The sequence below is a fragment of the Nesoenas mayeri genome (genome assembly GCF_963082525.1).
Source record: "Nesoenas mayeri genome assembly, chromosome: 5".
NCBI lineage: Eukaryota > Metazoa > Chordata > Aves > Columbiformes > Columbidae > Nesoenas > Nesoenas mayeri.
In genome coordinates, this window is record NC_137548.1 from 41,840,443 (window position 1) to 42,109,206 (window position 268,764).

Sequence of the window (268,764 nt, forward strand, 5' to 3'; positions counted from 1 at the left end):
CTCCAAAAGCAGCTCAGAAACTCAGCAGAATGTTAAGCAGCCCAAAATTTAATAAAGCTTTAGGAATGTAAGGTACAATTTATGCTGGAATAAAAGTCTATCTTAGTTCAGTGCCACTAACACTCTTTCTGGACCAGAGATTCTGAGATTGGAGGCTGCTAGTTGACATCTCATCCCTGTTGTTATTGATGTTGAGAAGAAACTGTAAGGCAGGGAGGTCAAAAAATGGGTGATATATTCATTAGAGGATTTTGGCCAGAAACACAATAACTTTGCAAGTATTATCATTTCAAAGCCTCCTTCCTGTAAAAGAATTTACTGCCTGTGTAGGTGGAAAAAAAAAACCCAACTTAAATCTAAAAGGTCAGAAATACCCTGAAAAGAGAGACACCCCCATATTAATTCTGTTGTTCATGAAAAGGATGAAATATCATCTAAAGGCTTGTTCTGGTACCCTGAGAACAAATCACTGGTGATTCCAAATGTCAGCAAAACCTACGAGCAGAGCTTTGCTGTCTGTACAGTTCACAGTGTTTGGCACGAGTTCAAAGTAAAAATGAATCTCAAGATTTCTGAAGTCTGGGAAGCCCATATGTGAAGCCAGTTATGCATCCTGGTATTTTGGCAGAGATAGTTTCCTATTGCAAGACTTTGAAGCCTACATGAAAAAAATAAATTGCCTTCATGCTCTATAACTAAAGGCATATGAAACAGAGCAGCTTTGTTTAAGTGAACCCAAAAGTTCAAACCCACTTATTTTCACTCTTTTTCCTCATTAAAATTATCAAAACCTGCTTTCATTGCCAAATACATGACTTTTTATGAAACGCAGCTTCCAGTTGCTTTTAAGGCTGGTGAATCTCTATAGATTTTTCAATTAATCTCATCTGAGTTTTAATTTTGGAACCATAGAAGCATAGATGCTTTCACACTTTCTTTGGTATAAAGTGCTTTCAGGTCTTGTCAGTTTATTTTTCTCAGTGATGTAAAGCTAACCTTTTATTATGTGAACAAACTGACTACTTTTATTAAATTTTATAATTAAACTAAAATAGTATCTTATTCATTCTCAAAGAAGGCAAAATATAATAAAAAAGAGCAAAAATATGAATTTCAGACAAAATACAAATCTTGACCAGTTTGAGAATTAAACACATGGGGTATCTAATAGATTGCTATCAAACTGAAGCAAAATACTAGCCCTACGGAAATCAGTAGGAATTTTGTGTGACTTCAGTGGCTCCCTATAACTATTATCTAATGAGCAGGTGGTGCAACTATTATAGTTATGCTTCTATAATGGTTATTCTAACTTTAAAATTTACACCATCCTTCCAGGTGGTAGCACTTTCTACCAAGCATGTACTGTGTTTGCAGGGATGTGCATGACATAAGATGCATGGCAGGTGAAAAATCAGGTTCTAAGCATCCTTGGTTGCCAACAATATGCTTTTTCTTATGCAACCCATTTTGTAAAAATCTCTCTAGAAGATGCCATCGTCTGTTGGTGGAAGTGCCTTGGCCATGTAATCTAGGCATCATGAAATACTGCCTGCCACAGTGTAACAGAAAATCATTCTTTCTTGGGTGTTCTGAGAATAAGCAGACCATGGTCATAGTTCAGTGTCTCCTCATATCATCTTTGACATATTTATTTTCTTGCCAAGGAACAGTTTGTGAAGGCTCTGTCACAGTCATTAAACAGCTAGCCTCATTTGACAACAGTCTTTCAAAGAACTGTAAAGAAACACAACAAAGAAGCAAAAATAGTGACACAATAAACAAAGCTGATACTTGGAGTTTGGGATTTTACACAACTGAGCAAAAAAACATTTGCATTCAGAGGAGTGGGCAGACTTATTACAGTACAGCTCTAGAAGGTAATGGTTAAGTGTGGTATCCCTGTGCAGAAGGATCTTTACTAAAGACATTTGAAATGGATTTTATATAAGAACTTTCCCAGTAAGAGGAGAAAAAACACCAGATTAAAGCCAAAGTACCACTTTTAATCCAAAGCAGCAATATGTACCAAGTTCTTTTCATATATCTACTTTATTGCTAGATGATTTCAGCTTAGTAAAAGGGCTAATATATTTTTCTTTCTATTACTGCCTATTGCATGTCAGCTTTTGGCATCCCAAATTCTTCAGCTTGAGTGCCACAGGCTCCTCTCAGGAGAGGGCAGGTAAACACCTGTAGACCTCTGGATGATCCTTTCCACAGCTGTGAATCATGGCCTCCAATGACATGGCCAAATACCAAGATTGTCTATGGTTTCCTTGTTATACCATTAGGATTTATTGATGTTTTAAAATGAATAGGGACAAATATTTAAAAGGTGTCAGTTCCCGAATTAGGCTGTTACCAGTCTGGGATGTAGGAGACCAAGTGATGCTACTTGCTCTGCCACAAATGTTATCTGTGGCATCCAGTATCTCATTCAGATTCCAATGTATGGTGGTGTTTAGGCAACTGATTGCTGTAGGTATGTAACTTCCCTCGGTTTAGTCACCTTTATACCTTCAGAAATCTGAACATTATTCTCAGAGAGAGTTTTATGAGTTCTCTTTTGAAGCTTTTAGCCTTTTCCAATAATCAGGTACCCAATGCAGCAAGTACCTCCGCACCTTCAAGGGGTGTTGTAAGGGTGGATTTGGGAAACAGAGAATCAAATGGTGCCGTACTGATAGCTATATAAGCCTACAAAATATACAGATTCAGGGTAATTATCTCAATTCACAAGTCTTTCACCAAGACAATGCACGAGGAAAGGCTACTGCTTACATTTTTTCAAAAAGGGGCTAATTTTTTGCTGTGTTTTCTTGGGATGCTTGTTAGAGCCAATGGCAAATTTATTTTCTCAAGGTAAGGGAGAATTTTTTGATCCAGAACAGAGAGGTCTGGAGGAGTTGTAAATGCTACAGTCATTACTAGTCAGCAGCTTCATTGTCTGGAAATAATTTCCTTTCTACCAGGACTCTAGCACATGAGCCAACTACTGCCCCCATATTGTGACTACATATTACAATGAATTATTACTGCTTATTGTTTCCTTGTCTTATATCACGTGGTATTTGCATTTCCTTTATGCTGCATTATCCTTTTTAATAGCAGGTAATGTGAAGGTTACTCAAATGTCACACAGGGCAAATACATGACATAGGAAATAAGGCTGAAAAGAGCATGGAGCTAAACAGGGGTAAGAAGCCAGAGAAATTAAGCTTTATGTTGTCAGTCACCTGGACTCAAGTGTCTGGTATGGAAAGATGAAATAGAACCTTGCCGCAGTCTAATCTAGTATCAATTATCCCTATTTTAATGCTTCAGTCCTCCTGAATGCTTTACAATGATCATTAATTATTTCACTATATAAGGGAAAGATCTATCATTGTAGGGGTGAGATTTGGAATCTCATTTGTCGATCAGATTCTTATCTCTGAGCCAGTGTCTGGTCATCAGCATAGGCAAAAACTGTTGACATCTCATGTGCAGAGGTTAGCATACATGACAGGGAGATGCCATTCTGTTATGCTGTATCTGAGGAGTGTGCTTTCCAGTCTACACAGCAAAAACTACACACACACACACACACTCCTGCACAGAGAATGATAACATTTATTAAACTATATTTCTTTTTCTTGTAAAAAATTATTTAGGAATGTACTGTGACAAAATCTGAAGATCAAAATAGTTTCTCACTGCTTTCAGCACCTTGCAGGAAATTATAAGTGAACCATGCTTTAGTCACTTACGATGTTTGAGATCCTCAGCCTTCACTGAAAATTCTGGGTAGGTAAATCTCCTAGAGTGGTCTGTGCTTTAGGAAGGCGGGGAAGGGAATTTCTGCTTTATAAAGACATCACTTTAAATTTATAAACAGTACAGATTAACAATGGGAACATCTACACTAGCCCTTCTGCTTTGATAAAGACACACTTTTGAGGTGAATCTTACCAGCGGAGCCTCGGAGTGCATTAACTGGAATGAATCCTTTTGGATGAAATTAAACTGGAAAACTTATTCCAGGTGCACAGTTGTTACAGTCATTAATGGGCATTCAGTCTAAAGTATTAGAGCTTGTTCAAGCAATCACCTCCTGAAATAAGTCTAATAAGGACCTTGCATCCTCAGCACCAACTGTTTCACTGAACAAAGCCATACCCTGTGAGCTGCACTATCTGCTACTGTGCATGTAGCCTGTGTTGTTTAATTTTTTGTTAGCAAATATTTTTGGTAGCTGCTGAAATAGTCTCAGGAATAAAAGACTTTCTGTGCCTAGTATAAACAACTTTTTATTTCCCATTATTTTTTAAATTTTCCCCTAGATTTGTCTATTATCCAGAATATTCTCAGTCATCAGCTGGAACATTCTTTGAATGTTCTACAGACATCACAAACATGACAAGCTGATGTTAACTTGTTTGAAAGATTGTACATATTTTATTTTAGGGGCTTAGGAACTTTCTGACAAATCATGTTATGTTCATCTGAAATTTTGAATTTTAAATGTAGAAAGCTGCATTATTTTGAACTTCACTAGAATGACTCATCTTACCTTGATAAGGGAAAAGATAGTTTACTCTTTAAACCATTATAATTTCTTTTATTGGGAGTCGGACTATAATTTACGTGTTAAACTCAACACAAACATGATACAAATTTCTTTCTACACACCATCTGACTAGAGCATAAATATGGATTTATATTATGCAATTAAAAATCAAATACAATCTAATTCTACTTATAAAATTGACAATATTATTTGATGTAAGTTTTGTTATACAGTATGCAGAGGAGAGGATTTATTTTGGTTATGTTATTACAGTTAGTATTATGTATATAATACATACGGTAATATCTCACACACATATAGCAGGTCAGCTTATATATGCACATATACATATATGTACATGTCTGTAGAAATCGGTGTGGTCTGTGAAACCACCCCTGAATTCACTGACTTCCACTACTGGTCTTCTGAGAAGATTCACGTTTGAAGTATGTGTACATGTGCAGAAGATATTGTAAATTCTGCTATGAAACTCTGTGCCGGGAAATGGCTGCAGGATACTTCCTCTGAGAATCGATCCAGAAAATTATTTAAGACACGGCTGTGTTGTGACAACCAAAGGAAAGTGGTCTCTGTGGTTTTCTGTCCACATGGGGCAAGGGAATTACTATGTTTGGTGTCTTTCAAGAGTTCCCTACTTAACTGAAAAATGAATACTAGTCTTAGGGTACCATTCCAGATCTACTCTCCAAGGAGGTTCTGTAGATTAGAAAAGACAGTATGAAACAAAAAAAAATTAACTGCTTTTCCTCCACCATGCTCTGAGAGAAGGCATTTATAGCCTTTAAGCTAGCACATTTTGCCTTTTGTCACTTCTGACTAAACAGGGTCCACTGTGCCGAAGAATGATTTAGCAGACAGACATGGCTACCAAGGGCATATTATTTTGTGAACAAATTGGTAAGATTCTCAGTCAAGGGGTGAAAAAAGGGAACAAAAGCAATCTTTCCTCTTTTGAATTGAACTGCTTGTCAAGTTGTAGTTATGTTCTCTACATAACATATTAACTCAATATTCACCCGTGGAATACTACTACATAAGAGAAAACTGAATTCTCATCAACATCACTTGCTTAATGTTGTTTTATCTCCCAACTCCAGGAACCACTACTTCCAACCACCTTTTTTTTTTTTTTGCTTTGTCTGGCTTTCCTCATTGCATTAAACCATTTGCCAGCTCTCTTCTGTATCCATGTCCTTCCTGCTATTCCCTCAGCTCCTATCACTGGTTGCCAGAGAGATCAGCACCTGCCCCTTCTCTTCCCCTTGTGAGGAAGCTGTGGACCATGCTGAGGTCTCCTCTCAGTCTCCTCCAGGCTGAACAAACCAGGTGACTTCAGCCGCTCCTCATATGGCTTCCTCTCCAAACCCTCAACTTGCACCAGGGGAGGTTTAGACTAGATATTAGGAAACATTTTTTCACAGAAAGGGCTGTCAGGCACTGGAACAGGCTGCTGAGGGAAGTGGTGGAGTCACCATCCCTGGAGGTGTTTAAAAGACACGTAGATGAAGTTCTTAGGGACATGGTTTAGTGGTAGACTTGGCAGTGTGAGGCTAACAGTTGGATTCGGTCATCTTAAAGGTCTTTTCTAATCAAAATGATTCAATGATTCTGTGTGTGTGATTATATCTCATGATAATTTTAAAGCAACGCGTAAGAAGAGTTTTCGTGCCAAGGGCAATTTGCAGACTCTCTCGCCTTCCCCATCGAACAGCACGCCCTGGTGTGAAGCAGCAGCAGCCAGCTAAGCCGCGGACACGCCACGTTGGCCCAGGGTGATGTGACCCCGCACGGGACTGGGGCGGCCGGAGGGCAGCAGGCACGGAGCAGAGCCGGGGCCTGGAGAACACGCTCCTCGTCTTGGCCAAACGACACCTCATCGTGACTATGGCCAGGTCCATTCCTTCCACTTCGCTGCATTCGCATCGAGCATACAATGAAAACTGGAGGTGGTGAATACATTATAATTTCAAAGCACTTCACATCAAATGTCAGGGAGTGTTTGTTACTGCAGTGTGGCTGGCAGGGTTTCCCAGCGAAGGCTGCCTGCAGGCCTGGCTGCACTGGCGCTTCTGGGCTCTGAGTGTCTCAGCCCATCTCTGGAGGCCCCAGGCGAGCTCCCCGGGCCACCCCTCCCGGCAGGACGAGGCCTTGGCGCCGCGACCAACCGCGCACAGACCCACCGCGGCTGCCCCCCGCCAAGATGGCGGCCCTGACCCCCGCGCTTCCTCTTCCGGCCGGGGTTGCCATGGCGCTGCCCCCCCTCGGCCCACCCTCCGCCTCCCGCCGGTGTGTGTTTACATCGGGCAGGAGCAGTCGGAGCCCCAGCGCCGGGGGAGACGGGGACGCAGCCGACGGCCGCCCGCCCTCCCTCCCTCCATCCCCGCCGGGCGGAGCTCCGGGAGACGCGGCATGAAGGTGATGCTGGCGGCCGTCAGCAGGGGGTTCCCGTCGGGGGTCGGCTATGGGCGGCGGGGCGAGGGGCAGGGCCCGGGCCCTAGGCGGTAACCAGCGGCGGGAGGTGGTGGCCGCTCGCTCTTTTGACGAAGTGCAACTTCCAGAAGCTTCCAACTTCGCGGGGGATGTGATGCCGCTTCTTGGAAACGTCTCCCGAGAAAGATTCCCGCCGAACGCGGGTCGTGTCCTGCAGCGGGGGCCGCCCGCCCGCTCCGGGCTGGGATCTGTGCGGAGGAGCCGCCCCGCTCCCCGGGGCACCTTCGGCAGGCTCCACATCCCGTGGGCGGTTTTCCTCCTCCGGGGTCGTGCCGCCGGGAGCAGCCCCCCCGCCGCGGGAGAGGGGACCTGGGGCTGGGCGGTGGAAGTAGCGATAGGGCGGCTCAGGTGAGGGGCTGGCTCTTAGTTCTGTTGTCAGCAGTGCTATGGGATTGGGTGTTTCCCTTGATGGTCTGCGGTACCTGCTTAATTTGCAGGATATGACTTTTTAAAAGATTCCCTCCCGTTAATCAGTCTGAAGCATGAGGCACACCAGGTGTTCCCTGTCCCCTCAATTTGTCTAGCAGTCAGAAGGACTATTGGTCGGATAGACTGTAAGCTCTTTGAGGCAGAGACTGTATGTAGCGATGGTCTGTACCTATCCTGATGGAGAAATTTGGCTCAGGCCTTCCTCCAAGCCTCTGATTGGGTAAGTATGTGCTACAAGTTCCCCAGGTTGTGCAGGTGCTGGGTTCTGGGCACTGAGCCTGTGTCAGTGCCTCAGGTTGCCCATCATCTCTGGGCACAAGGGGCTCTCTCACCGCTAACAGAGGAAAGAAAAGGGATGGTTTCCAAGTACACGAAATAAGTACATACAAAAAGAAAGTTTCCTTCCGTGCAGTGATATTTATTTGTTTTACCTTTGTTCAAAACCTGATAATAAAGAGTATTTTTTTTCTTTCTCTCTGAATGTTTGTTAATTCAAATAGTGTGGGATAACAACAACAACAAAAATACATGCAAGGTAGTTATTGGTAATCAGTGCTATGGCCCTGGGTGAGTTGTTGACATACTGCAAAACAAAAGCCTCAGCGTGCTGCCTGAACAGTACATCCAGCTTGCGGCCAGAAATGAAAATGTTTCTTTCAGCTTCTGTTTTATTGCATGCAGAATAAACTGCTGATTATTCTTGCTAAGCCAATTACTTCTGCTGAATTCCTCTTTTGCCCCACTGGAGTGGGGAAAGCTTGTGGCTATTTTAAGTGGTCTCTCTTAAAATACAGCAAGATGTGAGTGGAGTTATGTTCTGACTGTAAGGATAATGTGTTTGAGGAAAGAGTATTTTTGGTTTTTTTAACCAGTTATCAGGTATAAGCACTGTATAGAGTTTTTCAGTATAAAGGGCTTCACAGTTTTTTCTCTGACTGGGTAATTTCTTTCGGTGTGTGTTTCTTTCCATATGTACTACCTTTTGCTGTAGCAGTTGCCTCAGTTTCCCCTATGTAAGATCATTGGAGATGCATGATTTAAACTCTTAAGCTAGGGGCAGGATAATTACATTTTTAATTAACAAATGGAATGCATCAAATGTTTGTGCACAGCTTTTTACCTCTTAAAAGGGGGAGGAAAAGAGAAGTGGGATGAGGGGTGTCTGTGTGGTGTGGGAATTGGTTATGAATCCCATTTATGGACCTGCTCACAAATAGCTCAGTGTGACTTTAAAACAAATCAAAGCTTAAGTTATTGATCTTTGCAGGGAATACATCAGAACCAAGCTTTTTGAAAAAGTCACCTTGACTATATCTCCCCTAATTGTTGTTTTATCTTGGGAAATACATTTGAGTTTGTGTATTTTTAGTAGTGTTGGTTTTGAGCCTTTCTCGTTGATGCTGGTTAGCAGGTTGCTGAGAAGGCAGGGCTGTCCAAGTAAAACAAGTTAACGCGAGTATGTATGAAGATGTTCATCCTGCTTACAGGAGGGAAGAGGCAGGTGGAGAGAACTGGTAACATCAGGGGAGTTCCGCTATGGGAGTGATTATTTCAGGATCCATCACTAATGTTGGTTACTGAGGAAACTGAAGCTTGATGTATTTTATTTTTAAGTAATCAAATAACACAAGTATCCTATTTTAAAATAAAGTAGAGTGAAATAAAATAGCGTGGCAAAGTCATACTTTAAAGCTTGAGCTGTTGAAGCTTGTTTGGATTCAGGGTAGTCTCTATTTGTTGTTTGCTTCTGTTCCAATCTCTTTCAAGCAACAGCAGTATTTGAAGATGGTCTCTCTTGGCCTTTTCAGGCTATACAAAATATAAAACTGGTTGAAAGCCTGTTTCCTGCACTACAGGACAGGAATGAGAGGCAATCAGCTTGAAAGTGGACTGTTCCTATATGTAGGAATATTTAAGTGCTAAGTCATGAATACACCAAGAGTGTTTGCTTTCCTTCAATGACAGATCTTCTTGATGGCAGGAAATACCCTTTTTCAGGTGGGGTGAGAAAGGCAGTTCCATTCATTAGGGAAATGGAGAATTGTGGGGAGATGACCCAACCCCACGTGTCCCTCACACTGTCAGACACCAGTTACTGTCCCACAGTACAGTATGTTTCCAGTGTTCTTCTGTTGTGGCCAAGTGCTGGATTTCTCTGGTCTTACGGCAGCACTGGAGAATGTACTGTGTCCTTGCTAACAGAACCTCTTCATGCTGTCTCTTCAACCAGTGAATGAATTGGGGCATTAGGACGGTCCCTGATGGCTGCCTGGTAAAACTGCTGTTGCAGAGGCTGTCTCTAATGCTGCTCCTGTTGCTGCTGTAACTTAAATCCAAGTTCAGAGGAATGAGAGGCATTGAGAGTGTCACGTCGTATTGAAGTTCTTGTTTGGGAAAGCAAGCTCAAGATATGATTTCAGTTAAGTAGCTGCACCCCTTTTTATTGAATTGAAGTGATTCTCCAAAGTAGAATGAGAGCTCCTGGTACTTTGACATGTGCTCACATCTCAGTTGTGTGTTTTGGGATAAGACAGGTGTCACAAATGTGACATTTTGCTTTGAGAAACTTATAGCTATATTTAAGAGAATGAATGTGAACTGACTGCATATAGTTGTGTTGTATTTCTGACTGCCTGTGATGCTTGATGTTGGCAATTGAATCCTAGAGATCAGATAAAGGTGAAGTCTTTGCAAGATGAAGCATCAAAAGTTATGGAGAGCCTGAGTAAATATTTCTTTTGCTTGTATTACAGACAGCTCTGTTCCTGAAGGATGTAATGGATTGTCCTGTCAAAACTTGATGTATATGTAACTTTTTTTGTTAACATGTCTCTGATCCTGTTTAGCAGGACTTTTGGCAGTTGGAATGGAAAGTATTTGGGAAGGGAGCAGCTTATAAAAAGGAGAAGAGGCAAAAAGTATTCCTTTCTATGGAGTATATAGTTATATTTTTTTTTCCTGGCATGTAGTCCTAAATTTGTTATAGGAAGCAGGAAGAGAGTGAGTGTAAGTGATAGAATAAAAGAAAACATGAACTATATATATTCTGTAGATAATTCTGACTTAATTATTTGCCTACAATTGGTCACACCCATTTTTCTTTATTGGTGAACAACCTTACAAACTTTCTAGTGTTTTTCCTTTCTCAGTGTTTCAGGTGAATTTCAGAGAGATGGGAAGAGGTTACATGTGGTCAGAGTTCTGGGCAGAGTCCATGCTGACATTGGTGAGGGCAGTAGTAGAGCTCTCAAGCAGTTCCTTCAAAAGAACTGTCGTTGGTGTTGAACTTACTGGAAGTCACAGAAGTGACTTGTGCTTGAGTTGGTCAGTCTTAGAATCTTAATGCTTCTGCAGAGCTGCCTAAGGTCTAGCACAATTCTTGGGCTTCCTTTCAATCTGAAAAATCATTTTGGAGAAGAGAGTCTGTGCACCTTGGAGATCCTCGAAAGTAAAAGGCAGCCATTCCCAAAAGCTATTGTTGCTAGAATGAATATTTACTTTTTAAGTTGCATTGCTTGCTTTTATAACAAGTGTTATATCTGTCAGATGGCTGTTTAGTTGCTGAGTGAAGTGGCGCTGGTTGGAAACTTGTATGCAGCAAGTGGTGATCTTTACACTTCTTGAAGTTAGTTTGGAAGAGAATGAGATCTCTGTGAAGCCTGAAATAAAAGGGGCATTGTTGCTGGCAGCGCTTCTGGCTGTCAAGTTTAAGGCATGCAGGCTAGCTGTGAAATTATAGAGCTTGATAATACCAGAAGATGTAGTGTCGGCTCTGTAGAGTAAGCAAATAGTTTATCTGAAATGTTATGCCTTTAAAACACTACAACAATAAATGTATAGAGCAACAAGCGACACTAAGTTAAAAGAGCTCTGATCTGATTTCAAAACTCATTTGTAAGGAAGGAAATAGACTTAACTACCTAGCCATCAACAAAATCAATTTAAAATTTGTGTGATAAATACACCATATTACAATCTCCCAGCTAGTTCAGAAATGTTTGATGTTTTCCAGAAAATGCGTTTGGAAATTCCTAATGAAATAAAGAGACATAAGTTCTGGCTTGAAGAAAATATTTTTAACCTCTATTTCTAACATTGAAAATTACTGTTATTTTTTTCCTTATCTAATTAAAAAAAAAACGAAATTAAGATTTTGGCAAGATGACTTGTGTTTCAAACTGTCTCAGTGATGTCTCTTGTGACTCTTTTGGGGTGGGTGCTCATAGTTTTCAAGGTGGGTACATGCTTATATACTTTGAATTCAGATTTTATTGAAGAAATTACTATGTCCTAGCTGCAAGAGCCCTTGAAAAAATTAGTTAAATTTCAACTCATTAAAGCTAAAACAGCCGTTGTGCACTTTTAAGGAAATAAATGCATGGAAGCCAGGTAATTCAAGTTGGCCATATGAAACCACTGTTATAGAATACTGCTCTAATGCATCCTTCCATGAGTGTTGCTTTGATTTTTATTTTTATTATTTTTTTTTAATTGTAGCCCTACTGAGGAGAATGGCAAGGGTACTGTTTTATTCAGTCTCTAGCATGGGCATGGTAAAGAAAATCTTAATGATCCTTGTCATATAGACCTATATTATTAGGCAAAGGAGTTATCATTTTTATTTCTGACAAATTTCTCATACTGTCTGTAGCTTTCTGGAGCGGTGTTTTCACATCTTGCTAGGAAAACAGAAAATATTCTTTCTGCAGTGTGCATTATCTCATTGCTTTAGTCTGAGTAAATGGCATTAACCATTAAATCTACCTGTCAAGGACCAGGCTAGAGAAAATACATTTATGCTACTTTTGCTAATTGTAGTTACGTAAACAGTGCAATAAAACCGCAGGTCATTAGGTCTTGTTATTGCTTATATTTGGTTCACCAGCTCAACTGATTGAATTTTTTTTCCCCCAAAGTCTTTGTTGACAGCCAGTGGATGACTGACAGGCTGTAGGAAGGCTACTTCCCACTGAAATTACTTAAATCAGTGCATGGTCAGTTACCAATATGAGTTAATTGATATTTTTGATATATCGTTACTGGCAATTATGAAGTTGCTTTCTGGTTGGTTTGCTCTGATGCAGGGTCATGCTTTGCTCCTGCATCGTTCTGTGTTGTCCTCCCCTCTGTCCCAGTGTCTGTTGGGTGTTCCTGCAGTGGCTGAATGGAGTATAGGTTGTGGTGTCTTTAGGCCTATTGAAAAGTTATTTACGCCAAGTATGCCAAGTAAACCCTAATTAGGATTACTCAAAGTAGAAAGTTGTTTTATTGCTGTAGAAATAGGATTTGACTCTTCTGCTGAGAACAATAGAACTCACTCTTGATTTGGAATTTACACCATTAAAACTTGCTCTCATTGCCTCTCTCCTCCAGTCCTGTTGTCAAGACAAAATTAAATGTTGTTAAAGTCATAGCCTCATGGTTTTGTCTAAATGCAGATAAAAGCAAGTAATCTAAGCAACTTTTCTATTTTTTCTTAGACTGTATTGAACAAAGTGCTATAATTTTATATTACTGTCATCCTCAGCGTTTCTATTTCTGTACTTTCCTTTAGTGTTCTAAGGGATTTGTAACTGCAACTCAAATTCCCCTTGGGCTGAATCCTGGCACAGAAGCTCTCATTATAAGTGAACCTTGTTTTGCAAAATTAAAAGCAAAGCATCCATCAAGAGGCTTTCTTAAACCTAGAGGAAAGCAAAAAAAAAAAATTATGGTTGCAGATCAATTTTTTTCCCTTTGCGGGAAAATCTAGCTGACTTTGGAAACCCCAGAGGTGTGGGTGTGCTATCAATAGTGATGACAGATTCCATGGAACATTCCTGTTACATTTAGAAAATTTTAAATGAAAGTCTTAATTCCTCAATATGCTGAAAGTTCATTGCTGAAGTGGAAGCTGCAGCTGCAACAGATACCTGCCTAACAATGGTACAGTGGTAGTTTTAAACTTGTTTCCCCTGAGGGTGGTTACCTGAGCAGCAGTGTATTATACACTGAGATGGTTGGGTAGTTATGTGCTTCAGCTGAAGTTAAGTACCCGTATGCGCTCAGGTCATGTTGACCTACCTACCCAGTATCTGCTTGTTTACTATTTATTTATTTAAAACAATCCAACCCTTTATTTTCTGTAGGAATTGAAGGTATAGGTAGTTGTGTAAAGCAGAAAGGACGTTGTGAGCCACGAGCCATTTTCAAATATGGAAGATGGAATAAGTGAGTTTGATTGAACAGGAAATATCAAAGATGAGTTCTGAGGAACTTCATAACAGTGACTAGATAGAGGAGAGATCCCAAATTAACAGTGTCATGGGTGATATTGTTGTGGGAAACCCTGATGAAGGTCAACTTCTTTAACACTGGATCTGACAAGCCCTTTGGCATCTGCACGCATTCAGCCCAGTTGTAATATGTATAATTTCTTACTCATTTGGAGGAAGTGAAACTAGGATAAGAAAAGCTGAGAATTTTGTGAATTTAGGAAAGGGCAAAGTATGCAAATGTGCAGGAAACCATGTGGTTTTTAGTCTTGTGGGCATGCAATAAAGTTCTTTAAACATAATGCAAAACTAGTCAATGCTTTCATTAAGGTACTTTAAAGTATCATTGTACTTTCCCAAAGCACTTACCAAACTGTCCTGTGCTTGGGTATTACTTCATTTGTTTCTTTCTGCAGACCCGCTCAGTCTTGGAATTCTTTAGGGCTGCATCTGTCCTTTGTAGTTATCAGTTGAGATGCATTTGGCGATGTATAAAAAAACGTGTTGGGCCTGTGCTGGGAAAGCTTACGAGAGAAGTCACAGACTTGGAGGGGTGAAGCCTGTGCTGCCACTAATTTTCCTCTGCTAAATTGCTTTATTGGAATTGTGCCTATATAGAAATGCCAGGTCTGAAAGTCAGTGTTAGGCAGGACAGAGGACATGTGGTTTAGCCTGGCAGTTGAAGATTTGCATAGAATGAAGTAGGTCTGAACCTGTGGGCTCTTCAGGAGGGGCTTTACAAGGAATGAGGTGGTTTTCAATGGGGAAGGAAGTGAGATTCTAGGCTCAAGTCCAGAACGCAAATAAATGTGAAGATGAATATCAGAACAGAAAAACTGGAGTAAAATGTTCAGGAGCAAGAATGGAAATATGAAGATCTAGGTTAGGAAATAAGTACCATTTTCAGTTGAAAATGCACAGGGAAAGTAGCAGGCAAAGCTGCAGATTTTAGAATAGTTTTCAGAGCTTAGTCTCAGAACTAGGACAGTAAACTGCTTCTGAAGTCATGACTGTGGACGTTACATTCATTCCTCCAGCTTCTGTCCTGCCAGGGGAAATGAGTGCTAATAAAGTTCAATATAATCGAGAAGAGTATTCATGTTGTGAATTTTCTTTTGGTTTTGCTTATGTGTTGGTGGGTTTTGTTGGGTTTTTTTTTGGCTTCTCCCTCCCCCTTGTGCCCCCGAATACTGTGTTTCTAGGGCTTGAGTAGGCATGGCACGAAGGTTGAGAACAGCAGTAAAGTGTCTCTCTATTAGTAGTCATAAACTGAAGGAAATTTGATGTTAGTTGCCCCAAACTAATTTAATTTTGGTAATAATTTTTCACAGGATTTTTTATATATATATCTATATGTGTGTGTGTATATATTATATTTGCTTCCCACCCCACTTCCCACAATTGGGCCTTATTTTGGAGTTTTATTTTTTGCTACTCATTAGCCTGATCCTGGCTCAGCGGGCAGTCAATTGACAGGCTCTAATTTGGTTTAAGATTATATAGCGTAGTTAATGTAACGCAAAATACAAAAGTAGAGTCTAAAGGCCTAAAAGCACCGGTGGAGTGTAGGGGTTTTTTGTTGTTTCAAGATACTCTGTAGGGACTTTTCAGGAAGCTTAGCCATTTCCAGTGGTGACTTACCTGCCTGGCCATTTGCAGTGACAGTCTCCTGTTGCTGTTGATTTACTTGCGAGATGGGCCTATAATGGTTGCTGGCTGTTGGGATTGCTCCTGATCTATGTGGGTTTTCTGAGTACTTAATATTCCATTGAGGCTGAGGTAGTATTAGGCTGCTTGTATGACTGACCATGATGAAATTCTTTGTTAATACACATGTGGTTATAACTGCAGCTCTTGGTTTCAGTGTCAGACATGACACAGTACCTTGTGGAAAATACTGACCCTCAAAGGAGAGGAACCTTCTTCCTTTCTGTCATGCACGGATTTACCGCAGCACTTGTAAAATATACAGTCTTTAAATGTACTGAAAAAATAACAAGCTTGTCACTGGAGTTCTGGTCAGAATTATTCTGAAAAGTGTTGTATCCCATGGAAAAGCATGAGATGTAGTTTGAAATGCTAGCGGGTGGCTTGTCACGCTTGTTTAGTTCAGTACTGGCAATCCTCTCCCTCCATAAATACAGAGCCTTATATGAAACATAGTATAAGACAGCAAATGTACACTAATTTACCAGGTCACAGCAGCCCATAATATTTGAGTTAAACGTCACTGTAAGATCAGCAGTCATACAGTGTGATCGAACACAGGATAATATGTTCCCCGGGCAGTTTCTGTGAGAATCCCTGTAGGTTTTTTTCTCTTGATCTTTATAGATAATTTGCCGTGTTTAGACAAAGGTTTTCAGCTTCCTTGCAGTTCATTGAAACTGTTGGGAGGGACAGAGTGAGATATGTTGGAATTGGCACACCTGCAGCTTCAGTTTGGAAGGGTGGATATTGCTTCTGCTTGAGTTGACTTGTTTCTGGTCAGGTTAGATTTTGTTTTAAAATATGACATATAAAAATTACCACTAAATCTTAATAGTGCTCGTGGTCAGAAACTGTCAGTTGCTGAAAGGAATTGTACTATGTGCTGCTTGTGAGAGCAGGCACCCTCTCTGGAGAGACAAGAGAGGGTTTTTTTGGCTATATGTTCCTAGGCTCTATGGTATAACCTAGTGCTGTAATAACACCTGTTTCAATCTGTGTTTCTCCAATGGCTCTAGTGAGGAGGAATGGAAACACATTCTCAATTAAAAAGGTTATACAAACCCTAAATAATTGAAAGAATATGTACAGGTAATAATATTTCTGAACTGTTGATGCATCTTCCTGCATCCCAGATGCTCCTAGAGGGAACATCAGAGCAAAAGCAACATATGTGTGCATTACTTCTACCGTGGCTGCAGCTCAAGAGGATTATTATAGAATTGCTGGACACTGTATGGCCACTTATCTACAAGCCATTAACTTTGTACAGTTGTGTGTGTCTCATACCCTTGTTTGTCAAGGATCCTTAAGGAACGAAAAAACAAATGTAACTGATGCTTCATTCTTGAAATAATAATGTAAGAAGTTGAGACAAACAGCTTTAACTACAACTTAGTTGTAAATCTTCTTAGAAGACAATTTCCTGGAATTTTTGATTGCTGTAGAATACCATTCTGCCAGAAGTGCAGATACATTACATATTGATTACCAAGCTTGGAGCAGACCTGGTGAATAGAACTCAGCAGATATAACTAAAAAAGCAATGGACATGCTAATCTAAGATACAAAGCCATTGTAAAGCGATTTTGTAGTCTTGTTAATAACATCTGTCAGTGTTTGTGCCTTAAGTATTGCTTCTAGATATGGATATGAGAACTGAGGATCTCGTCTGCTGTTAACTGTTTTACATTTTAATTACTTGGTGAAATTCAGCACCAACACTGTGCACACTTACTCACTGGTCTTGATGATTAAACTGATATGCTGAAGTCTGATAAACACAGTTGTTTACAAGACTACTTCTAGAGGCTCTCTATATTATAAGTGATTATATATATATAGTGATAAGATATCAACAAGATAAGAATTTCGGTTATTCTATGGAAAACATTTCTAACTTCGTTTTAGGAACTAGGAAGTCTCAAGATTTCAAGGTTTCTTGCAAAGCAGTTCTTGGAAAAGTTAAGTTTGTGTTTACTTGACAGGCCACTTTTCAGTCTAGACTGTGTTTTTGATTTTTAACATATTTGGAAATAATAAAAATTTGTAAAGACTTTTTTCAGGTTGTTGGGTTTTTTTTGTTTTTGTTTTTTTTTTTTAATGTGGTTTTCTTTTTGAAGATTTAAAAAGAAATACAGGAAAGGCATACCAGATACTGTTCAAAATACACTGTGCAGTGATTTTTTTTTTTTTTTTAGTAGTAGTGAAAAAAAAACACCATAAAAAATCCTGTCTGTTTCTGTTAGATACTAAGAATGTTCTATAAAAGTAGTAGTCTTGGATTGTGTATTTTTCTTCTGTGGGATTCCTATAGCAAGGGTTAAAGTTTTGAAGTAGAGGGAAGCAGGTGATGGCAAAGAGCATCTCAGCCATGGATTTCATAGTGGTCTGTAGCTTGGTTTGTTAATACTAGTCCAGGGCTAAGGTTGACCTTCAGCTAGGGTAAACTGTTATTTCAGGGTAAGTATTGTCAATCATAACCACCATTCTTCAGAGTTGTATTGCTGGTGAACAGTGAGTAGTAATGCCACTGCTCACTTTTGATAGCATTTTGCATCCTCTTTCTATTTATGTAGGTGACAACAACTGTAACCCAAAGGAGCATCACTGTCATGGATTGTTGTTGGGAGAAGCCACTGAGCAGGTTTGTCTCGTGGTAGTGAAGTGAGACTACTCTGAAGAAGGAAAGATAATGTTTTTATTACTGGCTTTTCCTTAGTCCTTGGAATTTGGATTGTCTCACTGGGCTGCATAGAGTCAGGAAGGACTTAAGCTTTGCCTGGCGCAGATGGTTCTGTTACCTGTTATTTTTCTTTTTTCTTTTTTTTTTTTTTCAGTTAAAATGATTTTGGTGTTGAGACTGGAAAGTACAAGCAAAGAATTTGAGACCACTTCTAGTTTAGGGCTTCTTATAGTTGTGGTTCAGAATATTTGCAAGGCAAACATTGGTCATGTCCTACATGTCTGCGTCTTTTGTATGAAAATAAATGTTCTAATTTGGTATACTAATGTAGCCTCCACTTCTTTATCTCTCTAATATTAATGGGTGGGAAAGAAATGTGTGTAAATACATTGCCTCTGGTTGATGTACGAACTTATTCAAATACATACTCTATATTCAATTTGATGCTTCTATGCAGAATTGTTTACAGATTCTTAAAATCTAGATCACATTATTTAGGTGAATGGAGGAGACAGACCTCAGTGTTGATCACTGACTCCTGAGCTTGATTTTTAATTGGACTAAGTCAGGAAACTTCCTACTTTCTCATCTGTACCCTGTGGTAAAAGTATTTTTTTTAATGAAGAGAAATAGGTGAATAGCTTAGGTAAAGCTTGTGTAGTCATGGATTCCAGAAATCAAGGTTGTAACAGCAGAACGAACACAGAAGACTTTTACACTTCACCTGGGTGTCTTGTTTTAGCCTGTGGTCAGGCTCTTGACAATGTGGTGGTACTACTCGTTTTCATGTCCATTTTGTTGAAAAATGGGGAATGATGAAAACGTAAGCTACTTGTGCAAAGGAAGAAATTTTACACGTGTGCTAGTCTTTATAACGTGCAAAATGAGGAAACAGATGAAGTGTGCAAGTGGGCAACTTTGCAGTCACAGGGTTTGGAAAATATGAAAATAAATACTGCAGCTTTAATGCTATGAGCCCTTTGCAAGCTGTTGCTGTGCCAGTGTTTAGGCTGGCCTCTGTAACCTTCCAGATGCATATGTTAATAAATGTTTTCAGATAGTTCAGACTACAAACCCATTCATGTTTTCAAAGTGTGCAAAAGCCTTGTTTCCTAATGACTGCTAACTTGCTGATTTCACTCTTGACTGTACTAGTATTGTAAAATAAGAAAATTGGTTAGGTTTTTTGTTGTTGTTGTTGTTTTGTGGGTTTTAAAATTTTTTATTTTTTTTTTTTTAGAGGGACGAGGAACAGACAGTGTCTTTTTCTTTTTTTTTTCCTTTGATAGTTTGAAACTGAAAAAGCAACTACACTTTTATAGCTCCAAAAGTCATGAAAATAGTGTGTGCAAAGTGAGTTCAGTGGCCTTAAATACACGTAAATGCTCTCTAAGTCTCTAATTCTGATAACTCTGCTCACATCCTTTAGCAGTAACATTGCAGGCTATTTCCAAGGTCTTGAAGGCTGGAAAGTGGAAACATAAAACTTTGGAGGGCAATCTGGTAGTTTTTCAGGAGTGTTTAATTAAGCATGTTACATGTGCAGGCACAGATGCAAGTACAGGGGTGCCAGGGGCAAGCTACATGGTCAGTGGACCTGGATGGGTTACAATATTGTCAACAAGTTTGCTTGGTCTTCCTGTGAAAAATGAGGTGTGGGACCATTAGTATAACCCATACTGATCTTCTTCTGTATTGAACAGGCCACAGACATTTCAGAAGCTAGTCTTGGTAAGACAAATCAAAGATTGGAATTTTTCCTGAAAATTCCAAGTGATGGTGAATCTGCTGCCACCCTTGGTAAATAAGGATTTGAATTTATTATTTCATTCTGTGTTTTAGAAATAGTAATTTAGAAATTGTGCTGCACTGTTTAGTTTCTGGTTTCTAGTGTACTCAGACCCTTGTAACTTTTCTTGCTAGCTTGAAGAATCTTTTTTATTTTTTTCCTTCTCCCTTCCTTTAAGTAATTCTACTGCAAACAAATCTCCCAGCAGCTTTCTTTTACATCAACTGAAGTGAACTAGCTCTTTGTGTCCTTACTGTCTGGCATATTGTCTAATCCTGTAATTATTTCTGTGGTTCATTTCTGAACTTTCTCCAATTTACCTTATCTTGCTGTTCTGTTCTGCAGGGACCCAGTTTAGAAACACAGATGGTGGAAGATGAAATTGAGACAACAAGCGAAGAACTGCCGCCTCATCTGCGGGAAGAGCCTCCCGAAGGTACAATACTAGCAGTCAATATAAACTCTTTGCATTAAATCGGGGAAAGTGTTCTGGCCAAAGACGACTTATTTGTTTATCCTTCTGACTTGAGAGCCTATGTCTGTCTGTTTTCTGAGAAGTATAAAGCCTTGTTAGTGCTGACAGCTGAGCCGGCCTCCCAGCCAGAGGTCTAGCCAGCCCCTAAGCCTACTTTTGCATTCAAAGAAAGCTGCACCCACTGAGGTGTGGACATTGTTCTGCATTCTCTTTGACAATATGGTTTCTGATTAAAATTGTCCTGCTTGATCATCCTGTCTGTAGGCTTAGGAACAAAATTACTTTTCTGCTGTCTTGTTTGTGATGTTTTGAGCCTTCATTAGGGAAGACTTCTAAGTAGTCATCTATTCTTTCCATACCTCTCACTGCAGCATCCTGCTATTGAAATTGTCCCCAGCAGAGACTTGCCAAAGTCAGGTATTCTAGTGATTTTGTTTCTTTCTGCCATCTCTTTTGGAAGCCAGTTTAGCCATCTGAGGAGGAGGCAGTGGGACACTGTCAGGCAGCAGGAGGCTCAAAAATGTCAATTTTAATTAAATCCTTGTTTTCAATGACATGCCCTGGATTTATACAGGGAACGGATTTTTCCCACTGTGTAAATGTTGCAGACATTGTATATATGCCACAAAATTAAGTATTGCTTTCTTTTGAATAGAAGCTGCTAACATTGCTGCAAGTGATAATATATTTTGAGCTTTGTCTGCAGTTCAGTGACTTTTAAAACACAATCACTCATAATCATTGTGGATGGCTTAAAGAACGCAGAGAGTGCTGAGATTCTTATTAGCAACTTACTGTTAAAATACCGTGTCATGTCTCTGGGAAACAGGAATGTGTTTTATATTTTTCCTTTAAGAGAATAAGATGCTGATACAGCATCTATATTGACAGCCATACTTAAAGGGAATATGAACAAAGTAGATGGTTTTAGGAATTTGCTGCTCTATATCCTCTTGTTGAGCATCTTGTTACCGTTTTCCCATTAACTTGTGATCTCCTGTTCTACCATTTCATATACTCCATGTTGGCAATTACAGTATATAGAGGTAAGTGAAAGGCAGGTTTCTTTTTTGTAGCTCCTGTAAAGCTAGAAGGAAATAAATGTGGAAGATGTTGTGAGATATATATATATATATATATATATGTGGTAATCTTGATTTTTTTTTTTATTTTTTTTTCCTAAGCCTTTTCCTTTGTAAGTAATGCCAAGTCAGCATGTAATGACAATGCGTTGTTGAAGTAAGGATTCTGGTTACTAGCTTGAGCTGATGATTACATGAGCCTGGAGACCGTATCCTGGAATGTAAAACACGGGAGATCATCTTGTCTCATCAGTTTACCAGGAATAGTCCTAGATTCTGGACAATGGCTTTGAATTGTGTAATCAGAAAGGTTTTTTTAAAATGTGGCTGAGTATTTTTGCAAGCCAAATTTTTGTAATTGAAAGTATTTGCTTCTGCTTGCAACCCTGCTGGTTTGAACGAGGATGAAAAATGTCAGTATTAATATTCCACTTCTGTGTCTTGTTGTGAGGTCTAGGAGTAGTATGTGCTCTGGAGATGGTGATTTTGCTGATGTGAGGAAAAAGAACTTGTAACGGTTGAGCTGATGTGGTTAAGCAATGCTACAGTAGATACTGTGAGTTCTTTTAAAGTCTGAGCTCAGTATGTACTTTTTAAATTTACAGTGACATTAACAAAATAGGAGGGATATTGAGAGCACAGCTGAACCTAGAGATTGCTTGGGAGAAGAGATGGAAAAATTGCTGCTGAAAAAGGGCTGTCAGGATGATGCTGAACTTACAGCTCAGTTTATTAGTGGAGCTCAGTAACAAGAGTCTTCAATCATGTAGATGCAGGAGTGATTACAAATACCCCATGAAAGAAACAGATCTCTGAAGTTCTTTTACTATTAAATGTCATTAAGTACTGTCGTCTTATTGTTGCTCTACTACTGATTTCTGTTTTTTTCTGATAGCACTTTCCTAGTTATATCAAATGCTTTTCAATAAGTAAATAAACCATGTTGTCATGACTGCTGCATTTTTGTTTCCTGGGATCTATGAATTGCAGACTGTGTCTGCTCGCCTTCTGGTAATGAGTGCGTAAGGGATGGGAAGCTCTCCAGAGTGTGTCTCTTTCTAACACAGTCCATTATTTCACCAGATTGCATCACAGTGACTTTGTTTTCTAGCTTGCCCTGCATATTTACTCCCCTCCTCAAAGGAGGGGAATTGGAAGCACTGTGCTCTATAAATATTGCAGTAAAAAAAAAAAAAAAGGTTGCCCTTCAGGGATTGTCATCTTTCTGAACAGTGTTGCATATGGACTTCTGCAAATAAAGGGGCAATTTTACATAACTAAATTAAAGAAATAACTGTGTGGGTAACAAGTAGTATAGAATAGTGAGCATTGGTTTGGGATGTGGTGTGGCAGCCTACCAATATTTGAAACAAGAGAAAGTTTTGTGGTTTAAAAAGGAGGTTAGCCAGGAAATACCTGAAAGGTAACCAAGGCAGAGGCTAGTATCTGTGTGTGATGTGAATCCATTTATTTTATCTACTGTCAAAGTTAAGTTTTTTTTATATTTAAGTAAGCCAAAAGAGTAAATAAGTAGAGCTGATGTAAGATCCTCTAAGTGATACTGGATGTCAAAAAAGGCTTTTTATTTTGTAATGGAGACGCGTTGTTATCAGTGTCATTGGTGCACTGTGTCCCGTCCTGAAGCGGGGAAGCCAAACCCAGCGGGTGAGCCCCGGGCCGCCCCGAGCGGTGTCTGTGCCCGTGGAGCGCGGGCGGGCGGCGGGAGGTGCCGCGCTGCGGCCGCGGGGGGGCGCTGCAGGCCCGGCAATGCCCCTCGCGGCGCGGCGTCCCCGCTCCGGCGCTGCCCGCGCTCCGGCGACAGGAGCCGGGTTCGAACGCCGCCTGCGCACATCCCGGGCAGCCGGAGAAAGTATTTAAACCTATTAACTCCTTGCCCGTAAGCTACTTTGTGACATTACCAGGGAAGCTTTCCACACTTCCTGCCGCAGGAAGGCTGTTTATCCCCTAATGATATTTTATCTCTTAGCTCCATGATTCATCTGCTCAAGCCACACTTTTATATTTTACTCTCCCTTCATCTTTCCTTTCTTTTTGATCTTGTTAACATACTTTTTTTTTTCTTCCCCTCCCTCCCCGCCACTTACGTAAAAGGCAAGCATGCGGGAGCAGTATTAATTAGCATTTGGAGTGCTGCTGAGGCTAGTGTGCTCGACACTTCCCAGGGAAGGCTGTGTGTGCAGAATTACCACCACCAGTGAAGGACAGCGATCTCTGGAGAGGAACAAATCTGTTTTAAATGGTTTGAAATGCTTTCCTCTTTGCAAGGATTCAGCATGGCTGCTCTGTGTTGCCATGTGTTTGAGCACTGAGCTACTTGCAGGTAGATTCTTGGTGATCTTGAACGATTGCTGTTAAATCACACTCTGATCATAGTGAGAGAACCAGATTCAGTTACCCAAGTACACCAACACCTTGCTATAGCTTTTGCTGCTTCTTTATTCACCATTTCAGAGTTCTGTTGGTGATCACTTAATACAGTGCACTGTTAATTGTTATAATTGCATTGCTTTTCTGTTATTTTCCATTAAATTACCCAGGGAAGGTGATGGCAATGAAATCTGATGGTGATTAAATCTTCTGTAGCGTGATAAGTTATGAAACAGCAGCATCTGCTTTGCTGGACAACTCAGATCTTGATCTCTTGTATTTGATGAATCGCTGACCCTGACCTTATTCCTGCTTCTTCATCCTACTTCCAGTGCATTGAGGGGAGTGATCTGTCCGCTATATTCAGCACTGGTGAGGCCACACCTGGAGTTCTGTGTCCAGTTCTGGATTCCCCAGTATCAGACAGACATGAACATACTGGAAAGAGCCAAGCAAAGGGCCACAAAGACAATTAAGAGACTGGAGCATCTCTCCTATGAGGAAAGGCTGAGAGAACTGGGACTGTTCAGTCTAGAGGAGGACCAGGTGGGAACTTATCAGTGTATACCTGAACTGAAACACAGCTGAAGCTAAGGAAACACTTATTCACGGTGGGAGTGACCAAGCACTGGAATGGGTTGCCCAGAGAGGTTGTTTAGTCTCCTACCTTGGAAATACTAAAAAGCTGTCTGGACATGGTCTTGTGTAGCCTGATTAAAGCGACCATGTTTGAGCACGGAAGTTGGACCAGATGATTGATCTCTAGAGGTCCTTCCCAACCTAAACCATTCTGTGATGCTCTACCTCATCTCTGTGTGTTTAAAGTATCTTTCTGAAGGTCCTGCATATAGTCCCCACCTTTTATACTAATTCTTATGGGAAAAGTAGCTTTACTCCATCAAACTGCTAAATGTTACATGTTTTGGGAATGCATGTTTGGTAGAAACTGGGGTATGGCTGCAGTTTCTTTTGGCCCTATGTTGCTAACTGGTGCTGAGTATACTAAAGCTTAGAGCAAGTTGGTATGGTCTGATTGAAAAGCTCTGTCACTAGCTAATGGCAGTAGCCACTCTTGGGAGTTTACAAACCAGTTCTTTCTTCCATGATCTTTAAATATTAAGCATTAAAATTTTATCAGGCAACCTACCATGACCAATTTGGCGATGAGTGTGAGCCTTGTGTCTGAACCGTCTGCTCTCTCTTCTGCAATTTTCAGACCTAGCAGAGATGTTTCTTCTTTGTTGCAGACAGATTGGGCCTTGTGGAGTAACGCTTTATTAAAAGCAATGGGTCTTAGCAGCTCTGCAGTATATAACAAATCTTGGGAAATTTACTTTCCAAATAACTCTGATGGTCCTAATTCAAATTGTTTTACACTTGCTGTGGGTAAAGAGCGCACACAGATAGTTACTGTAAATCAGATGATTTGCACCAATTTAGAACATAGTATCTTGTGTGAGACTTATAATCTGTCTCTATGGAGGCATATAGCCTTTGCTGTTTTATGTCTTCTGCAAGATAAAAGTATATTGCATACTTTTGTGGGAAGCTTTAGGACTCCTTATCCACAGTCTGGGAATCTCTAATCCGAAGTTTGTGGGAGTTTGTGGATCTCTCATTTAGGGTTGTCTTTGGATACAAGTATTTTACCTGGATGTTTTATCTGTACAACTCTTGACTCAAAAAGAAGTATGGTTGCATTTCAGTGGAGGTACTACCATTCATTTGAAATTTCTGAAATTAATTAGACTTCTAACTTTATACCATCATAATGTTGGGGTATTTTCCTACAAGAACATGAAAATTTCTTCAAGCCAGCAGATGCCAGAAGAACATGACTGTTGTAGGCATTTCATCTGAGTGGCAAGACCTTGAGTTCAAGTCCGTGATATAGGTGTCTAACTTTGAAGAGGTACATTAATAGAAACAGATCCATTTTTGATGAATGTGTGGCACTTTTCCAGTTAGTTTGCTTGAAGTATTCTTTACAGAGAATATTCTCCATCAGAGACAGAGTTTTATTGTTGGGTTAAACGTTTGCTGCAGTAAGTGCCATACCAGGATTTAAATGCTGCAAACCCAAGCTGCACTGTGTTTTGCATCGTCTTGGTGCAAGTGACTTTTAGTATGTTTGCCTCCAGACTGCTTATATCCAAATAACCACAAAGAAATTACCTTGGAAAATGATGCAGTTAGTAGGAACTCTGTTTCCTTTCAGTGTTCTGTAATTAAAACTGTTGCTCTTTCTTGTATAAAGTAATTTTCTTAAAGGTCGCTGGTAGCACTTAGGGTCATGCTATATACATGGTTATGTAGTATACAAGACTAATATCTTCAATAAGTTCTGGGTTGACAGCGCAAAACTCTGCTGTCTGCTAAGCCCTGTTCTGCTTTCACAAGTCAAATTGCTCTTCAGCGTGCTACCTCCTGAGGGCCAACAGTCTAATCTTTCTGCAGAGGAGCTCTTTAAATGATCTGCTTTTTTTTGTCTAATGGCCAATTGGCAATGTTCTCCGCCTGGATTCACGTCTGCATTTCTGTGGTCTTATAACTAAAGCAAAAGACTGGGAACTGGGACAGCTATAACCCATTCCTAGCTCTACTGTTGACTTATACTGTGGTGCTAGTTGAGTAGTTTGGCCTTCCTTGAGCCATAGTGTTCTTTGTGTATGAAACAGAAAAGATTGTTCTTATTTATAAATGAGAATGGTGAAAAAGCAAATTGTAACTTTTTAAGCTTTTAGAGGTAGAAGATACTTGAAAATGGAAACAGAAAATATGATCGTAATGTATAAATAATACAAAACTTTGCCTGGTATATAACTTGTCAGGCTTTTTTTTTTTTTTTCCTCTTTTGAGTCCTCAAAGAGGTGATTGGACTTGTCAGATAACTTGAAATAGAAAGGCAGGCTTCTTAAAAAGCGGAGAAAGAAATTAGCAGTGAGGCTGTCTGTTCTTTGGACCTAGGACTTTATGTACCTGGCGTGTCCTCTCATCTGTAAAAACATTTCCTGAGCTGCTTCTGTAAATGGCCTGAGGCTGAAAAGCAACATTTCAGTATCATCTGTCTCTTTTTAAGGCACAGATTCTGTGCAGCTGTACTCTTATGTTGGCCAAAACAGTTCTTGTTCCTGTAAAAAGAAATGACCTGGAGTGTCAGCTCAGTCTTCCGCACAAATTCTACCTTAATATTTTTAGTAGAGCTGTAAAACTCTTTTGCATCTATTCAAGTTCTAATACTGTGTTTCTGTTTATTATCGTCATTGTTTTAGTAAAACCTCAGATTCTTCTTTGTTTAAATTCTCCAGTATCTATATTGGCTTCTTCGTCCTTTCTTTAATTTTGTTCTCTGGGGGAAATCAGCGATCTGAAATGAGAATGATACCCAACCAGTGTCTGTGTGTACCCCTTTTGTCCTCTTTCACTCCCCCCAGCTCGTCTGTATTACTGCTGCCATATGCCCTCTACTGACAATGAGCATCTCCCATTCAGCAGCTATGTTATGTGGTCTCCTAGAAACAGCATGGAAGTTATTTAAATTGTTTTTATTCCACTTCTCCCTCTGCCCTGTTCTTTCCTCTTCACTATTTTCATATGATATAATGAGATGTTACTGTGACAGCTCAGCGTCCCTTTTCTCTAGCCTGCTCCACACCCTGCAAATCATTCTGTCACTAAGTGTTGTGTGTGTTCGCAGCATATGCTGTTAATGGCAGCATAAATAGCCTCCAAGTGCCTGGCGGATTCCAGAAGAAACGTTCTCGTAACTTAAGTGTGGGAACGCTCTTATCGGTGGATCTTGTTAATACAGTAACGTTGTGCAGTGAGTCGATAACCATCTGGTTTTCCCTGAGGGTGTTTGCACGCAGAATGGGGCAACAATAGTTTTGCCATTTGCCTTGGCACAGTAACTGTAAGTAATGTGCATTGTCCAAATGTAAAGACATTTCAGGGTGAAGGGCCAGTGGGAAGCCTCTGTCAGAAGATACATCTTTACCAATTACTAGTGAGTGTGTTTTATTCTAGCAATAGGTTTTCAAACTGCAGGAGTGACAGGAATCTGTCTCATGAATGAAAGCAATGTATCTTATTACCTGGCTGAAATGGCATACATTTGTCACTGTTTGTGTGCTGATTAGAGACACGTGTAATTAAGAATGCAGGAGTATATTCTTTTACAATGTATTTTTCATTTTGAGGAGCAAAGATATTAACACAGAGATGCAGGCAATTGTTTTTCAATAAAACATTTGGACTGGTAGTTATCAGTCCCTGTACTAAAGGTGAAAAAGAAAGCGGTTCTTACTTATTCCTAATGGACTAAAAAAAGAGGCAAGCAAATCTCACTTATAGCTCCAGTCTGAAGTACTAAATAAGAATGAGCAATGCAGTAAATCCAGGTCAGGAGTGAAATTGAATCGGTAAATCAGTATGTTAACAATGATGATGTCTTGAACTGCTAAACTATCAGAGTATTATAGCAGGCAATTAAATCATAAGGTTGGTACATGAGGCTGTTAATTCTGCCTCAGAACTGAGAGAAATGCCCAGTTAACATTTCATAAACATCTGTAGTCTCGCCCTGGCTGCCTGTTTTGATTTCAGCTGTTTGTGAAGAATCTGAGCCACAATGCTGATTATCAGTGTCACTGCGCCAGCCTGGCCTCTCCTGTACTGATCACTTTGGATCACAAAACCAATCTTATTCTGAAGAACAGGTTTCTTTTCAAAGCTCTGTATGAACTTCGGGATAAACTGTAAAAGTGAGGGTTCTTGTGCCAATTTTCTTGCCCTTTGGGTATTAATAGTATTCTAGAAAAAGAAAATTTTCACATACTTTGAAATTGAGTAGGACTCTAGTATAGGTTTTTATAGAGAACAGCCTTGCACTAGTATGTGTATGTGGAGTTTTCTGTCTCATTTTATTTTCTGATCACAGTTAAGACCAATGCATGTTCCTTATTAATGTGGAGGATTCTCAAGCCATTGTAATATACTTCTTTGGCATATTATGGGGGATCTCTCCTTTTTCTGTCTGGCTGACACTTGCCTGGTCACAAAGAGTTCAGCGAAGGCTAAACTTTGTGTTTACTCCTGTCTTCTTTGTTATGCCCTCTCTGTACCATTAACATGCTGCTTTTTTTAGTTTTTGCCAAAAGTATGTATTATAATAATCAGTAGGATATACCTGCTGAAAAAAATCCAGATGGCTTTATATTTTTGAGTCTTGTGTTATGAAAAATCAGTGTCTTTTTCAGATCATATCGAAAAGAAAATAACATAAATATTCCTCATATAAAATATTATATCCAGTTTGCAAGTAGTGCTAAAAATTTGACCATGGTATTTCTGTGAATTTTGAGAGGATCTTAGGATCTGGGATTGTTAAAAGAATGTATTGGAATCTTCTTACAGTAGGAAGAACAGATTTATAGTCTTGAGTTATAAAAAACTTTATTTTCTATCACCTGGGACGTGATCTTTGGAAGAAGTGAGAGGTGTTGAAGAGGTTGGCAGGAGATGAAAAGTTTACAGTGTAGCTATGTGAGCCATTCACTGAAACACCTGCTTATATTTTAAGACTCTAAGAAATAAACTAGTGATTGATTTCTACTGTTTTTACCTTTCTGGAACTTAAATTTTGTTGTAAAGATGTAGCAAAAATAATCATAAAGGTTCTGCTCTATGCAGAAGTTCGAAGTCCAAGATTGTTGTTTGTTTCCTTCACCCCCTCCTCTGCAGACTTCTCCAGAGATTTGTGGGTAGTGGAGTGTTCTGGATTTTATTTTTTATTTGTTTATTTTCTCCTAGCAAATTACAATATCTATTGAATACAAAATTGGAATAATTCTAGCTAATTGTGTGAAGTCATGCTCTTTGGTCAACCCAGCCATTTGTGTATATTCAGTACTGGAAAGCGTGATTGTATAAAGTGCCCAAAACCTCTCACTCATCCCTCCAAAAGCCAAAGAACAAAACCGGCAAGATTTAATACAATGTTATTACAATATGTTAAAGTTAGGGCTCGCTTTGGGAAATGCAAATTGAAGCTGCTAGTTTCGTTTAGTGTTTTTACAGCTTGAGAATGTTATTGTTGCCATTATTGCAGTGTTTTGTTCCTAGCATCTTGAGGGCTGTTGTTTTTGCTCTAAATATTTGACTTGTTTAGTCAGGGAACTGGGTAAGTGCTTCCAGTCTATGGATCTTGTATCTTTATGTTGAAAAAGGAAAAAAACCCCACACTTGCCAAGTCTGAATATTGCCTAAAAATCTCCTTTACACTATGTAAAGAAATCTGTTTCCTGTGGAATCTGCAGACACTTAAGATTGTGATCAGCTGAACCCAGCTGTAATTACAATATGGTTTGGTCATTGGTTTAAGCTTAACATGTGTCCATGCAGCTACTGAAAGTGACGTTCCCACACGCAGTGCTGGCTCCACATTGCCGGTTTTGCTTGGCTGTGTGTGGTTCCTCACACAAAAGCAGCAGAGCACCCAAAGTGAGAGCACCTCTTTCTGGAGAAAGCCAGGGCTATCACCATGGTGAGTAACATTCACATCATTCCCGTGGAGCTCAGACTGAGGATGGGTCCTGCAGCTGAATAGGGTCTGTAGCACATGAGCTTGTGTGGAACCAGAGGGGCAGGTTTCGGGTCCGGTATGTGCTGTGGGGCTCTCCTGGCTTCCTTGTGATTGCAGTGAGGAAGAGAGGTGTATCATTAAAAACCTCTTTAGTGATAGCATATAGGAGGTCCATATTTCTAGCAACTTCAGTGTAGCACAGTAATTAAGATAGTGAGGAAAGCAGAGGGATCTTGGCTTTCAAACTTGCTCCTCCTGGCTCCGATCCAAGTATCATTAATATGACATGAGACGTTTTGTTGGTATTTGATTAACTGGGAGGCTTGTTCTTGTTTTGTGTGACACATTGTAAGTTAACCACCCGGCATGCTGACATGTGCGATTAAAAACAAACACTTAAAACTAAATTGAGAAGCTGACTGCCAAGTGCAGCGCAGGGAGGAGCCAGAGGAGCCTCCCTGGCGAGACTCAGACGGATAGGTCTTACCAGCTTCAGTGCAGGTCTGGCATTGCCAACTTTTGACTTTAGTACTGTATTCATGACTGTTTATTTTTAAACATGTTCTTCAGCTGTCTTGTGCAGTTAAAATGCTCCTGACAAAATATGGGAGTGGCAAATGGCAAATTAGGGTTGCACTGTTTGAGCGGACTGCTGTGCGGTGATTGCTGCTGCTCTTCAGCGGTTATCGGCACCTCTCAGCAGCACCGTGTTCCCACCACCTGGAATGCAGACGCTCCCCAGCCATGGGGATTTTCCGTTCTCCGGCTTCCCAAGAGCAGAGAAGGTGCAGAGAGCCGAGCAGAGGCTGCTCAGGGCTGGCCAAGGCCTCCATCAGCGGGCCCAGCTCTGGCCTCAGCCTCTGATGACAGATATGATGAAAGTAATAGAGTGGTGTTTTTTAATATTGCTACCTTACATTTGCTGTTTCCATGAGTTTAAATTCCAGGACAAAAGAGTGTATCTGGACTTCCTTGTTTTGTAATTAATGAATTTGAAAAAAGCAGAACCAAACCACAACCCTGAGGAGTTAGCAAAGCTTCCCTATAGTCCCCTCTTCATTCTCCTCTTTATTGTAAGGTTTTCAACCTTCCCTTTCTTGTTGGGGACCTTGATGTGCAAACCATTCCATGTTTCCTGGTCAGTAGCAGGATGTGTTTCAAAGAAGTAATAGCCAGGTGTGAAACTAGGGTCACAGGTACTAAATATTCAAAGAATTGAATACTGTAGCATGCACAATAGCTGTTGTTGAAGTCTTGGTAACGTTTGCTTTATTTTCAGACCCAAAGTGTGCCTCACAGGGTAACAAGAAACCTTCTGCTGATTCTGTGGGCACTTTCAATTCCACTTAAAAGCAAATGTACCCTCTGACCTGTTTCCAGACAGATGGGCAGTGCTTGTAAAAACACAGAAATCCTCTTGTCTGGAACATCTAATATGCATCATGTGGCATAGCCTGGGGTTGGGTGGCCTTGGAGGATCCAGTCAGCTCCCCCTGGAAGGGAGGACCATGGGGAGAGGTGCAGGAAGGTGGGCACCCCCGGTCCCTGATGGGGGTGACTGGGGGTTGCTCCCGTGGCTATGGTGGGGCCATTCTCATTTTTGTGAGCCCTGCAGCTGAAAGTTTTTATTCCTGTTTGCCTGCTGATTTATTCCTAAAGCAGAGTAGCTCCTTGATTGATTATTGACTTTGTGAGAATCTGTTAGAATGTGTTTTGGGAAAGGGGTAAGCTGTCCTTTGTATAAAGCTATCTTGTTATTCTTGAACAACAGTATCTGCTTTTTTTTTTCCTTTGAGGCAGGTGCAAGGGAAAAAAAAATCTTTAAATGTACCTGCTAATTCCCAAGTTGACATTTTAGTCCTTTTGTTTGGAATGATCCTTTTTTTTTTTTTTTTTTTTTTTTTTTATCCAGAGGAGCAAATTTTATGCTTGCAGATCATGGACTGTGACTGGAGTAGAGGGAAAACAGCAGCAGCACATGAACTGCTGGGAGGAGACACACATACATGTTTTCCTGCTTCTGTCACGAATTACAGTCGGAAGTCTGTAAAGATGCTTAAAGTACAGAACAAATAAGTGTGTTTTCAAGTAGTTGGAGTCTCCATGACATATCAGCACTTCTTGTAAATGATCTATGAATTTATAGGAGCTTCTGGCTAAAAGTGTTTTTGAAGTAAAAGAGTGGAGTGGTTTTTCACCTGAGTTCTTTTTACTGTAGCACAAAAAAATTCAGGACTTCAGATGGAGATAAGGAGGGTCCTGCGAGGACAGCTTGGAAAAAAATGTTTTGACAGCCTCTCAGAAGGACCTGGTTGGAGTCCATTAGCAGTTATAGGTTTGATTGGAGATCATGAGAAAGCTTTTAGTTCACAGAAGCTAACCATCCTCTGCCCTCAGGTTGTCCTGAACAAGCTCTTGTTCTCAGATGGTCACTTGAGCTAAATTACATCTCTCTGCTACACTGGAAAAGAGATCTGAGAGTGAAGAGTTGACAGGAAAACAACCATCAACTCTACTTGGAGTACCTGGGATATATGTGGTACATTACAACTGATAAATAGGGAAAGGATAGTCTTTGAATTGTGCAACAACTTTAAACTGCAGATCTAGCTCGTGTTGCTAAAAACTGTGGTCAGATTTTTCCTTTCAGACATCCAGCCCTTCAGATGTAGGAATCAATATCTTGTTGGACAACTGGGAGTTTCACAATCTCTAAATTGTGGTTTTGAGGGGTGAGCCTCACCCCATGTATTTTTCCATTTCTAGTGCTAAGTTTAGAATAGACACTCTTTGAGCTTAAAGCTATCTTCATTGTAACAAGGGAAGATACCCCACTTTGACAGAGAAAACAAAATGATGCTAAAAAGTAAAGCAGTAAATACGTGCAAATCTGAGTGACTTCAGGAAAAGAAGGGAGGAAATATGGAAAAGGAAGAAATAGGTAGGTAAACTGACTCTAGTCAAGATTTTGACAAGAATGTAATAACCTTAAATGAGGTTTGTCCCCAGCAGACACTGAAGACATTCTGACCTTTTTTAACTCTGATTTATTCATCATGGGAATGGATTCTGTACCTCATCCATTCTGTGACTGATGGGCAGGAATAATTTCTCTCTCAATACAGATGAGGATGCTGTGGTAGACTCCATTTGCCACAGTGACAGGAGCAGAGTGCCATCAGCCACAAAGTTAGCTGAAGAAATATTTTCCTTTTCAGTCTTGCACTCTAACATGTGCATGATGTATGTGTAACAGTAGGATGGGGGGAAGGTTACTCATTGTATGAAACTTGAGTCATGAGTTTCCTCTGCTGTCTGAAATCTTCTCAAGTCACATTGCAAAGGAGTAACTGTGGCTTTACTTAAAATAAGTCAAAGATGGTAAAAAAAAAAAAAAAAAAAGGTAGTGAGGACCATTTTTCCCTTTGCCCCCAATGCCACTCTTGTCCTTTTTGACATAACACAATTTTATGGATTTTTGCTTGCAAATACATTCCTTCTACCTGTAGCTTCTTCAGCTGTCATCATCCTTGTATGCTGAAGCTGTTTTGTATGAGTGTTCTGTCACATGCATGTCCTTGAAAGTAGTGATGTCTAGTCCTTTAGAAGAGGCAGTTACATTCTGCTTTTGTTTCAAAAGATTGCAGACAGATCAGTTTTCACAACTACTTTTTCCTCACAGATGGCTTTGGGGTGAGAGTGGGAAATACAGGAAGGGAAGAATGAGTTGAACTGATGCTAAAGAATATCACATTACCAGCTTATGGTATTTCAAAATATGCAAACACAATGAAATTTTGTATCATTGAACATCAGAGATTTAAAAACAAACAAAACATTCACAGAAGCCTAGAATTCTGATGGTGGGGTAAGAGTAGGATAGTATCTGTGGTAGAAAATTGTAATGAGAAGTTTTATAAACCCTGGGGTTTTTCAAGCACAAATGATTTACTCTCTGGTTCTGGTCACTAAACAGTCACCATATTAACAGACTATTTCAGAGTCACCCATTGTGACTTGTGTTGTCTGTTGGAGCATGTATGCAGGTTTCATGTCAGGACAGATGGTGATAGTGCTTCTATTCTACATTTTTTTTTTTTTGCTGCTGACCAAAAATGTATTCAGGAAATAACCAAATTATCTGTCAGTTATCATAGTGATGGCAGAGCATCTGTAAATAAAGGAGGAGAGAGGGGTGAGAAAGACAAGTGTCTTGCCTCAGTTGAGCACCATAATTTTCCATTCTAACCATATAAGCTTACATGCTGAACTGCAGTTCTAGCACACGAATGCCATGAAGACTGCCACAGACCCTTTCTGCCAGTGCAGTCTTGCTGTTCAAGCATTTCTTTCCGCTAGTAGGTGAAGCCTGTGTAAAGGTGGGTAGCCACCATTAGATGCCGTAGGGTTCTTTAGAGGATCCTTCTGAAATTCAATATGATCAGTTCCCAGTGAGCTGAAAGAACCTCTAAAACATGGTTTCTTCTGCTGGATTAACAAACTTCTGGGCTTTTCAGAAAACCAATAGCTCAGCTGAAGCAGACTCTGCATCTTGGTGTTGTTTTCCCCGTCTTTAGTCGGTAAAAGCTTGAAGCCCGCTACTACTGATGTCTCTTTCTAGTTCTTGGTCTACTGGAGATGTTAGTTGATATTAAATACTGATGCACTGCAGACCAAAGCAGGCATGAAATGCTATAGTCTGTGATGCCTATTTGCTGTATGAGATTCAGGACGTCAGCCGGGATGTCACTCCAACAGATACCTTGGGGCAAAAAGCTTCAGGAGTTGAGAGGTTTTATGAGCCCTGTGTAGATGGGCAGAGAGACATCACTTCAGTGATGCATTTGGAGTTCTGTTGCTGGCTCATCTGGGATTTGCTTGATATCTCAGCTTCATTTGAGAGTCTAAAACAGGCAGGTGTAAACCTGTTACACAAAGCCTGTGGTGTCTGCCAAAGCTTGCCTGCTTTTTCTGGAAGGTTGTCAAAGTACAAGCATGTTGATGGTGCTTTAAGAAGCTGAAATTGAGAAATAATATGTTATGTTCTTTTTTTTTTTTTGGGGGTCTCCTTTCCTCTTTTCCAAGGTGACAAATGGTGACTTCACAGGACTCCAGGACTCTGGCCTGGTTGGTTGCAGAGAAGACCTCCTTGATCATAACTTAATATAAGTCAGTGTGGGCAAACTGAGCAAGTCCTCAGCTTGAAACAAAATCTGTATGTTGCCTTTCTCATGTCTAGGGATTTTTTTCTAACGACACATACTTTAAATGTAACTATATTAGTAATGTCTTTGAAAAAGACCCATCTCATTGCTGTATTTCTCTCACTAATTAAAAACTGGTTTTATGTTAATTTTGTAGGACCTCCTAGTTCTCAAACACATCTTCTGAGACTATCTGCTTCCTATCAATGCTATCTGTGCTGTTATTAAAAATAGAAAACTTTGAAATACTAGGAAATGAATGTAGGAATGACATCAAATATACTGGACTTTGTATCAGAAGTAATGGAGGTCTTATGTGATTTAAAAAAAAAAAAATTAAGAATGAGAGCTTCCCTCTATTTGTATAAATATACCATTACAGAATATGGAAATTCTGTCACTGAATTTTGCACTTACCTATTCCATGATAAACAATGTTTTGGTATTTGACAGCTGCATGATAAAAGCTTTGGTATTTGCAGGAGGAGAATGAGGATGGTTGGCAGGCTATGATGGTTTAATTTCTTCATACCACTTGCTGCTACTGGAATTCTGACATTTTTTTCCCCCTTTAGTGATTCTTTCCTTCTCTCACTTTCAAAAGGTAGTGTATCACTGCATCTTAGCTTTCATGACTGTTTGCTGCTGACCTTTAACAAGCCCTGTAAATGTTACACTAGGTTGTAGGGTTTGTACACTTTTTAACAAATAAGCTATAGAGCTGGTAAATGTTCAGTATCAGTGAAGCTTTTTTTAATTGTGCAAAACCCGAAAAGAATGGCTCTAAAGGGACAAAAGGGACAGCCATTACAGAAGTGCCCTTTCCTGAAGGGTTGTTGCTTTAATTATAGAGTTTCTGTATAATACCAGTTCTACTTCACATTTCCCTTTTTCCCCATAAAGTCATGGCTGATATGCCTCATGCACACAGAACAATACCCGTGGCACTCTGAACCGTTTCCACCAGCTTTAGTCTCCAGACAAGAACTGGTGATCCAGTTTGCATTGATTGCCCTCCCCCATCCCTTTGCCTTCTCCTTACTTCTGCCTATACGGAACTTGTGATAAAGCTGAAATGTACTGTGAGATACTAAAGTAGCTTGCTCTCTCTCTTTTTTCCTTTTTTTTTTAATGTTTAATACATTTGGGTATTTAATTCCAAATCTGACATTAAATTTAATAAGCTCAATAATTCTTTAAAAAAATGTCCTTAATTAAACAGTGTCATGCTGCTATTCAAACACAGCTTTCCAGTCTCTCTGAAATGCAACAATTTAGCTTGTGCACTAAAACTGTAATGACCTGTATGACAGTGTCCAACATGCTGTGATGTTCCCAAAGCTTAAAATTAACTTCAGTTTGGAGGGTGAAAATCTATTTGTAATCAAATGAGTGATTCTGTTATTAACAAGATGCCAAGTGTTGTAGTATTTCCAACTGATGGTGGATAATAAGTGCTTTGTTAATGGAATGCTGTCACCTCTTCCATGCTTTCCTTCTCAGAGGGCTTAAACAAGCTTTTGATATCGCCTTGGGAATTTCAATCCTTACTAACCACAGCATTTTTTCTTTGGTTTGCCTCTTTCTGCTAACCCTACAGTATTTGGCATGGCTACATCAGAGGTCATGGCATCTAGATGCCTGGAAGTAATAACCCGGTGTTGTTTCTCATTGAAGGAGAAAAGGAAATCCTGTTTGTGGGGTTTCTACCGAAGGAAACCCTAAGCGCTGTCGTGACACTGCCGAAGTCATCATGAGGGATCCAGCTCCCAAAAACAACTAAAAAGATTTTTTTTTTTCTTCTCTTAAAGTAAATATGCTTAATCTGCTGTCTTCTGTAGTCTAAATATTTTGTGGGTCACTTCTGTCGCATTGGCTAAAAAATTAGCCTTGTAAGAACTGCTTGTCCACATCGTATTAGATTGCAGCCTACCTACCACATTTAAGGAAATGCAAAATATATTTTATTGTGTCATGCCCATATGTTTTATAGGACTGCTCAACAGCAACCTCAGTGAAATTAAGGCTTCTTTCTTGCAGCTGATCAGTCAGAATTTTGAACTGGGCTATATATAGTGGGCTGGGTTATAGCTGCAGTTTTTGGGGTATGTGTGTTTGCGTCACTGGGCAGACAGCTTAATTTCCAGTTCTGCTGCTCATTCTTCCAGTACCAAGCTACCTCTCCGTGTCTGAATGAACACCTCCTTAGGGTGCTGGGCTTGACATTCTCAAACTGGCATATGTTAAAAAAGTCATCTAGCCTAATTTTTAACTTGTCAAAGAAATAATGTGGGTTTTTTGTTCTTTTAAATGTCTCATTGGTTCCCATCAAACTGTCAGGATTAAAAGAGGAGCATGTTTGGGTAGATTATGATCTAAAAGATCATATTTCTAACATGGGCAGCCTGCTAAGTCTTAGAGATAGCAATGTCACAGTTTATAATTTAAAAACCAACCAAACCCCCTATAATTTACTTTATTATTTAGTAGCCCCCATAGAGTGCAAACATGTCAAATTTTGTATCTTACCTTGTATTATAAAAATTTATAGTAGGCAAAGTAGTCTAGGAATGCATTAATCAGTAATGAACTCAAAAGGGTAGATCTAGGTAAGGAAATATGGACCTTTCTTCTAATACATCTGGGCATGCTGTCTGCAGCAGGTCTTACTATTCATGAACTTCTGTTGCACTTATAACCTAATGGGACCATTTTCATACAATCCTTTTATTTTACCATAAATTGTGAGGTAGGGAAAGTGGCTGGAAAAGTTTTCCTGGGCATATGCTCTCTAGTGCTGTGCCCATCCAGCCTTTCTGATCCTCTTAACAACTCTTGGTATTTGCTCTTGGTTTTGGAAGTTGATGTGGATTCTTATTTTTTGGTGGCAATAAGAAGGTTTCATCTCAAACTGGTCTCATTTCTCCTATGGAAGATGTGAAAATGTCCTGAGTGGATTTTACAACTGATATTGGAAAGAGGAATTTCTGCTTGAGCAATGTTGTTTGATTTTTTTCTGATGGATCCTGAGGGACATAAATCCTATGGTCAAGCTTGTACATATAACTAGAAAGGTAGTGAATTGGAAGTGAGATGCAGGACTGTGGTATCTGACCTGAATTTGATCCCTTGGATTTGATCCATGTTTTACTGTTCTGTGCATGCTCTTTCAGTGTCTGCAACTTTTCATTTAGCAAATGTAACCGTGTGCATATTAAAAAACAAACAAACAAAAACCTACCAAAAAAACCCATAAATCAAACAATTGTGTTGCCACTGACATTGTATTTTAATTGGACTATTGTATAGCTTAGAGGGTGGGCCGCAAGGGAACAGCCAGCTACTCTGTGTATCTGTCTAAAAGCCTTTTCATTATAGAATACTGATTAAGATTGTATAGCTTCATATTGTTTCATATTATTGATTTCCACCAACCCCAAGTCGATGGTTTCATTAATCGACAATTACCTTTTTTCCTCATGTTTCAGAAAATTGACATAAGCAACCCGAGGTGTTAAGTTCAATTTGAACTAGGTATCAACGTGCCTGTTTAATCTTTAACAAGACCCATTAGGGTTCCCTGTTTTAATTTTACACAGGTCGTAAAGGCTTCTCTACAGGGAGGCTATGACCCTCTGAGTGTAAGGAGAGCAAAGATAGTCTTGACAGAAATAACAGGGAATATTTGTGGATAGGGCTTTTATGCCCGTCTGTGCTGATAGGAGGATATCGATATTTTACCTGTCGCAGGTGCTCTAGTAAAGTTTGGGGCCATTGACATAAACCAGCTTGAGTTGTACCTTTAATTTGCTTCACTGTATGTGTCTTGCTGGAGACTTTGGATATAAGAAGTGAATTTTTTGTGAGAATGTTTGAAACTTAAAGCACAGACCTCATTCTTCTGGAGGGAGAAACCTCACGTATCAAATGTGAAGCTGGGGTTTTTGTTTTGTTAGATATAGATTGCTTTTGTTCAGGACTCTTAACTTCCCAAAAAAGCTTGCTCATGTATCTTATGTAAAACACTCAGCCTTTGATCAATGGTGTGTAACATCTGCCCTTCTAGCAGCATTCTCTAGCTCTGCTCGTTGCCATTAGCTGGTCTTCCATGTTCCATGTCCCACTAGACATGACAACACTGTTTCTTCAGTCACTGTGGAAGTGACAATACAGAGCTGGGGGACATCAGCACACTGATAGTGCCACAGCCCTATCTCTTCATGAACTTTCCCAACAGTCCTCAAGCACAATGAGCGATTAGGTCCTTTTATATCTTCAGAAGAGATGCTTCAGGGTGAAGAAGCAATTGAAACAACAACCCTTTGTGTTTAATCAGAGAAGCAAAAATGGAGCTACTTGAGAGCAGCTCTACCTAGGCCAGCTCAGCTGTGTCAGTGGAACTTTGTTATAATCTGTGGCATCAGAGTTTTTCTCATTGTACATACAAAGAGCAAAAATTAACAATGTTACAGTGCTCGATTTTAGTTGGTGTTTCTTGGTCTCATGCAGTGGCTTAATGCTATGAAGTTAATCATGTGCAAGGGTTATGGATTTGCAGATCCTCAAAATAATTATTTTCCACAGTCTGCATCCTCTCATGCACTTCTGTGTCCCCCTGTACTCCACCTGCATGCTCTTGAGAAAAGCATAATGAATTGCATTTGTCTTGGAAAGGTTTGTCCTCTGGCTGGTGTCTGACACGGCTGCTCCCCTGACTGACACACGCTGGGAAGAGTGAGTGAGTCCCACAACTGCTCATCGGTGGGAGGTGGAAGGACACTTGCATGTCAATAGAAATGAATCCTTGTTTGGAGTGGGCAGTGCCATGTGCCTGACATTGCTTTGAAACCTCCTGCTTGTTACTGGACAAATTCAGAAGGCAAAGAGTAACCTATGCGTACATTTGCAAGGCCAAAGGTCAGGTCGCTGTTTCTGAGTGTAGAAAGAGATGAAAAATTTCCTGTTATTATTTTCAAAGAATTAAGAGGAAGTTCACTCAGTTTCTCGAAAATGATCAGCTAGAGGCAGTCTCCCAGGGTCTACCCCAACCATTACTACTGTGTATTGTTTCACAGAACTTATCGTTCTGTCTTCTCGTCATAGTTCTGTTCCACTGGGTAACCTCAGGGACTCAGAAGATGATCTTGAGAGAGTTTCTTAGGAAGTTTGTGTTAATTTAGATGAGTCTTCAGACTGTCTTGAGTACTTTACAAGTATAGACTGTAATCCCTCTTTCCCAAAGGTTATTAATTCATTGATTATTAATTGTATCAATGTTATCCTTAAGAACTTGTGACTAGAACACAAGGACTCCAAGTTTTAGAGCTGTTCTTTGTGTTCTTCGTACTTTCTTTCTATTTTTTTCCTCGTTTGGATTTTAATGAAAAATCAGTATAATTTTACTTTGAAATAATATTTTGTTTTGCTACTTCTAAGTATATCACTGTAAATATCTACTGTTTTAATTTATTCAGTCAATCTCTCCAAGAACAAAGCAGATCTATTGTTCAATTACACACACTTCGACTTTAATGGGTTGTGATAGGGGAGATGGTAGCAATCTTCAGTAAGCCAGAATTTGTTACAGCAGTTTTCCAAAGAAACAGTTACAATGTCTATTATGCTGATGAGTTTAAATATTAGATTCTCTTCAGGTTAAATAGTTGATCCATTTGAAGCTGATTTCAAAACTTCTGCTGGCTAGAAAAGCGTATGAATTTCCCATGTTTCCTCTTTCCTGTCTTACATACTTTCCCTTAAGCTATTGCATCAGACAAAAGTGTGTTTTTGAAAGGGATTGTTGAACATGCATTACATACATGCAGCAATGTACCCCTGTTGGTTTCCCACTTCTATTTCTTGTCTTGACCTGCTTTAGATTTAAATCTCTCTTATGTTTTATTTTGGAATGCAATAATATTGAGGAAAAGGTGGTTGTTTTTTTTGTTTGTTTGGTTGGTTGGTTGTTTTTTTTTTTTGTTTGGGAGTTTTAGTGATTTTTCTCTTCAGAAGAGATGGATCTGTTTTTAACACCGCCCTCCCTTTGCTTTATTTGATTCTACTTTCATAGTTGGTTTGGAAGGGCAAAAGGTACAATAAACTTCAAGCTTTTTGAGGTTCTCACTAAAAGGATTTGAAGCTGGATAGGTTTGCTTTTTTTTTTTTTCTTTAAGCCATTGACACAGGCTGAATTGATGTGAAGCCTCAGGCCTTCCACTGCTGAATTTGTCTAGAGCATGAAGAATCTCGTTATTAGAGAGTGCACTTGAAGCTTGAAGTATTGAGAGCGTGATGACTACATTGATGGTTAACTTCTGCACCCTATGAGTCAGTGTCATCCGTGCATTTAACGTGGAGGTTTGTGCCCACGTTCGCATTCCTGTTCTTGAGTGATGGCAGATGATAATGACTCATGCTTCATTTACTGGTGTCCTATCACTTTTTCTCTGGCTTCATGGACTGTTCCTTGAATCTCAAAGAGCAATTACTGGGAAAGAATGAATTCTGCATGTGTGAATAAGGGTCAGAGAATTCAGAAGGATTCTGAATGTTGTTTTACGAAAGAAGACAGTATGTTTTTCTTCAGTTTACCCCAAAATACTGTTTTGGTTGTCTTTTGCTATTATCAGAGTAGTTTAAGATCCTTTGTTGCAAGTTTAGCCACAGAAATTTGTAAGGTAAGGTGGCTGTGCTCATGTGTCCACTTCTTGGCTGAAAAGTAAAGGAAATGTGGTTGCTTTAGTTTAAAAATTAAAATAAACAGAAGCTGTGATGTTAAGATACATTACATCAAAAGTGGTACCACCATTTCCATCCACATCAGGAAAAAACAGTAATGTAGTAGTAGTAACTAAACAGTACTAGTAAAGATCTGGAGAGGCTTTAAGCTCATTTTTTACTTAATCAATGCTTTAATAAATTAAATTCAATTTTGAAGTATTATTTAAATTCAGGACTTTCAAAAAATACTAGACAAAAGACTTCTGTCAGACATTTGGCACTTCCTTCTTCCTCTCTCTTCCCCATTGTCCCTGCTGGCAGAAACAGTGCAGAAAGATTTGGTTGGTGGCATAACCATGTGAATGTAAAGCAGCCAAACCAGTGCCTGTTCTAAAGCCGCTTTTCATTGCAACATCTCACGGTCTGAAAGTCACAGAAGAGTTGACCCCCTTGATGTATTTCTCAAAGGGATGTAAGGTAAGAAACATCCACAGCAGTCCAAGATGGAAGATTGCAGAATGGAACTTCTAGGTCAAATTTGGAAATACGAAAATATTTTCTGGCATGACACATCCTTGAGAGGTCTGGGATTTTTGTATTCCCGTCAGATGTGCAGTGTTTTGCAAATTCTTTTGTGAGCATGAACAACTTAAATTGTTTTCCTGATTGTGGGACTGAGAGCTGTAAACACAATTTACCTGCATGTGGAAGTAAAAAACCATATTAGAAAACAGGGTGAGTAACAGCTTTTTGAGGAAGCCTGGAGATGTACCTGTTGCCTGCAAGTCACTTTCTTCCTCCAGCTGAGAAAGAAACTGAGGCCAAAGCAACTGAGAAGGTCGAATATGTGCTCTGGAAGGCAGCCTTGCATATGGTCTGAAAACGCTTGCAGAGTTATGACTGTGGTTCTTTAAAAATAAGGAAGCTGATATAAATACTAGTTCTCAAGCAGTTCTTTTCCCTGTAGAGACATTGGAAAGGAAAGCTTGGGTAACACTCCCTGCTACAGCAACCGGGAACTCATGGTGTCTCTTAGAAAACAAGGATGGAGCTGTATGAGATGCTTAGATCTCATTCTGACCATGAAACTGTTGATATTCCTCAACTGAAGAGCTGAAATCTCTATTTGGATGTTGTACCATATGCTATGTGCATTTGCAGTACTCCTAGGGGAATGCTGTGTGTTTATCACTGATTCAGACAATCCTGGATAAGTACATAGGGGCATTAGCCGACCTCTCCTGCTCGAGGCAGTTTGCCATGGCAGACTGTTTCTTCTAAGGTGCTGCAACATTTGAGGTGTCAGTACCCCCCATACTACTGATAACTTGGCAGTGACTCCTTTACCTTGTTGCATTTTAGGGGGCAGTAGTTTGAAATAGGCCCTTGTTAAAATACAATTTTGGATTGGAACTTAATTACAGCCCAACAGGTAACGATACCAACTGGTACTGGAAGACAGTAGCATACACTTAGACGTGGAGGATCCTGGAGGATACACTTGTGGTATTTTTTCCAAGACCAGAGAACTAGGTAGTTAAGGCATAAGCTGGATATGCAGTCTTTGCTCTGCAGCAAAATCATTGCATGTGTTTTCAGTATTGAGGCTACTTGTCTGCAGAGAGGAGCTGGAGGTGTGCTCGCCACCTAGGGCGGTGTCCTGGCTGAACGCACACAGATGTACTGGGCTCTTTTTGAGGCAGTATTTCTAACTCTGTGTGTTGCTTTTGGAACAAAGGTAGACCTTTTTTTCTCAAACTTTGTTATTTTATCCTTTTGGTCATAAATCTTTCTTTCAATTAATTTGAAAAATTAAAAGCAATTAGAAAGTTTTAATAAAAGACTGAACATCAGATAAACTTGCTGCCCATTAACAAAATCACTGGAAGGAAGACATTGCTTCCTATAGGGAGTTAGAGGGAATGTAAAGAGAGCTGGGTTGGAGTTTTTTATCATTATGTTGTGTAATGAAGCAGAAGCTTACACAGCCATGAACTAATTTGTTATGGCTCCTCATGAGGTCTGCAGTCCAGCTGGAGAGAGGTAAAGAGATGACAGTGCTTTGTTAGGAAAGGGAAGGACGAAGCTTTCTTTAATAACTTCTTTGACATTTTGGATTTTGTAATGCCATCTTTGTTCAGAAGCCATTTGGCTTAAATCAGTTCTGTGTGATTCATAAATTGCTAGTGCTTACGTATTTTTTTTTTTTTTTCTCTTTTTATCAAGATCATGAGTGCGAAAGAGAAGGTGACTAAATACCAACAAGTGATGCTGTTCACACACTAGCAATCTGTTACCAGCTTTAACACTAGGATGCTGATCTGTTTAAATGAGAAATATGTTTATCACAAGGGTGCTGAGCTGTGCTTCCTTTTTGATTCCTTAATTTTTAATATGTAATGATTCTGCTGAAAGCATTTCTCTCCCCATTTTTCTTAAGGCACTGCAATGTTCATTAATAAGAGCATCACTGTTGTAAGGTGCAATGTGTTGCTGCTGCATTAAATAACATATATTTGAAAACTGCATTTAAAATGATGTTGTGAAGATATGTTTCCCGTTAGCAAAACAGAGGAACTGCTACTTTGTCCTTAATTCACCTTGTTACATTACAGATCACAAGAAATACAAGAGCAGAAGCATTTGGAGAAAGTTGTCTTCTGCTTGTGTGTTGTTTTTTTTTTGTAATCACATGTGACCTATTGTTTTTAACAGAGGTTCTAGAGAATTTAATAGTATTTTTTTATTAACAATTTATTATTTATTTTATTAATTTTATTTTTATTTATTTTGCGATGAAAAATCTGACAAAACATGCTTAGAGAAGAATTTCATCTTGTAGCTCAGAAATTTCTTACAGCTTTTTTCTGGGAACATGAGTAAGGGTTTCATCTTTGAAACTAACAGCCTGTCTGTGGAACACATGTCTTGTAAGGTCTTTACACAATTTTGTTGCACCGGGTACTTAACTGTAAGTTTTCGGCTCAATGGCTCACCATTCTGGTAGATGAGGTCTGTCTATGGATCCCTTTAACAAATGCAATATTTAGGTTTTTACACATGAAAAGGGTATCTTAATTTTATTGTTTGTCTTCCTCTAAAAGAAAGAAGCCCTTCTACAAGATTACGGAGTCCTTGACTGAGATTTCGACACCAAAACAAGCATATGTGCTAGTGCGAATCACAATTGCCACCAGCTTTGTTTGCAAGTGGTCCCAACGTGCAGCTCTGTCTCTTACAATCTGGCTTTTCTGGCATGGGGCTCATCTGCTTTCCCTTGATACAGAACAGGGATTTTTTCTGAAGCCCTTCATCATTCAGCACCTTTCCCTCCTCTGCATGACGAGTAACGAACCCAAGAGTACAGAGCCAAAGTCTGTCATTTCTCCTTAGATTCCCAAGGATTTTCTGGAGGAAAAAAATATCCAGTCTCAGTGTTGCAGCAAAGGGGATGATATCTGCTTGTCACTGCCAACCATTCTAACTTTTTGCCAGCTCTTTAAAAATACTGGTGGTACTTAAAAACAGCACTGGAATGCTCCCAACTTTAAGTGTGTTTTACATACATGGAAAATGCCACAAAGTTCCTCTGGCTATTTTAGACAACCAGTGTCCTCTTGCTGGAAATAAATATGCAGAACATCTGTACTGCCATTTTGATTTTGAGTTGTCAGAATGAGCTTGGACAAATTTGCATTAGGGGATATTTAAGCAGTGGAGCTCTCGACAGCACATGCTTGTGAAAAACAATACAATGTTTGCGTGATTTGAATCTGCAGGTGTTCCTTGCCCCTTGCTTTTGTATGGAGAAAGACAGTGAAGAACTCTTCTGTTTATCCTTGTTTACCAGGTTTATTTACCTGCCTGGCTCCAGCAACTGTGTCTGCTGAAGTTCAAGACAACTTGTTATTAACTGGCCATCAGGCTCCTAATTTATCCTGTGCAGAGCACTTAACTCCCTCTTTGCCAAGATCTACAAATATCAGTAGAAGGGAAAAAGAAAGCAGAAACTCCCTAGTGAATAAATGCCAAAGAGAAATGAAACACTGGACTCAGCAAAGGTAGTGAGTGTTGCCTTGCAGATTAAACATCTGCCAGACATTACCAGAATTAATGCTTGCAGTATACTAACCAGTGGTTCCAAAAAACTCTGGAATTTTGGGTCATGACCAAAAAAGATGCATTTGTGTCTTTTAAAGTAGAAAGACAGTCTTCAAACTGCTGAAGCTGGGCACTGACAGAAAGACTCTGAATTGATAATTATGAGAAACATGTGACTAACTGATGAGATCTCTTGCTATGGTGGGTATCCCTTCTGGAATTTTATGAATTTGGTTATTCTGAAAGGTGGTATTGGGGCGTAGCAGAAAAAATGTAATTTGTGAATAAATCTTCTCTACAGAGGACTGCCTTTCTGCTTTACTGGTCCTGGATGAGTGTGTAGACCTTGCACAAGAATACTCTGTGTGCACTTCAAACTACAAGTACATATATTTAAAAAAATGCACATGCAAAGTGTTGGAAATAAAAGCTTTGTTAGATTGAAGAAACTATGGTCTTGTAAGCAAACAAATCATACTGAATGTACACAAAAATAAAGGCTGATGACCATTGCACAGGCAAAAGGAAGCGACCTGTTTCATTGCATGAAACTATACCTTTTCCTTCTCTCACACAACAGCAATCCAACAGTGATTCTTTTGTATGATTAACTCCGCCAGGTTCCAAATGTGAACCCACATGGTTCCAAGTTGGTAGATATTGCCCCCATTTGTGTTGTTGGCTAAATGAAATTTCTTCCCTGAAAGCTTGTTTGATAGCTCCTCTGATCACTCTGTATAACAAGAGGATTCATCTCACAGTGTCTTATTTGATGTTAACATACTGTTTTGATTTCAGAGTAGTAAAACAATATGCTATTGCAACAGGTCAAGTGTTGCTAGACCATTAATATGTACCTTGGTCATGTGAGAAGGCACCTCTTCTTAATTTGAAAGTAAAACTTCACCATGGCTCAGATGTGTTGAAGGATGTCTGAGGCAGGGAATGTTTTAATGGTGTTTTTCAGAAAATCATCTTGAGTTACTTAGCGTGTATAAAATAGAGTTTATAACTTTGAATTCCTTCCCCTCAGCCTTCCCAATGGTGCTAATAGAGCAACTCCCTTTAAAATCTAAATAAGCAGCTGCTAAACTGCCTATTTTATGCAATGTGCTTAGACCATAAGTAAAGGAATTTAGGAACAACAGCTTAAGGTGTTACCAGCTGCAGCCATCTGTTTTGCTGTGAGAGACTATCCCAGTAGTAAATGATAGTGGGAAGTGCATCCTTTACTCAGCTGTTTCAGCCCAGTTTACTTTGCTGTCTTAAACCACTGAAAAAGGTGGGTTTGAGCTGGAATGTGAAGCAAAGTACAGATACACACGCTGGCTTGGCTCTGTAATGGAGGTTGTGACCTTTGAAAGTGAAAATGTTCCCACATCTGTTTTGCTGGAGGTACCACATTGCTTTCATAAGTCACCTCATTTGTAGTGTGGCTTTGGTTCATGGAGTGCAAGGGTCAGTTTTAGTAGCCTAAAAACAGGAATGTGTTGGTACTCCAATATGGTCTCAAAGTAATCATCTTAAAGATGCATAGCTGAAGGAACATGGTATATCAAAAACCTTGGTTTTCTTTGCTATTTTCTTAACACATTTGAAACCTAGATTGAAACCTGCTTTCAGATGATATTGTTTTTTCTCTAGTGTTGCCTTATTTATATAGATAAGCAGGCTTATTGACTGCTGGGCCCTAGTAAGCTGGTGTGTGTCTACGTAGTGACTACATCAGTGGACAAGGGAACAGCTACAGGTGTCATCTGTCTGGGATTCTATAAGGCCTTTGGCACAGTTCCCCCCAACATCTTTCTCTCTAAATGTGAAAGATATGGATTTGGTGGGTGCACTGTTTGGTGGATGAAGAAGTGATTGGATGGTCTCATTCAGAGATTGGATGGACTTATTCAGAGTGATCAACAGCTCCATGTCTGGATAGAGATCAGTGATGAGTAGTATCCCTCAGGAGCCTGTACTGGGATCAGTAGTGTTTAATATCTTTATCAGTGACACAGACAGTGCGGTCGAGTGCACCCACAGCAAGTTTTCAGACAACACCAAGCTGAGTGGTGTGGTTGATAAACCTGAGGGAATGGATGCCATCACGAGGGGCCTGGACAGTCTTGAGAAATGGGGCCATGTGAATCTCATGAGGTTCAACAAGGCCAAGTGTAAGGTCCTGCAGCTGGGTTGGGTCAACCCCTGGAATCATTACAGGCTGGGGGATGAAAAATTGGACATGTTATAAAACTGGACATGACCCAGCAATATGAACTTGCAGCCTAGAAGGCCAGTTTTATCATGGGCTGCATGAAAAGGAATGTGGCCAGCAGGTCAAGGGAGGTGATTCTGTCCCTCTACTCTGCCCTGGTAAGACCCCACCTGGAGTCCTGTGTCCAGCTCTGGAGCCCTCAGCACAGGAAAGACAATGACCTGTTGGAGAGGAGCCAGAGGAGGCCACAGAAATGATCAGAGGGCTGGAACAGCTCTGCTGTGAGGACAGGCTGAGAGAGTTGGGGTTGTTCAGCCTGGAGAAGAGAAGAGTCTGGGGATACCTAATTGCAGCCTTTCAGTACTTAAAAGGGGCCTAAAAGAAAGAATGGAGCAGGCTTTTTAGCAGGGCCTGTTGCAACAGGACAAGGGGTGATAGTTAAACTAAAAGAGGAGAGATTCAGGCTAGACATGAGGAAGAAATTTTTTACAATGATGGTGGTGAAGCACTGGCCCAGGTTGCCCAGAGAGGTAGTAGATGCCCCATCCCTGGAAACATTCCAGGCCAGGCTGGATGAGGCTCTGAGCAACTTGATCCAGTTGAAGATGTCCCTGCTTATTGCAGAGGGATTGGAGTAGATGACCTTTGAAGGTCCCTTCCAACCCAAACTATTCTATGATTCCATTCTATGACATCTAGTATACCTACCATCTTTTTATGTGGTAAATGAAGACCCTCTGATGAGTGTCTCCTCTTTAGAGAAGACTAGATAAATCTGACAGTTTAGATGATCTGTCTATGGGGACGACGAATGCTGAAGTATACAGTTCCCTGACATCATGCCTGTACATTTCAAGGTCAAGAACTATAGGCAGCTATCAGAATTTCACAAAAGAAGCAACACTTCTACATTTATAATCTATATACCTAAAGGAGAGGTCAGAATCTGTTCTGTTCTGCACTTCCAGAGCAAAGATGTACAAATTGACCTAATCTGGGATTATGGAAAGTGTCACCTAAAAGCTATTTGGGCCAGAGTCATATTAGGAGAAATGTTCCAGGTCAAAGAGGCAGAGTAGCAGCATGGCACCAGAAAGATGCATCTGTGGCTACAATTCAGTAAGACAACTAAAGCTATGTAACATCTAGCTGCTGAAATACAGTAAAATAAGAAAAAAACAAAGCAAAACAAAACACAAAAAACCCAAACAAAACCAAGAATTAAGAATCACTTCTCTGGATCCTTGCTGGGAGGCTGTTACGCTGGAGACATTCAGGGTCAGGCTGGAGGGGGCTCTGAGCAGCCTGATCTAGTTGAAAATATCCCTGCTCATTGCTGAAGGAATTGCACTAGATGATTTTTGAAGGTGCCTTCCAACCCAAACCATTCTGTATGGGTTGTTCTAAAAACCCCACAAAATGTTAAGCTTTGCAGTCCTCAAAGTATTATAGTGTAGTAATGGAGCTGTATGTTACGCTGTAGTTTGGCACCCTCCTCCACCATAAGATTTCTTTATTGAAAGCAAAATATAACACGCTTATATGTAGTAAGTTATGTCTGTTTATATAAATTACATAGATTCTTTTGCTTCAGTTCTGTTTGTAGCTTGTCCTCAGCCCACTATCATGCTATGGCTCTGCTACTCTAAATGATAACTTCATACTTTATTTAAAAGTTGTACTAACTTTTTGACTTAAAAAAATACTAAATTAAATATGGCCTGCTGACCCTGCATTTAAAACGAACTAGTGCAAACAAGAGACACTTATAATAAGGCAATGTGAGAGCTTGGATGTATTTATCTTCCCCTTTCTTCCTAAAGTCCTTAATTTTGCAGTCTCTGCAATTCTAAAGTTTTCTTAAGTTGAATCTAACACTGTAAGACTTTGTTACATTGTGTTTTGTCTGACTTTATATAGGCTGAAGTAGTGCCTCTTTTCACTGTACTCTATTGCTTTTTGCAGAAGCCTATGGGTAACACAGTCTTGCCCCACTGTGAGAGCAGGGGCTTTGACTGTTTTTCTGTGTAATGAGGCAGCCAAGCTCAAATCTTCGTTCTGTAGAGAGTTCTTTATCCTGGCTCATGCTGATTCAGCAGTGCAGGTATCAAGTCTATGCTCCTTGCTTTGCAGGCTGACATTCTAATCTTTTCCTTTCTCTGGTCTCAATCTCCTCTCCAATTCTGAGAAATACTGAGTTAGAACAGCATTTTTCTTCACACTTCTTGGTTATCTTTAATGCTGATGAGATAGGTACGCTGTAGATCTACCATGCAGAAAGGCAGATCATGCTGTACTGTACACTGTAGTCAGTCAAATGAACTTCTAAACTAAAAGCCTCCGAAGGGTTGGCAGCTTTGGCGATAGCTTTCACCATGACAAAATGCATTGGGTGTGTTTGAGTCTTCATTCCAGGGACCGTTGGTAATGCTAGTGAAACTGTATAAGTGTCTGCAGGATATACCAGATCTTGGAGTTCAACAACCCTGAACAACCCTAGTCTCTAATCTTTTTCCTTTAGGCCGCGTTGTTAGATACCACAGGCAGCGTATAATTTTAGAAAGTTGCGTATTTTGTTTTCATTATTGAGCCAATTAATATCTGAACTCTTTCATGCTAATATTGAAGATTTGGTGACTTCCTCAAATTATTTATATACAGAAACAGTATGTCTGTGATGTGAAGCCATTTACTTGTAGGCTGATGTATAGCTATCAGTGGAGAATTTAGGAGTTATGTTATTTTTCTACTTTGTTTACAAGTTACCCATGTCTCTGAAGAAGAGACAACCTGGTAAGTAACATATGTAAGAAAACTGGAACATATTCCAGTAGCACAGATACAATAATTAGTATAGTATAAACTGGAGCTCAGTGTTATGAGTAAAGTAGGATACTTAATATGAGGACAACAGAAAGTAATCTTGGGAGAGAAAAAGCTTGATCAGCAATGGAGGCTGGTTGTAAACTTCATTTAGGTTATCGTAAGGTCATCTTCTGGGAGGACAGCAGCGCAGGAAGACTGCGGCTGTAGTCTGTGTTGGGAGGATCAAATTCTGTGTGCTTTCCTGCTCTCCGCAGATTTTGATCTGCCTGGGAACCAGAGACTCTATTTGGGGAACTTTACCCTAGGCTGGAGGCGACAGTACAAAGTGGTGGAACCCTTTCCCTCCCTCTTACCTTCCCAAGGCAGAGAAACCCATTACATTTGTGTGATTCTCTCATGCATTTTCAGTATTGGCAGATACTTCCACTACCTCTTCCCTTGCTCCTCCCAATGCAACCACCAAAATAAAAACAACCCAAAACCTCAAGAATTAACTGCTTTGATCTGACATTTGGTAAGGAAGAACTTGGCACCAGCTGGTGCTGGAGCAAGTGGGCTGCATAGAGGCCAAGGCACAGGTCCAGCAGGCTGCAAAGGAGCACAGAAAAGATTAATATTGTGAGAGTGTACTAGTGTCGATTCCTAATATTTTGGGTGTTGTTTGGTTGTGTGTATATTCAGAGTAGCAATATGAATGTTGATTGTCTCTGGCTAAGAAAAAAATTGAAATGGTGCAACTCCAAACTAGCACAGACTGAAATCCTTGCCCTGGTAAAAGATTTCATGCTATGTGGTGGCAATTCACTGTATGCCTTCCAGTCAAACCTTCCTAATTTCTGAATCTTGAAATGTGCCAGTGTCTTTTTGCTAAAGACTGGTTGGACCAGTTCCCAGGTTGATGGGTTTCCCATATTCCTTTGTTAGAAACTGTTTTATTTCAGGGAGCGGACATGACAGTTGAGGAATTTTAGCATGGGGTCAAATTTGACTAAACAGAGTTGCACCAGTTATGTGGTGGTATGGTTGAGATGGGTTCTGCTCACTGTATTTAGATTTTGGGAAAGGAATTTCTAGATCTGGTTATATAGTAGTGAACCATAACCAATGTGCTTTCCTTGCCACCTCGCCCCATGACATTGTTTGTTTCTGTGGCTGAGTGAGTATATGCTTTGTAAGGCAATAATCCCTACGTTAAGAGAATACATATCTTTTCTCAGACAGATTTAATGCAAGTAGTGACCTTACAGAGTTAGTTTGCAAGTCCAAGGCCACTGTTTGATTCTGTAACTTCAGTAAAAGGGGGTTAAAAGTGGAAAAGACCTAGAAGTCATGCTACCCACCCCTCAGTTGATGCTTGGGTCATGAAGCATTAGACCCTTGTGGCATTTGTTAATGCTGCAGCATGAGATTGTCCAGACTGATTTGTTCATCCACCCGTCATCAACTTGGCTTGGAAAGTGGTGTCAGATATGATCCTCATTCCTCTGCTTTGTGCTGGCAGGTTATTGTTGCTGGTTTCAGTTACCATTGCATCAGGCACAGAAAACAGACATTTTCCTCCCCCCTCAAATTCAATTACAGCTTTGGTTGTGGATATCAGACACATTCATGATACTTCATAGCATCAAAGAACAAAAATAGTCCAAGGATGTTTGTCATAGCCACAGGCTGCAATATTATACTGACTCATTTTGGTGTGCAGTAAAGTATTAGGGAGGGAGAAAAAGGGGGAGATGAAGCACTGTGCAGATGCTGTGCAAGGCTGTCTAATGCCTAGAAATAGATCAGTAGTTTTTGTGGGGCCAGGCCTTTTCTCATAGGAAACCTTGAATTTACAGATTCATTCAAAGTGATTTGATCTGTACCATTTCCTGTCACACAAAGTGCTGTGTTCAGATACCGCAATGCATCAGTTTTGACAGATATGGTAGATTTGGGGAGTCATATGAATAGAGAAGTGGGGAAGCTGAGCTATTAATAATTCTCTTTCAGGATGGCTACCTGAACACAGCCACTTAATGTTGGGGTTGGTGTTTATTCACTCAGTTTATCTCTTAAGGAGAAAAAAGTGCTCTGGCACTCTGTATATTAACCTTTGCTGAAAACTCGCCTGGTATTGTTGCTGCTGCTCTCCATCGTCTTTCTGTCTAAGTCTTTATTGCCTTTTTGTTGTACCATATCTGTAAATGTTGTCTGTGTTCCTTGAGGTAGGAAGCATGGCTGTCTATTTTGGTCGACTTCTGGAGGCTTTTTGAGTGATTCTTCAGGAAAAAGAGGTGAAATAAAAATGTGCCTGCTGACTAGCAGAGAGGTTGCTTCCTCCCTGCTGAGACCTTCCCTGTTTGTTGGTACCCTGTGCAGACAGGAGTGGATCTGGAGAGAACTCTGTGCGAAATTCCTCCTTCACCACTGCTCCTCTGTCTTGTGTTTCTGCTGTGTAGACCTTGTTAGAGTAAGCCATGGCTGAATTAGCATTTCAGAGATGGTGCGGTGTCTCAGATGGTTTGGGTTTTCTGTTTTGCGTGTACGTTTTCTTTCCCTTCTGCCTTTCTCCTAATAATTAGTGCTGTGTGGAAAATCTGATCTGCTATCTGCTTGTTGTCTTCATTATTGAGTTGTAGCACTAAAGCGCAGTGTCATTATCCAGGAATCTACATTTATGTCTTTAATAAATTCACTCTTACTGCTTTACACAGGGTGTTAGATTGATGGAAAAAGCTCAAAACAAGGGAGCAAATTTCCTCAGTGTGTTGTGCTACTGTTCAGTCGCCTTTGAGATCCTGGTTCTTGAGCCATAGGCATAAGAAGCACAATTGTTTAAATTGTGACTTTTCAGTGAAAAAATGAGAGTGTCCTACAGAGGGTACCTCATCATTGCAGAATGGAATGAATGTGTTCATTTGAATCATAAAGCTTGACGACTACACAGATGGATTTGTTTCCTCCTTGAAATGAATGAGTATTTAGGTTCATGTAGTATGTGCATGTGTTCCCAGTATCAGAAATAAAATTCCTTGCCCAAAGACAGGCTGGCTTTTCTCTTTTGCTTTAGTTTCCAGTGGTCATACAATCTAATTACGCATTTATGCATTGAATGACTCCTGCTGCTAGAACAAAATAAATAAAGGCCTTGAAAGACTTTCTTAAAATAGTCTAGAAAGTAGAAGGTGAAAAGGTGAAGGTGAAAGAAGTCTTGTATTTTATTTTAAACCTTCGCAGTTTTAGCTCACAGACTTAAACTGAATCACAGCTTGTTCAATTGAGCCAGCTTAGTGAATGAGATGGCGCTTGTTTCCAGTTCTTAAGACCACACATAGTAGAAATTAATTTCCTGAGTAGTTGGGCTCTAGGGCAGATCTCATGTGCATGTCTACAGTGGGAATGACCACTCAATCCAGAATTACAAAGCAGCAAAACTAGTGGGAAGTGTGTTGAGGTTGTGCCGTCAGAAGAAAGAGCTGTGTGCCTGTTCTGACAAAACAGGGATATGGGGAAGATACTAATTTTACTCATTTGCTGGCCATTAAACCTGCATAACCCTGGGTACATCATACCTCACTGGTGTTGTATGATAGAGGTTGGACCCTCATCTTCGTGTTTATTATGTATTTCAGCATGGACACAGGCAGAACAGTGGCAGCCAATCTGATGTAATTGTGTTAAATTCTCTTAAAGCATTGCATTGTTTATCAGGATCAGCAGGCTGTTTTCTTTCATAACGATACTGTTCTATTACTTCTCTCCTTCATGAGACACTTTCCTCCTCAGTGAAAGATGGCTATATTTTTCTCTTTTAAGTAAGACTGATAACTTGCTATTACTCACATGGAGGATGAACTTCTGTGAGAGAAAATCCTTTCCTCAGATAAAATTACTGTGATTCTTCCTCGTGTTGAGTAACTTCTTCTCTTCAAGTACATGCTGCCTAAGTAAGGGCATGCCCTTCAAAGCCCATCTTTCATCTCCTTTTCAAATCTGTATTAATTTCTGGCATGTCAGTCACCTCCATGGATTGTGTCATTGTCACTATAGGATTAGATTGGATTATTCATTTATTAATCTTTCTAAAGTAACATTTGGACACATATCTAGAATTAATATAGCTATAGAAATCAGCAGTAGATAATGAGTTGCATACAGGCAGATAAGCTACCTTATTTTGGATAAAGCTGTTTACAACAGTAAGGTTTCCAGTACCATGAGCACAGTGGAGGCAGGAATAAATTGGTTGACTGCTTCTTATGTAATTATCTAATTCTACTTCCTTTGTTATCTTCTCTGAAATTACCAGACTGCGTGGAGATCTTAAGACTGATAAAGAGGAACCGTTCTCAGACTAAAGATGGACCTGTGTTAGTGACAAGGTACCCTGTAGATTGCCTTATCAGCCACAGCAGATTGGGAAGGAAGTTGCCTTGACATATGCATATTAATTGTTTGTTTTTAATAAACTCCCAATTTAAAAACTCTTAAGGGTAGAGTTAAATTCATTCTCTCTCCTGGTAATAAACTTCCCAGGGAAAATTCTGGAAGCACTCAGTGGTTAAAGCTGACACTTCAGATGGAAAGAAGTTGAGGTGTTGGTTTCTTCTTGTGTGCAGCACAGCTATGCAGGGTACAGCTGTCACAGCCCCTTATGTCCTACCTCCCCTTTCTTCCTTAGCCTAAAACACACAAACAAGAGGAAGTATCTCCAGAGGAAGCAAGATAGGGCCATTTCTGCATGTGCTTTGCTAAAGAGTCGTTGCAAGTCTTCACTGAGTATTGATTCTCATGACTTTCAGGAAGGGAAACGCAGTTAATCCTACTTAATAGGTGATGAGACTGAATAAAAAAGCAGCTCACTGAGTTGTCCAAAATGATGTAGCCAAAGCGTGATGAAGGCAAGGAATCCCCAATACTCTACCTCCATGCTCCCCCTACTCCGGCAATTTATTCCCACTGTCAGCAGCAGTGTTCATAACCTTGAAATTGTGATGCAGTCCGATATGTTCCCGAAGCATGCATTCTGCTCTTGCATGAAGCAGCAAGCTCCCTAGCTCCTCAGATTACCCTAAATAAGGGTCATAGCCCATTTTTGCTAATGGCCATTTTTATTTCCCGGTGCACCGTCACAGCAGCTGTGCTGCGCTTCCAGGACCGGGGCTCCTGTTTGGTGCTCGTGCTGCGCGGCACCGCTCCATGTCCCGCTGAGACCGACCTTTGCAGAGCAGTGAAGTTTGGAGCAGAAGGCTTGGGATGCTGCGGTCAATCAGCACTTTGAAAGGCCCACAGTGCAGTTGTGGTGGGATTTGTATTCTCAGGTTTATCATAGCAATTCTTAACTGCACTTTCCCACTGTTGCTCAGAATAAATAGGTTTTACTGTTGAAAACAGGTTTTGTTTTGGAGTTTGTTCTCATAGAATGGGCTCTTTAATGTTTTTTCTGTTCTTGCAAGGACGCAGGAGTAGTTTTTCTGTCTAATGAAAGAGGACTCTTTATTAAGTGGCAAATTAATGCAGGGTATTTAAAGCTCTCAAGTGGCTCTCTGACTGTGGTGAAAGTATTTTTTCCTCTTAGGACTTTACTGTGGGCGTTGTACTTTTTCTCTAAACTTTAGTACTGATCCTTGCAAGCTAAGCTATTCTTCCCATATATTGCTTTTTTGAGAAAGCTGAGCCTTGTATAATCACAGGTACATCTTGAACGTAACTTACTCTGTCTTCTCTTTACAGTCGTCATAGAAGACTTTGTCTGAAGATGGTAGTATCAACCAGCAGGACTGCTACAGAGTACTTTCGGCTCAGCCTTTCCATTATAGATCTCCCCTGTGAGTGGCTTATCCTCTAGATCAGATGTTTGAAGTGCTTTCAGGCTGAAACTAAATGTTTGAGTTCTCTGCCTACAAGCAATCCCCACCCTAATATTCCCTTAAAAGCAGGTTAGCTGCAGAGATGGTAATGTAATCCTCTGTCTGCTTTCAGCGCTTTCCAGCTGAAAGTGTTTAAACACTTTCCAAACATTAAATTAATACTTGCAGCACTTCTGTCAAATCAGTGATTTGATGCTAAGGATAAGTAGATCAATTTTGTACATATGAAAACAGAAGCAAAGAGCAAAGTGGCGTACAGAAGGTCATGATTGCAGAGCTAGGAATACAAGAGTCCAGTGTCACACATTCCAGCCTGTTTTAAGAATGAGAGCCCTTAAAACGACCGATGAGTTATTTGTTTTTTGTTTTTCTTCCATCTGAGATCATCTTAGTGTTGCCTGAGATCTGTGTGGTGGTGATAAGTCCTGTTTTTTTGAATGTGCTTGTATGGCTCTTGACTAACCAAGCCAGCCTCTTGATGGGGGTTTCTAAAAGTAGCCTTAATAAAGCAAAATAATAAATCATGTTAAGATTCTGTAACAAGTGACCTAATTAAGGTTGCACTATAAGTAGGAAATATAGTGCTTTAGAGCTTACCAGCATCTGCTTTCAAAAACTTCTTTAAAAGGGTTGCATACAGGGGTGTATACTTCAGTTGGGCAAAATAAACACTACCTTGCATTTATGCTAAGAAACATATCATGTTGGATGGACTCTTTTGTTTAAACTTGACATAATTATACCAGTTTCTCTCAGGGAAACAAAAGCCTTTGCTGTTGATGGTTCTGTACTTGTAGGGTGCAACAATTGTCAGAATATGTTTAGTAATAGTTCAAAGAAGGAAACTTTTGATCTGCATAAATTGGATGGCTAAGTTTTTTGCTTAAGTTTTTTGCTTTCGTTTCTGACCTTTTCCTCTTTCTCTGTATTCTTCTGTCTTAGTTTTGGCAGATACAAAAGTGGAAAAATATTATTTTGATTTGATCTTTGGATCAAATTTTGTCTATCTTCTCAGTATGTGTTCCCTCATGACATGTCTTAGCCTCAGTGATTTCCTCAGGCTTTTGTTCTTATTCACTTGCCCCTGGACAGTAGTTGGCATCTTCCTTGTTTGAATGCTCTTCCAGAAATGTCTTACTGTAAGCAACTGGTCACTGTATGTCTGTCTAGCTATTTCCTAGTCTAATGACCTAGTCAAAAATTAGCAACTGTGAAGTCAGCTGTTTGACATGGGTATTCGGAGAACTGTGGGAGGCTTGGGTATACAGAAGACTTGGCAGATGCTTGAGGTAATCAGCTTGCTTGTCTAACCTGAAATCTCTCATCTGGGAAAATGAGGTATATTACAGCGTGAAACAAGCCATTTTCCAAAGTGTTTCAATGGGCAAAGGAAGGAAATGGTGAATTTAGACATCTGCAGAGAGACTCAGCCTCTTGTGTCTAACTGTTAAACAACTCTGCTATGCAGCAGCACAAATAACTGAGTTTCTATGCTGTCATCACTTTAAGACCAAATAGCAGCATTTATATATTTGTGTTTAATAATATAGAATTGAGTGCAGGTCTTCAGTTCCCTGCAGAGACAGCAGTTGAAACCTGTGAAGTCTATACAAATGAATCAAGAATTTGAAGATTGACTTACTTTATGAATTCTAATAGGTCTTTGTTTGCCATTGCATGCTAATAGGAAGATGAAGGAGGAAAGCAATAAAGACACAGCATGTGTGAAAACAGATATTCCATTAACCTGAGATCCTGTGGCTCTTGATGCTCGATCGTCACTCAGGATGCATCTGCTCTCAAGACCAAGTTACTTCAGGGCACAACTTCATGTGTACTGACTAAGGGATCCAACGGTAATTTTCCAGGTCTGTGCTGGGGCAGATGATTTCAGTGACTTCAACAATTATATAATGGTGTCCTATATCTCATGCTTGTTGCTCAGGCTTCAAGAGGGAGATTACCAAAAGCTGACTGAGATCTGAAATAAAAAGGTTAAAGGAGACAGTACAGTCAGAGATGATACTAGCCCAATAACTGCTATTTCAAGTTCAAAACACACTGGGGAAAGTAATCTGTAGGATTTTGACTTCATGTCTTGCATTTTAACTTTTCTTCCCCCATGAACAAGCAAATTAGGAACAACTTTCAAAGGAAAGTTTGCAATATTTTCTTTTCCTCTAATCTGTAGCTCTGTTTCTCTTGCAGAATTATCTACATTTGTGTGGCAACCAGATCATTGTTGCTGCTAACTGTAGAGGTTACATTTAAAAAATCTGTATACTGTATGCAGCATTCGTTTTCACACCTGTTTGCAGAGGTGCTTACCCAAAAGGAAAGGCTGCACACAGGTAACACCATATTCCATTGCTCTAGCTTGCCCACAAAGGACTGGAGAGCTTCAGGTGATACTCAGGTTATGTGGAATAAACACTGCAGCCAAACCTACTGTGTTTGTTGTGTTGCAGTTTTTGAGTCTGTAGATTAAACACAAACAAGCCTCTTTTTTTTTTTTTCCTTTTTTTTTTTTCCCCTTTTTACTTCTGTAAAGATAGATGCTGCTCCTCAAAGTCAAAAATATGTGATTTTGATGCTTTTGCTGAACAGACTTGTTGGGTCTCTTGAAGTCTCTGACACATATTGGGGCAGATGTGTGATTCAGTGATGAGACACATAAATTTTAATTTGCATCCCTTTTAAAAATTCCCTTGACACAGAACCTTCTGTGAGCTGAACTGGAGCAGATCAGCTTCCTGTGCCCCAAATCTCTGCAGGGGCATGGCTGCAGCCACCTGCTAAAAACTCTTGATATAGTTCTGTTTAATGAGATCATGTGTGTGCAAGTACCTGTAGCAACGCTTCCGCAGTTGTCTTGAAGAGCAGAGGTGTTGTAGCAGTATCTAGCACAATCGGTGGCACTGGATTTTGTACTATATATGGACTTACAGATCATCTCTACTGCATTGTTAGAAATTGACAACTGAAGTCGGTGGTCAATTTTTTTGGTAATTTTTTGTTGTTGTTTTTGTGTGTGTATTGTGGGGGGTTGTCTTTGTTGTTTGTTTTGGTTTGGTTTTTTTTTCTGGTTGGTTGGTTGGTTTGTTTGTTTATAAACTGTAATTTGTTCCTTGCTTACGTATTACTCTTGCTTCCTTTACTGATACTGATGATTAGAGCCTTAGCAAACATTCACGATTCTGCCTCTGTCTCTGCATCTTATCATGAAGTGCCTCCTCCTTTGCTTATCCACAATCTGTGCTCATATGAGCATTGGATTTTTTTTGTGGAGTAGGTGGGCTGAAAGACATGCTACCATTTTGAAGAGATGCTCTAGTGCTGGGAGAGCTGTGAGTACAGGGAAGGAAAACACATTATAATCAGCCAGTTGACGATATTCATTCTGACTTTTATGCAGAGAATTGCTCATTAATTTTTCAAATTAGCCCCAAAAATAGGTAGCTGCCAATTACAATACTGAGCATTGGTTCACCAGTCAAATTCAAGTTACCACTTCTGGCAGCCAAACTGCAAAAAAGAATGGAATCTTTGCAGTCAAATATGGAAGACCTTTCACCCAAGAGATACTCCAAGCTCTCCTGTAGGAGAAATATCAGATGCAATGATAAACTTTAATTCTGAAAGTCACAGCTTGTCTGTAACTAGCCAGTCACTGAACCCTGAGAAGACAGACGGGTATGCGCTGGCTTTTCGCAGCTGCTAGATGTTCCTGTGTGGCAGGTTGTTCTCTGGGGACCTGTGACTGTATGGTCTATGGCTGCCAAAACAGAGGGGTATTGTCCCGGCCAAGTCAAGTCTGAGTGTTCTGAGCACCTGTGGTGCAGATAAAAAGTAACAAATTAATAAAGGATGGGAAAACAAAACCTTCTTTGTCTTAGTTTTGCCCAACTCCTCAAGCTGTGGCCATCTCAAATTCATGTGTGTTGCTACGCAGGTGCACGTCTCTCCTAAATACTACCAATGTATGTACCCAATGTCCTTATGCTTGGGTATTTGGCAACGAGGAGATTTTAAGATACAACGTTATTGTCTGAAGTAGCAAATTAGTTTTCTGGTCTTTGTGCTCCCTTATTTCCCTTGGCTCTGTACAATCAGTGGAAGGAAAGAGGAAGGTTTTCTCAAGGGACACAATAAAGCAAGAGCCTGGTGTAACTGTTCTAGATGGTCTCCTAGAAGACTCTTCATCTCCTTGTGTTGACTACCTAGGGATGTTGTACAGCTGCAGATCTGTAACTGTCAAGGTTTAAAGCAAGGCGACAATAAACCATGGCAGATGCTTTCTGTTACCCCCTCACCCTCCTTCCACCCTCTCCTTTAGATCGGAAGGTTGATAAGGAATATAAAGTGGAAGGAAGAGAGACTTAGACTTCAAGTTGGATAGGGTTTTAAAGGCTTTACTAATGCTACTAATAAGTAGAGAAAATATACAAAATACATAAAACCAAACTTGAATGCCCAGTATGGAGTTGGCATCACTCCAGAGGCGGCCGATCTAGGAGCTGGCGGCTCCAGCAGCTGCAGGGCTGGCACCTGAAGTCATGGGCGGGACTTCACAGCAAACTGGAAACTGGGTTTCGGGGATGCAGGGCCTGAGACCTGTAGATCGCAGGCAGACAGACAGGGCCCTCCCTAAATTCCAGCCATGGTCGAAGAGGGAGGAGACCCTTGTGATCAGCTTCTTACATAGGGGGTATGATGATTATGGGATGGAATACTCTGTTAGTTTTGGTCACCTGTTCCGTTCGCCCCTCCTGCCAAACACACCCCTCTCATTTATGGGATGTTTTCAGAATTCTTAGCTGTCACAGCAATAAATCTAAACGTGAGTTTCTTCAGCATTCCATTGGTCCTCTTATCAGCACCAAATACAGTGTCCAAAAAACACGCAGGCAAAAATTCAGAGAAGTACAGTTACTTAGAAGAACTTAGCTGAAAGGAAAATTCACTAAAAGAGAACTGGTCTTGTTTTTAACAAAACCAGGACAATGACCTACAATTATGTGTTATGAACAGTTCCAGTATTTTTAACCAATGTCCATATAAGTGGTTTGGTTTAATAATATTGATTTCATAATGATACCACTTTTAAACTAAATGGTCTCATTAAGGGTTAACTTGTGATGATCTTGATAACATCAGAAATAGATTTGATATTGTCTTCCTTCACTCAAGGGCCTCACTCTACACTTGTAAGGTTTCAGTCTTTTGTTATAAATTGAAGTTCCTAAGAACTTTTTTGCCACCTTCTTGTCTAGGGTGCATCTCTCCCCTGTTCTGTGAGTCTCTGTTGCATAGGATCTCTTGATGTTCGATTATACGTGTACTCAGATTCTAAACTCCTGCAAGTTGTGTCTTATGTGAAAATCAACCTTACCAACAGCGGTTGTACATTTCTATCAAAATGAAGTCACTGCTCTTGCAGAAGCAGTGATTGAATAACCCAATTTAAAATAAAGGCAATGATTTTGAGGGAAACAAATATTTTTTACCTTTTCCAAAGGTCCAGCTGCATGCAGGTGTCCAGTGACAACCTCATCTTTGGTCGCGTAATGCTCTCTCTGTAATAAGCATCAATACAAAGCAAGAATGTGATTATATTGTCACTATACAGCTAGGATATAAATAGAGTTTTAACGGATTCCATATCACTTGCAGGGCTCCTGCTGCGCACTGGCGATGGTGATGCCTAGAAATGTTCATTAAAATGACTTAAAGTGTTGTTTAAGCAGAGTGTCTCACACAGTCAGCTAAGTTGGCTGCTGTTTTCAATTCACTGTATCAATCAGGACTTCAAGTCTCTACATTTTAATTTCTTTTGTGTCAGAGTCAACTTTGTTGGCTCGTTTGTGCACCTCAGTTGCATAAATTTCCTTCTCAGCTGTCAAAAGTAGGTAATGGACTGCTTTGTAAAGAGCCCATACTCTGAGGACTCTGGAAAGCTTTTTCAGAGTCTCAATTTATGAAAAACAGTTTTAGCTTTTTCTTCTGAAGTTTAAATACTACAGCTTAGGTACTGTCTAGTATTTTTAATAGCCAGTCCTAAAGGTTCAGCCATAGGACCTGTTAGCTGCTAAATGCTGACAAGCACTGTCAAACACTGATTGTGTAGATGAGTTTGGCAGGATTTTAGGATTCTGACCAAGCACAGAAGTAGAGTACCAATGAGTGTCCAGAGCTCAAGTGATTTTTTTAAAACTTGAAAAGATGAAAAGCTATGCTTTCACCTTCCAGATTAATTCTCTTTCTGCCTGAGGGAAGTAAGAGGAAAGAGGGTGTTGAAAGCTATGGTGCTGGCCTACCATAATGATGAACTTTCATTTCAGTAGTTCTAGTGTTTGATACAGACACTTTGTTTTAACTCATCTGTGATGTTTCCATTGTAAAATAATAAATTCGATCAATGACTTAGTATTTTTACAATTTGAAACCTGTGAGCAGCCTTCAGAAGAAGCCCGACTTCTTCTAGCTATTCATAAAAATACATATGGATGAGTTTTCTTCCTGTATCTTCATCCTGCATCATAATATGCAAATCTGGTACCTTGTCTATATCAGGCAGGGCCATATAACCTTCTGTATCAAATGATGAGAGGGCCTCTTGGGGCTGGTTAAATTATTGGTCCTTAGAGTAAGTATTTCCTCTTGCAGTTAGAAATCTCTTAACTCCTTGTCTAAAAGGGCAGTAGAGCCTATTAGCAGTTTGGATCCTTGAGACTGTAAAGAGATTAGTTACAACTTTCTTCTCAGACTTCAACACCATCCCTTTTTGACTAATGGAATCCCTGGCTTAGGTGCTAAAAATTTAAAAATGATATGTTTTTTTTGCATATGCTCCCTCTCTTCTGTGATGAGTGGATTTATACAGCAATCAAAATCCTATTGTTTTCATCTTCCTTGGTAATGACTGTGCCAAACACCAAGGATATTTTGTGATTTCAAGCTTCTGTTTTCTCATTGGAAAATATTCTGGCTCTGTCACAACCTTTTAAAGGTGAGCTGTCTGGATAACTCTTTGGGGACAGTCAGTTCTATCTCTGCTTTCCTTTAAGATGACACTGCAGTGAGCTTGGCGGTTGTTGGAATATGAATTTCTAATGACTGTCAGAAGAAAAGGGTCTCTGCATTAATGACTATTCATGATACTTTTAAAAATATCCATAAAGTTTCAGTGGCTATATCCATGCTTAAATGTTAACAGCTGTGGATAGTAACACCCTAATAGTAGATGGTAATATGAAATTAATTTGCAGAAAAATTCCTCTGTCTGAATATTTTAAAAATTAAGAATTAAAAAAAAATCTTGAAATGTGTGCTAGTGTGAGACCAGGGAGATCAGTGTTCTGTGGAAGCCAGTAGTGATACAGTGTTCAATGTCTGACATTTGATCCTGCGAAAGAGCTGCTGGAATTGTACATTGTATTTATCTGTCTTATTTCAGCTTGTTTGGGTCAGAAAATGGTCTAGTGATATGGAAATAATCCTTTACCCAAACCCCACAGGATCTCTTGCATCTAAGAAAAAGGGCAACGGGTTTCACACTGAGTTCAGTGTCAGCAAGAACAGTGTGGGTCTGAAAAGTTCACACCTATCCTGTTTCATTGCAGTTACCCTGAAACAGTGTTCCTCTAGTAACAGCAGAAATGCAAAACCCAAACAATGAATTTAGGTTCAGTTTAGGCATGCTTTCACCCCCACCCTCCAATTTTCACTTCTTGAGACCATTTTCTTAGTTATATGTTGGAAGTGCAGCATCCAGTATGAAAGGCTTTTTTTTTTTTTTCAACTGAAATGAGATTGGTGATTCTCGACGAGATCTTAATTGCTTTTGGTTCACAACATACTCGGGGTTGCTAGGTAGTACGTAGCTCAGCACTACCTCAGCCTGCTGAAATGAGTCTCATGAGAGGAGTAACAGAATTGGGGAGCTTGCGAGTTAGGTATGATGTACAATGTCAAATAAGTGGTGGAGGAGTGGACTAGAGTTGGCCTTCAGCAGCTTTTTGTAGTCCAAGAATAAGAGAGACTGGCACGGGGATAAATTTAGCCCCTGGGGTCAGAATTGCAGTAGCTGTCTGGGCTGCAGGTCCGAGCTGAATTGTGTCACCAGAGCTCCCGGCTGAAGGGTTTAGCAGCATCTGCCTTCTCTCTGCTTGACTTGTAGCATATGAGCTTGCTTTCATGAGTGCTAAAATATGCTTGTATAAAATTATCCATCATATACTATGTGTAAAGGCTTTGTATAGATTGCTCAAGAGAAGAAGTGAGAAGGATATAGACTCCTCCTGCTGTGTTTGTTTGGAGATGGCAAGTCGGCTTTGTCAGCTCTGATGATTTCCCTGAAAGGTCTGTAGACACAGTGAAGAGCAAAGCACTGAGAAAAGAAAATTATAAAAAGGGCACATACTAGATTAATAAATTGCCGACAGCCCCATTGTATTCCTAATAATCTATCTCACAAGAAGAAAAACTTCTAGCGCACAGCCTTGAATTTATTTTACATCTATCGTGTTTTGTAGTCCTGGCACCGTCTCCGTTTCAGATTTTTCACACTCTTCATCTCTCAGGTAAATTAAATACTATTGAAACAGCTGTGTGTTGCCTCTGAGAGTATTACTTCTATGTGAAAGACAGCAGTTCTCCGTAGGACAGAAATTAGATAGGCTCCTCTGGGGAGAAATATTTGTAAGACTAAATGCCAGCTAGTTGAGTTCAGCACTCATATTCTCCTGTGTTTTTTACTGCTGATCTCTGCTGTTATTGCTTAAAAAGTATGTCCTGACACAAGGTAGACAAGTGAGAATGAAAGATCTGCTAGGGATAAGGGACAAAAGGATGTACTTCAGATGTTGCTAATTGAGAGTATTGCATGCATTTGACCTATGGCTGTTGAAAACGACATCTGTTGGGTCACTTTCATTCACTAAATGCAGTAATTTTACCAGAAGAAGGTAGGCAAGGCTTTTTGACACTTAGTGCTTGTGAACACAGAGCTGCTTTCTCTCACTGTTTTATCCTCTAGTTATTTAAATATTCATATTATAAATATTTTGCTACTAAAATCTCTGTACAAAGAGTGGAGAGGTTTGTGTAGAACCTCTGCCACCTTCTTATCTTTCTCCTCTCCCTTTTCTCATTCTTTCCTTTTCCAACAGTACTCAAAGAAATAAATTATCATGCACTTAGCTATGCCAGCCAATATTTTGGTGTTTTAAGACGGGTATAGTTTTGTCCCGCTGATACTTGTTATAAATATACATATACATAGACTTCATGAAAATAATATGGTGACGCACTTGTTCTAAAAAAATGCGTTATTTAAGACAACCTTTAGCCGCTTCCTCTGTTCACCGGTATTATGATACTGTTTAGTAACATGTTCACATACTACTGCAATTTCCCACAGAACATCTGCCTTAGTGCATTTGTTTTTTCTCATTCTTTCCGGGACTATGTCTTAAATACTGCATACAATGCAAATCTCAAGGTAAGCTCAGCAATAATTTCTTCTCATGCGTGGTTTTTCATATTACTCCAATACCCGTGTTTGACATGTGTGTGTATAGTCAGCATTGTAGCAGTGAAATGAAGAACTTTAATCCCGACGGAAGCTGAAACACAACAGAATCTCTGAGTTGATTGTGCTTTGGGTTCGGCGTTAACACAAGTAACTGGCAGAAAGGTGAGGGACATGCAGAGCTCTTCTGCCGCGGTGCCCAGGTGTCCCCCAGCACTGCAGCTCGGCACAGCTCTGCTCCAGGTGCCTGAGTTGGCTGCTGGGATGTGCAAAATGGATTTTTGCAGAAGCTCATAAACAAGTCAAAAATGGATTTTTTAAAGTGGGAACATTGAGGTTCATAAGCATTATCTGATTGTCACGTTTTGCCTTCCTGCTTGCTGATAATCTTTAGCAGTTAATGAGAGGTGGTTGGCTTTTGATTGTATCTTGATGTAAAGTCACTCTTGTGTTGACAGCCCTTGATAATTAATTGTTAGCAGAGCAAACTTTTTTGTGTAAATCATTCTCCTCTTCATTTTCTAATTCCACCTGTCACCCAAAACCTTTTATTTATAGTAGGTCACAATACAAACAGCCAAATTACAGAAGTTTTCAACATCTCCTCTGGTAATGTGTGGGAATTATTTTTCCCTCGTACGAGCGTGCTTCTGTTACAGAACAATACAGACACTCTGCCTCAATGACACCGCTATGGCTGTGTCTGAGCCTATAGAAAACAGAAGCCCAACTGAGGTTGTAGGAGAATATATGCAAACATTTCTTCATAAAATGGAAGTTCTGTGGCAGACCATATGGAGGTCATGATAAAACTCCTTTTGCTGGGTTTCCTTTCCTGTTTCTTTTGACCAGTATAATGTGTAACAAGGTAGTTCCTGTGTAGCCCAGGGTTGTTCCTGGTTTGTTCCTTTTCTTTAAGGGGAGGGTATTGCATTGTAATTTTTGGTGGCACATGAGTCGCAGTTGTAATGTGGGAGTCTGAAATGTTTTGTTTATTTATCCTCAGTTTAAATTAATTTTGCTGTGAAGTAATGGAAAAGCTTTGTCTTTCTATCTTGGATTAAATTGTTGGAAGGAGTTAGATTTTATATTCTGATGTGCTAGTGTATCTTTTCTGCCAAATAAAATTGATACTCCATACTATGTCTGCAAACAAACAAAAAAAATCACCTTTTTTTCTATGTTTAACCTCTCTTATGTCAGTAGTTTCCAGTGGAATTTATTCTAAACACTTGAGATTATTAAAAAAAATAAAATTCAAATGGGCACTCAAGTGATGCCAGCAGACAGATGATTCTAACTCAGTGAGACATCAAAAAAAGGGGGGAGGGGCAGGGCAAGCACAGAAGAAGCTTGGGCATCACACTGCTTTGTCCAAGAATAGATGAGGGCTATGTAAACAAATGGGACCTGGACAATTCTCATTTCCCATTCAGTAGGAGCCAGAAAAGACTGTGGAGTCAGCTGGGAGTTGTGTAGTTTTTTTTATGATGTGATCCATAAGGCTGAGTCCTAAATGCATGGAGGCAATCTTGCATGCTTTTAACAAGAGAATTGGCTTATAAATCTGCAGCTGTTGTGCGCTGAAGTGCAGGATGTGTGAGTTTAGTTGCCAGGCTTTGGGTTTCTAGCTGGGATTTTACTTGAACTTGGAAATCAAGGTCCTACGGAAAACCAGCAAGACTGGCAAGAAAAGACATGAAAAGCTGGAATGGTCCTATCTATACTGCTGAATGCTACTGATAAGAGAGCTTCAGGTCAACTGATCCTGACCAGTATAGAACATTGTGAAATGCATTAGGAGCCCTTTTGCTCTGAGTCACCGCGATGTCCTAAAGGTGCCTCTCCCTGCTCGCACAAAGCGGTGCCAGCTGACCCCAGGTGTCCCCAGCACTGACTGCAGCAGCACACACAGCCTCTGGGTGTCCTCTGTGAAATGGACCTTTGCCAGCATAAAGCTAAGGTGGATCTCTGAGAAACTGTTTTTTCTTCTTTTCAGTTCTCTTATGCTTCATTAGAGCTCAAAGCTCCTTATAGCATGTAAAATCCTCTCTAGAAGGAAGGTGATGCCAGCAAGGAACAGACTCTAGCTACAGTCACTTTTGTAGTTTCTGTTTTGATCCAGGAATATAACAAAGTTAATGCTAGGAAAGAATTTCCAAAGCGATGCCCAGACTTTTTTTTTTGGGGGGGTGTGAGCAAGTGGGATGTGGGATATGAAAGAGTATGAAAAGGAGGGTGTGAAAGGCTCTTGATGGTGGAATAAAATAAAAGCTCAGTCATAAAATAAACATTAAATGAATGGACAAAGTTCATAATCAGATTAACTGAGTACCTGGGACACAGAATGCTGTTTAAATTGTTAAGATGACTTGTTGTTTCTCCAGTGTCTCCTGGGAAATATGTGTAGAGTGAGGTCTGAAACCAAAGGTTTTCATGCTCCTGAAACTGATTTGTCCTCTGAACCACCCTTTCCCAGATCTAGTTACCAATTACCAGTGTCACCAAGCATTAGTCATCGATCTTGTTAGAAGTGCCACCTGCAACAGGGTTTTATGAAAAGGAAAGTAAGCCCAATTGTAGTCCGAAAGTCCTGTTCTTTGTTCACTACCTGAAGTTTGCAGAGCTCCTGTTCATATTGCATCTCTTCTGTAGATAAATAGAGGGCATGTATTTTAGAGCCATCCAGCCTGCAAATCAGCTAGAATGACCTCTTACTGCTCCATGGAAGCTTCTTTTGTATCAGCGCTGGAATAATTCCATGGATGTCCTTACTTCATCTCTGGTTAGATTTTCCAGCCTAATTTAATGCCAGATATAAGAGGTAGTGAAGAGATGGCTGGTCATCTCCTCTCTCCTGAGTCCTTGTGGTGTGTGAGATTGTCTCTACTGAATATTTATGAAAGCTTATCTATTTTATTTCTGAATATTTATCCAGGAGTAGGTGCTTGCACTCTTGCCTTGAAGAGCATGCCATATTCTCGTTCTTCTAACTCTGGAAGCTTTTCAGAGTAGCGAGACTTGCTTCTCTCCGGAGGTACGTTCTTGCTAACATCTTGAACAGTATATTTTACTGCTGCTCCAAAGGCATTTTGAAGGTATTGGCAGGCTATTATCTTGGCATCTTATATCTTTTACCTTCAAAACTGTAAATATTTTTTTGTCTTCATGTGTCTGTTTCTGTATGGTTTTTATCTTATTCATGACTGCCTCTTTGCATTTTGCTTCCTTTTATCTGAAGTCTCAGGACTTTGGGGAAGGGGTTGTTTAGACCACTTTGTACTGCGCCGGCAAATGCATTAATAGAGCAATCTGGGGAGCCTGTATGTCCACAGCACTGATTCCTCCCTCTCGTCCCTCCTTTAGTGGACTAACTAAATTGATTTCCACCTGGTGAGGTCTGAGGGGTATCATTTATACCTTGAGTAAATTGATGAAATTTAGACTTTTTTTTAGTCTTATTCTTTTTTGTTCTCATTTTTAAATCTTCTTGCTAATCATTCATTGTCATGCAGGTGGCTGGTACTGACCCCTTGTTCCTTTTCATTGCACAGACCGTGCATATTGTAGAGACAGTGGATTTGCTGCTAGAGCAGGAACAGAGTATAGAAATGTTTATGTCTCCAATGGAGGGGTTGTGGTTTGAGCACCAGATGAGGTTTGGGGACTTGTTCTCAAAACCCCCCTCTTTGTCCTTAGGTTTTGACAAGTTATGTCCAAGTATTTCTCATCTCTGCTGTTCTACCTTTCAATTAAAAAAAACCCAAACCAGACAAAAAACTCTGCCAAAAAATACCCAAATCACCCTAGCTACCTAATCACCGCAAGACATTACAGAGTTTTCCTGTGCATTAATAAATGTAAGTTGCAACAAATGTGAAAAGTGCTGTACATTATTAATTGTAACTTCACAGCACGCACTTTTGTTTTTCTGACAAAGGATTGGCTTTGACTGTTTAAACAGGTCAGGTTTCTCTGAGGCGTTTGAAGAGAAACACCGGCTAGTGCAGCTTTTGTCCTTGAAAGGTGTTTCCTTGCTTTCCTTGCATGAGTACTGGTTTTGGTTTCTGGGTTTTGGTTTGGTTTGGTTTGGTTTTTTTTGTAAAGGAACGCAGGCTTTCTCCAGAGTTACTGATCTCAGAGCCAAAGCCTTTGCCTGCCATTCTTGTGGGAGGATGGAGATGTCCTCTAGCTGCCTGCAGAAAGGGGGGGTCCAGGGGAGTCCCCAGACAGCTGTACAAACCACATAGTTCAGCTCCCAAGGGAAGAATGTGAGACTCTCTCAGGCAATGCCCCTACAAAGCAGGGCTGGAAGAAGAGTAGAGAGGAGGAAGGATCCTGGAGTCTTCCTCACAGGCATGCTGGGCAGCATAATGACCCACGGTCTGTTAAAGCTGGGCCATCCCTGTTTTGTGAGTCATAAAAGGTTGGTTGGAAACATCGCGTTTAAGTGAAAGCTGGGAAGAGAAGTGAATAGGAAATTAAATGTCGTTTCTGTAGCTATTTCTTAACTTAATTCTCCAGTGCTTCCTGTAAAATTGTTCCAATTTCAGTCGTTGTGGATATTGAGTTCCCATTTGGACAACGCAGGGAAATGGTCAGCTGCCATCTGCTAACAGAAGTACCAGCCCTCCCTGTAGTGTACAGAGATGTGGCTGGAAGATGCCATGAAACAGCCTGTGTGAACTTGAAATACAACTGGTGAGAGCCCTGGGAGTGTTGCTTTCTGGGAGTCATGCCCATCACCAAGCTGATTGCATCCATGTGTTTCAGTGCTGTACAGCCTTTAAAAGAAATCAGAAGGATTGCTTTTGATTATTTCTAATAGAAGAGGATGTGATTTGAAAGGCACTCCTAAAGCTAGCTAGGTAAAAATAAGTGAAATATGCTGGATAATGAAAAGCCTTTGAACTCCAGTGATGCATCGAGACTGGTAATGTTCACTGCTTGTTTTTATCTTATTAAATGTATAGTAGCACTTACATTGCTTTGCTTAACACCTCTACGTAGCACATGCTGTAAAAAAGGAGAGTTGACCTCAGAGTAACTGTTAGCAAGGGACTCTCAAGTCACACAGCATTATCACTGCTATTGTGTATTCTTATGAGTGTACGGATAGGAGGGACTATTGGATCATTGAGCGTGCTCCTCCGTAACAGCAACAACTGTATTAAGCTTAGAAGTATTCACAGAATATGAACTCCATGTATTATGGGTGATGGTGTGCTTCTCAACAATGTAGTACGAATTGATAACCTGTAATAAAAGATCCGATGGTGTGACTATAATGTGCTTTATAAAGCACAGCAGGAGAGTTTGAGGATATCACTGATGTCTTAGGCCTATGTGTATTTATCAGATACACATGATATTTATCAGATAAAATTTGTAGATTAGCCTAGGAATTAGTCTGTATACCTCATTATAGAGGATGGCAAAAACCAAAACAAAGAAACTCCTAGTGTTCTGCCTGGGACATTAGTTAGTGGCACAATATAGTTTCCTTCCACTACAATTTTTTTTTAATGACTTAACATCAGATATGAGCAGGTCACATCACTTTGGCTACCTTGGTCCATATAATTGTACTAAGAACAGCAACACATCCTACCCAAATTTCTGCCCAACTGTGGCCACTCTCTAGGGCTTTGAAAGAGAAGAAGGCATGGGCTCGGAGGAGCATGACTTTTGTTTTGAATTCTCTGAACGACGTATGAAAATCTGAATCTGGTATTTGTAGAAAAAAAACCCAGTGGAAACAAACTGATCCAGTCCTGTTTGAAGCCTTCTTCAGAGAGCCAGTCACACTCTTTCTTCCATCAGCTTTTCAAGATGTCTTCGAACACCACAAGTGATTATTGCTCCCTCTCTGCCTCCAAGACACAGGAGAAGCACTCTAGAGCTTTGTTCTAGATTCTACAGTCATTTTGACTTTCAGACTGATGCAGCCACTCAGATGCAACCATTTTATAACTCCCGGGTGCCCAGCTGAAACATTGTCCTTTGACTGAAATAGTTTGTAGTTCTTCTTTCTGCCTCTTTCTCCATCTGTCTACCCTTCCCATATTTGGAGAGTAATTGTAATTTCTTGTCATTTACCTCTTTCAAAGAGACTCTATCTCTCTAATCATTCTAGCAACCTTGCTCTGCAACTTTCCCACTTTAAACTCTTCTTCGTTGATCATAGATTACTGGAGTGGTGGTACAGTATTTCAAATGAGGCTTTACAGGTGCCTGGAACAATATTGAGAAGTGATTGGCTGCAATACATAAGGCATTTGAGAGCTGGGAAGTGAGAAGCCAGCAGTACCCTGGATCCCTTGCTCAAGTTCTGTCTGTGCCTCTTCCCCCAGTGTTCCGGAGCCCTGTCTGCTTCTGCACCATTACTCTACACATGTGCTCAGACCTGTGCCCTCCTGCTTCCCGGGTGGAGAAGTGGAGGCCAGAACACTAAGCAGAATTTTATCTTACACTAGGTTTACTTTCAAAAACAAGAAAAGAGATTTGGGGAATTGTTTGGCAGTGGTTCTGCCTCAGTCCTGGTTTTGACAGGATCAGCAAAGTTAGGCTGGAGTCCTCTGTCATAGAATCATTTTGGTTGCAAGAGCCCCTCAAGATCATTAAGTCCAACCATAAACCAACTCTAGCACTAAACCATATCCCTAAGAACCTCATCTAAATGCCTCTTAAACGCCTCCAGGGATGGTGACTCCACCACTCCCCTGGGCAGCCTGTTCCAATGCCTGACAACCCTTTCCGTGAATAATTTTTTCCTAATATCCAATCTAAACCTGCCCTGGTGCAACTTGAGGCCATTTCCTCTCATCCTATCACTTGCTACTTGGGAGAAGAGACCAACACCCTCCATGCTACAACCTCCTTTCAGGTGGTTGTAGACAGCGATAATGTCTCCCCTCAGCCTCCTTTTCTCCAGGCTAAACGGCCCCATTTCCCTTCTCTCTGCTCCCACCGTTCCTGAGCTCTCACAGCCAGCTAGTCTCTATCTCTCTCTGCAGCTGTTTGAGTAAGCTTTCCTAACTGATTTGCTCATATCTTTTTGCTGCTTTTGTACTGCATATCTGTCCTTAAAACAAGCTGGTGTCTTACCTTCCGATCTCCTTGTTTGAGTAATCAGCATGTGGTCTCTGGCAAAGAGAGAACAAGAGTCTGGAGTGGGAGGCTTGTGATGACAACAAATCAAGTCCTCTCACACACTGGAGTAAATGCGTAGTAGTGTTTTTGCTTGGGCTCTGCGTACGTGCTACCAAGGTCGAAACACTGTTCTTTGCAAATCTGTCCTGAAGTACACACAGATGCCTACTGAGCACCTAAATTGTATGGAGATGAAATGGAAACAAATCTGTTTCATAGCTTCTCAAAGTTAGCAGATGTGTGGGTTTTTTTTCCTTCCTCGTGCTGTAAAATCCCTTGCATCAGTGCTTGGGACAGAATTACAGGCATTTGCTGCCTTTTGAAACCAGTCTTTGTTTCCTCCTTGCTTTTGAACCTTTTCTGTGTTGGTATTTTTCACCTACTGCATGAGAATTTGACAACAAAAGATATTTTTTTTATCTTTGCCTTAAAAGTGTGACAGACGGGAGCTCTTGAGCCCACACTAGCTGCACCATGGCTAAATGTTGATCCATTATTGCTTCCGTTTCTTTGCTTTCTCATTCTGCTGCCAGAAGGACAGGGAGGTCAGGAGAAAACAAAGGGGCAGGCTGCTTTCAGAGCTGGGAACCTGAGGAAGGATGGCTGTCACAACCGACAGCAGGGAAAAGGAGGCATTGTAAAGGAAAAGGAGAAGGTGCCTGGCGGGGGTCAGATGTGGGGGCTGGAGCAGCAGTGGGGGCTGAGGGAGTGGGCGCGCTGGAGCAGTGCTGGAGGGAAGGGTAGCATGTGTTTGGAGCTTATCAGTAGAGGCACAGGCGAGCTTGCAAATCATGGTGAAGTGGTCACACAACAGAGACAACTTGAACCTTGGCACGTACCAAAGCATTTCCTTAAAACATTCAGATTTCAAATTGCTGTCCATTTTCTGCGTGGAAAACAATATGTGTACAGTAAATCTCTTCCAAGACAGAGAGCTAACATGTCAATATTTTGTTCTTTTCCCTTTGGCGGGATGGGGGCGTTTGGCATGACTTCCACAAAGCTGTGGTGCGTGTGACCTGCTTGCCAGTGCCCCCATGCGCAGTGGGTTCCTCAGCACTGGGTACGGGTGGGAGCTGGGGGGCATTGCTGCCCTACGGCTACTGCCCCAGCTCGAGTTCTTGAGCACGACCGGAACAAGTGGTTGGATGTCTTCCCAGGCCATGGAATTGGAATTAAACTAATGGTAAACTTTTAAGTGTGTCAGAAAAATAAATAACAAGTGATAGACTTCATATATATATATATATATATATATATTTTTTTTTTTTTAAAGCCATCTTTTAAAAATATATGTGTATACAAAAAAGAGAAAGAGAAGGTGTTATCTTCATGTGCAGCTGGAGGAAGAGAAGTATAAAAGAACACCTTGAAAGAACTAAGGAGGATGGAGGAAGGACAGTCATAATGTACTTTTTTTTTTTCCTGCTGGAAATTAGGCTAAGAATTTTGCTGTAACTTTTCTGAGCAAGAGCAGCAGTTGATTGATTGTTTTTGTAATTAGGCGCAGTCACACGCACATGCTGTGGATGCACATGTCTGAAAATTTCGCCCTAAATGAACTCAGTAGTAGAAAGACTTTTTTTTCAGTGCAGTTAACAAAACAAACAAAACCCCAGACAGAAAAATGCCTTTAACTCTCATTCATTTGTGGACAATTTAATTCTTAATTTAACAACGTTACTTAAATTCTTATCTTCTAGTGTAGTATATGAGCACCTTTTAATAGTTGGGACACTTCAGCGGTGATTTAGGAAAGCAGACCTGCCACCCGGGTACTTCATAGAGCATTTAAATCCAGTTAAAGTTGGGGTACCTTGGGCACATGTTTAATTTAAGACATGAATTTGACTGCTTTGCTAAATAAGAGTTGAACATGGGCTTTCCAAACTCGTTTGTCTTTAGAGTACCCATTATTACTCAGAGAAGCAAAAAAGGCAACAAAACACTTACTTTAGTTGGATGAGGTATTGTCTACTGAGCTTTTGGGAAACCATTTCTACCCTTTTCAACACGTGAAAAAAAAAATAAGATGACTTATTTTCATTTTGGAGGGATTTATAGTTTTAATAATGCAGCATTCCCCAATAATACTGCCAACCTATTTTGTTTCCTCTAAAGATCATTTGGAAATTAAAACATAAATCTCTATGTTTTTTAAAGTAAATCTGATCATGCTAAATTGAAAATCAGTAGTTTTCACAGGAGCTGTGATCTGGTCCATTAAAGGAGACATGAAGGGTTTTTTTGAGTATTTTTCTTTCTGTATCCAGAGCTCTTCATTCAAGAGATGAAGAAGTTAAAGCAGTGGAATTGCCATCTGAATTTTAAGAAGTAGTCTAAAAATTTGAGAACATTCTGCAGAAGAGATTTTAAATCTAGATAACTATTTCAAGATTTTTACGTGAAAATTACGCTGAAGAATGGAATCCTGGAGCTCTTGGCACAGTTGTAGCTCTCATGCTGTCGGCTCAGATGTTCCTTGTGTTGCTGCTGGCAATGGGGGGCTGGTGGGATGGGACTGGTAGGACGGGGCTGTTCTCACAGGACAGCAGGTGAGGTTTCAGTTGGCACCTGTCTGGTCAGCCGGGCTGGAAGCCTGTGTGTGGTTTGTCAGATGGTGCGTCAGCATTGGTAGTGTTTTGCATGTGATGAATCAATTTCAGATTTAGACAATCCTAAAACATGTGTGTTGTGCATAAACAGAGGAGAAAGGGATGCATTGATGATGAAAAGAGAATGGCTTTAAGTGACTCTCAGGTGTGTGTGAACCCGATGCCTTCTTACCCTTGGAGAATTTAATAGTGGTACTCGAAAGAGTCATGTGGAATTTGAGTATTTTATTAGTTGGGAAAACACTAAAGGAGTTTGTTTTCTAATGTCTGCTTTTATGACATGCAGTTAAAATGAAAAGGTGTAATTCCTCTCCCTCCTCCTGACCCTGCCCTCTGACAGAAAGGTCAGTATATGTATTTGTGATCTCCTGTGACATTTGTATCTAAATTCAGCTGGCATGCTCTGTTGACTTGTTGTAAATTTGTAATGCATCACAAGTTCGTAAATGACAACAGAGACATAAAATGGGGTAGAGACCTAAATGCAAAAGGATTTTGCAATGTCAGCTGTATTAACATGTAAGCTTTTCTGTTATGTTTGTGGTATCTTAGACTGCATCTCTTCCCAGGTTTTCGATTCTCATTGACAGGAAATGTAACTTGTGACTTTTATCTGATTAACTATTTTGATTATAAATGAGGAAGCAATTTCTGGTGAGTGTTAGAGGGGGAAGTCATATTTCCAGCATATTAGCCCCTGGAATCTAAGATCCCCTTCCTTAATGGTTCTAGTTTTATTAGTTGGTTAAAAAGAAGTTTTTACAATATACAATCTGCCTTTAGAAAAGTTATTATTCACCCAATTGCAGCTTGTGGAAGTAGGCAGAAGGCTTTAAGATAGAAGATTAAAGATTATTTGGAGACCTTACTCAACATACTCTCACTTTTTTAAGATGTAAAGCTCTTTCAAGGATAGAAAGTAAATGACTTTTCAGAGGTTGGATGGGAACTAATTCCATATGTTGCTCTGGGTGGTAAACATTGATTTCCTCTTCAATTCAAGAAGCTTAGAATGTGTGAAATCCTCTTTACTGCAGAGAGCTCCCAGTGCATCAGTAGGGCCAGCTTTTGCTGCAGTTACTGCAGTTTACTGCAGCACTTACACTGTTGTGAATTTAGCAAGGAATTTCATTTAGCTTTTCTCAGTACATAAATTTGCAGATTACACTGGGAGACAAAAGGTCTTTCTTGTGATACACTTTTGGAAGGTGTTCTGCATGTGGCTATTTTCCAGTTTTATTCTTAATTTTAAAATCAATAGAGGCTTATGGCCATAAACCTCTCTTGTAAAAAGATTAATTGGTGGTCAGTTATTGAAAGTGAATTAGAGCAATACTGTATTGGGTTTTTAAGGGAGACAGATAGGTGTCGATCTAACATTTTTAGTGCCATTCTGTTTTAGCAGATGTCTTTTCTTTCCCTGTGTGTCACCATAATGGAAAATATATGGGGTTAGTAATTCTAATGAGCCAGATGCATTCCTGAGTTTAAAAAAAAAAAAAAAAAAAGTTATAACTTTAGAATTTCAGGACAAATAAAATGGCTTTTTTCCTTCATAACAGTATAATCTAAGTCTAACAGCAGTCGGTATCCCAAGTTCTGTGTTTGGTTCTGCCGTAGGTGGTCACCAAACATCTGCTTTAGCAGACTTCACCAAGGAATTGTCTCAATAGAGCACTATCATTAGTTAATATACTTCATCTTCTGAAGTACTGTCACCTTTTTCTCAGTTTCGCTAAAGTCAGATAATATAAAAACAAGAGCTGTACTAATTATGGATACATATATATTTGTTTGACATCTCCTTGATGAAGGCTGTCAAAATACTTCATTTCTGTGGACATAATCAAATGCCTGGATTCACTTGAGGTATAGAGAAACCAAAACCAATCTTGTCCTCATGTTTCTCAAGGAATAGAAAAGTTAATGTAAAATAAGCATACTGCAAGTGTATTCGTAATATAGAAAGATTAAAGCACTGGAATTTTTTAGTGCCTGTCAAAATTTTCAGCACTTGCATTTGTTAATAGTGTATTCATTTTAATTGCCTTGTATGTGAGGGTACATCTGCTCAAATATAAACATGCATTCTCAGAGTCTGAGACAGAGGTCCTCTGCTGAGGAGCTGGTACATGACTCTGTCTCTGCCAATATGAATTTCAGTAACATGTTTAATATTATCTTGGCATTGTTCCGAGACCAGTTTGAGTGTCTGTTATAGATGTGTTTGGGGAAATAAAGAAGGATATTCCCCTTGGAGTACTTACGTCTGGAGAAAACTGCTGAGTTTTCACAGCACAGTGGTCTCCAGTATGGATGGTCCAGGAGCCGTCAGCTCGCTGTGCCCCTTAGCCATGGAGGAGGCAGAAACCTGGAGGGCTGTTCTGGACCAGTGGTACTCAGTGCTTTCATTCATGCTCTCCATTCTCTCAGGTGGATTATAATGACTAAATTTGCAAATGATACGAAGTTGGGAGGCATTGCAGATACATTTAAGGACACAGCAAGAATTGAGTATAGTCTTGGCAGATTGGAGAAATGTTTTGGGAGGAAGATGGAATGGCACCGTGTAAGGAAAAGTGCAGTCTCTGGGACTTAAGGATAATAAAGTGCATAAAATGCATGAAAACAGAGTGAGTAGTTTCATAGAAGAAAGATCTGATGTTAACATTTAGTTGGTGATCCACCTAAGTCAAAGCGTTAGACTTGCAGAAAAGGATGTTGGGGGTGAGTACAAGAAGACTCATGAAATAATCCCCAAGACCTCCTCTGGAGTGTGGTGTTTGGTTCTGGGCATGCCCCAGGGAGGAGGTGATGCTGTGGAAGAGAATGCAGAGGAGAGCAATGAGTGTGATCTGTCTTGGGTGATTTGGTGTTTGAAGGGAAACAGAAAGATCTGGGCTGGTTAATCTAAAGAAGAGAAGATGGGAGAGGGGATCTTAAGAATAATCTTCAGACATTTAAAAGGCTTTTGAAGAAAGAAAAGGAACCCAAGGTCTGTACAGAGTGCCTAGAAGAAGTGGTAAAGAGCTCTAAGCTGCTTGAATAACATAGATTCAAGTTGGGAAAATACTTCTAACATGATGAACTGTGTCAAGTAATGGAGTTGGTTGGGATACTGTGCAGTCTTGATCGTTGGATGTTTTCCTCATCTGTTGTTGGTCTTTTTTCAGGAAAACCACAACCTTTGATTCTTCTATGGATAATGGGTGGACTAGATGGCTTTTTAAGATTCCTTGTAGCCATGTGTTGTTTTGTTTTGTTTTTTTCCCTTTATTTTTTCTTTCTTCAGTTTATATTGTACTGCAGATCTATTTCAAGTGCTTTTAGGGAAGAGACATTCTGTAAACAGTATACGTCTTTTCAGGTGTATAAACTAGTATAAATTATCCTGCTGGTTCCAGATTTCTCTCTACAATTCTGTACAAGACCTAGTAGCAAAAATACTCTTATAAAGAATACCGACTTCTAGAGACTATCAAGAATGGGTAATTTTCCTCTGTAGAAGGATGATTTGAGAATTATGGATTGGGGTCACATCAAAAACTGCAAGCAAATTTGAGAGTGAAATTGTTTCATTGTCCCTTTTCCTTTCTATTTTATCAAACTGACAATAGTAGAGAGATGTTTTAATTTTTCATATTTCACTTTTTAATTTGATCTACTAAATGAATTTTAAATATAAACTAGCTTCTTGCACTTACTTAAGGCCTTTTTGCAATCTGAATATCTTGGCACATTTTATATAAAAAATTGTATAGAAATTACCTTAATATCTGTTCTGTATTGCTTTTTACTGCCGACCTCATCATTTAAATACACATAGTGTATGCCCAGCTGGTATAACTTAATTATGTTCAATTTATGTAACTTAATTATTAAAGACCAGTTTTAGGGAGTTGATTTCTATGCTTCACCCAGCACTGTTGCTGGCTTAAAGGAACAGCTGTATAGAAAAACACATTTTCAAGAAGATACGCTATAAAAATTACACGTTTGGTTTTACTTTCTTTCCCCCCCCGCTTTTCTTTCTGGGATCCTTTTCTTTCAAAATTTCAATTAGGTCAGTAAAATACTACTTTAAAAACAAAATAACCTAACTTACGCAATAACGAACAGAAGATAAAGGTGTAGTTTGTCTAAAATTAATATACAATAGTCTCAGAAATTAGACCCTAAGGTGGTTACAAAATGTGACACTATAATAGCGGGACAACTTCTTTTTTTCCTGCTTCTCGGCAGAGAAAACGTGGAAATGTTGTCTGAACATAGCGCTGCGAGTGCTAGGCTGCAAAGTTTGCTGCTCACCTGCGAGATCACAGAGCGGCTCTTGTACGGCTGGAAGGGCAACAAGTTTTGTGGGGTGGAATCAGGTTGCCTGGGAGGAGGGAGGGAACGGGGGAGCTGAGTGGTGTGTACATGTGGACATCGCTCTCCTGCAAACAAATGTACACGGCCCTGCTCCTTCGGGCGGCAGTGAGGCACTTCACAGGGTGAATCAGAACTCAGGTTGAATCATCTTCTGGAGGCCTTGTTTGAGTAGGAAGATTAGGAAAATTGGGCCTTCCATTCAGGGCTTCAGTCAGCTGCCTAAAACTAGGCTGGATGGATCTGAGTCAAGGTCTCTGCATCTTTGGAAAGTAAAAATTCAAGAACAAATGAGAAATCATATTAGTAATAATTGCTTTGGTCTGTCGGATGTGGTTCAGGATGCAAGGTGACCTTTTCAACAGGAGTTGCCAGGGCAAAGAAACCACTGTCCCGTTCTGCTGGCACTCTTGCTGTGAGTGTCATGGCCTTTACTCCAGGCTTTGGACAGCAATACCAGTTTGCACATGAGAACCTAAAATGTGATCAAAAGTCACAGCTGGGAAATTGATTCACAGTAAGTCTTGCTGTCGTAAAATAAACAAATACATTTACCACCCATCGCCTCCCCCTCTGTTTCTGTAATTTTACTGGAGAGGAGAACGGTTCTGATCACCACTGTGGTGCGTTCCGAGCCCATCCATTTTGCACCACGTTGCCAGAGTTAGATTGGACCAAAAACGTATGCATAAAACTCTGTGGTGTGACCCTCATTAAGTTCACTGAATTCCTTAATGTAGACGCTAGGACTGTCCACATATTAGATTTCGTGTCTGAGATGAAAACAAATAGAATTAACATAAACCATTTGATTTGACACAGAAAATGGTTTTGAGACAGTATTTGAATATTTGTTTTTAGAACACTTGCCATTTTAAAACAAAAAGTCCACAGTGAAAATTTCAATATTTTTTGTTACATTGTTTTGCTTAGGATTTGGTTTTATTCCCGGAGGATAGATAATTTCAGATGTTTTTCTTCATTTTCGTCTTCACTGATTCATTTTTTTCTATCCATTCATTAACCGCAGCAAAAATATTTGCCCTGCTTTGTTAGGCGCGTCTTTTTTGACTACATCTTATGGGCGAGGTTTGGAGTAAATTTAGAGGGAGCTTCACGATTTGTTGCAGCCCTCTATTTGTAACTGCAACAGCTACGAAATCGATCCAAACTAAATTAAAAACCAAATTGCTGCTGTTGCTCCCACTGTTCGGATCACCTGAATATTCATTCAGCTGGTGATGCTTCTCAAATTGGCAAATTTTTGTTTTTGAAGAAGGGGGAGAAAAATAGCCCAGCTGAGCTTTGACATCAGAGACCTCTCTTGGTCCTATTTCTGGCTCTTTTTTTATCCACTCATGGACCCCCATGGCAAAGTGCTCTAGGCCTACTGGTGAGATGATGTCAATAATTCAGATCACATTACGCCAGCAGTTCAATCAAACACAAAGTTACCTACGTTTCAGAAACGTTTAAATTTCCTAGTTATGTAGGAAGTTAATTTGAAAGAGCAGCTGAATGCCTCCTGGAAAATGCTGAGAGTTCCTCTTTAGTACCCATTCTGCTTGCTTGCTCTTATTGTATATTTTCTGCGTTTCTCTAACCTTGTTCTTGATGACAAAAGGCATTTGCATGAAAACAGGATCTTTGTTTCTTAAGTGTTCGTCTGTTCCTGCTGTTTATTTCCCACCTAAAGTCATAATCCTCTGTTTGTGGCATCACAATTGGCTGCAGTGGAAATTATTATGTCGTCACAAACGGAGGATTATGACTTCAGGTTGGGGGGATAAGCAGCAGGAACAGATGAACTCTAAAAAGCAAAAATGCTGTTTCATGTGAATGTCCCTGATAATAAAGAAGAAAGGGAGGCGAAACACAGAGAAACAGAAAATTGGTATGAGCAGACTTGTGCCTGAACAGTAGGGCAGCAGATTTTCCTTCAGGCAGGAACAGCTATTTTAAATTAGGGACATGTCCATGCAGAATTTATTCTTTTAAATATTTTTCCCTCAATTAAAAAAAATATATATATAAACACTGATGTTGCTGTTCAAAATACTGAAATGATTACTCAGTTCAGGGAGGGATTTTTTGCCTTTGACAAGCATTCTTTTATTCCTTTGTGTATGTGTTTGTCAGGTCACTTTTAAGATTAAAGGAGTTTCCCTTTTTGTGCCTGCTGATAAGTTTTTCAAGCCCAAACCCCACCATTTGGAACAGAGCAGCTGTCCTGTGTAAAGCAGGATGACCATGCTGGAAGCTCATCTAAACCACACTGCCGAGCCAATCAGCCAAATGCTTTTCACAGACTGCTTCCATTTAAAACCACAAGCAGCAAGCTGACATTTCTCTTCAGCATCAGGAGATGGAAAGCTCTGAAATGCCCAGTAGGAATCTTGGCTTGTACCTTATTTGGGTTTTATCTGAGCTTTTCCTCCCTCTGCCTCCACGTTGCAGCTGCTCTATTCTTTAGTAACAGGAGGTTAAAAAAAAAAATACTGGTGCAAACCAAAAGGTTTATAAGAACAGAAACTAAAATACCAAATGGAAATGAGGGTAAGGAAAGATTAATAACGAAGCCTTTTGTGTGCTTTCTGTGGTAGCAGCCAATTTGCCTCGCTTTCATTAAAATTCTCCTTGTTAGCTCGAGTGATGTGTTGGGGTGATGGACTATTTGATGTCTGAGAAGTGGTGAGAAGTTAGCTGTCTAATGATGGACTAATTAGAAAGCCCATCCTAGCAGGATCCATGGAAATTGATTTGCACAGTGCCGTTTTTGCTAACGAGAATCATGAATACATGTTTGCAGCCTTTTACGTACTCTTCTTACCCACAGCTAATGAAAGAGAAGCAATCATTAAGAGCTCAGCTACAATCTATCCTGAGTTTCCTTTGCCTTGTAGGAATAGCTGTACTTTAAGAACTTCCATTTTAAATAATACTCCTCATAGAGAAGCAAGCTCCACACGTCTGCCTCCTATAAAAAAGTGTGTTTTCTAATGCATCTCTTCTCAAGAGTTATCCTCACTGGATAGGGACTCAGTATCTTCTCTGTGCAATTTACAGAAAATTATCATTACAGCATGAGACTAGAAGAAACCATAAATGTGTAGTCTGCGTAAAATTAAAATTAATTAGGTGATTTTTCCTGCAAGGGCATAACATGTCCATCCACAACTAACTCAAACATTTTTAATATTTCTGTGTCTAAGGCAAATAAAAATCTTATTACTTTTAGTATGTCATTGTATGATTTTATTTGGATTCATATTTACCCAGTTGCTTTCAGATGCCGTTAGTCTGCCCAGACAGTATATGCCCAGTCAGGCCCGTATGGCTCAGATGGTATCCCCAAAACTAGGATTCTTTGCAAAAATAATTCAAAAAGAGACTGGACAACGTCCTCACACACATGGTGTGAACTGTGGGGTTGTCATATGCAGGGACAGGAGTTGGACACGATGATTCTGTGGGTCCTTTCCAACTCAGGACATTCTATGATTCTGTGGTCTCCTGGATAAAATGTGGAGTTCATCAGTGCAGTGTGGCTGCCCATAAGCACATCCTCTATCACCTCTAGGACTCCAGCTTCCCATCATCTCCAAGGCTTCTTGATGATCTGACATTGCCTCACTTTTCTCTTTCACCTGCTTTTTTCATTTAAATTTTACCATAGTGAAAGAGAGCTATTGACCTATTCAGTTATCCTTTAACTCGGCTATTTCAGGTGAATTTTGGCTGATACAGCCAATAGCTGGGGATATAGCATTTGGCTCTAGGAGCTAGCTGTAGTGAAGTTTTACTATATTTTCAGTGAAATGGGTGTCCCATAACTGCCATCAGGCAAAGGTGGAGTTGAAGACATAGAAGCTAAAAGTATAAGCTAACAAGCAGCTGAAGGATGAAAGTAAGAGGGCAAGCAAGGGAATGGTGAAACATCTTTGTGGGCAGCAGTGAAAGAGTCAGAGCCTGTGGAGGGAAGACTAGAAACAAGGGGAGTGCGTAGCTTGCAGCTGTTTTTACCTGGGTGAATCAGAAGGAGGGATAGCGGAGAAATCAGAGTGAGTTATCAGAAGGGAAAATAAGAATAGAAAAGGAAGGAGGAAAATTCAAGTGACTGTATCTGAGTTTCTTATGTTTCTTCTTAGAAAGAAAGAAAGGAAAAGGAATTGTTGAGCAGCCAGTAATAGCAAGCAGGTGGGGAAATTTGCAAATCTTCATGAGATTATAATAAGAGGACAGTAATTTGTTCTGGGACAGGGAGATTATGTGTAGACAGCATCACAAAACAACATGATACTGGTGTTGGATTTAAATATGAATGAGAAAAGTCCAATTTGTTAATGAAACTGGGTTACCTCATCATAACAAGGAAGAAAAAGATCTTCCATCCTTCCACAAAGAAATTCAGGTGAGGTCAGCACTTCAATTTATTTCTGAAGTTGAGCATGTCCAGTGTATCTTGTGCCAACATTCACTGTTTTACTTCAAGGAAGTTCCTGTGCATTAGTTCCCTGAAGCAAGAGCCTCATCTGATTTTAGCTTTGAAAACAACTATGAGTGAATTCATCTAATGGCTTGCTTTGTCCTCCAAAAGAAGAGATTTTCTAATTTAAAAATTTACTTGTAACTCCTCCATTGTGATGTAGAATCTGTAAAACATATATACATGTGTATATTCCATATATATATATGAAAAGCATCTTGATATGGTAGATACAAGATTTTGAATTTCTTTGCTGTTCTGTGTTACCTCTCAGCATTAGCTACTCATTAGTTTTGTGAGGTTTTAAATATTTATTCCTTTTTGTTCCTGTAGTGGAACCTGCATAAGAGATTAAGAAGAAGTGTCAAACCCTTGTGCACTTTCTGCACTGTTATTGGAGTGGGTTTTCAGTCATCTTATAATGCATACCATTTAACATTGAAATGTGCTAACACATAAGAAGAAATAAAAGCTAACACTTTCTTTAAATTAGCCTTTTTCGACATTTTTTGTGTGCAAATCTTATTTAAAAATTAAAACCTGCAATAGCACTTGGATGGATGCATAGCTCAGATAGAGATATTCCAAAATGGCCATCAAGGAATATTGTCCAGTATAGCAGACTAGAGAAGATTTGTTTGTGGACCACATTATGACTATCAGAACTAATATTTATTTAGCACAATACATGATGAAAGGTAGGGGTATACAGTAATGTGATCCACTAGCATTCCATGACATAGAGTATTAATGAATGTTGCTGTATACAGGCTCAAACATTTGGATTTAATTTAAAGTTCAGGTCGTATAGCCGTTTACTTACTAATAGTCTAGAGTAATGATTTGTTGGCCTGCATGGGATAAAAAAAAAAGATGTAGATATGGGCTAGTGGTTTATAGCGTCGTTCACTCTTGTACAATCCTGATAAACATATTAGTTAACTGTAGTATATGGTATAAAGCAAATATAAAACCATACTGGTTGATAGGATTTTGCTGGGACAGCGTTAATGTTGGTCATACAGGTATCTGCACTGCACTGGAGTCTGCCATATTCTTTCTATATAGAAAACACCTGTGCACCCACAGAGCTGCTGTTTCCTAGAGGATTTGATAGCTGTTAAAAATAGATGTAATGGGGAGTAGGCAGCTATTGGACAATGAATTCACTGTAATAATTATGGAATGGTCTGTGAACAAACCTTTAGCCTTCCAGTGTTCAGGTCAGAGGGAAAGTCTTCATAAGCACAGAACTACTTGGCTGCGATGAACCAAAGCAATACAGGAAAGGCCACGTTAATGAGAAAGCAATGAGGGATGTTAGAAACCTGAGACAGTGTTAGAAAAACACTAGTGATCTACCTCGCTGGTATCTGGTGTCCTGCCGTGTAAATAGAAATCACCTACACAGTTCTGTTCTCACCTAAATGCAGCCCTTGTTCTGCTTTACACGCTCTCCCCCTTCTACCTGCGCTTCTCATCTTTCTGCCCTTAACCTGGTCTTTTCATTTTTTTTCCCAATGGAACTTCTCTACCTCCTGCATAGGCTCCTTTTCCCAATAACTTTGTGTCCTCTTGTCTCTTTTCTTCCGCAGTATATTGTATTTACTTGCTACTAAAATTTGCTTTTATGAGCTACACTATTCTTGCTTTTCCCAAATTGTGTCTTAAAAGAGGAAGAATTTAGTTTCATTTTATGGTGGTCAGTCTTTTAAGGTGGATGTGTACCATGGGACCTGAGTAGTTCTCCACTGTGAGTCTTCCTTAAGCAGAGCCAGTGGCCTTGTGAAGCACAAAGCTTAGTTGTTCACTCTCACTTCTCCTTGCTTAAGCTGGAGATCGTTGTAGTAGACCTACTGAAATATCCAAAGATACCTAGCTTTTTGTATTCTGCTTTATTGGGCAACTGTTTCACTTTTTAAAATTTAAAAATATTTTTGTTGTCTTGTCGTCTTCTGTTCACTTGAGTTTAGTGACAAAAGCCCAGACGACAAGCTAGCTTTGGGTAAACTTTAATGCCAGGAGCTTCTCCTGGCTTGCCATTGCTTGTATCACTAATATTTTCTGAGTTTTGCTCCATGTTTTACTTTCCTTTAAGATGTTGTTCAAATGTAGTCCTTCACAAGCGGGGAAATCAAAGCACTTGAGCCCTTGGTAAAGAACGCATTTGTATTTTGGAGAGTCTGTCCTGGATTTCACAATTTATTTAAGGCTGGCGAAGTATTGCAAGTATCATCATCCTTTGCTAAAGGGTGGTTGGAGGAAGCAGTTAAGAAAAGCCTTTTATGCATTTTCAGTGGGATGGTTAGGAATCCTAGTGAGGATACAGAGAACATCTTTGCAACTGAGGTGATGAATCACAATGTTAAAGTTCAGCAGCAATGATTATTAGAGTGATTTTTGAGGAACTCATTGACTGAAATATGGTTTTAGTAGTCATACTTCTCATTACACACTTAAAAATGGAAACCTTCGGATTTTTTTAAATGTATGGGATAAACATAAAGAATAGGTAAGTTTTCTTGGTTTTATGTACTGTAGTTGCCTATTTAGAAGGTGGATGAGTAGAATATTCTTGTATTAGATGTTCATCAGTCATGTGAATTCGCTGCACACTCTGATTCCATCAGAGATAAGTTTGTTTATTGTGAATGATCCTGCACTTGGGTGACCCTCCTAGTCTACCCTCTCCCAATAACCTGGCCTAGCAAAACCAAAATCTAATCTGGTTTGCTCTTCAGGGCCCCCTCCCACCCACCATGTATGCCTGACTGGTTGAAGTCTGTGTTCTCTGTGGTTTAATAAACCGGGTGAGGTCCAAGAAGAGGACCCCACTGGATGTTCTTGCTCACCACGTTGAGAACCAGCTTGGCTTATGCACATTGCCTATTCATAGCTGTGATTTGATTTTTCTCTCTTATTCCCTTCACAGTTGGGTAGCATTATTTTTAAAAAAGCAACAACAAAATCCTCACAACGTCTTTGAAAATCCGCAGTAAAGAACAGGATCCATATCTTTATTCAAAACTTGAGACAGAATAAAAAAGGCTTGTTTATAGTTTTCTCTACTGACATTTTTCAGTCCATGCTAAAAAGAAATGAAGATACTTGCCTAGGGAAGCATTTTTGAGAAAACAGTTATGAAAAAAAAAATAGTTTATTTAAGTAAACTTTTTATTCATTTCTTAGTTTCTGTATCTATCCTACAGTCTGAAGTTCCCCAGAGTATTATGTTTGCATGGAAGTGGTCATGGGTCGTAGACATCAGGTTTTTCAGTGTTTTTTTTTGTTAGGATTAAGTCCTTGTCTCAAGAGCTCCCAGCTGTTCAGTACCCAAAAAGTTTGGTGTATGGTAGCCAAAGAACAAGTACCAAGATGTAATGACCAGTGGAGCCATCGAGTGTGATACTTTGCTCATATAGTCTTGCTCGCTTTGTCCAAATAGCTCAATAGCACAAGAACAGGAATTTTGAAAATTGCAGCTTAGATATCAAATGTCTGTTAACACAAAGCAATTAATCAACTTAGCAACAATTGTGGTTGGTTTCCCATAGTGGACATTCATTGCACATACAGGCATTGCATGCATTGTCTATACAGTGCAGGAATTTAGTTCTTAAAGTTAGACATTATTCCATTTAATTTCCACATGTAAGTTTACATTCAAATCCAGTTGCACAGAGTAGCTCCTTAGTTAAAAGGAATTTAATGTTGGAAGTTTCAGCCCTGCCTGAGAGACCCAGGTCCCCCCCCCCCCCCCCCAGTTTTTTCTCCCCAGGACCTCACCTGTCCAGAGTTACAGGACACAAATTGCAGAGCGCTGGCCCAGCAGACAGGGCAGCACTGCAGCTTCTGCTTACTCAGCAAGAAAGTGTGGTTATCACCTTGCAAACACTGGCTATTACTGACATGCTATGTAAGTATTCAGGAAACTTTTTGCTTCTGAGAGTTCAGTGGAGGAACTGATGCTGCTACCATTGTTCCAGCTGTTCCTGCACCTGCCAGTAACAACTGGATGCCAATTTACCACGTGACTTTAAACTGTTCACAAACTTGCTGGCTTTCACAAAACCCAGGTTTCATTTCCACATGTGTAAAAACTGGGATACTCTCTTAAAGCTATAAAACATCTCTGGGTTGCAATGAATAGTGATAGAGAAGACACTGTACTTTATCTGCCCGAAATACTTAGAAGTTGTAATGGGGAGAGTGCTTGGGGAATTGTACGTTTTAGCCAATATTCAAAGCAATAGGTGCATTCAAACTAAGACAATGTGTGTCTCTCTAAATAGATTTTAAATATGAAGGTATTTCACCCTGTAATTATCTATTTCTAATGTGTAAGGGGTATCTTCTTGGTTGAGTATTTCACACTCTTCTATACAGGTCAATCTTTCCTAGAGTAAGACCATTTTCTGTCACTGGAAGAAGAGAGTAACAGATTTATATTGACTGACTAACAGCCCACCCAGTGATTAAAGTTGCTGAGTCTTCTGAAATTCCTGACTACTGGCAGAAGAAACCAGAAATGAGAAGGACTACACTAGAACTACCTCTATTAACAGTAAAAATGTAGACTTATTATTCTCACTTTACTAATGGATTTTTTAAAATCTTAATTTCTCTTAGCGAGAAACGACAGGGAGTAGACATCCATGCCTGATGCTACTACAAAAATATGTTTTAATTTATATTAATATATTGATTATATGAATTTATATTCATGTAAGCAAGTAGAATGCTTTACTGACTTGGAACTATGTGCTGCAATATTAATTTCATCCATCTGCCATGTCAGACAGCAGGCCAAGTGTGAGACAGTCAAGAATGTACCATGAAATATTTTCATTAGACATCTTTAATCACGGGTGCATGTTGGGATGTAGCATGTTGTACAGTGTCGGTACTCTCAGAGTGTTTTGATGCAGGAGATGCTGCTTCGAGTCTGCAGAGAACAGTAGCATGAGGGAAGGAAGGGTGGATGGGTATCTTTCTTTCAAGTTTGTCAAGATTTTTAGCCATATTTTGTATCAAGAGATTCTGGAATTATGCATAGGTGTGTCCACAAAGAAGTCTTGTGTACTTTAATTTCATAAGCTGGCTTTGTTGCAGCAGTATTGCTGCTGGTCTTGTGACAAGAGCCTGCTTTCATAAGATTTCAGATCTGTCTCTGCAAGCTTAGAGACCTATGAAAGAGACTAGACCTCCAAATATTTGAGTTTTTTACAGGTAGAAATTGAAGGATCAATAAGGTGAGAGTTCAGAGCATGATTCTTTACTCCCGTGTTCTGAGTCAGAGAAACATGAGAAATGCTTTTTCTTTCCAGCAGTAAAAGTAGGCAAAGTACTTGGGTGAAAGAGCAAGGACTACTTAATGCAGGTGATATGTTGGTGCACAGTCTCAGCCTGAAAGTATTGAAGTGGAAAAAATTTGCTGAGATTTAACACTTCATAGCATGGCTTCCACTGGAGTTCTGTGGAGGTGAATGGATAGCTGGGACCACTATGGACTGAAGAGCTGTAAACTGGTCTGTGCTGCTGTCTGTGGTGAGACTAGCGATTACTGAACACATGAGATGAGCTCTCTAGTAGCTCTGCTGCTCATTATGGAGACGGGCTGTAGAATCTGCCACAGTTTTAGCAGAGGGAGCCTCAGCTCGCAGTCCTGGCTCTGCAACACCAGCTGAGTCCCAAGCAGGACTTGGTATGGAGCCTGATCAGTGTAGACAGCTCTGGAGCAGAGATGTCCCTTCCTTTTGGGATGTGTCTCCAAAGGCCACCAATAGCCTGTGTACTTTGTGGAAGTGCTTGCTTCTATCAAGTGACTGATTACCGTCATTTGACACCCAGGGTGTTGCACCTGGAATGTCTGTCAGGTGTTGGAGAGAATATAAGCAGGCAGATTGATCTAGGTTACCCTGTCCTCCCCCAAGGAACTTCAGGATGAGATTTTTTTGAGGTAGAAAAAGGATAAATACTAACAAATTTCTCTTTGAATGTAACGTGATAAGTTAGACTCTCTGGTGAAATTAAGAAAATCCTGGCTGAACTTAACGGCCATCAAAATTGACCTTAGGAAGAACTGGGCAGAAGGAAGTCTGCTGAGACTCAGGGCATTGTAATAAGATTTGAGACAAGGCTTTCTATTTTTTTATTAATATATATAACATTCAAAATTACCACTAAATAAACTTCAAAATCCAAACTTCTTCTTAGGAATGTTAGTCACTGTTAGGAGAGGAACAGAGAATAAAACTGACAACATCGTTATAATACTGAGTAAATTCATGGGGCATTCACATCTCCAATTTTTTGTGTGGTTTGGGTTCTTTTGTCCCTCCTATCGTCACTCCCTCCACCTCAGAAAAAGGAAAACAACAACAACAAACTGCAAACAACAACAAACCAACCAAGATAGAAGGACTAGAAAAGATGCAGAGAAATGTGGCAAATAATTCAAGATTTACAACAATTTCTGTATTGAGAAATGAGTGTAGACTGAGTCTCTGCACTGTGGAAAAGAAACCACATGGAGGAAATCTGGGATACAGGCTTCTCAAATCATCAGTAGCAAACAGGGAATAGTTGTTCACTATTGCTCCTTGTACAAGTACAGGAGATCATTTGTGAATTTATTAGCTGGTAGGCTCAAAAAAAATGAAAGGCAATTTTTTCTTTTCACAGCATCTGTAAACTAGGATCTTAGTGCCACAGGTTGTTTTGATGGAAAAGTTTACGTGGGTTTAAAAAGTAAAGATAATTTGAGGAAAAAAAATCCATCAGGACCTATTAAACACAAAGTTACCCGGTGTAGCTCAGTTCAAATGCCTTAGCTGTTAATAGCTAGAAACTGGGAGAGTGTACAGAGGAAGTATAATGCATTATAAACTTGCCTCATTCTTCTCTTCCTTTGTGCCCAGGTGTTATTACTGAGAGAGACAGATACTGGGCAAAGTGGAGTTTTAGTCTGATCCAGTTGTAAGGCATTCTCACTTAAAATCCAAGGTTCTTGCTTTAGGATATTCTTGACGTTTCCTTTAGGCTAGTTATTTCCTGGATGTGCTTTTCAGAACCTGCCTGTGGAACATCTGATACTGATTGCTGTGGGAAGCAGCCCTGCTGCATCATACCTGTTGTCCATATCAGCCAATGTAGTGTATCTCACTGGGCCTATGCATTCCAGTGTAAGTTGCTTTTAAAATACAGAATATTTTCATAGCTATGGTGTTCAGTGCCATTGTGGGAGATGATGGAATTATTAAAAGGATACTGTGAACTCTGAAATCATACAGGTGCTTAGAGACACTGGTTACATGATAATTAGGAGTACTTTACTGACAGTGTTTAAACTCTTCTTCCTTTTCTTTACTGACACCTTTAATGTAAAATTGAAATCTAGAGCTACAAATGTTACACAGTGTTATTTAACACCTTATGTTGGCTACAGAAGTTCAGATCCTCACCCCACATTTGCTCTCTTTGTACTACTCAGGAGAAACAAATGAAGTACCAAATATGCCTAAGCATGGGAGCACCTCCAAGGTCATCTACCGGCACATTTGTATGGTGGTCATAAAAGCAGCAGCAGTGTATTGTACACGCGGCAAGTAATGACTTACACAAGGCTGCCTTGAACTCCTGCTGCTCTGGATGTCCTGCGCTCAGACTAGGTAGCTTAAAGATGTTCCTTCAGGTGGCCACAGCAGATCTGTGCTGCATCCTGCTCACTTCTCTGTCTGGCATTCCCACCACCCCTGACTGGTAGGTCACCTGTTTGAGAGCACTGCCAGCCTGCTGATCTCCCTTGTCCCCAGGTGGCTTAAGGTGACTGTGGGACACACAGTCACACGCTTAGAATAAACTGTACAATAGAATAAGCAGCATACTTGTCAAGTAATACAAACATTTTTTGGTCTCTTTATTCAGTATAAAGCATTTTACAGAACTGTGGGTAAGCAGATACTCGGCTAGAGGAGATTCTTCTGCCTTCTCCTGCTGCCCCCAGTTACATGCATCTCCCTGACCGTGGTTAGGATGGGGTAAGCAATCTCTTGCTGTAGTTCTCTACTCCCCAGTGTCTGGCTGCATGGACTGGAGTATCTAAGTGCCTGTCATTGACTGTTCTGCACACATGGGTGCAAAAAGGCAGGTTAGTGAGAGGGACACAGAACTGGTGACATACTGAGTGCTGAACAAATGTTGCTTGCTTCAAGGCTGGAGAAGCAACACATACAATTGTTAATTCACGATGTTGTCAAGAATGTTCTCCTCTTTCAAGAAGCCTTGGGATACCCTTAGCCATGTGGTTGTCGCGTAACAACACATGACTTTTTTTATCTTCTTGATCAGTACTACGGTTAATTTGCAGAGTTGGAGAATATTTTGCTTGAGTTTCAGACATGTCCTTGTTTCCTCACTTTTTCATTTGAACGGTTTTACTCTGTCTCACTAAGGCCATTCATGATAATGTAGTTCTCCTTGCTTTTGTGACTTTTCATCCCTTTGTAGAAGTTGCCACAATCAAACTTTTGTTCTGTCATTGTATAATTTCTTATTGTCATAGTAACTAAGTATGAATAATGCAGCTATTAGTATTTTCAGATACAGAAGGGTAAGTGACAGAATTGAAAGAATACTAATGCTTTTCACCACAATTTGGGGGACAACATATTTGGTAAAATGGTATTCAGCATGTCATCTGTATGGAAAAGGGGAGTCTGTTTTTCCAAAACTGAAGTGAGTTTGTTAAGTCTTAGACTGATGCACACTGGATACTCTGCTAGGTGGTGAAAACTAAAGTTTTTGCAGACAGAGGAGGAGATATGAGATCAGTGGCATCTAGGACAGCACTGAGTACCTACTGCTACTGGAGAGCAGGCAGCGTTGCAAAAAAGCACCAGTGCAGAGCAGCATGGATGGCCCAAGCCAGTCCAAGGATATTGAGGTGGTTCTTTGGCAAGGACAGAGGGTATTGGCATGCTGGGCTGGATTTGCCTTGAGTCAGTGTTACTACCTTCTCAATTTGAGTTTGACTTTAGCTCTAGATTTGCCTAGATTTAGAGCCAAAAGCCAGAACTGCTCGGACGATTTTTCATTTTAATATGGCTATCTTTGTTGTTCTTCTTTTCTGAAAGTGAACAAAATAGGTGTGGTTAAATTGAGTTGCTAGCTCACTTATTTGGAATTGTTTTTTTCAGTGTAAGCTCAAGAAAAAAAAAGGTATGGTTGGAAAGTGTTCTGAACTGTCAGTTCAGATCAAGTGTGCTCTGTGCAGCTCAGTGCAGCGTTTAGTGTTTACTGTGGACAAAAGAGAGGGAAGTATTGTTAATTGTTGCTGCACCATTTTCTGTGAAACTTGAAGAGAATGCTGGGAGGATTTTGATTTCATTTGTGGTTTTGTAAAAGGCATTTCATGTTTCCCAGGGTGATGTTTGCAATGAGCCAGATGTCAGCAGAACCCAGACCACAACTCAGCCCTGCTTTCCCCAACACCTTGTGGTGCACAAGGAGCCTGACATGAGGGTCTCAGTCATCCATCCTTATCCCATCCTATTTTGTCACCGTTTCCCCTAACCAGTAGCCCAGCAAAGTCCCACCCCATGCTGGTCTCGGCTGCAGGCTTTTCAGTCAGTGCTGATAATTAGACTTTGAGATAAGCCATCTGCTTGCTGGCCCCGGTGGTCCCTGGGCTTGGCAGTGAGCGGCGGAGGCCGGTGACAGGTCTGGTGCAGGAGAGGCCTGGCAGTGACACAGCAGCTGCTCGCCGAGATACCGAGAGCTCTTGCAATTGAGCACCGACGTGCTGGGGGTTTTAAAATGTCACTGGCCAGGAGGAGCAAACAGCACTCCCATAAACAGCGTTTTCTGTCTCTCTGAAGCACTGGAGAGTAAAGGGAAGGGAATGGGCTGCACTAATGAAGGGAAGTCAGGGTGGGAGGGCAGAGAGGGCTGAAGTAGGTAATGAATTCCTGATTTTGTCATGGTTTTGAGCATCCAAGCAGGGAAGGGATGTTTTGACCAAGTTAATTCTGGTTGATTTTAAATGCAGGAGGGCAGGGAATAACCTGCCTCTTAGATGTTGTTTGTTCTGTGGTTTTGGCACTCTTGTCTCTGTCATACAGATAAGCAATACATGAAGCTGCATTGGGATAAAGAGCTCAAAGTAACACCTTACTAGAGGTTTAAGAGTACTGTGCATCTATATCAGGCTCTATACTGTGACTGAGGGACCTGCTTACCCCCAGAGTCACTTCCAGTTTTTCCTTTTCCTTCTCCGCTCACCCCATCATTTGGCTAGAATTCGCTTCCTTACTGCAGGCTCCTGTCTGCTGTGACTCTGGCATTGGAGTGCAAAACCTTTGTCATGATTATTATTTGTTACTGTTAAAGCCCCAACCTAGTCCAGTTCTTATGGATGAACAAATGGGCATTTTTTTTTTTCTTTTTCCTGTTGTGCAGTGAGCATCTTCTGTGAACTGAGAGGGATAAATGTTTGATTTCTTTTCTTTCCAAAAGTGAGTGGAAACTTAGCTCAAATGAGTCTTTTTACGCCTGGCTAGATTAACAACGGGATAACTGCAATTTTTGTTTTATTAGGCAGGAAACTTTTACTTACAAGGGTAATCCCATGAATTCCAGCTCTGTGGGTCAGCTGGCTTCAAGGACATCCCAGAGGGTGTAATGGCCTCATTCTGGACCTAGGAAGAAATGTAAGTCTTTTTGTTCACTACATGGACAGAAGCTTAAATCCGAATATTTAGAAGCTGATTCCATTTACTTGTCTAGTGATGAGATGAAATTGTCAGCAATTGCGGAGAGAGGACCAGGTGCCTGCCTCTCCCTTCAAAGAAAGGAAACAAAAGGATCGGTGTTTTAATTACTTGAGATGTACTTCCGATTCTGCGGTGACGAAAGCTGTGAAAACGCCCATGTTTAAAAGCAGATGCAGCAGTGGGTGCTCTATGCAGTGTGGGGGCCGTGTGGTGTGAGCAAGTGCTCATCTATCGATTTAATTACAGCTGGGGTCTAATATCCCAAGCAGCAGTTTGTCTTTCTGCCTTCCCTGCTGGACCAGATGACACTGGTAGAAAGAGAGGAGAGAGACTTCAGAATAAGCAAAGGACAACAGGGCGAAGAAAAAAAAATGAAAGACTATCAGTGGAAACCACATCAGATTAACAAACTTTAATTACATTTAATTTTAATCCTTAACATTTATCTAAAAGGTGACTGAGGGAAGGTTTATTAGGATTCTGTGTCCCTATAGCCCTTCTTTGAAAGAGCACTGAACAAGATGATTGCTTACGTCTCTAATTAGAAGTTTTTCCCCTCTTGATCACCTAAAGTCAAATTCATTTACTCTGCTTGAAACAAGGATTTAATTTGATTTTTTTTTTTTTTTTGCATCAAAAGATGTCTCTCAAACTTGATACAGAACCACAGCCTGTTAATCAAGACAGAGCCCATTACCAGCCCAGTTTTATGAATATTCACATCAGAGGGCAGCAGCAACCTCATTAGGAAGGGTGTTGCAATCATTATTAAACTGTTGGAGTCCATTATGATTCATAGTGCTGTAATGATGACTGATACTCACTGAGGGCAGCTGAGAAGAATACTGGAGCATAATGACCTCACTTTTTTTTCATAAGCCCATGGGGTTTTAAAAGCTTTCAGCTTCTGTAGTTTGTATTCTTTTCATCAAGTGCATTTAAGTGGTCTTAATATCCCTGATTCTCTTGCACAAGCGGTGTGAAGAGAAACACAAGAGCAATTAGGGAGACTGGTGGTTGTGTTTGGGTGATGTGGTAAGTCAGTAAAACCACTAATTCCTTCAGATCTTAGGTCTCCATTAATGAGTTGTTTCTTGTCAGCTGGACTCAAAGCTCAAAATTTATAAGCTGGATCAAACCCCTTCTGTTCCTTCCTTGTAGAGCGAAAAGACGGTACTGCTGTTAAACCTGAGTTTGGTCAGTCGGGCAACACAACTGCTGTGGTTAATGGACCGTCAGCACTGTCAGCGTAAGCCCTTTCTCCACTCCTTTTGCTTTCCTGCTCTGAGAGTGAAATCCACTTAAGGTTAAATGTTACCACAAACAATTTGCTACCCCTGTCTTGCTTTCTTTGGATCTCTGCTTTACTCAGGTGCAGTGAAAGGAGGTTAGCCTGAACTCTCCAGCTCACATTTCCAATCCTGCCTTGGTTATAGTTACATAAATAATTTTGTGCAAAATTACATAGTATTTGTGGAGGTTTTTTTGGCCTTTCCAGTAATCTGGAGGATGTGTGTAGCTGTTAGTACACTTCCTGAGCTCAGAAGGAGGTTTCTGATGTCAGGCTTCATGTAATTATTTACACCCAACCAAAGGCATTTGTACAATTCTTACAGTCTCCAGTAGCTGAGAGATGTCTGCTGCCTTTTTTGTGTCCTCAAGACAATTTACTGTCTTCTTGTAATGATCCTCCTCTGTTTTCCTTGTATCCTAGAGGTCCTCTTTCAACCCAGGATGCAGCTCTCCTTGGAGTCCTTTGGGATCTCTGTCTGCTCTGCCCTGAAATGTGCTGAAAAAGTTGTGGAGGCTGTGTGTGCCACCTGTGTCTCCTGCAGTTGGGACTGGAACCTGGGTGTCTCTTGTAGCTCTTGCACTCTCGGTGCATCTATTGTAACATATTTTTAATTGCCATTTCTTGTTACAATGTTCTTTTTATAAACTTGCAAGAGACTGTTGCATTAACGGGCTGATTGTAAATTATTCTGTGATAATGATGCTATAAAAAGGAGGCATTATGGGAAACTAATTGTAAATCTCAAGCAGGACAGCTATGTGCCACTAAAGAGCATCTCTTGCTTCATTCTTCTTTCAGCTTGGCTTCCACAATAACTTCTGTGAGATCTCTCTAACTTGAGAGCTCTCATTTCTTCAGCTTCCATCTTGTGAAATGTGAGTGAATGTGCCCTAGTTGGTTGAAGCACAGTTGTTACAGCTGTTCACAGCAAAAGTAACACTGGTCTTTCTAGGACAGAAGAGGAAGGAGCTTTAATCAACCACAGTGTTAATTAAATCTAGTGAGGGGAGTGGAAATGTAAGGGGTCTTGTAATAAGCAGGGCAGAATCCACTTTTGATTAATGATATTGCCAAGTGGATTAATTAGAAGATTAACTCAAATACTACCTAGAGGGGTCTGTGGAGAAGACTGTCTAGCATTTCAACAAGAGATACTGCAGTAGGCATCTTCACAAAGATGGGGACACATCTCCTTTCAGTGCTGTGGCAGAAATACCGAGCTGTAAAGCAGCCTGTCTCTGGCAGCAGAGAACACCTCCTAATTAGACTGTTTGCACAACACTTGTTGGCAGGAGAACATATCTTTTTTACAATCTTTGGGGATGCCCCTCAAGTAACCTTTCCAAGATGAGTATCTAGACTAAGCCATTACGTTTTTGTCATGTCCTGATTCACCCCAATTTCCAGATTTTATTGCTGGTAGCAGGTACTAGACCATTTATCCAGTAACGCTTGTGTTCAGCAAAGGCCGTCTCTGTTCTGAGGTAAAAATGGACCTTGTAGGAGGCAGATTTAGGGCAAACCATTGCTGGATGACAAAATGATTGGCACCACTTCCTGTGTGAAACTTCATGTTTTGCTGAATGGTGCAAGGCCACCTTCTCATGTTGACGTATTCCTTTGTTACATGTGGTAATAAGCAACAAGTGGAAAGCCTGCAGTTTAGTCCTTCGGTTTCTTTTAGAACTATAGTTATAATTTACTTCTAAAACAAGTGTAGAAAGCTCATCAGATCTTGGTTTGAGAAACAACCATTTCTTTAAATAGGGAATTTCCCTTGCCCCGGATTACATTGCATGTGTCCTTTTAAACAGCTTTATTTCAAATAAGTCTATCTTAATTGATCCCCTGAGAGCCTCTGAGAGGTTTCCTGCTGCACCAGCTCTTGCTCATTAATGTGTTTTACTATTAATGAAGATGTAAATACCAAGTTGTTTAAAAAAGGGCTTCACCTCCATTATTGCACACTAGGCCTGCCATTCCTGCAGATATTTGCTGATGTTAGTTAACAGCACTGCCTATTCCTAATGATCTTCTTGCCCTGCAAAATAACTTGTGATGCATTGCATGGAACTGAATGAGAGGCAATATATCGGCTCTGGCAGCGATATCCAGTGCATCAAGGGAAAACAGTTTGCTATTCCCTCAAGGCTTAAATTTTCAGGAGACACTACAGATACTAGCTTCCCACCTACATTGACTTTTGATAGTATTTGAGTAGTTGACTCTTATTTTCTTTTAAAAATCTCCACTTAGGTGATGTGTGCAATCTTGAAATTGTTAGAGAAATTTTGTCCTTATACACCTCTGAAACTTGAATTGCTGACTCTTTTTCTTGTCACTCAGTACAGCTGCCATTTATAGCAACTCATTTTGTTTGGCCATTGACAGACCCATATAAACCCCTAGGTAGAAGAGCGAGGAAAGATAGAGGAAATGCACCCACCTTCTGAGAGATGACAATTGTATACAAGACAAACGACAGAAGCGGTTCAAGGCAGGTGGAATTAAAGCACTGACGCAGTAAGTATAAAGACTGAAACAGTTTTGTTAACATCCCTTCGATATCCATCACAATTGGTCCTTCTTGCAGCTTGTCCAGTTTCCTCTTTGTTAGGCATCGGAGGGTGACTAATAGGCTGCTATTCAGAAAAATGGGGCTTTTATTGGCAGTTGTCATCTTATGCAGCAGTAATGCTATTTTTAAATTATAACATGCATTTGGCACATAAAACTCTGCTGATTTTGCTGTACCTTTTTGTTTATTCTCCACAGAAAGCACAGCAGCCTTGTTCCTCCTCTGATAGTTGGTTTTAAGTTATCGTTGCTTCACTGATATCTAACCTGATGTTTTCAAGAGCATGAGACATCTGTTTTTCGTATTGGTTTTAATAGGATCTATTGTGTGCTTATGTGTCACTTTAGGTGTCCAAATGTATACAGCATGAAGTTCAGCTTTTGGTCCCAAGCTTTGGCAGTCATGGTTAAGATCTTCTGAAGCTTGCAGCATGAAGTTTGTCCCTTCTTAAACAGATGGATATTTAGCCAGGAATTCTCAAGGGACTTGATTATTTCTGAAAGCTGCAGGGGCGATGAGAGAGCAACTCTGCCTGTCCCCTTCAACAGATTGTAAGGATTATGTGATAGATGGAATTTGGGACCATGTGTCCCTGAAGCACTCAGAAGAACAATCCATTGCATTGCTCATCTTCTGTTTCCTCTACCAAACAAGTGAATCTTCTTTGGAATTTCACAAGCAAAAGGTGTTCAGAAAGACTCCAGAAAGGGGCCATGTTTCCCTTTGTTGCTCTCTGTGAAGTGACCACACTATTTTGACTTGTCTGTAAACCCTGTTGTGTAGGAGAAGGCTGGCTTGTGGTATTTTCTCGTGTTTGCAAGCTCTTCAAGGGATTTGTCCATGGACAATTACTTCCAGACAAGTACTGGCTTTTTCGATGTTGCTTTAGATTGGAACAGTGGTTTTTACATGTGCAACTTCAATGTAACTGTTGGAAAATCTTTCTGACATGTTTTTCTTGATAAATCACTTAATACTCATTGTCTTGCGGGATAGGACACATTTCCCAAGTATAATTAGCCTGTCTCATTTCAGTCTTCACAAGAAAACGAAATGAGTACTTTTCCATCATATTGAAGTTGTCTTCTTGCTTCCAGCCCACACTCCAATTTCGTATGTCAGGCTTCCTCTGTGAAGCCAGAGCTCTGTTCTCAAAGAATAGAAAGGAAGTGCATAATGAATCAAGAATAGGTTCATTTTATAACGTCTTATGTGTAAATGGCACAGCCAGTTATGTTGTTTTAGTACTTGTGCATATGTGTTTAGTGTTTGTTATGTGTAACAGCCCCTCCTCTGTTGAGCAGTGTCTGAATCCTTTACCAGGGTGAAGATCTGGAAGACATGGCACAGAGAAAACTTCAGCCAGCTGGGACTGAACCAAGATTCCTACCTGTGAAAGGAGAGAATGACACACATTTTTGTCTGCCTGTTACATGGTTCTTTATGTGTATGCATTTGGCATACATATATGGTGCCAGTTTCTTTAGGATCTAAGTTATAGGATCTAAGTTTAGGATCTAAGTTAGGATACCTAAGTGTTCTCAGTGTAATAACCTGCTTTCAGTCACTTAATTTTGTTTACATTGTCAGCTTCTGCATTAAATTCCAGTGCTTCCTCTATGTTAAAGGTAAATATTTCTGAGAAATCTCAAGGGGACTTCTCAGAGTACAAGAGGGGGAAATAAAATGTCTGAAGACAGTGTGTTGGGTTTTTCAGAGCTATGTAGTATCTGTAGGACTGCACAAGTAAGAAGCTGAAATTTATCATTGAAGTACATGACAAGAAGTGGTTTTGCATCTTCCAGTGAAGACTGGCTTGGTGCTTACAATATGACTCCTTGAAGACCTTTACCTGATTTATGGTGTGACGTCTTCAAGAAAAGGTGTCCAGCTCTGAAAAAACATGGAAGACAAATACTTTTGATTTGTAGTCTTTGTAGTTCAGTAGCAAAAGGGCCCTTTAGACCTTGGTGTTATATATGGAGTTTTCTTTCTAGGACTTCTTTCTGCGGTCTGAGTGTGCAATGTGGGAAAAAAAAAAAAATAGAGCATGTGGTTCTCCGCATATTTTTATGATCAAAATTCAGGCAATAACAGCATTAGTGCTGCATACACAGCCTTGTTTCTTTTCTTTTCTTTATGTGTGTTTGTGCATACTGTAATCTAATTCCCTTGTCACATAGTGTCTCTCAGACACGTGTGCATTTTTGTACAAGCCTTAGATCCCCTGGGTAGTACCTTTAACGCTCCTTTAGTCTTGTCTATTTTCTGTTCCTCTCACTATTGTTATGGTTTAGAATCTTTATAGGGTGGGGGTTTTTTCTTGTCTGTGACTCTGACCTTGGCATCAAATTAACTATATGCAGAAAGGGTGACATGTAGAGAGTAGTAATGAAGTGAATGTGATGCTTCAAAGACATGAGTATTTGCCCAAGTGGTTACAACTTGGTGTAAGGTTGGGGCTGTGGACCGTATGCATGAGTTACACACTTCTTTTTTCAAATAATAACCTTGCCTACATTAGGTAATTTCCAGAATTACAAGGGCTACAAAAAGGCACTTTTATTGGAAAAATAACGTTGCCAGAATACACACATTTGCTTCTAATCCTGGAAAGTGCCAACATGTCTTGAATTTTAATAAAACACCATTTTTATATGTTTAAGAAGTATGTTAGGGATGTTACAAGTTTTAAAATATAGCGGTTACAATTTCCCTTTGCTTCCAGGGCATGCACAGTTGGACTTAGAATATTAAGGTGACCTGGTTTTATAGGCCATATGGAAAATAGTGCCAATAAAATACCTCAGAACTCTTTAAAATAGCCTAAAATAGAGCAGCATGGTGGATGGTATAAAAATTTTATTTCTATTCTGTTCTAGGTGACCAGTATAATTTGCTTGCCACCTATTTAAGTCTTTTCATCATACCACACGACTTTGTATTTGTTTGATTCAAAACCTTTAGAAATTCCTGGCTTGAATGCAAGCACTGTGTAGTAAAGAGAGATTATAGGTGATGAATGAATTGAGAGCAGCTCTGCGGAGAAGGACTTAGGGATATTGGTAGATGAAAAAATTAATGTGAGTTGGCAACATGCTCTTGCAGCCCAGAAAGCCAAGCGTATCTTGGGCTGTGTAAAAAGCAGCGTGACCAGCAGGTGGAGGGAGGTGATTCTGCCCCTCTAGTCCACTCTGGTGAGACCCCACCTGGGGTCCTGTGTCCAGCTCCAGAGCCCTCAGTACAGGAAGGACAAGGACCTGTTGGAGAGGGGCCCAAGGAGGCCACAGAAATGATCAGAGGGCTGGAACAGCTCTGCTGTGAGGACAGGCTGAGAGAGTTGGGGTTGTTCGGCCTGGAGAAGAGAAAGGTCCGGGGAGACCTTATTGCAGCTTTTCAGTACTTAAAAGGGGCCTGTAAGAAAGATGGAGAGGGACTTTTTACCAGTGCTCATAGAGACAGGACAAGGGGTAATGATTTTAAAGTAAAAGAGGGTAGATTTAGAGTAGATATAAGGAAGAAATTTTTTACAATGAGGGTGGTGAGACACTGGAACAGGTTGCCCAAAGAAGTTTTGGATGTCCCATCTTTTGAAGTGTTCATGGTCAAATTGCACAGGGCTTTGAGCAATCTGGTCTAGTGGAAGGTGTCCCTACCCATGGCATTCGCGGTAGACTAGATAGTCTTTGAAGATGCCTTCCAAAACAAACCATTCAATGATTACACCCAGGCCTCTACCATGCCATTAGTTAAATTTCACCAAATACATTGTTGGCAGCTGTGCTCTTTCAGAGGAAAAACTTTCAGAGCCATTGCATCTTAGTGAGGTATCTACCTTTAGGGATTTTCTCATGGATCATTCATGTTAGATATACAGAAGTTATGCTTGAGTTGGGATAATGCAAGCAGTGGTGACACGGTGCCCTTTTGGAGCAGCATTCATTGCAGGAGAGCAACCAACTGCTTCACAGGTGTTTCTAACTGACAGGTACTGTCCCTTCAGCAAAGGATGAGCCCTCATAATCAGCTCATGTGTTTTGTTAGTGAAGAAGGGAACATCTGAAAACAGTTGAAATTACGTTTAATATTGATGGTGAAGGGAAACCATGCCAGCGCCAGATGCAATCTAAAATTCAACCATTAAAAAAAAAAAAAAAAGCTGTCTCTTGCTCGTGTGATTTTTTTTAATTCCTGTCTTTAGCAGAGAATGTAGTGGAGGTGGAAGACGACAGGTTTTAGCCTACATGTTGGCATCATCTGATAGGCTTGGTTGCAGTGAGAGAAAAGTCAAACTGACCAGGAACCTCCTGTTACTCTTTTATATCAGTAAATGTGCACACACGTGCAGGTGGGAGGTTACGGCTCCTCTGTTAGCAAAGCTCAGACAGTCAGGTTTGCATGTCCTAATTCAGGCATTAACCTAATTTTCATTAGTAGTGGGATTTCAAATTAGAGTATGAGCACGTGAAATGGACAAGTCAGTCAGCTTTTACATAATTGAATAGTTCAAACTTCACTTCTAGAGCACTTCTACTGGGGTGCACCAACAGAAACGTCCTGTGTAAGGTTCGAAGAGGACGTGTGAGACTGTCGAGGACACATCTGATTTTGTTCTCTTTACCTCAAATGTTGTATGGATGGTTTAGTCAGCTGGAGATGATTAATCTAAAGGGGCCACTTACCACAGTAAGACCAGTTATCTCAGGAACAGAGGGTTCATGTGAAAAACTGTTACTTACTGTGCATGTTGTCCTGAAATGAAAGAGGTAGAAGGCAACTTTTCCCACAAACCTTGAAGTCCCAGCATTTTAGTCTAATATAATGGATCAGATTAGCAAACATGGCTGCTCGTATATTAACTAAAATAAGTGAGCGTGAAGGGTGATGAATTGGATTAAAATGCAGAAAGTTTTAAGTGTTACTGATAACCTTATTGGTACACGTGCTTTTGCACTTCATACAGATAACAGGGGAAGCCTAATTGTCATTCAGAGTGGGAATCTGCATGGGAAGAGAAAGGCTGGTTTGGGATTTTTTTTTAAAGGAATACAGCAGAAGGATGCGTGTCTACCAAGTCCCTGTCTGTTTCTAGCGGATTTCTTAGAAACTCAGTGTGCTTCATCAAAGATGACTGGAGGTGTGGCTGGGAGAGATTGTCTACCTGGTAATGCTGGCTTTTTATGACATTTAGCTATGGCAGCAAACAGATCACAGGCCAGAGAGGAAACAGCCTAATGAGAGTATTCAGAGGTGTTGAAATAAAGATAATATTGTCTAGGTGGTGACAGAAGAGACAACTTTGTGTCTAGAATGGTAATGAGGATGCTCCCACCTCTCAGGCTCATGACAGATTTTGAGTAAATGGGAAGAAATGCAGTGGAAAGAGAAGAGTTTGCAGTGGCCAGGAGACAGGGTTGGAGAGAAAGTAAAGTGCTGGCAGAGTGAGCTACCAGCAAATGCTGGAAAAGCACCCATCCTGTGCCTGCCATATGTTGTGAAAAATAAATACGTGGTAAAGCCCTGGTTTTACCATCTGCAGACTGGCTGACATCCTCAAATGAGTGTAGTCTGAATAAAGATCTTAAAGAAACAGGCTACGGAAAGCCTTCTACTGACACCCCCGGCAGCCCTTTCCTAGGCCTGTTGTCTCTGCCATCACCTCCACAGGGTCCTGGTGCCCGCTGAGGATTCTGCCAGCGGCTGGGCAGGTTTTGTCCTCCCGTCAGATCCTGCCCATCCGACCTCTGCTGCCTTGAAGCTCCTGCGTGACTGAGCTCACTGTCTTGCAGTGCTTCACTTGCAGCCTTCCACATCTCTTTTTAAATGTGCCTTTTTATATGGTAAGTTTTGTAAAAGCTGTGGTTGATTCGGAGAACACGATTGCTTGGAAGCATTGGTAAATCCCCTCTTTTGGTTAGCAGAATAAAACCAGGTAGCTTGACCCAGAAATTCAAAGAAAAGAGAGAGAAGAAAAAGGAGAGTTAATGGATTAACTCCACAGACTAGCTGAGATAAAGGTTCCATGTTTCATTCTGCTGCTGTTTCAACAAAGAGAGGGTTTTCTCAAGTGTCTGCTTTAACCCATGTGGGTCGATCTCTGCTAGATTGTGACCCAGGAGAGTAAAGAGCTTTCATCTGTACTAAAGGAGTGCACAGGTCCTTTTTTCCCCCCTTACAAACACATTTTAAAAAATACGATTCTGTTTTATTTAGTCATAAAAATGAAATGCAGAAGGTGAGAGGTTAAGAAGATTGGTAAACAGTAGAGGGAGAGTGTTTTCTGGTTAGCCTAATGGAGAACGTACTTAGAAAAGATGTTGTATGTGGCAGGGGCTACAAGGGGGATGCCTCTGTGCAACAGAGAAAACTGATGCCCAGTGAGCAGAGGGAGCAATTCAGTGACCAAATCTTTCAGAAATCGTTGTAAAACAAAGTGTACAATTATTGCCTGGATTCTGAAAGGACTTGAGGCTTCTGTGTATTTTGTAGGAGGCTTGTGGTTGGGTCAGTTGCAGTGTAATCTCAATATTATTCTGAAGGATTCTAAAAAAATATAAAATGGTATTTATTTGCTACCTTGCAGGTGGCAAAGGTCTGCACATTTCCTCCAGACAAGCCTGTTTCCTATTAAGAAGATGCTGATCACTGACATTTAACATCTGTGCCCGATAGAGAGCACATAGTTCTCTGAGGGAACTTAGATTTGGGAAGGAGGCAGAGACCTAAAATTGTTTGTGCTGCACTGAGACATTCATATTTACCCATGTCTGAGAGATGCTTAAAGGGGTTGCCTGATAAATTATTTTACTGTCTTGCTTGACTCTGTGTCTGAACGTTGGAAAGACAGAATTTTGTTGTTAAATGAAAAACACAGGAGCAAGTTGCTGCCTGTCTCCCTGGTCTGACTGTGCCACGGCTTTGTTGGCACCATCCATCTCGCAAAGCAATACGCTTGCTTGTGACCTAAGAGATAAAACCTGTGTCACAGAGTGTACCCTGCTCCTGTCCAGCTGTAAAGCAATCATTAAAAGAGCTCTGACCTTTCAGTTCCTTTCTTTATGTAGTTTCTGGTGTGATCTAACAACAGTGAAGTAGCAGTCATGGAGTCAGTAGTTCCCCAAATTATTTTCTTTCCCTCATTGAGATTTACCGCTTCCCCACCAAGAAACTCACAACACAGTTTGTAACAGACTTTACATACAATTCTGTATTTCTTGAAAATTCAGCAGTTTCTCTTTGCTCATGTTTTGATGCATTCAGATCCATGGCATACAACCTTATTTTCTTTTACTTCCAGGCTTTTAAAACTGTAATTTGATAATTTTTTAACTTATAAATTTGGATTTTTTTTTATTTTCTTTTGATAACCTTTTTATTCTACGTTGAATTTTAATCTTTTCAAGTCAAAGGGCAGTTCAGGTACCTGCTCGCTCTTTGCATTTAGACAGTGTTTGAGGTGCAGATCTTCCTTTTATCAGAAAACTGCGATGTGACACTGCAGCTGCTCAGCCCTGCAAGTAATACTGATTACCCAGAGACCTGGATGTTTTAACTGCATTGCCTCCCGTATCAGATGTGTCAGTGAGGATGTCCAGGATCATCTTCTGCTTATGGTTTCTCTTCTGAATCAGGTAGGGAGTCTGGCTGCCATCCTGGAGTGGGTGTCCTTACATTTGTCGATGACCAGTTAACAGAAGGTTTTAAAATTTCAGTAATCTTATATTTGCAGAAATGCACATTAGTTGGAAAGCTACATTATCATCCCGAACAACTGGTCTATACAGCTAAACAGATCAGCTAGTAACGGATGATCATAGAAGGAATCCAAATGGGAGAAGTGCCACCTGAAACAGGACACAAACAAGTCATTCATTCAAAATTGGAGGTTTTAGCCTGACACAGGTACAGAGTTGATCTTCACTACAGTGGATGATTCTTCACCTGGACATCGGCAGATTTTCCAAATCATGACATAGCTTAAGCTGGAACTTACAGTTTTTCTTGTTCCCTACGCTTGTCAAGCAGAACATAAAAACTCGAAATATTAGAGTACAGACAGTGAGAAATTAAATAATACATTTATAATCTTATCCTATGTTGTAAAACCTAGTGTCTCTACTGTACTCTTTAAGATAGACTTGTTTTGGACTGAAGAATAAATTTTTCACTTCAGTTGGTTGATGATGCATGTTTCTTGATCCTGAAGTAAGAGTGAAAGCTTGAGGCTAAATGTCAGTTTTTTAACCGTAATTAAAATATATATACACCTAAAAGAATTGCAGTTACACACCAGAGACCTTCACTTGTGGTCTGTGGACAGGACAGTGTTACCATGAAAAGAAATGAGATTCAGGAATATCAGACTCCTGACATGGTGCATAGTCTTTGCACCCAGGCTCTGAAATTGCCATAATAATGAGACAATACAATTGCGAATCTTATTTATATTTAAAAATAAGACTGCATATCATTTATGGTTTTGTTCTTAATGATCACACGCTCAAGCAGTTTTTTAATTTATACACCAGGTGAGATTCTCCTCTCATCCTGTAACTCTGGTTGCTTAAGCTTTATACATTAGTATTGCAAGCTTTGTGACAAAATCCAAAATGTTGGCAATGTTATAGGTAGAAGATTATGTTGTTTCAGCTTATAAATGTAAAGAATTTGCAAGACCTGTGGTGGCTTTTAAGTAGTCTTTTGTTGTTCTGTTTTTTTGAAGGAGGTGTATGAAAATGAGCTGAGAGCTAACAGCACATAGAATGGCACAGGAGGGAGTTTGTCATTACGGTTGTATTTATCATTTAGCACAACCCTGAGCTCTGTCAGACTTAAATGGCAAGCTCATTGTTAATTTCAAAGTTCAAAGTGTTCTTTAATCTTTCTCTTATTTTCCTCGCTTATAAATAGCACTATGGTTTTCAGTGCCCGATTCCAGGGTTCTCACCAGTATTATCAGGTTGTCCTTGATAGGTGGGAAAATCCATCTTGCTAAAGGAGCCATGATTCAAGAGGTCAGACCATTGTCTGTCTCTGGAACCAAGGCCCATAAAATACAGCTTAACAAAGGGGTCTATTTGCAATGTGGAGCCTCAACATATATCTGGTAAGTGCCTGGATGTCAGAGCTGAAGAAAGAAATGAAAATAAAGAAAATAAATACCCAGCACTACTAAACACTTGCCAGTAGAAAGGCGAGAAGAAATAAATCCATAAAAGGAGCCACTTTTTCTTTTTAGTAAGGATTTTTCTTAACAAGGATTATTTCTTACTTTTTGAATTGTGCTCGTGGTGTTTCCACTTTCTAACTAAACAGAAAGAGGAGCATTTTGTGAGAGGCTCTTGCATTCATCCCTCCTTTCCCTACAGCTTTCATGCTAATAAGCTGCACAGATCTCAGAAGCCGTTTCCTCTGTGGCTGTGGCAGGTCTGTTAGTAGATTAAATGGTCAAAGTGGATTTATAAAGAGATTTAGTATGTTTGGAGCTTGTGAGAGATTTTGAGTTTAAAACCCACTAAGGTTGATTATTCCCAGAAGAGAGAAAGGCTTGGCAAGAAATGAGGGAAATTTCCCTTTCTAAACCACCTGTCTCGATCCCTCAAAATCTAATATTGGTGAAAGAGAAAGGTAGTAATGACCTTTCCAATCTTGAAAGTGCAGTCAGGTTGGCTAGCTTTGGTGATAATTCAGTAATTCTGTCTAGGAAGTGGGTCTAGAGCCCCAGCTCCACATAGACCTGAATGTTTGGCTGGATTCCACTCTAAAGTGTATTCACATTGGTAAACTAGAAATGAGAATTTCCATTGGTGATATGCTGGGCTGGCCAGCTCCCTTTATTATATTATTTACTGGCATGCTGCCCTGTTGACCAAGTCCATGTCAGACTTGAATGAATGCTCATGAAAGGTGTTACGTCACCTCCTTCTTAGAAGCCACTGGAGTTTTGTGATGCCTGTCTGTTTTTCAACCAATATTCCTACCCTTCCACACAGACATTCACAAGTGTATAGTCTCTTTGTCATTTTACTAAAAAATTATTGAATTAGTTTTGATGATTTTCTGCTTCATGTTGTCTGCATTAGACGTGCATTTTCTATATGGGGACCATAGGACTGAAACTCTTTTCCATGAGATCAGTATAGGTTACTATTGATCGAGCTATTTCACAAATGCAGTTTTTGTGAACTTTAGTTTATTTTTTTATTAATACACAATACCAAAAGACAAAGGTGGCTTCTCAGCAATAAGTGATTCTCCCAACTTTCAGGGCACAGAGAAGATAATGCTGAGTCCAGTCCTTGTGCCCCTCTGGCTGATGCTGTGCAGTCAGCAGTGGTGGTCCAGTGCCCTGCTACCATCCCCGTGCCTCCTGAAGGCAGCAGAACCAAATAAACACACATATTCTGGACTTGCCACCATTGGGGCAGAGTATCAGCCTCAGAAAACCAGTGATAAAATAACTGATTTAATTCAATATTAGGAATGCTTATTGATTCCCACAGAAGGCTGTCTATTCTGCCTTTATATGAGTAGCCACAATCAGCAGCATAAAGCTTGTTTTTAAAAGGTAATAGTAGAACAGTGAGATTCCCTGGGTGATGTGTCTGTAGCAGGGTCACATGTACTGGAAGGCACAGGAGGGCCGAAGAGGTCTTCTTAACCTTCTGAAAGATGCAATGGCATTAATTTAGTCTGTTGTTACATATGATCTACCCCTCTATGCAAGCAGGTGCATTTAGAGTCAATCCTGAAAATAATCACTGATAAAACATCATTTTTTCATGTGTCACAATTATGTTTGCAAATGGCCTCAGTTTCCCTTGTCCATGTGACCAGGCTGGTATTGCAAGGTCTGAGCTCACAGGGCCATGTTCAGCCACTTTCCACCTTTGTGTTTTAGGAGTCCCGGGAAACAGAAGAGCAGTTCCAGCCACTGATGCTCCTGCTGCCTCAGCAGCTGTTCAGCTCCATGGTGTCCCGGCTCCCTCACCCCTTTTGTGCTGCCCACCCACATGGCCCAGCACAGGGAAGCACAAGGGGAAGGGGACAAGCAAACAGGCTCCAGCAGGAAACTGCAGAAGAAGACACAGTGCTTTTGATGGAGCGAAACACCACTTTCCACAAAAGAATTGCTAAATTAAGTGGTCTTTGTATTAAGTGATTGACAGTTAAAGAGCCTGTGGGTCCACTCAGAGTTCTCAGGAGTACTTTTTGGGCTCAGCAGAAGGTTGGACATGGGACAGTTAGACTGATTTCCTGCTTTTAGGCTGTCTTTATTTTGGTACGACTTATATATTTTTTCCTAATCCTGAGATTCTACAGAAGATCATTCATCTCATTTATGTATATAGCTGGTTTCTGCTTCGATTAATTGTACTTTGAGGAGGGGGCTGGACTGTTACCCCCCCAGAGGTCCCTTCCAATCTGAACGATTCTCTGGTCCTGTGGCTCTGAATTGCAGGCAGCCACTTCAGCTCCAGCCTTTGCTTTGCAATCAGCAGCTTTGCCCACAGCGTTGATTTGCTTGTGTTGTCTGGGGGCACCAGCTGGAGCCATTTGGAAACGCTGTCTTTGTGGAATAAGTCACGAGGTGTTTTGTTTCTTAGCATGAATTTAGTTTTCAGGGCAATGGCCATTTCCAAAATTATGTCAATTTGTCTTTCATGCAAAAGTTCTCCTTTGCCTGAGACTTCGTAAGCTTTGTAATTATTATTTCTGGGTTTGTAAGTTACAGTCATAACAGTTCTTCAGGCCAGCACTAGCTTTGCTCTTGCATAAATTTTGTGGTGCTGTTTGTTTGTTTGTTTGTAAGAAACAAAATTTCTGAAATTCTCAGGCTTCCATTTTGTGATGAAATATAATTGTTCTCAAAAGCACTGATTATAATGTGGAAAAGAAGCCAATTCCTGAGAACGCTTCGGTTACTACTGTGTGTAATCTTGTCTCGGTTTACGTGAGGTCACTGTTCTATCGGTAGATGCTGCAGGACCTTGTCACAAACTCAGGATATGATTTAGTTTATATGAAATGGAGCAGGTTTTATTTGTTGTTGTTGCTGGGTTTGGGGCTTTATATTTTTGTTTATGGCTTGCTTTGTTTTAAGTAAACACGTCATACAGACGGCAAACTGGGTTTACAGTGATTTGCTATTAAGGGCAGCTACGCTGCCGTCTGTTCTCAGCTTTTAGTTAAATACACTGTCAACTGTGAAGCAGATTCTGTGTTTTCAGGAGGTGAAGCTCAGCTGTGATCTGTTACTATATGTTACACATAGCTACATTCCATAGATCCCAGTTGGGTCTACTATGTGGGTATGTAACTATGTGTTTATAGTTATGTATGTGCTTAGCTGTTTGTAACCAAAGTTCTCACATGGGGAAAGATTTGCTTATGCAACTGCTTTCAGAAGCAGCCCAAAGAATTTCTACTTTCTGCAATAAAGCAATTCCTGAACTTCTCTGAGTATTTTAGCTGTGATTTAACTCCAGTAAGATAATGTCTGCAGTCAGCTTTGCCTCTGACAGAAGTCATTTCCGCCCCCAGCCCTTCATTCCCTCGCTCATCTCTTTTGTCAGTGAAAACATTTGTGCAGCTTTATGGTAAATCGGATTGGGGAGCTGACATGGGTTTTTTGGGCAGGACAGCCCAAAGGTGATAAGAAGAGGCTGCGGTGGGGAGAGCAGGACTGCTTTCAGCAGCAATGGCAGCTTATGGCAGCTTTAACTGTTAGTGATACCACAGCTGTAGGCTCTGGGAATTTTCATAAAGGCAGCATTAGTCATCGCCTGAAACTTGAGTTTTGCAAACCAGTATAGACTGGATGTGGTGTGTGTTGGATAAGAAAACTTAACCAGCTCCCAGGAACCAGTTTCCACTTGATAATAATACCCTGGGTAGATTAAGTGCATGCTTGACCTTTTAAATTGTCCTGTGCACGTTTGCCTTCAGTGTGTGTGTGCGCCTGCTAAAACACCAAGAGATTATAAACTTAGCTCGTTTCAGGCTCCTTAGTTCTGCTCTGAATCATGTCATCCATGGGCATGACAGAGCTGTGATTCAGTCGGTGGGTGAAGAATACCGAGCTGTTTGCTGAGGGAGAGTCTCCAGATTCACTAGGCAGATGTCAGGTAACCAGTCTGGGAGGAACTGAGGAACCGTGTCCTGGCAATTGCTTGTTACAAGGATAACGATTATGTTCAAGAGGATAAAATGTGCATAAAATGACAGAGAGAGAACTCTCTCCACTTTACTTGTAAAGATATTGGGTTGCAGCTGGAAGACAGTGATAAGGAACGTAGCAGAACTGGAAGTGAGCAGTGACCATCTTTGCCTTCTTTCAAGTGTGTTGTGCCCTCTTGGGACATCAAGGAGCTTTCTGGTTTGTAAAGGCCAGTAAATGACTGATTAGTGAACAAAAAGGAGCTGTAAATCCTTCCAAAAACACGCTTTGCATTTTTATTAAGTAAAAAGTCATTTTGAATGATGTATGATCAAATGTTTTTGTATTTCCTATCAACTAAGCTAATTGATACAACGATTCACTGTACAGAAAAGCTTCTCTCATGCATTTCATTGCTTTATCTTAGTTTATATTAGCTAGAAAACAGATCCTTCTTATAGACCAACAGTGACCTTCAGCGCCAATAAATAAGTTTCTAAGCAGAAATAAGTGTGTCATTTCGTTGTCCTCTGCCCTTTTTCCACAGCAAATCTAGGTGCCCTCTAATACTGCCCATCTATATAGCATGGAGCGTTGGCTTGTTCAGTGCTTTTTAACTGAGGAAAGCCTTAGAAAGCCAGATTAACTTAATTCAGTGTGAACTGTCAATACGGTCTTGAACATGGTCACCAAAAATATTGAGTATAGGAGAAATAGGTATCAGCCATAGATGACTACCAGTGCCTTCACAAGAGCTCTTAATGCCATTGACTTAGTTTGAGATGAAGCAATAAACTGCACTGGAATTGAAGTGCTACCAGGGGAACATAAAGCAAAATCCATAGAGAAGTGGCCCTGACCGACTCCAGTCCTGTGCTGACCTGCCCTCACTCTTCTTCACTGTGAATGGTTTTAAAAACCTTCCCATTTTCAAGGAAATAACATAACCAGCTAGAGAGAAATCAGTCTGGATCCACGCTTTTCTTATGTGGTTTCTTTAACAAAATGTATATCTTCATTAATCAAATTACAAGTGTAATTAATTTTATTGAATTAATTTAATTGGAAGACAGTCTTGTGGAGAAAACACATGAAATGAATGAATGTGATTTTTTTTAGCATCTGGAGTTAAGATAATCTTTAGTTTCAGTGCACAGAACAAAAATAATTTTTCAATTATCTGCTTTCTAGACTCTACCTTTAAAATTCTTAGCAGCTGGTAAAAGAGAAAAATATTTAATTGACTTGTCTTTCCTTTTGCTTTCTCGGCTTTAGCTGCATTTGGGAGGGTTAAGTTTGCTCCAGTGGCAAGTGATCAACTCGTCCCTGTGCTTTTTTTTGTCATTACTTGCCTGTCATTTTCAATCCTCTTCCTTAATTCTTTTCAATAGAACATCTCAGATGCATTTCTTCTATCATCTGGGCATCCTCTGCCTCTCCTCCTCTTTGCTTACCAAGTCCTTTGCTTTTCTTTCAAGTGTGCTTATTATTAGCCTCTGCTGACTGGAGTCATAAGTATGCATGTTGCTTAGTTTTCCATGGCTTAGAGAGACTTGGCCATCACTTTATTAGATAGTCGGTGGCTATTCCTTGCAGACGGACTACGTGCTAACTTTTAGAAAGTGTTTCTATGCTCAGCTGGTACAGTCATCACCACCAGACTGAAGGAATCTGCTTTGTAACATGTCAGCGGCATAGCTCCCCACTTTGCTTTGTATTAACTGAGTGGTTTTATCTCCTTTCTGTGGATTTGCTGACTGACATGTTGCAAAATGTCTCTCCCATCTCGGCATTTTTTCTTTTCCTGTCTAGCTGTATTGGGATACAAAAGAGATTCCGTGTGCAATACAGTTACATTAGTGCTTGGATGCTATAATTACCCATGTAAAACTGAGCTGCCCTTTCAACTGAATTACTGTACTTAAATGTTATTTTTTTTCTGTACCAAAAAAACGTGTGTCTGGGCTTGCTTTTTGCCTTTTTTTTTCTCAGTCCATGGCACAACAGGTAGGATAGCCTATTTGCTTCCCTTTCTCAAGACAGAAGTATGTGGAGCTGCATTCCTGAGACATGATCACACAGTCTTATTTTGCTCTTAAGCAGTCTTGATTTTCAGTTTCTGTTCAGTCTACATGACATTAAGTTAAGCTTTAGCGTGCTGAAAAGCAGTAGGGCTGTAAATCTAATAACAAAACACTGTTCTGCCCTCCCACCTACTGTGCTCTTCTCCAAAAGAAAGGAGATGAGAATGGAGGCAATGGAAAGGGAAGCCGTAGAACTTTCCAGCATTAAAATAATACTGTTCCTCTTCCTTTTAATACTCTTTTAAGGAAAGGATCCCTAGGACAGGTGGATCTTCACTTGTATTTTTTGGCAGCATGCTTCAGATGTGACCCAGTGAGAAAAGAAGCAGCTGGGACTTTGGCTTTGCCTGTTATGACAGCTGGGAGAAGTGTGGTTGCAAATCAATGCTGGCTTGTTTGTGTTGTTTTGGCTTGGTTTTTCTCTGCATGAAAACAAAAGTTACTTACACTTGGTTTTCATCAATATAAAACCAGAGGAACTAACCTGAAACTTTGTTTCTTTCCTCCCCCCCCTTTTTTTTACTTTGTTTTTATATACCGCAGCCTTTTATATGTCACTCTTATAGTAACTAGCTGTACCTCCAAAATGCCACCAACGGAGGCACAAAGCCTCCAACTAGGACTGAAAGAAGGGAAACAGGATTTGCAAACTAGAGCCCAACACTGGCAATATCAGCAAATTGATGGTGTGCAGTGCTCCGGCCCTTCCTACTTCTTCTAACCCACCCCATCTTCCTTCAAAAGCTGTCTTTGATTAAGTCATCATCAGTACTGTTAATAAAAACGGCTGTGGATGCTCAGTGCTACTGAGCGGTAGGTCTGTTGAGAAAAGTGCGGGCTGTTGCCGGTTTTCTCTGTGCTTGGAAGCAGCCTGTGCAGAATGTTTTCTGGTGAAAGCTAGCATGGTCTGTGGCCCATCCATTGATGTGTCAGTGCAGCTGCTCATTATCCAGACACAATGCAGTAGGAAATGTGACTTGCAGACAGAGGAGAAAGCTTTGTGTGAGACCAGAGACTGTGCTGCCTGGCGTGGTAGTTGGTTCTCCTTGCCAGCTCATCACGTTTCTATGAGGTGCATCCCGTTTCAGTAGCACATATTGTGTCAATGATGGTGACATTCATCTGCTTCTTTGATGAGCAGACCTAGAATAGTCACTGGAAATAGAATAAGAAAATGGAAAATATTATCACTGAATGATTTGGGTTGGAAGGGATCTTAAGGTCATCTAGGACTAACTTCTCTGCCGTGGACAGGGACACCTTCCACTAGATCAGGGGGTTCAAAGCGCCATCCAACCTGGCCTTGAACACTTCCAGGGTTGGGGCATCCACAGCTTCTCTGGGCAGCCTGTTCCAGTGCCTCACCACCCCCACAGTGAGGAATTTCTTCCTTATATCTAATCTAAGTCTATCCTCTTTCAGCTTAAAGCCATTACCCCTTGCCCTGTCACCACATGCCCTTGTATAAAGTCCCTCTCCAGCTTTCTTGTAGGTCCCCTTTAGGTACTGAAAGGCTGCTATAACATCTCCCCGGAGCCTTCTCTTCTCCAGGCTGAACAACCCCAACTCTCTCAGCCTGTCCTCACAGCAGAGCTGTTCCAGCCCTCTGATCATTTCTGTGGCCTCCTCTGGCCCCTCTCCAACAGGTCATTGTCTTTCCTGTGCTGAGGGCTCCAGAGCTGGACACAGGACTCCAGGTGGCGTCTCACCAGAGCAGAGCAGAGGGGCAGAATCACCTCCCTCGATCTGCTGGCCATGCTCCTTTTCATATGCAGCCCAGGATACAATTGTCTTTCTGGGCTGCAAGTGCATATTGCTGGCTCATGTTGATCTTCTCAGCAGCCAGCAGCCCCGAGTCCTTCCCAGGGCTGCTCTCAATCTGTTCTATGACCAGCCTGTGTTTGTGCTTGTTATTTGTGCTTGTTATTTGCACTGTTGTGCAAATGTTATTTGGAATGAAGAGATAAAAGTTAAAGGAGAGGACCACAACTTAAAATCCGTCATGATTCAGCAGTAATACAGCATTAAGCAATGTATCTGTGTCATCAGAAAGATCTTCACAGGGTACTGGAGATTATTTAACACTTGTACTTTGCTGTGTTGAGGTTGATGAGAACTTAAGAAAACTCCTTTACTGAAGACTGCAGATCTAACATTTCAATGTGATTGGTACCATGTGATTCTTTCTTTTCAGTCCCAGAAAATCCCCTGAAGGTTATAAGACACAAGAACATATTTTATTTCACTAAACTTTCACAAGCTTGAGATTATAGGAACTCCTGCAGTAGGCTGCTGAGGCAGTGGAGAGTCTCATTTTCCTTAATACAGGTAAGGCATCTCGCCCTTGTTTCTTCTGCTAGGATTTGAAGGGAAAGGATGAGCTACAGTGAGGGGTCTTGCATTCAGAAAGTTTATTCTTAAAATATGTTGTGCTGTATCTCTTTAGGAGTTTGCAGAAATCTTGGTTAAAGCTTCTGTGTGTGTTGGGCATACCTTCACTGCGGGACAGGAGAGCTCGGCTATTACAACCCTAGATAATGGACCTTGAGTGTGGATATTAGCCCTGAAAATTTGTCCTCTGAAGGCAATGTGGTTGGAGTTGTTTGAACCAGGGAGACTTAACATACATGAGACTGAGAGTGGGAAAGAGTCTGGCACTGCACGCAGCCCAAATATCTGAGACACAAACCACAGCTTCTTGGTAAGATCTATGAACTGTGTTTCTCTCGTAATACTTTTTATTGACTGTCCATACAACTGAGTGGAAAATTGGAGCATGAGTGCCAGGCATTGGTTCTGGGGGATGTTGTTACATGAGAGAAACAGGGTGGTTCAGGTGGCGTCTCATCCGTTTCTTCTGCTGACTGAGAAGGAAATAGTTTCAGAGATGGATCCACTCAGTCATTCTCTAAACATTTTAAAGTTTCTCTTGCTGTCAGCAAAATCCATCAGGGAGAACTAGTTGTGACACAGAATCAGAATGACAATGCCTTGCAAGGGTTTGGTTAACAATAAAAAAATAAATGTAATATATCAGAATTCCTTAAATACTATAGTACTATCTTTATGCTAGACGTGCATAGATGTCCGGTTTTAAGAAGAAATAAACCAAGAAGATAAATTTCTGTCATGCTCTAGACTTCTCTATATTTGCTTGAGGTACTTCAGGCTTGACCTGGGAAGAGGGAGTGAAACAGTTTGATCCCGTGTCTGTTCCAATTTTGGTCTTTTTGCTGACACAGCTACAAGGAGGATAGTTGTGAATTGTTGCTGAAGCTTCATAAATTGGAAGTCAAAGACACACAATGAAGAGATGATGTTACAATCTCCTGATACCTATTGAATAGGTGGTCCTGCCACGTGTTGCTTTGTCTTTTGGTGTGCTGCCTGCATTGCATTCAAGAACCTGTAATCTCCTGCAGTTAATTACTTATCTTAAATACTGTGAGGCACAATGCAACCAGAAAACACAGCTAGTGAACGGACCACAGGGCTTCTAGTCAAGTGAACTAATCCCATTTCCAGCTCTGCTACTGTTTCTTTGTAAACTTTGGCACATCACATAATTTTTGTGCCTCAGTTTCAGTGTCTTTAAATGCCACCAGTCCCTAGAAACAACTTTGGAATAAAAATGTTTACTGCTTTCTCACAAGGGAACCTCCACATCACAGCTGCGTGCGACCCAGTTTTTATGTGACTGCTACACATCTGGATGAGAGCCCCTGCTTTAGCAGAAACTAAATTTAACAACTGCTGAGTGCTCCTTTGAAGGTCAACCTTTCTTAAATATTCACCGGGCTCTGTTGCATTTTTATATCTGTCAATAAATCTCCTGACTCCTATTGCTCTGTAACCAGCACTGTGAAAACTGGCGGGTTTTTTTCGGAAGTGCTCTGCTCCCTGTGCTGCCTGGTCTCCCGCTCCGTCCTCTTCAGGCTCCTGTCTCTCTTGCTCTTGGTCTCTGTGCTTCTGGTATTGCTGGCCAAGTCTTGCACAGCCTTCTCTTCCTCCCTTTTAACTCTTATTAAATGCAGTTTATCTCTCTCCTGTTAAGTAGTGTATTGATTCACTTTAGAGTTTATTAGATTATCGCTGTCTGGGTTTTGAATTTTTTTAAAGTGGTTTTTCAGATGCCTGTGTGTGCACGTATGAAAATAAATCAATGAGCAGGGACAATGCATAATTATGTACATGGCTACAGCCGCCACACTAATGTAATATTATCATTTAAATGCTTGCGGTGTTTTCAGATGTTGAAGGTCTGTGCTGCGTGTTCTGCAGCGCTGGAGCCCTAGGGTAATGTTTTTCATAGCTGTTTATTCCTAAATACTCTTGATGGAAATACAAATGCCACCAAAGCTCCATGTGTGGTTTCAAGTATTGGGAAAAAAGGGAATGGAGGGGCCTGTATTGTTTCAAAAATGGCACTAAAACTTTAAAATGTGTCTGAAAAAGAAACTGAGATGCAATGGATCTGTTTGAAAGAAAAGAGCGATAAAACCAAGTAGAAAATTGATCTGCAAAGCCTGCAAGTTTATTTGTAAAATTCCCCTCCAGCAGAAGCTTAGACACTCCAGTGAAAATATGCTGCCAGTGCCAAGGTTAACCCTTAGCATCCCAGAGTAGTTTTCGTCACCCATGCCTTCTTGGGGAGACCTTTACTCTTGTCTTTGCAGGATTTCTCTGTCCAGGGAAGGCAAACAGTTTATCTCAGCAGATGCCTTACAGTTGTGTCTGACAGGATTCGTATTTGTTTAAATTTACAAGTGCACTGCACTGTTTCAGATTGTGGTGGAGCTGTGTGATGCCCAGGGGTGTTATATTTTTCATTGTGCTGGTGGGGATCAGACTTCCTCTGCTGGATCAGTTTCAGTTTCACCAGCTGGTGGGAATAGGGACAGGAATTTGGGGATTACAAATGTTCATGCAGCCAAAAAGGAAACGAGCCAAGTTTAAAGGGACATTGTTAAATTCTGTCCCAGGAGCCTGGCTTTTATTTTCCTGAAGATATGAAGATCTCAAAAGACTTTTTAGTGTCACAGTTCATCACTTCCCCATTTTCTTGGTAATCTGTCCTCCATTAGGAAAGTGCACTTCTAAAAATCTTTGCTCAACAAAATGACATAGTTGCGCCAGAAAAGACTCTATCTTTTCATGTAAAACCTCCAGTTTGCTGTTGATGTGTTTGTACAGACACAAGCCTCAATTTAGCAGAACTCTTAAAGACATACCAAAACCCTGCTAATGCTAATTAAACATTTGTCAAAGTCATTTACACTTGGGACCACACTCTTTGTATGGAGAAGAAATATGTAAGTATACACACATGCATATAAGCTCAAGGGAAGAGGTTTCATATCTAGTACTAGAACTGACCCAGGGTCATTGATGTGGTTTATTTGCAGGGTAAAGTCTCTTTCAAAGAGCTTTTTGTTTGTCACCTTATTTTGTTAACCAATTTTTCTTTCTTTGCTGAACTCTTCCTTTTTCAGTCCTCATTTCAGTTGGGTCTTTTCTTTCTGTGGCACAGCCATTGGTGTTGTACAATCAGAGCTCCTCTGTTCCATTCTTCTGCTAAAGGCTTCCTCCAGCTTGGCTTTATTTTAGCCTCAAAGGCTGCTGAAAAGAAACTCAGTTGGTTTCCTGCTTATTTTAGACAAGCTCCGCTGTAAAGTTAGCATTAGTTCAGGTGGAGGAAAAAACACTTAGTTGTATTCTATACTAGATTATCTCTACTGCCACATATACTGATGTGTATTGTTTCATTTTAGGATGGTTCTGCAGATAGCACTCTCCCGTACAGCCTCAGGTTTTCGTTTCATTGTCCCTTACCTGTGGTTTGTTGATAGAAAAGCAAGGGCAAATTGTTGATGTTATCCAAAATACATTACATTGCTGGAAGTGTGCGGGCTTAGTTTCAGGTGTTAAGAATTCCTATTCTGTGCACCACGCGTCTCTCTGCTACTCCCCTTTCCTGTACCTGCTTTGCTGGAGCAGTTTCCATAGCAATAACCTCTTCAAGTTTTCCAGAAGCGTTACAGGAATGATTTTCTATCTCCTCCTCCTCAACAATTCAGGAAAACGGAGCTTATTAGAGATACTTTTTTGTCCCCTATGCCTTGATGGGAGCCTAGCAGGGGCACTCTGCAATCCCAGGTAAAGCTGTCTGCAGTGCACAACTGCTCTTCGTGATGAGGAGCCCAGCTGGGCTGCCCACTGCTGCAATTTGCCTGACCTAATATAAGTTGTCTTCCCTTCTCTCTTAACTCGGGCAACAGTATTTTTATGTCGCTTCAACTTCTAAGAAGAATGAGCAGGACAAATGTTAAAAAAAAAAAAAAAAGTTTTCTGAAAATGAGGAAAAACTATTATACATCCTAAAGACTGAGAGCCAATAATTCAAGTTTCCATCACGTTTCTTTCTTCTGCCAGGCATGTGAGGCACTACACAACAGTTCAACTTGCAGCTCAGCAGCATATGGGAAAATATAAATCCCTGGAGATGGAAAGCATTAAGCAGCTGCCTGGAAAGCCTCAGGAGCCTGACAAAAGGGGGAGCTGGATGTTAACATGGGACAAACAGTGATTATCTTCAAAAGTAATGCATTCAGGGGCAAATAAAAGTTTGTGGTTTTAAAGTGAGATGTAGGTGATGGGATCTTTAGCAAGGTGGCAGATCCTTACTTTGTGACCTAGTAGGCCAGAGCACAATGACCTGATGAACACAGGTATCTGTACCAATAGCATCCAAGGAGCAGTCCTGAGATACAGCCTGGACATACAGCACTAGGACTGGGCATTAGAATACGACTGCTTCTAAATTGACAAGCAAGCTATTACACCAAAGAAAGTCATTGTCAGGTAGAAATATGTTGAAAGCAGTTTATAGACAAAGCTGTGAAGCCGTCTAGGGTGACACATGCAAAAATAGTTGCCAAGCATGATGGGGCTAAGTTCATTTAAAACTGGGTTTGCCTAACAGTGACCTTGGAAAGAGCTGAGTTAGTCTGAAGCAGCATCTGAGACACAAGTCTGTATGGCTCATGCTTAATATTCAGATTTGGAATTGAAACAGGACATAACTTAGCTTTATTTGTGCATTCTTCCTCCAGATTTATGACCAGACAGCAGCAAAGTTGTGAAGTTCATGGGAAAGGCCTCTTTCTCTGGACACAGGAGATGAGCCCCATCCTGGAGCTAAGCATGTGCCCTTGGGCTTTTACTGCATATCTGAAGTCTGCCAGACCCCTCGCTGTGTGGGCTTTCTATTGCACCATTTGTTTCAACCTTGAAAAGATCTTTTTGAATGTTTTAAAATAACCATGTTGTTTTTCCCTAGTTAAAAAAAAGACCATTTCTTCCCTCTGTTTTTCCTCCTTCAGACTCAGTTGTTCAGACTTATTAATAATTCATACCCATTTTGACTTCGCACACTTGCTTGTGCGACCTGTGGCGCTCAGTGAGAAATGTGCTCTTTGCAGAGCTCGAAAGATCAACTGAGAAATTAGTTAAGACGAAGGAGGTGGAGGGTTATGTTTCACCTGCTAATTGAAGTACTAAACCTACAGGTGTTGGGGCTCCTGCAGCAGCCTGGTGAAAATGCCAGTGCTATTTATTGCTGGCCAAGCTCTCCAGTGAGCCTGGATGCTGGCTTTGTGGAAATGAGTTGTTGCTGAAGAAGCCCTGAATTGGCAATTCCCTATCTCTGTGTTCTACGTCTTGGCTGCAACATTGTGCTGTTGTGTTTCGCACATGGTTACGTGCACAGACTAGTAGAGGGAAGGTTGGAGAACTCACCAGTCTTTTATCCCTTTTGCACTTTCTTTAAGCTTCCTTTACTTGGAAATCCCAGGTGTTGTACTTTCTTACTGATTTAAAAAATATCATTTTGACAACCTAATCTTGCAAAAAGACAAAGAGTATTTCTTCAGGAAAGTGTCATAGCTGCATACATACAAGATTTGGTTTTTAATTATTGCTACACCCTCTAGCTGTAATAAAAGACCTGTCAGCGTATTCATGCTGTCCCTATTCATATTCAGAGGGTTGGAAAGCAGAGATTTAGATTCATTCTGGATTGAGGTTAGGCAAGCAAGGTCTTTTCTTCAGCATAATGACTTTCGACTCAGTTTGGTGACTGATCAGTTCAGTTGCCTGAATTGTGTATGCGCAAAGAGACATAGGGTTGTGCTTTTGCATACATTCAATTTTCATATTTATAAATCAGAATCTGCCTCCATTTAAAATATGAAGTGTCATTGCCTTCAGCTTATAAAGAGCAGCTGCCACTGCCATTAAAACTTTGAAATGTTCCCTTGAGAACTCTGAGAGTGCATCTGTCTGAGCCTGGTAGGGGTCTGAGCTTACAAGTGGGAGCCAAGTGTCCCTTATTACTTGAGAGTTTAGACAATAGATCAAAGACTTGAGGTTTAAGCAGCTCTCTTTCTTGGATGAGTCTGTCTGCATGAGTAGTTGCAAAGTTCCAGCTGAAAAGGATGGTCTTGCTGCTGCTCAACTTAGGCAGAGTACTCCGGTTGACTTCTTTAGAAGCAACACAGGGTACTAAGCTGGCAAAACACTTCACTAGCATAAGACAGACCTCTGGTAGCTTTTGGCAGAAAGCTTTTTCTCATCATTCCAATGGCCTAGCTACAGAAGTAGAAGTGATGTTCTGGAGCTCTACAGTTCTTATGCTGGTATTTCCATATGGCATTGCACTGCACAGGTTGGGATTTATGAGGAGAAGGAGGATACGTCAGTGGTTATTGCCATGTTTGCTGGGCTTAGCTTGCTCCTACGTGACTTGGGCAGCTTGGGCAGTGCTGCACTGTGGCTGCTGTGGTGCCACGGGAGATGGCAAGTGTCGAGGTCCCTTTCTCAGGGCCTGTGGTCTGTTGGGACTGTGCTGTCTCTAAAGATTTCTGCCCCTGCCAGAAGGCAGTTTCCTCCCCACAGCTGGCAAAGCTTTGCCATGGCCATGCTGCTTTGCAGAGGCTGCTTTCTAAGCATCCTTTCCCACAATGTCTCAGCTTCTGTCAGCCGACTGTGCTCCCACTGTGCACATCCCGGAAGGAGCCTTAGCTCTGTTCACGCAGACGTTGTTTGCTGTGGCTGCACTGTAAGGACACAGTTGCACTCTTGGAGCTAGCTTGGACACATTGCACTTACCCTTAAACATCCAGCACATCAGTAAGAGAGGTAGTTGTATGCTGTAATATCACTATGTTGCGGCTGAAGCCGTTCCTCAGTTTCTGCAGCTGTGAAATGGTGTCTACATATCAGGGATCTTTAAAAATAAATTTGTAACTATGTCTTCCTCAGCTTTGTGATGTCTTGCCTATACTTCTTGTTTTGCAGGTCCCAGTCACAAACACCCTCTTATGCTCCAGATTTGAGTTAATAGTCAAATTAGCTTTAGAGATTTTATCCTCTGGATTTTGTGCACAGAAGATAAGAAGGGGCAGAAGAGCTCAGGTTGTATATTGGTGTAATTTCATGGTGTCTTTTGGCTTTCTGGGTTTTACATCTAATTAAATAGTTCCTTTGGCATCTCTGTAGGTTGTACAGGCCTGAGCTCCTTATTGACACCTTCCAAACGATGGCTGTAAAATGCTCGGGAAAAAAAAAGTGGTAGTGGTTGAGTGTTTCTGGTTTTTTTACCAGCAACATCATCTAGATTGTCTTCCTTCTTCTATCTTTTCATTGTTCTTCTGTTTCTTTCCTTCTTTATTTCTGAAGGTCTTCTCAAAGAGTAGAAAGTAACAGAGAAATGTGGTGAGCGTAGGTGCTTCCTATGCACTGGGCACTGCACAAGCAGAATTGTGGTATTTCCTCATGGAGTATTACAGCTCTTGTGTTGAGCTGGTTTAGCTTAGGAATAGGGTTACCATTGTGCAGTTTGACTCCCAGTGCCAGAGAACTGATCAATAATAACACTTACGTGAGCCCACACTCTCGTTTCCTCTCTAAATCATGCCAGCTGAGGTGGAATGGTGTTGTAAGTGGGTAGGTTTTGGACGTTCAAACCACAGTTAGTCCTGTGAGGTTGGTGGCTTCAAGTAACACTGTGTGTTTGGCCAGATAAGTAGGATATAAACTAGGTGCAAGCTCAGACCGAGAGTTCCGTCTGTGACATCAGTCGATGTCACCTTGTGGATTGTTGAGTGTTACCTGGTGCTTGGCAGCGCTCCCTGCGTGTGAGCTCCGAGCTCCTGGTGCGCCGGAGGGAGGACAGAGCAGCCCACGGGGCAGGCATGGAGGTGTCTCGGCTCAGGGGATCAGTGGAGTCACAGACTGGTAAGTGTCAAGCCTGCAGACCTTCCAAGTTCAAGTGTTTGACTGCACTTGAATTCTCTTCCCCTGGGGGAGAAGAAAAAGCTTTAATTTATGAAGTGTCACAACACATTACAGCACATCACATCCCAACACGCCACTGCATGGAGCTGACATTTGTTTGCTTTAATTCCTCAAAATAGCTTTTATTTAGAGCAAATGTTCCCTGTTAATTCAAACAGTTCTCATTTTCCTGTGCTCTGTACTTGCCAGTTCCCATGGGGACTGTTGTTCCTGCAGTGCTTTGCCCTGTGTTGGTGAGCTGTCAGGCCTTGTCAGGGAGTTTAATTATTTTTCTTATTAATAATGAAGAACTTCTTTGTTGCCTCTCAACCCAAGTACTCACTAGACAGGGTGCAGTGATGCTTATACTTTTTAATTTTAGTACTCTGACATACCAAGCGCTTTGCAATCCTGCAAGCAATGGGGGTGCTTTTGTGGCAGAGGAGCAGGCTGGAGGTGTTGGGTAGTCACCTCAGCTGGCAATGGAAGCCCCATGCGCTCTTCCCAGTGGGTTTGCTGTGGCAGCCGGCCATGGCAGAAGCCACCTCCAGTAGGTCTGTCTGCAGACCAGTGGTGCTGTGGGAGCTGCTTTGCTTGCCAGGCAGCAGCTGCCGTCCTGGGGGAGGTCACAGCCTCCCCGAGGTCAGGGCTGGGCAGCGCTCCTGTTGTGCAGGGCAGTGTCCTGCCGACCTCCTTGCGATGGGCGGGCTGTTTGCTCTCCCGAAACTGTCCTTTGGCAGGTCTCTGACAAGCTGAGGTTCATCAGCAAGTAGCCAAGCCACAGGCCTAATTGGGATTGATATCCTGCTGTGATGGGGGCTGTGCCGGCACAAAAGAGGCACCTTCACCTGTAGTGAAAAACTAGAGAAGATTGCAACTTGTGTATTCAGCCACAAGTTTTCATCAGGTTTGTGTACGTGTTTTGTGGGAGGATGAGGAGTTGTTCTCTCCTGAGAATAGCAAGTACTGCATGTCATGTGAAAGGCTAAAAAGAAAGGAGAAAGGAAGTTCAGCTGCCCATCTCCTACTGTGCAGTACATCTTCTGCCTCATCTATGAGCGGTGTCTGTACAGGTGCAACATTCCAGATCTCTGGGATTTGTCATTTAATGAATTCTAGGATGGCCAATTTAATACTGCATCTAACTTTACCTAGAGCATCACTGTATCTTTTCCTTTCAAAGTGATGGCTAATACCTATTTTGCATGTGTTTATTTTCTTCGGGAAGACTCTTGGTCTTTTTTAACAACTTCATTATAATTGGGAAAGTTTTTGGAGCAGGAACATTCTTCTGTCTTTCTTTAGGTGGCATAAGCAGACAGGTCAGGTAATGGTCAATGGTATTGCTGTTTGTTTTTTCGAAATCTTATTCCTTCTCTCCCAGTCTCCTTTACTGTCCTTCATTTTGCTGTATCTCCTTCGAGGAGAGAGCAGGAGCTGCCTGTGCTCAAAAAGCATTTCTGGCACTCACTTCTCCAAGTTGTTCAATGCATTAGCAAATCCCAGGCCTATGTTGTATCTAGGCCCTGTGTCACACTACTTCTGCTGGAAACTGCTGCTGTCAGAAAGTGTTAACTACAAACAAGGTGAGAAGGACACTGAACAAGCAGTGGAAAGCACTAAAATTTTTGATCCTTCCTGCTTTATGTGCATTCCTGGAAACATTTCTGCTGTTTCCGTTCTTGATTCTGTACTTGGAGCCATACTCGTCTCTAGCCAGGTACTGCAAAAACAAAATGGAAAAATCTAGCAAGCTTTAAATGGGCAAACATCATATGTGAAAAATCTCCATGAAGAGCTTGTGTTTCTGGTACCAGCTTAGATTACTGTCTCCTGGGCTTTTAGAATCACAAATAAATTAGCTCTGCTGCAAACTGCACATCATACAAACAAATCTGCTTTGACTTCTGAACATACTTGAGTACGCTCCTTCAGACGGAGCATTGGCTTGGGCTGTTGGTAAAAGCAAGAACTTAAGATCTCAGAATAATGTCAGAACTCTTTTATTTTCAGAAACATTTTCCCTTGTGGTTGAAAAAGCTAAATGAGTAAGGGAGGCTGTTTTGGAGGAGAGCGAGTGGGGGAATGGTGTGAAGCAGGAGGGAGTAAGTGAGCAAGCAAGTTGGTCTGTTGATAGGGGAGTCTCAGCACAATCAAAATCAGTGTTTATATAATTTAATAGCAGAGTGTGCCTCTTACGTTCTTTTTCCTTGCCTCAAAGCAATTTTATTCTGTTACGTTGTAAAGTAACTTGCGTACATTTAATTGCAGGTGGTTGTGATTTTTGTTTCCCATAGTGTCTCCAGATGTCTATGTAGGACTTGGCTTCTCTACTGAAGTGAAAACCCCGCAGCAATAGACTCTGAAATGTAACGGCCCGAGCTTTGAGCACTTGGAGCAGTCCTTTCTGTAGTGGAGGGCTCAGCTAGAGCTGCTGCCACTCTGAAGTTCACAAAATGGCAGTGAATGCTCACTGTGAGTAGGTGGGCTACTTTTGCATCAGGTCCCTTCCTCCCAAGCATTAACACCCCAATGATATACTGCCTTTAAGCAGAGGCTAAGGGATTGTTCATATACAAATACGTATAAAACTTATGTATGGTATTTTCCCCCATCATAATAGCACATTATTTCCCCACTGTCTGTCAGCATTTCTGTGGAGCTGATCTTGTTCAACCAAATAGCATCCTCCTTCTCTGGGCAGAAACCCAACTCACTTTCCTCCTTCCCCTTTCCTTCATTTCTATTCCTCACTATTCTCCGTATCCAGTAGTAGAGAAATAGTGACTTCAATAGAAACCGCAACCGCCCAGTTTATTCCATATTGCTTTGTGCTTTATTTTCTGCTCATCATGGTGGGGTTTTTTTGGGATTATGATTTATGAGTTAAAACTCAGAGAGCAGAAAGCTTTTCCAAGTGCAAAGAATGCCAGGGCTTTCCCTGCTTTTGGCATGGGAGCTTTAAAAGTGTTTTGACAATTTTCATTTAGTACAGAAAAAAATCCCTCTCAGTTTATGTAAAACAGTTACTGTTTTGTATTTGGGAGACCACTGTGTTTCCCATTGATTCTCCCAAACCCAAGAGCTGTGGGACAAACCTCAAAAAGTGTTGATTTTCTGTCTGCAAGGATTATGTGTGAAACTGCTTTTGACTGTGTTGTTCATTTTCTGAGATACATTTCTCTCAAGGGAGCATGTGACACTTCTGTTCCTTGCATTCCTTGTGTAATTTAAGGTGTCGGCTTTAACCTTTAAAGCTTGAAATAGGATGAATGGTGTGTGGTATAGCTCAGGTGCATCTGTTGATTTCCCCTCCTGCTGACAGCCAGTTGGTTTAAGGAGGAACAGTTTAACTTGAGGCCTTTGGTTCCCTGATACCTTTCATGTGTTGTCTTGCCACTGTCTGAATATGTCATTCTGTGAGATGAACGATGGATTTTCCTCCATGTTGGGTGTGGAAGACAAAGGAGCGTTGGCTGGGAGGGAGCACAGCGGGGAGAAGTCCCTCGCTCCGCAGAGCTCCTTGGGAAGGTGCGGGGTCTGGGTGCAGGCATTCAGTGTGCAGGTCGCCTGATGTTATACAAGCATGAGATAGGCAAGATCGTAAAAGCTGTGAAAGAAATTACTACAATTGAGTATGAAGGGAAACAAGAATGTAATCTTTTCCTCTGACAGGTCAAATGAACAAGGGCCAGGGTCATGGTGAAGTGGGTGATACTTTGTGCAGCTGCCTCGCTTTCTTATTTTCACTTTCCCGGGAAGGAGTTGGTGCCAGATGGCAGGTTCTCTCAGCTGCTGTGCTCAAGCTCAGTTAGGCAGAGCCAATGGATTCACTTAATTTTGTGTCCTCTGACTTGTTCCAGGATCCGTACTTCATTCTCATCTACTCCTTGCTGCCTATTGTAAGGGATAATGTGAACTTTCTGGGAAGCTTTCTCTTTAAGTGGCGTTTATTTGTATTGCCTGGTGCCTTAATGCATTGCTTTGCCTTCAGCGAAAGAAAAAGGTACTTGAATGAAAAGAAAGAGGTAATAGCAGAGAAAGAAGAGAGTTGTTATGTATCATAATGTTAGCATTCTTTGGAGAGATGCTACTCTAGTTGGAGGAACTAATCTTTGCTTGCATAAGTAGACAGAAATGCTGGCAATTTACAGCATCCGCTAGTACCCAGATGTCAACTCACATTTCCAAAGAGAATCATCAAGTCAGGAGATAAACAGCTGGTACAGGCAAAAGGAAAATAAGCTTGTAAGTGTTTAAAGAAAAAAAAAAGTGTTAATTTTTATGAAGCGTAGTGTGCTGGCATCTAAACAAATGAAAGTTTACAGCCAAGAGCAGGGAAGTGAGAGGGCTTCTTTTTGTTTTTAACATCTGAGAATTAAAGTCTTGGTTCTTCTCATAGCAGCCTCAGAGCACCCCTGTAATTTCTGTATGAAGTTCCTTCTAGTACTGCTTCATGTATGCTAGCAACAAAGAGAGAGCTAGTGCTGATGGGGTTTGGATATTCCCACAGTCCTGTCTTGAGGGCCATGCATGCCTCTAATTTTAGATTTTAACCCGACGTACTTGTCTCAGAGACAGTCTCAGTAGCTGCTGCAGTGGCTTCAGGGACACTGATGGCCAAGAGGCCAGGTAAGGTAGGTCTTGGAGACAACGTCTGAGGGTGCTCAAAATTAGAGTCCCTTTCTGCTTGAGAACTGAGGCATTTGCCTGAACTTGTAAGTGTCGATCACTAGATTAAACAGTTATATGTAAAACAAAGTGTTTCTGTGGTCAACAGGCATAGAATTGTGGCTGCAGTGAAAGTCAATGCTGGCGTTATTGCTGAAAGAGCATCTAGTAGGGAACGCTGACCTGCAGTATCCTTTGCAGGGAATGAGAAACAGCAGGTCCGCTGCTGGCCTGCGGACATCTTTCTGTACAGGCAGGAGATAGGTTTGCATCTAGTTGAGTTGATAATAAATCAGAGTAGACAACTCTTAAACAAGTAAACAAACAAAAACCACCAAAAAAATGAACTATAAATTCTCCACTCCTTGAAAGAAAATAAAGTGCAGAGTATTTACTGTCTTCTTCCCTCCCTCCCTCCCTCCTGTTCTTTCTCACTCCAGTCTTCTAATACTCACAGGGCCCAGCATGGTTTTATGTGGAAATCGTTGGGATTATCTCCCAGTTTTTTCTCAGATAATTCAGTTGAGAAGTTATACAGAACTGAACAGTTTGGAGACAGGGAATCACTAAGCTAGAGGCTCTGAACAGAGCAGTTCGATATTTATTGGATGTGCTACTAATTGGCTGAAAAATCCATCTTTGCTACTTTTTATTTGTTTGGTTTTTTTTTTTCCTCAAGGTCATTTTCTGAGGTTTGGGAAGGGCAGGAAGGTAAGTGCGTGCCCCAGCTTTCTGAGATCCCAACCTGCCAGAGCGCACTGAGAATTTCTGTGGCAACTTGCACTTTATACTACATGTTCCTTTGTGGTGCTTCCCCAGTGAAGAGGGTCTTGCTGGCGATCTGCACACTGTCCTGGGGTGAGAATCCTTCCAGGTAGACCAGCCAGACTGCACAGCTTGGAGAGCAGACCTGGAGACATATTTATGTGCATGTGTGTTATTTGAGAAGGTCGCCTGGTTAAAGGGGGGAAAAAGGTGCATGTATTGATTCCCTGCCATAGCTCACCCCCAGCAGCCATGCCTACAGCAGCAGTTCTGTTCCCCTATCTTTTCCAGGAACAGAACCTGCAGCTGCCAGCCCTTCCCTACACTAGTGTTTGAAACAAATAAATTGTAATGAGATGAGCTGTCTTAGCTGTTACAGTATTTACAGGATAAATAGTTTCCACATCACAGCCATCAATACCTCCGCCCTTTAAATCCATTAACTTCCTGACTGCTACACTCTGCCTTAGTAATGGGCTGACACTGATTTAGGGCTAGAAAAACCCTGTTTAGAGCTCTACATTAGGGAGAGTGAATGTAAATTGTGACCACACCATTTGGCCTGGGGCTAAACATGTCTGCAAAAGTGACACATTTCAAACAGTGCATTGGGTTGCAACAGTGATGGTGCAGAATGTTCTTCTCATCTTAGTTGGTGGATTAGCAGGAAACCTGGAAATTAGCAGTGCCAGCTTTCCTCAGGGTTTATAACCTGAGAACTAGAGAATCATGGCTGGTATGGATGGCTCTGTAGCCTCTTCTGAAACCCAGCTCTACCCTGGACCATCATGCTTGCAGATGTTGGTAGTGTTGACTCCCTGCATTAGCAAGAGTCTTCCAGAAAGATAAATACTTTATTTGAGCAACATTCAGTTCCTCTCTCGAACCTGCACGGTAGCATTGAAATGGTTACTATTTTTAATCTTTTGTAGCTGATTGTTTTAGGGGAATTGAAGCAGACTTCACTTATTTGTTGATGGCTGGAAAAAAATACCCTGCAGCCTCTCTTGCATTCCTAGTGTGACTGAGAGAGGAGAGGTGTAGCATTGGAACAGAAGATCTATCACATTCAGCCTGTAAGGGTATTATTTGAGCTGTCTCAGAAATATTTAAGTTTTTGCTGTTGTGTTAAAGCATCAGCAGTTGGATTTTGTTAAAGATGACACAAGCAGAGAGGTTTTATTTGAATCCCACCCACATGATCTTCAGGGATTTATATACAACCGAATATGAAGCTCCTTCTTATTTTTTACATATCGCAGATTGGCCTTCTTATCTTGTGATGCAGGGAGTGCATGTATTTCAGAGCCTGGGAGGGAGGGGAGGAGAAGGAAAAAAAAAAAGAGAGAGGTGCATCCTTTTTATAGTCCCCTGTTATATTTTGTGTGTGTTGCTTAAAGCCTCTACAGCAAGATGCAGCTGGGCACTGAGCGCAGCAGGCTCTGCAAGGACAGTTCGACTGCGCACAGGCTATTGGGGGGATGCCATGCTCAAACTCTCGCTGGCCTCTCCACAGCAAGAGCTTCTGCATCGTGTTGTGTCTGTAGGCAGCAATTTTGCAGGTGGGAGCATATGACCCCGAGCAGCTAATACAAGAGCGGCTTCATCCTGCATGAGCAATCAGCACTGAACCCATCTTCTCCAAAGGCACAAACCGCTTGTAATTTTGCTGCTGATGTATTTCTCATGAACCTTTCCTCTCCTGCTTAGATTGTTTCAGTCAAGGACATAGGACAGGCAGTGAGAATATGATTTCTGACACTGTATACTGCAATACCCAATGAGGACCCGTCCCAGTGGGTTTTTTTTCTACTTATTCCCTTCTGATTATTGTCGTACTGCTAGGTGATTGCCAGTCTCCCTCAGAAATAAGCCTCCTAATTCCATTTGAGGGAGGACCATGTAGAGAAAATGTAGGGCAAGAACTTGTGAGACGCAGCCTGTCACTTCCAGGAGGTGAGAAAATAAAGGGCAGGTTGCTCTGCAATCTGCCACCGAGTTCACTTGTGTGTGCTTTCGGAGTGGGGGAGGGTGGGACGTTTCCTACAGGACTATTCGTGCATAAAGCAGCCAAGTGACGCTGAGCATCTGTTTCATTATCAAACCATTATCATTAGCTAATTTCTCAAAGCCCAGTCAGTGGAAGAAGGGAAGCATCGTGCTTTTCGCTGTGTGTATACCTGCAGGTTGCTTCATTTTCTTTTTGGATATGATTAGTCTATTTGATGGTCATTAGCTGAAAAACAGTGAAGTCATTAAGGGGCCATAGGTGCCCTCTGGAGCCACTTGCTGTATGTTGATAAAAGAAAATGGCAGTGTAATATAAAATATAATCTGATCACTGAATCTAATTACATACAAGAGTAAGCTGCTAAAGAATTATTCTGTAAGAATATTATAATTGCGTTCATACAGCATTTCCAACTTGAAAGCTGTGAGCAAATATCAGCTAATCCTCACAACAGCCCCTGAGGGTGGGAAGGTAAATCTATTACTGTTTATTAAGAACTTGTTTCAATTAACTTTAACCAATGTTAAAATAACTATGAATTGCTGAAAAAATTAACAGTGCTTGACTTGTAACAATTTTGAACATCTTGGATGTCCCGGCACGGAGCAGCATTTCTTGTATCTTGGATAGAAGGGCATCATTTGACTGGAATTAATGTCTGGAAGCATCAGAAAAATGCCTGTTACTTTTTATTTCCATTTATTGTTAGTCTCTTATTAAACGCTAAATATTCTTGTTTGGTAAATATTTAACAAGCTCTCTAGGGCTTTGGAGAATGTATTGTTTTCAATAAACTTACACAACACTGTTACTATTATTACTACTATTATTATAATTTGAGAAAATATTTTTCTGTGCAGCATAAAACTGTAGATGCTAGTACTATTGTCTCCTTTTACAGCATAGAACCACTGTGATTTTACTCCTTTAATTGGTAACATTCTCTCTCAGCCCCAGGCTAGGGCACAGGAATGGAAATTATACATAAAATCATTAAGCATAGCCTAGGCACCTGCAAGGCACAAAATGGACAAAATGTGGCTTTGGCTGCTTCTAGTTTGGGGGTTCTAGATGATAATGCTTGATATTGATCATTTGGTTGCCGACCCCTACAAGTTTCCAGTTTGTGCTATCAGTGCTCAAACCTTCTCGTGGAGGAGTGACATCTCCTGTGAAAGGCTGTTGTTGGAAATACAGTAGTTTTAAACTTTTTCCTCATCTTAGAGGCTGAAGAATTCATGTTTAGTTTTATAATATCTGTGTCTCAATGGCAGGTCAAAGATGAGGAGTCATTTCATAACCTTTCCTTTTTGTTGGCTTCTTTTGGCAGTGGTTGAAGCTTTATTCCAGATTTATACATAACATATAGGCTAAAAAAATTGAATATTCTGAGCTTGGAGGAGAAAATGGAACATTTTTATTAGTTGCATGGGAACTTGGCTTACCTTAAGCCTCTTCGGGCTTCTGAGGATTTATGCCCTGGGCAATCTCTCTCTCTCAAAAAAAAAGCAGCCATAGTTTGTTTGAGTCTTTCATTATTTATGTATATAATCACATGCATATTTTTCATGTGTTTGGAACTATCCCCTCCATGCTGCAGAGCGTGTACCGTGTTCTGTAGCTTTCTCAGTGAATGTTTTCTGTGTCATTTTGTTATATAAAACTCCCGGATTTGACTCAATGCTTAAATAGTTGTCAGGTGCTTGCAATAGATGACTGAGTGTCTTGTGCCCCTTTTTTGCTCATGTGTGCTGAATGAGAAGCTGCTGTTTGTCACTTCTTTGGCAGACTCTCAGTGCCCATAGGCAGCTTGCATTAATGCTAATGGGAGCTGCATACACACTGAAGAGCTAAAAGAGCCAAGTTCCTCCTTAATCTACACCATCAGGTAGTGAAATACCTTGTCATAGTAACCAAGGTGGCCTTTCACTGCCCAGAAATTCAGTCTACCATGCCCTTATTGCTTAAACTGCATCTAGAAGCTAATCGGGTTCCTCCCCCACTCTGACAGGTGAAATACAGGGTAGTGTTTGAAAGACAAAGCTTGAACCAGCAGTAACAGTTGAGTAGGCAAATGGTGTGTGCAGAAGATCACTAGATCTTTCATCCATTGGCACTGGAAATCATTGGGTTCAGGTAGGTGCTGGGAAGACATCAGCCTGGTGGGGCTGAAGGTTTTGGGCAGCCTTCCTTGTTGTTTGTTCCTCTTCACACGCTTCCGCTTTTGTCTGTAGCTGATGTGCTGGGTACCCGGTACCTGCAGCAAACGGTCTGTCCAGGGAGGCTTAATGAACAAAGATCAGAGGCAAACAGTGAGCAAGCAGCTGATTCTTCAGCAGTGCTGGGCTCTTCCTTCTGAACTCCTCTTGCTTTTCCTTCTTTTCTTCTTTCTTTTAAGGTAATCTCTTACTGTATGTCTGTTAGTTAAGAAATGCCTTTTCATCTTCCATGTCTCGCAATCAAACGCCAAAGGAGTTGGAACTAGGTAGAGGTTCTGCCAGAAGCTGCTTGGAAGCCAAGCCAGTGCTTCCTCGCCTGACCAGTTCTCTTCCAATTGTGTTTCCCCTACCAGCTTCCCTCCGAAAAAATCTCATCCCTCCTTTATGCAATACAGTGTTTTGAAGTTTGATCATTTTTCTACTTTACCTGGAATTCCTTTTTATGACAACTGCAGCACTGAAGAGCAAATTAAAATGATTGGACTTTTTGGTGGCTTTTATTTTTTATTACTTTGTCTTCAGAGGCATTGATTGAGACTCCCAGCTGAGATTCTAGGCATGCTTTGTGTACTGCCTGCTCCTACTCTTTTCTTGTCCTGATGTGTTCTTGAATCCCTGAGCAGCCCCAAAGTTGCTTTTTCCTTAGCCAGAGTTGATTACGCTGATTTTGAGACAGGAGAGTCTATTTTATTGCCCCTCAGCCAGCCTGAGCGTAGTCATCCCAGTGGAGCTGCTGACCTGCTTTGCATGGACTGGCTGGCAGAGGCAGCGACTGTGGGTCTTCATCAGTTATCGTGCACCTTTTACAGATTAACCTCTGTTCTCTTCCCATGACATTATTTTGTAGGCATGTTGACAAGCTGCTTTGATAATAAGGAGTGGGAGTGTATTAGCTGGGAAGATGCTTTGGCTCACCTTCACTTGTGGTACAAGCCAATTAGGCAGCTGCCTCCCTGTTGTTGTAATGGGAATCTGGGTGAATAAAGCTGATGGTTAACTATAGGTGGCAGCAGCTTTCTAATGCTGTTATTATGTGTGCATGTTGTTCAGTTTCTCCCAAGCGGAGGTGATGCTTCATTCAAACCTCAGCTCCTAGTCTTCTTTGTTTAGCTGAAGCTTTTTTAGCTTAAGCTTTTATAGGAAAAAAACTAGCTAGCTTGACAAGTCATTACTACTTTGAGAATTTTCCATCTGCGGAACAGGACATGCTCTAATTGTCATATTCCTTGATATTTGTTAATTTGTAATTTGTACCTATTCCCAGAACTACAATTCCAGAACCATAACGTTTAAGAAGATTTCTGGCTTGGCCTGATTTCTGGCTGCCTTCTCTGCTGTGCTCTCACAGTTTTTCTTGAACTTGGTGGAGATGTATATGTTCCTACACCAGCATCATACCAGTCTTGCTTTCTCTGTAATCATCCCTCAAACTGCCGTGCTGTGCCTGAGCAGCAGCCTCCAAGCTGCAATCACCAGGCCCTTGGGGACCCATGTGCTACTTTAGGGAGCAGGGGGTCTGTTAAAAGCAACTAAGAAAAATCAATTGTCTGTGGACCTAGGCTTGCTTATAAGGTTCTGCACCCTCCCTGGAAAGGGAAATGCCTTCAAGGTCTGTAAATTGCAAAAGGCTGAAAAACACTGAATAATATACTGTAAAGAAAAACAAATCTGTGCACTAGGAATCAAAGCTAAATCTGTCAGTATTAACGCTATAAATAGGATCATTTTGGACAGCAAAGCACAAGCACTTCTTTTAACTGTTCTGTAATACATTGGTTTGTGAGACTTGTGGCAAATATGGTGATAGATGTTCTGCTGAAACAGAAGAAACATGCATCTCTCTTAAATCCCTTGAATTGAAAACCAAATTAACTTCCAGTTTTATTTGCTAGATCAAAACTTTGCACTTGTCCTCGCACCTCATCTTTCTTATGCTTGCTGTAGGCTGCTTCTCAGTGTGGTGGACAGGATTCCCCCAGCAGTGTGGCAGCGATAGTGGAACAGGGACTGCAGCAGGACATTTGAAAAGTCTCATACCTGAAGGCATTATCAGAAAACTAAATACTTAGGAAATGCCAGTTTGTCAAAAGAATGACTTGTACGATGGAAACTTTCATGGGAAGAGCGTCCTGTTTTCAGGAAGGAATTCCATGTGAAATTTGAAAATCTCCCTTCCATGTTCAGTACTGTCGTTTGAGATGTGAGAGATCATGCTTCAGCTTCTTCCTCTCCCTAAGACCAGGCCTTGAACTTCATTGTTCCCATACTAGATGAGAGTCTTGGCTGATGACATGTTGGGAACTCCCAGATAAGCACTTTCTTGCTCGGTCTCTCTTGGAGCAAGAAGCCTCTTGTTTTCATTCAGAGGGGGAAGAGGAAAATGCATGAAATCCTGGGGTGGCATGGAATGAATAAACCGTTGCCACTGACATGTAGACATGATATGTATTGCCATCTGGATATGTGTTGGTTTCTGCAGGCTTCTGCGTTCTGACAGGTGAGCGTATGCTTGTTTTGCACAGTGCATAGGTGAATTTCCCTGTAAGGACCTTGGTGTTAAGTGCAGCTGCACAGCTTTTAGTATGCAGGATAAGGGGTTAAGGCTAGTTTAGCTGTCACCTCTGCATAGTACCAATTAGGGGACTGCGAAATTAAATCAAACCATTCTCATACAACTGAAAGGGTTATGCTTCCCATTCCAAGGCGCTGGGTCTTTCCTCGAGTCCCCAGTGAGATTTTATTATACTGTCCCTTTATTTCTCATGTTGTTCCTTTCACTTCCAGTGTTACCCATCTTCATCCTGCAGTCAATTAAAAAAAGTATTTATTTCCCAGATGTTCAGTGTGCTCATGCAAAAGCCCTTTAGCATTAGTCTGCGAATCAAACCATCAGGTGGTACCTGCGTCCCTCTTACCCTTATGCGCACAGACTCCGCAGCTTTCCACCGACCAGGGGAAAGCAGCAGCACATCTGACCCATGATCCTTCCAGTTGCTGCTGTTACCTAATGAAGTGCTTCAAAGCTAGAGGGATAATGTTTTGGTTTGTAGTCAAGGCTCAGAAAGTGGTGGTTGTGGATGAGACCGAGTTCATAAGCTAATGCTTTTTGTCTGCTGGTAAAAATTACACAGCCCCAGCACTGCTCATTTTTTTTGCAGTCATCATTCTGTCTTCTCATTTGTTTGCTATATACTTCTGAGTGGAGACTGCAGTGGGACAGCAGATGAATGTGGCCATTAAATTTTGCTGGAAATGATGAAATGAAAGTGCATATAATATCCATACCTGATGCATCATTCTCCCGCCTCTACCTTCCGGCCCATCACATTCCAGTCTATTTCAGAGATTTAGATGCATTTATGTCAGATCTCCCATCCCAGAATACAATCTACATCCAATTATCAACCCTTAGGGATACATTAGACATAACTATTATATCTTCTCCTGTCAATAAAATTATAATCATGGAATGCACAAATGTCCTACTTTGGTTTCTAAAAGCATCACAGGAAAGAATGAGATGAAATGAAAGGACTGTTATGCTGCATCTTACACATGCTTATATGCATGAGAGTGCCAAAAATCTTGAGCCGAGGTATGTATCTCCTCTTTCTGTCTGCTGCTGACAAATATTCAGCTGTGAACAAGCAAGTGCCTGCATAAGATCTGACAAAATTAGATGCAAAGATGAATTAGGCTTTTCCTCCATTTGTTCGCGTGCCATATCCAGGAGAATCATGAAGGCCTGAGTGGCTTGTAGAACTTCTGTCAGCACTGTCGCATACAGATTTTACAGGCCTGTGTACACAGAAATATTTCATTAAGTGAAAGCGAATTAATGACAGAGTTGAATTTCAGATATATCAGAGCTTGCTAAACGTCTTCAGAACTCTCCTTGAGAAAGAAATTGCACTGAGTTCTCATTAGCTTGCTCAGCCCCCTTCTGACTGAAAACATCTGTACAGGGGTTCTTTAGTTTATGCACCTTAAACTTACACCTGTAGTTAATTTGGTTTAACTTGCCTAAGTTTCCCTTAATTGTAGATACACCCCAAGTGGAACAAGCCATATTTAATTAGCTCAGCAGAGTCTGGAGAGCAGTAGCCACTCTTTATCAGATAAAAGTCCTGTTCTCCCTTTCAGGCAGGTGTGGTTAGGTAAATGTGCTCATGAGACAATCATATCCAATTGTAAAGATACTGTCACCACCTTAAGAAAACTCCACAGCACTTGAAATTAAAGGAGTAAGGGGAAAGGGAGAATTTATTCTGTGTGTAGATTATTCTGTAATAGTCTGCTCCAGTGTGTTTTTGCACCTTTGTTTAATTTTTCTGGTAGGGACCACTGGTAGAGATAGAATAGAAGGCTAGACAATCTCCTGCTGATTCAGGAACACAGGAATTTCCATCCTCTGAGCTTAAGCCCCTGTGGCAGGGCTGCCAGCAAGGCTAACAGCATCGCTTTCAGCAACTGCATAAAGCAGAGTTTCATTTTCTAATAGTTCTAACCCAAACATTTTAACAGCCAAAAATACTGATTCGAAATAGTGGTATCTGGCAATTTCTATTTTAATTCTCAGGTTTTAAGCAGGAGCTCTTACCTGAGTGCCAAGGAAATGAGGAGGATCTCATAAGCTGCAGAAATACTTGAAGGCATAATGGCTTAAGGGAAGACACATGGGCTGAGGTTCACGTGTTTGGTTTGGGTGGGTTGGTTGGTTGGTTTGGTTTTTGTTTGTTTGTTGTATTTTTATTGGGTTCGTTTGGTTTGGTTGGTTGGTGGTTTTTGGTGTGTTTTTTGTTGTTGTTGGTTTTTGTTTTTAAAAAAGGCAACCAAACAAAACGGTCTGTTTCCCTCCAAAGTATTTAAGGTTTAGACACCGCCCAAGAGGAAAGCGTTCTTGTCCATGTTATCAACTTAGTAAACAGTTCCAGCCAACTGAAAGGGGATGGTAGCAGTTGTTTTACTGTGTAATATCCGGGAGAAAGGTTTACCTAGATTCAGAAATATAGTGGCATATTGGTGGGGTTTGTGCAGTAGCCTGTACACAGGCTGAAGGAAGAGATGGGATCTTAGGAGGGATCAGGAGCATAAAACTGATGGTTAATGTTTTAAGAGTACAGAGCTTAATGGGCAGTTCAATTCAGTTCTCCCCTGGGATTATATTCACCAGAAATTTTACTGAGAGATACCTTGGTGAGCATCTGTAAAACTCAGACATTTATTTCATACAATCAACAAACTTGCAAGGATTGAACAGTACTAAATTTTGTCCCTGTCTGTTACACCTTAGTTTGTTATTGGTAAACCAAGTACAGGTAAGGACTGGACAAAGGAAGTTTTACAAAGAAGAGAATTCCATCTCTTTTTTTTTTCCAAATTCCCCTTTTGCCGTACGCCGTTGCCGTGCTGAGGCAGAGGACCTATCACTATCAAGAACTGCATGTGTATCCTTCCAGTTGTCGCCGTTACACCCTTTCGAGGTACTGCTATTCACAAAATCACTGGCATTTCTGTAAGATTAGATTAATTGTGTGTTTATTTAAAACTTCCTTGCAGAAATTGCTTTCCCTGGTCTGTGTTGCACGCACGTGCATGCATGTCTGAACACTGGTATATTATATCAAATAATCAGCTGCTTAGGAAGGGTACTCTTTTTTTTCCCCTTCCTTTCTGTGCCTCTAATTTACAGTGTCCTATGGGCTGTTTGTGCTTGTGTACATTGCTCCAATATAATCTCAGGAAGAAAACAAATGAGACTTGGAAGCGGCAAAGCAGGTCCAGTTGCAGGAGGGTGTGTAACAAAGGAAATGTGCTAAAAAAAAGGCTCTCTCGCTTTCCGCCTTGAAGGGCTCTATAATTTATAACTGTTCTCTGCAAACTGTCTGAGGCAGTGCCAGGTGGTGGGGAGTTAAATTAACCCCTGTGGCATGTAGTTATCGGCAAAGGCCAGACCTGTGGATCGATACCTCGGTGCAGTGAGTCACCGTATCAACTGGGAAAGTGAATCTGTAAGCTCCTTATTTCTCCATTCTTTTAATCGCAGGGCTGTGTCTGGCAGTGATGAAGATGGAGCAGACGCAAATGTCTGATGCTTGAAGCTCTTTGATTTCTGAGTTGATGGGGTGAAGCCAATGAAAAGCTGTGAGAGAGTCGGAGAGCTGATAGTGTATTGCCTTTTTCCAAGTCTCCTCAGTCTCCAGTCTCCTTTTTCTTCCTTTCCCACAGATCTGGTTACACTCAGTAGCTGCATGATCTGTACTTTGCTTGACCGACACAGATAATTTCTGGCATCGCTAGTTAAGCCTATTTTTTATTATTATTAATAATAAAGACTGTTTTAGTCATGCTTAAATGGATTAGCCTTGCTTCTGCCTGCTTTTTGATTGTTTTTGCTGTTGGGGGTTCACTCTTCCGATTAGAGTTCTTGCAGATAGAGTTATTGCCAAGCTGGTCCGTCACTGAGGCATACCTAATATGGATCAGACCAGGGGATGGTGTAATTAGGTTTTCAGAGAGCTACCGCACTAAGAGAACGTGTCTCTGTCCAAGAATGAGAATTCTTTTTGTAGCTGTGGATGGTACTTGCACAGCTGCCGAGTCAGCCACCTCCGCTCACATGCCCTCAAAGCTTGTGGGTGCACCCGTTTTCTGCCCACAGCCCCCTTGAATTCGTGCCTGTTGACAGCTGAGTCTTCCTCCTTCCCTAAAGACCATGTGTGTCTTCCAAATTTATTCCCACCCACTCCACCTACCTTTTTTTTAAAAAAAAAAAATCAGTTTCATTTTTCTCCATTCAATTTTTCTAAACTCAGAGTTACTCATTAATTTTCCATGTAGATTGCATTGGTAAATCAGGTCGCATTTTATTCTTTCCTGACTGCACCCACTTCTCTACAGGATGAGGATCTTGGCATCTGTAGCCATCACGTGACAAGAAAAATAAACAAGACTAAACAACTTCACTTGTAAAGCCAAGTGTAGCAAGCATATCAAACTTACTCTCTTTCCTTCCCCTCACAATAAGTGAATTTTTTTGCCTTTTGAACAATGACAGGGGTCACAGGCCTTAAGACTATTTGTCCCTCAGCTGGGACTTGAAGCAGTTATGAGATAAGCTGCTCTTTCAGTTGAGCAGTGGTAGCTGTGGATGGGCACCTTGGATGGCTGGTTTCTGTGATTAATGAAAGCTGAATTTACAGGGGCTCCTCAGCTTAAGGGCTGAACTTCTGGCTCTTGTTCTAAATCTTCTTGTGTCCATCAGCTTATGTTCCGACTTCTAACCTCGCTTTCTAGTACAGTTCCTGTCCTTGCTCTGCATCCAGTTGCAAACATTGATCCTAACCACTGGTCATGACTGTTCATGCCCTGCTCTCTTTCTCTTAAAAAAATCACCTGAGTCAGGACTGCACATTCCAGGTCTCCTGCTGCTTCTTTCTCAACCCATTGCCATCCTGTCCCAGCCATGGAGAGTAAAGACATATGTGCAGATTTCTGCATTGCTGTTCCTAGCATAGCCAGGGGTATTCCTGCATTTTCCAAACTAGTTATCACCACCCACCTTCTCCCCAGCTTATTGCACATAGTCGGTTCTTTATTCCTCAGCTCTCTTCCTTTCTAATTAATATGTGAAGGCACAGTTTAATATTTACTTCTTCGAGTCAAATAAAAAAATTATTCTTACACTGAAATAAGAACGTCTACAGAGGGTTATTCACCCCTTAGTCTTATTGGGAAAAACATTAGATAAGGCCTTCACTAGATGAGTACACGTTGGTTTTAGATATTTTGACTGAAAAATGTCTGTATGAGCTTGAACAGAAATAACCAGTTGTAATTCTTACAACTTTCACTTCAATGCAACTTTGTTCGTGATCCCAAGACACTGGGTGAGGCTCCTGTGAGACTCCCTGGGTGAGTTTGTGGGTCTTTGAGCTCTGATGACAGCACCATGCTTCACCTCGGCCGTAACAGAAAAGTCACTGTTGATCGTAAGCATTGTGCCAGCCACAGGCAAAGGGCTCATGTTGCAGCAGAGCTGCATTAAGGACGTTTTCTTTGGCTCACTGGTGCCTGAGGAGGGATTGTAAACAGGCCATTGCAAGGAAGCCAGTGGACAAACAGGTAGACAGTAGCTGATGTTGTCTGGATCCTGCAGATGGGAAGTTGGTGGCTTTACTGCTGTACTTCTGGCTTGGCATTCGTTATGCTTTGTGCATCAGCACAAAGATTCTCACAGAGGAGGAACCACTGAGATTGAAAAGGTATTGATATGAAATAAGGGGGAGCAGAATCAGGTGCAGAAAAGGGAAGAAGGCTCAGTGTTCCCCTTCTTCATCCCAGTGCATTCTGTGTTTGGGGGACTGTCAAGAGAGTTGCCAATGAGTTTTCCACAGACTGATTCCAACTGGCTGGGTGAGGTCACTGGGCTTTTGAAATATTTGTGGTAGTAGTTTTAAACAAGTGACTACCTCAACACAAACAGGAATAAAGCAATCTTGTATACTCTTGGTCATACAGTGACCGCTTTGTTCTGCCTTCCCTGCTTCCAGTGAAATGAGTTGGCTTGTTAAACCGCAGACTTTTTGCATCTCTTTGTGGTCATCTACCCCCATCTGAAGTCTGCCTGAGTCTGCATTGCAGATGCTCTGTGCTTTTGCTCTTCCAGAACTGAATTTGTTTCAGTTCTTAGAGTGAAAGCATCGAAGCTGTGGTGAAAACAAGTAGCAGGAATCAGAAAAATCTTTTGATTTAACCCTGATCCTTCCAGCATGTGATCCAGTATGAGTGACAGAGGGGAAACTCCCTGCATCGCAGTTGATGTAGAAGGAGCCAGCAGCTGGGAAACCTGCTGAAACTGGGCACCTTGTGGTAGCAGTGCTGTGGTTACAGTTGTGTGCTGAAAGAAGTTTTAATCAGGGTGTATTTTTTCCCTTCTGAAAGAGGATCACTAGCCAGGGACAGATTACACATAGATTTAGTTCTTGTGTTCTCAAATGCTTCCCCGTAATTGTTATTTGTCATTTTTATTTATAAAAGTTTAATATGAAGTAGCTGAGTTTGGGTTAAGGCTCAATTATGTATTTCTTGACAGTCCTGGTTTTCATTATTGACCAGAGAATTTGAAACCATACATCGCCTGTGTCTGTGAGAATCTCTCAGAAGTGCATCTTGAATAAATTTTCCACACTGTGTATGTATGTGTATGTATATATTTATGCTGGATTTAGGATCATATTTTGTTGGTGCACACTCAATATAAGCCTAAGTGCTTGAGGGTTGGAAACAGACAAGATTGAATGGGTCAGTTGTATGAATTGGCAAATACAAGATTCTTTCCTTCACACACTATGCTTCTCTGTTAAATGCTCTGCTCTAACAAAGAAAGATGAAATGTTTGGTCTGTGTGGTGTATGAAGGCTTTCTCAGAGGCTAAACACTTCAAATAAGTAAATAAAGCAGAAGTTTCAAGCACAGACCTTACATGGGAAGCAGAATGATGCTACAAACAGATCTAACACGAGGTGGGCTACAGTGACGAATCCAACTGCTTCAAAACAGGTTTGGGTTTTTTTTCTTTATTTGTAACAAGAGCAGAAAGGGGAAAACCCTCATCCTTTACCAGCTCTTTCATGCCAAGGGTAACTGCCTGAAAGCTTCAAACGTAGCTCTCATTTTCCCCTCTTTCTTGTCTCTGCCTTCCTGCTTCATACTTGATTTGCAGAGAGGCAAGGTCAGCCAGACCCATCGCTTCCCCCGGGAAGTACTGGTGTCTTCTGCAGTGCAGAGGTGAGCTGCTGGAGCAAGGGGAAAGCTGTGGCCCCAGCTCTGCACACCCATTTCTGTCTGTCAGTGAGCTCTGAGAGGAGGACATGAGTCATATTTCTGCCAGAAATATGTGCTTTTTCCCTAGGGGACCTTGCCCTTAATCACCAGATCAGCTCCACGTTGCCCTAGACCTGCCTCAGAAGGACACTGCTATGCTTTGGAGCAAGGCCATGGTCTTGCTGGCGATACGGGAGCCAAGTTTCCCATTGCTGAAGTATAGCTGCCTCTCAAGAGAAACATAGCAGCTGTTTTATGACAACACTATTCGACAAAACTACTTTTGCTAATGGCAAAGGGTTGCATTTCAGCATAGTATTAGTATTTCTTCTGAAACACGAAATGTAAGTGCAGCTTATATATGTCCTGGGTACTGATGAGAGAATAATTCACATGGACTAACTTTCTGCACTGAGAAACACTGGCAATGGGCTGTGAAATAAAGGTGGTTTTGGGGTTGTGCAGCTCTGAGTAACGTATTTCACAGTAGGACACATAGCATCTCTGGGAGTTGCACAGCATTGCATGGACCAAAGTTACATTCATGGACACATTGTGGGCAGCATCATACCTTCCACATCATGCGCTGTTCTGTCTTCCCACCAGCAAATAAGCTTTTTTAGCCTTCCTGGCTTTGAGTATCTGGTTGTTTGAGATGACTTTTCTGCAGCTGGCGTTGTTTTGTTGGCAGCCTACATCAGGCATCTTGTCAGGGAGCAGCTGTTCTCTCCCTTCTCCATCCTATCCCAACCCACTTGCATGTCAGCTGCAGTGTACTGTTGTCTTATCAGTCATCTTGGAGGAGGGATGGTTGGAATTATTTTCACCAGGAACATTGTGCCTGGTAGTTTTCAGTGAGAAAAATGTTCATAATTCCCTCATAGATGGAAAAAGGTGTTACTTTCTCCCTTGCGATGTCCAGTAGCAGCAAGACACTTCAGGTTATATTTTCTTACTTTTCCATCTCACAGGCTGGCTGGCTGGTTTGCTGAGTTGTATAAGGTGATCACCATGTGCCTGCATTGTTCTCCTCTACCTGCGTTTCCCTTCCTTGTGTTCTTCTAAGGATTGAATTTGCACACAGCTCAGCGTGCATGTTATTTTTTGCCTACCACAGATGTGAGCCCAGCAGAATAATACGTGTGACCCGGGTGTCAGGATACCCTGGTAACAGAACCGAGATGGATAGGTTGTGTGCTGGATGTTCCAAAATCATTTTCACATAGCTGATCCGGTAATTTGTGAAATGCCTGTGACTCCTGAGTCTGTGAGATGTGAGCTCTATGGGGTGAGAGTGTTCACCAGAGAATAGCTTACAAAAGGATGAAAGCTTTCTCTGAGAGAAAACATTGGAAAAGGAGCATGTGCAGTGTATTATCACGCTCAGTAGGAACACAGATTTTCTGGAAATTTGAGCTAAGTAGAGCTAGAAGTCAGTTGTGTTAAGTCATCCAAACAGGGTTATGCCACCTGGTTGGGGATCTTATGACAAGCTGAGCTACATGGGTTTTTTTAACTCATCGCAAAAATCAGGACTTATATCTGAACAAATAATTTGCCAATGGCTTGATTCTAATTAAAAGTGTTTCTTTTGCCATCTTTGATGTCGGCAGGGGCTATGAGGAAACAAGGTATGAAATGGAGTGACTTGGACCAGTAGATAGATGGAGTTAAACGTAACACAGGTAGGCAGCATGCCACATTTAGAAATCAGGGTACGCTTAAGTTGCAGGCCGCAGCAGTCCATCTATTGCCAGTTCTAGGCTTCTCTTGAACGTACTCTCAGATAATCAGTTAACGCTGGCAGAGAGCTTAAAGACCGACTTGAGGGCTGAACGTAGTGATGAGGCTGGTGTACATCATGCTGTCTGCTGATGTGAAGACATGATGGTGTAGACTGATCCCAATTACTCCTCCTCCCTTGCTGCCCTACTTCTGAAATGAAAGGCTGCTGCTCTCACAGTTCACTCTGATTCTTCTCCATGTGAATTTCAGGGCTTTCACATATAATTGCAATGTAAGGGTTTATCTCATGCCAGCCACCTGCATTATCCTGCTTTTCTGAGCGTCACTTCTAAAAACCACCAGTTGGACCATGATCTATACAAAACCTCAGCGGGCAGTGGCACTCCTGCCGCTCTGTTCAGGCAAGCCCAGGCAGCACACAGGTGGGAATGTCATCTGCTGTCAGCATCTTCCCTCTTGTTTCTTGTGATGCTGTTGATCATGGGGCTGCACAGCAATGATGAATATCTCAGGAAAACAGGAAGTTTTTAGGCAAGTTTTCAGCAGAGTGATTGAGGTTAGACTGAGCTGGTGTTCAAATGGCTTGTTCAACTTCCTTTGCATCTCAAGGGCTTCCTTGCTTTGTAGCCCCTACAGTTGGGCGTGAAGTTAATCTCAGGGTTCGAGGCTTTGAGGGCCTTTTCTTCTCCTGGCAAACTTGTGAGGAAAGATTCTTCAGAATTATTACCCATTGGCTGTCACTTGGTAGAAACTGTAACAGTTGGTGATGGTAATAGCATTGGTTTGAAACTCGCAGGGAAGCATGGGTCTAGCATATGGACACCTAAAATCTATGGAGTGATGGAGCTGAGGAACACAACATGTTCAACTAGCTTTTGAGTTGAGGGCTCAGAGTTCAGGTTTTACAGCATCACGCTGTCTTGGAATTTGACTGCAGTAAGCAGTTAGTGCTTCAATAGAGAAATTTCCAGCTAATCTTTTTTCTGCTTTTGCTGGGCAGACTGCACTGAGTCAGCTCAGCCCGGTCCCCGCTGCGCAGCGGCTGCAGCCAGTCTCACTCCATCACTTTTAATGAAACTGAGTCTCTGTGGTTTTCGCTAATTTACTCATACACAAGAGAAATGAGGAAGTATTTTCCTGTCTCTCTCTGATAATGAATGAGATATGAGAGAGCTTCATGGCCAGTAAGCACCCTGGAGGGACTTGAGTTTGTCAAAACGTGTGAGGCGTCTTCATCAAAGTAACAAAATGATTTTCTTGCCCCTTACTCTATGAAGTGAAAATTCACATGACAACAGCCAGAAACGTGCCCAGTTTTGCTTAGACAATGGAATTGACTTTGAAAAACTGAACGTGTGGCAAAACCGATAATGTCTCTTGCATCAGTACTTTTCGGAAGTGTATCATGCAATAATAAATGGTTGCCCGAGGCATACTTTAATGTGGGGCTTTTGCTGTAAGTCTGGCTTGGTGTCTGCACTGTGAACCCTCACTTGCACAATATAGGGTGTTGCTCTCAGAGCACAGCGTGGGCAATAAACATCTTTCCTTCAAGGGATGTGTCAAATTTTGTTTACCAAGATTTCCCATTTCTGTTTGCTGCCCTCCTCAAATGTACTTTGTATACATCAGAAGGACAGAGATAAGAGTTTACAGAAGATTAAACAGGCACAAACACATTAAGAGAGACAGTAAGGGATGCAAATTGTTAAACAAAAATATTGAAGTCCACTTTAGATGTCTTCAGGGCTTTTCAGTACCCAAGCTTAATAAAATTAACCAACTATTGCAGCTTAGCTCCTGAGCTTAGCATTGCTATCAGAAGCAATCAATAGGAAATCCAACCTTATATGGTATGGTTTGGGGGTACAAATTGTGAGTTGTGCTCTAAAGTGGAGGACAGCTCCCCAGGAATATTGTCAGACGTGCGATTTCAAGAAGGTAACATATCGCAGTGCTTCTTAGTGCACATTTGTACTTCAGCCCTTTTAAAATGCAGTCCCCTTTGGAGTGGAGAGTAAATAACTTGAACTGTTATTCCAATTTCATATATAAAAACAGACCTTGAAAAGCGAGCTGAATCCTTATTAGTCCAAGAATTAAATTAGCTGGCCAAGAGAGAATTATCACCCTACAAGCCTCCCATTGAAATCTGAGGGGGTACAAATATTTTTTGACATTTCATTTGAACATAAGGTTATTCAGTGGTGACAAATATTCCCTGAACCTACTATTTAAACAATATTGCATATTAATTGAATATCATGCCATCTGAGCATCATGGCACTCAGTCTCCTCTCCTATACTCACTACTTCACTTCGAATCCAGCATTTCCTGGGCTCTTAAGCATTTGTCATGTATTGATTCCTCTGGAGTTCCCAACTTCTCATCCCCGCAGGGAGCATGTTTACTGTGGTGGAAAAAGGGGAATATCTTGGTGCTTTAGTCTTTTTGTTCTGAATGTATGCTAGATACTGACTGGGTTTGATACTGTTTCAGATTTATCCAATTTTTGTGATTTTATTGCTTGTGTCAGGTAGAGCCTGGAGGCTCCAAGACATTCAGGAGCCTGTTGTGGCATGTGCTTTGCACACTCCTGACAAGACACAGTTTCTAGTCCAAAGCGCTTGTCTTTGTTCTAAGATGAAACCTACCAAGTGAATGCAACAAGGAAGCAGAGGACAAAAGATAATCGTGACAGAAACACCTCAATACGTGGATTGTCTTCCTGCGTCTTTCACCAGTTCAAAATCCATTTTTTATATGACTGAACTATTAATAACAAGCAACCCTGTTAGCAAGGAGGAGAGTGTCTCCAGTGCCACCTTCTGTATGTGCAACAACAAGCGTCACAGCAATTAGTGTCCTGCAGTCTGTGGCATGTCCCTCTGGAACGGAGTGTACGGCACCAGCCCTGCTGAGAATAGCTGGGTAACCTCAGGTAGCGTGAAAGAAGCTCCATTGCTCCTGCAGTTTATTAGCTTTTATCTTGACCTAGCTTCATCCCAAGAAGCAGGTCTGAGGAAGCAGCTGCTTTGAGGTTGCTTGAGCTCACGTGTGCTGAGTTGTGGTTGCCAGCATGTCTCTCTGGCCTGTGGCCTTTGCGAGGGAGGGCTGAAGAGCAGGAGGATCTCCTGAAACAGCCCCCGCCAGCGCTGAGCGATCCCTGCCGGTGCTGAAGGCAGCTCTAAGGGAAGACATGGGCTGGCACATAGAGATGACCTTCTTCTGGAATGAGCAGAGTGTGGGGGAGGTGTTTGGCCTGCGCTGGCAGCCGGGCTCTCCCTGGTCACCTGTGCCCTGTCAGTACACATCAGCAGCTGAACATCTGGCGACCTTTCAGAAGTGATCTCTGAGGTTGTATTTCCCCCACTGCCAGATCCTGAGCAATAGACCTGTCACCTGCAATACCTGTTGCAAATCTGTGTCAGTACGAGTTTGAACTTCAGGCGTTCTGGTGCTCTACACAGCGTCTCTAATTCGTTGCTCCCTGTCAGGAAGTTTGCACAGTTCCTGTGCCAGGTGAAGTTCTGTGTTAATCGGGAGCATGAAATATATCTCACCTATAGAGAGAGAAGTTCCTCCAGATAAATATTCAAGTCATTAAGAATGCATTACATGGAGCAGAAGCTCCACACACAGTTTCCACTGCTGTGGGTCCTTTACCAGCAGAAAGAATGATTCTAAAAATCTATTTAAAATTAACAAAAAGAATCATTAAGCAGAGTAAGATTTTTAAAAATGCACTTTCAAGCTGGGAAACCACCTCATTTAGTATAATGAGTGAGCAGATCCTTGAGCCCTGAAGAGAAGCAAATTGAAACAAAATGGCTCCAGCACTAAGTTACATAATGATGGACTGAGCACGTGCCCTGGCTTGTAATGATCCCATCTTTCCCACGGGGCTTCAGAAAACAGCGTTTATTGTGACAGAAGGCTCTGGCTGGGACATGTTTCTGTCAGGAAAAAGAAAAGGGCTGGTAACAGTATGAACATGGAGTGGAAGAAGAGGAGGAGGAAAGTTAGCAAAGCTTACGGTCACAAGCATTGGAGAAGAGAATAGTGATAATGCTCACAGAAGTAGAGTGAGAGGCAGGAAAAGGGGAAGGGCTCCAGGGGCAGCACATTTGGGAGGAAGGATGAGTTGGGGCAGTTAAGAGATGCTTTGAAAAAGTGGCTGATTAACTGGGTTAAGAACGAATGAGCAATCCCCGGTGGGATAACTAACCCTCACATGATTCCTTTGCGTCTCCTCTTCCCAAATCGGCACAAGGACGTTTTTAGAAAGAAGGAGCTGACCCACCAAACCTGTGGTGGAGCAGCAGCGACGGCAGCAGGACACCCAGCAGCTGCATGTGCTTGTGCCAGCCCCACGCTCTTTTGCTGCTCCTGCGCAGGGAAGGGCTCCCCTCAGCGGGAGGAGGAGTAGGCCAGTTTCGTCCTTGGCCTTTCTGCTGAAATGTCAGCTGCAGATAAGAGAGTGTTGACTGACCATATGAGATAAAGAGCAATGAGATGTGGATGCCATCTCCAGAGAACTAGACTGGACCTCTCAACTGCTGTTTCATATTTTCTGTGCTATTTGGTGGAAGTTATGGGAACCTGTGAAATGTAACTGGAGCTGTGGATCTCAGCTGACAGACACTAGGATTTTCCTCTGCCACCTGATAAGTCCTTAGAGGTCTTGCTCCATTTGTAAGTTCCAGCTGCTACTTAGTCTGTTCTGGCTAAGTAGGTTTAGTGGGTCACTGTGCTAAATATTTCCCTGCAGCAAAATCAGTTGTCCACTTTGCAGGTACAGACTGGAGAGTGGAAGGTCCTTAATTAATGACCCATTTTGTGAGGGACACAGGGGGATCGCATTCTCCAGAACATCAGTCAGCTGGCCCAAATGAAGCAATGGTCACAGCATAGGTACTTTGAAGCTAGATTTCTGCCCTTTACAGTAACATCAGAAGAAGTGCAACTGTCTTCATCTGTGCTAGATAAGAATTCAGGAAAACACAGGACTGATGTAGCAACCGCACGCATACAGATCAAAACTTGGTGGTCCCAATGGAAGGAGGCTGTGCACCGTCTGTTCTGCATGCAGCCTGCCTGCTGCCTCATCCATCATCCGCTCCCTTTCATCTATCATTGTGCATGGGAAACAAGGAGGCTCTTTGCTCCTCTGTCTGTGTCTCCTGTCATTTTTTTTCTTACGGCACACTGTCAAAATGTTGTCTCTCCCCACACCTCCCTTTTGACTGTCTACCTTTGGAATTTGTGTTGAAAGATGAAAGCAAAACCATCTTTCTTGGCTACTAAAAAGCCAGAAGGTTCATTCTGACATGTGCGTGGCCTGTGGAGACAGAGATCACACTGGGGATGAAGAGGAGAATATTTAGGTGGAGAGAAGCCATCTGTTTCTCTGGCTGGAGCAGAGCCCTTGTGGGCTCTGGGAGCTGTACTTACTGAAAGAGCACCTATCTTATTTACCTAAGCCGCTACTCTGCCACTTGAATGCATCTGTGATCCAGTCCAGCACAATATTACCAGGCAACACATCAACCTCATCTCTAGACAAGGACTCACAGATCTGTGTTTCATACTCCTGCAAATCTCCGCTGACCGCAAGACCGTCGTGCCCCCAAGCTAAAGCCTTTCCTGGGAAGGCAGGCACACGTGAGTGTCTGTCCCCACGTTTGCACTGCATGCAATGTTGAGAGCCAGCTCTTTCATTCCAGAGTCTCGTTTCCAAGGCAGAGACTCCTTCAAAATCAGTCGGAGAGGAGGAGGGGCTGTGGGATGTTGGCATTTGATGTGAGAGGCCCTGGAAGAACCGACAGGCTCTTTAGCTGTCTGAGGGTAATGCTGGGACCTGTAAGGGAAACTGTGGTCGCTTGAAATATTGGTCTTTCTGGCAACTTTGCAAATGAGCAAGATTTTGAGTGTGGAGTTGTCTTCCTTTGTGATCCAAAATGAGATTTGTGTGTTCCCTCACATGTGTCACTATCCTGCCACCCTGAGCAAGAGCTGTGTTGATGAAGAGCTTGTTAAGAAATAAAATGTCTAATGTAACCTTTGAAATCTGGCCGTGCTCCCTCACTTTTTTTCTTTTTTCTTTTCCCCCTCCCCCCCCCCCCCCCTTGTTTGTGTTTTCAGTAATTGTTAGAAAACTTGTGTTCCCTCCATGTTTAAATACATTAAGGCTGGGCTATGATGGATGGGACTGAAATACTGTTAGTGCCTTGTTGATGTTGCAAAGCACCTGAATGTAATAGAGGCAGTTTTAGCTTTCCAGCACTTCTACCACCAGGAGATTTGGTAACAGAGACGGATATGTAGTCGTGGCATCAGGTTTAAGGATATTGCCAAAACTCCAGTGTTACTGTTCAGGATTCCTCATGCCTCTCCATCCGAACCACCATCCTAAATCTGGTTAGACCCTGAGGTCCTCTGGGAGGTTGAGGTATCTCTTCAAAAGAGCTGAGCTGTTGAAACCTGCTGCTCTGGTTGGATTTCAGCGACTGCGGCTCTGCCAGCATGCACCTCGCTGCAGTTTCAGCTGGATTCTCTCATCTTTGCTTCCTTTCCTACATGTTTGTGTAATGGTGTTACGTCTATTCCCTCACACATCAGAGACCACTGGAATTCAGGGTTTATAATTGCTTTTTTTTCCCAAGTACTGACTACATTCAGCACTGTTCAGATTTCGTCATTTGAATGTCTTTAGAAGGCCATTATATTTGGGTTGTTTGTTATTGTTGGTTTGTGGTTTGCTTTTGTTTTTAATAGTAAGTTCTTAGTTACTCCAGTTAGTTACTCCAGTCCAGTTACTGTTAGCATAAGTCACAGGAAGTATTGTTGTTCCAAAGATTTTCTTCTGCCTTAGGAAGAGAAAACCCCATTTTGTACCATCCCAACCCTATGTGCCCCAGCAGTTCAGCTGCAGTGCGAACTCTTGACACCCCGCAGTGCGATCCCGGGTCAGCCCCAACACTGAAAGGATTGCTGGCAGCGGCGTAGCAGGGTGGGATTAGAAGGGGAGGAGTGGATTATGTGAGTACAGGCGACAGGTAATTGATAAGCAGCAAGGAAATTAAGTCTGCCTGAACTTGGAGGAAGGAGTGAGCAGTTTTAAAACAGGAGCTTTTCCTGGTTTTTTAGCACATATGTGACTTCATTTATCCTACAGTCACAGCTCTGGCTCCCATTTAAAGACAGTGAAATATTCTGTTTACTACCGTTGCTATTTGGGAAAGCGAAGGTTTATCACTGTCCTTGAAAATAAGAATTAATGTAGTTGTTTCTATAGTGCCACTTAAATCCTCTGTTTAATTCTGGGAGCCAGCTGGAGATGTTTGTTACTGAGACTTTAGATGTACTCATCTTAATGCATCTATCTTGGTTGGTTTTGGTGTTTTCTCTCTCTCTGGTACCTTATAACTCAGGAGAGCTGCTTCTGAGGTCATTAGCACTTTCTGGTCCCCCACGTTCACTGTTGCCTTGTCCAACCGCTCTCTTTGATCTCAGACCAAAAACTCCATTTAATTGTGCAAATATCATGAAGCCCAGGGCAGTCTCATCCTTACATACAGAAATAAACAGTTAAGAGCTGGTTTAAAACTGTCCAACTGAACAGAAACTTAGTGCTGGTTCTTAGAGGGTTATGGTTCCTTCTAGTAAATTGGATTTGTGTGCAGTTAGGGATGAGAGTTGTTTGTTAGTCCAGCATTTCTAGATGTTGTGTGATGCTTCTCGTAAAGCTTGCTGTTCCCCACAAGGCTTCTGTTGTGATTGCTGTTCTGGGATCTGCCCTTTACCTGCATTGGTAGCCTCGGGGCACTTTTAGGAAAGCTTTTGGCCAGTGATAGGGTGTGGAGAGCTACCCATGTTTGTGTTTCTTCATTAATGCAAATTTTGTGTTTTCCTGCTACTGAAGGTCTTTGCTGCTTCTTGCCACAGCTGCAGGCCAGGTACAGATGAGTGAAGGCTGCTGTCCAGGGAGTGATGTTGAATTCAGGCTGAGGGCTCTGATTCATTATCAAGCTTGTCTGTGTCCACCAAACTGGAAGAGCTTCTCGTATGTGTATTCTTATCCAACATGAGGTAATTTGATTGGTTCCACTTCCCAGTGAAAGAGCGTTACTGGCTTTGTGTTACCTACCTTTGCTTTTCCCACTGATAACCCCTGCCCACAAACCAGAACTCAATAGTTACTGACTGAATAGCTGCCCAAACCACAGTACCTTGTGAATCTGAAATACCATATGTTTATGAATCTTGAAACTTTGCAATGACCAAACAATAATTTAGCAAATGAGAGTGATTTTTTGTTATTATTTTCTTTCTTTAAAACTTAATGAGCCTTTTCTGACTGTAGTTTAGAAAAGCTTTGCAGACGTGGCTGACTGTTACTGTATTCAGAAATATTATTATGATGACAGCTAATTCCTTGAGTAATGTGATTTTTGTCTGGCTGCTGCTGTTCTTGCAGAGCTCCGGGTGATCCGTAGCTGTGGGTGCAGAAGCCTGATCAGTCACACTTCCAAGAATCCACCCAGGACTGTCTGGACAGAACTGAATGCCCTTTATTTAGCACTTTGCATGGCAATAGAAAAAGATAATAAAAGAGAAGCTGGTCTTGGCATGTTCTCTGGCAGTCAGTTAAGTCAGAGTAGCCTGCACTGTCAACACACATCATGGAGCAGGGAGAATTTACCTTTCTCTGATCACTTTACTGGTGTTCAGGCTTCCACTTTTCACTTAGACTTGACTCACTGGAGTACTTGTCAGCTGGCTTAGCTCACTTGTCATGTTATCTGTTGTCTCTTTGACCATTCCATCTCCCTTGCATAAATGACATCTCTTTAATTAGGATATTAAAGTGGTATGGACCTGGCTGCAGGTCTCTGTTAGACGCATCACCATCCATTCTCGAGATGAACAGCCATGTTGCATTATCTCCCAAGAGCTCATGTAACAGGAGGTAACTTTTCCAATGAGACGTTTATTTTTTGATGAAGAAAACAATATTTTCCCTTTTTTTTTCTTTTATTTTTTTCCCACAGGGAGATCTGCTATTGAAATATTCAGCTGTCTGTCTCATTTCTTAACATGCAATTTGTCAGGAAGCGAGTTTCCATTTATTCTTGATAATTAGCATACTTGGACTTTGATAGACATTTTTCTTCTTTGCAACAATATTTTTTTTGTTAGCTCATTATCTGCATGCAAGATCAGCCAGCTAAATTCCTCTCTATCAGACATCTCTATCTTGGCTCATTTTTAACCAGTTTGAGGCCCATAAGTATTGCACTTTATCTCAGATTTTACATGGGTCACAGGTGAAATGAGTTGAGAAAACTCTTCCTAGAACATGCTAAATGCTTTCTCCTTCCTTGCTACCTGTTTGGAAATTATACCTTTCTCTATTTTCTGTGCTAAGAAGGGGAACAGGAGTTGAGGCCAGGTCAGCCGTGGGGGCATCTAGAGAGCCCTAATTCTTGAAACGGGGTAGTTAGTATTCAGTGCCCCCTTTGGAAGGGACTGGCAGGACTTAGGGCAGCCTCTCTATGTGTGTTTATGCTTGGTTCTAGCTGAGCTTATCGAGCTTGTCACTATCACAGGCTCTGGATCCAACTAATTTTTTATTATTCATCACAATGTGTTCTTTGACTAAATTGAGTTTTCCATTGCTATTGCAGCTGCTTTCTCAAAAGAGCTGGTTATAAATGCACAGCCTCTTTTTTTTTCTGAACATACCGCTTAAGAAGCACGTGGACATGGCTGTATTAACATAAAAATCTCTTCTTGCTTAGTTACTCATCCACTGGCCTTTTCTCCCATGGGTGGCAGTTGTAAAAGAGCTCTTGGAAGTGCAAACACTGCTGCAGGTTCTCAAGTAGTTCTGTCCAACAGCTGTCGAGATGTCAGAGGGGAGGACAGCTGTGGCAAAACTCCAAGCCCTTACTGCAGATGACATCCATGGCAATGCCCAGTGAGTTTTGCTCCAGGGTAATGCTACTGTAAATTATATGTTAAAAGTGAGTTAGGGAGAGTAGCAAAGAGGTAGCAAATCCCACTAAGCTATGGACTAGAGAGAGCTCTTGGCCATGAACAGGGAGTGATTCCGTCACAGCTGGCCGCAGTGGGCCGTCCTGTCACATTAACTTCGAAGGGGTTCTTGGCAGCTGTAGGTTCTCTCAGACATACTTGTACCATCCAGGAGCAGACAGAGAAGGAAAGTACACTCAAAGGGAACAGGCTGGGTTGCCCACTTGACAGTTAGTGAAAGGAAATTAAGGGAAAAGTAGTAATTGTCCTGGTTCTGCATAAATACATTCCTCTGTGAAGGAACGTGGAGACTCTGGAGTGCTCTCACATGAAGGCAGGAAACACAAACAGCAAATAACATCAAAAGCTCTTCTAAAATTATTTTGCTAGTGCTTGGTGTCAGGTACTGTGTAGCTCCCACCCTGCAACCAGGGCAGACAGGGAAGCGGCATTTGGAAAGTGAGCCAGGCTCTGCGTGGCTGCCTTTACATCCTTTTGGTCTGGAGTGCAGATGGGAGCGTGAGCCAGCTCTTTGGCCTTTCCTGGCCCCGAGCAGCATGGCTGTTGATGGGCCTCAGGTCCCTATTTGCAAGTGATTTGAATCTTGTGCACTTCAAAGGTATTGCCTGCAAATGATAATCCCTTGTTATGCATCAGCCCATGGCTTCTGGCAGCCTGACTTTAAAAGAGGCAGAGCAAACTTTGAAAATAATACCAGCGGGTGTTGGTTCCTATCCCTCTTTCCCACACCTAAACCTTGCTCGTACCGCTGACGAGTTAAGTGTTGAGAGAAAGAAAGTGTATGGAAATCAGTGCAGAGGTTGAATGTAAGCTAAGGACCAAAGAGTCACACCATGACCTGACCATAATTCCAGGACATGCCCAGCTTTGGGAGCCCTCATTCTGTGTGGGCTGCTTGGACAGCAGGGCAAGAAGACTGTAGTTTAACAGAGCTTGAGTGTTTGCTGTTGAATTATTCCCTTCAGATACCAATATTGATGCAGGATGGTAGCTGAGGCCGTCGGACTTCTGCTTTGAGTAGGTGAGTCACTTAGAAGCCACATGACTGAAAGGTTAGCCAAGGATAAGAACAAGCTGCTCCCACCACCGAGGTGGCTGCCAAGCCACCGTGCACGGGTGTGAGGTTGCAAGCAAGTTGTAAATGTGCTGGCTCCCAGCTGCTCATCACAGTCAGCACCCTTCCCTTCCCTTCTCTCCTTCAGAAGGGGACCCTGTCCTCGTTTTTGAGCTGCTGCAAGCCGAGTGGCTGCTTTTAATAGAGTGTGCACAGAAGATGGTTGCAGGCAATTGAATTAGGGTTGCGTTATTAGTCCATCTGTGCAATATGCTCTGTTTATTGACAATCTGGTTAGAGTGGCTGGAGCTTGTTAAAGGTAAAGTGTTTCCGACTGTTGAATTTTGGGAGTTGTCCACCTGTTAAGAGGAAGAAGCGCTGGAGAAAGGGCTCTCTTTAGACTGAAAAGGGGCTCGGTGTGAACCCTCTGCACTATTTTTATGGCTTTTGGGAAGGGATGCATGGGAAAGGACCATCAGCAGGATTTCGCTCTGCAGTTTGTTGTGGTGTGCACACTCCCATTCCACCCGCCTGTGGCAAGGGGCAGCTATTGGTATGTGTGGTTGTATGCAGGGCTGCAGGGAGAGCTCTCTTTTGGTCATATTTCTAAAGGCTGCCCTGTAGGATCTCATCCGTGGCAACCAGGAGCCAAAATCAAGTCTCCTAATGTCACTGGGTCCGTGAGGTATCTTTGTGAACGAAACACACGTGCGTCAGGGGGAGGATGTGCGTGCTGCGCTGCTGGTTCAGGAAAGTGTGACATGACTTTTCAGCAGGTTTTATTTGCGTGTGTCAGGCTCTTGCCTGTAACCCTAGCCTCACTGTGGTATTTGAGATGGAAAACTTATCTTTAAGGATGATCTTTAAGAGAGTAGGGAACAAATACAGCAATTGCTTATGCGACAATTACATTGCTTTTTGTAGACAGCAGGTGCATACCATTGCCTGCGGAATAGAAAAATGGCCAGAATCATAACTCTTTACCAAAACCATGATGCTCATTCAGCCTTGTGGAATCCCTTATTTCAGAGCTCAGCTGTCAGTGTACTCCCGTTCTGCTCACCAGCATCAGATGTTTATTCTGGTATACTAGAGCTGTCCATAGTGGTCGAGTCACATGTCTTGTAAATAATCTTGGTGGGTCCTTTTCAGTATTGGGCCCAACTAAGTGATCTTGATTGTTGCATGTGAACACAAAATGTCTTCAGTATCTGTATCTGTTTATAGGCTCACAGTGAAAACCCCATGCAGAGAAGCAGCAGTGATGACTAAAGAGGGTGTGGGTGTGACTTAGGAGAATAGACATTGAAAAGCTAAATAGGTGTAACTTGACTACAAAGCAATTTATAAGACATTCTGTAACTGTATTTAGAGTTTGAAAGTAACAGGAAGAGGGATAATTGTTCTAGGTGATCTAACGGGGATTCTATTTAAGCAAAGGATCAAGCATCACTATTCTTTGTGATAGGGATATGTAAAATCTTCACTGTGAAGAAAAGGAGCCTCTATCACTTTCTATATACAAAACAGAAAGTAGTCTTTATGTGTGGAACAACACTGCATAACACAGGAGATGTGTTTAAACCTTATAGGATATATGATATATTGTTCTTGAAGTTAAGTTGTGAAGCAACTATAATTTCTACAAGTCCAAGCTCCAAAGGATGTCTGTGGAGCACCGCTAGGGTTCTGATTGTGGCTAATTATTTTCAAAATAATCAGAAGGAGCTAAACAGCACACTCGTACTGAAACATAGTATGCAACTTAGAAAAGTCAGAATTTTAAGCAGTTTCATTTGTACTGGCATGAAAGTTGACACGAACCTGGGAACGCTTATCTTCAGTTACCTGACAGTGGCCTGAAGCAACACAGTATGAAAAGAGGAGAACAGTAAAGATGCATAAAAGTTTGCTGTTCTTAAGACCATACACATTACTGTAGAGTGCCAGTTCTGCATGGGAGTATCTGCAAAAATCACTCCATATGAAAATGAGCGACACAGTTTAGAGACAGTCTGTATTTCTAGAGATCAAGCCTTGAAAAGCCAAAGATCACATAAAATGTCTGCATTGTGTATTCATTCTCTTCATCTGGAAGAAGGAAAAGTTTAATAACTGAAAGCTAGACTAGGGAATCCAGTCCATGCAGTTACAGAGAGAGGAGAGTGTGGAATATCAATGCACTTTGAAATCGGTATCTTGGTAGACCCTGGTGTATTTGTGATGATTTGCTAGTAACCTGACAGTGCATGAAATAATTGTCTTTGTAGATATGAAACAACATTGACATCGACTTTGAAATTTAAATGAAAGAAACACAGTAGAGTTCTTTTAGATGCATAACCTTGGTGCATTGACTTATTTTTTCTTTATAATAGGTTAATTACTTGAACAGGCATTAGTTAAAGAGGTTTCTGTTTTATTATAAAACAGAAACAACCATGTAAAGATCCATGTTCTTGAACAGTTACAGTATATTGCTTCCCACCATGTAAATAAATATGATCTAAACCAAAGTGATTTAATTGTCTGGGAATAAATACTTGTTATTCAGTAAATGCTTTGTTTGGCCTGCCCTGTTGCCACTGTGAAATGCAAATTACAAAGCAAATAGCAATATAACCTCATTTATTTGTGTGCCGTGTGTGGTGCACACAGCAAATGCACAAGCAGCAGCTTTGGTAGCTGGTTAGAAAGTTCCATTGGTGTCCAGTGTCTCTAATGCAATTTCTTAGCAACAAATGGTTGCATTTGAGCAGAAGCTTTCATTGAATAGTTTTGTCTTTTTCAACATCTCGGGTTTGCTATTGTGTGGCATTTGCAGATGAGTGGGGAGTTATTCAATATTAATAGGTTTATTTTATCAGGTAAAGTGTTTATTAAACAGAGTTCCCTAGTATATGATAAAATTTTTGTTCGAAGCTATGAAATAGTGATAGAATTTGATGATACTTCTAATGCATTTGGTACAAAACCATTTAACATTTCCAACAAAGACCATTGCTGCCCCAATTACGAAGTGTTACAGTCTAAATAGTAGAATTTATCTCAGTCTCAGGATTTGCTTTATCAGTCTTGTCAGGTGGCATTTGTTGGGGGGGCATTCAATTTCATGCCATTTTAAGCAATTTCACTGGCAAAGCACATAGATTCACAATATGTTTAAATGGAAAATGGAAATTCGCAGAAAAAACTTGTTAAAATCTCATTTGAGTTAGTGTATAGGTCTCTGTGGGACGTGAGTCCATGTATAATCCCAGCCCTTTCTGTAGCAGCATCTTTCAACAGTCTGTTCTGAGTTGCTTTGTGGGAGAATATTTGGTTTAGTTTTACCTTCATCACCTGAGTTCCCAATTCAGTAATGGAAGTAAATTCACGGTGTAAAATACACAGAATTGAGAATATCAAGGCAAACCTGGCTGCTGTTAGCCAGAGCTGGTGAGCCATGTGCTATGTTGTAGATTGAAATCTGTTTATTTTCCAGAAATCCAGCACAAGGTTGCCACAGCCAGTGTCGTTTTTGGTGGAGGGGGAGGACCAGTTGCATTGGTGTCTGTGGTTTGCCTGGGTAGGGATGTGCGCAGAATCCAAGTGCACTCCGGGGAAGACGTTTCCAATTCCTGAGAGCAGCACACGTGAGCGCATGTGCGATGAAATAACTGCTATAAAACGTGGTATGTTCCCACTGGAGGAACGTGCTCTGGTAGGGAACTGAGCAGTACAGGGAGGCTTTTCTCACACAATCCCAAATTTGCAGGTAATCTCTGTGCTCTCCTTTTGTTCCTGAAGCCACTTGACCACAGCTGTGGTGACCGTGCTGCGCTGCTGGCAGTGTCGGTGATGCGGATGCGAGGAGTGCGTGTGAGCCGTGGGGGAATATTTGCTCACCAGGGCTTCTTACTTTCCCTCCCTTCCTTCTTTTTCTTTCCCCACCTGCAGCACAATGGCGTAAATCGGTCGTAAGTGAGAAAATATTGCTTGGGTTTATTGTTTAATTCCCTCAGTGCTTGATTTCTGGAGAGCATAGGTTTAGTTTAAAGCAGTCCCTAAGCAACAATCTGGCTATAATTCATGCGTCCGTTTCTTACCAATATGTAGGAAGCCCTAGGTTTTCACGCAGATGAGTCTATCTGAGATTGATAATATAACTTCATTGCTCTTGAACGTGGTTGGGATGTTAGGTCATCCTGGACAATATTCACCTCTTGGTAATGGGAACCTGACTTCCAAAAGAATCATATTTGGCATGACGTTCATCTCTTTTGCCAGTTTTTTTCCAAAGCTTTTAAAATGAGGGCAATATCCAACTCCCACTGAGAATCTGGCTATTTCTCTTTAGTACCTCCATGGGAAATAAAATATTTTGAAAATCTGGCTCCAGTCTGTGCTTGATGAGTGGACAGAACATACTTCCAAGATTTCTGTTGAGATATCTCATTCCATGTCTTACTGCAGAAATGACTTAAATGAGGAGAGGCAGGAATGCAGCTGCAAATTTGTGCTAGCCAGTCTGTTTAGCTCCCTGGGCTTGATGAAAGCACCATCTCAATTTGGTAATACTAACAGCTAAGCCTGGTTTCATTACTGCCTGCACAGACTTTTGTGTAAAAGAGATCAGAAAAAAGCTGGAATTGTAACTAAGAACCAGGAAAGGAAGTCAGAGCAGGAAATGGGCATGTCGTGTCCCATAATTTGCCAGTGCATCTTAGTCCTCCATTGTTGTAAACTTCATATTCTATTTCTGTTTATCCATCCTTTTCTCCGAGGCTGCAAACTCAGAATAGCTTTGCTTGTGATATCCCCATCTGTCCCAGCTGTGTGCTATTTCTGAGCAGATGATGCCGTTTGCAGTGTGTTGCCATACTGTGTAACTTCTGCAATGGGCAAATATCCTCCACAGGCTGTGTGGTATCAATCTACCTTCTGCTGTGGTACTGTTTCAAAATACCTTCTGCATTTCAGGGAATGTCTTCAGTTCAGTACATTTAAATCACTTCTTAGGTTCAATAAGATAACTCTTTTGCTGATATAAAATGTCTGTAGGTATTTTGGGAAGACGGGTTGGTTTGAGCTGGTGTTCATAATGGGAAGATGAATGGGGCCACTGATCCCATTAATTTGTTATTGACCCTTAACTTCGTATAATGGGTCAGGCATCCCTACTTTCAGCTTCAAGGCATCTTGTTGTATAATATCTTCCTTCAGAAAAGTTTCATTCATCTTTAGCATCTGGTTTTAATAGGCGCTCTGCTTTATATCCAGCCGTACATCTGTGTAATGTGAGCTATCGAGGCAGGTTACACAACTTGGGCAGTGTCCCATGGCACATCCTGGTGTATCCCCAGGACTATAATGTAACTGTAAAGAGATCTGTGCTTATGGAGTCATAGACAACATCTTTTTCAAACTGAATCTGTCTTGGGTCGTGGCTTTTCTAGTTCACCTGTACATCTAGAGACATATATGAAATATTTTGTTGGGCAGTTTGAAACAGCCCAGCCTGCCTCCATAGAAGACAGCCCCAAGGAGAGTTAGCATTTCTCTAAAAGAAGTACCAAAACCCAAGCTCAGCCAGTATTGTGTCCAGAGGTGCAACCTCAGCCAATGGTGAAAATGGGTTATGCTGAGCTTGTTGCAGTTGAAGCTGCTGTGCTGGCATTGGTGTCTCATTAAGCTGCTGTGGCAGAATTGGGAATATAAGCCCTTAAATGTGTCATCCTGGCAACAGTGTCACTGTCAAAGAGAGGTGTTTCCATTAGGTGTTATTATAATAACAGAATTGGTTGTTTTTCAGTAATCGATTTTTTTCACCTCTCTGCTTTCTCTGTCGTCCCGTGACAAACAGAGCCCGCCCATCTTCCCTTATGAGAGAAGCTTTTCAGAAAAGACCTCTTCAACAGCTGAGAAGAGCACTGCCTGCTGAAACAGTGCCATGTCAGTCAGGGTGGCTTTTTGTCAGGTGTCTGCTGTCCCCACAGGCAGTTTGTCAGTCTGTCTGGCCTCCCCAGTTGTCAGTGTGGCAGCCGGCTGGTGAGAGGGACAGTGCACCGGTGCTTCTCCATGTCTGGGTGTAACGTTCCCAGCCCCTGGTATGGTGTCTCCTTATCTCTGCCACACTGGAGAGAGTATCAGAATTTGGAGGGAAGGAGGGAGCAAGTGTGGAAATAAATAGACTTCTTTTCTTCTTAAAACTTCATGACAATTTGTCTTTAAACTCCAAACAAACTGTGCCCTTTCTTGAGGTTTTGTGCATCTCCAGGAACTGGTGGGCGTGAGGTGGGCCTGGTTCAGGGTGGGAGTCTCTTCCCCCCTCCCCGAAGGCGCCATAGGTTTCCTACATCACAGGTGCTATGTGACAGCTGAGGTACGACATACCACGTCACAGCCCGCTTCCCTGCTGTTGCAGATAAAAGCAAAGGGTGCCTTTGTTCACATTTCCCCATATATTTGTAACCCCTTTACCAGACATTTTGTGTGTGCCATCTGTGCACCCCACCAGCGTTCCATGTGCCCCGACTCTCTCTGTGCACACACCCCAAGGCAGGCAGCACCCTGCCTGTGTTCAGCAGCCCTTGCTGTCTTCTGTGCTTGGTGAGTTGTTGAATTGCTGCTGTCCTATCATGCAAGGTGCCTTCTGTCTTGAGCCTCTTCTTGTCGGACTGGAACTTGATCTCCTATGTGGGAAACAGTGCCACCTTCTTCTGGCTCTTAAGGCTGTTCTTTGGCTATGCTTTTTGCGCTTCTAAAGGCCAAGAATTTCTTATAAACTCTTTTTCTAATCAATCTCACAAGTTCATGTTTTCTAGTGAGCCTTTTTTTATTAAGGAGTGTTATTTATACACAAACATACAGTAAAAATGTGAGGAAGATGTACCTTGCTGAAAGTATACTGACTGGAACTTTAAAGGTTGGTTTAAGCCTCTATTTTAGTCTCTGTACACTTTTTATCTCTTGCACTACAGAGAACAATTTCCTCTGATGCCCTCTGCTTTGAGGAAGTTCTGTAATTTAACTTCTGGTTTCCAACGTCCTTCTGTGTCTTTTATCTCATGTCTCATAATTTTAAAGAATTTCGTTAGCCGCTTTAAGGTCATTGCTTTAGCTAGAATCTACCTTACTCTGTAAAGCCTTTTAAAAATCTTTTGGAGCCAGTATTTCTTATGCTGGCTCTTATAAGGTCTGTATTTGGCACTTGAATGAATACTAGTCTTGCTGAAGTCTACATCTTCCTGACAACTCTTTGAATTAAAAGTATTTGCAGGGTTTCCATGTTCCACCCGGCCCTGTTTCATGAGCACCTTCACAGCTCCTTCGCTCACACCCGCAGGTCTGGAGCTGCTCTTGGGGAGCTCCTGCTCTCCACCCCTGCCATGGGCTCTTTGGGGTCTGAGCAAAAGGGAGAAGATGGTCCCAGCTGGGGGTCTGTTCTTCACATTGTGTGGGTTTCTTCTGCCTCTCAGCTGGAATCACCACCTCCAAAGCAAGTGCAGTTACAAGACCAAATTTTCCAGGTGTCTTTTTTCTAAATTTAGGGTCTTGTGTTCCTCTATAACTTGTTGGAATAACTCGTCTTCTCTAGAAGGTTTGCTTTCGCTAATACTGCTTAACTGCAGATTAATAATGATCTTCTAGCCACCATGCATCTTATTAAATATTTATATTGTGATAGCACATAAAGGCTATAATCGAGGTCTAATTGCGCTGATTTATTCAGACCAGTTCTGAGACCTTTGCTACCACTAACTCTGCAGCCAGCAACCCTCCTACGTGTCCTTGTCCTTCGCTGTCATTTCCCTTGCTCAGGTCAGCACATGAAACTGATCCCTGGTTCCCTGGTGTGGAAATTGAACAGCCAAACACCGCGCTGCACTGACAGCTCTCTGTGCTCGTTCTCTCTTCATCCCTTCTTCGGATTTTTCAAAAAGAAGGGGACAGAGTAGCCTGTCTCCTGAATTCCCCTGCAAATTTTTTGCCCTCATCGGTGTATCTTTTATATGTCTGTTGATTTTGAAGTTCGTGAGACAGCCCAGGTGAGCAACCACCTTCTTCCCTCACATACATAATGCAAATTGCTTCTCAGCTCCAACTACGTAGCTCAGCTGCTGCCAATGCCTTATACATGTTGAAGAATCTTAATATCTTTCCCATTTCTTAAAAATTAATCTCCTTTAATCCTGGCAGCACCGTAAGGTTCAAAGATGTTCTACATTATGTACAGGTAGGATTATGGCTTATTCGTTAGTAGTAGGGAAAGACTGATTTGATTTTTTTTTTTCCTCCCTAGTAGTTTTTTCTTTGCTGAAATCCTAGTTGGTGCTTTTTTTCTCTGCTCTGGCTGACTCTGCAGAAGGTGAAGATATAAGTCTCAATATGAAAAGTAAATGCCACAAGTCCTGTTAAAAGCAGCAAACTAGCATCACTCTTTCTGTGACAGAGAGGTAGTATTCTGAATTAAGTTGTGCAAGGGAATCTGCCTGTACACCCTCCACTCTCCCGTTAGCCACTGTGTTATTGTCTTCAGTTTTCATTGTTTTAATGGTTGCTCTGGTCTGGAACAAAGAGAATTTTGGATCCACAGCAAGACACAAGCTTGTCAGTAAATATCCCCTTCCCGTTTAGGATTTCCTCAAACTCTTAGGTCCAGTTGTCAATGCAAATCTGTCATATCTTAGGCAACAAATCACTCTAAGGCAAAGCAGAAGAAATTCTCAGCTCGAAGTGCCTCCAAAATCTTCTGATAGTGATAGGGACACTGCAAGATGTGCTTCGCCTGGTCTCTCTGGGTGATTGAAAATGGAGCTTTGTTGACAAGCCATAGACCAATCGTTTATTTTAAGAAAGTGGGACAGAATACATTGGTGTCTCACAGGGCAAAGTTATCCAGCAGAAGTAATGAAGGCAATTCTGAAATAACACTGTTGGTTTTATCTTTCCCTTTTTTTCTTTCTTTCTTTTTTTTTGTCTTCATCATAGCTGGAAGTGTTTATTAGGACTGTGCTGAAGGTTGGAATCTTTTGTTCATGTCCTCGTGTGTTGTAAGCACTAGACAGCAAAAAAGGCAAGTTAGATATGAAATAACAGGTCCTTATAGGTCCAGTGAGTTCTTTTGCACAAGCACATAATCTACAGGGTGTTTCTAAAAGATGGACCCAATATGAAATCACTGTATCTCTGCAACCACAAACCGCCCGTGAGTGAAACTCTCACAGGCCGTACAGCAGGTGGAGGGAACAAAGAGCACTTACAAAAAGGTTACTGAAACTTGATAACTCATTAAACCATTTGTAAATTTTTGTGTAATTGTAACATCTTTTTGAAACACCCTGTGTTGTACAGCACTTATTTGTGTATATCAAAGAAGCCTTTAGGGCTAAAAACCGTTTGGTTCCCAGCCACAGCTCAGCTAAGTCCTGTTTGTAGAATATGATTGCTAAGATCTGAGATGGAACCAAGAGTTTTAAGAATTGAGGGGGTTCTGTCTTGATTCTAAGGTGAATGTAAACTACTGGTGTAAGGAGAACATGGAGCAGAATTTGCATGCTTCAAAATTTGGAAAAGGAACAAATAGGAAGCCTCATGCCACACTGAAGATCTCTAAAATTTACACAATTAGCATGGCAAACAGGGAGTTATGAACACGAGAAAAGAGTAAGCAGTACAAGAATAAACTTTTCACCAGTTCAGTCTCTGAAAACTTCTGGCATGATTCAGTAACTGGTGATTAATAAACAAGGAAGATGCAGAGAAAGGAAATCTAAAAAGCAAAAAGCTCTGCCTAGTGCTGTGGGTGATCCAGATCTTGTAAAACGTAGTTCCTGGCATCCTGTTTTTAGCTTGACTAGGATGCCCCACAAAGCCACTATTGACACCGATGCCAGCCCAACATTGAAGTTTACAAGAAAGAGCAGAAGGGACAGGGGCCAGTTACCGAAGCTGCAGCCACAAATATGAAAGATGGCAATTTCAGATTCCTAAAGGAAACTGAAGGAACATTATTTTCCTTTCTGAAGAATTCCCATCAGTCAGCTATGAGGTATGTTTCTGTTCTGGCCATTATCAGCTTTGTGCCCTCAGTACCTTACTCTTAAAGTCTTTCATGCCAGCGTTGTAAGGTTAAACAGTTCTACTTTGTTCTGCTTTGTAACTGCGAACAAGCGCATTGTTCACCAAATGTACCAGTCTAAAATGCAGAGTGCTTTTCCTGCCAGTGGGTTTTATCCTTGTTGCGCAGGAGTCAAAGACTGAGATACTCGTTCTGTCCTCCATATGTTTCTGGTGAGACTGCCAAGAACAAGGCACCCAGTTAGCATCTGCAGTATTTACATTTTTATTGTGGAGAGTCTTACCTAACTAGGAAGTGGTCTGAATAAAGCCAATTCCAGCTAAATCTGAGACGTTTTATATCTTCTTCCTGTTGTCCTGAGCCATCCATTTTCCCTTTACATATCATTTCAAGTAACCCGTTAGGTCAGAAGTGCACGGTGAGCCAGAGGGACCCATGCAGCAAGGGATCTGCAGAGGTGAGACAGCCGTGCCACTTCCAGAAAGGGAACAGAAGGTGTTGCTTCCCACTCTCTCCTGATCTTTTCTAGGCTGCCACCTTCTTTCCCCTGCGTACAGTACCGTCTGTGTGAGTGTAATTTAGTGCTAATTACGAAGTGAGTGGGAGCCATAAGCTCATTTCATTTAGAACCTGGAAATGGCCTCCTGGGAGCCCGGAGAGGGTACCGGCTGCTTTCTCGCCACAAAAGCTTCTCCACCCCACTGCTGTAATTCTAACCACCAAGCTCCAGATCTCAAAATTCAACGCCAGCTCAGATTTACGGAGCATTAAGCGACTGAATTAAATCCTCAGCATTCACTCGGCGTCAGCCTGACTGAGTAAAGGATTTCATGGGCTGGGGTGCTCTACAAGGCCATAATTTATAACATTATGCAGAAGCTGCTCCTTCGAGTTTTATTTTGGCTTGCCGCAATTTCTTTTTATTAAGGCCCCAATGGTATTTGTTGTTTTTCTGTTTGCTTTGATGTGGGAGTTTTAGATTAAATCTAAATAAATAGATGAGGTTTAAAATTAAATTAGGTTTCATTTGCATGAGTTGGGGAGTGAAGTGCATCTTTCTTTCACCATATAAAACCTAACAGACCCATTACCCATCACAGAGCCCTCAGTTGCTCCTGAAGAAAAATGACATTTCCCTCTGCATAGAAAATACTTAAAAGTCCCAAGAATAGATTTATAGGAATATTTTAACCTTTTCTTTGATCCTTGAAATGTCATCGTTCTGTAGGCTACATTGCAAAACGTGACCTTTTATAGGAACCATGGGATGGATTTGATCTTTGGAAGACGTTTTAGAGATAATGCACTACAGGGTGCGAAGAACGCTCACTCCTGAAAAGGAGCTGAAAATGTTTTTGTCTGCAGATATTTGTGTTTGTGGTATACCTTAAGGACAAAAAGATTGTTTACGATGAGGCTTGCACTCCAGGGACAACAATGAAGGAAATAATAAGAGAACACGGCATCTTCTTTTGTTTTAATGCACAACAGTTTTATTTTCATTACATTTAAAAGAAAAATTTAAGTAGCAGAAATTGTTCACATGGGAGATGCTTGCAAATGAACATGTTTGAAATACAGCCATTTTTTATAAGCACTAGCTGATTGCTTTCCAGAGTGCACCTTGACTTCTTGACTGGCAAAACACGAAGATGAGCAGTTCAGGGAGGAACAGAGCTGACCCTTTGCTTCAGATTTGTGTTTGCTCTGGTAGCGCGTGTCCCCTTTTATGGTTCTGCAGCCCATCTCTCTGGAGTCCTTTCTCTAGCTGAATTACACCCAGCGTTCTCCATGGTGCCCACAGTATGAATCCCCAGCAAGAGATCTCATCCTGAAAACACCTGACCTGTTCTGACGTTTTCGTGTTGACTGTGAAAAGCTTGTGAGCCAAGGCAGGGGTGAGTCCGTGGGCTCATTCTGTGAGCGCTGGCACTTTGCTTTGCCAGTAGTGGGTGAGAGGACAGAGATCGGAGTTTGGCACCTACTCGCTGGTTGTCCAAGTTTAGGGTGAAGTAGTGGACAAAAGCACCAAAGGAATTCTGAGCCACATCAATATTCAAATAAATCCTGGCACTGGGTCTTCGGGCTTCTGGCTGCTGAACTGCCTGGCCCCTCAGGTGAGACTGTTGTGGATCTCAGTCACTCCAGAGCTTGGGATGCAGATGTAAAATCAAGAATTCACAAGTGCCCTAAGAAGTGGGAGTGCAGAAGACTGAAGGGTAAGAAATAGGTGCTGTCCTGGAGGAGATGGGGTTCTAGATGACAACGAGCCTGTGTTGCAATGACTCGGAATCATGGCATGGCACGGACAGTCCGAAGGATCCGAACAACATTGTCTTCGTAGACACTGGGCCTGAAAGGATTTTATACATACCTAATGTGCTGGAAAAAGAATTAATGTCTGGGAGTCACTGGCCTTTTTCAGTGTGACATGACTATCGGGAAGTGATGGCTGATGACATTTTGAATGTAGGAATTGAAATGAGCAAAATAAAGGATATCTCAGTGACAAGTTGCAGCAGGAAATGATGCACATGTGCCAAAGTAAAAGTGTAGCAGGTAAGACCCAGTCTCCTTGCTTTCCTCAAATAATTGAGCTGACACTCTGATGTTTTATGCAGTTTACTTTTTATGGGGTTGCCCCTCCATTGGAAAGGCAGAGCATAAATGGGTTCTGCATGGGACAGACACCCTCTTTCTTAAATTGTCTTCTGTCCTGTCTCTGTATCACATTGGTTTCTGTGTGCAGCCAGAGGTGAGCTGAAAATCACAAGTGTGGTAAGATGTTATGTGAACTTTTCTCTGAATCTCTGATAGTAGTGGTGAAACACTGATGTGTAATGTAGTCAACCCCAAAATGCTTTGGAACAGCTGAAAAAAACTTCCAGATAAGCATGGGATGTTTCAATTGTATTGCAGAAAAAAGGTGATTATGTATAAACCTTCTCTTGTCAAGTAAGTCATCAGCAATATTGATGTGTGTGTGGCATCTAGTTGAATCTTGCACCCTGCTAGAGGACATAAGGTTATCAGAAAATTCTTACAGGATGTGCATGTTTTATGCTATGTGACTTGTACAGTGATGTGAAATCAAAAAGAGGATTTTGTTGTCTATGAAAGCAACTAAATCTGTGGTAATCCAAGTATGTCATAAGTCGTAAGAAAACACTGCATCTAAAAACTCTCTTGACAACCAAAGGTGGACTTTGTCCCCAGGGTAATTTCTTTAGCCTTCCTCCCGTATTTCACATAGCTGGCTGCAGGATAGTGTATTTACCTGTATTAAAGAGGGGGTGAGGAGTGGGAAGGCAACATCAGGTGTCATTGATATCACCAGCTGTCCTTGCCCTGAGAGAAATCCACTTCTAGGCATTTAGTGAGACTGTACTTTAAGTCATTATTCGAGTACATGGGAGACCATACTGGATTGTGAATTCAGGCTCTGCCCCAGCATCTAGGAAGCATCTCCAAGTTAGTTCTCCAAAACAATACTCAGTGATGAAGGGTTACTGGACTTATCCTCTGCACCTTAATGTGAGAGGAAGCATTAGACGGAATCCAGAATAGAAACTCAGAATTAAGTTTCAATTAGATATTAATTCACTTTGTTATTTTCCTCATTTCCCCAAAAGGCTGAGAGTCATCATGCAAAACAGACACTCCCAAGATTCAAGGAGGGAATGAAAGTCTACAGCAGAGCTCCTTCAGAAATACTGCACCTGTTTTTCTTCTCAGTTGTATAATCCAAATAATTGCCTTTGTTCTGTAATACAGTAAAATTGATTTATCCTCACCTTAAATCTCTTTTAGATTTAAGAAATCACTCTCAAGGTGATCTGTGATATGAGGCACGCCATTCCACAAGCCGTGGTGTATCTCCCTGGGGTGGTGGTCAGACTTGCCTTTGAAGTGAGACATTTTTAAGGCTTTTGAGTGTTGGTGTTTGTTCTGCGCTCCACTGCAAGAGGAGGTTTTGGGCAATTCTTCCCCATGTATCTCTCTGTCTTCTAGAAATCTGTGTTTTAGGCATTTCCTGAGCCAAGGACTCCATCTGAACCATCATGTTTGATGACCACTGATAGACCTGTCCACCATGAATTTATCTAATCACATTTTTACTTTTGACCTCCACAGAAGTCCCTGGCAGTTTAATTCCACAATTCAAGTGTGTGTCATCTGAAAAATCGTTTCTTTCATTTGTCTTAAACATGCTGCTTGATTTTAAACCTGGCTGCTGCCTAGTTCCTGTGGTATAAAAATAATAAATAATCATCCCCTATTCAAATTCTGTATGCCGTTCATGGTTTTAAAGCTTTTTATCATATTCATCCTCAGTCATATCTTTTTCAGGCTGCAGAGATCTAAACTATTTCTTTCTTTCTCAGCTGGAAGCTGCTTTACACCTCTCAACCAACAGCATTGCAACATTGTTGTCATTCTTTTTATTATTTTCTCTAGTTCTGTTACATCCTTTTCAAGGTGGAAAAAATGTAACTGTGCGTAGTTTTCTAGATGTGCACTCTCCATTCATTTATACAGTAGAATATTTAGGATTTTTTAATTCCTTCTTGATCAAGTTCCTTCATGATAGCTACACCCCTGGGTTAATTTTACAGCAGAAGAATACAGAGGGATGTAATTGGAAAGCTGTGATCTATCCGGTGGAGTCAGAAGAAGCTGTGTTCCCCAGAATTGCAAATCTATAGCTCAAATCATGATTTATCTTATTTTTTTTTTCCTACGGTCTACATCCATCACCCTTAATTTCACATTCTAATGCTCTCGTTTCTTCAGTGTCATGAGTTGCTCATCTAGAAAAGGTACTAATGGAAGGTGTCAGAAATATAGGTGGATTCTGCTGCTCTGTTACTTAGAGAAATTAACTCCTGGATGCCTTGCATTTCAAAGCTGTTTGTTTTCACTTAGGATGCTGTTCTTTCAAGGAGTTATTGCTTAATAATGCCAAGTTGCTCTAGGATAGAAGAACAAGTGTCTAGAATTTGCTTTGTCATATGAATTTAGTGCAACCCTCATTGCCTCAGTAAAGACCACTTTTCTCCCTTTTTAAGAGGTACCAAGCAGGGAGTATGGGGGGAAAAAAAAAAGTTCTTCTGTAGCATGAGCCACATTGCATGAGTGCACATTCTAATTCAAGAGTGATTTTGTCATTCTTATTGACATTTGGAGGGTTTCAGAACACTCAAGCTTTGCCAGCCCTCCTACCCACAAAAGGTAATGTTTGAGTTGATTGTTCAAGGAACTTGAGTTTTGTTATTTGTTTTAATTTTGGAAATCGCATCCCCATCCAAAACCTTTTATTTCATCTGCCACTTCCTCCTTTAGCTGAAACTCTAGGTCTTCACTGAGCTGTTCGATAATCACTTGTGGCACTATCCTGAACATGGGGAGACATGATCCCCTCTCTCCACTGCATCCCCTTTCTGCTGCCAGTGACTCTGGAGAAGCGCAGTCACAAGACAAATGACCCATCCCTCAGCAGGGATACAGTTTGAAACTTACCATGCTGGCACAGTGCTCACATGTAGAACAGGAACAGGCTGTGGAAAGCTTCACAACTACTTTAAAGTAGCTTGAGATTTTTGCAGCCAGCCTCCTGACAACTTGTGCTTGGAGGAAAAAGGAGGAAAACCAGATGTATCAAATTATGGGCTGAAAGTTCTCTGCACAGGTCTGCTCGAGATCTGCTGTCACCCAATGCAGACACATGATGCCTGGCCAGGGATCACGATAGTGGGTCTGCAGGATATTTTTAGTCCCCAGTGGTGTAACGTCACTTACAGTGCTGAAAGAAAACCTGTCTAGCTGTGTAAAGAGACACCTGAACTTTCTGTCACCTTGAAGACTGTGCTTATACTTTCCTTTCTCTATCCCTCTGAGCCCTCATCTGTGCCGAGGTTCTTAGAGAAACACTTTTTCCAGGTGTTTGGGAAAGTGTTTGGACCCAAGGACCTGTATGTGTTGTCATGTAACGTAACTGCCGTGCATGTGTTAGAATATCTCCATCTTCTTCACCTCACAAAGCCCAGATGTGTAATTCTTTGCACTTAGTTTCTTCTTCTTCCCCCCCACTGTGCTGACAGGGATGTACAAGGGATGCATTTGTGATTGCATCTAAACTCTTGAGTCACAGTGGTCTGAAATTTCAGCTCTTATGAGAGACAACAGACCATGGAAGACACAATTTTTTATTGTGCCCTAAGGTTGTTGCAAGTGAATCATCAAAATAGTATGATTCAGTTGTACTCATAAAGTTGTTTTTTCTCTGGTGCCATGAGTGTGGAAATGCAGAATTTATATGCTCTGCGTTCTGCTTGCAGGTGTTGTCTGGGCCCGTTAATGCACAAACTGTAATGGTTCTTATTTCTAGTGGATCAAATCTCTAATACATGACTCTTCTTCTCAGGCTAGGCTTAATTAGAGGACAGATGGAAACATAAGGACTTTGCTCATCTGTCTGTGTCTGTCTCTTATTCAGATGCTACTCTCTGCTGTGCCCTGTGCTTTTTTAGATCTTTCCTATTAGAACACACATGGAGCCTAGTGCAGAGTGTTGGGAAGTTTTTAGTGACATGTCACACAACAATCCCTGACACAGATACCAATCAATACAGCCCATCCCACAGGATTTTTCCTTGTCCTGTTTCAAAATAACTGTCACCTGTGCATCTCCAGTCTGGGCCCTGAGACCATCACTGCATATAAACAAACTGCGTCAGGGGAGAAGAGATGCCTGACACAGGTGCTGGTTAAGATGAAGGACTAGGTAGTTCTAAAAACTTGATTTTTTGGTGTAGCTCAGGTAGGTTTGTCAGATTGTCAATCTGTATAGCGTGACTCACTCATGTTAATTCTGCGTCTGGCTCACAGGCTAACAGCACACTCACCTCAGTTCTTACCGTGATGACAAACTATCTTCCCTTCCTGTTCCTACTTATAAAATGTGTCACACTTGTCAAATTATGGAATTGAACCCTCTATTTCAAACCAGATGGTAACTGCAAAAATCCTGAGGAAACTTCTATGGGGATTTTTTTTTTCCCCTTCTGCATTTTCTTTATGTGGTTACTTTTTTGTTTCTTCCCTTCTCATTTGTAACTTCTGAGAGCACGATATGTTTCAAACCAGTGAACAGGTTTTGTCTCAGGGCTTCTCCTGTGTTTTCCACACACAGTTCTGCATTCTTGTCTTCAGGCCTGGGCTTACACAGTCATTGTATGGGCCTCCTGCTCTGCATCTCCTGCCATGAATCAGCTTTAGTACTGTTCATTATTTCTGTGACTGTCAGGAAACTAGATGGAAGTCACCTCTTTAGATCTTGTCTTTCTCTCTCTCAGTATTGGACATGACAAATAAATGAAGATCTCTGCTCCAGAAAGTTTACAGAAGGCCAGAGGAAGAAAGATGCCCGTTGTTTGCCTTTCTTTGGGTGGTGGTATATTGGGCAGGATTCGCCCAGCGTGCTGCTGGGAGCAGGGCTTCGTGGAGAGCTGTCACAGAGTGGGAGCAGGGGAAATGAAGCAGGATGTAGAGCGAAGGGAGAGAAAATCTTCAGAGTAAACGCTGGGAAAAGCTGAGGATAGCAATGGCATTAGCAAGTCTTCAGCACGTGGGTTTGTTCAGCTAGCTCTTGCTTACCAGGTCTCCGTCACTTCCCTGAAGCCACACAGCTAGAGAGCAAGGGTAGGGCCATGCAGACCTTGATGGCCATATAACTGGTAGGAGAGGTAGAATCGTTTGCCTGCTGTCTGCTGATTTCCAAATGTCATGAAAGAACCTTCATTTTTCTTCTACATTTCATGTTTCATGCCCTTTCTGTTACTCCTTTACAAAGGAATAACCAGACGAAATCCCATTTTTTACCGAAGTCTGTACAAAAGGCTCTGTGAGTTGCTTCTTGTCATAGTGCTTTTTTCACAGTGCTCCCATTCCTTAATGGCCAGCTTTCGTGTTTGGTCTTACATCGCTCCTTCCAAAGGCATCCTGAGGATGAAATCTAATGGCTGGCATCTTCTGAAAGATTGCTGTAAGCCTGGCAGGGCCTCAGCTCACAGAGTAGAATAGCGCATCAGTGTAACACAACGTCTGGGCAGTACTTACAGGCCAAGCAATTACAATACAACAGTGACCCCTAAAATACAGTGTCCTGGCATACCGTAATTTTTTTTTCATGTTAAAGGTTTATATTTCTTCCTCGTGAACTGTTTTGGGAGTTTTTCCACATCACAGTCTGAATGTAATTGGTGCATTTATTCCTCCAACAGGTCAAATAACCAGTATATTTCATTGCTAAGCTGCGTGGGGCTTTTATTGTCTCAAATTATATTTCTATCAAATATTCATTTGTCTGTTTTGTGGTCCACAGAGGATTTGGACTGTTTGATGCTTACAGCAAGTGGATTTACCCAATGGGTTTGCTCTTCCTCCAGCTTCTCCTTTAGCGACAGCTGTTACCAGTGGAGGAGCAGTTTGAGTGTGGGCACTAGTGTGTCATTCATCTCACCGAGGCTTTTCTCCCCCCCCAGGATAAAAATGCATGAGGAACCAGCTCAGCAGATGACTTGGAAGCTCTTAGTATTGCAGCAATCTGGGGTCTACCAACAGTTCCTTTGTTTGCTGGGTTTTCAAAGAGTTATAGTCTTCTGGTGTGAGTGGTTTCTACTGAACTTGAACTTGATAGGCTGTGTCCTACCATGGATCAATGCAGAGTAAAGGACTATTGTACAGTCGAGGAGAAAGTATGCTCTAGGAGAACAGTAAGGATGCAAGGGAAAGTGTAGAAAAATAAGAAAATGCATACCATGGGTTTTCGCAGAGAAATCCTATCTCTGCTTCTTGCTGCATTTGCATTACAATATTATATTTAATAATACTACGACAATACTTCTCAAATAATACAGTGTAATGGAGTATGATAATTTGTATGCGAGTTTAGAAACATTTGCAGGATTTTAATTTTCTCACTTTAGGTTTCCCAGCTTTTATTATCACGGTGTGTCTGAATTAGAGCTCTTACAGACATTGTCAGTAAATCATTTACACCAAGTAGCCTTATTAGACATGTTCTTTACTGGAGTTAAGGCAGCTAATGATGGACCTGATGTGACCATTTGTACATATGCCACATGCAGTACTCCTTAGCTGTAATTTAGGGACTAAGGTAAATAAATAGGGATCTAAATTATCTGCAATCTTACACCAACCCTATATGCATTTCAACTTTCCCTTTTTCTCCAGGAACATAAAGTCAATCTGTGCTCTGTTAAGGTCAGTCTGCTATATTGAAATTTAAGTTATGTTCTTTAACTGCAGTTGCTTGTCATACAGAGTTGAGCTTGGCAGCATTTTTTATAACGTAAGTATGTTTGGGGAGAGGGTTTGGAGGTGATTACTTAACCGCTTGTTCATTTAAACCCACATTTTCTAGTAATGTCCAGTGCTGAAGCAGGGTGAGCACAGAAGATATCAAAAGAAATTAGGATCTTTATCGTGTCCTACCTAAGACTCTGGCTTAAGCATTTAGGGAGAAAATAGAAGAAACAGATGCAAGTCCACCCTTTCAGGTCAGAAGGCTCCTTTTCCAACTACCTAGAGAGTGTTTTGAGGCCGATGCCCTCAGTCAAGTGTCTCACAGTCTTGTGAAGGTCCTGATGGATAGGCTGATGGTGAGAATGCTGAGCTGGCAGGGAGAGTGTTTTAATTCCACTTCTCGCTCCACTGCATGGTTAATTATTTTTGCATAGAAGAAAACACTAAAAGGAGTCCATCTCAAAATACCGAATAGTCCAAGTGCATAGTACTCCACAAGCAATTTGGAGATAAAAATTTGAATCTTTAAGGCCATTAAGCCTCTTTGTCTTCTATCCTTGCTGAATGCTCTTGCCTCTGAGCTATTACATAAAAACTAAATGCACCACCGGTTTTGTGAATCCAACCGTTCATATTCCTAACTTTTTTTTTTTTTTCCTTCTAACAAGCACTATAAAGTGCATGTTTTATTCTGGATAAATTAGAATGTTTCCTGTTGAGCAAAGCAATGGTTTCCAGTTGCCTCTTTTCTGTGCTGAAGAATTTTACATTTAACTTGATTGGGAGCAAATCTTTATCTCAGATTAATACGTTTTCATAAAATGTCCAATTCAACACACTTGGAGTATTTTGTCATTGTTGTTGTTATTATTATTATCATCATCATCATTATCATCATTATTAATTTGTTTGATTAGCTTGGGGCCAGTTTTACTGCATGTCCTGGCCCAGTGCTGTTCACTGTGATGCCAGAAGTGTTGCGAGGCTCTGGATTACTTTGAATGCATCTGGAAAGTTGGTTATGACCAACTATACCAAATCTGCAAAATTTCAGAGAGATTGGGATCTGTGTTAAAAGCTATTCTGGGACCACAGATCAAATTAATGGAAAACCACAGCTCAAGTCTGATCCAGCAAAGCACATGGACACCTGCTTAATTTTAAGGAATATGCAGTGTCCCATGGACTTTTATGAGTCTTATGGTTTTATGAAGCATTTTTCAGGACTGAGGTAGAGCACTTGGTACAGAAAAAAATCAGCTCCTTAATGAGCTTACCAGAAAACCCCACAGGCATACTCAGCATGTGCTTTTTAAACATGTATAATTGGGTCAAATGAAAACTAATTCCCATTGGAGTCAGGCCATGCCCAAGGAACCCTTCCGGGATTATTCTTTGAAATCCTTCAGGCAGAAATATTTCCGTGCCAATTTCAATTTCAAAACCTTTTGACTGTGGAAGTGTTCAAGAATAGGCTAACAGGAATTCTTCTGTGAGAATTGTTCCTGTTCCATATCCCTCCCCTACCATCCTTCTTCCTCTTGTTTTCCTCACCGCCTCTGAGCACGCTAGGAAAGGTCAGGAACAATTTGATCAAATGTCCCAAGAAACAAGGGTCTTTGAAGAGATGGCAGGCCTGCAGAATTTGAATATGAGAGGTTAATATTTTGAGGAATTGTTAGGTCCTGAAAATAGAGCTTTGTAATGAAAAGTCACCTTTGAACCTTACATCTAGCTATTTTAGGTTGAAGATTAATAAGTCTTTTTATTGGGGAAACAAAAGGCTTCCTTATTGAAGGTATCTTCTCCCCACTTTGCTGCCTGGGTAATGTATTCGGGCTGGTTTTACGTGCCTTGATACATATTCTACAGACACCATGAAATCTAGGGAAGAAACAAATGAATTAGCAGTCCCATAGGGCTGTCGAAATGCAAAAAGTTATAAATTAAAGACAGACTTGCCCTAAATTGGTGTGTCTGAATCCGTGAATGAATTGACACGTGGCTGTGCTTGCTCTCTGAAGCAAGGACTGCTGAATCTCTGCAGCTCTGACCTCACCTTCCCTCTCAAGAACTACCTGGTCTTGCCTTTAACTGATCGTGCATAATAGGTGCTGTATTGAAGCGTACATCATTCTTATCTGCTGGTGAGACTTGAAAAGCTGTCTGTCTATTTACTTATCGATATAATCTGAGACTTCACTGGTTCCTCCACACGTGTTAGCATACGCTTTCTCCTTGATATCCCAGTTGGATTTGTCTGTGTTGGAGACTCAGCGTCTTCACTTTTGCTTTAGCACATTTAAAAACGTGCAGGATGTCAAGCTGCAGAGCAACTGGTTGGCTTTCGAAGTGGAGGGGGAAGCTTACACATCCTAGCGCTGTACCTTAAATCTGGAAGTGAGCCATCTGACTTGGCTTACACATTTCGCTGTCAGGTGTTGGCCTTTTCAGTGGCAGCAGCATTCCTCCTCTTGGCTTAGAGATGCAAGCTGAGAAGCCCTCCAGCACTTAGAACACAGGCTTCAACTCCAAGTTTTGGTGCATTTCGTTTTGATCTTGGCTTTCTGATTTCCAGAAGTTCCACTTTACTTTGAGATCTTTCCGTTGTTCAAGAGCTGACACACGATGTGATACTTCTCACAGAAAACGGGGAAGCACTTGCCAGAGGACGATGTTCACGCTCTCTGGTATGAGTCCTTTAATGTGAAGCCTCTGCTAAATGGATTCTTTGATCTTCTCTGGGATATTTTTCATTCTTGACAGTGAAGACAGACAATCTGTTGGGAACAAAGGGGAATTATTTCTCACTTTTTGGAAGGGAGGTCTCGCTTCGGTTTAGGACTGCTGTGCAGAACAGCTAGATTTCATCTCTGGCTGAACTCCTGTCTTCACACTCCCGTAGGGATACCTGCAGGCAAGGAGGGTTTAACTCCCAGCCATTGACAGGGGAACACAGCTCATGTCATAGACCTTCTCTAGCTGTAGCTTACGCGTTTTCCCTTCCTCACAGAATATATAGTTGTCTCTTTGTCTATGCTGGACTGTGCCAGTGAGGGACTGATAATATGCATCAAAGGGTACAAAAATGATGATACCTTTTTTATTTTAAATAGAGTCACTTAGGCTTTCTGGCTTGCCTGTCTTTTCTTCTTTTTCAGGCAGGACAGTATTCTAGTGCTTCTGTAAGGAAAAATAAGTGCTCTTGTTGGCAGCTGCAGAGGGTGGATTGGTCACCATGCTCCAAGGCAACCCCTTGGAGCTGAATTCTGTCGTAGGGACAGGCTCCTGGTCATGCAGAGCCCTTCAGAAGGGAGAGAAGCCTCAGGAGCTGGCACAGCCACGGGCAGGGCTTACCCTGAAGCAGACAGGCTGCTGGGGAGCGCACATCGCGGGGTTTGCCCGTCAGGCAGCAGCCCCGATGTTCGGTGAATTTGTAGATGCAGTTTAGCTTAATGCGTGCTGGTGCTTTGGGAGGGCCCAGAGCTTTAGAGGTTTGCTGCATTTAAACAAATTAACGTAGTTGTCGTAGCAAATGACTGGTTTTTCCTAAAGATGAACAAACTGTGGGTCTAATGGGGACCTGCTTTTTCTCAGGAATTTCACAACGCTGCTTCCCTAAATGAGGCCAGGGAGGATTTTTCTTACTCAAACTGGTCTCAGTTCAGGCACTGCTGAAAGGCCAGCCCTCCAGTCCTTTCTTCAGACTTTTTTTGTTGTCACGGTGAATAAGTCTTATACCCGACAACAAGTAACACCTAAGAATGATGGGTTTCGTGGTTATTATCCAGCACGGCTAAACTGAAAGTCAGCCCTGGGAAATCTGTATGTATCTGGTGTAGCATTTGCAAAGTTCATCAGAACAAACGAGAATTGACGACATCTTCAGGGAGGAAAAAAAGAAAAATAAATCAATTGGTCCTAGTGTCAGAGCTGATCAAATGTACAAAGAAGGAAAGCATTGCCAGACTCTATCTGGGGCTGGATGATTCACATCAAAATACTCCCTGTGTCAGAATCAAATAGTCTCTGTGATGGGAAAATAATTTCCCCCCAGTTCAGAGGATATTGAGTACCAAGATTTTTACATCATCTTAGAAACCTGAAAACAGCCCTTTTGTCCCATTCAGTGCTGGGTTGTTGGTTTGGGTTTTGTTGTTTTGTGGTTTGTTGGGTTTTTTTTTCCTTTCCCCACTGGAAAAACATTGATTTTTCTTGCTGCCAAACTCTGCATTTCTAATGGAGCTTGAAATTAACATGACTTTTTTGTGGTTGTTGTTGTTTACCTCCTTGTTTGCACACCAACAATCTAAATGATGTTGGCACAGCTTGAGGAAGGTTTCTTAAAGTTTTAGTTGAATGCCGCAGGGAAAGCACAATGCGTCTTTTTCTCCAGGTGCTACACGAGTAGTGACCCCCATATGGTACCAAGGGGTGGGTTTATGTATCTGTTGCACTGATTGGAGGGCTTGGGAAAGCTTGCATTTGTCTAAGATATTTGGGATCGAGAGGACATTCCTTATCAGACTCTGCTGGGATGATGATTTTAATGTGCTGCACATACAGCCTTGCAGTAGCAGCTGCTGCAATGTCCCGTACTTCTGCTCCTGAGGTGGAGGACCTAGTCCTGTGTTTTGGAGAAACCTTTTGTGAAGTCTGCAAATGGATCAGAGATATCTTGACTCAGAGAAAGTGGCAATTAAGCTGAGAGAAGAACAGTGTTTCTAAAACCTTCTTACATGTCAGAATTCACTGTCCGTTCTGACCTAAACTGGGATGCTGAATTGGGATGCTCCCTTGTACAAAGCCTTAGTTGATACAAAAATCCATCCTTATCTGGCTAACTGTAGCAGTTTCAATGGCTATAAATTACAGCTTGCACCTTGTACAGTAATTTGAAAATCCAAATGTCTGAGTATTCTTTTGAAACTTTGCAGCTATCCTTTGGTCCCCGTGCCAGTTCCCCTTAATCCTATCAAATACACTTGGAAGAATCCTTGTAGTCAGAGATAATGGTCTTATGATGTGGCTGAATTTCCTTGCTGTAAGTATGAATAGATAATAATAGCAACAGATTACTCCTCTCCATTGATGTTCACACAACTGGTTAAAAAAAAAAAAAAAGAAAGAAATTTTAAAACCCTGTAATTAGAAAGAACTAAAGATAAGATACTCCTGAGTCCTTGCACTCAGGACCTTTTGGTAATGCGGGTGATTTGAGAGAGCTTTTCACCTCTCCATGGTGAGAAAGGCTATGATTAAATCCCAACTTTTCTCTCAGCAATTTGGATCCATATGGGCCTAGTCTCATTTTCTCAACTATCTGCCAAGAATAAGATGTGATCTTTGGCAAGAGCTCGTGCTCCTGTGTATTGAGAGCAGGAGAAATACACCACAGAACCATTCTGTATCAAACCTGACGGACAAAGTGTCCTGAATATTAGGTCAGCAATTTTCCATCAAATTGCTCTCAGTTATTGTTGATACAGAATGAAGGTCATTAATTAAGCAGAAAGGATTTGGACAGTTCAGGGTCAAGACTTGAGCAGCATTTATTCAGTAAGAGCCTGCTATCAACATCCTTGTTAGCTATTGCAGCTGGAAATTCTTTTAAAATTAATGTGTTAATGTACCATTCTACTTAGGAAAATGACTGAGTGGCAATGTGACACTGTACATTTTGTATTTATTTTCACTCACTGACTTCCAAACTAAAATCTTTTCACTTTCCAACTCCAGCAGTGATTTTTCTTTCTGCCAGAGGCACAGACTTCACCTGGGATCTGGAAAAATCAATCTATGGCATCTTTATCACCAATGACGATGTATGGAGCAGACTTAAGGCAGGACTCAAAGCACGTGTTCTAGAGGTGCAGAGCATCCTCGTTGGTGCCACCACTCCTGGCTCCAATCTCTTCCTCCTCTGTTAGCTCCACAAGACCAAGAAGTAGCAATTCATGCACATTGGTTACATCAGAAGTTTAAAAAGTGAGGAGGGCAGGGAGCAGCAGTGGTGGTTAAGAAGATCAGTGCTTCGCAGTGCTGCCTTTTCTTGCCAATTCCTCTCAGTTTTGTCTATGCAAAGCCCCCAGGGGCGAGGTTGTGCACCAGGATAGCATCGCTCTCATATGGGAGAAAGCCTTGAGATTTGTGTATTAGGATAGAGAGTTTGGAGGAACTCACTGGGGGTAAGCCAGAAGTCTTCCATCAGTGAGATAAAGGTGTTAATGAACCAGCACCTTTGTTTGGTGAGGCTTATTGCAAGCCATGATTAGAAACATTTTTTCAAGGTCTTTTGTATTTCTTGACTGTGATGCTGTGGGGCTTGACTCAGCAGCAGTCAGTGGCGTTCCCTGCCCTGCGTTTTACTCCTATTCATTTCTGCCGTTAAGATTGAAATGTCATATTAGATTAAGAGCTCTACAGTTGTCAACAGTGTGAAAGGCTTCTCTTTCACTTTAGCAGGAGTGGGGACTGAGGTGCTGTGTTACTGAGGGCATCTGATGGAATCTTGCTAATAAGATCTGATTTCATGAGGTTTGCATCGTATTAAGGCAAGTAGGAATCAGGCCTGCGAGCATGATAGAAAAGTGCAAACACAATAGAAAGGCTTTTATGAATATTAATAGGCCATGAAACAATACAAAGCAAAAACGGTGATGAGGTGTGGGGGTAAGCAACACTATCTGGTGTAGCACAATGGCCTCCTTTTCACTTCGCTTCCCTCGCCATCTGCCTGTGGCCTGTCACTGGCAAACCCTGACAGATTCAGGGATGGGGCTGGGGAATCTGACAGCTTCCCTGAACCAGGCCCAGCTCTGCAGCTGCCTGCCTCTCTGTAGGTACAAGTGCAACTGAAGTAGCTGATCCCTATGCACCACTCGTCAATCTTCTCTAGCAGCCCTGCCCAGGTGCAAGTCAAGATCAGCTCTCCAACTAGCCAAAGAGTTGTTATTAAAAGTAGCTTTGCTTATCCTTAATAATCCCCTTCATGGGTGAGATATCATCCATGCCAATGATTAATAATCTATGCCTTCTCTAACCTCAGTATAAAACATCAGCTGGTAAAGCTCCTGTATTTCCCTGCGGTTCTGAGACTGGCTCACAGCCACAGCTCTGAGTCCCTCCTCATGGATTTGCTGCTTCTGCTGTAGCTCTGGAAACTGCTGGTTGTGTTTGCACGACCTGTCCTGCGATGCACCGCCTTTCGTGCTTTCCTGCAGTACTTTCACAGAGGAGTCAATTCATGCCTGCCTGTTACGCACTGTAGTTTGCTTTTCCTACCTGCCTACCAAAGAATCACCCTCCCCTGTGCATCTTTAGCTTTTGAAATGATAGGCAAACACGAGCCATCGCAGCATCCCACAGCAGACCTGCCCTTAGCCCCTTCTTTACAGACTGAGAAACAGAGGTAGAAGAAATTACCGACAAGATGGAATTAAATCTTCTGCTTCTACAAGTGCCCTCGCATGAGTGGCACCTCGGCATCCCCTTCCCAGCCACTGCTGCCAGGGCAAGCACTTCTGGTTCCTCAGGCAGCACCTGAGAGCTGCCAGACCTCTGGGCTGCGGGAAGTCATGGCATGTACTGGCCTTACAATTTGTTTGTGTTTCATTTCTGAAAATGCCGATCTCTCTACTGAAGTGCTTGAGGACCCCCCAAGACATTGATTACCTTTCTTTACACACATTTCTTTATCAGTTGAATTATTTAGTAGGAGGTATGTTTGTGTTTTGTTGATATAATTTGAGGCATAATCTTACTCCTTTTCCCTTAGTACTTGTTTAAAGAAAACAACATTTTCTTCTGTATTGCTCTGGTTCGTTTTCCTTTCATTCATCCCTGAACTTCTCAGCATTTTATTGCTTGTTTTATGGGAGGCAACTGAGTCGTGGAGGTTAAGTGATTTGCTGCCATTCATAGAAGGGAGCAGCAGCTGATGAAAAGGAACATTTAGGTATCACGCCTGCTATTCTGGTGCTGGCCACACTGCAATGGTATCATTAACATGTGGGCCAGTGATGCTGTCCTTCCACTTGTTAGCAAACTGCCTGTGGCAGGGCTTTTTTTTAAGTAGACCCTAACTAAAGCGATGTTTTCAATTTATTGGCAATAGTTTCCTGTCTTGAATTAATTTTCTTGCGTCACTGCTTGCTTCCGTCATCTTTGCTGTTACTTTTAGTTGCTTTCTGCCTCACTTTCCTGTGTGTTGATTGGCGCTAGCCACATCAGCCCATTTCACAGCAAAGGGGGGATACATCCGAGCCTTAAATGTTGTAATACCACGAGAACTGTAGAAGCAGGTAAACCCAGGTAGCCCTCTTCGGGAATACAGCTTTGTATTAATAGTCTAGAGAAAAGCTGCCTAGAAGAATGGCGCCCAGGTAGGTTTGACTGAAGCACCTAAAGCCTGTTAAAGAAGTGAGTAACGGTAACTTAATTAAACTGCCCTCCTCTTTGTCTTTCTGCTCTTTGGTAGAGAAGTGAGAAGCCAAGTCCAACTGCTGCGCTGTTGTCTCTGGCCCCTGGTTGGTGTGAGGGGTGTTTTATGCTTGGCCTCTTCAGGGAAAGGCTGCTTGTTTGCGTTGTATTTGTGGCATAATTACTAATGGTACAGATCATTTTTATTAGCCAAGCTGTCTGCATTAAAATGATCTATTTTTTTGTATTATTAAGAACATCCAAGGGAGTCTCTGCAGCGGCAGGAGAAAGATGATAATTTTTCGTTTAGCTTAAGAGCAGATGGTTACAGAAACATTCTGTGTAAATAAATTAGGAGAAGCCACCCTCGCTAATAGTTAAGTAAACAGGTTTGGAAACAGCCTGCTCAGGACCAGGCTTTTCTGTTCTCTTCCTTTCCACAAGAGCTTCGTTCTACTCTTCAGTTTCTAGCCCCATATGGAAAGAGTGTTAATTAAACCAATTTGCTTTTGGCCCAAAGTAATCTGAAACAACTTGAGTCCTGCTAAAGCAAGACTCTTACAGGCAGCTTCTATGAGCTCTAGAGGATACTTATCTCGCCTAAGCATCTGGGCTGTAATCAATGTTATTGATAAGCATTTCCAAATGCCTTTTGTCATGGTAGCAAGGCAGTGAGCGATCTGAGAGAGGTATCACTAGCACTGTATTTTATAGCTGCATTCTGCGGTCTCTCATGAGTGCTGTAGTCACAATGCCGTGCTGCCCTCGAGAATTCCAACTCAACAAAACAAGTAAATTAGAAGCGGAGAAATTAGAGGTAATTAGGGGAGGAAAGTCAGGTTCTGTAGCACAAGGGCTGCAAATGTCTCAGCTGGAGAAGAAAGTAGTGCTTCTCTTCCTGCCATCCAAAAGTGAGCAAGAGATGCCAGAAGGAGGAGATTGTGAAAAGCCTTGTCCTCAATGGTTTCACAACATGACAACCTGCAAGAGCTGTGAGAACAGAGAAAGTTATGATGGTTCTCTTTCGAACAGTTCTCTCCTGCCCACCCAAGTTAGAACAGGAAGGCGGACTCATTCACGGGAAGCAATCCCCTCTTTCACCCTCGCAGTCGGACCGATGCAAAAACATCACCTGGGTGATGGGCTCCTTCTCCAGGTCCCCGATGGCACAGCCAGGATTCAACATGCTGGCAAGAGGGTTTGGAGTCTCAGACAGTAGCAGAATGTGGCTTGTGCCTGTATTGGGAGGAGACCACATGCAGACAAAGTGGTTTTCTCAGTTGGTGGAGGCTGGAGCTGGAGGAGAACCGCTCCTCTTCCTAGTCCGGAACAGATACTTACCTGGGATGACTTGAGCAGTTTCTAGATTCTGGAATAGATTTTTTGTTGGGTGTGGAGGTACGAAAAGGCATGATAGGAAGCAATTAGCATATTAGCCATACTTGGATATGGTACAGGAAAAACCTATGACCAGTGACCAAAATGATAGAAATGTAAAAATTTTTAACAGTACCAAAAAAAAAGGCACTACACCTAGGACTGATTACAAGAATGAATGGTGTAAGCTGAGAGCTCATTAGGGAGATGAGGGAAGAGAAGGCTTACAGTATGTTAGTTAATGAAATAAATTACTGTACCCTATTAATGTACTGAAAACCAAATTCAATCCTAGGTCGTATAAGACAAGCTGTCCTTTGAGGGAGAAGACAGTGTACATGACTTTGAAATTCTCTGCACGCTACCAAACACTTATGTGCAAAAAATCCAACATCAGCCTGGTATTTAGGTAGAAAGAAAGGCTTCTGGGGTGGTGGGGGGAATGGAAAATCCATTGTATACGTGAGGACTAGGAGTGTATGGTTTGTTTAATCCAGCAAAAGAGAGGCTGAGAGGAGATATGAATGCTCTCTATAAATATATCAGAGGAGTAAACACCAGGGAGAGAGAGCAATTTAAACTGAAAGACAACATTGGCACAAGAGGCAATGGGTATAAATGGCCCATGAATAAATTTAGGCTGCAAATTAAGTTTCTAAGCAAAAGACCAGGAAGATTTTAGGAATCCGAGTACTAGGGCAAGTAACCTAACTGTTTTAAAGATAGGATTTGGTTACTTATACGAGGATGAAATAATGTGCTTAGCCATGGTAAGCTGTTGCAGCTCCACTACCTTACCTGACAGTGGAGGCCTGAATGATTATCCTGTGGTTTTATATTCCTATATGGGGAAAGATCAGCGTGAAAAAGCAGTCTCCACATTTGATATCTTCATAGTCAGAGACATCATATGTGTAGACTGTGTGCTTCACAGTAAGTTCTGCTACTTAATTCTTCATAATTAAAAAGACTTCCTAAGTAAGCGGTCAGCCCTTCAGACTTAGGAATATAAAGTAAAACTTGTTTTTACTTAATCAACTATGATAGCGTCCTGATTTATGAGAGCAGGCTATTTTCTCAAGGCCCAGGACTGCTTGAAAGTTTGGAAATGCTCAGATGCAGGTGTTAACAGCTCTAACGTCAAGACTGAAATTATCATGTGTACACAGTGAAAGTTTTCCAGCCAACCTTAACTGCTGCTGATGTTTCACCACCCAAAGCCAGTGACAAGCCTGTTCTCAAGCAACATCTATCTTCACTGCATCAGTGACTCTGGAAATTGAGAAGTGATCTCTGTGTGGTCTACCTTTCTCTTGTTTGATAGACTGATTTTTTTTCTCCCTTACTGTAGCATCTAAACCGAAGTCTGTGTGTCTCAAAGCAGCAAGCTACTTTAAAAGAAGTAGTTTGCAGTGAAGAAAATTCTGTTGTTCACTACAAGTAACCACACTATGAACTCCATTGACCAGAATAAAATATGTAAGGTTTTGATATATGCCATACACCTCAGTGCATGACAGGAGTATGGATAGAGGTGATGTTTATGCCAACACAAGATCTTTGTCTACACAAACAACATTCATATATTATATTAGAGATTCAAGCTTTTAGCAGCTGCATACAGGTAATGCCCTACATTTCTTCTGTAAACCTTCTTGTTAACAAGTCCTAATCTGAGTGTTGTAGGCTAGGAATGAAGGTAGGAGGTCGTAAGGAGGCAGAGTAGAGTAAAATTTTGAAGCCATGTAGAGCAGTTGGGGGTTAAGTGACTGAGCAGTGAATTTTGCAGCTTTTTGGTGGCTGGAATAGCAAAACTGAAGGATTTCTGCTGTGATTAACAAGATAGTTAGAGTTGTATTGCAAGTATAAGCTTCACTGAGCTTTGCAAGTGCTCATTTCTTACCTTGACCTCAGAGACTCACCGTGATCCTTAATGCTGTGCAGAGCAGCCCCAGGGTGTCTATTTCAAGATGTCCTGTGCCCTTGGCCAGTGCCTCTTTCCTGCCCTGCGTTAAGCTCCCCTTTGGCAATGGTGCAATTTCATGGCTCCTGGGTGTTTTTTTTTTTTCCAGGTTGCTGTCAGTCAGCTTAAAAAATTCTCACTGAAGTCATTAATGCAGTGAAGATGTGTGAGCCGTGGGGCCAGGGTCAGGAAGCCATGAGCCTCCGTGGCAGCAGGGGACAGAGGAGAGGGGACAGGTGGCATGACAGTGGGGCTGCCTGGATGCCGATCCCCCATGCTGACCCGACATTAGTCCCATATCTCTGTCCTCCCCATTCCCTCTGCTCCTTTCACAGTGGAAATCAGTCCCACCAAGCAAGTCTAACTTGCAATGAAGTCTGCATAGTTAAGCTGCTGACTCCAGAGAAAAACTGAAATCCTCATCAATCATTTTGCCTATATGATATCTCTCAGCAGGCAAATTTTCTGCTGGCAGCATTCACTGTCACTCTTGAACTTTTTTTTCAAAGCCCCTATTTGTTAGCTCCAACCTATACACTAAATTTGAGAAAATTCGGTGTCTTGGGTCAGGTGTCTGTGCTGTTCTGAGTTTCCAAACTAAATGAATTACTTCACAAGTAGCAAACCGATCAACCATGATCCTTGAGCTGGAAAGGTGAGGGGCAGGAGATATTGGACTGTGCCAGCTAAGCAGGCTCAGCCGTGAACTGGGAGATCTCCCAGAAAATTAAATAGGTGGTACAACACAGCTAATTTAGCCTAAATCAACATTAAATCAACACTGATTCTGCTTTTGCACATCCTGCATTGTAATTACACATGAACTTAAGATGCTTAACCTGAAAGTTTGCAAGCTGTGTTGAAATGATGAAGTAGTGGACACCTTCTGAAGTTTGTCAGGATATGTGACGTTTCATCCAGGTGGCTACTGCCGTCCTGATCTCTCAGAGAGAACTGAGTATCTTGAAAACTTACAGTGTGTTCTGAGATCAGGTTCGGTCTCTCTAGCCAAATTTTAGTATTTATTACCTAACAACTGCTTTTCCATTTCCCACTGTTTATGGATGGAAAGTTTGGTGTTCCAGAATCCGTCATCTCAATGAAAGTTAATTCCCAGACAAGCTTCATTTTCTATGGAGACCCTGGGTAGGTTGTAGGACAGAGGAGGCAGGTAAAGGTAGAAGCGAGTGGACTCCCGCACTGCCTGTGTCTGTGGAGCGGTTCGGTTGCTTTCCTGGCTCTCAAGACCAGCTGGAGTGAATACCTAGAAGTGCTCTTCCGTACCTGCCAGCTCTGTCTCCAGGCACTGGCTCCTGGGAAGCTCTGGTATGCAGAATCCAACCGTCATCAGGGCTTTCCATAAGGACAAATTTGCAAGCAGACCGTTTTTGGCTCTTGCTGCAGCAGTGTCTGAAAAGAGTCCTTCTTTCTGTCTTTCCTCCACCTCCCTTCCAGAGACATGACCAATGTTTTCCACCAACGGAGAAGTTTACAGCTCCCCACACTTCGCAGTCCCTGCCAGAAATTTTGTTTTAGTTGCCACAGCAACAGCTTTACAAATGTTAAAGCCCCTGCCGCTGGCCGTGCCTCTGCCCTGTTTGTTCTTCCCGTGTGTTTCCCCAGCACTGCACGAGGCTGCAGCAGCAGTGACTGAGAGCTCTAATAACCCCAGTAATGGATCCAATTATGGCTGTTAGCGCTTCTGTTGAGAATACGTGAATAAGTAAATCCATGCATAAGGATGAAAGAGCGTGTTTCTAAAGCTGCCTGAGCAGCCTCTGGGAGTGGTGGCCACGTTGCTCTTGCCAAGCCCTGATGGAGGACGGCAGCTGAGGACTCAGCAACTGCTCAGCTCCCCTCTGGGCCACGCAGGCACACGGGCTCCCTGTAAGTTATGTGGTCACTAACTGGTGTCGGGACCTGTGGCCGTTGACTTACAGTCATGGCATCACACCACAACCATTGGTTCGTGCTTGTTGCAGTTGCACTTCAGGTGTCTCCGGGGGACATCTGGGTGCTGGGGTGTCTGCTAGCAGAGCCTCTCTGTTGATGGCAGCCACAGACACAGTAAATAGTGCTCCACTTTGATTAGAAAGTGTCAGCATGTTTGTGTGGTTATGGGCTTTGTGGTTAGGAATGGACTGGGCAGGACACAAAAAGCACTAGCGAACTTTTGCAGGATGTGTTCCACTCTTTGAGTGCTGTTTCATCAGCGCAGGATGATCCTTGCGTCCTCTTCATGCTACCAGAAAAACTTTTGCTTCCTCGGACTATCACTGGGTCTTCCTTCACCATCTTCAAATAGCACAGAGGCATCTATCCTCACCTGGTTCTCACCCAAGGTGACACACTCTTGCAGTCTTACATCATCCAGCAGTTGATCAAACGGGCAAAGGTGCCCTCTTTTGTCCCCAATTATTTCCTTCCTTGTCTGACTCTTGCTAGCTGATGCTTGGAGTGGTAGGAGAACAAATGTCTTTTGGACAGCATATAGCAGGTTTTGATGAAGGGGTACTGAACAACAGCTGTCCCAGTGCTGACTCCTCAGATGTCAAGGATGGAGCTGGAGGGGCAGGCATCTCAGCAGGAGGGGCTGGCTGCAGAAGGCCTGTCAGCAAGCGGTGCCCGGTTCCATCCCCAGTTCCCTGCGTATCTGGTGGCAGGAGAAGGCAGTCACACTCCAAGATTCGGGCAGTGAGCTCATTGCACCCAAAGTCATTTGTAGATGCCAACTCCTAATGTTGTGCTAGGAATCCTTACACCTGTTTTGGCTACTCTACCCCTTCCCGTGTCATTGTCCGTTTGTCCCAGAGCCCCACAGTTGCACAGCTGCACTTCCTCAGTTTGTTTTTCTGATGCTCTCAGAGTGACTCTGTGTGGATTGGGACAGTCTGGCTGCCCAAGACCAAGGGGCTAGTTCCCCAAAATCAGACTTCTGTGCTTTATGGAGTAGGGGTTGGTGAATCTCTTGAGAAAATTATGTCCTGTAAGATACCTAATGGCCCTTGTGAGCCTGCGAGTGTGAGGCTGATGGTCTCCCATTAGCATTCAGAAGACAAGAAAGAGCTGTGAAAGGGAAGCAGTATTAGCTTTTTCTGAATTGAAGCTACTATTTTCTGATGAGTTATTGGAGGGCTGCTTTACAAATGAGCCTGTGAGGAGTAGGCTGGGAAAGGCTGACAATACCTCTGTTACTGGACGTAGATGTCCCCTTGAAACCTGAGATACATTTCTATACACTGCACATTGGGTCTGTGTAGCCATTCTTTCTGAAGTGAAGTCTCATTTTCCTGCCCCACAGGAGTTTGCAATATTAGCCTGCTCTTGTTAACTGCTGGAAATCTGAAATAACTAGGGTAGGAATTCCAGTTTAGAAGAGGTCTCTGAAAGCAGTTTCTGGAGAGTGAGCCCATTTTACATATAGATCTTGCCCAGGCGATCCAGGTCCCAAGAAAAGTTTGAAGTACTCTGCAAAATAAGATGTTCTTTGTCATCTCCCAGACATCAGGGAGGCTGAGAAGAAGAGTCAAAGGAGGGCTGGTCTGCTCCCTGCTCAGGTGATACCTCCAGGAAAAAGGAGGGATTCTTTTCCCCCTCACATAGCTGTGTCACAGGAGAGCTCATCTCCGTTATGCGTCATTAATCTGAGTTTCTAATAGCAGTAAGAGACTCTGAACTTGGTCGACAGAGAAGTTAACAACCAGTTTCCTGGAGTTCTAACAGTTGATCACTTAGCCTTGGTTATTAACTGCAGGCAAGGACCAGTTTCTGGGAGATAATTGGGGTCATAAACAATAGCTGTGTAATGGAGACTGTGCCTTAGGAGAGGGACTAAACACGTTTAGCTGCAAGGAACTTACAGCCTTTGGATGGCATCCAGGTGCTGCCATCAGCCAGCTTGAGTTCAGCCAGCCAAGTTGTTGCTGCAGGGGAAAAGCAGCCTTCAGTGCTCAGCAGACAGCACCTATCTGTGCTCAGGATGGCCCCTAGCTGGAAAGATGCTTCAATGTGGCCACAGGAGTCTTGACAAAACTTGTGAAGCAGAAATCTAGAAGGTGTGGATGAGAGGCCACATATCTTTTAGTCCATTTCAGAAACAGGACTCAGCATTTAGGAGTGGCAAGATCTGCAGCCTGGGCTGGGGTTGGTAGTGTCAGCTAGATTCCCAAGCTGAAGGTGTCTGAGAGTTGAAGTGGTCCCTTTAGGTTGTTCTGGCTGAATGGTGAACAGGACTGTGAATGTCCTGCTGCCAGAGTTTTTGCTTGAGCAGATGTGCGCTCGTGCACAGCAGGTGTGAGATGTGTGTGCAGGGTCTCCCAGGCTATTTGGGTTCTGCTGTAGCGCTGTTGGAGAATTAAGATTTTCCTGCCTGGAATTCCTTAATACAGAGTTGGTTTGTTGCTAGGAAAAAAGTTCAGAAAAGCACCATTAAGAGCTAGGAGGGTATTTAAATAGAAAGGATTTTTGTTTGTACTTTCTAAAATAAAACCCAGTTTCTGACTACTGAGGCCATTAAGAATCCCTGCTGTGGACACAGTGTACACAAGGGTTCTCCAGGCCATGACAAGTTGTTTTCTTTCAGTGGAGGGCCTGTTGGGACTGGAAGATAGCTTGATGGGATTTCTGTTGTGCCATCAGCCTGTGATTAGATTCATGTCACTCCAGTATTTCCCTCTATGCATCTGATTGGAAGCAAAGGAAGGAAAATAAAGGTGCAAATGAGTTTCTGTAATGATTACACTAGCCAAATTGGAGTGTGGCATGTTGGAATCTGGAGTTTTTGAAGGTTTTAGCCAGTCGAGAACAAGGGTAGCATGTGCATACATGTGGACCACAAGCTGAGCTGGGCACCTTGATATGAAAGCTGGGAAAGTACCTGACACACAGATCACACAGCTCTGTACCATGGTACTTGAAAGCATCCTTGGCTACTCCCTCCTTTCTAAAGGAATTAATCATTCTGCCCTGTTGCTTCCCATGTGTACAGAACTGCAGAAGAAAATTTAAGGGGCATCTGCGGAGGAGGGTAATGTTGCTCTTCAATTCCCGAAAGCAGAAGCTTGACAGCATTGCCAGGCTGGGCTGTGTTACGGAATCAAGACAGTAAATGTTGTCTTAACATGGAGACCTGAAAGGCTGCTGTACGTGTGTAGCTGAATTTTTCCAGTGAGCCCTTTGCTCTGAGAGCAAAGTCTGGCTTTGCCTGGCTGCGATTCGAAACAGGTAGGTACCAGAGAAGGGTGGCAATCCTGGCGGCGCCTCATGTTCTCCAGGCTTTCAGCCTTCCCCAGCATATTGCTGTCCCAGTCAGGCATATGGGAGGATTTTCAGCAGTTGATATTATGAATGAGAGCAGAAGCATTAGCAATATTTCTGATACTGGTCTCACGTGAAATCCCTGCTAGGAACTGGGTTCACCAGGGTGAAGGGACACCTTTAAGATAAGGGAGGTCCTGCTGAAACTGATGGGAGGTTGTTTGATGTCACAGAGATGCACTTCAGACTAGAAACTCCTCAGGAGAACTGGGAACAGAGCAGGGAGGAAATCAGGCTCCCTGCCCACACATGCTGCAATTCTGGTACTTTATGGTCAATCAGTCTTCTCTAGGCAGTGACAGGGAATACCCTGAGCAAGAATGCAGACTGACTCATGAGAAAGCCAAGAGGTGACAGGGGCTCTTCCCTTTCAGATAAAGCAAAGCCTGTTTATTACTGGTGAGTAGTTGGGGAAGCAAGCTTAGACCTCCTAGGAGGGGCTGTGAGTGTGGGGTGGCAGTGCCGGAGAGGTGGGCAAGAGAGTAACTCTTGTTCTAGATATGCCTCCTATATGAAGCACTCATCTCAAAGGGAGGCCTAGATATCCCAGCATGTCTCAGAGCCAGATTAGACCCTGCCTCCATGGCATTCCTGCCATGGCATCAAAGAAGAAATCCAATTTACCTGCAGCACCAGGCAAAGCCCTTCAGTACCCACCAGGAAGCCGAGTGCACGTGGGATCCCTGCTGCACTGTATTGAAATCTGCCCTGGAAAGAGCAAAAACATGAATATGGAAGGAAGTGAAGGGAACTGTCACACAGCTTCACGCTCCTAAGCAGCAGCTCTTTGTCTGTGCAGAACAGAGGAGGAGGTTTGATGTCTCCTTGGCCAGTGTTAGTGCTACCTCTAATTTATGCATTCAGGGCAGAGATTTCCAGGTGGTAGGCTCACCAGGAAAAGGACAGATAGGACCAGCTGGCTCACTTTGAAGCGACAGAGGTGAGGGAACACACAAGAGGTTTGGATGTAGAGCTGGGTGATTTTTCCAGTGGAATAGATCTAATGGTCTGAGGTGTGGATGGGTCCTGTCCTTCCCTGCTCAGCCTGGCTGTGGGAGAGGGATGCTCTGCTTGTTCATGTGTTTGCTCCCAGAGGCAGCATATCTGCCCACTCATCACTGCAGCACTCCCCTTGACAGCTAAGATGGGAAATGAGTTTTTGAGACTATGCCATCAAACACCTACCACCAGCAGAATAACAAAGGTCCCATCCTGCCCGTTGCTGGCATGCTCAAATGTGAGCAGACAGACGTATTTGTGCCTCACCAGTATATCCCCAGCTCAGCTGCTTCTGTAGCACACAGCCTTTATGTTAACTGCCTTGCTATTCTTTGGATGGACAGAAATACTCCTGGATAGCCTCTGATATGAATGGGTCATTTCAGTCAAAAAATCTTCGCTCAGACCTTAGGTCAGTTAAAATTTGTGGCTTTGGTTTTTGAGCTGCCATCCATTTTTAATTCAGTTCCTCCAGATGCCTGAGGTGGAGGGAAGGGAAGGTGTGGGAAGCACATAACCAGAATAAATGGGGAACTTCTGGGTTTCTTACTGGTGCCAGCCATCCTACCGAAAGCATCAGTGTCCATGGCTCAGCTGCTCCAGGAGCGTGAAGAAGAAATGCCTGAACCTGGGTCTTCTTGCCTTAGCAAGACAGGATATGTTCCCAACTTTACTGGGAGTATTTTTGGACAAATTCTCAAGATATCTCAGCTGTAAAATGCTTGAGTGACAAACATGCATCTCCATAAGATAGAGAGATTAAGCCTTTAATAATAAGGTGGCAGACTGCACAAAATATTCACGGCAGTTGATGAACAAGCAAAGCAGACTTTTGATGTCTGATCTTGGCGGCTTGTAGCACCTTCCTGCTGGTTAGACATGACTGTCTTTCACTCTCATGCCCCTATCAAGACTGCTGCTGAGACCAAACTTCAGGCACTTTGTGATAAATTGTGAGTTAGCAATATTGTCATGGGAAGGACTCAAGCCTCACTGGACAGAGGAGGCTTAGCTGAGTCTGCCTTTGTTTAAAATACACAGAATAGCACTAGAGCATGGAAGAAAAGTCATTTCTTACATAAGCTTGGATTATGTTGTTTACCCTCCATTGTTTGTAAGGGCCTCATAGAACCATGAAAATGACCTTTATTTCTCTATGGATTTTGTCCTTTTTCATTTTACAAATATTGATTTTTTTTTTTCTCCTGTGTCTTTATCAGAGCTGAATTAACAAGGCTGTTTAACAGGAGCCTCTGATTCATTTGGGGTCTTTTTGTGCCAGGTACTATCACAAGCAGCTGAAAGCAGCTCAATAAAGAATGTGCAACCGCTGTTACAGAGTTGACAGAGTAGGTGATGTGCCCTGACAAGAGCTGAGCTTGCATGGGTCAAAGAGCAGGCTTAAAAAGATGGTCTCTTCAGCCTAAGCAGAAATGCTAGGAAGGTTGTTTGTAAGGAATATAATTTCATGTCTGAAAGCTCTCTTCCTCAGGCCATTAAAGCTTGAGGCCACTGCAAATCACTGAGTCCACTGGATTATTCCAGTTCTACCCACGGATCCCCAAGTGAGATCAAGAGCCCCTATTCACAACAAAAGGCGATTCCTGTCCTTGCAATCCAAAATCTCAGTGTCGCAGCGATGAGATTCCAGTAGGAAAAGAAGCCACTGGTGCAGCTTTATGTGCTCTTCCTTGCCAGGCTTTTAAGCAAGCCTCTTGACTGACTCAAGAGCTGTAGATGGAGCAGAGGGTGGTAATTGAAGACAGACAGGGACATAAAAGTTCAAACAAAGTGTGATGGACACTTTTGATGCCTTTAACACAATGGAGAAGGAAGGCATAGGCCAGCTGATAGCTGTCCATACTTGCCATAATGCATCACTGCGGTTTCTCACACAGGACCCAGAGGTTGGCGAGGGTGGGGAGGAAGCAGCTGCCATGTACAGTCCTCCGGGGTGAGTTGCAATCTGACGCCTTTGAGGATCATCTCTCCACGCTATGAGTGGCCTTGAGACATCCTGTAGGTTTTTTAGTGACCTTTCTGACCAGTAGCAAAAGCCTAACCTCCTGCATATATTTGACATTGAGAAAAAGAGATGTTGCAATGGAGATAGAAATGTTGTGTCCAGATTTCTTCCCAAGTAGGCATTGTAGCTGTGCTCTAGGACTCGCCTGTGGGCTCATCTTTCTTACAACCTGTACATGGTGGTGGGAGGTAACATTTGGTTCAAATAACACTGAGAACAGAGCCAGGGCAGATCCTGGCTTTGTTATTGGAAGTGGTTGGGAAGTGAGAGGTGAGGTTTATATTCCTTCTCCAATTAATGTCTCTTCTTGCAAAGGGAAGCAGTTCAATAAAAAAGACTGAAAATGGCTTTCAGCTGCTGCTTGGGCTGTTCAGCAAGTGTGTGTGAGGCTGACGGGTGTCCTTGGGCTGATTCACTGCTGGTCAAATGTTTTAACCACTGGGTTATTAGCTGCTCTGAGAACTCTCACCGAGTTCTCTTTTCGGTGGAACTTTCAACAAGACCATCATGTCTTTACGAGCAATGTCTGTTTTGGTGAGACAACGCTTCCCACCAAAAAGAGTCAGAAAACTCCCGGCCAACTCTTAAGCCTTGTGCTTCCAGAGTCAGAGCTTCGTTTGCTTCTCCCTGAAGGCTCAGCCGAGGAAAGCAAGCCACTCCATATCGCCGTTCATTTACCCTCCTGAACCTTCTCTCTCAGTGCTTCGAGGTAGATTCTTCAGCAGTTAATACTGCTCCTGGGGCATGTGCAAGGAACAATTAAAGCTCATTGTGCCAGTGAAGAGCCCTGGGGTGAGCCAGGTGGTGGAGACAGTTGCCCCCATTTTGCTGCGTGCAGCAGCTTCCTGAACCATCCTTTTGCAGGGAGAAGCAAGTGTGTCTAGCTGATTGCAGAGCTGAAGTTTGAAACTCAAGGGCTAAACTCAATGTGGCATTTCTAGGCTTTTTGCTGGTGGCAACCGTCTTGCTTTGTAGCGTTCAGCGCCTGGGTGAAGCGGGGCTGGGGAGGCCACAGCTGCTGAGCCTGCGAAGCCGTTTCCAGCCAGCTGCAGCATGGGACTGATGGTGGGAGCAAAGCACAAGTGTTTAAAGATCAAACACTTTGTCGTGCTCCCTTTAATGCTTCACCTGTGACACTGCAGGATCTACGTCTTTGATCCTAAAATGACAGGAGGCGAATGGTAGTTCCTTCATCTCAGACATAAATGCTCAGTATAGCTGTGCCTCATGGGGGTCAGCTAAGCATTCCTCAGCTGCAGTCAGGAGGCTTGGAAGAAGGCGGTGTTGGCCATTCCCTGGAGAAGGGTCCTGCGAGGTGCCGTACAGCGGCATTTCGTTTGTGCCCTGCACTCAGACTGGTCTCTGCCTGCCTCAGCTGCTTGTACTGGAAGAGGAATTTATCACCCAAATGGAAAGTTGCAGCTACAAGATAAACTTGTGTAGCTCCACACAGCAAGCTGGCGTTGTGTGGAGGGGGCAAGCTTTCCAAAGAATTAGAAGTTGTCATTGGTGTCTCTCTTGAGAAGGTCAACAGGAATCTGTCAGCACCAGTCATGATAGAAACACAATCTCCCCATTTAAAGCACCTCACTAACTGTACCTAATTAACCTTCGTGGCAGCAGAGCAATACAAGGAAATAGGGATCATTAACTTCAGCTTCGCTTTACAGGAGGGGAAGAGAAGCAGCAGTGCTAGCCCCGTGCATTTCAAATTGAGGTAGGCTCAGAAAAATCACAAGGTTAAAAATAACAATAATCCATTTGGGGTTCTCAGAGCCTTACGAGTGCACTTGAATAAAACTTTCAGGTTTTTCTCCAAGAAACATCAGGACTGGAAACTTCCCTCCCATACATGCTTTTTTGTGACTCAACAACCAAGGCTTTTAGAAAATCACACATTCTCAGTCTCAGTGGTTCAGAGGCAACAAAAGTCAGAGCGATTTGCTCAGTGTTGCTTAAGGATCAGCTGGGCAAAGCTGGGACTAGACTGTGTGGGTAGCTGAGCCTCCACCCCTTATTCCTTCCTCCAGACCAGACATTGTCTAGGTAGGAGAACCTGCCTAAATCCACCAGTGGTTACTTAATAGCTGCCAGAGACATAATTCAGGCTTGAACTAATGATGTCATCCCTTCCTCTCCTCTGCTGAGGGACAGACTGATGACATTGGCTGTTTACGTGTTGGACTCTGAGCCAGCTCAGCTCCTTCGCCTGGGGCCCAGCAGGGATGAAAGTGTCCTGAAGATGCAAAACTGTATGTGCCGCTCCCTGACATGGCTTTCCTGGCTTGAAGTTGTTCTTGTAAGTTAGAAGGAAAGAACAACTTGTATTAATCCTTTTAAAAGAGTTCTCCTTGCCTGTCTTATCACGGGTCGAGGGGAAGAATAACACCTGTGCCATTTGTGGTGGGCACCAGCACAAGGCTATCGTTTCGTCTCACCAATAAATGTGATGCAAAGCCCCGAGGAGTTGCTGTGGCAGTTCTGAAAGTTGTATCTGTCATTACTGACAAACTGATCTCACTTCTGCCCTGAGCCATAGATGCCGTCAGGATCAGAGGAGAAAACCCAAATTTGTCTGGAGCCCCAGCAGGCAGGATCCATGCTCTGCAGAGAAGCCAACGGGGACTTGGGAGAGCTGTGGCCTAGGAGAAGAACCTATTGTGTGGGGAGTCAACCCCAGCCCAAAGAGCTGGTGTTCATACAGGAGTGTGTTTTATTCATCTCCTTTTCTCCTTGTTCTTCTGTTCTAAGCTGACATGGAGTGAACCGAAGCTGAAGGGACCCTTGAAAAGGCCAGGTCATTGATGGAAGGGTAAAGGGCTTGGCAGATGGTGAAAAGCTCTCATGAGCAGCACGGGCTGTGGCTGGCCCCAGGGAACAGAATTGTTCCCCTGCTTAGGCTGTGTGTCTGTCTCTCTGATTATTTTGTGTATTTCATCTCTGCTGTCTGTCTCACCCTTAATCTGGGCTCCTCTGTGCCAACAAAATGCTTAGCTCACTCCATTGTCTGAGAGACTAATTTGTACTGTAAATCTGATCCTTATTTTACATGACAGCTTACTGTGTGGTTTATTGCAGTCCCGTAGACAAACTAACCAGGGATGGCTAGAAAGCTTTTGACACATCATCTGGAATATAGAACGAATATGACCCATTTCGGTTTGTTGCCAGGTTAGGATGTGGCCCGTTGTGACTGGGGTCACAAGGGATTTATCTTTTCTCATCTGTTCAAACCTGAGCTTGTTTGGGTTTGGTGTTTGGTTTGGGTTTTGTTTTGTGGGGGTTTTTTTATGGTACAACTTCTGTTCTGCACTGGAAGGCTTCTGGAACAGCCTCCCACTTCCTAGGGCCAGGTGCTCCATCCCTCCTCCCTGCTACTTCAGAGGTTTAAGGACCACGAGAGATGCTGCAGGCCAGGTGCAGGCAGCGTATGAGCACTGATGCTCCAGCGTGCTGCAGCTTTGTTGTCTCTGCCTATCTTAATCAGAAGGAACCTTTGTCCTTGTCTTTCTTCATTAGTATTTCCTGACACTTTCTCTAACGTGTTTTAGCTCTTTGCTGGCAGAGTAACATCCCCCCTCAATCTTGTCTGCAGTTGCCTCCTTCTCTCTGGTCCCGGGCTACACACCTGCAGGCATTCACATATTATCTAAGGTATTTTCACACTACTGTTGTTCAGATAGCTGGGCAGCTGAATCCTCCTACAGAGGGGTTCCAGGTAGCCTCAGATGCAAGTTTACCTGGGAAGAGTCACAAAGATTATTGCTGCTTTGGTACGGCTGTTGATTCTGCAGCTGGGCACACCAGCAGGTATTTCATGCCCAGAGCTTCTGCATTGCAGTCCTCTGGGATGCAAAGGATCCTGCTTCCCCAGACAGGGGAGTGGGAACACAAGACCTGCTGTCCTCAGAGGATGGTGGTCGTTTGGAGGACCAGTCTGATTTTTACTGAGTAGGGTCCTGCTCTACAGTTTCATGGATTTCTGGACCCCTCTGTTCTTCCCACCCTTGGTCTGAGCACAATACACAAAAATGGCTGTACTGAATAAATGGTGTGCAGCAGTTGTGGGGCTGGAAACTGAACTGGAAATGGAGCCACGGGGTCTCAGTAGTGTTGAGGGAGAGGAGCAAAAAGGCACTTAGAGAAATTGTTGAGGAATAGGCAGGTAATATGTTGTATACTGGGTAGAATTGTAGCTGCTTAGGCTACTCCAGAAACTATGTACTGGCCCCTCTCAAACTCCATTTTGCTGCCTAGATTATCAGACAGATGTGTAACCTTAGACTTATTCCAGGCCATCAGAGCTGGTGAACACGAGAGTCCTCACAGGCACTGTCCTGAGACCTGCCCAAGGGAGAGCTCTGTACAGTCAGGGAGAAGCTCAAGGGAAAACATACAGCTCCAAGAAGACTCCAAGATCTACCAGATTTTAGAAGAATCCAGGACAAAAATATCTACGAAAGGATCATCACCCGGCCTAATTCAGGCTCACGCCTAGTCTAGTTTAGGCTACTGCACACAGCCTCCTCTGAAGAAGCCATGTTCTCTTCCCTGCCTAGAAATGCAGTCAGACGAATCAGATCACCTTACTTAAACTAACATGTGAAGTGCCTGAAAGTTGGGAACTTGAATCTGAAGACATCTTCATTTGTTTCCCAAGAGGTCTGGAAAATCCCCCTTCCCCACAGATAACGTGGTGCCATCTGAGAGTCCCCAGTGTGACTGACTGGCCTCCTGTCTGCCCTGGCACTTGCAGCACAGGCAGCAGCTCTGATCCATCTGCAAGGTCAGATTGTCCCTCCAGCTGTGTGCATCCAGCACCCCAGGGCAGCTGGTGCTTCCAAGGATAAAATCTGTGCCCTGCTGCTGCTGTTTTCTGTCAGATTTCTGGTTGATTTGTTTAAAAAAAAAAAATAAAAGAAAAAAGCTTGTTTTCAAGCAGCACTTAGAGACCCTACTGTGTTGCATGACATGTGGACAATGGGATGATAGACTCTACTCCAGAGGATTCACAGGATAGCTTGGCAGAAGTACTCTGAATAGTAAATGTGGTAAAGACACTGTGTGAGACAAGTTAGTAACAGTAAGGGGAATATGTTTGCTTAGACTGACGAGGTCTGACATCTCCATCAGCCAGGGTGTGCAGTGTGCGAAGGCCCCACAATGTGATGAGTGGTGGGGCCAGCCTCCCAGCACTCCCAAGGTCTTTGCTGTCTGGCAAAGGAAATCCATGGCCTGCAACAGTGTCGGCTATCATCTGCATGGAAATGACAGCGGGTGGAGACCTCAAAGAGGGATTTCCAGGTGGAGTTTTCCGCTTCCTGGAATATTATTAACAATCAAGGAAACAAGCTGCTGCTGGGCTGGATAAGCAAGGGGGGCTTTCTTCTCAGGGGGTTTTAGAGAAGGGGCGTGGGGGAAGCTGAGAGTGTAGCAGAGTGTGGGGGGAAGGGCTAGGATATCAAAAGAGAAAGTGTGTTCAGCCAGCAGCCCTCGGCTACCTGCCATTAATTGCATTAAGCTTGACCCCCTGCCTGGGTTAGCTCTGCGTGCATTTGTGCAGCCCAGTCTGGATGGGCGGCTGAACCGGGGTGCTGCACCCGGGCTGCCTCCCTCTTTGGTCCCAGGGACATGTGCAACGCCTGTCCCAGTGCCTGTCCCCGGGGACGGGTGTGCACGGGGCTGTGTGGTGCAGATGCGGGAGCCTCTGCAGTGCTCTGCCCCGAGACACTGGCCACTGCTGTCACAGCCTCTGTCCCGGGCTCTCTGCAGGGGCAGGACTGCACCGTGTTTTTACGCAGGCTTTCAGAAAGCCACTTCCATCCCTGTCATTTCCCCTCTTCTCAGGAAAAGGGGTGCACGTTTAGCAGGGGGCTAAAGCCCTCCTATTGCATCAGTGCTGTGCAGCTTCTCTTCTGAGTAGGTAGTGGGTCAGAAGGCCTGCTGCTGCTCCAGGGATACTGTATTCCCAGCTGGCGCTTGCTTTCTTTCCTGCCAGGATTGCTTTATTGTATTTTTGCAGTTATTAGTAACTCATCTCTTGTACGGAACTGGCAGTGAATCAGAAGTCGGAGTATCCAAAATATCTCGCCCCACAAAAAGAGCAGCTCCTCCTTCGCTGCCTGCGTGCAGCATTGTTAGCTGACGCAAAGGAAGGGGATTGTGTGGAGGATGGCGTGAGGGCTGTCAGGTTTGAATCCCGTGAGCAGCAGTTCAGAGTCAGCCCTTTCCCAAGAAGTGGTGAGCTGTGAACGTTACGTCTGCAGTGTTGTGGGCAGGTGTGATGGCAGCTTGGGTGGGTATATCATGCTGGCTTTGATCCAGTTGGCACAGGTAAAGCAGCAGTGACATAATGTAGCAACTTAGGCACTGTCTTAACACTATTAAATACATAGCTGAGATCTCTGGAGGGCTTGTACAACCTGAGGTGACGTTTGTGTCACTGTATCTTTCCTGCAGTTTGCTATCTGTGCTAGCTCAATTACAGCTCTCGCAGATAGGTCTGTGCTGTGCCTCAGTCCCTCATCTGACATTAGTGCAGACCTGTCTCCAAACAGATGCTTCGGAGGACCTGGGGGCCACACAAACAGCAGCTGTTGCTGTCTGTAGCTCATGCCTCCCATGCTGGCATTCGCCTTCGTGATTTACTGCAGTTAGCCAACATGCAGGGGAGGGGAATTGCATCTTTTGTTATTGGGATTTGCTTTGCATTGCAGCACTGAGACTTGCGAGTTCGGGACTGTAACTGAGCTGCGTTCTTCCCTTCTCTGTCATGTGGGCAGTTCTGCCCCTACTCTCTACCCTCCCAAAGTCCTCTACTGCCATGCTGCAGGCCTGGGCTCGCCCTGGTTCCTCCTTCAGGCACCAAGAGGTCTGGGCTGGAAGAGGCGCCCAGGGAGAAGGTCTGCAGTGTGGACTCTTCTAACTTTTTCTTTCTCTCTCTCCCCACAGATGCCAGCAAGGACCATCCACAGCAGCAGGCAGGGGTGATCTGGAGAGTGACAGGCGGCCTGTTCAGTATCACCCGGGGAGCCGTGGGGGCCACATTGGGAGGAGTTGCCTGGGTGGGCAGCAAGAGCCTGGAGCTCACCAAAACAGCTGTGACCAGCGTCCCCGCTGCTGGCGTCGGACTGGTGAAGGGCAGTGTCTCAGCAGTGACCGGCGGCGTTGGGGCCGTGGGCAGCGCAGTCGCCAGCAAAGTCCCTTTCACCGCAAAGAAGAAGGACAAGGCTGACTAATTCCCATCACTGTTCCCTTCCAAACTATCAACCTGCCCATACTCTCCCCCTACACAGCACCTCTTTGAGTTGGAACCAGCTGCTTCAGGGAGGGTCAAGCACTTGAGCAGACTCCAGCTGCAGCCTGCTCAGCACCGCCTGCCTGGCTCAGAGCTCACAGAGCCGCTGTCAATGCCTTTCACTCCCGTCACCTACTGGGAACCATCTCTACTCCGAGGGCTTTAAAGGCACTGTTGTCTCTGTCTTACAGTTTCCTTCCTCTCTTCTTGCTCTTGTAAGCACAGAGGGGCAGGAGAGGGTGTCAGGCTCCATCTAACTGGAGATGGAAGGAGTAATGGGAGGGGAAGGAACTGTGCCTGGCTTGAAGTGTGGGTCAAATTAAACTTCAGCTGGGAAGACAGCCTCTGAAACACCCATTCCCTTGGCTCTGGGAGGTGTGTTTTGGAGGTCTGCCTGGGGGATAACTGTAGAAGAAAGTCCCATTGACACAAAGGAGAGATACTGTGAAGAGGGGGAAGCCTCCCTCCTGCCCTGCACCTCTTACCTTTTCTTTGCAGGGCCTGTCCCACAAGCTGCTCCAAATCACTGCGTGGCTGAATTGCACCCTTCAGAGAAGGAACCCTCAAGCTCAGCAGAGCAGCTCCAGGGATGATGCCACACAAGAGTATCATATGTCCTGGGCCATCAGCTTTTGCACAGATTTTCTTGGTGAGAGGCAGGAGGATGAAAGCTGCTGTGTGTTCCCATTCCCAGCTGACAGTGGCATCTGCCAGGCCTCTGTGATATTGCAGCACAGGTGGTGATGCTCCACAGAGAGACAAAACTGAGCCCCCTTGGGTTTGATCCTTGAAGTCCTGGCAGTATCCCCATCTGCAACAGGGGCATTTTGACTCTAGGCCACACTTTCACTCCACAGATGTCACTAGTCGCCCTGAGCAAGCGTGTTCCAAATGCCACTCAAGTTCTGCTGCAGGGTGGGAGGGGAAGCTCTCCCTGTGACCCCAGGAGCAGTGGCCTGGCCGTGAGCAGGCTGCACTGTGTTGGAAAACGCCTCCCCAAGGGGCTGAGCGTGCTCCAGCCTGTACGGGGCACCAGCAGTTCCTCCTCCCCCACACACTGCTGCTGGAGTTCCAGCCCGGCTCTTCTAAATGACTGTGTTGCACTAAATATCCCACCCACACTCGTAGTGCCACAGAAACCCAGACACCTGCATTCATCTGGGAGTCACAGCCATCTTCAGCCTGGCCCAGGATGCTCACAGGGCCGTGTGGCATGACATACACACACACACACACATGCACACACACTCACTCCAAGGTCCCCTGTAATTTCTCGGGATGAGGAAAGCCACAGGCTCTACCATTAACTCTGCCGCTCCTGGCTTTGGCAGGTGATTAGCCTAGGTCGTTAGGTGTTGGGTGCATAGGCAAGTGAAGCAGTGCTTGTGCTGTATTTTATAAATATGCATCTGTGTTAGAGTTTGTGTAGGTATCAGCCCACAAGCTTGTCTTCAGCCAGATAAACAAAACCTTGCCACTGCCATGGAGCTGTTCACATAGTCATCTTTGGCACTTCCAGCATATAGATTCTATATAGGGTCCTGGTCAAAGTAAAAATCATGTTTTAGAGGATGTTTTCCCTTTTGTTGCCCAAGAGCATAGTTTATTGAAACCAAAGGAATGTGAAATATCCCCTTTTTCCCGTCTATGCAGTTTGTTTACTTTCTGCCCTTTCTTTTGCATATTGAAGCAAGCTTCCTGGATCTTCATTTCCCGTTGGAGGTTGTTGTGCTTCCTGGCTGCTGTCTTGTGCTTAGGACTCTGACATCAGGGAATATTTAAGTACAACCCCACCCCCGCCACCATTTTTGCTGAATGTTCTTGGGCTTGTGAAGCAGTTTTGATTCTGACCTTTATTAAATCCACATTTTGGTCCTGATTTAAGTAACTGTTTCCCTGTGCTAGTCATGCTGGTGTTAGTCTCTCTCCATACCCTTTGCTGGGTAGTCCCTGCTGTTTGCAGTGGCAAGAAGTTGCTGATCTCCACGGTGTGTTACTCTTGATAGCATGAGAGTGGTTTTAACCTACATCTTTGTTTCTTGAAGAGGAAACAGCATTTGGTATGTGTGTGTGTTTCCTCTCCCTGTCTCTTTTGTTCTTGTGAAGGCCAGGTTGACCCAGACATGTTGGTTTTGTCTCTGAAGGCAGCAGCTTCACAGAAAGATCAGGCCTTGATGTGTGCCTGCACTTTGCTGGGACGCTTGTGGCACTTGGCAAGGCCAGAAGAAGTCTCGTCTGTTCTTCCTTTGTCTCAAACACCCTGCAGAGCAGGAGGGCAGTTTGCACTGCGCGGATCTCTGCTCGCTGCTCTCCCTGAGCACATCTCATTTCTCATTGCAGATCACAGACTGCTCCTGAAGTCAGCTCTAACCCCAAAGCTAAAAGCTGCTCATGCCTAAGTAGCTGTGCTGTCACCAACCCTCTTAGAAAGATACGATTTCTTACCAACTGGGGCAGAAGACAGTCTTCTTCTTAACTGCCTCTCCCAGGCCCTAGGTGGTATCTAAGGGGCTTAACTTACCAGCCACCCTGGGCAGGTGACGGGAAGCTCATCATGCTTTTGGCTAACCAGTATCCCACACAGGCTCTTGCTAGGGGAAGCAATACATCCTTCCCAAGACATTGTCTACAGGCACCGTTTGTGCAGAGCTAAGTGTGAAAAATGGGATAAAGGTGCATTAAGGAAGGCCATAGGGTACCTGAGGGTTTCCTGTCTTTTTATTTCTGCTCTTCTGTGCGTCCTGGCAGTAAATGGAGTAAATCTCTCCATTTGTCTGAAACTGCCATTTCCTTGAGGGATGGCCTGGAGAAGGGGAGAAGAGGTGTGAGGGGAACTCGGAGAATTGGCTGTTCTTACAGCCCAGCTAATGGAAATCTCGTGGAACATAAATAACAAAAGAGCGCAAATTAGCAGGCAGGGGTACGGTATTGAATCTACTCCCAAAGCAGGGCCTCACACCGCTTAACAGGCATTCAGGGATATGTAGCTATGCAGGACTCAAAGGCTCTGGAAAGCGTGTCTCTATTATTGCACCAGGCCTGCTCAGTTCATCCAGGTGACCCAGCCCCGAGCTGGGTTGGTGTTCCCAGTCCAAGAGCAAAGGTGCCTCCTGACAGCTTTGGTTGCAGAATGGTGGAACCTGGATGAGATGGGGAGGTTGGTGGCTCCTGGTGCCCTGTCCTTTTCCCCCTGCCACACTGTGGAGACTCCAGGCAGCTCAGGGTCCACCTGGGCCACTGGTGCAGCCTTTCTCCCACCGCCTCTTTGTCATAAGAGTTGCAAAAACTACATTGTGCGTAAATCCCATTGCTACGAGGTGACGGAGGTTTGGTACAAAACAGGGGGAGGCAGCACCGAGGAAGGGTCAAAGTGAGTTAGTACAAGTAAGATCACCAATTTTCAGGTGATGGCGAGAAGATGGAGAGTGGTGACAGGAGGAGGCAAGGACTTGGGGAGCAAGAAAAGGGGGAGCATGGAGGGCATTTATTTCTTAGGACTGGCTCTGAGTCAGCAGATTAATATGATGGAGTTTGTCCTAGGGAAGAGTGTGGGAAGGGAAGTGGATGAATGTGGGTTCACACCTGGTGGGTGCCCTGCTGCCATAGTAGTGGTGATTGTGAGATCAGACTTCCAGGCGCCAGATCAGCTCCCTCCTTACCACCCCTGCTTCCCAGATCTCCCTACAGCTTTGGCCATGATCTCCCCATGGTGGAGGTGGGATGTGGCCCTGCACACAGCCCTGTGCCCCAGGTGGCTGGACATTCCCCATGCCCAAGGAACATGGCCCAACTGAGAGGGGAGCACACAGGCACATTCTCTCCTCCCTTATCTCATTGTTCTTCACTTTCTTTTTCGTCCCTCCCTTGACTTTCTGTCTTGCACCTCTATAGACCTCTACAAAGCTCTCACCTAGACCTTCGTTAAACATCCACACTCATCTTGGCTGGAAGGGCAGAGAAGGTGACTCTGCCCCTGGACCTCCACTGACTGGGACAGAAGTGCATGTCTTCCGCCTCCCTCTGTCCTCCTGTGTTTTGCGTGTGGAAGATCTCAGCCCACTTCTGAGTTCCCACCTTGGCTCTTGTCCCTGTCATTTCTGTTTCTCCATTGCAAAGTCATCCTTGTAAAAACAACAGCATGAGTGGGGATGTGAAGATGGCTAGAGAGAGCCACAGAGCTGCTGGGACAGATGCCAGGGCCCAGCTCTGCTGCTCTGGGAGCCGAGGAGCCCTTTGGCAACCCCAAACCGTCACTGCGGCCACGCAGTCGCGTGCGCAGTGCTGGGCTCCGGAGAACACTTCTATTCTTTATCATTTCATTGTCTGTAATTGGTTTCCTACTGAATTTGTTTGCTTGATTTGTTTTGCAGTGTGTTTCTGGGAATATTCTGCATCTCTGTATTTTAATTACAGTAAAATTTGAGGATAAAAACCTTGGTTATGCTGGCTCTTGTTTCCAGTGGGGAGAATATGAGGAGAGGAAGCGCAGTTGAAGGAAGATGTTAGAGATTCCTTGGGAAATCAGATCTCTCCCCTAAGGGCTCTACAAGAGGCACCAAACAGGGCTGAATCTCTGTCCCTGCTTAAACTAGGACATGGCTTTCAACTGCAATTCAAAAGCCATTTTGCTGCAGGCACGTTTCCTGATCAGAATGGTAAAAACAGTTTAGATAACACTTCTAAACTCAATTTCTTGTGTTGGTTTAAAGACCACTGTGCACGAGGACTTTCAGGACGAGTGCATCTGGCCTAGCCCCAAAAGGTGGTATCTCGGCAGCCAAAGACAGGAAATTTTGCCTCTACAGCAGCGGTTTCTTCCTGCAGGTTTGCATGGCCACTTTTCCCAGCCGAGGAAGCGAGGGAAAGCCTGGTTCCCCCGCTGCAGCCTGACCTTTCTGCAGGACAAGGTGGTTTGACATCCCTCCCCAGAGCTGTGGGGGAGCCCGCGGGGCAGCCAGCCCCTGTGCATTTGCTGGCAGGCAGTGCAGCTGCTGGGAACGCCAGAGCTGGCCACCCCAGCTACACCACCCCAGCCACCTCGCCCGCTCCACGGGCACTAACCCCGGGCAGAGCCACCCGATGCTCCCAGGGACACACAGCCCTCGTGCAGGCAGGATTGCAGCCTCACGGCCAGGCTGTGCCAGCTCGGGCCCCGGACACGGTATTCCTTTTCCTGGGGCCAGGCCAGGAGCCAGCAGCCTGGCATTTGTTAAGTGCTGACAAAAGGATTAATTTGGTAACTAATAATGGGGCAATCAAGCCATTTATTTGGTTGACGCTTTGCTGCCAGCTGCTCAGTAAGAGCAGCATGGATGAGGCTGGCTGTGGCCACCACTGCCATGTGCCCAGCTCCTCCATCCTCATCCAGGATAGCGGCTGGTGCTCCTGCCCCTGAGTGAAGGTGCCTGGGGTGGGGGTGTTCTCCTGGTGTGGGGAGGCAGATGGAGAAAGTGCTTATCCCACAACACGTGCATGTTGTCACCCCATTTCTCCTCGTGGGGCTGGAGCCAGCCATGTCATCTTGCAGACAGTGTAGCTGAGTTAAAGGTGCTCCAGCTGTGAGCCCTGAGGAGGGGCCATCAGATGCATCCCCTCTGCTCGCCAGCACAGCTGGAGCAGGTTTGCCATGTTAAGCCAGTTTGCAAAACACCGCTAAAAAGCAGCCCCTCCAGAGCTCTTTAAAGGGGAAAAAGGATGTTGGAAAATCACCTATAGTTAAAGCTTTCCTCTGCCTCACCCACGTGGTGGGTGGACAGCCAGCAGATCCCAGCTCCCTGCATGCAACTGCAGCACCCAGTCTCACCCTCTCCGAAATAATATCTTGGGCTGGAAACTGGTGGGCAGCAGGCCGTGGAAGAGACCTTCAAAGAGGAGACCTGACCAGGTAGGTGGGCTGCGGGTGGCTCAAACACTCCTGTGCCAGGAGTGGCTCCAGCGCTGGGAGTGGCCAGCTGTGGTCACATCTCTCTGAGTCCCCATCCTGCCTGGCTCCAGGAGCAACCGAGCTGGGAAATGCTGGGGCATTGCTGCCCTCAGGACCCTGGGGACTGGCCCCTGTATCTTCCCATCTGCAGCTGCCCATGGTCTGCGGGATGTGCCCCAAGGGCTGGGCTGTTTGGAGGACTCTGTCTCAGTCGGGTTGGAGGACCTGGTCGGCTGTTCCAGCAGCCAGAGATCAACCAGACCAGCAAGGTCCTGTTGTTGGCTCTGGGCACACTGCTGTGGTGCAGCGTTGCTCCTGCCCTGCCAAGGTGCCCTGAGCAGGAGGCTCTGCCTCCGCAGACAGCGGGCAGCTCACAAAGAACAACTGGTGCATTGCCAGGACCATCATCTTGCCTGCTCGCTTTCATTCTGGCAGTTTTATGACCTGAACTCAAGCACTTTTCTCTGGTCCTCCATACAGGGCACGCCAGCTCTGGCATGAGCAGCATCAGACATGGCGGGGGGGACAGTGTGGGGCAGCCCCATGGGGCTGGGCTCACCATGCCAGTACCACCAGGCACTTCAGCAAGTCCTATGTCCCCACACAGACCAACATGCTCTCAGGTCTGTAAATAACCACAGATTCTCTATTTTGGCTTAACTACTTGCATTTTGACACACTTCAGACGAAACATGCACATGCCCGAGGAGGTGGCTACTGCACCCCTCGCCTTGCCCCCCCGCTCCCAGCCCCACAGGAGCCGGGCAGAGCAGGAGATGCTGCTCTCCACCTGTTGGCACTTCCACCCCAGTTTAGTCACTGAGGTCTTTCAGTTCACCCCCAGGTCAGTTTTATTGCACTTTTATTTACAGAAAACACAGAAATAAGTGTTAAATATGTTGGGCTTTTACCAAATCACCCAACCACTTTTTTTTCTTTTGTGGGTTTTTGGCACAAAGAAACATCACAGGTGTTACTGAACAGCCACGTACAAGCAGCTGACCCACTACCCAGCCCAATAACAGGACTTAAACAAACAGACATGTTGCACTGAGATCAAAAACAAGGAGGTTGTTCCATGTTCAGCTTCCAGTCTAACCTGCTCATCAGGGGCAAGGGGAATTACTCTGGAGGGGACAACACCATTCATAAATTATATTTATATTTACCTCTTACATTGTAGAAGTAAACAGTGCAAAGTACAGTACCCCAGGTACCCTTCGGTTTGGAAAGCTTGAAGGTTGCTTTATACATTTTATGTGTTTTGTAAACATTGTTACCCATCCACAGTTCCAACTCTTGCTTGGAGAGACCCAATTCCTCTTGCGTCTGAAACGTATTGGGGGACAGCAATTGCTTCCCCTGGACTCAGCTGCTGAGATTCCCGCTCACGGTTTAGTGCAAATTTTGAAGAAAAGAAGACGAGAGAGAGAAAGAGGGGGGGAAACAAAACAAAAGAAAATAAAATAAGGCAACAGTTAGAAACTGTCCGTATCAAAACCGGCCCCCCCCGGGGCTGCCTTAGGAGAAGGGCAGGAAGTCTCTCTCCTCCACCAGGCTGATGGAGAGGTTCTTCAGCTCCTCCTCAGAGCCAGCGGTTTTGTAGCCGAGCTGTGCCAGCACCTGCTGGCAGGCGTGCTGGGTGAACGCCACGATCTCGTAGGACAGACGGAACCGCCACTTCTCCGCCGTCGCCGCTGAGTTGCGCACTGTCCCGTACTTGTGTTTGGAGGAGGACCTGTCTCCTCGGGTGTTGTTCTGTATCCAGCGCTCGACGTTGCTGTCCATGGGGATGCCCAGGAAATCGTAGATCTCCTCGGTCTTTTTCATGGGGTTCCTGGCCAGGTCTTCGTACCGCACCAGCATGTATTTGCCCTTGAGCCACGGTGGTCGGTTGAGGCCGGTGGACACAGAGTTCCAGAAGTCCTCGCACACTGTCGTGAGCTGGGTCACATCCAGGTTGTACGGCTTTCTGCCGGTGCCGTCCCAGATCCTCCACAGACGGTAGGTGTCCCGGAAAGTCTCGCTCCGGGACGCCAGGATCCCCCGAGGGTCCCTCACCAACTGGATGACCTTCAGGTTCAGCCGCGGGTCCTCCACCAGGGCCCGGAGGTCGCTGACCTCAGGCACCCGCACGGTTTTGATGGCCACGTGCCCGTGCTCTCTGCAGGACTCGGTGGCCAACGTCAGGTTCAAGGTACCGCACTTCTTCACACAGTCTCCCTCCTCCAGGTGGAGATCCACAGCTCCCAGGGACTCACAGACGGGCGGCGAGCACAGGGCCTTGCTGGCTCCCCTGCGGAAGAGGCGGTCGGTGGTGTGATTGACGGGCTGGGGCTTGATGTAGTTCTCCAAGAAGTAGAGGTCACAGTCATACAGGCTCCTCAGCAGGTCTCGGCTGGCCCCAAGCATGACCCGCCTGTCCGTCGTGCTCTTGCTCTGGGTCAGCTTTGGGATCAGGGTGTACTGGACATGGTAGAGGGGCTCGAATAAATAAAAGACATCAAAGTGCTGGTTAAAGAGCTGCCCAACAAACGAGGAACCACTGCGGGTGGTGGCGAGGATGAGGACATGTGTCTTCCTGGAGAGGTTATATGTTAAAGTGGGGCTTTCGTCACACAGCCTGTCAGCCACATCTATGTCCTGGCTCAGGCTGCAGTTCACGGGGTTGGGGATGGGGCAGCTGTGGAAGGACTTGGCAGTGAAGGTCCGGATTGCTGTGTACTGGATCGCAATGGATGCCAAGGCTAGTAGGAGGACAGCCTTCCAGGAACATTGCATGGCTGATCACCTTCATGGAGCTTCTTCACAGGTCGTCTCGGTGTCTGCAACCCAACAGAGAAGTCATGGATTGAGCGAGGACTGCCAAAGATGACCCAAATATCCAGCTGCTGGGGGTACCAGCAAACACCCTCCTAATGATTATACATCAGCCATAACCGTGTGGACCCCAGTCACGCACCGCAGAGCCCCATTTCAAAGGAGAGGAAGACCAGGCAGAGGCTGGCAAGCCTGCAGAGACTCTTCCAGCCAGGACTTCAGCCCCAGGGACTGCTTCCTTCCAGGCTGGGAATGTACACAAATCTGATTCCACACAGCTCACCCTATACTCTGCAGTCAGGCTGGGGGCTGTTAAAGCCTGGTGGCCACACCATCTGTGTGCCTCCATCCAGCTTCTGTGAACCCTCTGCCCCAAGCTGCCTTGTGAGTCACTTGTCACCCATCAGCCAGTGTCTTCAACACTCAGTGCAGGAGCCATGGCAGCAATAGGGCTGCCATGTCAAGCAGGTGGTGTCAAGCACCACCTCCATTCTTCCTGTCCATCTGGCAGGGCAAGGTATGGCCCATCCAGGCCAACAACCTCCTGCTTTGGAAAGGGGCAATGGCTCTGCTGGAGCTGCAAACCTCTCTGCTTAGAGGTGCAATAGGCAGGTCATCTCAGCCTGTCAGCCTCTGGGGATGAGCAGCAGCCAGAGCTGTGTCCCAGCTGCCAGCCCAACGTGGCCCCAGCACTGATGCTGGGGCCACAGGGTGCTGGCCAGATCCTGCTCATCTCTGGGATTCAGAACCCCATCCTATTCTTAGCACCAGAGGATGGGGAAAGCAATACTTCAATGGAGGAAGCATGAAAAACTGCATCCCCTCCATTCTCTACTGGCAACAGTGAAGCAGCCTCCAGAGGCGGGTGCAGGGAAGAACAGGGCTGCAGTTGTCCTGGCCAACTTTAGTGGTGCCAGCCCCTGCCTTGCTGCTGCCTACATGTGGGCGAGGGTAGGAAGAGCTGAGCCGGACACTTGGATGAAGTGTTCACGGACAGTGAGGTGAGAAGCGCCCCTGCCACACCTGGGGAGCTGTGGCATTGCTGGGAATGTAACTGTGATGGTGCTTTAACATTTTCCACCTTTTCACTGACCAAATCACATTCACAGACTGCCCTGCCACTCTCCAAAGCACAGGGCTTCACATCCGTGTGCTATCACTCCCTGAGGCCAGTGGGGCTAGAGGGAAGGAAACAGCAGGCTCATTCCACAAACCCCAAACAAGCCAAAAGCCCTGTGCAGGGGAGATGCCCCAGTATTAGCAACAGCTTTGAAGCTCCTTTGCATCCACTTTCTCTTGCCCATCTTCCTTCTATGTGTGTCCTCTCCAGTGTGGTATGTTCACCTGTGCATGTGCCTCTGTAGCTACCCACCCACCCTCCTCCTCAGGCAAAACCAAGGGGACAGACCCAAATATCTCTGCTCTCCACGCAGCAGAGCCCTTCCCATAGAACCATCACTACTGTTGCTTCCCCTTCCCCACCCCTCCTTTCACGCTCCCTGTGTATCCCCAGGGAGAGTGCCGAGATGGCTCTGAGCTGGTGGTGAGCTCCTTGTCCCCGGCCACTGGGACTGCTGGAGCTGCTGCTGTCACTGCTGAGCTGAAGTCTCCAAGGGAGAGCGGTGGGCCAGCCATGGATTTCAGCACACAGGGCCTATTCAAGCCCAGAGCACACTAAAATCCCTGATGGGCCTGGGACAGCACAATGTTCCCGGTGCACATTCCCTGCAGAGCCCACAGCAGCTGGCACAGCATGCTGTTCCTGTCTCCTCAACAGGCCCCGCTCCTCAGAGAGACCCTGGCACCCAGTGAGGGATGCCAGGAAGGCTGCTCAGACCTGCACATGAGTTGAAAACTTCCTTTCTTTCTTTTTTTTTAATTATTATTTTTATTATTTACCAGTTGCGCCAGCTGCTTGTGCAGGCGGGAACTAACAGCTCCCGAGACCTCTTGCCAAGAGCAGGAATTTAGAGCAGGACCCCAGCACAGGGGCTCCAGCACAGCTACTGCAGGCAACCCCCTGCCAGCCATCACCATGTCTGTGCACTGAGAGCCATGCTTTAGATTCGTAACAATGCTTTGAATAAGGGTTGTTTTCTCCTGGGCAATAAGGGATGCTTTCCCCTGGGCTGCCTGTCAGGGGTGTGACATGTGTCTGAGGGACTGAAGCCGCAAACACTTGACTATTGCTGCTCCTGGTTTGGGGTTACCCACCCTGCAGAGGGGAGACCTGGCCCTAGTGCCCACATGGGATCTTCCATCCCTTGGATAAAGTGTTTTTCCAGTTGTGCTAAATAAGGACAGGATAGGAGGGTCCGTGCTGTCATCTCCTGACCCAGGTGGCTCCCGTATTCTGCCTAGGTGGAAGCTGGAGTGGGAACGCTTTCCTGCTCTCTAGTGATGGCCAGCCACACTGCATCCTTCACACACAACCTCAGCTTCTATTCCTTGCTGTGCTGCTGAGGGATGCTGGAGCAGACGCCACTCAGCTTGTCCTGGGATGTGGCAGAAACCCACTGCTGGCTCCTCTGCAAAAGACAACCAGAGCCCAGGTGCCTCCTTGGTCCCAATTCCTGCCGGATTGCTGACTGTGAGCATTTCAGGTTCTCTGCCCACCCACACCAAGCTGTGGAGAGGAAGGAACAGGGCATTGATTCACCTCCTTGAGAGAGCAGGTGTGAAAATACAGCACAGTTTCAGCCTCGTCTGCTCCTCATCACCTTCCGCGTGTGCCCTGCCTGCCTACTGAGCCACAGCCAGGGAAGGGCAGGTTTTTGGAGAAGACTTCACTCCCTGATGTCAAATTTGTGGCCTTTAAAGCCAGACAGAGCCTCCTCTCAGTCCCCCGCTGGCTCTTCTGCCTCCTCCCATTGCTGCCTGTCCCAAGGGGCTGCAGTTCCATCCCAGCCCAGCCCAGCCCCGGGCTCCAGAGGCAGCAGTGACCGGCAGCAGGGTGCCCTCACAGTGCTCCTGGGGCAGCACAAGTGCCTGGTGCCCAGGAGCTGCCAGCACGGCTGAGGATCGCTTCCCCTCACACCCACCCTCGCTCAGCTGTTGGACACAGCCAGGCTGGTGTGAAACACCTGCCAAGGAGGAGCTGCCAGTGGCACCACACAACTTGGGGCAGCCTCACCAAGCAGTGGCTGCAGCCATCACACTGCAGAAGGATGTCTCCTACACACACGTGTAGTGGATAGCCACTTGCTCTCCCATCCTTGCCACAGGGGACCTTTCTCTTAAATTGACCTCTTCCCCTTCAGGCACCGATACCGGGACCAGCAGTCCAGACCAGCATCAAGCCCCACGTGGGGCTTAGACTCCTGTGTGAGGCAGAGACTCGCTTGGCTACTCAGCCCTAGACTGTGGGATGCTGTGGCCATGGGAGTTATCCAAAATGCTGGACTCACAGATGTTTCCATGCTATAAACTGTTCCCAGCCGAAATCTCCTTCTGCTCTGTCTCTAGCTCAGCTCCACCAAGGATGATGAGCAAATGTGGCCCAAGGGCGGGAGCTGAGTCTGGTAGGTCCCTCCAGGCAGCTGGTGATACAAGAAGGAGAGCTGGGGTGGGGGTCACTCGTACCTTCCAGCCCCCAGCACTGCTGGTACTGCAACGGCCGTGCAAGAGGGCACATGGGCTCCTGTTTGCACTGTGCTGGGGTCACCGCTGCTCCTTCCCTGACCCTAACCCCCCCTCTGGTCACAGCATGCCAGACTGCACTCCACTGCTTGCCAGCAGTTCTGTCCGGCTGCCTGCAGTCGAATCAGGACCAGGCTGTCCACGAGGGATGCACGGCATCCGGCAACTGGCTCCAAGCCCCGCAGGAGGCTGCCAGTGCCTGTCAGGGGGACAGGAGCATTGTCTGTGGGAAGAAGAAAGTGCTGAGCCTTTCCTCTCCCCTGCCCTGCTTCCCGCAGCCTCAAGCCCAGAGGAAAGGAGAGGATGGCCGCAGGCAGTGCAACCCCCCCACCACACACACCCACGAAATGGCAGCGGGTGCGTAACCACCTGCCTTCCTCCTCCTCCTCCTCCTCCCCTGACTCCCAGCGCTGCTCTAGGGAGGATGAGCAGGCGAGAAGCCAGCAAGGCAGCCCAGGAGCGCTGGGGAGATCGGAGGCAATGAATTAAGCTGAAAGGCATCTGTGAGTCACCGGCGCGGGGAGCTGCGAGCGCGGCCGGCCAGCCGCAGCGCAGGCCTGGGAGGCAATGCTGAGCGGTCGACTCCTACTTTGGGGATGGTCTTCCCAGGTTTGATGTGAATTACCTGCTTTTAGACAGTGCAGCAGGACCGTGGCACCAGAGGCTACACTGGTGCCTGTGCTCAGGTGCTGCCAAGCAGGCTGGACTTGCGGGGCTGCTGCAGGGAGCGGTGCGACTCGCACATCTTCTCCTCTCCAAAAGCTGCCAGGTGCTACAGAGAGCAGTGCCCTGGACCAGCCAAAGCTTGTTCTCTTGGCAGAGGGCGGTCCCACAGCAACACAGCTGCCCTGCCTCCTGCCCCAAGCCTCCTTGCAGGTTCCCTTGCTGCTCCCTGCAAGTGGCTGTGTTTGAAAAACTTGGGGGTGATGGCAGGAGACCTTACAGGAGCTGATGCTGTCATTGCTGTTTCCAAGGCTTTCTCACAGGGCAGTCAGAAAAACCTGCTCTTTTCAGCTGCCTTCCAGGCTTCCCCCTCTCTCAACAGCTCCCCAGAAGTTGTGCCCTTGGCCCAGCTGGGCTCACCCGGGCTCCCTCACCCCTGCCAGGGAAACCCCTCTGCACTTGCCGGTGGCAGGGGAAAGGAAAAGGGAGTGGAAGAAGGTGCAACGCAGGTGCCTGCTCCAGCCCCGGCACAAGCCCCAGCACCAGGGCAATGAACTGGAGAAGTGCCTGCGCCCCGCAAGCCCTCCCTGGGGCCTGCTGGATCCCGGTCCAACTACCGGCACCCTCTACCCCCAAAACCGATTCCTGCCAGCAAGGCCGTTTCCATGGAAACGGCAGAGTGACTCAGGACTTTGGGACTGGCTGGAAAACACAACTGTGAGCAGCGAACAACTGGGAGGTGCCAGGGTCTCAGTAGGAGGAAGAAGGGTGGGTGAGTGTAGAGACAGGGCAGAACTGCCTGCCCCCCGTGCTTGGGCACGGCCAGCCCAGTGCAGAGGGGCATGTGCGCACACCCGCGTGAGGTGAAGCCCACACGAGAAGTTACAAGCCAAAAAAGCTCTCTCCTAACAGGAGTGTGACTGCAGCAATTGGAAGGCATGGCTGCAGCATGCTCACTGGGGTACATATCCCAAAATGTGTCTCATCACAGACAACCCATCACCCCCGGGGAGGGAGACCCACGCGTGCATAGTCACCTACAGGGTTCACAACACCTACTTCAGCAGCTGCTCAGCCCTGTGCCTCTGTCCCCTGCCCAGCAAACAACACCCCTGGGTGCCCTGCCCAGGGTAGAGCAGCTCGGAGGGCTGGTCAGGGAGGGGGAGCCGCAGCCAGCGCCCCACAGTGCCTCACTGCCCAGCCAGCCTGGCTCCTGTGGCCCCGCTCCCCCCAGCCTCACCACCCAGGCACAGAAATTAAGTCGCAGGGTTGCAAAACAACTCTCGGCCAGGGACCCACTGGCACGGGCTCTGCTGCTTCGCAGCATTCTCCCACTGAGCAAAGAGTTTATCTCACAAAACAACATGTTGTGGTCACTGAGGCAGGGGAGACAGGCTCCTGACGGGGTTTAACGAGAGCATCCCACTCGGTCGCAGTGGCTTAGTCATGCTGGTAGTTCTGCGAATCCAGGCAAGCACTGAGCACGCCTGTGGCCCAGCCACCTTGGGCACAAGCAGGCTGCACCCCACCGCTCCCCAGGGGAAAGGGGTACCGCTGAGATGCAGCACGAAGCAGCCTCCTTCCCAAAGGTGCTACCTGATTTTGGGTACCGCAACAGCTATGTGAGCAGGGCTGGTCTCTGTCCCCAAGCCTCCCCCCCAACAAGGCCCACCAACATGAGATCCTGATGGGGTGGGAGTGAGCATTCAGTCTTGCCTCCTCTTCAGCCCTACAGCACTAGAGCTTCTCTAAGGTGACATCTTCAAGTGCCAGCTGGGAACTCATGTCCGCCACCTTCCTCGGGTGAGCACCGTACGCAGAGTGGAGGTGCTTCATGCCTGTAAAGACCAAAATTCGCTCTGCTCTCACATGCATCACCTCCTGGGGCACTTTTTTAATGATAAGGCACAGCACCCCAGTGCTCAAAGCCACTGCTGGCATGCCCCCCACTTCCCTGTCTCTGCCCATCCCAGAGATCCTTTGCCACCAAAAGATTACTGCCCACTTTGACATGCACTTAAATCATCACTGAGTCTTCAACAGATATTTCGGTTTTTCCCTACTGGTACTCTGCATACACATTTTGAGTTATTAATCACTATCAAGTAACAACAAACCCCAGCCAGTCCCAGAGTTTTCTTATCGCAACATCCACCTGTGCCTCTTTATCCCTCATCTGCTGAACTGCATCTGTCTCCTCCCAAAGATGCGAACGCCTGGGTAAACCCGATACAATTTATTTGTGCTCTCCACCTTCCCCATAGCCATCCACCAGCCTGTTTGTGCATGCTTGCTCCCTCCCAGAGCGCTCCCCTGGCAGGAGCTAGAAGGCTCCTTTTGGATGAACGCACTCATTCACCACCTCAAAATACTCCCTTTGCAACGTACCCAGGGTACGGCTGCATCAGGAGCCCAAACCTCGAACCGCGCAGCTTTCCTGTAGGACTGCTCCATGCTATGGCATGCTTCAACCCCGCTCTGCGAGCTCTTCTCGCCAGCCTGCGTCCTAACGGCAGGTTTATAAGACCACTTTAAGGTCTGACAGCAAATGCTGGGGCATTTGGTCTGCCAGCTGGCGCGGCTCACACGACCGGGCAGGGCAGCTGGCCTCCCCTGTGCCACCGGGGACCTACTGACTTGTTCCAGGCGGCAGCTTCTCGCCCAACAACAGCCCAAGTTTCGCCACAGCTCCTTTTTCCCGCGGCTCTCGGGAGCCAGGGCTGCCGACCGCCGCTAAGGCAGCCGCGGCCGCGGCTCGCCGGGCGCTGGCAGCGCGGGACGGGGTCTCGCCGCACCGCCGCCGGGAGCAGCGGGGAAAAGTCCCTCCCGCCGCCGCGGGTGATGCCTCTCTGCCCTGGAAAGTTGGTGGCGCGTAAAGGGTTACGGGAGAGCCCCGGTCCGCCACCCCCGGCCACCCCCGCCGACCCGCGCCGCGCCACCCCACCCCACCCCAGCGCCCCTTACCTGGCAGAGCGCCGCGGTGCTTCCCCCCGCATCCCCGGCGGGCCCCGCCGCGGCTCCTGGGGCGGGGGACGCCGAGCCGGGCCCGGGGGCGGCTGCCGGCGGCGCTCAGCGGGCCGCGCCGCGGGGGCTCAGCCCTGCCGGCGGCCGCGCGCTGCCCGCCCTGCCCTGCCTGCCCTGCCCGCGCGGGCAGCCCCGCGCGCGGCCGCCTCTCCACGCCCCTCCGCTCCGCTCCGCGCGGCGCCGGCGGGCAGGGGAGGGCGGGCAGGGGAGGGGGCTGCACCCGCTTCCCCTCCCTCCCTCCTCCGGACCGCCCGGCAGCGCGCACAGGCAGAGGCTCCGCACCGCACCGCCCCGCGCTGCCCCCGCCCCGCGCTGCCCGCACCGCTTCGCGCCGCCCGCGCTGCCCGGCTGCTGGGCAGGATTTGCCGGGCACGAAACTCTCCCTGGCCCTTTTTTTGTCTCCAAGGCGGCCCAGCCGGAGCGGGCAGAGCCCCTCCCGGGGCGGGGTGGAGACCCGATGGGGCTCCCCGCGGAAGACGAGTCGTCTCCACGCTGGGTGTTGGCGGGTGGTGCGGGGATCCCCGGGGACCGGGTCAGGCCACCCCGCAGACGGGGGCTGATGCGGACGGCGGGTGCCTCCCACCCTCCTCACGCCCCAGTGCTGGGGCGCAACCAGCGCCCCCCTCACCCCGGCGACCCAGACGGATTTGGTAGCGATGGCAGTGTGCATTCGTTCGCTCATTTGCCGGTGGCCTTTGCTCGTCAGAAAACACACTGTCATGGGGACTAGTTCTTCAGCGCCAGGAATCCTCCCTGCGCCGCCGTGGCCAGGGCTCACTGCCAGGGGCAGGGACCAAAACCAAGCCCGGCGGGGCAGGAATGCTAACAGAAGAGGCGGGAAGGTGCCATCCTGACCACCTGGGGCAGAGGATATGACACATGGGAGACCGTCAGGGATGTTGAGGTGGCTGCTGTCTGATAAACACGTTCCTTCTGGTTTCTGCTTCTGTTCGACCCTTTGAAATGGGTCGGATGTTTACTTTCGGCAACTTGTAATGTTTCCTTTTTGTCAGGCGCTTGCCAACTAGGCTGAGTTTTTAGCACTTTAACTGCACTTCTACTGATATGACAGCTGCCAACAAGAGCCAGCTTATGATTCTGGAGATGCTACAACAGATATTAATTTTTTATATCCCCATTTTACTTTGTGCATGTTTGGTGCTGCCTGGACATTATAAGGCATCACAGCAGTTTTCTTACATTGGTATGAGCAGCACCCAGGTCCTCACAACCTCCTGAGCTCTGCAAGGAGCTGCCTCCCCAGCTCAGGGATTTCCAAATCTTCACCTCTGACTCCAAGATTCACAAAGTGTAACTGCAGGGTCACAGTACCAGCATGTCAATCAGCAGCTCGGAACGACCTCACTTGGCAGTGAGTGGGCTACAAGGAACAGCGGAGCTCAGGTCTCTGTGCTGCAATTGTGTCGAAAGAGGAAAATAAATCCCTGGGAATGCTGGTATCACCTCTGTTCACAGAGGCCTGCCCGGCTGTGGCAGAGAGTCAAGGGCTAAGACGTTGCCTTTAAACCTCAGGAAGCACAACAGCATAGTCATCACTTTTGATGTTTAGCATTTTGGACTTGCATTTGCTGTTTTAGGAGTATCCAGATCTTGTGTGTCCAAAAATACTGGTATTTCTCAAGCCTTTTACAATATCCTGACAGCTCTAGCCCCCTTATTCTAATTTTAGGAAACTTTGTAGGGATTTTATATTTATAAACAGTTGGTGCTTAAATATTATTTCCCTCACCATAGCAACAGCTCCCCATCATAGCATTGAGTATACGGTGCTAGTGCATTGGTGTATCCTGTTTTGAGTGAGAAAGCACTGAAGCCACTCTCTCTCGTGCTTGTTTTCCTGTGCCGGGCAAAGGACAAGGACTGAGGTTCCTGACTGTCCTAAGTTCTTCCTGGAGCTGCTGGAAACACACTGGAGGTCCTGGGATTTCTGTCACCGGTGTTCCTCAGGTGATGTGCCTGCTCAGGACATTCCTTTCCACAGACACGAGCTGCTGATTCATCTGCTGTGGCACAACTGACCTTGTACCTACGGACTCGTAGCACCTGTACAATAGCCCTGAGTGCCACCCCCATGCAGCACACAGGCCTTCAGCAGCTCGGGGTGCCCGTGGTGTGTGCCTGATGTGTTCTCAAACTTGCTCGGCACCTCCAGCGAGCGGTGGAGAGGAACTGGAAGTGGGCACCCAGTTGGTCTGCGGCCACAGCCGTGCTCTGCTCCCACTAGTGTCCAAGGTGCTGGAAGCGCAGGAATGGCAGGATCTCAAGGAGTTTGGCCCAGTAAGACATAAACCAGGCCAGGAACCAGTGCCAGGAGGAATTCAAGTGGCTCGCGGTAAGAACAAGAGAGCAGAAAGCCACCTGCATACTTCCCAGTCCTCCCAAAGAGTAAGGATTTTCTCCTGTCTTAGACACTAAGCCAGAAATAGTCTGGGTGGGCACTGAGATGCCTCCAAAGTCCACCTGCAAAAATCCGGGGTGCCCCACAACTTGGAGCAATCATAGGGTGACTGGACACATACTTCCTGGTGTTGAGGGTTGTCCCCCTGCCTGTGGGACTGGCACAGGTGCCTGGAGAACCTCCAAACATCAGGGATGTGCATTGAGTGTTTACAGAACACCTGGGCTTAAAATGGTGATGCTGAACCAGGGGCAGGCAAAGTGAGGCTGTAGAGACTATCTCATACAACGGAAAGAATTTTGAGAGAATGATGAAAAAAATGAGGAATAAAAGCATGGCTAAAGGACAGATAGATGCTTCTCATAACTTCATCTAAGCATGATCACATTTTCTGATGTTCCCTGGTATTTTAAGTGTTAATCTAGAGAGATGCTGTTGGTTTGACAGTTTTCACATTATAGCTCTGTATCTCTGACCAGTGAGTATTAAACTATTAATTAGGCTCTGTGGTGTGTGTTTCTGGTCAGTTTGCTTTTCAGAGTTAGCGACTGCTGGGGCTGTGCCTCACCCTCATCAAGAAAATTTGCCTCCGTTTAAAAGGCATCCTTTTTTCCCTCCATGGCTCTAGGCAGGAGAGCAGAGAGGCTGCTGGTGACTTGGAGAGTCAAAAAAGCTCACCTTTTAAAATTTTCATCCAAGCTCAAATGCAGTTTGAAAGCATCCAATTTCCATGCTCTCCAGCAACAGATTTCTGTGAAGGCTTTGTATTTTCTCCTCTTGAGTTATGGTTCAAAAAATCTCTCTTAACAACATAATCTGCTTGGGAATATATGTAATAAAATACCAATGTGGCTGTTAAGGTGATATGAAGGTTACTGTTCTAATCACTCAAAATGCAGTCAGGAGAAAAGTTATGATTCTCACAGTAATCTGGCCACATTATATCCCCTGTACATCTTGTGAAACACCGTTAACATAAAGAGCAATGTATTGAGGCACATAAATTTAAAGGCAGACTAATAGAAAATACTATTTGTGTGCTTAAGCACTGCATTTTAAGTGTCTGTGTCAGATTGTACTGTAGCGTTTGTAAACCCACCTGCCTGCTACGGTTTTTCTGCAGTACCGCTCTGTCCGGCTCCGGCGGCAATGGAGATCCCCCCACTTGCCCGAGGCTTTCCCTGCTGCAAGGCAGCACCGCTCAGAGCTGAGACGATAAAAACTTTGCAGTCGCCCTGCAGACAGAAGATGGCAAGGTGTGTGGCAGAGCCAGAGCTGTGGTTTAGCTGTCCAGGGACTGCTCGGCAGTGGCTTGGCTACGGCAGGGCCGTCTCAGCAGACTGGGAGCAGCTGGAGGGCTGTGCCAAAGTGGGGGCTGCTGCCACCTCCTCCCTGTCCGCCGGCTCTCTTTGCAGGGTTTTGGGGTGCAAGTGAAGAGTTTCTCAAGTCTGTTGGAGCTGGCTGGTGCGTGGAGTTGCCAAAATCATTCCTAAGCCCCGCAGGAGTGCCAGCCGTTGTTTCTCACAGAGTGATTTTTGGATACCTTGATCTTAAGGGACAGAGCCTGAAATATTTTGGGCACGCATGACTTTCAGAAAATGTCCTCTCTCATTGGCCATCACATAGAAGCTTTAACAAAAGACTTCAGAACTGATGTCCTTCTGTTCTTCAGAAGTGGTGATGAACAGCTCGTGCTATAATCCCTTCTCTCGAGGAGCTTACAAATGCTCTGTGTGCAGGAATGGTGATGTAGCCAAGGATGTGTTTATTTACCCCAGCCTTTCACTGCTTTTCGGTTTTCCCTCCAAACAGTCAATATAACACATAATGTAAAGGAAATGAATGAGGGCAAAAGTAACCATATCAATGTTATGTTGTTACTAGGTTTTAAATTGCTGGAGGCAGGGCAGGCAGGGAAGGGAGATTGTCCTCCTCTCTACAGAAATAAACACGATCAACTCTCCATTTGTAAAATCCCCAATTCTAAGGCCCAAATAGTTGTTGTGACCGTTCAGCCTTTCCCCTGTGGGTGACAGGCTACTGCCTTGTACCCAGTAATTCCTGTGTCAGAGCCATCAGTGGGGCACAAGCACACCTGTGTCTCAGGAGAGATGCCATCGCTGCTGTGGGTGATCTGTTCCAGAGCTTGATGTGCCTGTAAGTGAAACGTGCCCCTTATTTCTAGTCTGGAGGCGTCGAGTTTTGGCTTCCAGCCACTGCATTGCATTATGCCTTTGCCTATTAGATTAAAGAGCTATCTACTACCTGAACTATTTCTCTGGTGTACGTATTAATAGATCATGATCAAGGCATCTCTTAACCTTCTCTCAGAGAAGTTAAATAGACTAAACTTCTTTATCTCTTACAAAGAAGCAGGAGTTTCTGGGCTTTTCGTCATTCTTGCCTGTCTCTCCAGCCTGCCTGATGTTTGTTTGGAAACATAGACCCGGCAAGTCAGAGAGTAACCCAGGACCGACCATAGGAGATCATACCTCAGCTCAGCACACCTATGGGCAATTAGCCCACCATGATCTCCACCAGCCTGGGCTGATGGCCCCCTTAGCATCCCATGTAACTCCTGAGAAACCTCCCAGGAAAAGGTCAAACCTTACAAGCTCCTGGGGTCTGTGTTGCTCACAGCACAGAAAACAGTATAAACAAGACACAGTACTGTTCTCCTCCAGCCTTGTTGCTCAGCCGTCAGCCACCTTCATCCCTCCCTGCCTCATTTCCACCTCTCTTGAGGTGAGGTCAACCCAAAGCCAGCACCAAAAGCTGTGCTGGACTTTCACATATCATGGCATTTTTGTTTTCTTCTCTAAAAGTGTACATCAGGCTTAATGGTGTTAAATATAAATCACACTGTAACAAAGTCAACACTTTTATGTGGCCTTTATCATTCGTAGTCTCTTTTTCTTGGGAGTTCAAAATACAGTGGTAAATTTAACACTGACTCTGGTATTTTTAATTTAAAAAATCATTCCTATATTGTGAATTTACAGAGGTGTTGGGTGGCTATTTACTAAGTGACTGCATGTTTCACTAGAGTGAAAAAGGAGGGTTTATGAAAGTGTCAGTAAAAAAAAAAATAGAGATTAAAAGTCTGGTTAAACAGCAGTCTATCTTTGGGGCAATACCTCCCTGACCAGCCTGTGCTGCTGCATGCCCACTGGTCCAGCCAGCCAGCCCAGCTGGCTCAGGCAGGTAGGAAAATCCTCAGGAAACTATTTCCCGGGGCTGCTTGGTGCCATCAGGTACATGGGTTGCTCTGATCTCATCACGAACGACAGGGCCATCAGAGCCAGCTGTGTGTGCCACCTTCATTTCACGCTGTGCCAGGGTAAGGTGCTCTTAGTTCATACTATTGTGTATTTTATAAACTTCTGTAAGTGGCTGAAAAGTGGGAGTCATTTAATCACGGTGCAAGATCACAAGATGTTATAGAATGGGAAGATGACTTTATTATGCAAAATCTCTAAGCAAATTGTTTTTACCCATTCATGCTCTCCTATGTACAAACACCAAGATGCATGTCCCCAAGGGATCTTCAGGATCTCTGTGACACAAAGGACAGTCCATGCTGGTCACTGGGTCCTTCCTGTGTCTCCTGCGTCCTCTTGCTGGGCAATGATGAACTAGTTTTGGATAGATCTTGTCTGTCTGCTTGGAGTACATTCTTGCTGGGTTAGCAGAAAGTAACAGCGCTCTGATATCTTCTGCTAACACAGCGTCTGTGCCAGGGCTTATCAGACCTGGGCTTGGTGGTGCTCAGATTGATTAACTGAAAATGCATCCTCAGTTATGAATACAACCATTCTTTTAGCTCTTGTTCTGCCATTACCTCAGTGCATATACACATACTTGCACTTGTCCATCATTCATATCAGACTTAATATTTCCTCTGCAGTGGCGGAAATGAGTAGCAGCGAATGAGAACCCCTCCTTGCCAGCTGCCCAAGGCTGGGTTCTTGGGCACAGAGAAACAGGCTCTGCTGGGCTCAGGAGCAGGTCTGTCCCAGTACCCTAGAGTTTTGATCAGATTAATTTCCTATTTTGAAAAAGAAGGATGCAATGTGTGAAAATTTGTGTGGTGCTGGTTGTTCTTATTGTTACTAAGAATATTTTGGGTTTGTTTTTTATTTGTTTGTTTGTTTTTAAGTTTCTCTGATGTTGAGACCTGATAGGGATCCCCTCAGAGCAGAGGGACATTGGGAAGAACTGGACAGTCCCCAGGGAAGATGGGGAGGCTACTGGATCCTGTTTACAGTGCCTGAGACTAGAGGAAAATCTGGCTAGAAGACTGTAATTCCGTCCTGAGACAGTTTTGCCTCTACCACAATTTGGAGGACTGTACATGATGAGGGGCACAGCTGCCAAAGGAGCACGAGGAAGCGGGTGCTCTTACGGGAAGGGGCTGCCTGTCTGGTCACACAGCATCAGGAGGTCCTGTGTCCCCAGCCCTGGCCTGAAGAGGCAAGAGCTGTGGCAGAGGGCCCGGGCAGCGATGCTCCCTGCACCCCAGAGAGCCAGACATGACCCACACCACTGGCACACACAGGACCCTGCTCCACCCCCCAGACCTTTTGATGTGGATGTCATGCTCCTGCAGAGACTCGAATTAGCCCTCATTAAGTCCCTGGGGAAGCAGGAGGCATCATTTTGTCTTAAATTGCCTGAAGTTCACAAAATGTCCATGGGAGCTTGCATGAACCCAGGATGCACATGACTTGGTGCCGCTCGCACTTCGAGCCCAGAAAGCACCCCAAGCATCTGTACATCTCCCTAAGGACAGATGAGTCCCTCTCCATCCACAAGGAACCCTGTCTCCTCCAGCCACTGCTTGGAGGGTGCAGAAAGCTGTGTCCTGAAGCCCCCTGCAGTGAGCCCTGTGGCCCTTCCCCAAATCACTGTGGCATTCACAAGATGAGAAAGGGCTGCCCCACTGTCAGGCACCCACCCCTCCTTACCAGTGTGCAGGGCTGCCCCAGGAGGGAAGGGGGTGAGCCTGCTACCCCCCAGGTATGTGCTGGCAAAAATGGGGGGCTGCCGTCTCCCCCTGCCCACAGCCTCCCACACACAGCCCGTGTGGTTGGCAAAAGCTTTCTGGCTTCAGGTTTGGGAGAGAAAATGTCATTTGCTATCTGACAGGTTGCACAGCCAGGTCACCACAGAAGTCATTTTTGCTTTTACACACTTCTTTGGCGCTGTGGGCCAGGAGAGCCACGGGCTTTGACTCCAGCACACTGCTGTCCCTGGAGGAGAATGGCCCAGCCTGCTCCCAGGGGCTGCAGGTGCCGGCTTCCGTCACCGGATATCTCGGGGCTGGCTTCCCCAGGCAGGCAGCCTTCCTTCCTCTGTTTTGCATGTTTACTGTTGGCTGCAGGAGCTGCTGCGGACCAGGCAGAGCTGGAGTCCTGCCACTGCTCCCTCCACTGTCCTGGTTGGCTCCGTACGAAGCAGGGGGGAGCAGAGAGCATGGGGAGCATCCAGCAGATTCTTTGAGGAGCACTGGGTGGTGGTGGCCTAGCTGAGCAGACATGCAGCATCACCCCAAGGGGCTGGGACTGGGCTTATGTGAGAAAGTCAGGTCTGGGGAGCCCGAAGAGATGTGATGCTGTGCCAGGGTGGTGGGGCCAGCAGAGAAGGGGTAAGAGGATAGTGCAGGGGCTGCTCTCATTTGGGAGCTCCAGAAGTTCTTGTTGAGTGCTTCAGCATCCTGCAGCTCCCAGATCTGGGCAGTGTTACAAACCAGCCTTTTCATTTTTCATGGGAGCCTGGGAGGCTCGGGCTGCTGCCGACCAGGAGCACAGGGCACCCACTGCCCTCAATGCTGCCTGTGTCTCTGCTGCCACTGACAATGAGCCCTTTGAGGGAGCCAGGGCCAGCACAGCCGTGACGGCCCTGTCTGCAAGCACAGGCAGCGGGGAGAAGCAGGCTGCAGACAGCATGCCCAGGGGCCCCAGGAGTCAGGATCCTATCCTGCAAACCTGGGGGCATCTGCCACCCCAGCCCTGTTGCCGCAGTGTTGCAGCTCCCTCTGTTCCTGGGTATGCGGGCTGATCAGTATCCATGGGCTTCCCTTGCAAACTGTGCTGGAGGAGAAGATGGAGGGTTCAGGACTTTGGCCAAGATGTCAACATGGAGTCCTAGATGGTCTCATGGGGACATGAGGGCCATGTGAGAGCTGGGGGTGAGCACCAGGCAGCCAAAGACCCCACAGCACTGTGGCACGGCCAAGACATGCTGGCTGGGGTGCACTGGGGTGTTTGCTGCAGGCTTCCTGCTTGGGTACCTGTGGCTGCTGCTGTCAGTATCTGAGCATTGAAATCCTGGATTAGCTCTATGATACAGATCCAGCAGGTGTCTTCCAAAATCACCTAACTCCTCAAGCCCTTCTGCTGCCTCCTGCTCTTGCTCAGGGCTTGACCATACTCATGGCTGCAGCTTTTCAGCATCCAGCACTGGCTGCTCTGATGGGTCTGTTGAAGGGGGAACAAGGGAACAGCTCTTGTCCCCATGGAACACCTCTTCTGCTGAGCCTGCCTGTCCATGCTGCTTCTCCTCCAGGCATAATGCTGGAGCTGATCCCCAGGCTGCTGACCCAGCACAGGGACAGGAGCAGGGAAAGACACTGGCTGGGGCAGAGATGCTGACTTCTCTACCCAGAGGAGGGTGAGAAGATGCCCTGGAGCCTCTTGGGCCAGAAGCAGCCAGAAGGAAAGGGTCTCCAGGGCTATGATCCCCATGCTCTGCACAGACACTGCTGGGTTCCCCATGAGAAGGCCACAGAAAAGGTTCATGGGCTGCAAAAGTGAATGCCAGTATAGATTCACGTTTGTGCACGGTTCTCATAGCACCCAGCAGCACATCTTGGGACTGTCCCATGGCCTGATCCTTCCCTGAGGAGCATAGCTAGATGTCATGCAGTGGAGCTGGAAAGAAGGCAGGGTCATGGACAGAATTGAGGAGGAGGCGTCAGCACGAGAGGCCAACTGGGGCCTCGTGCAGGCTCCCCAGACAGGCTGCAGGAAACCTCTGTAGAGAGAAGGACACTGTGGGGACTTGATACTGGAAGTTTTATGTCTTGAGCCCTTTTGTAGCCCCACATACTCTGACTCTATCCTTGTTCTTCCTCTGTGGCTTCTCCTACTCTCTCGGGTGGCTGTCAAGCTTCTTGCTTGCACCTTCTTGTTTGATTTTGGTGAGACACTTGCTTTTTCTGCTTTATCTTTTGTCATACCTGTTTTAAGCTGTGTTGATTTCTCTTTTTGTGTGACCTCCACAAAGCTGCTCTTTGCTCCCAGCTGGGGATGCTGCTTTTCACCATCCTTTCACCTCCCTTTGAAAACTCTCACCCCTCTAACCCCTACAAGCACGAAGACACCTCAGACCCTTGAGTATGGGTAGATGAAGGTCTGGATGTAGTCTCTGGTGTAAACTACAGCAGCTTTGGGTCTGCTGTAGTTTAAACAGCCTCCTCTGAGCTGGCTGTGCCTCATCTACATTCCACCCTCTTCCCACTAGAACTGCTCCAGAACTGGCAGCAATTTGGTGAGGGCCAAGCAGGGTTATTTGAAGTTTGATGAAACTGCCCTTACCCAAGGAGCACACTGGACAGCATCCCAATTCACTATGGCTTTCACCTGCCCACATGCTACTCTGGGACCCGGAGACCCCTCCTGCTATCTCCTGGGGATGGAATTGGAGGCCACCACAACACCTGCAGAATCAGAGTTTCTGCTGACCTCCTGTAGCCTTTGGGGAGGCAGAGAAGAGCTGGGCAGGGATTTCAGGCACTCACTGGGGATGAACTGTGGCCTCCATCTTTGCTGGACAAAGAGATGGAACTGGGAAGCTGCCTCACTCTGTGAAGGATCGTGGCTGTGGCTCCCAAGGGAAGAGACAAACCCAGGCACCTGGCTGGGACCTGTCTGGAGATGCCAGTGCCATAGGAGAGCATGTGAATTCTCCACTGCCCACTGGAAACACGTCCCCTCTTCCTCCTCTCCTGAAGGAGGAGCCCCCTGAAGCACTGGGTGCAGCAGGCAAGAAGGCTCATTGCTTTTCCTCTGAGCTGGGGCAGCTGGAGCCATCTGATGATGAGGTTGCATCCAACATGCACAGGCATCATCTACTCCAGCATGGTGCTGCCTGTCCCTGCTGCCCCCCTGGCCTCCCCTCTCCCTGACGCGATGCCAGCTCCAGCCGTGCTCTGAGCAGAGCCGACAAGCCATGTGCACTAAAAACTTAATGCAAAACTAATTTGTCAGCCATAACCAAGTTGCAAGGCTTTAGTGCATTTTCTGCCTGTTTTATTCATCTCCCCCACTGGAGGATGTGTGCCTCCTGTTGCTGCCGAACAAGCTCCAACTCTTCAGCACTGTGGCTGGAGCATGGCACTGGCAGAGCAAGGATGGATCCCTCCAGGAGGCAATAAGGGAGAAGGTTTTGGGGGTGTGTAATGGAGGGAACACCTGGGAACACCCTGTGAGCAGGATAAGGCATGGAGGAGGGAGCCTGGCACAAGTGGCTGCTTCTGTCTGTGAGAGGAGACCTTTGAAGAAGATGCCGCCACCAACCTGAGCCTAGGCAAAGTTTAGCCTGGGAAAGGTCTGGGGTCACCCCCAAAGTGTGTGTGAGGCAGATGGTTAGTGCCACAGGAAAACTGAGGCTGGAAGAGGGATGTGAGGAGGTCTCAAGTCCTCCCTCCTGCTCAAAGAGGGGTCAGCTGTTGCTCAGAGCTTTATTCAGTTGGGTCTTAAAAAACACCAAGGATGGAGAATGCCACAACATCTCTGGGCTTTCTGTTCTCAAATAGTGCCACTAGGCCCAGTTATCAGGACTGTGAACTGTATGGAGGAAGAGGAAGTCTTGCTGCCAGGGGAAGGATGAGGTAGGGCACATGAAGGGAAAGCTCCTGGTTGGCATGGTGGCCATGCTTCATGTTTCACTGGGGAACAGGGGTAGAAGGATGGTGGGTCCCTACAGCTGCAGGTTGAAATTGTGAGCAGGTCTTGAGGCTGGGTATGTCCTTAGCATGGCTGAGGGAGTGGATGGGCTATATGTGCCTCTGGAGATCCCCACCAGTGTCCTGGAGCACCACACCCAGCCTAGAGTAGGCTGCCAGAGAAAGACTGGAGCAGTTTGTAGAAAAAAAGGTTGGAAAGCTTGTGTGTGAAGAGAGACAAAAAAAGCCTCGTCTCTGGCTTGGCTAGATGGAGACAGAGTAGCAAGGTGCAAATAGCCGGGGAAGGAGGGAGAAGAGGGATGAAGCTAGAGAGAAAAGAGTGAAAGTGGGTGGGGAGCTGCCTGGTAACCTCAGGTCTGAGGCTGCAGAATGGCCCTGGGGAAGGAAGCAGAAAGCTTTCCCATCAGCCAGAACAAAACTCCTGGAGGAATCAAGTGCCAGCAAGATGCCAGGGAGCTGTGTGCTGGGGGGGTGCATGTGGCATGGCTTTCCCCCGGGCTGCTGCAGGCAGAGTGACAGCAAGGACCAGGTGACGTCTCTAGAGGACTCCACTCTTCATGTGACACCGGTGACTCACCAGCACCTCAGACCTAAGTGGCATCCAGGACATGCTGGCTGAGAGGTCTGTCCCCAGGAGGGAGCTGCTCAGAGGGGACGTGGGTGAGCTGGTCCCTTGGGATGTGCCGCAAGGGTGGCAGAGCTCCACTCCTGGCTCCGCTCAGCCCTGGGAAGCAGATGTGACCCTTCTGCACTGATGAATGGTGTCAAATCACCCTAAGAAGCATTATCTGAGAGCCAAGACTGCTCATCCTTTCCCACTCTTCCAAAACAGCAGGACTCACCAACAGGAGCCTGCAGGGCCTGACTGTCACTTAGCCCTCTGGTCATCAGGTGCTTCTTCAAAAATATTGCTTTAAGGTCATTTAAAGCTCTAAAACAGCTTTGGCATCTGAATATCTGTTTATATCTACACAGTCAACATGTACATGCACATTTGACATTAACATGCACATAGAAATGCTGCAATTCAACATAAACTAAATAGTCATGCATTATACTAAGTACATGTTAATCCAAAGGGCTTCGTATTTCTGCATAGTTGAGTACTGAGTGTGCGATGAGGTATTTAAATTTGTAGCATCTATGACTACTGATGCACGTTAAACCATGTATTTACCAGAATTTTTTTTTATGTATATAATATAGCATGAGAAGCCTTCCAAAATATTTTGTCCTCTAGTTAACGTCTGTGATACTGGGTCAGTGTGGGTCAAATGCTTAGCATGCCCTGTGCCTGCCCTGAACATCTGAATCACAGAATCACAGGATGTTAGGGACTGGAAGGGACCTCAAAAGATCATCTAGTCCAATCCCCCTGCCAGAGCAGGAACACCTAGATGAGATTACACAGGAATGTGTCCAGGTGGGTTTTGAATGTCTCCAGAGAAGGAGACTCCACAACACCCCTGGGCAGCCTGTTCCAGTGCTCCATTACCCTTACTGAGAAGAAGTTTCTTCTCAAGTTTAAGTGGAACCTCTTGTGTTCCAGTTTGAACCCATTACCCCTTGTCCTATCATTGTTTGCCACCGAGAAGAGCCTGGCTCCATCCTCGTGACACTCACCCTTTATATATTTGTAAACATTAATAAGGTCACCCCTCAGTCTCCTCCAAGCTAAAGAGATCCAGCTCCCTCAGCCTTTCCTCACAAGGGAGATGCTCCACTCCCTTAATCATCTTTGTGGCTCTGCGCTGGACTCTCTCCAGCAGTTTCCTGTCCTTGAACTGAGGGGCCCAGAACTGGACCATTTTATTTTTGGCACGATTTCAAACTGGGCCCAGTTGATAGATTAATTTAAAGAACATTTAAATTTAAAGAACAAGGCATTTAAAGAACAAGGACAGGTGCCACTGCGATGGGTGAGGCTCTGAAATAGCAATACCACCTCTTCTTCCATGTGTGCATCCCTGCCACAGCACTGACATGGGAAGCGTTATTGTAGAAATCTCGGAGGTGGAAGTATTGGGATTTCCCCGTTGTCATTTTTATGCTGGATCAATCAGAGCAAATGCTGTTGTAATTATTTCTTCACTGTACTCATGTGGCAGAACAGCATGTGTTTGCCCATTTCTCCCCGAGAGCACACATCCTTTGACACGGGGCAGCAGGGGCTGGAGATGCCCTGGGGGATCTGGCAGCCAGAGAAGGAGAGATTGAGGAGTGGGGCTGCGGGCACAGGGACTTGTGGGAGCAGCTCCTGTGCTGACCTCGCCGCAGGAGGTTTGTACAGCAAAGCTGAGCCCTGCCAGGCTGGGCACAGGGTTTGCAGGGAGCAGCACTGGGAGTGCAGGGCCCATCCCCAGTTCCCCAGGGACTGTGGGGATGTTGCAGGAGAAAGTCCTTGCCTCGAGGAGTGGAAACAGTCAACGAGCAAAGAGAGGAAGAGAAACTCAGGAGAAATAGCATCTAGGAAAAATCCCAGAGTGAGGAATAGGCTTCAGCCTCACAAACTTTATGGTCTCAGGCAAAACCATTCAAGTGCTGGGCAAAACCATCCCCATCCTCTCTCACATGCCCGTGGACCTATGCTAGGCAACCCCAGCCTCCCCACTGCCTATGGGTAAAGATGGGGCACTGCACTCCCTCCTGGCACTTTATAACCTGTACTGAAGCCCTCGGGCTGGGAGCCAGGACATGGCCTTGAGGATGGATTCAGCTGCCTGTGCTCCAGCAAGGTGGTATTCAGAGGGTGCCATCTGCCAAAACTTCTATCCCCAAGGATCCCAACTGGTGCTTGCAGTATAGGGCAGCTCCATGGACCTTGTCAGTCTTAGGAGAGTCTGAATCAGCAAAGCTCCAGCCCCACAGCACAGTCACACTGCACCAAGGTGCGAGCACGTCTGGGATTCAGCAGAGTAACTGCTTTGTCCCAGCTGCCTCCCTCGGCTGCTGTCTGGAGAAGTGAAGGATAATGTTCTCAGGCAGCCAGTGATGGATGGCAGGGTGAGTCCTGAGACGAGGAGACGGATGGTACCGCTTGCAGGAGGAACAGGAGGGAGGCTGAAAGGCAGGGGCAGCCCACAGTTGCTGGAGTGGTGCAGAACTGCTGATACGGGAATTACAGACCCTCATCATTGCAGCAAGGTCCCTGGAGGCTGGGGTGCAGGGGAGAGGCATGGTGGGAGAGGCATGGTGGGGAGGAGGAGAAGCAGCAGATTTACTTGGGGTTAAACTGACTTTGCATCTTTCCCTATCCCTAGAGGGCTGGATGGAGTGGGGGAGGAAGGGATAAAACAACGTTCTGCATCCACCGCTGCTTCAGGGAAATGGGTCACTGCAATCTACACCCCTGGGTGAGTCTCTGCCACATGTGTAATTACCAGGTGAGCTGAGGCATCAGGGTCGGAGGAAGCAGAAGCTGTTGTCTGCCCCTGGAAAGAGCTGAGCTGACACCCCCCACCCTGTAGCCCCCTCCACACTGATCCCCAGGGAACAAGGCACCATCAGCAGTGGAGGCAGGAGGAAATCCCAGGGGAGAAAGTGTGACAAATCATCTCTCTGCACAGACCCCATGGAGTCTGTGCCTCCAAAGTCCCTGCAGGGACGATGACACCTGGAACCAGTAGAAACAGTTGAAGGGCTGCTCAGAGCCCACTCCCAGCATCTTCTCACTGCAGGTGCTGGGGTGTGTGAGACATAGGGGTTAGGGTGTGTCCTGCAGCACTGAGCTGCTCTCGCATCCACATCTCAGCTGCAGAGAGGAACCTCCTGCCATAGAGGGGTCTCCTCCTTGGGGTACAGAAACACTACCAGTTTGGAAAGAGGGGGAGAAAAAGGGAAGAGGTGGGAGCCTGAGCCACCTTTTCAGGCAAGCGGCAATTAAAGCCTGTCCTGGGTGGGCACGGAGAGGTGGTGTTTGCTAGGAAAATATAGCGCACCTTTAGTTGTGGATAGGGGGTTGCTTTTATTTTGATGGGCAAAAATTGCAAAGGAGCAGCCCCTCTCCAAAGGTGTAGGCAGCTCCAGAGTCTGCCTTCCACTTGCAAGCTCTCCCTTTTCCACAGGGTTACAAATCAGGGAACACTTGTCTGCTCGTGGGGTGCAAAGAGGGACAGTGAGTCGAATGCTGTCCACAGGGCACCTGCTGTTGCTGTCATTTCTAACCAGCTCTGTGAGAGGAGTGAGTGGGAGAATCTCATTTCTGCAGTAATCCCTGTTTCCCAACAGCAGAGATAAATGCAGGCTGTATCCAAAAAAATTGCAGGCGAAAAAAACCAATGTGTCTGTCTAGCTAAAGGCTGTGCTATATCTCACAGCAGCTCCCTCCTCAGCTGGGGGGGATCTGTAGAAGAACAGGGGACACATAAAATGTGCCCAAACCTGCCTGAGAACAAACTGCTATCCTACTCTCTCTAGTTCAACAAGGAGGGAGGAAAGCCATGTGCTGGGACCTGAAGTTTACAGCTGGCTCATCCTCTGCTGGAGAGTCACAGCTGAGGTTTTGATCTGGCAAAGTAGCGAGAGGCAGCCCCTGGGAGGGACAGTGGCCAGCACAACCTCTCAGGTTAGGCATAGGCTCACCTAAGAGGGAAAGTAGGTCAGGGAGGTCTCCACTCAGATCACTAACAGGTTAATTTGATTCCTTGTTTATTTGGAGCAGAAAAAAAATTGTGGACTTCAATTCCCACCTTTCCCTTTGATCTGTCATGACTGTTTGCAGGCACTTGCTTCTTTCTGCAAGGGCTGGATTCAGAACCCCAAAAAGCTGCTGGTTGTTTGCAAGGTGAGATTTCAGAGCAGAGCCCTTTTGGAAAAGGGCCTGGGGGACCCCCTTCCCTCAGCAGGGCAATGGTGGGACGGGAATCCCATTTTTGTGAGAAGGAAAAGTCATCCCTCCCTGGCATCTCTAGAACAGCCTCTCTTGCTTGTTGGGAGCCTAGGAGAGGTTGGGCAAAGAGCAGCGTGGTGCTAGCAGGTGGCACCGGTGCCTTTGCAGCCTGGGAGCTGTGTGTTTATCCCATGTGCCACAGCTGGCCGATCCCAGCGTGGGCACCATAGCATGGGCACCATAGTATGGCCACAGCTTTGAGTGCCGCAGGTCGTGGCTGCGCAGGAGCTGTGGGTTTCACCTGCCCAAGCACTGCACAGGGTGGGTCCATCTGTCCATCCATCCTGCTGCCTCCAGGGCTTTGATGCACATGCTTTTGGGGGGTGTGGATGCCACCACCTGAGCATTGTTGGTTTATTTTGCAGGCAACGATGATAATTTTCTGCCTGCTCCACACTCTTTAATTAACAGCTCAGAGGATGTGGGGCAAGAGGCATAATGAGCGCTAAGTTTGCATATCAAAAGGCAGCATCATTAATATCCCTGCACTCACAAGAGCTCTCAGAAGGCAGGCGGGTCGCAGGCAGGGATGCCGGCGGCGACTGACAGCCTCGTTCGGTGTGTGTGTGCGAGGGGCATAAGTGAGCAGCTGGGTGCTGGGCAGGGAGCAGGCAGCCAGAGCATCCCGTCTCAGGGTGGAAAGTGGAAGGGTTTTTCCAAGGGGGCTGGCTAACAGGCCAGCTTCTGGGCAAAGGGGAAGCTTGCTGAGGATTTTTGGCCAAGTCACCCAAATCCAGCAATATCCCTGGCTGCTCTGCAGCAGCTCCTTTTCTTGACTCTCCCGCCAGGGTGGAAGAGTTGTCCCCAGGTGACCCCTTGCTGGCTGGTGCCGGTGGCCCTGGAAGGCTGTGCTGAAGTGGCTGATTGTTCAGATAAAGCTGATCCTGTTACCCAGGCTGTTTGTCGCTGTTCGGTGGTTGCACAGAGAAGTCCCTGTAGATCTCAATTTGGTCGTGCTCAGCCAGCAGGATTAAACGTTCCTTTGCTTCTGTCTCCTGCATGGAGGAAATCAGCTACCCGGGTGATGGTTTATTCCTACACATGCACTCCTCTTTCTTTCCGTAACTTGCTTCTGATTCAATATAAAGATTTCCCAGGGGGATAGGGGAATGACATGCCAGGGCATCCTTAGTTCTCCCTGCAATTCCCACCGCGATGTGCTCCCTGCCAGCCCAGCCTTGCCAGGCTCCTGCAGCTTTTTGTCAGCAAGAGGCTTGTTTTGGGAACTCAGGTTGGTTCATCCCCTTACCTGCAGCCAGAGGCTGAGCAGGCAGGCCCAGGTGGGACTGGTCCAGCAGGCACTTGGTTTTCCCCAAGCAAAGCTGGGGGAAGGCTCCATGGGCTTTGCAAAGTCCTGGATGAGGAATGTGATACCCAGGATTTTTCTGCTTTTCTCCCACTTTTAGCTCCTACTGTTTGTGCACAAGCTGGGTTTGTGTGGGTAACTTCACCCAGGTGCCTTCAAGGAGATGAGGATTGGTAGCCTCTGGAGGAAGGGGCTGAAAGACTTTCTAGGGCTCAGTTTTCTTCTACAACATCCAGTTAGACAGGGCTTGCCAGACACTGAGAGATACTGTAAGGAACGGCTTTTGTGGGGGACAGAAGTGCTCGTTCGGTGGCAGAGCACATTACTGAAGGTACTTCTGCCCCCAAAGTTCATTATCCATGCTGCAGGTCGACAGAATAAACTACAATAATTTCTGTGTTCTGCCTCACAAATCTTGTACAAAGGCCAACCAAGTAAATGTACATTTAAGTCAAGCACGTTGCAGGGAAAATTTACTACCAGGTTCCTCTAAGCCAGTTAGAGGTGGAACAATACAATCATCAAATTAAGGGCATAATTAAGATTAAATTGATAGGTCTGAATGTTGAAGTGCCAAGTGAACACAGCAAGTAATCACATCAAACACTGAGGGTGATATTAGAAAGAATGACATGGTGTTCATCTTCCTTGTGCTGCGAGAGTTGAAGGAACAGCTGAATAGCTTTCAGGAGGGGCTCCAGCCAACATTATGTGGGAACAGAGCCAGGGAAGGAGCTGTGGGACACACAGGACCCTAAGATCAAGGATCCACTGCTAAGGGAAACTCTTGGTACCAGTCCTCCCCCTCCTTGAAGCTGAGGCTACCCAGGGTGGGGTGACACAGAGGTGCCACCAGACCATTTGCCTCCTGGGTTTGGCTGTTGAAAGGACACATAGAATAGAGCAAAACTAAGGTTAAATGAGTTTGAAAAGATGTTGATCAAGGCCACCAAATGCTTTCTTGGATTGACAGATCTTTACAAGGTCTTGTGTATTGACATCAAGCACTTGAATGAATTTTAGCATTTTCATCCTGTCTGGTGAGACAAATACACACTCCTCGACACGCTGCCTTCCTTATTAGTCTGTGACCGGGGCAAAAAGCCCACGTAAACAAACCTTTCTGTCATCCCAAAAGATCTCACTTCCTTTTCTAGAGGGTTTGTTGGGGTTCTTTTGTTTTATTGTGTTTCATTTCTTTCAGGAATGCTGCTCTGTCCATAGCTCGTTTTCTTGAGAAGGAAAAGAGCTGCTGCCCATAAACCACCACAGGAAGGATGTATGGCTCAGTAGTTTGCGATTCACAGCATGCATTGCTATGGTGAGCAGATGTCTGGGAGGAGGAGGAGGCCAAGAGCTTCCTTCACTTGCATAGCAAGGTCTTGATACACCTCCTGTTTTGGAGATCACTTTCCTGAGGAGCGTTTGCCAACTTCTTTGTGCAGCAGAAGGAAAGGTTAACCATGAGCATCATCACTGGTGCATCTGACCAAAACCCAGGGACTCTTGATTTAGAACTCGAGAGGAGGAGCTGTTATGGTGTGTGTCCCACATAGGTCCAGCTGCTCCTTGGTGCTGTCCCACAGCATTATTTACCTCTGCTGCTTCAGTGCCCTGTTCCTTTTCTGGTCCCCTCTTTTCCACAGCATCTGGGGCAGCCAGCCGTGCTCAGGGGCAGCACTGGCACACATGTGGGTGGCATTACTTAGGAGAAGAGGCTCCTTCCCCATGTGGAAGGAACATGTCTCGGCAGTGTGCCCACAGGTGACAGCCTGGGCACTGCACAGGCCAGTGGTCAGGTTAGCCAGCACAGCACTGTTGTTTGGGGAGAAATCCTGACCATCCTTGGGTTTTTGCCAGAACAGTTTAATTGAGTTTCCTCAGAGAAGCATTTCCATCTAATTCAGCTCTTAATTAACCCCGTACACCCCAAACAGGCTCTGCAACCACTTGTAAATTAAATATGAAAAGCATTATTTATCTAGGCATAGCAGTCTAATGGCTGCAGCTCTGACGTTTATAGTTGCTAATGATGATGGATCTGGGAGAGAGAAGTTGGGAAGGGAGTGGAAGGGAAGAGTTTCCTCTCTCTCAAAAGATACAGAGAGGGATGTGTAAGGACCAGGTTCCTGGGGCACAAGTGCACTATTTCTTTCTTTGATTAAAAATGAATATGAAAGGAGCATGGGGAAGCTGGAGGAGTATATTCCTAGTGTAATAACCCGCATCCTATACTTTGGCCAGGTGAGCCGTGGGGCTGGTGTTGCTAGGCTTGTGGGGAAAATGGAAAGTTGAATCTGCTTCTTGCAATGGGAAATAATTTTGTGGCTGATAGGAGCCAAAGAGAAATGCTATGAGCCTTTTGACCTTTCCCAAGGAGAGGGTGAAGAGGGAAGGTGCCAAGCAAAGGCCGATGCACTTGCCTCTCACGCCTGCAAGCCCGCCTCCAAGCCTGGGTTTCACCCCCAGGGGGATAACTGCTGGGTTCACTCATTTTATGCAGGTCTGTTTGTTAGCATCAAAAAAAACCAAACATGTCCACCAGCAAAGCCATCTCTAAGGGGGGGTTCAGAGGAAGAAAAAGACCAGGAGAACAGCAGTTCAGGGCTGGGATTCAGGGGACTGGCTGGGGAACATCTGGTAGGGCCAATGGGCCGGGGTGCCAGGGCTGTGTGTGAGCTGGCCGGGGCTGGAGCAGCCCCAGAAGCCTCCAGCTTGGAGTTTTGTTAGAGCTTTCTGCTTCCTATTTTGTCTCCACTCCAGGGTTTTGTCCCATTTCACGAAGCTGCCAGGCTTTTCAGCCGGCACAGGAGCCGAAGCCAGCTGCCTGCCTGCTCAGGCGGGGAGGTTTCCTCCCGGCGCAGATGGAGGATATTCCCGGTGCGGCATTCCCGTCCCCCGGGGCTCGGCATGGCTGGCGCTGCCAAGAGTGCTGAGGAGTACGCAGCTGTCACTCAGACATGGCTGGCAGGTGGGGTAGTGCAGATGGGGTGACACGGGCCAGGTTTGGGGCAGTTCCCCTGCTATGGGATGTTCTGTGCTGAGAAGCCTCAAGATTGTCAAAAGTTTGCAGGGGCAGGGTGCCAAGGAGGAGAGTTTCTGCTCCTGAGGGCTTTCCTGTGCCGCCCTCCTGTTGGACATCCATTATCCCCTTCAGCAGAGCAAAATTAACTCTTGCTAGCAAGGCCCAGATGGGTATAAGCAGTGTCTCTGCCTCTGGGTTACTGCAGGACCCCTGACTGGGGCAGGGTAAGGCATGCAGCCTGCAGAGAGGGTGCATGGTGACCCGGCCCCAGTGGGCAGCTGGAGCCCCAGGCATGAGGCTTCCCTTCCCCATCACAAAACGCAATAGCAATGCTCTGGAGTTCGCTGCTATCCATGTGTATATCTAATCCAGTATTGAATCTCATGGAGTTTCTGGTCTTGAACAGCTGTTTCCTGGGGAAAAAAAAAAAAAATAGTTGTTTAACTGTACATCGAGTGAAGTGGCATTTTCCTGCCCCGTCCCTGCATCTTACCAATCAGCCTCCCGCTCTCCTGCTAGATGACAGGGAAAATCAGGTTTTCCCATCCTCTCCCTGCTGCTTGATGTTTTGTAAGTCTGCCTCATGCCTCCCCAGCAGCTGGGTTCCCCCTTGGGCCCCCTGCTCCTCTTGGTGCCTGCCTACCCTGCCCTTGTAAGCATGCTGGGCCCGTCCCTGCAGCCCTGTGCTGGTCCCTGTGCTACTTGCTGTGTGTTGCCCACCCAGTCTCGACTGCATCCATGCCGACTGCTTCTGCACCTTGAGCAGGGAGTGTGGACAGAGCTGCTCCCATGGCAGGCCTGGCCTCCTCTGAGGATGGTACAGAAACCCTCCCAGGTTTACTCAAATCACACATTTTATGGTGCGAAGTGCATTTCTTTGCATTGATCAGCATCAATACGATTTGTCATTGTGGTACCCATCCATACAGTACATTTGGGACTCTCTGAAGCTCCTTGCTGCCTCCTGTGCTCATGAATCACCCGAGGAAGTTTGAGCTTGCTCCTGTCTCCTGCCTCCACTCCTGCAACCACACCATCAACAACTTCCTTGCACAGCAGGAAGCCTAGCACGCATCTCGACTTCACCACTGCTAATCTCCTGCCGTTATAAACCCTGACTATTTATCCTTCCTGGTTTGGGCCCCCTTGCCAGTTTCTCACGCAGGAAAAGATGGTACCTTTTGCCCCCTGGCTAATTAGCTATTTTAGAAGCCGTCTGGACAATCTTTTGTCAGAGGAGCTCTAAATAAATAGCCACTTTGTTATTCTGCATCCACCGCTGGGCTGATACATTCAAGGAAATCTGAGAGATTAGTGAGACAGGATTTTCCTCCGAGACATGCATACCAGGCTGTATTATGAGATGTTCTGTTTTTAATTATCATTCCAATCAATTTGGTGCACACAGATGTGCAATTTACTGATCTGTAATTCCCCAAATTACCCCTAGAGGCTTGATTTTTATTGTCAGTATAACATTTGCTACCAGCTATCTGTTGTTTGTTTTTTTGGGGGGAAGGTTTTCTTCTTGTTGTTTTTTGTTCATACACCTTTACCCATCTGCTCTCCAGAAATCCATTTTAGTTCATTTCTTTCTTTCTTGTTACCTGCTGTAATTTCTTGTTGCCAGGTGAGGTTTTGATTTCCCTGTTTGGGAGCAAACCCGTGTGCTGCAACTGATCTGCAGGAACCTGGAGTCTGTTCTGGGCTCTGGCAGTGATTTACTCTGCGGTCAAACCCTTTCTGCTGTAACCCCGTCTGGGTTTCCCCAGCGTAGCAGGCAGATACTGATCCCACTGCAGCTCAAGGTATACAGCTTAATTAATTAGTGCTTGTAGAGTGCAGTCAGGAGGTGCCAGGGAAGATGAACATATCATAAGTGCCCTCTTTATGGAGACAGGTAATTGCTTTTTTGGGGGAGCTGCCAGTGTGGGGTGGCTTCTGGAGCTGGCACAGCTGGACCCTCTGTGGTGAAGGAGGCAGTTAGCTACATCTCCTCGAGGAGACACCGTTTCCTCTCAGGAAATGGGAAAGCAAAGACAAAACCACAGTGATATGCGGGAGTTCACATCTACTGGAGAGCCTGCTCTGCCACCTGGGGCACGTCACAGGTGCCAGCCTGGCAGAGCCCTCTCCCAGTCATCTCTGGATTTGGCCATGCCCCTACCACTCGTGAAAGGCCTCTCTGCATCCTAGCTCTGCTTTCATGTCCCCAGGGCATCCTCACCCCAAGTAATACTCCCCATACTCCCATGGCACAACTCACTGGCCACAACCTCAGCCCTGGCATCCTCCAGGGCACAGTTCATCATGTGCTCCGGGGATGCCCAGGGTCCTGTGGGTTGCTGCAGCCCTCTTCTGCATTTCTCTGTGGGTGCTTAATTATCAGTAACAAATCCTTCCAGCCCCACTCTGACGTAGGGAGCCACAGATGAGTTTGTTGCCCCTTGGGTCCCCCATATCAGGCCCAGGAGAGGGACACAAAGAAGATTTAAATCCAGTTATTGTGATGTTGAAGGACCTGGGCTGCCAGTGCTGCTGGGGGCAGGGGTCTGCTGGGAGAGGGAGATTTAACCAGCACAGCAACCTGGCCCTACCAGTGCATGCTAGGCTGGAGATAATCTCCATTTAATTCTCTTCCAGATAATCTAGTCTCAGATGTGGTCCTGTGCTCCCTGACCCCTTAATCCTATTGCCATGGAGCCTGTTTAATGGGGAAGCTGGTGAGGGCTCCTGTGAAATGGCTTGAGGCATCTCCATGACCCCCAGCTCTTTGTCTGCCCCTTTTTCCTCCCCCCTTCTTGCCCACCACGGAGCTGGCACCAAAATACCTCCTTTCTCCCTGTGTGGCCTCTTCCTTGCTCTCTCTCCTTCTTCACCTCTGGCTGAGAGAGACCTGAAGCAGACCAGAAGTGAGGAGCAGGCAGCAAAGGGGGATCTAGTTCCCAGACACCTTTTCAGGGCAGCTGTGAGGTGACCTGTGTGACAACACAAGCTAGACACCGTTTTTGTAAGCATTGCTCTGCCTTGGAAAGGGGTGGCTAGGATGGACACGATGGGGATGCGGAGAGCAGAACAACCCTCCCTTGTGCACCGGCTTTTGGGTAGAAGGCTGGTGCCCTTGGACAGCAATGGTAAGGAGATCACTGGGTAATAAAATCCAAAGTGAGATCTGATAGAAAGGGAAATCCCATTTATGGTATGAAATCTCTTAGCAAGTTGACCTGATGTGCCAGCCTTTCCAACTCAGGGTATCAGCGTTGGAAATGTTGACCCTGAGGATGCAGATGATACACATTCACACTACTGCGAGTCACTTGAGTAGTTTTCCTGGGTGCCTGGTAAGCACTCTGCAGCTCAAAACCTTCTTCTGGGATGGGTTATCTCTTTGAGAGGGATCTACATCAGCTCAGCTAGGCAGTGTTGGCCGTGTCTCCTGGTGACTTGCCAGGGCCCACTGGGTTGCTGCCAGCCCACAGAGGATTCTGACCCTCCTTTATGGCCATAAAAGCTATTCAATCATGAACAATTTGTTCCTGGGAGGCATGCAGTCAAGCGGCGTGGTTCTTGGGGGACATGAGCCGTGGCCGACTGACAGCCTGCACTCCCTTGTTGGCTTTTCATCGTCCTGCTCTGGAAGGCTGGTGGGGCTTGGATGCTGCCATGCCCCGCAGGCTCCCAGTGGGAGCCTTTACCCCCCACTGAATTTGGAGGGCAGATGTTCAGCTCCTTGGACTTGGACAACAGGGAAACAACCTGTTCCTGTTCTTCTTCATGCTTCCCTGGGCTGACACAAAGGGCAGATTCAATCATTTTGGTCCTGGAAAGGAGGCAGAAAGGTGCAGTGTCCCAAATAGCCTGGGAACAACCATGTATTTTCTGTATTGACCATCATCCTGCATCACATCCTCCGTGGGAGCGAAACCATAGAGGAGTGGTGGGTTCAGTGCAGGCTCTGATCAGCTCCAGAGATGCTCCTTCCTATTAGATTTTGCTGCAGTGCCTTTCCTCGGCTCTCCAGCAGTGCCTGCAGAGCTGGAGCCCTACGAAGGTGGTGGGTGGCTCTGCTAAAACCATCTTTTGAACCTGAAGTTTTGCAGGCAGACACTTCATCTCTTGCTCTTTCACTCTCACATGCATATTCAGCCAGAGAAAGCGCTGTTCCCCTAAGGTGAAATGCTAGGATATTAATTTTCTGAAGTTCTCGATAAGCTATTGAAGATTAATTTTAGGGAAAGCCAGGGGATATGATGGATTGGAGCCCAAGCCTGCTTAAATATGCAATATTAAAAATTGATCGTTGTCTCTCCTTGTCATACACCCTGCCCCGGTGTCTGGGGCAATCCCACAGTCTGACGAAAAGCCAGGAAAATACTCAATAAGCCCCACACCCAGCTGAGTGCAGATTTTAATAACTTGTGTTGCCATTATTATTTTTAAAATCACTTTTATGAGTTTCTGTTTTGTTTAATGCCTGTCTCTCTTGTATGAATTGGCAGCTGGGAGCTTGGAAATCCTCCCCTACCTGCTCGGCTGTGGGACATCACTGCCCAGCACAACCTGCCTCCCTGACCCCCCTACCAGCCCCTGCCCTGGAGATGATGCTTCAGGAGGACAAGGAGCTGCAACGAGGGCAGGCTGAGGTGGGATGGGAAGGCTGTGACAGGTGCAAGGGGCTGATTCAGCCTAGAAGAGATCCAGGTACCATGCAGCATTGTTCATGCTTTAGAAGTTTGCCTAGACATTGGCTGCAGCAGGCAGCATTTGTTACATGGAGAAGTTGCATCTCTTGGGTTTGTATTGCACAGTAGGAACCCTGGGGCAAATAATCCCTTTGCTTCAGCATGGCCTTGTAAGCATTGACTCTGACATTTCTCACTTACAGAAAAACAACAGAATCTTGCCAAAATATTGGAGTTTGTCAAAACAGCGATGGACTCTTACTGATGTTTTTGAGATTGCAGAGGGACCCTAAATTTGCAGCCAGTGTAAGGCCCAAGATGACTCTATTGGGGTCCTCAGCAGCAAGGAGAGAGCTCTGTGAGATTCATCTTCATCCCTGCCTGGCTGAGGGGAGTCCAGAAAAAGTTCACCTGATCCACTCTGATCAGGAAGCTGCTGAGAATTTTTTCTTCCCCGCAGTTAATGACTGCAAGAGCAGGGATTTGCTGGCATTTGCACTTCACAGAGAGCTGCAAGGGGAGAAAGCAGGACCTGCAGAGGGTGCAGGCAGAGCAAGAGACATGGTGTAATCTAGCATCAGGCTTTCCTAGAGAAGTTCCGTTTTCTACAAAGCCAGGCAGATAAGCAGCGTAGCAATACAGAGATACTGCAGTGACTGATGGGACATAATGATCTTCAGGGCCAGTTTGACCATTGGCCACTCCTTTGCCATCCATCAAGGGTGACTGAGCTGCAGCTGGACTGCAGAGCCACGTGTGCAGGTCCCTATGAGGTGGCAATGTGACCACTTTTGCTGTGCATCCCCTGCAATGGGGTTAGCACAAGGAGCCACAGTTGAACACAGAAGAGTAGCACACTTGAGCAAAGAGTTATTATTTGCCAAAGGTCCAATCTTCCCTGATTTGCACTTGGGCTGTAGTAGCACTTGTCCTAATGATTCATCCGCGCTCTTCATCGCAGCAGGCTGACAGTGAGGGATGAGAGTGTTTCTGCAGCTCTCAGGGGTGTGCAGACTGTGTTTGGAGCCCTGTGCCCCTCATTAGCAGCCCCTGCAAAGCCATGTGTCCAAAACAGCTGCCTGACCTGTCCAAAACCAACGCCACCTGGCCTCCATGGCTGCAATCAGAGGTGGCTACTTCCCTTCTCTTCCATGTCCGGAGGACCAGGAATGGGCAGGCCTGGTAGAAATCCATGATGAGGGGAAGAGCACACCAGCAGCAAACCCTAGCTTGAGTGGGCAATCAAAAAATGATCACAGGCAGTGACATGCTGGCCTGCATGCCAGGGAACAGTGGCATGTTCCCTGCCACCAACGCTGATGATGGTGCAGGTGGCTCATGCAGTAGCCACTGTTGGTTTTGCTGCATCCTACCTGGAGCCTGGGGTACTGAGGTGGTGGCTGCATCTGCAGTGTGAAACCCACAGCAATGCTCGTGTCTGGTTTTGGTAGGTCCAAGATGTGTGACCTAGGGGAGCAGGAGGGATCTGAGCACTTCTCAAAACCCTTTGAGAGAGACGTGGAGCTGCTCCAAATGTGCAAAGACCACTTCCAGCCCTCACCAAAGTCTTCTCAGAGAATTCTGGAGATCTGTTGTCGTGCCTGTGCACCACACATGTGGGTCAGCCACCTTTATGGGACTGGTTAGTCCTATACAAAACTGAATTTGGACTCAAAATGTGCCAGCTGGCTTGAAGCAAGTACTAAAAAACACTGCCAGGCATGGTCCAGATCACTTTGGATGGTACTAGTCCAGGATGCAGAATTTTTATGATTACATTTAGCAGCGTAACAGAGTGTGATGCTCTGCAGTGTGACCTTCTCGATACCCAGCAAGATGGGCAAGTGTGCTAATGATGTGCCCTTGTATAGATAAAACTGCCTGCAAGTGCCTTGCAGAAATATCAACTCTGTCCTTGCCTTAGCAGCTGTGGGACTGAGTGCAATTCGCTTTTCCACCATTTACAAGGCTAGGCAGTGGAAGAAAGACAACAGGAAGGGGTGAGGAATGGTGGTGGTGTGGGTTTTTTTCTCCACCAAATGCAGTTTTATTTCTATGTTAAAAATTCATGAAGCCATTCATTTAATATTTATAAAGTGCGTGTCTTGGTGATAAATTACTAAGGAACACAACAGGGGACTGGAAGCTCCCCCTGCATCCAGTCTGCCTGCACCCTTCAGCCAGCATCCCTCAGTGATGCTGGGTTTGTGGGACTGATAGGGCTGCAGGGCTGGGAAGGAGGCTCCCTCCTTCCCCCAGCCAACCTTCAGGGTGCATGAACTGAGCTGCTGTCTGAGCTGGACATCTCCAAACAGGCAAGGGAATGGGGAGCCCATGGAGTGACACCTGAAAGGGCTGCATGCCAGATGGCACTGACCAACTCTGTAGCAAGAAGGGGATGCGGCTGAGCCTGTGGCTCCTGGGTCCTGACCCCTGCCTAAGCACAGCAGCCCTGGGCTGAAAGCAGCTTCTGGGTGTCCTGTACACAAATCAAACACCTGTAAGATCCTTCTCCTCTCAGCTGGGTACAGTGGTCGGTGGAGGCTCTTGATAGTCATTTAAGTTGCCTCCTGGGCTTTGGCCTCGCTGCAGCTGGGAATCATCAACCTTGGGCTCCCTGCACGGGATCTCATTGCTAAGAGCTATAGCTCAGCAGCAAGAGGATGTGGCACTGCTAGCTACAGCATCCTACATGGAAATGTGGCTAGGGACCAGCATCTGCAAGCTCTAATACAGGCCCTCCTTTCCACCCTCAACCTGCAGCTGTCAGAGAGGGGCTGACCTCTCATTGTCCCCTGTGAGCCATGAAGAGCTGTGAGGGACCCCAGAGCGGGATGGCAAAGGGTTTCCAGGCATCCTGCAGCACCTGTCAGAGACAGAGGAAGTAGGGGTCCATGTGGGACCAGACAGCAACTGTGAGGAGCTCTGGCTAGAGAGGCTGGGCTGCCACAGACGAAGACAATGAGCATCTCAGGGTGATATGAGCATCCTTTGAAAATTGGGCTGGATCAATGCAATCGATCCTCCTAATTGTTTCATCTCCACCAAAGTGCAGAGCAAAAGCTCTGAGCTCACAGACACCCACCAGCCTCCTACGACAGTGTCCCAGGGACCAGCCAGGAGCTCAGGGACTGCCATGTGGGGTTGGGAGAGCCCTTCCTGGTAGACGGGGACCTCTGGGACCCCTCTAGCTCCTTGGGGGAGGTGGCACAGGGCAGTGCGGGGTGGCTGCCCTTGGCATTGGGAAAAGCACATCTCTTCCATGATGCTCCCCCCTTTCCTAAGGTGGGTTTCCTAACCTGGGGTGGTGGAGCTGGCAGAGGAAGGGGGTGGCCACGATATGTTACCTGAGCTCTGTCCCAAACCTCACATATGACAGCTGTCCAGCCCTGAATTTTCCTGCTGCTGTTGCAGGTATCATGCCTCCAGACGAAGCAAAGGCGAAAGCACCCAGTAGGCAAAATATCAGAAACTACTTCCATTTCAGCTACAGAGTCAACAGCTGCTCTGGACAGGGTTAAATAATGCTTCCCTGGGGCATTTCAGGATCATTTGCTACCTTGATAAAGCTCCCTAACTAGGCCCAAGGAGGCAGCAAGGGAGCTGAGAAGGTGGCCGAAAGCAATTTCAGCCCTTCGAAAGAAATAACTGGCATGTAACAGTGACAGGAAATTGTGCAATTAGTACAACGGGGCGATGTCAACAAGCTGTTAATGCCAGTTGTTATGGCAACACCAGAGAAAGAGATGTTGGTGCTGGAAAAATCAAGAGACTGAGAAATAACAACAGCAGTGGTGGCACCAGGACAGCTCTGTCTTTGCTTGCAGGGCACGGTGGCATCCCAGCACCACCACAGGGCCATGGCCACCACCTCGAGGCCAGCCCTGGCCCAGTGCCGGGGAGAGTGGGTGAGCAGAGGTAGGAGCACTGGGCAGGGACTGGGAAGGGCTTTTCCACCTCCATCCCCATGAAGCTCTTCCCTATAGCACTGCCCTGCAGGAGGGGCTACCGGGGCAGCCCACCTCATCCCTGGACATGCATGCAGAGTATCAAATGGCTGAGAGCCGGCCACTCCAGCTTGGCTTGTCATGCTAATAAAGTAGTATTGAGGGAATTGTGTTAGAGAAAATACTGAGTGTTTCTCTGCTAGCAAAATCGTGATGCTTTGGGTCTGCCAGCACATTTGCTGATCCTGGGCAAACATGTGGCTAGGCATGGTGACAAGGTGTGTCTCGTGTGGCTTTGCAGGCAACTGGCTCCTTTGCATCCCTGCCAGGCAGGGCCAGGCCTCTGTAGCTCCCTATATGCCTCCACTTCAGGCTACCACCTTGACCACCATGCTCATGTGCATGGTGCAGCTGTACCTGCACTAGCCCAGCCACCTTGCTGATCAAAGCCTGACCCACTGTTGTGAGCCTGACCTTGTCTGGTGATGGCTGGGCTGAGGCTGTCCCCACTCAGTGTCACTGGCCCAGCCCTACACCCCTGGCTCACCTATGGTGGGATGCTCAGATGTCTGGAGGGGCTGTGATTTGTGGGGTGCACATGGGAGTCTGTGGTAGCACAGGAGAGAGCCATTGATGCTGGAGCTCAGGATGTATGCAAGTTTCTGTGATGCTCACCAGTAGAAAGGTGAGAAATTCGTCACCATGCACAAAATGTGCCTCTTGTACCCTGTTCCAAATATGTTGAAACTGAAAGGATTTTATTTCGGCTTACTGGGCCATAGAGCAGCTCTCTGCTCCCTGTGCTCCTGCCTACCAGGGCAGGTCCCACAGCAGGGTTCCCCCAAGAGCCATCCAGACACCTCTACCGTTGTGCCCTCTGATTTACCCCAGCATATGCCAGCTTATTCTCCTTTCTCAGCATCAGTATAGCTCCCTTGGTACCAAATTTGGTGCTTACAATGCTAAGCAAAGGATTCAGGTTACTCCCAGCTTCCTTTTGTGTAACACTAGATATTTTCTGGGCAAAAAAAGCCTTTGCAGTAGGGCAAGAGAAAACATGCGATGCTTTCGGAGAGAGCTAGAGCTCCCAGAGTCACAGGGAGCATCATCCCTTGCAGCTCAGCTCTGTCATTACAGGACTCCCAGGTCTCCTCTAAGGCTTCAGAAAGCAGAGGGGCAACTGAGTCCCTGACAAAGCAGAAGGATCCCAGTCCAAGTGAAGCTGCTGTGGCATATCCATGAAAGCTAAAAGCATATAGCTTTAAAGGGAGAAACATCCTGAGCCCTTTGGAAAGAGATGAGCGATGGGAGGATCAAAGCACTAGAGAGAATTGTGTTTTGTTTAAAACTGAGGTCTTATGGCAGCTTTTGAGTGTATCTTAAGAAAATGTAATGGGATCTCTTAGAAAACAGCAATATGAGCCTTGCAGCTGATACAACGAAGAAGAGTGAAGCCCTCCGTGTGTTATTTGCGAAACGTTATTGCCCTTGTAACAATAGTTGAGTTAGTCATTCAAGTAATTTAGGATGTTGGTGACTGAGTTTTTGAATGTGAGGGGGTGCTTTTCTGACAGCTGAGAGGTCTGTGTTGTGCTTCCATCTGGCCAGATGGTAACACCTTTCTTCATTCCACAAAGCATCTTACCGTGGGAATGCTTTTATTTATTTTGCTGGAGCCATTTGCAGAACAAACTCTGTAACATGTCTGTAAGGAGGCAAAACTAAGTCCACAGTGAGGAGGAAGCTTCTGTAAGGCTAATGAGCTCCTAATGAAAGTGGCTGATTACCTGATGCTCTTGCCTCTAAATGTAATAACAGCATGTTTGTGACGATAGATGACTGTAGCATCACTTCATAAAACCTCTAGCATTGATCCTTCCCAAAGATGACAGAACTATCAGTTCTCTGCACTTTTGGGCCTGGCGGGGTGCAGCATGGTCCATGGGTCCACTGTGCAAGCCAGAGTAGGCTGATGGAGCACATCAGTGCAGGACAGGTGGGTAGGGAAGGAGCTGCAATGCCTCTGTGCCTCTCTGCTGCTGCCACATCTGTGTTTTTGAAAGGAGAGTCCATTCCAGGGAGGTAACGGGAATCTTTGACGAGGTGATTTCCCATCCCAGCCCACATGCTAGGAAACATCTGGAGAGCTGCAGCATGACTTTCCCTCCTGCCTAACTGGCTGGTTCCTTGCTGGGGACCACAGTGAGCATCCCTGTTGCCTGTGGCCATGTGATCTCTCATTGGTCTCCTGCCTGGGATCAGAAATGAGGTGGGAGTGATCCCAAGTCTCACCTTGACCCTCAGCTCCATCTCATCTTTGCCTCCCTCCTTCTCTTTGCCTGTTTGTAACTTGATCCCAAGTTAGCTGCTGGGGTTATTTAGGATTGAGAGACAGAGGCTTCTTCCCCTTCCTGGTGAGTGTGGCCACTCTCCAGCCCATGCTGAGCAGCAGTGGGCAGGAGACACCCCAGCCACTCCTGGAGAGAAGATCCAGGCTGTTAACCCATTTCTCTCACTCTTGATCCTAGTGTGGCACTGAGGACAGCAGGGCTCTGATGCCATAAGCAGCCCTGGGATGCCGATCCCAACCTGTGGGAAACAGGCCCCATCATCTTCCTCCTGAAGTCACTGAGAATGTTCTGCTTCCTTACACCTCTACCAACTCTCTAGTCTGCATGAACAGACGAAGTAAAGAAACTCGCACTTCTGGAGCATAGCTCATTTGACTTCCTGAGATGTCTAAATTGCAGTGACCTCGTGCTTCTCTGGTGGGAATAAGGTGAGATGAGTGGTCTGGAGAACAAGCACAACAGAAATGTGGGGAGGAAGATGGTACACTAGCAACACAGGAGGCAGGAGTTCTCCAGCAGCAGTCCCAAGTTCACCTCATCCCTAGCATGCTTGGGCTTACTGCAGAGAATAAATGAGGAAAAACTTTCATCAGGGTGGTTAATTCCTCCCTAGAAATTCCTGTGGTCCCATTGCCTGCACTCCCCCTCTCACAGGGAGCAACCCGGCACTGGTCAGCACTCTTGGTGCGCTGCTGGGACACACAGATGCTGAAGGCGAGTGGGGCACAAGGCTCCACTCAAACATCTAGTGCCTCTGTGTTCTCAACGCTAAGCCCAGAAGAGGTCAGAAGCATGAGGAACCTGGAAGACTGGAAAGGACTTGCTTCTCTGGTAGGAAAATCTGAGCAAAAGCTTTTGAATGTGAACAATCACAGTTTAGACAAAGGAAGAATGTTCAGAGAGCACTAGAAATAGGATATAGGGCAGGGTCTGTTGTGCTGGGTTTTTTACAGTGTGATTTTTAACCCCTATGTGAGGCTGTCCAGAGGCTGCAGGAAACCTGTGGGTCAGGGGAATGCTGTCCCTGAATCACGGGGCCAGGAAACACAATGTGAAACTAAACAGTGAAAACAGTGCACCTAGTAGGACTTCTCTTAATTAATGATGAAAAGGAGGAGAGAGAAAGTAATCTGATTTACACATCACAATGTATTTCAGCATCCCTGCTATTATGTCTCTGAGGCATGCAACCCGCCTACTTCTCCTTCTTCCGGTGGTCAAGGTTTCTGATGAGGCTCAGTTATCAAAGTCCTTTGGTTAGCCGAGGCTGACCTCACCTCCTCCCTCCTTTCTTTGGGTTGTCACTGGGATGATACCCACAGGCAGCAGGGAGAAGGCATGCGTTCTCCCAGCCCTGTTCCTGAGCGGTGTAAGTTTAGCTTCCTTGGTTTCCCCTCACAGTCTTCTTGCTCCTTGGCCATACTGAATATATACCATTTCTGTGCTGCCTCCTTTGATTTCTACAGGGGAAGCCTTTGCCAGCAGTCGATGTGTCTGATTTTTCTCACTCTGCTGTGGCAGCTTTGGAGCCGTCAAGATCCCTGGAGACTCAGTGAGTCTTCAAACAGTCAGAGGAGCTGAGACTCCGTCTCCTGAGACATCTGAGCACAGCACAGCATCAGCTTTTTGATACAACGCTAGCAAGACATTTCTCTGTATTTCTTTTTTTTTGCAAATCAATAGAATGGCACTGGTTTCCCTCCTGCTGTTGTTAGGGGCTGTTGGAAAAGGAGGTGTTTTCATTTCAGCTCTTAAGTCAAAGAATAAAGGAGGAGGAGAAGGTGGGGGAGAGGAGTCAGGAAGGAAATATCAGAAAGGACGATGAGGGAGAACATCTGCTCACAGCTTTTCCATAAGGCTGGCCCTCTCTTGCTGTGGGAGGAGGGAATCAAAGGGCACTTGTCTGACGAAGGGGACGGTGCTGGAAAGCAAAGGTTGAGTGGTTGGAGGTGAAGAAGAGTGGGCAGAGGGTCTGCTGGGGCTGGGACACGCCGGTGAGTCCTATGAGGGCCTTCGCACCAACAGACAGCAGGACTGGGCAGGATGGGGCTGAAGGAGCCAGCTGGCTTTGCCAAGCCTCCAGTCAGATGCCTTGAGTCTTTAGCCACTAAACCAGTGTGGTACGAGCTGATTTCCACCTTCCACCAGTGCGGGTGAGGTATTGGCTTTTCCCCACTCCCAGCTCTGTGGGGACACCTTGCCACACCCGCAATGCTGTGCAAAGCCAGCCACAGGGTTTTCCACTGGCCTGCAGGCTCCTGGCCTGGGGTTTCGCTCTCAGCCCTACACTGCCACCCCAGCCCACCCTCTGGGAACCCTGGATCCCATGGCTTGGGAGCCACCTCTGCTGGCGCTTCCCAACCCCACTCCTGCCCTGGAGCGCTCTCCATCAGAGACTACCATGGGGATTGAACTGTTCAGATATGCAGATGCTCTGGGTTACCTGCGTGAACACCCAAATTGGCCCCAGGTCACACCTGCCAAGCAGCTGAGCCTGGCGCAGGACCTGGCCCTGTGCCACCTTGGGTTACAAGGCCATTGTATTATTTCGAATCCCCACTGAGCTCCTTCTTTGTGTTTGGCCTGTGATCATTAGTATAAAAAACATCCTTGGCAAACGGTGCCCTCCACAGGAATCCTCCCCTCCTGCTTGGCTCAGCTCCGAGCTGCTGGCCATCCCAGCACCTTCTCAGAAGTCTGCTTTGTCCCTGTTCTGCTTTGCCCTGGTTTAATCTCCACCCTGATAAAAGGACCTTGAAATCAGAGCCTTGCTGAAGCCCTCCACGCTTTCTGTCTGTACAGGTACTCCCTATTGACTTCACTGGAGTGTCTCTTGGCACCAGTGGGACACAAGATCTTCAGCCAGTCTGCTGCTGACCATGGGGCATCTCAGCAGAGACCTCCCCTTTCCCATCTCACTGTATGTGCAGAAAGTGTGTCAGTTGTTACTACCCATATTTCTCAGGCTGCCTATATTCTTGCCTACTCCCATAAACATACTCTCCTCCAAGCTTCTTTTGTTCTACCCAAAGCATGTTCATTTTAAATTCAACCATCATTTCTTCTTGGAGCTTGGGGCACGCAGACCGTCTTGCTCCAACCCCATGTGAGAGGAAAGGGAGCAATGAAAGATGCTGGCAGAGCACCACACTTCTCCTCCTGCCTCTCTGCATTTGACCCCAGCATCTTGAAAGTGACTCCAGCATCCTCCCCACAGAGGGTCTAAGAGGCTTTTGAGTACCCCCTCACACATGCATGCACTCAACTCTCCGCTAATCCATGTTGCCATTTAATAACAGATCCAGCAAGGGCTGGGAGAAACTTATGAGTCATTAATTCAGCTGGAAGGATGAGCTAATGAAAGGAACCTTGTGAGCTCCCCTCCCCACTCCTCGTTGCTCGGTGCATATTAATCTTCCTGAGCACACGTGCCAGCAGCATCTCCAGCAGCTGAGTGCACTGCTGCGTGTTTGCTTTATGGGCTGTTGTTCCCTGTGCCCAAGACCTCTGCTTGACTTGCTATAGTTCTTCCCAGTGAATTTGTTCCAAACCAGATGATTTAGTGGCGTGTGGAGACCTGGAGATGGCAGGGGGAGGCTGTGCACATTAATGAAGTCCCTGTTAGTTCTGGCATGCTGTCACCTGGGCAGGGGCACAACGAAGTCCCCCATTCCTCTTTGCTTGGTGGGACTGAGTGTGGTCCCTCCTCCTGCAGATGGTGAGGGGCTCTGAGGTGTGGATTTGTCCAGCCAGGCTGGATGACAGCAATTCAGCTGCTATGGGGCAATGCTAGCATTGCTGAAATGTCATTAATTCTGTGTACTAGCCAGGGGATGAAGGGAAGTTTGAATACTGAGGCTGTAAAACTCTCCCAGGTGAATGCATCCATCTTGGTTTGAGCTTTGTGAGCTTTCCCAGTTGTATACCTCCTAAAAATATTCCCATGGAGCCACAAATTCCTGTACAGTAACTGTAACACTGCTGACAAGAGGCTCACTTTTCTTAGTTACACTTAGAAATAGCCCACATCACCCCTGGGATCCATTGACCTCTGGCTGTAAACCACTGACCTGCAGCTTGTAGAGGATGGAAATGAGAGGGCAGCACCGTGATTTCCACCCAGATAAAGCTCTGCACACCGAAAATGCCAGGGCAGCCTATTAGTTTAAAAACTGCTGTCTGCCATTATAAATCTGACACCATCAGGCCAAGGGTTGTGTGGTCCTTGGGATGCCAGGAGCATCCCAAGAGGGAGCAGGCAGCTGTCCTGTCCCCGCTGGCCTCTGGCACGAGATGAGGTTTGGCGTGTTGTAGGCCTCATGTGCACGTTGTCTTCAGCACAATTTTCAGTTTCTCTTTTCACCATAAATGTTTGATTTCTCTTTAAAGGAAAATTTCAGAGGTCTTGGTCAGTAGGCCAGTGGCTGTCACTGCTGGAAGGACAACCACCAGGTCACAGCCCAGGCCGGGGACAGAAGCAAGTGGGTTTGATACCTTCAAGCAACAACCAAATTTAGGTTTGAGTGTGGGAGGACTCTGCTTCTTCCTCGAGCTCAGATGGCTGCTGTTGCTTGAGCCCTAGGAGCAGGATGTATTTAAATATTACTGCTAATTGAGAGTATTTTAGGTTTGTATTTCTCCTAAAAATTAACTCTCTTGATTTGAAACTCTGTCGAGGCATAAAATTACTGTAGGTTATTAAACCCTGTGTAAATGTAAGTACTCACAAAATGCACATTTATTGCTCAAAAGTTAATACTAAGCCAACAACTCAGGAGGCACCCAGGCCCAGGAATTAAATACAAAACCAGAATTTGGCAGCAAAAATGGGCTCTCTAACTGCAGTGAAAAGACTGACTTCAGCTCAAGGATGAGCTTGGTCACATTTGAGAAGATGCAAACCCCAAAAAGCAGTAAGGCTTATTTTCCACCTTTGTCTTAGCAGTGACATCTGCAAGGTTGAAATCTATACTGCTGAAAATCCTCAAGGACCCCAGAGCCAGAAACCAAGCTGAATTCATTAACCACTTCTGATGCTGCCTTTTATAAATTGTATGGCTTTTAAACACAAACATATATTGAGAAACCTTTTTTGTCCTGTATCTAGGACAGGTAAGGCAGGCTCATAAAACCAAGTACAGATTCTGAGTTTGCACGTTTCAGTTAATTACCATCCAAATTAAAGCTTATTCAACTGATGAATTTAAAAAAGAATTAATCAGCTAGTGAATAAATGTAATATTAAGCCTTTCAACATGAAGTGAAAAAAAAATCTGAATAAATGTTAATTACATAATAGCTCTAATAAGCTGGTTTAACTACAATGGAAGCTGGCAAAAAACAAGTACTGGGTTTTGCTGACCAGCACCAGTCTGCTTGCTTTAGGGAAACAGCGAAGTAGCTCAAATGTGAAACAAGATTAGAGTGGATTATTTAAAGGCTTCCTGTTTACAAATTTAGATCAACTTGAATTGAAATCAATTCATCCTTCCTGCCTGGAGTGGATTTGCTCAGGAAGATGACTGTGACAGCAGCGGATCAGGGATCGTGGCAGGTGTGATCCCCCTTATTCCCTCTTCACCTCCCTCCATAGAGGAGTGTTTCACACAGTTTATATTGAAAAAAAAAAAAAGTGAGATGAGTGGATCATCTATCAGTATTTCTATGGAGAGGAGATTTTTTACCAGACTATTTCCATTTAACAGAGGAAGCTACAGCAGCTGGATCATGCCACAGAGCTGCACCGCTGGTGATACCCTTGAGGATGCACCCAGGATGCTGCTGGTGCAGCATGAGCAAAGGTGGTCCTCACCTTCACAAGGAGGGATGCAGGATGCTTGGTCCCTGCCACCATCCCCATGCACCACAAAGCCACGATGAGACCTCTATGCCACCCGTGTGCCCAGCCGAGAAAGGGCCCCCTCCTCAGTCCCCCTCCCAGCACTGCTGCAGATGGAGCTGGTGTGACAGACAAATCCCCAGCGCCTCGGCCGTGCCAGATGCCTGGCACATCAGTGCTGTTAAGCGAGGAGAAGTTTTAACGCGTTGATTAATGCCCTGACTCTGGGTGAGTAATTAGAATTAATGTGGGATATCAAATCAGGAAATCAGGCATTATTAGGAGGAATTAGTGATTTATTTTCATTTTACGCCTGGCTCACCCCAATCCCCCAACACAGACGGGGAATTTGGCAAGAGAAGAAGCTCCTTACTTACAGCACAAGGAGGGAGAAGTAAGTGGCAATGGGAGGAGGAGGAAGAAAGGGGAGAGCACAGTTTTGGCGTGGCTAATCACAACACCTCATTGCAGCCTGTGACTGCTGTGAGCAAAGGGCAGAGCAGCAGCGAGGGACCATCCATCACTGTGACTGCCGTTTGGGGTCCCAGCCAGCCACATCTGGACCGACAGCATGAGCCCAGCAGCCACTTGAGCAGGGAAGTGCCATCCTGGCACAAACCCTGGCACTTCCCTGCTCTGGTTTGCTTTTGCTCTTATGGACAGCGGACAGAAAGAACATGCCAGAGGCAAATCCATGACCTGACAACAGGGGCACAGTAGCAGGGCAAGGCAAGGGTGAACCTCACTGGTGGGTCTTGCTCCTCAGCAGGGTCATGCTCTGGCACAGCAGTGGGGACTGAATTGTTTCAAGCTGCGCTGGACTGCCGAGCCTTTGCCCAAGCAGCCGGCCACACCACAGCAGGTTGCTTCAAGGCTGCTGTCAGTCAGTCCATGGCTGCAAGCTGGCACACGTGGCTGACAAATGGCTTAGGGTAGGCTGGAGATACTGAGTCTGCAGCCTGCCTGTACTAGTGCATGGGAAACAAGAGGGACAGGGGAGTGAAATGGTGCAATTTGGGACCTCCAGTACCCAAGTGGCTTGAGAGCAGTTGCTCTGAAAGAGGAGAAGTGGACCAAAGCTTGGAGGGTAGAGGAGCACGTTGGACCCCAGGGCCAGCCTGCCTCATCTCAGCATACAGATGCCTTGGCAGCATCTCTCCCCTCCATGAGGGCTGTTACTGCCCAGGGGGCTCCAGGAGGCACTGACAGGGTGCGAGCCATCCCAGTTGCAGCAGGTTCTTCAGTCACACAAATAAGAAGATGATGTTTCTTCATGGCTCGTTGATTGTGTCTAAGAATGAATTTTAATTATGCTGCCCAGGCTCAATAAATCACAGGGGCAATTAAAATCCCCTTTTGCACTGACTAATTGCTCTGAAGCATGGATTGTGGTAAGATGCTGAGCTGCTTAGCCATGGTACAAGTCAGAGATGCAAAGGAGCAGAGTGGATTTGAGAGAGGGCACGGAAGGGGGATGCAGGCATGGGAGATGGAGCCCACTGATCTTCCCCAGTTCCCATCCCACATTCTTGGTTGTCTGTTTAATTTGATGACTAGTTAGAAAAAAGCCCAAGGAAATCTCTGCAGGTGGCAGGACCTTTGATGTGCTTGGCTCAGGTGTGCTGGCTATGTTAACCCAGTGCCCTTGGTCACCTTCTGCCCACACCTCTCCGTATGTCCCTTGCAGCTCCAGCAAGCACATGCTGGAGCTCATCCCTTCTCCTGGGGGTCCAGCTCAAGTCACCCCAGGTGCTGACTGGCCAGCAGAGGTATGTGCCCTGTCCCACCTGCCTCTCTGCTCTCCTGCTCTGCCATCATCGCCACTCCCTCAGCCCTGTCATGGAGAGTGCAAGGCAGGGAGGGACTATACAGGAGAGGGACAACTACAGGGGTAATTGCTGCTGAGACCCAGCTGCTAGGGAGACTGGGAGTGGAGGCGAGGGGCAGCAGTACCTGCATCCCCAGGAAGGACAGTGAGAACATCACTTCCTTGGGAGAGAGAACCCTCCTGAACAACCCTCCTGTGCCAGACCCAAAGCCCATGGGTTTTCTGCTGGCCAAGCCCAGGAGGCTACAGAAGAATTCCTGGAGTTGTAGGGGAGCGTCAATGTCTGAAGGCAACAGCTCCTGCAGGACTCAGTGGGTGCCCTTTGGTGGTTTGCCCCATGTGTGCTGATAGCAGAGGAAGTTCTGACTTGCTGCAGTTCTGCAGGGTGCTTCCCTCCAAGAAGCTTAAGGAGGTCTTGGCCTGGTAAGGAGGTAAAATGGACTTTGCTTGGCTATGATGGGGACGCGGGGAGCAAGGAAACACACGAACTCCCAGGTTGTTCAGAGGGCCTGTGTCATGACTGGGACATACCAACACAGCCTCCCAGGAGCAGGATATGTCCTGGAGCAGGACGCGCTCACTCGACAGAGTAGGAAAAACACTGTCTCAGACAGCTTCAGCATCTCCAAACGGGGCTCCCTTTCCAGTTCCATGACCTCACAGTTTAATTTCAGTTAAACCTCATTTAACTGAGACTTAACCAGGCTACTCCTGTTGCAGAAGCCAAAGCAAAGCTCCATTACAGCTTTGGCACATGGGCCCTCTGCCTGTGCACCACAGGTGCGAGGTGAGGTGGGTGTACTGACTCCCTTCTCACCCTGCCCTGGCAAATCTCTCCAGGAGTGGTGCAGATCAGCACTACTGTTACACCCAGCCAGGGCACAGGAGCATCTTCCACAAGTCTCTACCTCCTAGATGCCTTCTGCTGCAGAGCCACTGCCACAACAGGTTGAGCCTCAAATGGAAAAGCCAGCACATGGCTGATGATTAAAACCTCCAAGATGGTGCAGAAAGATTGAAACTTCCTGTGGTTCCAAGCTGCTGGGGAAAAAACAGGCTAAAAGGAGGAAGTTTACCTCTCCTAGGGTGGGGGTTACAGGGCAGACACCTCAGTGTGGTAACACAGTCACTAGGGATGATCATCCCTGTTGTGCTTTTGCATCCCAGTGCTGGTTTGAGGGAGGGGAGCAGCCCCTGCAGCTGGTAGCAGCAGCCAGCTCAGGCTTTCTTCCCGTGGGGAACTGGCCAGAGGGGATGAGGGTGCAGTACCGGGAGGAGCTGAGTCTGGGCAGGGGCACAGCTGAGGGCAGCAGTTCTGGCCAGGCAGGGCTTTCCCACAGCTGCATACTGACCACTCTGGCATTCCCCACAGCACCCCAAGCACAGCCCGTCTTCCTTGTCCTCACGCAGCATCCAGCCCGCCCTGGCAGACCTAGAGCCCATCACACCCAGGGCTGTCTGGCATGGGAAGGGATGGGGGTGAGCAAACAGGATGAATCGACCGCTGTTCAAGTCCTCCACATCTTCATGGGTACACGTAGCAGAGCCCAGGCTTCCAGGCCAAGGGAAGCACACTGAGCACTGTCACCTGGGGCCACCAAAGGGTGTGATGAGCACAGAGCTAACACAGTACAGCAATGGGAGCAGCGGAGGGACTGGGAATGCTTGGAGCCGCATGGCAAGAGGTAAGGAGCCAGCATCTTCTTCTCCTCCCCAGGGGGCTGAGCAGTGACAAACAGCAGCAGCAGCAACACTCCACCAGCCTTTCGATGTCCAAGCGCTGTAATTGTGGGGAGTTTAAACGCTAACGAGCCCCAGGCTGGTGGTCAGTGCCGGAGGATCCTCAGTGGGAGTAAAAGGGGGGTAACCTCAGGTGGCAATGCCCCAAAGACCTCCCCTCTGTAATTAGACCCATTTGCAAATTCATCTTCTCAGGCAGGAATTTTAAGCAGAATTTTTTTCACTCTTTCTTTTTTTTTCTTCCCAAGATGAAAACATCAGTGGTAGAGTTCATAGTACCCTCTATAGCATCTCAGCTGTATCATATCACCTTTGATATCTCTCACGTGCACTGTGCATCCCAGTAGCAGTGGCAGGAAACTTCAAGAGCAGTGTTCAGTATGCACAAAGGCTGTCTCTCAGGAAGTTTATCTTCACCAGAAAAGGTAGGTAACCTTTCTATTTCAAATTACTTTGAGTCTATCAACAGGTAAAAAAGCCCTCTCTCTCCTTCCCTTTCTCTCCTTTCTGTTCATTCACCAGAGAAGAGAGGAAAGCAAATAAGTATTATAAGAGATGCAGAGTCTAGGTGGCACACTCAGGCTGTGTGGTGCAAAACCCAGGTGCTGTTCTGGGTTCCCTGGGCATTGCAGATGGATCCTGACTGGCACGGCTTAGCCTTTACCTTGTACCTGGGGTTTTCATTCCAGCTGAAGAGACAGTTCAGTCTCCTGCTCTTGCACAAGGCAAAAGCACAGCTCAGTCCGTGAGATACCCCAGAGAAACCAGTCCCTGCCCTGGCTCACATCCTGTGCAGGAAGGCAAGGAAGAAGAGCTGGGGTTGGCAGGGTGTGAAGACAGCGAAGTGCTGTTTCCCCAGCAGGAGGGCTTGGGAGATTTGAGCCCCCATTAAGGTTCATTGACCATGCAGCCAACACTCTCTGAGGACACATAAGAGATTACAGAACTGACTGTTAAAATGCAGCCTGCTGTGAAGCATCACATGGATTTACATGTAGATTTTCATCGGAATTGAGATGTATTTGCTTAATTAGCACCACTATAACATGGGGTTGGATGCAAAAGCTTCACCAGGGAGTTGAGTGAACGTGGAGCCGGAACCTGGGCACCCCAAGAGAACAGGCTACAACTGAAAAGCCAGCTATGCTGGGACAGCTTGATCACTCCTGCACAAGCAGCCACGAGAGGGTTTCCAATATGGTACCTAGCAGGGCAATCAGCTCTTGGCTTTGACAGAAGATGCTTTAGCCTGAGGAAGAAAAGCTAGAGGCCATTGCGACAGTCTGCAATCCCAGCCTAAGTGTAGCAGAAAACAGTGTTTTTTCACCAAAAGCAGCATATGTCACTCAGTTGAGTTAAATGAGGCTTAAAAAAAATGCAGAAAGAAACAACATGTCTTAAGAATAGTCTGCTCTCCAGCTGGTGTCTGGGATGTTTCACCTCTGCCTAAAGACACTCCAACCAAATCAAGAGCAGAAGTGATTGGGTGATGCTCTAGCAATGATGTGCCAGCTGGCACCTGCCAGCCCAAACACCAGGACACCCTCTGCAGGGATACAAAGAGCTTCCATGGTTCCATCTGAAGGGGCAGGGTCAGCCAACTGGGGTTGGAACATGCTCCCAGGTGCTCTGCCGTGACAACAACAGCCCCACTACACAGTTGCATTCATCAGCAGTACCAGCAATAAACAGACATGAACATACCATAAAAAAACCCACAGATGTCTGCATGCAAATGTTTACCACATCAGGTGTTTCCAGCCTTGCAGAAGGAAATGGGGCATCTGCTCAGATACGCTAGCAGAGCAGTGGGAGGCCTGGGGCCTGGGCTTGGGCGCAGCTGGTGAGGGACACCGATGGCAAGGGTCACAGCTGAGGCTGGGCAGAGGGAGGAAGGCAGTCTCATATGGAGGGGACAGCCCAGCATGGAAGGATGTGAAGGCACCCATGGGACAAGATGGAGGGCAAGGGACACTAATGCAGATCCCAGCTGGCGGTGGGATGGGCACTGCGTTCACCTCCAGCCATTTGCAGGGAGCAGCAGGGGCCCAGTGACTTTCTCTGGCCACCTGGGAGGGGGGACCTGGGTTTCTTCAGGTGCTTGCTTTCAGTGCTGACTCCTGCAGAGGGTAGGAGCGAGGCAGACAGGTCATTTTTCCCTGAGGATTTTACATAATAAAGCAAGACACGCCTGTGAGCTCAGTGATGGATAGAGAGTGGCATTAAATGAGACTTGGTGCCTGTCTTTATCTTGTCTTTAGCCATCACAGAGGAAGGTGAGCTAAATGCTGAGCACTGAGGCCTTGGAGCTGCTCCCTTCACAGGCAACACCAAGCACAAGAGGGGCCGTGGGCATCACACACACCACAGCCCCCTTTGCTCCACAGTGCTCTGGAAGTTCCCTTCTGAAGTGAAATGTATTTGGAGGTCTTGTTGCCCAGGCTTAGTAAAAACTGAATCATGAGTCTTCTTAAGTATACCCAGAAGCCATTGAAAATTCAAAAGAATTTGAGGAAGCACAATGCAAATTAGACCTAGATTTTTTTTATCTGAGGTATTTTACCTCATTACATGGAGCTAAGAGAGGTTTCTCCTGCCACTAGTATCTCTGTGACCCCCTTCCCCAGTGCTGTCAGCCCTGATGCCACGGGGACAGGCTTGGCTCACCCTCTCTGGGTCCACAGCTCCTCCTGGGGCAGCACTCCGGGGGCAGCTCAGTGTGGCAGAGGGTGGAGGGGGCAACCCCCTAGTGTAATCACAGAATCACAGAATGGTTGGGGTTGGAAAGGACCTCTGAAGATCACCTAGTCCAACCCACCTGCTAAAGCAGATTCACCCAGAGCAGATCGCACAGGAATGTGTCCAGTCGGGTTTTGAATGTCTCCAGAGAAGGAGACTCCACAGCCTCTCTGGGCAACCTGTTCCTCAAAGTAAAGAAGTTTCTCCTCATATTCAGATGGAACCTCCTATGCTTCAGTCTGTGCCCATTGCCCTGCATCCTATTGTTAAGCACTGCTGAAAAGAGTCTGGTCCCATCCTCTTGACACCCACCCTTGAGATATTTATAAGCATAAATAAGATCCCCTCTCAGCCTCCTCTTCTGCAAGCTGAATGGACCCAGCTCTCCCAGTATTTCTTCAAAAGAAAGATGCTCCAGACCCCTAATCATCTTTGTAGCTCTCTGCTGGACTCCCAAACACGGAGCTCTGTAGAGCTTGCCTTGGGGTCTGCCATCTCCCCCGGCACTTAGGCTGCCATGCTGCCTGCCACTGTGCCCCTCTGCTCCTTCTTGTCCAGGGGCTGGAGTGGATTTGTTCATTGTTGGACACCAGTGCCCTTCTACCGCTCTTCTCCTGGGACCTGCAGGGTACACCTCGGCCAGCCCAAAGCAGGGGGCTGCTGAAACAAAGCCCTAAGGAAGGGAGCAGCAAACACCATGTGCAGACAGGCAAGGGGCCAGCGCAAGTGCAGAGGTCCTTGGCTCCATCCCAATGCCTTGCCTGCTCCCCTGGCCCCAGGATGGATCTCTGCATTCACAGGACTGCAGGTGAGGCAGCTCCCAGGCAGGGGAGAAGGCATCGCAGCGGGCTGGCTGCAGGCAGGGTGCTGCAGGCAGGCTCTGGCACCGGCAGTGGCAGCCACACAGGCAAGGCTGGGCTCCACCGTGGCAGATTGATAGGTGTCTGGCGGAAAACGTCCTGCTGATAGCCTGAGAACAAAACACAAACAGGGAGAAATGACAGCTGTTCCTGTAGCTTTTCCATCATCTCTGCCGATAGCAGCCACGGCGCCTGCAGCTCCGCGATTGATGCATCTCCAGGGACTCCGGGAGCACGGATGCCACAATCAGGAAGGATAAAAGAATTGCTGCTGGAACCCAGAGGAGACTTCGGATTCTTATCAGGAACAAAAAGGACATCAATCTGGTGCCAGCACAGGCCTGTCAGACACAACTGCACTCTCAGCAGCCAGCCTGACAAGGCTGGCAGGGCACATCCATCGCAACTGGGCCTCCTCCCCTCCATGGGCAGCCCTGTTCCAGCCCCACAGCACCGGGCAGCCATGTTCCCAGGGCAGCGACACCAGGACCCAGCCACTGCTTAACCAAGAAAAGCCTTGGCAGGAAAGATCTGGAAAGCAGAGCAGGAGATGAGCCTCATCGGAGTCTCAGCTGACTCTGTCATGGTTGGTATCGCAGCCTCACACAGCTAGACAGCCCATCCAGCTGCCCAGCCTTTCTGCACTGCCTGAGCCTCAGCCTGAGCTGCCACACCTCACAGCTGGTGCCCTGCTACCTGGTCCTCTGTGGTCCTCGTGCCCAAAATGTACGGGACTACTTTCAACAGCCCTGGCAGCAGTAAGCACTGACCCCTCAGAGGCAGACGAAGCTGACATTTCCCTTCTAGGTCTAGCTTCTGGGCATGGTAAGAGGGACTAGGCACATAGAACAACTGTTGGTTGGAAAGTGACCAGGTGCTTGTGTGAACTGGTCTTCTGGGACTTCCAGCCAAACCCTGCTGTGGGATGCCCAGCTGCTGCACCTCCGACCTGTGCAAGGGCCCTGGTACTCACATGTCATAGCAAACACACACAGCATTGCTTCGGCTGCCACCCCTTGGCAAGTGGCTGGAAGCTCCCTGAACGAGGACATGGCAGGCTGCCATCTGAAAGGACCCTGCTGCTGCTTCTCCTGATGCAACCTGCCACCCAGGAATCCCACAGCCAGTGCTGCCTCCAGGCTTTTCTGGGGTAGAGAAAACCAGCCCTTGACAACCACACTGCTCCAAACATGCAGAAGTTTAAAACAGACACACAACATGGTCTGTCCCCTGGGCATGGCCAGGTCCTGGGCTGGCACAGGTGTCTGTTTCAGAGGTGGCCAGGACAGCTGGGCTGGTGGGAATGGGAGCTGACCACAAGGATGGAGGCCGCTGGCACTGGTTCTGAGCCGGCTTTCTGCAGCATCCATGTCTCCTGCAGAGATGTCCCATCACCCAAGCAGGTGTGGAGCTTCTCTGCCCACCAGTGGGTCAGGACAGGACTGAGGAGAGCATGGTTGCTTACAGGACCATGCTCAGCCCCCATCACACACTGCACTGTCCTCTACCCCAAAGAAGATGCATGCCAGTAGGACCACCATCCCCATAAAGCCTGTCCTTCGACAGTTGATAGGCATCGCCACCCAAAGAGCTATTGCTTAATGGTCCTGTGGCAGTTTCCAGTGAAAATACAGCTATTTCTTAAAGTCCCTTCCCTGCCTGGCAGGGGGAGTAGGACATCACATCAGCAGCCTGCTCTCAGCTGCTCCCCAGCCTGCAGACTGGCTCAGGAACCATGAAATGCCACGGTACAGGGGCGTCCTAGGATTTGCAGATACTCTAAATCTCTTATTTAAAGTTTCCTGGTCATAGTGATCAATAGCAAAATCATAAGACTTGGGTAACAACAAGGAGCTCTGATCTTTAGTAACAGAGGTATTTAATTTGGCTCAGTGCACACGCATATGTACACAGAGCCCTCATGTGTGCACAGCCAAAGGGGAAACTGCGCTGATCGAGTTAAGTGTGGCAAGACCTTGCTACAGTGTGGAGCAAATACTAATGCTGTGTAAAGAGCTCTAATTAGTTTAGAAGTGAGGCCCAATAACTGTTTTCAGCATCTTGAGGAAATTGCGTTGTGGCTGTCTAAATCGCTGCTGCTGCTGCCCTCTGGAGAAGGCTGGCGATGTTTCTCCCTCTCCTGGAATAATGTTTGTCTCTGTGACTCTGTTTTGCGTGACTACTTCAGCTGATGCAGGGCTACTGGAGAGCTGAGTTCCAGGTGAGGAAAGGTTTGCAGGATGGGCTTGGTGTGCAGCAGCCCACGTGGGCCCACAAGGCAAGCTGCAGTGGGGAAGGAAGGTAGGAAGAGGTATTTGGAAAAATATGAGGATTTGGAGGCAAAGGCTTTGAGGCTCATAGCAAGATGGAGAGCTGAGAAGGGTGGATCTAGCCAGAGCCAAGGTTTTACATGTGTACTCCCAGTGCTGTGCCTTTCTCAAGTCTTGCTGTTGCTACTGCAAACCCAGTTCCTGATGGCAGGAGATGCTTGACTTGCTTTTCTCCCTCCCACCTCACTTCACTTTTAAATAAGCTTCTATCCCTCACTGCTTGGAGGAACACTTTGAAAACCTGACCCTGGTGCACCCTAAAGGCTTGGAAAGCAGCAAGTAAATAAAAAGAGCACCTTCTCTTCTGACTTAAAAAAAAAAAAAAAAGATTTTAAAAAAAAAACCAAAAAAACAGCAATCTCCTAACCCTTTTTGCCCTGATTCAGGAGAAAACTTTTCTCCTCTCTTATTTTAAGTCAGGTGCCTCTGGGAGATTTGGAGTTGTGGTGCCACTGCACTAAGAAGTCATTGTGGCCTCTGGACCCCTTTCTGAGGATGCTTGGTCTCTCCTGGTGGCTGGCTAGTGCTGTCACCGGCCAGCCAGCCTTTGGTGGCTGTGGGGAACCATAGCACTGCTCTCACTGACATCCTTTCCTGATGGAGAGCTTCATGAGCATGGGACACAGACACTGAAACCATGCTTGTGCCAAATGTCTTGACACCCTTTTCTGGCCAGGGTGACTTTTCTCCTTAGAGCCATTAGCCTTGAGCTTGAGCTTCCCAGTGGCCAGCTGGTCCCAATCCTATTCCTAGGTGCCTGTCCCATGTATGCAGGTGTCTGTGACAGAGAGGACATCCAGTCCTCAGGGCATCCAGGCTTCAGGCAAGGCTGAATGAAGGTGCCCTCCATGTCTGCTCCCCACTTCTGCTCGTCAGCTGTAAATGCTGGCAGG

General features: G+C 44.4%; 2 protein-coding genes across 5 annotated transcripts; one reads left to right on the forward strand and one right to left on the reverse strand.

Annotated features, from left to right (window-relative positions):
• Window positions 1–7,034: 7,034 nt before the first annotated feature.
• LOC308040884 (uncharacterized protein) lies at window positions 7,035–204,821 on the forward strand (the record flags this gene model as incomplete). Its single annotated transcript, XM_080345264.1, is given in 6 exon segments — window positions 7,035–7,411; window positions 7,538–7,639; window positions 7,641–7,705; window positions 7,708–7,712; window positions 20,274–20,364; window positions 204,535–204,821. Coding segments are annotated over 6 exon segments (927 nt in total).
• Window positions 204,822–211,727: 6,906 nt separating this feature from the next.
• CHST1 (carbohydrate sulfotransferase 1) lies at window positions 211,728–221,064 on the reverse strand. 4 transcript variants are annotated; one of them, XM_080346056.1, is made up of 3 exons: window positions 220,890–221,064; window positions 219,602–219,763; window positions 211,728–213,628 (listed from the first exon to the last, which is right to left on the reverse strand). In XM_080346056.1, exon 3 carries the CDS (start codon window positions 213,582–213,584, stop codon window positions 212,325–212,327), a length of 1,260 nt encoding a protein of 419 aa, XP_080202182.1. In that variant the 5' UTR covers window positions 213,585–213,628; window positions 219,602–219,763; window positions 220,890–221,064; the 3' UTR covers window positions 211,728–212,324. The 4 variants fall into 4 exon arrangements, with proteins under 4 accessions (XP_080202182.1, XP_080202181.1, XP_080202180.1 ...); XM_080346055.1 differs by having other exon boundaries at window positions 219,598–219,763; XM_080346054.1 differs by having other exon boundaries at window positions 219,522–219,763.
• Window positions 221,065–268,764: the final 47,700 nt, after the last annotated feature.

Bases quoted from the DNA above. Each gene is read 5' to 3' on its own strand.
- CHST1 (XM_080346053.1), bottom strand. From the start codon at position 213,584: ATGCAATGTTCCTGGAAGGCTGTCCTCCTACTAGCCTTGGCATCCATT.